This window comes from Falco rusticolus, chromosome 12, assembly GCF_015220075.1.
Source record: "Falco rusticolus isolate bFalRus1 chromosome 12, bFalRus1.pri, whole genome shotgun sequence".
NCBI lineage: Eukaryota > Metazoa > Chordata > Aves > Falconiformes > Falconidae > Falco > Falco rusticolus.
In genome coordinates, this window is record NC_051198.1 from 20,663,117 (window position 1) to 20,890,948 (window position 227,832).

The 227,832-nt window shown below is 41.0% G+C and overlaps 3 long non-coding RNA genes across 6 annotated transcripts; 1 reads left to right on the forward strand and 2 right to left on the reverse strand.

The window, feature by feature from the left end:
* Window positions 1–78,241: 78,241 nt before the first annotated feature.
* Window positions 78,242–174,706, reverse strand: LOC119156381. Its single transcript, XR_005107105.1, has 6 exons — window positions 174,551–174,706; window positions 159,109–159,179; window positions 144,810–144,877; window positions 143,734–143,780; window positions 85,730–85,836; window positions 78,242–81,747 (listed from the first exon to the last, which is right to left on the reverse strand). It is a non-coding gene; the product is annotated as an uncharacterized LOC119156381 (long non-coding RNA).
* Window positions 174,707–179,857: 5,151 nt separating this feature from the next.
* On the forward strand, window positions 179,858–187,930 carry LOC119156303. Its single transcript, XR_005107060.1, has 2 exons — window positions 179,858–180,462; window positions 187,348–187,930. It is a non-coding gene; the product is annotated as an uncharacterized LOC119156303 (long non-coding RNA).
* An 86-nt stretch (window positions 187,931–188,016) lies between these two features.
* Window positions 188,017–203,530, reverse strand: LOC119156302. 4 transcript variants are annotated; one of them, XR_005107059.1, is made up of 7 exons: window positions 203,302–203,530; window positions 201,447–201,532; window positions 199,607–199,800; window positions 198,283–198,379; window positions 193,142–193,178; window positions 190,819–190,904; window positions 188,017–190,484 (listed from the first exon to the last, which is right to left on the reverse strand). It is a non-coding gene; the product is annotated as an uncharacterized LOC119156302 (long non-coding RNA). The 4 variants fall into 4 exon arrangements; XR_005107058.1 differs by having other exon boundaries at window positions 190,819–193,178; XR_005107057.1 differs by having other exon boundaries at window positions 188,017–190,402; window positions 190,819–198,379.
* Between the last annotated feature and the right edge of the window lie 24,302 nt (window positions 203,531–227,832).

The following is a 227,832-nucleotide window of genomic DNA, read 5'->3' on the forward strand; positions in this document are numbered from 1 at the left end:
TTTGATCTTCACAGTCTCTATTTCTATCAGTATTCCTGAAGCTGAGGGATCAAACAGGGAAAAATTAAAACCATGCTACCGCGCTAAATAAGATTAAGATCGTGGCAATACATTGACTGCTCCTTGGGGAAATCATTTGGTTGCTGCAGGAGCCGTGGCCTTCCTGGAGGCAAAGCTTGTGTTTCAGGAATGGGCGACAGGAAAGAGGGGTTTGTGGGTCTGCATCCAAACCCAGCCAGGGGTAATCCCAAGTGCCCGTGCTCCTGTACGCACTCTGTGCCCTCAGCCCGGCTGCATGGGCATCGCTGGTCCATGAGTTGGTGAAATTCGCCAAGCTGAGCTCAACCATCCCTGTTTTTACACCCACAAGCAGGCATCTTCAAGCAAGTCCCACTGTTGTCTCAAGGGATCTTGACTCCAGGCCCCAAAAAAGTGTTCCCACGTTTTCAAGCACGGGTAGCTTCAAAATCTCACTTAAAAACCACAAGTGGAAACATGTGTGTGGGAGCCAGAACCCTTTAGAGCTTCTGCTGGGGAAGTTTGATCTTCCAGAAGGGTTCTGCACCCACAGCACTCCCCTTTGACATTTAGGAGTTAATTATTGTTTAAAGGACTTTGTAACCTTTTGAATTCCTGGCCACCTGTTCTGGCTGCTTTGCTCTGGAAGGAGAGCATTTCTGGAAAGCCCAGCCTCAGCTGTGAGGCCAGAAGTCTCTTGAAAACGCAACTCCACATCCCGCATGCCTTTTCACCGAGGGCTCCTCCACGTCCAACCTCTCAGTCATTCCCTGCTTTGCCAAGGTCTTGTCAGCTTTCAGGGCACGGTGGAAAGCCCCTCCTTCTTCAGGGATGTGGGGGCCAGTGGTGGGCCCTTGCATATGTATATTTTGTGGACTTTTGTAAGTTTTCTTACATGGCAAAATCTTTGTAGTGCTTTTTACTTTAAACAGGATCTCTTTTCTTTTTTTTTTAAATGTTGTTTCTTCCTTTTCTCTCAGGAAACCTACTCCCTTGTACATTTGAAGCAAGCTGAGATGCAGCCAATTGTATTAGTTCTGGCTGGAGCAAAAATGCATAATGAAACACTGGATATGTGGTGTGAGTCCAAAATAAATGGCCACTAGCCGAGCCAGCAAAAACCTGCAAGCACAGACAGTCTGCAAAAAAGGAAAAGCCTGGACTCTACCTGCAGTGCTCTGCGTTTTTCCAAAGGGAAAAATGAATTTTGGGGTTTAGTGAGCTTGGGAAGAGACACTGGGGCACCCTGCCTTTTTTATTACATTTCTCAGTTGTGATGATTCTTGCATTTTTTGCAAATACAGCATCTGTAAGTGGGAGAAGGTGTTTTATCTCCTAACCTGTATTCTCAAAGCCCAGCAGTTTGTTTTTTATGTGTCAGATGTCAGTGTGCCCTGATTCTTCAGGCAGCTGGGATTAAAGCTTCCCTGTATCAGAGAAGTGTTATAAGGATAACTGCACTAATGCATGTGGGAATCTGGTACTGCAGCGATAAAGACCCTGTAAATATTTACACAGACTGGCAAGCTCATGGAAATTTTGCATTATTACCTTAACTTCATTACAAGGAAGTAGTTGAGAAAGTCAGTAGTATATTACATTTGCTTTTATTTTTAATTAAACATTGACAACACATCTGGTGCTGCTTCAAGCCACAAGATTCAGAGGGTCACCGCTCTAAATATTTTACAGTCTGCAGGGAAATATCAAGTCTCAAGCAGAGGAAAAAAGTAACATAGCCACCATAAGAATAAATCTTGCCAGTCAGACCTTTTACAATTTTAAGAGTTAATAAAATAGTGGGTAAAGAACAACCAGAGGATATAATTTATTTGGACATTCAAAAGCCTTTTGATAAACACCCATACAAGAAACTGTTAAGGAAACTTGGTAACCACAAAGTGAGAGGTAAAGTCCTGTCATGGATTAAAATCTGGTTATAAATGGGTATGGAATAAATGGCCAATTCTAGTAGGGAAAGAGATTAATAATGAGGTGCCCTAGAGAGCAGGACTCAGACCAATATTGTTTAATGCTTTATTAATAACCTGGGGGTGAATAGTGAAGTGGCAAAAGTTGATGTCAATAGAAAAGTACTTAGCTTAGGTCAGGAGCAACTTCAGAAGAATTTAATAAAATGGCAGGACCACGTACTGAAGTATGCGGGCAGCTTGGAAAGGGCCTTCAAAACCCACAGCAGCGCTCCTGCTCCTCCTGGCACATGGGCCTGTCCCGCAGCTCTACAAAGGTGAGAGTAGGTAAACTGAGAACAGGCAGATGTTTTCAAGCATCTCAAGTACTTTTTCACTCCTCCCAGTTTCTGCCCAGCTCCCCTAGTTCGTTATGCCAGGAGGAAAGACAGAGCTCCCCACAGGGCAGGCCCCTCTACCAGTCTGCGAATAACACCCTGTAAGCAACTCCAGTAATTGTTTAAAAAAGCTGATGTGAATTCCCATGGCTGATCCTTCCCGGAGGACACGCCAGAGGCTCTAGGTCACCTCTCACAGGCATTTCAAGGATTATGTGTTTGGTCTGATGAGCGTGACACGGCAGCAAGCCTCCAGTCCGCTTAGTCTGAGAACATAAGCTCCTGGGTGCTGCCTGGCACCTGGAAAAACAAACCTGCCAGCACAGCTGGGGTGCAAGTATCTATATGAAAATAGTAGTCACATCATCTAGTGCACAATGGAGTAAAGGCACAGGCAGCTGCCTGATCTTACCATCAGTGAGCTTCTGGGTGAGTTATTTAGGTGAGTTCTTTACTCTGTGGCTTTTTCTTCCCACAGGTTCCACACTTGCCGGCGTGGCTGGGTCTGGCTGGTCCATGTTGGTGTGAAGTGTAGCATCAAGACCTGCCACAAGCCTGAATTCACATTGCAAGCTCTTTATTTGAGCCTGGGACATGGACAAACGTACTTACCAGCAGTCTGGATGACATTTGATGGTATCTTTGTGTAATCTCATTGCTGCCAGTCCTCTGTTCCAACTGTTCTGCCCTCTCCACGGTGCCAGCCAAATGCTGTGCAGGCTGTGATGGCTTTTGAAGGTAATGGCATTCATGGAAATTCAAACGGCTGTTTTTCACAGGGATTTATTATTGTTTTGTTTTTACCCAGTGGGTCATTTCCAAGGATACTGTTCTGGAAAAGAAAGCAACTCATAAAGAAAGATTTTAAAAAATCCTCTTGATATGACTTGTAAAGTATTTTGAAGTACCAGCCACAAAATAAATTGTTTTTAAATCCCCTCTTTCATCTGTTTATATTGCATTAGAAATGCCCTGCATCCCCAGCATCGGGACCCCAGAGTAGTAGGTGGGGTGTCAGCGCTGCTCAGAGGGGGCTCTGTTCCCAAAGGGAACTGGAAGGAGTCACACCCTGGGTGGGAAGTGGGAAGGCCACATGCATGTGGGAAGTGACTTATCTCCGATCTTGCAGCACCCAGGAGACAACCAGGGGCTCCCTGCTCTCCGTGAATCACGCCGACTTGCTTTGTCCCTGCATTTGTGGTTCAATCCAAGCTCTTCATGGCTATGGATTCTTTTACTACTTTTTTTTTTTCATAATCTGAAATGAAAAACTATACATACATGCACATAATATCCATTCAGCCTAATAAACAATAACCTAGTACTTTAATGCAGGGGGATGGGCTCTAGGTGTGAATAGGTTTTGTTTGTGGAGCTTTATCAATTGACATCAAACGAGGACCTGCTTAGAAGGCAAGGAACAGCTTCAGCAGTGCTGGTCTAACCACCCAGCATGTGTAACAAGGGCTTCTGCCAAGGATCAGATCAGAAAGGAGCAATTTTGCAGGCCAGGAGCTTGTGCTGTATTTGCTGCTGAGCCTGAGGCATGATTCTCTCTGGCCATGGTTCACCGAGTTGTTATGGGAAGCAAAATGTTCAAGCAACATCATAGTAGCATTTGCAATGAGTGTGATACTACATGAGCATAGTGCACATTCATGCAAACATGAAGGTCACTGAATGGCTTGGGATTGATGGTTTAAAATTGGTGCATTTTACTACTAGCACCATTGCTTTTCTCCATCAGTACCACCCACAGAAAAGCTCTGGGAGCTTGTTCAGAGGAATCAGGATAGGCCAGAGTCTGGGGAAACCCATAGCATTAAAGTAAGAAAGACTAAAACTCAAGTATTTGGCTTCAAAGTGCCGAGGCAGCGCCCTGGTGTTTCCCTGGAAGTGGCTGCCTTCTGCCGGCGCCGCTGCGGTGGGAGGCGCAGCTGCCTCTGCGGTGTCTGCAGTGCTCACCTCTCCGGGCTCCACTTGTGGTCTTCTTGTCATTCCCATCTTTGCCATTAAGCCTGCTTCTCCCAGCACGTCCCCATTTCCCTCCGTGCAGCAAGCCCCTCCTGGCATCCCTTCTGTTGGTTCCTCCTGCCAGTGGAGGAAACAACAGGTTCTGAACCCTGGTCTCCGTCTCCTCCTCCGGGCTTTTGAGGGCTGCAGCAACCAAGCCACTTCCAGCAAACTCCGATTCTTTTTCTCCTGACTCCCAAAGCAATTAGGAAAGGCTGGTATTTTGTTAACCCAGGCATAATTAATCACCATCAATGTTTTAATTAATTAATTGATTGATTGAATTCTTCTCCTGCTATAGTCCTGAAGAGCTTTAGGAGCTGTGAGCTTTTATACATGATCATAGAAGATACTGGTGTGAATATTTTGTCAGGCCATGAAAACCTTGGCAGCAGCAGCAGCAATAGTAGTTTTTTTAGAGGGCTTAAACAATTTTCAATTAAAGTCAGGACAGAATTACAAGGGCCGGACTGGAGAGGTGCAGAAGGAGGTTGTCTGAATCTTGGCTGTTCCAGCAGCACTGAGCAACGGAAAGGATCAGGAGCAGAGTATTTTGTACTCAGAAGACTATTTCTTGCCACGTACCTGTTCGCAAAGACATGGCAAAGAGCAGCACCTGGATCTGTAATTTATTCCTGTGCCATCGGTACCTACTTCCAAGGATGGTGGCAGGACAATTGAAGTAGTGGTTCTTAGAGATGAGAATGCAGTACTTTGTATGCATTGTATTTGTATGCATTTGTATTTTTTTATTATTTATTTATATGTATTTGTATGAGAGAATCCAAGACTGTGTCCAGGAAAGATGTCAGGTCACTTTATGGCCTCTTGTTTGAATAAGAAAGATGTTTGAATTGTTTCTCAGAGTCACTTAAAAAAATAAGGCACGTGAAAATGTCAGAGAATTTCCTCTTTCCCTTTCCCACCCAAATACATCAAATAAAAGCAAACACATGGGAAAAAAATAAGAGCAGCCCCCTCTGCGTGTATTCTCTGTGATACACAGGCTGTTTCCAGATGTATGGACTAGACCTCGTCGAGCTAGTGCTTAAAGCTCAGCCTTAGCATGGTGACTGACTACTAACTGAGTTGGAAACTTCTGGGAAAACTAATGCACTCAGTGGTCAGGCTCCTACCTTTGGCTGTGATACTGGTTGCTGTGTCTATTCTGTGACCCTGTTGCCATCTCTTCACCCCAGTTAGACCATTTTCAAGGCTGTAAGTATAGATCTAAGGTCCTTGGCATGTAATTGAAAATTAAAAATAAATTATGTGATTGATTTTTATTTTTTTTTGTCTCTTGCCGGAATATTTTTAAATCAAATATTGCTATAGTGTAGGAAATATATAGCCCTGACAGCATGAGCAGTGAGGTACACACATGGTGAAAAAGCACAGCATCAACATGTATCATGTATAAAAAAAACAACTGCACCATCTAGGAAAAAAAACCCCAAAACCCCCACAAGTGTTTAAAAGTACTTCAGGATCTGCACTTAGAAACAGTTCAGGATTTTCACACATCATGTGGATGAACATTTCACATAACTCCTTCTGCTAATTGAGTGTTTGTGTGTGTGTTTGGACGATGGGTGAGAATTTTTCAGACATAAATACACCTGTAGTAATAGTTAAGTGCATGGGCAATAGGGCATTGCTGTGCTTGTGCAGGGTTCACGCCCTAGGCTGGAGTTACTCCTGCCTAACGTGGTGCTTAGTGGTTTTGGTCCTGATTCGGATCCTAACCTGCTTCAGCACTGATCTCTAATCTTTGAGTGATACTGGTATGAGTAAGACAAGACCGAGGTTCTTGAAGCTATAGATGTCTAAAAGGCATGTTGGCTTTACAACAGCCAACATTACGGTGCTGTGTAACTCGTGTAGGATTTTTGTCTTCACATAATGCACCAGAAGAGCCTGGGCATCCCGAGAAGGAGAACTAACTGCAAATGGGAGTCAGGACAGCCGTCAGGCTGAGAAAAGAGCCTCTTAAGATCATGAACAAGTACGGAGGGCAGTATAGTGTTATATAGTGCTGGGCTTAGGGCTGAAAGGTGATGCCTCTGCCCTTGGGATTCAGATCCTGAAACACCCCGGGGCAGGTGGCTCCCGTGATAAAGCAGAGGCTGAGGCTCTGTAGTGCTACCTCATTGTGAAACCGGGTGGTTAGGATTGTCCTGCAACCCAGGAGACCTACATACCTGAATCCCTGTACTGCCTGACCAAAGCTCATCCCTTGTTCCTCACCTCTTACTGGAGTAGTCTGGCAGGAGAGTATGTGATGGGATTTCCTCCATCATGACTACTCATGATGGGCGCTGTATTAAAAACTACTACAGAAATTATTCTGTACTCTGGTGGCTTTTATCAGCTGCTGCCTAAAAGAATTGAGAGTCCCTGGTTAAATGATGAACAGAAGAAACAGAGGCACAGAGCGCACATTTCCAGCAGCAGGGGCAAGTTTAACTCTACCAACACAAAAGGTGGATTTAAAGGCCAGTCGGCTGACCTCGGCTTTAGGAAAATAAATGCACCGACTCAGAGACCTGAGGGAGATGCCTGGCGGTGCTCCGTGGGGCTGGCGAAGCCCTGAGGGTGGCTGCAGAGCAAGGCCCTCCCCAGGTGTGCACACTTGCATGCTCAGCACGTGCCCCACAGGAACAGGAGTAACTGGCAGCCTTGGCTGGCAGAGACCTGCCAGTGGGGTTTGGGCACCCCTGGGTTAAGTGTCAAAAGGATTGCTGAGGAATTTTCAGGTTCTGAAGCTCTGAAGGCTTAGAGAGGTAGTTAATGACTACATCTCTCTGTGGAGGTGTCCTTCTCACAGAATTTTGCAGATGGATATATCCTCAGTCCAATGTGGTTACACTTTGCAGGGGGCTTTTTATTCTCACCTTTCTCTAAAGTATGACAGATATCAGCCAATAAAGTCAGCAGTGTTGTTTTCCAAGTAGAAAAACTGTACACTTGTGTAAAACAGTCCTTTATTATTCATAAAATATTCCTTGGTAATTTGGCTCTATTTAACCTGCAAATTAAAAAAAAAAAAAAAACCAAACAAAAAAACCAAAACCACAACAAAACACTATGCTGGAAAAAAACCAAAAGCCTTAAAAATTGTTTTAGTCCCCAGATTTAGGTCAGAGACTGGAACCACCTTTGATTCTGGCAAAAGCACGTTGATCTCAACTGCTTTTCCAGCAATGCTGAGAATTTTATATTCTTTGAGCACCCCAATGGGCTAAAAATATTCCTGAGAGATTAGTAGGCTCTCAGCTACTGCTCCAATTCATAGAAATTAAACCTTCCATCATCTGGTTTTTATATTTGGAAAATGTCAGCTATACTTCCTATCACATATATTGTTGCTTCAATGCACTGAGCCTTCTGTGAATTTCAAAACACATAACTCAGCTCTCAAGCATTTCTTTTGTAAATATTGATAATGGTTTCAAGTTCTTTATTAAATAACTTTTTAATGAGTTTGAGGACAAAGAACTATTTTTTCACAGTCTCACGAAGATAAGAATCATAACATATCTTTCTGTACCACAGAGCACATGGCTCTCAATACCTCATTGTGCAGCATAGGTTTTCCTCACTTTTAAAAAGTTTACTTAAACCAAAAAAGCCCCACAACTATAAGAAATAAAATCTAAGCAAGTCATACTGAAATGTCCAAAATGGCATGCAAATGCTATGTGACAGCTTTGCAGGTCAGTGTGTGCTGGCATTAGAAAGCTCCCTTTACCCCTTTAATCCAACAGCAAGAAGAACTACAAAATGCCATCACTCCTTATAAGTTTCAATGTACAGACCTCTCCTTTCTCAGTGTTATTTATTGCCTGTGTTTTCACCAGAAAGGATCCCTGTGCATACACTTCGTACTGAAGACAATAAAATATTATGGCGAGGTCCACCAGGGGAAGTTTCCAGGGAGAGGTTTTTTATCAGTTTACAGGCATGGTCAAAGTCCTGCAGGGGAGCTCCTCTTTGGAGCAGGCTGTAAACAATTTACATGGGGAGGGAAGAGGAAGTCTTTAGGGTGCCTTGAAAAATATTAAGTTATAGAAGTTCTGACCTCTGTCTTCTAGACCTGGCCCGGAGGGCTGATGTTTACTAGCAAGCATGCAGCTCTCTAGGAAACTGCGTACTGTCAGTGGAAGTAGGGTTATTTTTTAATACATTTCAATTAAAAGTTGGCCTGTGTAGCAGTATACTAAATCAAATATGCTGTACAACTAATTTTGTCTATAAAAAGCCAAATGTTTACCTTTGAACTTAAAAATGTTGCCTTCAGGCATACAGTGTTCCAGCCAGCTGTAGTTTAAACACATGGTGCAGGTTCCGTAGCTTGCTTCTTCATTCAACACTCAAAATCATTCATGTTTGCTAAGCAGAATTAAAAGCCAGCTAGGAACAGATTATGGGTCCCCTGATATTAGTCTTTCTTCTCACACATTCCCTTGAAGACTTTCAGGTCTATTAATAACATTTTCCTGTGCTGGTCATATGGACAGCTCAAAACCTTAATGATGATCCACTTGAAACGTAAATGCTTGGTCTTATTTACATGTTTATTCAAGGGAATTTGTATTGAATCATTTAGCTGTGACTACAAACAGAGGTCAAGAGAGAAACAAGGAAGTTCAGGTGATTTTAGATGTTCTTTTAGGCCTCCCCATGGCTGGACATGTTGCCAAAATCGTGCTTTCCCAGAAGGCTGAGAAAGACATCTCAGCCTCTCCAGTGTCCACCTGCACAATTTTTCTTGTTAAAATTAAATACAAAGGCATGCATTGGCACTGCTGGTTGGATTTGTTGGTTGGGTTTTTTTTTTTTCTTTTTTCCCTGCAGTCAGCATGGCAACAAAGCCACAGAACATCTCTATTAAACATGTAACCAAAAGATAAGGGTTGGGGAAGGAGCTGTTTTTGATTACTGGCTAACAGGTTCTGATTTGCATCTATTATTTTAATGATGCTGAGACTTGGCTGCAGTGTTTAGGATGTGTTAGGGCACCGAGAGCATTCCAAAGGTGTCTTTTCCTCCATTTCCATCATTTCCAGTTAAGGAGTATATATTACTGAGTTGTGAATTAGAAGAACCATTCCATCTTCCATCTTTGTCACTGTGCCAACACACGGGAAATGACCTCGTCCTAAAAGCTAAGCACCTGCAACTGTCATTAAGATCAATCTTGTATCACCCATTGCTTTTCAAACTCCTAAAAGGGCCTCTAACAATCTACCTGCTTCAAATTCCCCAAGGATTTATTGGCTCAGAATACAGATGACTTGTCTTGGTATCAGGGATTTCCTTTCTTTTGAACAGGAACATAAAAACACAAAGAAAGTCTAAACTCAAGTAACATGAAAATACTGTGTTTGATTCCAACCTCTACATTCAAAGTTACAGCTGAATGTCTGACTTTAACTTGAAATGTGATGCCTTGACTCTGCATATGATCTTACAGCATATAAATTGTTTGGAAACCTTTGAAAAAATGGAAATATTCTTGGCTTTGGTTGCGCTCTTATTATTATGCTTTCTTTAACGTATTTATAGTTGGCTCAATAGATCTTTACATTCATCAAGCTCAGGTGGCAAGTTTCAGGACATGTGAAATCTCTGTCATTACTGATTGTAATGATAGTGCACTGTCAAGTCTGCTGTGCCCTTTACAGATGATGTATCTTTAGGTGAGAGGATCCTCACACATAAATGGTACAGTACAAAAACTTGATCCAAATCTCCCTGAAACCTTTCCATTTTATTGCAGTGATATGCAGGACTAAAAGTTTGAAACGCTGAGCTCTCCTTTCTCAAGAGGTGAGCAGTAAAGTACAGGCACCTGCAACTTTACACTGGTCTGAAATTGCCCTACTTTCACCCTTTTAAATTCAGACAAAGCAATAAAATTTAATGTATACATGCACATACTACATTAAAATTAATGGTTTCATTTCCAGACCTATTACTGACCATGAACTTAAATGAAATAGTTCTCGTAGAAGATGGCTAAGTACCCTTAGAAATGAACGCTATTTTCTAGACATAGTTAAAATGCAGCATAAAGAGCAATGAAAATTTCATGCTCAACATGCTCAAGTGCCTTAGTGATCTCAGGCTTGTTTGATAGGTCCTGACAAGAAATAATCTCCGAGTTCCATTCAACAGTTCAATCAAGTTTGAGTTAGAAGGGAAAAAATATCAGATGTCTTTAAAGGTTTAAATGTAATCCCTTCTAATGAATATTTTTTTTCCATTACTCTGTGTTCACTTTTAATCCTATCAGAGGTCTTCTGTAAGAACACCTAAACAACTTTATATGTGGCTTATTTTAAAGAAGAGCTTGTACATTCATCAAGCATGTTCAGCAATATTCTCCAGGGGGTGACTTTGGCATTATTGGAGTAAAACTTTAAGCACATAATTCATCAGCAGTCAGAGCTAGCTGAATGTGAATGGCAGTGAAGAGCTTGCAATCAGACCAAACTGATAGAGTCATGTAGTTTGCAGAGACTGCAAGCTTATGGGTTCCATTCAGCCAGGTGCTGTGTGACTCCTTGAAGAAGATAGTCCCCATCACACAACTCTCTTATTGAAAAGAAACCCTTTGCCATTCTGTGAAGCATTTTCCAAGGATTTTAAATGATCCAAAAGCTGATATTGTTACCTATACAAGTACTGATCAGCGGTTCACTCTTCAATCGGTCAACTTGAAATGCACGGAATTTCTTCAAGGCTGGATGGAGCATGAATCAAAGGGAATGAATGTGTTCTCAGTAAGACTTTAATGGATGAGAAAAGGTATCTGAACTAGGAGATGACTGGAAAACATAGTGTCAAATAACCTTGCACTGTAATTTCACTGGGACCCCATAAGCTCTGAAATCAAAGGTAGTTCCACTGAATGCTGTCTGTGCTCACAGTCCTATTCAAAAGTTGTCAAAGTATTATCTACACAGCTAGTCACAGGGAACAGCTGAAGTGTGGTGCCATCGTGTTTGTGTGTGGACTGTTTATTACACTTGCAGCACTTCCTAATATAGTAACCTTTCCTCCGTTTTGCATTAATTACATGTGCTCATAATAGATGAGCAAAATTGCAAATTGTGAGCTGTGTATCAGACTTTGCAGAAACATCAAGAATATGGAGTCTCTCCCTGTGCATCTTCTGTCTAACATGCTGATAGACATTCATGCAGGCTACATACTTAGCAATCAACGTCCCAAAGCCTTCACAAGTTCAGCAATCAACATCTGGAAAGTTGGCAGGACCAAGCTTGGGATTTGGATTGCAGCTTTTTTCACAAGGTGTGCAATCATCCCAAGCAAATCAAGCCCTTAAGCCCCATAAGGAGCTTTAGAGTATGCAATTACTTTAAAGGACAACCATTCAAAGGACACTGAAAGCATCGCAAAGTTTAACAGCCTCTGTGGCAAGATCTTCTGGCTCTTAACTGCCAGACTCAAACTAATGGTAACAGTTTGTCTCAGGAGGGGAAAAATACCCCGATGGATGTTCCTAAGCCTACACGGTCGTTCAGCAGTTGGGGATCTCTAGATGGAAGAGTACAGGTATTTTTCTTTAGGTCCTTCTATTGGTTACCTGTCAGGGAAAAAAGGAGTTGTATAGGTAACCCAGCGTTCCCCTTCCTTCATCCCTGAATATGAGCTCTGCAGTGGTGCCAGAGAGCAGAAGTGTCTTTATATTTCATTGGAACAACAGACCGAAGGACATATACCTGAACCTCGTCACCATATGTAAGAGAGGCAGCATGGTAGCTAGGACCCAGCGAGAAGCAGCCCTTTTCTGGTCTGTTTTCTTGCGGAAAAGATTCAAAAACAATGCTGCTGAGCAGCTAATGCCAGATTTCTTTCCTGTTTTTGTTTTAAGCCAAACTGTCTTACATAAAAGGAGACTCAAACACACTCACCCAGCACTTCTCGCCCGAGGCAGTGAACCTAGCAATTTCATCTATCAGTTACACCAAACCACAGCACACTTCTCTAAGCTTAGCTTGTTATTGTCTTTCAGGCTGCAGAATAACTCAAGGCAACGGAACAGTTACTGGCACTATAAATGTTTTCAGACACTGAAGCTAGTAATATGCAACCTTATTTGAATTAAATTACCTCTTTAAGAGAGTCTGAAACCGGATGACTTCATATAATTCATTATGTTTAAGAAGGCGGTTTAGTGTGGCAAGTTAAAACCCATTAAATTGCTCTGTAGTTTTCTTGGCTGTGGTTGTTTTTCTTAAGTGAAAGTAATTAAACATAAATATTTACTAATATCCCAGGCTGTGAAACTCTATAGCCAGTAAGAGAAACAAGGGGAACCAACCCAGCATCGGCTTCCTATGTTAATACCCCACGCTGGCTGAAACGTGCTTGCTGACTTTTCCACAAACAGGGCCGGCCGACGCGGAGCTCTGCTGCGGAAATCAGAAGCCGAACAGTTGAATTTATTTAAACAAGGGGAGGAAACCACTACTCAGATGTGATTTTTTTTTATATACATAGGATTAATGTGACGGGCAGTAAGACATCACAAGTAAATTGGCTTTTTTCCCTACTGATCCCATCCAAAGACCTGCTCTGCAAATCAGTTGACGCCAATGGGGAAAGCCCCACGGAGTTGCACGGGTCCTGAATCAGGGCCGTACTCTCACACAGAGGCAGCACTGCCTTCTCCTGCCCTAGCCACCACACCTCCCTGCTGCTAGACCATCTCCCCCCGGCCAGCACAAGCATTGCCGCAGCCACGTGGAGAACCAAGACCAGCAAATACTGACCAGCGCTGGTGCTGCCAGCTCAGCTGAAGTTTTCTGTTGCTGTAAAGCAAAAGCTTCCCCTTGCCAGGCTACTGTAAAGCTGGTGAGATGGCAGGCACTGGTAAAGGCAGAAAACTGCATTAGTCTAAATAAACTCCCAATATATATGTTCTTGAGGAGCCTGTCAGGATGCAACAAGTAGGTGCAGACTGGCCCAAGGTGCCCAGTGAACATCTCAGGGTTAATATTCCAGTGGAGACCTCTTCAGATCTGATTTTCAGGAGTGGTATACGGGACTCAGCCTGGAAAGAGTACTCTCTGTTTTCTCTGTATACCCCATTTGAAACTAAGGGACCTCTTGTAACTCTTTAGGACTCCAAGGTAACAGAATTAAGGAGAGTTAAATCATTTGGATGCTGTGGTACTTCAGTAAGTTGATCTATGGACAGATTTTGCCCTTTCTACATAGACCAGACCCAATTCATGCTTATAGCAGGACTTCTATTCCCCAGAATCTGATAGAAGGACTCCCCTAAAGGACCCAAGTTCTACTTTGTCAGAAAAATAGGAATCTGCTTAGCTTGAAGAAGATATCAATTGCTGGCCCAGGGGCACTACTCCTAAAGCGAGGTACCATGCACCATGAAAAAGAGCAACAAAACCTTAAAGCAGATGGTGATTAGGGACGGACACATGCCTGATCCTCTGCCTTCTCCATCCCTGCTGCCTTCTGTCGTGCATGCACGGCAGGACTGAGGGCAGTCAGTGCCTGGCAGAGTCAGGGCAGTGCAGTCTTTGTGGAGCGAGAGTTGCGGGACGGTTTCCGAGCCCCGGGGGCAAGTGCTGGACCCTGCGTCCCAACACAGCACTGCCATCACCCCTGCTGCGGCGGGGTGCCCCACAGCACCCCTCGACCAAGGGCCTAAGCAAGCAACATCATTAAAAATATCATGAAGCTCTAAACCTGAGCAGCTCAGCTGGAACATCAGGCAGGAGGAAAGTCCAAATTACATGGACAGGGGAGATTCATTAGCAAAATCTTCGGCTGAGCTTTTGTCCAGAGATCCTGTTGCTGCATGCTCAATACTGCTGATGCAGCTGTGCTTTTTTAAGGCAAACGAGGAGCACCGAGCTGTTGCATTCATATTTGCCATCTACATCCACCCAGAACAGACCATGGGAGGTTTGCCTGACCGGGTGCTCAGTGTGCAGGTGGACGTGGACAAGAGGATTAGAACAAGGGTAATTAATTTGTGGAGTGACTTCTTTTGTCCTCTGAAGTAACAGCCCTGTAAATGGTCTCCCCTGTCCAGCAAGGAGATGTCACGCGAAGAATGATTCCCCCTCCCCGCTGACCCCTCAGAAAACACACTATGAGGGTTCAAGACACCCCAGGACCTATATTTCTTCACATCTCCTGCCAAGCAGGATGGCAGCTCACATAAAGCATGCTGTTAAGACACATGATGTATTTCAGTCATGGTTAAGTCCACAACCTTCTGCCAAGAACAAGCCTGTTAAAAACTGCTTTAGGCAGAAAGATGAAACACTAAGCTGCCAGCCTTTACAAGACACTAGCTCATAGGAGCTAAAATTCAGACACTTTCCTTCAGAATAAGCCGGCTCAACTATTTCAGTCTTTTGGGGGTATAAAGCACAAAGAAATTGGCAAAATGATTAAAAAAAATTAGTTACATACGTGGCTGGGAAGCAATCTGTGTGTTCTGCTGGAAGAGGTTACCCCACACGTGCTCCATGCTCTGCCGTCCTGGGAGCTGCAGCCCTGGGCCACCCTCCTCCTCGTCCTTGGGCTCCTCGCCGGCTGCTCCCCTTCCTGGATAAGAAGGGAACCAGTTAAAACTGTGTTTATTGAATGAACAAGCCCTTCCCAAATTTATAGATTAGTCAGCCAGAGCAGCCTTCAGCCGTATCACACCAGGCTGAATTACCGTCACCAGTTCCATAGGATTTGATCCAATCGATACCTGGAAGGTAATTTGCCAACAAAAATTCGTGGCCAAAAGTAATAATTCAGTAGGTGGCATGCTTCTATCCAAGGTATTGCTAAGCAAATACCGAGAGCCAGGCTTAGTACTTCTATTTGAAATCTGGGAGGCAGCTTTCCACAGCCTGAGAGCACAGTCGTCTTCTTCCAGCCTTCAGCACACTGGGGACTCCTGGAGCCCAAGGTGCTTCATTTAGGAGTGTGCTCTGATTTTAGTCCTTCCTGTTCATACAGAAGATGGGTACAAGTGGAGCAACCAGCTGGGCCAGTTCTGGGACCCGGGGGGGTGGGGTGGGGTGGGGGTGGGGGGGTGGGGGTGGGGGGGGTTGGCAAGCCTGCAGCTGCCCTGAGGCTGTCAGCAAGCAGGGGACAGGGCAAGCACCGAGCTCTGCACCCCTTCTGTGCCCACAGCACAGCCGAGCGAGCCCCAGGGCAAGGGCCAGCCATGGCCCCTGTGAAATGCCACAGCATTGCCAGACAGAACAGAGATGAAACCTATGCTAAGTCTGAGAAAACATCCATACATTTATGTCCCGGGCCAATTCAGTTCCTAGCGGTGCTTAACAGAAAGTGAAACCGCTTTTTTCGTTCGTTGGCTTGTCCAAAGGCCCTAACAAACCCTTGCTAAATGTTGTAGCAAATCTGATGCCAGAAAATTTGATAATTTCTGTACCTTCAGGGATTCTTCTATGAATTTGTCCTTTTATTCTAATTGCCGTGGGTATTTCAGTCCACAATGTAACTCAAGCGAGCAAACCAAGGAGAAAGATGAAAAGGATAAAAGTTTCTTTCCATGGCACTTAACGGAGGAGTTTCCCCACAACCTGTGTGGCAGTAATAGGCTTAGAGCCTTATTTGTACAGTAAAGCTTGATTTACTTGTTTCTCCCCTTCTTCCTTTCTCTTCCCATGGTGGCACATTATTGTTTCAAACCACTGATCTTTGCTGTGGTCTCTTGTTTCCCACAACTCGCATTGCTGGGATGTTTACTTCCTGGATTTAATTCTAATTTAGCTACTACACTAATCCTTAAATAAATCTTTTTCAGTTCAACTCTTTCCCTTAACCCTATACACCAATGTTTACACTAATTTAAATAGGCAGGATATTAGATTAACCTTAATTGAGGGAGTCAATATACTAATCCAGTTTCTACAGGTTTACACCCCTGAAGAAAATATTAAGAGCAGCCTTTCTCACAGTCAGAGTGAGGGAGAATGCATTTGGAGAGTGGCCTACTATTTGGTTTTGGAAACCCAAGTCATTTGTATCACAAATTTCTCAGATCATCAAACGTAACATAAGACAACATATGCAGCTAAGGTGAATTCTCTCACTTTCCCATTTCAAGGCTCAGGAAAGCCATCTGAACATAGCTGGAGAAACTACAGGTTTTCACAAGAACAAATGACTACGTATTATTAATGCATAACAATCCATATAGTATTTCCAAACAGTACAACTGAAATGAAAAAAAAAAAAAACAAAGAAAACCAAACACACACCGCCCCCTAAATCCCAACAACTTGAAGGAAATGTTTTACATGTTATGGATTTTTAAAGCAACAAGACTGAATTTTTAAAATAGATAAACTAGTAGTCCAGCTTCCAGCTCACAAGTTATTTAGACCAATATCTGTTGGTGTAAATTTTCAGCTATAATCATGCACAAGTATAATCTAAGGCATATAACTATATTGGCTTTCATATGCTTATATCTAAATGATAAAAACATAATCAGATTTAATACAGACTGAAAAAAAACCAACAAAACCACCACCCAAACATTTAAAAAATTCTCTTCCACAGCCTTTTTCTGTTTGAAGATAAGCTTATCCATCTTCTGGGTATACTGCAAGTTCTAGCTATTTTCTTGCCTTGTGAGGGAATGGAAGGTTACGATGGGAACATTTCTGCTGGTTGGTATTTTTTTGTGATTTAACACTGGCACTGAGATAACAACTTCAAGTAATAATTTCATTATGTTCTATATTGCACATGTGTATAAGAAAGTGGTTTATGAGTATGACTGCAGCTGTGTATTTCATTTCTGTCTTTAAGAGTTACAAAAGTGCCTATCAATGGAGAGGATGCAGAGCTACATATAAAATAAATACAGTTAATAATAAATACATAAAAATAAATACAGTTAATAAAAATTATTCTACACCACAAATAAATACCTACAAAATGGCTCCTTTTGAAAAATCAAAATCTGCTTTTGACTGTGACAGCCTGGAGTTGCCAGAGCTGAAAGCCACACAGAGTCACATCTCTCCCCTTTTAAACTGCAGACACCTACCCTTCTTTTATGCCTCCTTGTAGCAAGCTGGATGCTGACTTACACCAATTAATAATGCGACCCAGGGTGAAAATCAATGGTGAATGGCAGCAAATCAAATTTTGAACTCCTCCTGTCAATCGCTCGTCCATAGCCTATGCACGTATTTATGCAATAAATGCACTGTACGACACCGAATCCTGTTAAACCCTGAATGCTCTGGGGCAGAAGTTGTAGCTTTTCCCTGCCAGGTAGGTGTTTACGAGCCTGGTAGCACCAGAAGCGTTTCTGGAGCCCACAAACATAATTTAGCTGCAGTAATGTGAAATTACTGAGCCTGTCTCGTGCCGACATGTGTTACATGCAATTGTAAAAAGGGGAAAAAAAGTTTAACAGCTTAGCCACAAAGGAATGTTTATATCTGATTACACTAACTGCTAATTTAATGGTAGTTAATCAGTGGCATGTAATACAAGCCAAGCAGCCCAATGGTTTTATTGATGAATGGTATTTAAAGTTGTTGTTAGAAAACTGGTGCAGTTGCTATATTAAACAAGCAGGCACAGAGCCCTAGCAAACAGGGCGTTTTCTGAGGGTAAATTTCTGCTTCAGCTTACGGTGCTTCAGATCCTGAGTTACTCCAAATGCACACTGAACCAACAGGCCAGTGTAAAGCTGCAGGGCCAATCCTGCACATCACAGAAGACGAGATTCCCTGAGGCTGACATCAGTAAGTGCCACATGGCTGGGACAGGCTCTGAATTTCAGAGGAAAGCAGGGGCCCTCCAGGAGCCCAGGTGCTGCTCCTACCTGCGTTCAGCCACTGGAACAAAAAATACCATGGACAAGAAGTCAGAAGGGCTGCAACTTGCGACATAAATACTGGAGTGGGATTGTTCTTCCTTGTTTAGGTGTGCCAGTGCCACTCCACATCAGCTGCAGGTATATAAGCTGCAAGAGACACATTTATTCCCCCCTGAAGTCAGCAGGGGCTGAGAAATGGGTGAGTGGATGCTGTGAATGCAGCACTAGCAGCAGCACATCACTTCTCAATGTGTGACTCTTCTTATGCCTGGGCTGATTTAGGGGAGAGGGAAAGAAAGGTACAGCCACCTTATCCCTTCTGGCAAATACTGGTTTGCCTGGATGCATTCTCTTCCCCTCTGCAAACCTGACCCATACAGCTGCCACGTACCATGCAGCTTGTTTTCCTTAGGATGAAATATGAGCAAAGGGAGCCTGCAAAGCAGCATTGGAAGCAGGTTCCCGCAGAGCACATCCATGCCCAAGGTTAAAAAGCAGAGAAAAGCTCTGTAAGGATCAGACTGAACCTTTGTACTGATGGAGGCTTCTCTGAGTGGCCGTTCCTCCCTGCTCAGCCCAGTGCTGCAGCATCCAGCTATCCAGCCCCAGCCTCCTGACCCTTCGGCCAGCTGAAATCACCAGGAGTTTTTACTCCAGACTTGGCTGGGATGAGGCCAGCTGCCAAGTGAGAGGCATCTGTAAAGGAGCAAAAAGTTGAAAATTATGTCAGTTATTTATTAATGGGAGGCAGTTTACTGAATGCTGCCAAAATTTAAGAGCTTCTGTTTCTTTGCAAGCTTCAGCTCCTTCTTGTGCAACTGTCAGGACCGTGTCCAACATTGCCTATTTCATGAACAGCTTTAACTGGAAGATTGCAGACACAAGATGGTGAGTTTTCAGGCTGTTAGCAACAGCCACAAGAAGAGCAGGTAAAGAAAAAAATACTGTACTTAGAGAGAGCTGCCAAGTGAGGTACTTTGTGACCCAGTGCTATAACAACGGGGTGTTGGAGAAAGGCTCACTTGAAACATAAAACCCGGCCAAAACCTTGATATTGTATCAAATTCACCCCAATGATATTATTGCAGGGAAAACAGAAAAACTAGCATGGCCATAATTTCTTCTTCAGAATTAAGTGTAAGGCAACCCTTAGAGGAGGCAGATCATTAAATCACCTCTTGGCTTAAGGGTGAGCATGGGGACCCCCAATAGGCTTTCAGTTCCTGATGGAAATAGTAAGCTCTGGTAAACAAGTTACACCCTCCTGGAGCAATTTATGTATTTATTAATAAAATCTACCATTAACATTATAACTCATGTTTGAACCTATGTGACATAGGTATAGAAACACACATCAGAAAGTAAAAAAAAAACAGGAGAGGAGACACAGTGGAATTAGAACTGTCAGACATGGGAGCTTGGCTGGGGAGTTTCCAGGTGACCCTCCCATGGTGGCAGGATTGGGCATGTGAAGTAGTTGCTGGGGGTTGTTGGTAAGAAAGACTTGCACATTCTGCATGCATCCTCACAAAACTCACTTTCTACTCCCTTACCTGGTAGCCCCAGTGAGGCTGGTGCATGCAGGCACACAGGCACTCGCAAAGGATGGGGGGGAGGTGGGGTGGGATTCCTCTGCCTTAGTCACTTAGAAGTCAGATATCTAATGCAAGCTACTCATCTAGGCTTCCTCTGTAATCAATAGTCCATAGATGAGGTGGGATGAGGCACCACTCAGAAACTTTTTGCCCATTTATGTGTCAAGTTGGAAGAATCACCCTCGGGCAATGCCTCTTCATCAGCTGTTAAGGGCACAGAGCTCACTAGCTTCAACTCAGCTGACTAGCAGTAGGTGAGATAATGCCTTTTTGGATGGGTATTGCTCAGCCTTCTGCTCTTTCTCATTGCGCTCCTCCTTAGGGTCACAACTGGGAAAGCACACGGGCAGCTACAGGCCCAGAATCAAAAGAAAGTAAAAATGCATTTGGAGTTAAATGTTAAATGCAAACAGAACTGTCGAGTTGTGCAAAACCAAATAAAACCCCAAACAAACCACCAAACAAACAAACAACTCAGTAAAAACCTGAAGGTTTAGGCATCAAGCTTGCATTTTCCAGAAACAATGAGATATTTATCATCTCCAGGGGCCCACACTCACCCAGCACAGGGCAAAGGTCCCCAGCAGCATCAGGACAGTCAGCACCTCTCTTGATGGGTTTGCAGGAATCAGCAAGATAAGTTGAAGATTGGCTTTCTGCCTTGTCTTCTCTCCAGCTGGCAGCACCCTTCTTGGGAAAGTGCAGGAGCAGAGGAGGAATGCTGTGGTGGTCAGTGAGAAGCTGGAACCCAAGACATACTACTTTTGGGGATGAATCCTGGCAGCTCAGATCAGCAGGGAGTTGCTGAAAGCAGCAGGTCAGAAACCCAACTTCTCCCTCAGCCTTAAGGAACCCACTGATCTGTGGCTAAGAAGCCTTTTAGTAGCATTGCTAATGTTTATCAATATTCTGAAGGATACAAATAGCATTGCTCATCTAGGGCAGGAGACATGAGCTCTACATGGCTCTGTCAGAGCAGCCCATGAAGTCTTTTAGAAATGGCACACTTAAACATAGGAGTCTTTGCATTTGTGGAGCTCAAGCCAGCTACACTGTGAGCTGAATGCACTGCAAACCCCTGTGTGCAGCTGGAACAAGTGCTTGCAAATGTGTCTTCTGTGTCCCCTGTAGATGGAGACAAACATCAGCTCGGACCGTTTGCTTTCTTCTCAGCTCTTCCCCATCCTTTGCCATTGATGTTTTGCTGGGCTAATTCCCTGTGCTGTATATTTTTGAACAGACCATTAAAAAGTTATGGTGCTGGTCACTTCTTAGGCAAGAAGGAATGCTCCATACATAGGAGGGTTTGTTGCTTGTCTATTTCCGGAGCCAAATTTTTATTTCTTTCCAGCTCTGCACATACAAAAAAACCCAAAAAACCAACCAAGAAAAACAAAAAAAAAAAAAAAACAGAAAAGAGAGCAGCAGTAGACACAGACAGTGCTGTGGAATTTGTTGCTGGTCTGCTGTAAACAGCCTGTCCTGTGTATTGACCTAATGTAAACAGCCAGTAGCCTATATAAACAACCAGCAGTTGAGCTCAGGCTAAATGAAGCCCCGTAGTATGTTTCAGCAGCAAGAAATCAAATGTCAATATGTACACTTCCAACTTGTAAACTGTTGTTTCTCTGCTTGCCAGAAATAATTCTCTTTTTTGCACATTTCTTGGCAGTTTGGCATCGTGCAGTCTGCAGTTCCCCCAAAAAGCGGGGTTGCTGGGGGATGCTGCTGCTGCCTCACAGTCCTCCCTGCGCCCTTGGCTGAGCATCTCCCAAAATCGGGCTGCCAGGGTAAGGAGAAGCACAGTGGCAGGGGACAGCAAGCATCAGGGGGAGCATCCCAAAGAGGATTTTGCAAGTTTCAAAGCTTCCCATTAGAAAAAAATTAAGTCAAACTGATTTCTTGGACCACATTTGCATATATGAGTATCCATATAGTCATCTTTAAGACCTGGACTTTCCTGAAAAGTTGTCTCATTTCTAATAAAACTCCTCTTTATTTGGGGTAGAAGTCTATGAGAAACCAGCAGTAATTCCAAATGACACCTTTTTTCTTTTTTTTTAACTTCTCCTCTGAGAAGCAGCACTCTCTTCAAAAATCCCAGTCATTCTTAAAGAAACACATGAAATATTCCTTAAAATTCAGTTCACAGATCAAGATTAATCTTCACTGTAGCTTGGACTATGTGGCCGTTTTGCTGCTTTACTCAGAGGCAAATACTGAACCGAGCTGAAACTAAATGGAAACAGTGAAAGAGAGGGAGGGGATGCAAAGGGCAAACAGAAAAGAGGGCTAGAAGAGGGACCCTTATATAGCTATACTTAGTAACAGCAGGGAAAAAAATAAATAGGTGCAGTTATTTCGGGTGGCTGAGAGAAACTAGAGAAAGAAAAAAAGCCTTTTATCTTGAAATAATCCATCTGACTTCAGCCCACCTTGGCAGATAGCTGTTTGCTCTCCAGGAGAAGGGAGCCAGATGGTTCTGTATTTTTAATGGCTGCGTACCTACATGACAAACACCATCTCCGAGGTGGAAGCTTCATTGGTGTGTGTGTGTCAAATGATTAAGAGAATGGGTACATTTTATTGTCTTTTTCCTTATTTTTTTCCTCCTCCCCCCCTGCCCCAAACCAGTCTGAGATGGGAAGCTCTCCCAGCCAGGGCTGCGCACCAGCCATCCAGGCTGCATCTGCACCTCTGGGGTGAATGGAGGGCTCTGCTTTGGTGTCAGTTCAGCACTTTTTGCCAACTGGACTCATTGCAAGTGTACAGAGATGGTCCAAAGATGAGCCATCTACTGCAATCATGTCTCTTGCAAGGCTGTTGACTTTTTGCATCCATACCAAGAGTAAAAGTCAGACAGAATTCAGCCTGAGGCGAACCCTGCTGGGGCGTAATGCACCAGGTCTCTGTACTGCTGAACCATGTAATGAATCCCAGGGTCGGTGCTAATGCAAAACTAGTGGTGATGTGCTAAATGGTTTAACTGCTCATAAAGTGGTGGCTAACCACCTGTCCAGTTTTTAATCAGGCAGAGGAAGTTTAGCAGTAGTAATAAAAACATACTATATTAAGTTACAGTGGCTAGCTCTAAATAGATGGAGAAAATAAAATTAAAAATTAGTTAAAATAATTACATTACAAATAAGAAGTCTGAGGGGAAAGTGGGCTGAAGTCTTCCCCTTACTGTCCTGAAGGAAACAGGTTCTTGTCCAGCAGAAGGTTCCACAGTAAAAACAACACTTCACACTATTTTAAAGCTGCCTTGAGCTTCGCTTAACTATTTATAGGAATTGATTGGAGTGAGTGTTAAGAACCCATGGATGCCTATCAGGACAGCTGCACCACCAAACCCTTCTTGGGGTATTAAGTGTATTTTCACTACAAAACCAAGAATTTTCCTCAAATTGCTTTTCTGTGTGAAATAAATGTTCTAGGTGGTTTTTGAGAATGGAAACCTGCGTCCATCCTACTTTAGTCATAGTTTCACAAAATGAAAAATAAAATGCACTGTTCAAATAAGCTTGCTTGCATATTAAATAATAATGGAGGAAAAAAACCTGCAAAAACAAAAACAAGGAAAAAGAGATGCCTTAACAAATATGAAACCTCACAGGCAGAATGGGTACACCAGAACAAGACTTGAAAATAATAAGCTAAATCTGTATATTTAGGACTGACTGAAAATTAACACAGAAACATTACTACAATATGTTGTGGACTATACAGCACTTCTTGTATCAGCACCCAGTAAATGCATGTCCCCAGGTACTCAGAAAAAAAAAAGTTGTGTATATTTATGAGATTTTGTTATCTTCTGCATTGCTTCATACCAGTTTACCCTTATATTGTGAGAAAAGTCATATACTGAACTGCAAGATCATCAGTTATTAAGAGATCTTCATACAACTCCATTGTTTAATCCTTTACACACGCATACCCACCTCATTTTTTAAACTGCAGATGAGGACCACCACTAGAGTCAAGGGTACCCCAAAAAGGCTCAGAAGCATCTTAAAGTTCATGTAAGGCTATGCTTTCCTAAAAGTACTAGTTATAATTAAGAACCTTCATTATTATGAAATTTAAGAAGCAAAAACTTTAATTTATATAAACTCTTACTGTCAATAGCTCAGTTCCTCAAGATCAGAAAAGAGAAATAAGGCATTGCTGCAAATATTTACACTAGCTAATCAGGGCATAACCACCCATCCTTAACAACCAGCAAATCCCAGCTCCTTGAGGACGCTGCAGCGGGTGTATGAATTCAGATCTGTTAATTACAGCTGCTTCTTATTTGTTCTACAGCACTAAAGATAACAAGCTACTAGCAGACAGCAATGATGAGGGTCGCCTGAGAACAGGTGTGCTCCTAATAGGTCACACTTACAAAAAAAAATTAAAAACACTCATCGTTAGCCTGAGAAAATCTGAAAATCTGCATTTAAAAAAAATAATAATATTATCTGGGGGGTGTGTGTGTATATATGTAAGAAGATCATCCTTTCTCCATACACAATTTTTTCACATTAAAAATTATGGCCTTCAGTTAGTTCTTTGCCAAAGACTGGAAATCTTGAGTAAGACCTCCTAGACTTGGGAGGGGAGCAAGCAAGTGATATTTCACTGCTCTCTTTTTACAGGTCACTGTGGCCACCATTACCCCCATGCTGCAGTTGTCCTCCCTCACAGGTGACACACAACTCTCTACAGCTGCTGTAGGGACAGACACTCCAGTGCTGGCTGGCCTGGGATCCTGGGCACTAACATCCCCCACCAAACTGGCACTGCAAATAATTACTTGCAAGCACAACAGAGCTGCTTAAAGTTGCTTTTATCATGTTCTTGACTTTATGGAAAGGGGTTTTTAAATCTAGAATTTGCAGAGGGTGTCTTCAGCAGCATCTTAAATTCAAAACAAGTGGATACTTAAGTGATATAGCTATTTTTAATGAGAATATTAGTCATCTAATTATAATTTGTTTAAAGGATGAAGGTACCATTAAGGCTCTTTTCTGTCACAAGAATACAGATACCAGCCAAGCACAAAAGTCTACAAGGTTTTCCATGGATTAATTATATCCTTTAAAGGTCTCAGATGAGCAGGGCCACAGCTAAATACATGTTGTATCAATATAAACCGTGCAACTGAAAAATTTTAAGTAATCAGCCTGGAATTATCTACTTTTACTATTCATGTGTTATAGAAAGCCAGCACGACACTGCTCCCGAGCTTTAGTAGCCTTTGGGGACTATTTCAGGCTGCAGTGAAGTTTCCTGACATATGCAGATGTCTTCCCACACAGGAGCAAAGCATGGGGGTGGCTGGGGAAGGACAGCCTTGCTCTGTACCCCACACCCTGCTTGGAGGGGGTGCATCTGAGGGTGCCTGCTTTGCCCAGAGAGAGGGGCTAGGGACAGAGCTCGGTGCTGCCCGTGGCTTGCCTGCACTGCTTCGCTGCTTGGGGGGCTCTGGCTGGCATTTGTCGAGGTAGCCCAGCCATGGAAGGGCAGCTCTGAGCCGTGAGGACCTGAGCTGGTGTGCACCACGCTCCCATGGGGCAGGAGTGTGACCTCCAACCTCTTAGCAGCGCAGGCATGGCCAGCTGAGACCTCAACCAGTGCAACATATTAGCACAAACAAGAAATTATCATGCGTAAAGTTAATCTTGGCAGCGGCTTCTTCTGGGCTGGTAGGGTTTTGTGCATGTGTTATTAAACTGCAGCGCTCGCCTCGGGAAGGTCGGTATTTTGGCATTACCAAACAGCAGCACTGAGGCTTGTAGAAGCAGTCTGTCCAAGCTGCGCTGCGGGCTGGGGTGGTGGTAGGTCTCAAGCATCCTCAGGATCTGACAACACACGCACCACTGTACTTATACCTATTAATACTCATTGTTTCAGTAAAGTCACAAATTAAAATACTGGAATGATTAAGGAAGGCATTCCATTAGAAACATAAGGGTTTGAAGATTTTCATCTCCGTCTTCAGGAATCAGCTTTGTGCTCTTTTGCATTTGTGATTGCAACAGCTTGAGTGTGATGGATGTGTGGCAGAATGTAATTTAAAAGGAGAGGCTAAGTGGTGTGAAATCAGGAGAAACTGAAATTAAAGCTTGACTAGAAAAGCAAAACTTTCATAATTAAACTAATTTCGGTATGATGGATGTTTTTGATTTGCATAGACAGCTCTGTGAGCCTACATCTGGGTAATACCAAACTACTGTCCAGGAAACATGTCAGATGCTTTAGATTAGGGATTATATTTTTAGTCTTTCCTTAGTTCCCTTGTTATACGTATCATTTCAAGGCAGTTGATTTGCCAGTTGCCATAAAACCTGTTTAAATATTCTCCATGTCTAACAATATCACCAAAGGAAAGCTGAGTACTGAAAAGCCAGCCTGGCCCAGCATGACCTTTTCCCTCTGGAGAGCCTGTAAATGCTGCTCTCACAGCAGCAGCACCTGGCTTCGTAGTGGACTTTGCAGAGCAGTTGTATTTCTAACAGTTCAGATGGCTCAGATCTGGTCACGTGTGTATTGTTTCAGAGGTTTCAATGACAGATCCAAATCTCGAAACTCTATACTGAACATGATGCTTATCATATGGCAAAGGAGTAGAGACTCTTGTTTATTATTAATAGCAGCCCATATAAACACAAGCCAAGTCCAGTCAGGGATGCTGCTCCCCACCAGCATTGCTGTAGATCACATTTGCCTGCTGCTTTTTACATCACCATTATTCATAGTCCTTCATTTTGCCGGGTTGTGAATGACAGATAGAAATGGACAATGCACAAGGGTTTGGAGTGTGGATTTTAAAACACGTGGGAAGAATAGGAATGATATATCTATGGATACTCCCTCAGAGGTCTCAGCTCCAACACCACGAAAGAGAGACTTTGAGCGGCGTGTCCTTTCTGGCAAGGAGGCTGAGGGAGGCAGAGATCAGAGCACCTGGTTCACACCCTTGGGGACTTGGCAGATTTTCACTTGGCAGGCACTTGGGGCATTAGTACACATCTGGCCAATGTTACCTGCCTGGCTGGGTCTCCTGCCTTCAGCACAAGGAAGTACAGATGTATTTTGATCTAAAGACATACCTGCATATGTGTTTATACATACACATACGTATGATTAATCCATGGTTTTCCTTGTATATAAAATATTGGGTTTCAAGTCTAAGCTTAACTCTTCTTACAAGGCCCTCTACTTCATCCTCTGAGGAGCCCATGGTCTCCTCTGAAACATTTTTCTTCAAAGGGCATCATCAGAATGTGTACATATTTATGTCTCTCAATCTGTGTATGTATTTATATGTCTTTCTCTCTCCTCCCATATATATATATATATATATCAGTACTTACTATTACTCTTAAGTACTTACTGTCAGCTCTTGAGCTGATGTGCACCACCAGCACAGGCAGTGAAAATAAATTCATAGTATCTCATAAGGATCAGACCATTGTATATGTAGCTACAGATTCATCTTACTGAATTTTACTTTCATTAGGCCACCTATCACTTAATAATGATATGTCTGAATAGATATAATGCTTTGAGATAATAAGGTTAAGATGTCACACTGAGGAATGAGTATAAATCAAGACTGGTAGAAAAAATAGAATGGGATTAGCAATGTTACACAGCTCATGGAAGGCAGGAAAATACACCTCAGCAACTACTAAAAAAGTTGTACAAAGTTCCAGGTTAAAAAACTGGTATTATTGCTCAATTGCTTCTCCTCCCTTCAGCCTTTCTATTTATAAATGCTATTGTGTGTGTCTTCGTTAGTTCCTTTTGAGAATAATCTTGAAAAGGCCAGTGTGTTCGTATAATATTAACACAACATATTTAAAAACATTTGTTACTCTGCTACCCATAGGAATAGGTGGTTCTGATGGGTAAACATTTCAAGCAACGCACATAGATTAGTTTTTGCTAAGCTGGCAATACGCAACCAAAAACTGGATGCTTTGGGAGACGGGCTCAATGAAGATTTTGTACCTTAAAATTCCTTTTATTTATAGGCTGTGATTTGATTACACCATTGGATACCGATTATTCCAGAAGTTAATGAGCTATGTAACTTCCCGTAAAAGAACAACCTCATGCAAAATGTATGAGTAAAGGAAACACTGTAATTCCAGGGAAAAGCGTTTTTTTTCCATAAAATAAACAAAAAAAAATATTTCAAAGCACTTTTTTGAAATTATGTATAGTTAATAATTAACTATGCAAAACTGCTCAGCATGAGATAGATTCTCTAAGGAATGGTAGAGTGAGGAGGAAAAAGATCTCAGAGTTAAACAGAGTGAGTTACATCCAGCAAAAGCTGTGGCCCAGGCTCTGAGGGCTCTGCCAGGAAGGGTGGGAAGCTGTGTAAAAATGCTTTCTGTCTTCTCCCATGACCTTTCAGGCAGCAGGTCTCTAACAGCTGCAGCTCCTTCCTTTCTCTGAAATGGAGCTACCATCTTCCCTACGTGACAGATCCAGACTGGACTCCATCTGGTTTCTGCAAGACATGCTTTTGCTGTGCCCAGGGTGAAATAAAGTGCATCTGGGAGTACGCTTCCCAGATTCCCTCCTGCGGCAGGAGGCTCTGCACCTGCTGCCTGGCGCTGTGGAACACGTACCACGAATGGTGCCTGCAACCTGGCCCAGCAGCACTGGAAACAGACCACTCGACATTTGTTCAGAATACCTGCTTGTGTATCTGGACGGTTTTAAGGCAGTAAATTATACCCATCATTGCCATAGAGAAAAATCACCAGCTTCCTTCTCCAGATAACTTATGGGAAAGGACTTGAACTGAAGATGCTCCAATGAACAGAATTCCCAGAGTAGAGAAAAGACAATTTTTCCCATTCAAATGGCACAGACCAAAATATTCTCTCAAACATCTTATTATTCCTATTAAGGTAACATTTTGATTTGAAACATCTGTGGGTTCTTGAGACCTGACAGAACCTGACATTCTCAACCTTTAGCAACTGTATTATGCCTGGCATGCATCTGTGTGTACGTGTGCCTTGGGGAAAAGGCAAAGGGCTGAACATATTCCGGTAAAGTGGGATCCCTCTCCAAACTCCTTCTGAGCATAGGGTACCAGCAGCACCCCAGTCCTTATGTCTGTGTGCAGTCCTGATGTTCACACAGAGTAGGGCTTGGTCCACAGCAACTTTGAAGAAGCCTTGTTATACCTCCACAGAGATTTCTGTAGAGATCATTTCTACCATCTCACCAAAAAGGGGCTACTGCCTTCCTTTACCTCTGCTAGAGGACAGATCCAGGCTGAAGCCCATCTAGCTGCTGCAAATCTAGATTCCCGCATTTCCTTCCCAAACAAAGCAGTTATCTACCATCATCATCCTTTTCCAAGATCAAGAAGATTATGACTACAAACAGAAAAAAAGAAAACCAAAAAACCAAACCAAACCACCCCCACTCCCCCATGAATTAACATTAAAAAAAACCAAACACAAAAACCAAACAACTTCTTTCTAACACAACAATAATTTAAAGCCCTACAAAATAAAGGCATTTCTGAATAACTAACTAGACTTGTCTCTGGTTAGCATAAAGGCATGCCTACTGCTAGGTCTTTGTATAGAAATCCTTGAGGAGGAAAAGATATATTCTCAGCAAAATAAAATGTTGTCAGCTCTTTAAGCCTTAGTGGGAACTGAAAATGTCAAGCTTATACCTGTTAAGCATCATTTAAATTGAAATATGGACCTTCTTCAGTCTTCAAAGTAATGCATTTCAGGTGATAATGATGGATTAACGTTGAGAGAAAACAACCTAGCAGCCTGTTAGTTACTTTTTTCAATTGAGTGGGAGCACACCAAATTTTTCATCGATCTGCCAATTGGAGACAGCTGAGAAATGACGACTGAGCTTACTACAGGGTTCGTACATAAATATTCACTGATGAGCACATTAAAATATGGGAAAGCAGAGGAACAGTTTGTTCAAAATCTGCTGCGTTTAGACTCATGTTCAAACAGCCATATATTTCTAAACAGTGAGGGTTTACAAGTTCAAAGAGCTGCCCCCTTCACAGTCAAGTTTCTTATAAGTTTCTTACAACATCACACAAATGCATTTTACAAGGCAACTCCGTTACTCACAAGATTAATTCAGTGCCCTTTAAACTGTGGGAGTCGTATTCAAATGTGGTTTAGATTAAAGTGATTTAGCATTATTCCAACATCCAACAACATGAATGTATGTTTTCAATGGATGAATTTGAAATCAGCTGTTCTGCATTGTTAAGCCTCTTACAACAAGCTGTTTGGATTGCTGGCTGCTCAGCACCCCAAAGGGACAGATTAATCTCTGAACTCTGTGGCTGACTCCTATTTAGAGTTCTCAAGCGTCTGCTGTTCATCTGGGCAGCCCTCAGACAAATAAGACAATTTACAGGAATCAATAACAAGCAATTCCAGACAGCGGTGAACAGGAGATAACTCTGGCCCTGGGCAGATGCAGAGACGATAGCTGCACCCTTTGCTCCATGAAACTCACTCTTGAGGTTGTTGGGGTAATCCTCCCTGAGCAGGGAAGAGTCATCTGGAGCACTGAAGACACACAGTCTCACCAAAGTAATGAAGATTTTGCCTGAAACGTGGCATGTGCCATGCAGCCCAAAGTGATGCTGTGAAAAGCACATTCTCTGGGGGGTGTAGCATAAAGCCCATGAATGCAGGCTGCAATACATCCCAGCAGCAGCAAGAACAGAGGTGAAACAGCAAACCCTTCGTAATGTTGTTAGTCATAAGTAATAAAGTAGGAACAAAAGGGGGTTTCTTTCTGAAGGGAACAGTTAGCTTTTCCAGTTCAGAGACCAGAGAGAGAAGCGACTTTTGTTACCTGGAGCAGTGAAATGTGCAGGAAATGGGGCTCTGTGGATCACTCAGGCATTAAGCCTGTGAACCTGAGATCTTTTCCAGAGAGACAGGTAAAAAGCACAAGAAAATAAATGTAATTCAATAACTGTTCAGGAGAGGAAAAGCTTTGCCGCTGCTCATCAAGTGAAACCTAACAGTAATAGCAGGTGCATGAAAAGAAAATCCACCACATGCATAAACGTGAAGCAGGGACACCTTACTGACGTATTTGGGTCAAAACATGAGAGGAAGGCCTTTAGATCATTAGTAAACAAATTAGCTGATAAATAACCAGTTTGAATTCAAGCATGATTGTTGTTTCGGGGAGTCCTGTTCCCTGTCATCATCAGATATTGAGATGAATTCCTGTTCATTAATGCCAATGTGAACCATGCAGTTGCCTACTGTGGTTCCTGTGAGTCGGCACGCATGTCGTTTTGAGAACGAACGGTTTTGCCAGCAGGATTTTCCAGCAGTGTGCACATCGCCTCTTGAGGGGTCTTGCCAACATTCACAGTCCTCTGGGTGCCTCACCTAGCTTTTTGAGAGCTCTGGAAAATGGAGGGAATGGATAAATCACAAGATAAGACATAGACAGGAGGTCCATGGTGGCTGCAATACCTCGAAGAGCCGCTGAGGTTACAGGGCAAATAAACAGTCTTTCTTTTTCGAGTATCTGTTAGCACAGAAGACATTAAAGGTGACCAATAAGGAACAGCTTTCCTAGATGTGAGGTGTTTCCAGTGGGTAAGTCATCAATCGCACTGCTCTTCTGAACCTGGTCTTCCACGTGCCTGCTGGTGCTCCCCAGGGGCTCGCTCGCACGACCTGACCCACCGGCGCAGATGGGGACACACTAAGTGATCCAACGTGAGGATTCTTTCTGTAGACCTGGTTTGGCCTTTTAATGCTCTAGTTAATAATTAATGGCAAACAAGTTTCTAGTGAATAAGACAGAGTGAATAGAAAATAAAGGCTAGCTGTAATGAGGCAATGAATGTGACATTACCAGATAGAGGAAGGAACTTTGTTACTCTGTGCTTTACTGCCATTTTTCCCAAATGTTGTTTTTTTCCTGTGGAATGCATGTTTCAAATCGAGCTAATGGGAAAATACTCAAGCCACAGACAGGGCCCCCAGGATCTCTTCTTGATTTCTCGCAAGTGTCCTTTGAACCAGTGTTTCACATTCTAATAACACACTGTCTGTAGGGAAGGCAAGGTGAGGAGAGGACAGGATTTTTTGCAGATTATGGAATTTCTTTGGGAACGTGAAAATCTTATCCCACAGCCCTGCTTATCTGTATAGGGGATCCTAATCATGAGTCCTTTAAGCTGTCTTGTACCCATGCTGGGATTTCTGCTACATCCCGTTATGGCAAAGAGACCCTAGGTGACAAGACATGATGCTGGCATTGCTTAACATGTATATAACCCCATTGCTGTTTTGGTATCAGGAGCACGGCCAGTGACTCTCTGGGGAAGAACAGCTCCTTCTTTGTATTCAGTGGCTGACATCCAGTCCTTGCTGTCTGCATAGCAGGTCCCAGAGCCCTCAGCAGGGCCATGGTGACACCACACGAGGAGAGACCCAGTGCATGTGCTGGGCAACGCCAGTGTCAAAAGTCCAGTGGAGATGAGAGCCTACAAGAGAGATGTGTAGGTCAGGCAGGAGCACAGATGATGGGCCTTGTCAGAGAGGTGTCATGGTGATGGAAAGATCAGTGCCTGAGTTATGAGAAGGGCTTTTTCTAGGAGCTGCACTGATTCAGAGAGCACTGCTGGTGCTCTGCTCACGTCGGTGGCTGCCTTGGTAGGGAAATGCATGTGGCTCCACCTCAATCCCAGGGGAGGAGTGAGGTCACTGCGAAGCTTTTGGCTCCTTCCCTCCATGGCGTGCCTGGCTTGGAGGACTTTTCCCTTTGCTTTGCAGTGCTTATCCCAGTGGGAGACTAATGAGTCCCAGCTGTCATACTCAGGATGGCTCATTTTGGTTACCTGCTGCTGTACCTGAGGCGCTGGTGCTGTCTTGGCATCTGACCTTAGCAGAGGTCAGCCTGAAAGCAGTTGTGAAAACTTGGCAGAACCAAAGTGCTTGGGCTGATCATTCTTTGGCATGGGAGTTTGTGTCCCCCACGCCCGAGGACATCACAGCCTGGTATTTCATGGTTTCAGAGAAGGGGTGGAGATGAGGGAGGTAAGGAGTACAAGGCCACCAAGTGGAATATGGGCTTTTACTGAGCAGAAGGGGAGGTCACTGTATCCCTCATGGGATCAGCCAGCCACAGGACGGGTGGGAACGGGGCCCCAGTTTCAGCTTTCCCTTTGGCAGGATGTGCTTGCAGGAGTTGTGCTGGAGGGCTTTAAAGGCTGCCCAGCAATGAAATCTGGTCCAGGCACCTGTCACTGTGAAAGCAGGAAACATTATCTGAGGATCCTTACGTCTGAAGGTGTACAAGAGGTGTTCTCGCTAGAAACAATGAACAGGTCAATTAGCTGGTGAGGTCCTGTGTCCCCACCACGACAGATGGGAAGGGCCTGAAGGATGACCCTGCTGCCTTCTCATCGTTATGCTGACTCATCTGCAAGGGCTTCAGAGGCCAAGAGCCGACATGCAGCTCTTGGCGAGGCTGATAGCTACCCCATTGCCAGATGCACACTGACCATGCCCACCAGCCTCGGCATCTCCATTCAGGTGCTCAAGGAGGAGCCAGCAGGTTTCATGAGTCTGCACTGAAAAAGTGTTGGAGCACACAGCAAGGAGCAGTGCACGTGTCATTGCTCTTATGCTAGGTTTTGGTTATCTGCCTGGGGAAGGGGGAACCATTGTCCCACCGCAAACAGCAATTGGCAAATTGTCTATAACTAAATCTTCATCTGTAACTCCATGCTATTTCAGGAGTAATGGCAACGCTTTAGTCGCCTGATGGATCAGAAGGGAGACCACAATATTAAGTTCATCCATTTAAAAAAGTCTGCCATCTAACTGTCCCGGCATTATTCATTAGTTACTGGTTCAGCTCTGAGATGATGGGCTGGTGGAAGGATGGGGAGAGGGAGAAGCAGCAACCCCAGGGCTACACTAACAGTTGTGAATGCAAATGAAAGGCAACAGCCTTGCTCAGTGCTAAAGACAACACAGGTAATGTGGAGCAGGGCTGGAAGCCTAGCCGAGCACTGCAGAGGGGACCAAGGACCACGAACGCAGCACGTATCATTCTGCCCCCACCGCATCCATCCTCTCGGTTCATTAGGCTAAATTGCCCCACAGATGTCAGCACACTTCTTCAAAACTTGCCTGTGACCCTCCCAAGGGCCAGGCAAAGAACGAAGCCAAGCTCCAGCTGTGACTGAAACATTAGTTTCTCTAGGAATAGTAATGGGAATCAAGAATACAGTTATTTACTCCTATCAAAACCTTTTCTCAGATTTGATACAGTAACTTAACTCTTTTCTCATACTTCCACTCCCACCACAGGCACCCGGCGAGACATTCTGGGGCTGATCAAATGTTGAACTTTCACAGCAGATCTCACTGGAAGAGCGTAGGACATTTTAACATGCTGGGAAAAGTCACAGTCCTATAGTGATAAAATGTGCCTCTGTGGCTGGGCCTGCCTTTGTATTTTTGTTCAGATTTCTTACCATGACTTTCCCTCACGCCCTGGGTCACTCTGCTAGCAGTTGCAACAGTAGGAGCATTTTTTGTAGACCACCAAATTGTTCACAGCTGGTGCCTTATCACATGGGTGCTTTACCCACTTCTCCCATTGCTGTAATTAATACAGCTAACGTATAGCATTAGATACCTTCAATACACTGGGCTGTGACAAGTTTTGTAGCTCCCATGTTTTTAACTGCCCGGTTTCTTTATGAAATTACCACTTTTGAAAACCTTTGATTTCAAAATAAATGTGAAATATGGCCAGCATAAATACTACCCTGAAACAATAAATAAAACCTGTGCTGTAATGACAGTCTTGTTCTTCCCAGCTGTGTGAATATTCCTGCGGGAGCCAAGCAGGCATAAGTTAGAACAGCCTTAAGGCAACTCTAATATGCACCTAGGAGGTGGATGGGTCGAACGGCTGGCGTAGGAACAGAGGAAATTTCAGGATTACCATAGTTACTGTTTACTCACCATCCCTGGCCCTACACAAAGCTCAGATCATGTGGAACTAGGGGTGAAAGCCAGAAACTTTAATATAGAATTAAATTATGGCTAGCAAGGAACAAGCACCAGAAGTTTGGCAATTAGTTCAGCTTACATAATCTCCTTAAAGTCCAGCTGCTCAGCAGAATTATCCAAAGTAAACTACTGCTGGTATTCCTTCTTTTTTTAAAAAAAAAAAATATTTTTTTTTAAACAACCAAAAATAATCCCTATGTGCAGACTTTCTGCCTAATTGGACATACCTGTTTATCTTCACCCAAGCAAAACTTCTCAGTTCAGTGAGAGGTTTGTCTTGGACATGGTTACAAATCATCTGAATTTTTGTCATACATTTTAACATCTCATTATGCCACCTATTAAAAAACAGGCATTTTTCCTGTACCTAAGGCATGTCAAGCCATTGATGCAGTAACACAGTCACATATTATATCAGACAGAGGACACAGAAATGGAAAGAAGAAAGATAGTAAGGAAATGAACTTTTTTAAAGGCAAGTGCGGATAAAAGCAATGAGACAAGACTGCAGCACATTTTCTCTGCATACTGCCCTAAATTGGCTTACGTTGGTATGTGTGTGAGTCCTGGGCTGACATGAGGCTGGTGAACCTTGGAAGACCCGGGGCTTCTTTTAGCTTTGAATTTCAATTTGGAAGTGAAATCTGACACTGACCAAGTTTCACCTGGTTTTAAGTTTCACTGGAAAAGGGGGAAAAGGATAAGGAAACACAGGTAGCTGTCAGAAGGCAATTACAGTGAAAGACATGAGGTTGTGAGCAGCAGCAGCACGAGAAGCGTGTTCGTATTGCAAACAGAAAAGCAGCATCAGGTGAGGAGCATCTGTATCCCTGAGTATACGATGCTGCTGCTACTGCTGTCTCTAATAGGGACGCACAGAAACTGGGCTCAGCAAAGTGGTTTTGGTGGTCTTTAGCCAAATGTCTGTCTGTATGTGACCTTTCTAAATGGTAGAGAGACAAAATGCTTCATCCCATAACGTATCAGAAGGCGCAGCCAGACTTTTCAGATTTTCCCACAAATATTGTCTGCCCTGCAGCCCTGTTCCCAAAAAAGTTATGGGATGATGAAGTATTTGTCCAATAGTAAGATAAATGCACAACAGCTGGAATGGGAGACCTGGCACCAGAGGGCTTTTGCCAGCAGGCCAAGGAAAAGTGTGCAAAACAAGTAGGAATTAAATTACATGCCTCATCTGTCCACGCTGTGTAAGAGCGCAGGGCCAGCTAACCCAGAATGATAGGTCAGTAATTCCTCATTACAAGGGAAGCAGTTTACACAGAGCATCAGAATCCTTGAAAGATGTATAAAACATTGATTTAATTCCCCGAATAATATTTTACCAGTAAGAACATATCAAGTGAGATTTAATTATATACCCAACAAAAAAAAAAACCCAAACAAAAAACAACAAACCCAAAAACCATTAAGCATTACAGCTGCTTCATTCTACCCTTCCCAACTGCTGATTTTTATCAGCAGATAAACGCTTCCAGCTGAAAGGCTAATTAACTGATTTCATGTTTTCTGCCTGTCCTGATCACAGGGAAAGTCTACAGTCCGAGGGAAGCACAGTTATAAGTGACAGGAAGGATTATCGCCTATGCTCTGTGATTTCCAATGAAAGAAAATGTGTTGGCCTTCAGCTCTCCATCCCACGCTCACATTCACGCACTCAAAGGCTGCAGTGTCTGTCCTCTAGCTGATAGTGCTGCTGTGTCATGAGCTCTCCCTCCCCACCGAACAGCCCTCTTCTCTCTATGCACAGATCTTATTCTTAGAAGGATTTGGCGGTGAACATGGAAAAAGTTGGGGAAAAAACCCTGCTTTTGCAGGTATAAATGCATGGCAGGTTATGCTGCAGCCTCTCAGAGAACAAACCTGTGCTTATCACTATAGCACCAAAGGACTACAGGCACGGAATCACACCCTGGGGTTTCTCTCTGCACTACCAGCATTTATTAGGCTTTTTACATTTTTACAACCATTTTCCAAATTCAACTGTGTGAAAATCTTAATCACTGAATCAGAGTAAATGCAGAGATCATGAGGGTAGATGTTTTCCTATACCCTTCAGCACTCCCAGTAAGCTATCTACATATTTATAAAAAAATATCTGAAAATGTCTAATTGTATAACAGTTCACAAATTCACACATCAACAAAACTCTTTCCCGGCAGATGTAGCACTATGTATTTTTCAGACTAGCCTTGCCTGTGTGTTTTTATATGTGTGTGTATATATATACACATATTGGTTCAAAATATTCACAGCCTGCATAAGAATATCATCCTGTTTTTAATTTTGAGGAATATTTTGTTCTCATTTTTACTCTGGTTTCCTCCTTTTTTTTTTTTTTTTTCCTTTATGGGAAAGCTCCACAAAAGAACCCTCTTAGACTGTCATACAAGCTTTTGGCTTAACAAATTAGGGCCTAATGCTGCATATACTTTATTTCATGTTCTGTGTGCAGCTGTGGGTCTGCTCAATGCATGAAGGCAAGCATCTATTTTGGTAGTTTAATATTAAAAATCCAGATCCTTAGTATATATTGTATAGCATTCATGGAAAGAAGACCAATATTGCACCAGTTTGGAATATGGTCCACATCAATTATGTATAACTGGTTTAAACATATATATGTATAATATATATATACAGAGACATTTTATGCACAAATAAAATAGAAACTGGAATCATATCGATATTATTTGACACATCTGGTTATTTCTGAGTTTTTCAAACTATACTGTTCAAAGCAGAGCCCAAACTCATCATTCAAACAAGAAAACACACCCTGGATAGCTCTTAACAGGTGTGTGACACATGTTCCCTACAAGTAAATAAGTAATTTGACTGTGTGAAATATTTGGTGAAATAGAAGTCTGTTTTAGTTGAATTTTCCTTTACATACTGGAATAAGCATAATTTTTTCTTACCCTAATATTTTGCAGTGAGAGAATGATACAACAGCATGTGGCAAGAGAGCTTTTGTCCCCTGATAATGTCCGTTTGCTGGAGTAGAGTACCGATTTCCAGACACTCTCAGGATTCTATCATCTCAGTTTTAGCAGTGCCCATGGCCCATCCCCCAGACATCAGCAAAGTGGCAGCCCTGGCTGGCTGCTCAGGGGCAGGGCAGGGGGGCTTGCACAGCCTGGGCTACCATCCAGCCAGGTAAACTCTCAGCAGGGTACCTGGCCAGCTAATATTCCTCCCAAAAATCTCCTGGTGTACTTCAGTGCTTATCACGGGCCAGCAAGCATCCCATACAGCCACCCTGCTAGACATCTCATCATGGCTTACTTGAGGATGTAGCACAGAGGTAGCCAGATCCAGCACTCTGAAAAGCCCCACCCAGACGTCACCAACAAGAGGACTGGGAGGGATGCAACAGGCTCCAAAAAATATCCAACATGCCCTGAGAACAGCCGAGGCACGGGAGCCTCAGCACACCCCCCCACCAGTACTGTGTACACCAAGAAAACTTTACCCAAGACATAGGTTCAATGTCATATTTAAAAATCCTTTAAAAAAAGAATATCACAATGCTTAGAAACCACTAGGTCTATATTTTGCCCAAAAAATAAATGTTATTTGCACTCCACTACAAGTTGTCATCGTGACTGCAACATGGTATGTAATGAGAGAGTAACTGCAAGCTGTCCAAAATAAGCAGCACGCTGTAAATCCACAAATAGGAAAATTAAGGCCTTCAGTTACTTTTTTCCTCTGGACATCGTTTAAAATTGGGCTGAAATCACCTTTATCAGCATGGGCCCAAGACCCTGATCTAAAACGGGTCAGTGGGGGGGAGGGGAAAGAGTAGGCATCTCTTCCTACACTTCACAGCCATGGCTCTGGGAAGCCAGCTATTTTCAGCATGTGAGTAAAAACCATGGAAAAGTTGAAGACCTTGCAACACCATGCCTAGATCCTAATATTCCACGGCAGAGAGGCCACTCAAGAGTTTCAAAGTCGGATTACACGCTGCCAGCCCTGCACGCTGCCTGGCTGCAGAGCGTTCATGGAGGCACCGGCCTTTGCACCTCTGCTCTGCTGTCAGCAGTCCCTGACGTCTCACAGGCACTGGCCACATCCAAGCCACTTCTGGAAGCAGGATGGGAGAAGTTTTGAACACAAAAAGGTTTTATTAGTTTTAGATCTATGAATGCCAAACATCTCAGAAGTTTTATGCTGAAATAAGCATTTACAAGGATCTGAGGCTAAAATGCCAGGGGACAATTTTTACGACGCAGTACAAAGCTGAACCCTGCATCAATTCAAGATCGAAAGTGTTCCCTACCCTTAACTCCCACAAATTTCACAAGGAATCGAGTAACACATGCTGAAAAAAGTGACAGTGTCTTCTAATTAAATCTTAATGGAACTGTTTTCTGGGATCTGCATTTAAAGTCATGATAAACGAAGCTATTGAAGATGCAAGGTATTTCCTCTTGTACATAGTAAAAGAGAGAAAGGTTACAAATTTGGTGGCTTCCAGCTATGCAGCTCTTTTATACCTTTTCAGCTTTAAGACTCCAACCCTGCAAAGACAAAGCATATGTTTGGCTTTATTTATTGCATTGACTCCAATGTGGTTACTTACCATATCTAAAAGTTAATCAAATAAGCCTCTGCCTGGTTGAGATTAATTCCCACATGTGTTGTCTGGGACACACAGTATAGTTTGTTTTATGAGAAACAATTGCTATCTTAATTTGCTGATTTAATTTTTAAAAATATTGACAGCTGTGCTATTCAGCAAATGCAGAAGTGCATCACAAGGAAGAATTTATTCTTGTATGTTGGATTTTAGCCCTGCTAACATCAACCATGCTGCTTGCATACCCTGGTGTAAGACAGGGAAGAACCAGAAACAGGGTCGATTAATTCTCTGTAATTTAAAACTTTGTTCAGTTTTATGGACACCAAGTGTCACCGCCTGCAGTCCTAGAGAAATCAAGCATTAAAGATGAAGAGGTCTTCTCAGCTGCATTTTCTGCTGGATGCACTGTGCTTTGTTTATTTTATTGTTACTTGCATTAACAAACAAAAAAAGACTATTCTTTTGCTTTCTGTGTATTTTTTCTTTAACTATTAAAAAAGACTTTAGTGACAAAGCCCTGCTTAAATGTTCACAATTCATTTTGATATTGTTTGCTGTTTATTTTCATCATCCACTTCACAGGACTATTTTACCCTCCAAAAAAGGATGGTACATCAGCAATTTTCCCTCCTCAAAAAGCTGTCGGAAGCCTGGTTTAAAAATACCACGAGCAGAAAGCCTGACATCTCTGGGGAAGAAGGAGAAAAAACACACCAAAAACACAAAAGTGAAAAAAGATGCAAAGTGATGTCCCACCGACTTCCTCATCTGTCTGTCAGACACCAGCCTTGGCACGGGCGTAGCCAGGCCACCCACCTCCCCGAGGAGAGCCGTGTTAAACGGGGCCACCTCCAACAGGGAGACTGTCACTGCCTCAGTGTGGCGTTGACCTACTGTAACAAGGGGAGGAGGAGAAGCAATAAATCAGCTGTCAGGGAGAGGTGGCTTTCCATGGGGCTGTGGAGGGAGCTCTCGGAAGGTGCCGCAAGATAAGAGAGGGGTTGCGGTGATCCTGAGGGCTGTTTTTGAGCTCTTGCGTGTGTGTCAGGAGAGCCACCAGGAAACGCAGGTTTCAAAGCCTAGAGAGCAAAGCAAGCAGTAATTCTCTTCAGGAATAACAAGAAGAAATATTTTATGGCCTATGGCTACTAGAAGTTGGCTTCGAGGAGCTTCCTTGAGCTCCGGAGGGCAGCTGAGCACCAGAAAGAGGATCCCAGGAGGGCACATGATGGAGTTTCGGTGCCCTGCGTCAGCCCCTGCCAGCCCTCTGCAGGTGCGAAATCCCCCTCCAGGGCACAGCCTTTCCCCAGAGCCCACCTCCAAACCACGCTCTCGCGCAGAATCATAAACCCAAGGAATTTCAGGCCAACAGCAATTTGGCTTGGTCCCGGTCTCTTAACATCTGACATTCACAGGGAACGGGTTTTTTCTTGGCCAGAACTGCAGAATCAAACTTTTAACAGCCAAAGTGCCTAATTTTATAAATGTAGACTTTAAAAGCACAATACAGCCAGGAATTCATAGGAATTTTATATTCCCATTGAGAATTTTAATATTTGTAAACAATAACACAGGCTTATGAAGCGATCTGGGAAAAAAACCCAAAAAGATTCTTGAGATGTTTCCTGAAGAGAGGAAGAGGTTAGGAGAGCTGACAGGCAGAGAGAAAGCAGCTCCTGAAAGCTTTCAGCAGAAATTAAATAAGTAAACAACAGCCTTTGATTTTCTGGGGATTTGTCAAAAAGCAATTTATTTGGGTTATTGTTTGGGGCAACAGCAAAAAACCCCAACCAAACAGCCCACAACATTTTCAGCTTTCGCTTTTTAGTGCGTGGAAACCTTTTAACAAATTATGTGCATGCATTTCTCATAAGAAAGAATTCAAGGGAGAACTTTGTCCATCTCTAGGGAGCATCCAGGAGACATTATATGTCCTTATTGCATATTGAAAAAGTGCCTAATGTAATAAGTAAGCCCTGATTTTTGCAGGCAAAAATGTTTCTTGCCAAGATTCACACTGGAACAAACTGCAGATCTCCCATACATTTTCTTCCTGGGAATTTTTGCCAAATTAGATGATACAGTTTGTTTGCAAGTACCACCTGCTGATTTTGTGGAAACCGGGAAAAACTCAAGTTTCACATATGACCTCCAAAAATTTTTCTTTTTACAAACAAAACAGAAAACACTTTTCCAGCACCATCACATCCCAAGCCAATATAATTTGCAAAAATTTAGAGCATTTTTTCTCTTAACTGAAAACACTCTTGGGCTGTTCCACAGAAACCACATGCAAATGTTTGATGTTTGTCTTACACTTTCAGACAGAAGTCAAGAATTAAGTAGAGCTTTTTCTTCAATTATTTTAATATGATATAGGAATTAGCATTAAAAAAAATCCAGTGCAATTAATATTTTTTTCCTTTTAAACACTTGTGGAACTAACCAATTGTAATAGTTAATTTTTTTAAAAAAATTAGTAGACTGTTTAGGATTCTTCCTTCATTTAAATGTATTTTATTCAGGCTTGGTTCAAATCTAGCAAGTGCCTTCATTTCTAGCACTCTAAGGTGGTTGCCACGCAGCTCCCTGTAAATTTTCCTACATATGGACACTGGCATTTGAAAGAAGAGCTGCAGTGTTTCTGCCTAACATATTAATTGCCTCTGCTATTAGTAATTTATCTTTTCTGATGTCTACATAAAACAAATTACTTTTAACAGCAACAAAAATAGCTATCAAATATACGGCACTGTCCCACTCTGTATTATTAAAGCCTCATTTTAACAAATGAGTGCAGATCCTGTTGGTCTCACCTGCTCAGCTATTAGTTTCAATTTGTCTCCCAACGCTTGCCAACACGCTGGGGCGTGCGAGCAGTCCCAGAAGACCTCTTTGGAAAATCTCACTACATTCCCACACCTGACAATATTTCACTATACCTCAGGGTAACGCTAAACAATCTTTGCATTGTCCCATGCCATCTGTTTAGCATTTTTGAGCATAACTGCTCTGTATTGGCGTCTCACGCGCTGTAGCCAGTTTCTGTTATACCATACCATTCGTTTTTGTCATACCCTTTCCTTCCAGTTCATTTGTTTTTCATCACTAGCTGGTGCCGGCTATCACACAACTGTGCTGCACGATGCAGCCAGGAAACTGAAGCAGTGGAGAGAGCATCGCTTTGCTTTTAGTATTGCCAGCATTTTAGTATTGCTGCTGAGGGGAGTCAGCCTGCATCGCTTCTAGGAGAGCCAGTGGGCATCATGTGAGAAATCCTACAGCTAATAACAGGGTAGAATGCCCAAGCAAAAGGAATACCGTGCCCTCACTGAACCAAATACAGGTAAGTACATAACAAATACCGGTGCAAACTCAGCGTGGACCATCCCAGCCCAGTTGTACCTAGTGCCTTGCACCACAGGGAGGGAGCACATCAAGCTAGGCAGTACTTCCATCCAGCAGCACAAGGTTAAAGCCAACTTGGTCCTTAAAGCTGCTAGAGGGCCAAGGGCTCGGGGCAGGCCACAGGCACCCCCTCACCAGGCACCCCACTGCTTCCCAGGCTTGGCGCTGGCTGGGAGCCGGGAGACCAGCGCTCCCTCTTGGCCCCACTAACAGCTGGCTCTAGGTCTTTAGCCCCGTGTTTAAGCATAAATAAATTACGTCAGGCTTCCTAATTTGTAAAATGAGGATGCGTATCCTTATTTGGGAAGTATTTTGGAGCCGGCTGAGGATATTATATAAATCTTAAAAGCATTACTATTGCACTTTCGCTGCTTGAATTAGACTAACATTTTAAATGGAAGTCTGTTATTTAAAGCCTCCCAGCTTTTAGACTCTTCAGTAGACAACATCAGCGACTGCTTTCCTTAATAATCCACGTCTTCAAGGGCTCGACTGGTATCCTAAGTGAGCGTATTTCCAGTACCTGAGGAATAATAAAAAGGTTTTGTGCTAAGCTGAGATCAAAAGCCCCCTGGAAGAGATAGGAGTCTGCCTGTAGTCATACTTGAAATCAAGAAAGCCTTAATATTAATTTAAAAAGGACCTAAAATAGTTCTGAATATTCATGCATTGTTTATTCAATTCTGGAACAAATAATAAATTAATTGAAAGGCCTGCTGAATCTGCCTAATCAACATCCTGGACTGAGATTTTTTAGGAAATTATGACCACGTCCCAAAAAAATAAGAGGGTTTTTTTGTTTGCTTGGGTTTATTTGTTGGGGGGTGGTGGTAGTGGTGGTGGGGGTGTTGCCTTTTTTTATTTATTATTTCTTTGCCTTCCCATTACACTGTTCACTAAGCCTGACCATCACTATTTTTCCAAACGTGCACATGTGGTGACATCCATCTCCCGTAACTGTTGACCTCAGGAAGTTAAGAAAACAAACGGTTTCAAAACCACACTGTGAAATATGGCTGCTAAGATGGCCAGCACATTCCTCTCATTTTTCATTAGCCTCTCCTGTAGCTGTCACAGGACAAATCATCCGGCAGGAAACGGCAACTCCGTTTCGATATGAGAGAGTCTGGTAAGGCTTACATCTGTGGATAGACTTTCCATAAAACAACATGGCAGGAATATAAGACAGCATCTCTCAGGCACATCCTAATCCTGGTGTTCAGAGGAGAGTGAGTGGATTTGGGGCAAAGGCTCCCAAAGGCTGTATCATGGAGCTGCCGTCCCCCTTGGGTTCCCAAGCGAGCCAGACACCCTGCACTGCTCGTGCCCTCCCCTGCCTAAGAAGTCCAGGGAACCATCGGGGCAATGCTTTCTTCAGCTCCTTACGAGCCTGTCCTTGAGCACCCATAAGAGAAATTTGATTTGACTGTGGTTTCGCCGCATTGGTGAGGTTCTCTTATAGACAACTGTGCCCATGTCGCCCAGTTTCACTGTGATCTTTCGTCAAAGACAGCAAATGGTCTTTTCCCCCCCTCATTGTTTCCCACTGCCTCTAGTTCTGCATGTGTATGTGCACTACCATAGATCAAGTGCTGCATCTAAGTCCTTATCTTCCTCCCTTTCTCAGTACTGGGCTCCAAAATACATCAATTCTTGCCCTGGCTGTGATGCTCTGAAACTGTTACCATTTGTGTAGGCCACTAAAGGTGGAAGGGATGGCAGTCCTCATTTGCAGGAGAAGTGAGATGCATCACCATCCCTGGAGGCATTTAAAAGACGTGTAGATGTGGCACTTAGGGACATGGTTTAGTCATGGACCTGGCAGTGTTAGGTTAACATTTGGATTCCATGATTTTAAGGGTCTTTTCCAACCAAAATGATTCCATGATTCAGTGAGAGGGAGGGAGCAGCTTACTGGCATTTCCCCAGGAGTGTGTGCTGCAGCCAGCAAGGTGCACCAGCTGCTCAAGCCCTGCCTGGGGGCCCAGGCAGGCAGCCAGGCACTGCTGGTGGACAGACTGGGAGCCAGGCTAAATTATTCTGCAAGGAGATGAAGGAGCATTAGACGGGAGGGACTGGCTGTCTTGCACTGGCGAAGAAATGTAAAGCAACCCCAATAGGTGTTAATGGTTTCAGCCAAGGGGATGCTTAATGGGAGCTGCTTAGCTTTGCTCCCAATAAACAAAGATAGCTCTGCTCTAGTGTGACTGTGAGCACTTGTTAATTGGAGGCTTAATTGTGTCCTTCAGGCAGAAGCCTTGTGTTTGGGGTTCTTTTTGTGTGGAGGAATATCCATAGGGAATCTAGTGAGGTTTGGGTTTGTTTAAATTTTTGTTTTGTTGTTTTGTTTTTATTTGGGGTTTTTTTTTGTTGTTGTTGTTTTGGTTTGGTTTTGTTTTTTTTTAAATCTGAACAAACAGTGGCATTGCTGTTGGGTGAGTCCCAGAGGGAATATCAAGACAGCAAGGAAGGATGGATCAGAGCCAGCCACTGAGGAAAATAACATACCTCATACCTAATGAGTGGGAAGTTCATGGGCGGAAAGGTTCCTGAAGCTGTACTTCTAACCCAACCCATCGCCTCAGAGTAAGTGCTGAAAGGTAAGCAGGTGTTCAGATCCATTTGAGGTCACTCGTTTTTCCGCAGCCAGGATTGCCTTATGCCTTGCACAGAGTAAGGGACTAATATTCCTCTAATTGCCTGCGCTAGCACAGGTGAGAGTCCCAGGTCTCGTAATGTCTGGTATTATAACTGCCATGCCAACTGTACCCATCCACAAGCAAAAGAGCTAAAGACAACACCATCAATGTTTTAAAAACATCTAACCTGAACAATGTTGCTTCCACATCAAAAAGTCCCATTTCCATAAATTACTACTCACCGGTGATTTGAATTGGAGAATTCATTTGACTGACATTAGGCTGCTCAGGACAATCAGGTGCCTGCCATTACTATTCATATCCAGGCTTATGAGATATGAAATGCATAAATGTGAATAATTCTGTGCAAACCCCTTGGAAATAAAACACACGTATTAGCCAACAGCATGTTTTAATAATTACAGGACAGCAGCCAAGGAATAGCTTAGTGGTATTCAGAATGTATCACAACCACTTTTTCTTTCCTTTTTTCCTAACTCTCTCTTCCCGTCTCATTTCTGTTGCTGTCATCTTGTCTTTCACGAGGGAAGGGAAGTGTTTCTAAGCCTCTAACCTTTGGTGTCTGAGGAAAGCTCATCTCCAGCTTCCAAACAGTGCTTCACCCTCCCTAGGTGGGAATGAAGATTCCCATGAAATGCAGCAAAGTAAGATCAGAGAGAGCACACGACAGACCCAGTTCTGTGAGCTTGTGTGACTCCTCTTCCAGAGGCTCCTCAGAACCAGGCCAGAGAAAGGCAAAGGGTGCAAAAAGACATTGAATCAGTCCTAAAAAATGCAGGACATTGGCCTAAAAATTCCAAGGTCTCTAAAAAACAAACCAAAGCAAAGCAAAGCAACAACGCCTTCCAACTCTTTCATTTGCCTTCTGGTTTCTGAGCAAATTTGTATTCACAAATTGACAAAAAAAGCTTTCCTCCTTAAGGACTAGATGTACTTACTTGAGAATGATAATAAGAAACAAAAACAATCCTAAGAGGGTCTCATGTAATTACACATACCCAGGAAATAAGACCTTAAAAAACAGGAGAAGGTATGGGTACCATAATAAAATAGTAATGCGGCAGCAACCAGCTCACTCCGCATTTGGTCGCCTTTCATGGGGGTTTTTGTTCATGTGACAAGCAGGGCCTTCTGGCATTGGCACTAAAATCCATATTCTCTGATAGAACATTCAACTATATCTCAGAATTACGTACTCCTTCATCCATACATCCATCTAATAGTGTTTACAGAGTGTCTTTTGGATCAGCACAATCATTTTAAAATTGGTTATTTTCACAGTCCGTTAATTGCATCCTTTGCAGGGTGGCAGTTATAATTCAGATCATCTCTCAGTGGTTTTAGCTTAAGACTTATCTCTACCCTACACATCCAGCTCTCTCCTGTTTCACCTAGCTGCCTCGCAGCACCTGCCTTGTCATGATGGAGCTAGCAGGCTCCAGAGTCCCCACTGGCAGGGCTCATTCATCAGCCTGCTCCTTTGTCCCACAGATCTGGTCCTGCACCATCTTCGTCCAGGAGCTAGGATTTCGTTCACAGGCCCTGATCCCTGCTGAATCTCTGATAATTTTGCTGTAGATGTCAGGGGGTATTGGACTGCAAAGAGCATGTAATTGTGTAAAAAGAGGATGTCAGCATCATTTAGTGATTTGGACTAACGGACCACATAATGGCACACCCATTGACACTGGCATGTCAAAGAGAAATCTGAGTTCTCTCCCTTCTATTGCAAAGCCAGAAGAAAATCATATAATCTCTGCATGCCTCTCTATGCCCTTCCAGGTTTTCCATTTAACTTCTTGTACTGCAAGCTTCCTTAGGGTAGGGACTACCTCACTATCTTCCTTTTACTATGTTAGCACACCAGGAAATTATTTGGGGTCAGATTCCTGGACACTGCTCCATATTGCAATACAAGTAATCAGAATTAAAAGAAAAAAAAAAAAAAGCCCATCAACTACAAATGCCTCTTTTCCTCAGATTCCTGGTTGAGAGAAGCTCAGCGATAAGGAGAGCTGCACTGTGAACTGCAGAAAGTTCAAACAGCAAGAGCCTGATGCAAAGCCCTATTTATTGCAATTCTAATCCACTTCTAATCCACCTTGCTCTAAAGACCACTGCACAGCATAACACAGAGCCTTCAGATAACAAACAGTTACAAAAAACATTGATTTCTCTGAGCAGCATAAGCTGCCAAAAACACATTCAGCCTCTGTGGAAAAGACCTTCACCTCTGGATAAAGCCCATCGGTGCACACCCTGTTAGCAATTGCAGCTCTTAGAAAATGACTTTCATCTGGCTGTAGAAAATGTGTATGTAAAAGCAAGCCTGGCAGCCCTTCTCAGAGCTTTATTCACTGCAGCTTAAATAAGATAACCATCCATCGTTCCACTGTGCACACCAGTCCTGTATCTTGATTACACACAGCATCTGCCATATGCAAGAGGTGCTTTGGGCTGTTCCTTGTCACTATCTTTATACCAACTTTCAGGCAAATGCCGGTGCCTGGCATCTGTTTCCTCCGTCCTACAGATAGAGATGGACTAGGGGCTTTCAGTCTTCCTTATTACTTGCATTGGTAAGAGTTTTTATTTGATTTTTTCTTTTCTCTTACAGGATGGCACACACAGTGAATGGGTCCTCGAAGCCTTCAGTCGCCCACCTAGGCATTGTTTTCACTTATTAAAGGTAAATTTCAAAGGACTAAAATTTAGTTCTTAGCAGCACACAGAAGTAAGTATAATAAAAGTAGAGTAATAGGAAAAAAAACACCTTTTATTACAGCATTACCATCATGAATAGCTGCTTAACAGTATATGCCCTTTATGCACGCAGTATCTGGGCAGCCCCTCAAAAGAGCTGCCCACAGTGAGTGTCGCACCATCTACCCCTTGTTCCTGAGTTGCCTCCAGCTCTGCACCTCAGTGCCAGTTCTAACTGGACATCAGCTTTCCTTAACAAACAATTTGGCAGCTGCCTCTGATGTTTCCCTCGGGCTCTGCCCAGCACCACCAGACAAAGAGTGCTTGGGGACAGAGGCACAGAGCTGCCCCAGCAAACTTCAAGCTGTTGGCTATCTCTTGCTCACAGAGGCTGATGTCTTCTCAGATCAGAAATCTCATTCTTTGAATGTCAGACCTCATTCTTCAAAGCTGGGGGCTCAGATGAGTCAAAAAAAAAAATATAACTTTTCTGGTAGGCAGGCAACAAACTAGGTCTGGTGGATCCAAGTTTCTTGACAAAGTCAGTAACAGGGCCTTTTCCAAGCAGCTGGAAAAAAGAACACTTCCATGCCTTGAACAGGCAGAACCTCACATTTGCTAAAACATCAGACTGCAAACTTACGTATAACGTTATCAGTGCAATACTGCTTTTGATCAATGAGGCAACTCTTTTACATGAGTAAAACCAAGAAATGCTCAACTACTGCTCATCGTTTATTAATATCCTAATTCACCTGAAATGGAGCAGTGAGATCAAACCACATAGAGACAATGTTCAAGATAGCAGCAAGAAGTCTCTGAGTTCTGAGAAACTGTTTGCACCAGTGTCACAAGTATTGCCAGAGAAATTATTGAAACTTGGCTGAGGTACTTAGAACAGGCTCAAAAACCACACAAACAAATTCTCTTGCAGCTGTTAGGGTTTATGCTCTTCCTTACTATCCTGATGCAGACAGAGAACTTACTAGCTCATGATGGTCACCAGAAGACCTTTGGCCCACCTGAATAGCTGTCTTACCAGTATGAGTAGCTATTTTGAGAAGTCCCCCGGTACCCTTTGGTTTTCTTTTGGAACACTGTCAAGGGATTGTGCGTGTTCCTGTACCCTAAATTTAAGGAGAGCCACCTTGAAAGAATGGAAAGTCTTTTCCATTCATCTTAATATAGTTTGTAGGTTGGCAGTAAATACAAATAAATAACTTATTCATAAACTCTGAACACAGATATTTCTGCTTCCACACTTGTAGAAGCAGATGAACACACATGAAAAAAAATGCTGTGTGACTATGGAGTATTTGGATTTATATACGTTTCCTCCTGCCTGGCTTCTGTAAGTTGAAAAGTTATCAGATACTTCACATTTTGCTGTCTAGGAAGCAACCCTTTGTTCCTAGGAAAGTCATCTGTCTTAAATAACCCTATATTCATGAACGACTCTTAGGACTTAGACAAATATCCTTCACAATACTTGTTCTATTCCTAGAGATTAGTATTCATGTCTTCCCCCACATCACCCAAATCCAAAGATTTCTTCACCTGTACTCTGTCAGGAACGAGCTTTCACCTCCCATGCACTAATTCACTGGCTGCCATTAGCTATAACCAAGCACAATTTTCACCTGTCCAGAGAGTAAGTGGAGTCCAGGACTTAGCATCCAACTAAGCCATTTGACAGCTATGGAGGAACAGCCTGTAATGGGTAATGGTCTAATCCCAGAATGAGGTTTCTCATCACGTTATAGACTTTACACCCCCTGCCATTTTATACCTTCCTAATCATACTTTAATCTCATAATCAGACACAATGATAACTAATCCCTGTGGAGTGGCAGCAGATTTACAGCTCACTCTGAACGATACCATAATGGAAAGGAACTAGAGATTAATCTTCAGCACCCCATCTTCCATTAACAGGGATGCGCAGCATTAGCAGGGATGATAAAACACGGGCACGTGTGCATGTAGAGTGATTTCCAGTCTTTGTTCCTGTTGCTTCCACCAAGCAGTAACAGCAATCGCTGAAGGCGACATGAGAATTAAGCCCAGCATGAACTGAAAGATTCAGATCCAATTTGAAACTAATGCAGGCCTTCAAGGCACAGCTATAGGTGGAGATCGTGTGGAATGGTACCAGTCCACTCTAATATTAGCATGCAAGATGAGCCAGGCTGTTGCTTGACAACATATGGTTTATGTATTACACAGCCTAATCCTGCACGGTGGGCCAACATGGAAAGGGTCATGGACTTGCTGCCTAGCTTTATGGAGTTACCTAGTCAACGGATTAGGGAACTAAGGGAAAAAAAAAAAGCTTTCCTGGCAATGCTCAGACCCTGTTAAAAACCAGCTCCCCAAATTTCTCTTTGATCATAATTTTGTTTGCTTTATATGTTTTTAAAGGCTCTCTGATGTGACAAACCCCTATTTGCTGCTTGCATCCAGACACAGTTTTACTATGAAAAGCTTTGTTCTCCTCCAGTATTGGAAGATTTGTGATTGTCGATTTAGTCCATTATTCATCTCTGCATGAAGTTATCATACTTTATTCTTTACTGGCTTTCACTGATGTACATCAGGAATATTTCCAAAGACACGACACTAATACTGAACTAAGCAAAAGGAGATTCAGACCTTGCATGCTTCCTAGAAGCTCTCTCTAGATAAGGAGACTTTGTTCTTTATTTTGTTGTGATTGTCCTACTGCAGTGACTCTAACAGAAAATAATTGAGTTTTTCTAGGCAATTTTAGCTGGCTTTCAGTCACTACTCTACAGGGAGCTGTGAAGTGCGTAGCCAAAGTATTGTGTCACCGCTGCAGATAAAACAGCAAGATCATAGTAATGATTTTTATATCGTTAGCTCTGAGATCTGACCAGTCTTAACCTACCAGTGATTCAAAATGCCTTAAGTGCTGGCATTGCTCACAGTAATGCTCTAACTTGTTCCTGTTGAGCCATACAAAGCAGATGACTGGAAGCGATTAAAATCTTCATCTGCCCTCCAGCCCCAGCGGTGTCATTCAGGCAAGAGGTTCTGAGCCCTTTCAAGCCCACCACACATTCCCCAATTTAGGGATTTTTGAGGAATAAGCTCTCATTTTTAGCACAAAGCCACTGGATGCCAAGAACTGCCATTGTGCAAGTGACATGCTCCAAGACCCATTTTACTATTCAGATCCCAAATCCCCCATTTCCTGTTGACTCTCATTGCTTAAGCTAATATCATTCAGCCTACTCTTTCAACTGGGTAGAAGGGCTTAGTCAAACCCCACTGCAGTCAGAGGAACACAGTGCACATGTGTAACAGAGTAGAAATTGTTGGCTCAGAGCATATTCATTTGTTGTGTGTAACTCGGTAATAAAAAACAAATGCAGAGACTTCATTTTATATATAATAAAAATACTGCAATATTTTATGTGTCTCATTTTAGCAGCCTGTTTTTAAATAACAACTTTTTTTTTTCCAATTGCAAATCTCTGAACAGAGGAGCAAAACATTAAAGTATTTTTAGTTTATGGGCTAAACGTCCAGCCCAGCAGTTTGCTAGTAATATATGTGTACTGATAATAACCACAACTAGCAGGGGATGCAATGCAGCCCGTTATTTCTCTCTGCTCTGCAAGAACATACTCCTCTTGTTACAAATTTAGATGTCAGCCAGGATTGCTAACTACATTGGTTCACGCTTCCCTGAAGAGAAACAAAATGGTAGACTGCTCTTTGAAATACCGCAAAGCCTTTCCGAGTGCCCAGCTCAGCTGTTCAGGGAACAGCACTGAAATTTTAATTTTTCTCTTTCAGATAGTTGCTTTTAATCAATAAGCAGGGCACTGTTGTAAACGTGTCATTTTGAAATAGGTACAATCCCCTGAGTGCATAGGGTTGTTGGTCTTCCTACAGGGAATGCCAGTGATACTGAGGGACCTCCTGAGCTTAGGAAGATATTCAATAGAGTTTGAAGAAACGCAAGTGGAAATCATTTTGCACATAAACACTTCCCACCTTTCCAGAATGTTTCCTGAGGTTACACCAGCCTCTGCAGAGCACGGTGTGGGTCTGACCTATAGCCAGCTGCTGTCAGCAGGAGTCCATCCTGGACTGCTCCAGGCAGAGCCCACGCTCGGAGGCACAGGCAGGGACACTCAGCATCGCAGATGGGCAGCTAAAAGCCTCCATTTTCCTTTAGGTAAAACATTAAGGGTTCTAGGTAATGGATGCACCCGAGTGTAGCATCACTAGATATGTCAGCCCAGAGGTGCCAAAAAATGCAGGAAATTCAGTGTTAATTACAATGTGCCACAGCAACATTTTTATACTGTCAAACTGAATTAGCGATTTCCACAGGCACTCTCCAAATTATCTTGGTATCAGTCTAGTAAAATCTGTAGTGAGAGACAATAGCTTTCCTGGAAGCAGATGGGCTTTAACACCTTCAAAAATGATTTCATCATCAGGGCCAGACAGCAGCTCTCCCTAGTTTACTTCCGAATCACATAACTAGTGTTGACACTACTATACCTTTCCCCCCTTCTCCAGTTGCTGTATTTCAGCAAGGATCAGTTTTGGATGCCACGACCCTTGGAAAGGAATAATCATCATCCTCTAGAACATGTACCACAGTCCCTATAGAGGCTGAATTGGGAGAACTGGAACCGAGTGGCCCTTTTTTAGTTTACCCAGCCAGAGGGTTTGGAGTGAACAGGATGTATTGTTTCCCTCCGGTCTTTGGAGGTGAAGACAAATTAGCCTTTGCTTCTGACAAATTGGCTTCTTGTTTTCAGTAACAAAGTCTCCTAATTGAAAACGTAAACCCCGATTTGAAAATCCCTTGCGTTTTAACACTTCACTTTTATCCAATTTGTTCTTTTTCATTTCATCATCTTTGAAAAGCATTAAAGGAAAATGAGACAGCCCCATTATCTCCCATGAAAATAACGATAACAATCACTGACAGGCATGACTTTACAGGTGGGGACAGACACATGGATTCAGAATAACAGACAGAAAACAGGTTTTAGCACCAGCCTCTTTCCCTTATTGTGTACTTTCAGTGGCAATTAAGTTGTCCTGTTTATTCTGGGACACTCACCTCTATATAAAATACTGGTGAAAGTGGGAAAACATTGGTGAATCTCTCACTACAGAAGTACTGTACCATTGTTATTTCCCCCCCCTTAAGTGTCAAAACCAAGGGAGCCGCACGCTATACAGTGGAGCCCAGCTGGAAAGCACTGCTGGGCTCAGCAGTTCCAGGGCTCGCTCTTCCTTCTCCTCCCAGTGCGACGCCAGAGAGCCAGCTCCTGACTTCTAATTGTTGCTTCAAGGAAATGGTCTGAGCGTGCTCTGCTGAGGTTTGCTGTGTCAGTAAATGCCTGGGAAGCGCGCTGGGATCCAAGGCTTAAACAACTGCCTGGAAGATGGTACCAACCAACCCTCTCTGCTTCCAAAAGAGAGGAAGAGAAGGGTGAGCTCTCCCCACAGCAGGGAGGTAGGGTGCTCCGAGAGCGGAGCGGCGCCACATCTTCCCTCCCAGTTTCCTTCGGGCCCTGGAAAGTGCTCACTAATTAGGCAGTTGCGCTGCCCCTAAGAAACAATGAACAAACAAGCCAATTAGCCCCAATTCATTGCGAAGCTTGAAGCCGACCCACAGCAGCACATTTCAGAGCAAGTTTCCTCGCTGGTGACTATTTTGTTACCATTTTTACTGCCATCTAATTGAAGCCACTGATGGCTAATTGCTTCATTTATCATCGAGTTTACAGGCCACACACTGCAAAACTAATTAGAGACCAGACATTGTGTTTCAGCCTCCCTTTGAAATATTGCTGGCATTTACGTGCAATTCCAATTCATTATGTTTCAAAGAAGCTGAGAGAGTGGGAATGAGAAGATTATTTCTAGAAAGGAGCACTGAGATTAGGCAGACCCAGATTGTGTCTAACACAGCTATTTTAAGCTTATTGGGAAAGGGGGTCACAGAGAATTAGCAGTTTCCCCACCCTGTTTCTGACAGTACCAAACACAAACCCAAAACCCACATAATGAACCTTGTATAAATGCTAGCAGTGAGCTCTGCTCCGCACGTACAGTTCCCAGCCATACCGATTTTCACAGGGAAGTGGTGAATTTTGCACTTGAGGTGAGAAATACTGCCCTAAGGATTTAAATCTGACAAGTGCCAAGGTCTTGTGAAGGTTCCTCTGTTTGGCATGGCAAGAGGGGAAGGCAGAGCTCTGCGTTCGCTGCGCACTGATTCAACGATAAATCATCCAAAGCCTGCAGTCATTTGGCAGACCAGCAAAGAATTGTTATTTTAACTGAAATCTGATAGATTTTCTACTTCTAAGGCATTTTCAGATAAATGCCTCTGATTTGGAGCCAGCTTTGCTCTTGCCTCACACAGGTTTCCCCAGTAACTTCACTGGGGCTACTCCCTGGACCAAGGCATGCAGGACCTGGCTTCTGAGCAAGAATAAAGCTTATTCTCTTTCCTGCTTGTTCTTTGATATTCTCCTGTTGCAACTATTCCTCTTCCTTCCCCTTTCTAGGTCCCCTACATCCTGACGGGCTCATTTCTCCCTAAATAAACTTAAAGCACAGAAGCAAAATGCATTTGTTGCCTGGGAAACATGCAATTCGGTATGTGAGGTGGCCATCCTGAGAGCCATAGACCTCCAAGGAAGTTTTTATATCAATAATTGTAACCAACCAGAAGTACCAGGTTAGTATAATATTCCCTGCTACTTGCTTGTTACTTTCCACAATGTTTGATGAGTTCCTCATTACAGCCCGTGATTTATTTTGATTTTATGTAGAGACTTGGTCTTCATTTCAGAAATGCTTTACTATGCTAGTGAGAGAATTTGACAGAATTTCAGAAGAGAGCCGAAATCACTGCCTGAGGATTACTGGTACACTTTTCATTGTATCACCACTCTGTCTCATTAGCTCCCCTTTTTCACTTTGGTTCAATGACAGATTTCTGTAACGCACTGCTCCTTCGAAACAGCCATATCTTCTCAAGTCTCCTAAATACCACTAGATAGATTGTAATAGCATATGACATCCTGCTTCTGGCACTGATAGTATACTATTGACAACAAAACCTCTCTCTCTCCCTCCCAGGAAAATATTCACAGCACAAGTTTTCCTTTAAGAACTACTCAGAGGGGTGTGCCCCCAGGGAGACTGACTAGATGTGCTCCAAGAAACACTGTCACCTTACATATGGGGTTATTTCCCATTTAAGTTACGATAGTTCCTAAAGATCCCAGCAATGATTATTCTGCTTCTTGCCAGTTAAGGAAACTATTATTAGCAGGGCAATAATATTATGTATTTTCTCAGATACAAATCTAGGGGCATACATTAAGTTCAGTCACGCATCAACCCACTGTAATGCAAACTCTGGGAGTATTGTGTATGATGCATCATGGAAGTAAACTCAGTCACAATTATTCTAGTTACCAAGGATTTCTTCCAGCTGTTTCACAGTGCCTGCTAGTGAAAGCAAAGCCAGAAAGGGACAACAAGCACCACTAAGGGCCAACCACAATCTCTCAGGCAACAGCATGAAAAAAAGAAATACAGAGAGCCTTGCACTTGTAATAGAGAAACTTGCAATAATCAGAGTAAGAAGCCAGGGTAATTGTACCAAGAACCTAGTCCCAAAATAAAGGTTGCAATGAGTTTAAGAGCTGATCTTGGTCTGTGATTAAAGGATCATATGTAAGAACTCATTCTGGTTGAATGGGGAGTTTTCTGAACTGGGAACAGGAGATCCCCAAATGGCTTACAGCACTGCCTCCTGCTTCATCAGTGAGCACCCTTTCCTCCGTCTTTTCCTCAAGTGAGAGCCAACTCTAATCCTTCTTGGATTTTTTTGGTGTGCATTAGTGTTATTGCCACAAGGCCTCAAGAGAGTATCTGTCTCAGTGAAAGCAAGGCTTGAAGCGTCATCTACATAACAATTCCAGCACAAAAAAAATTATCTTAACTGCTCTGTAGCACTTACAGGTATGCTAGACATCACAGGCAATGGTAACAGCTCTAGAGACCTCAGCATTAAGCATCAGCTTGTAATAGAAAAACAGTTTTCCCAAGTTACCTTGATTTTTGGGACAGTTTCCCAAACTAACTTTTCACCAAGATTAAAAAAACCAACCAACTTGCTTATAAAACTGATGGGCTTTACTAACAAAGCTGCGACCTAACCTTCCCTGCTTCCTCCAGCCTGAATCAGTTTACTGCTTTAACACTCTTCAGCATCCAAGTTCCATGCTGTAACTTGATCGCTACGGTGACAATAAGAAAAGCAGTCTATGTTGCTGCAGAAGAAAAATAAACCAGCAATTAACAAGTTCCTATATGTTTCCTGTTTACATAATACAGCTCTTGCAGAGGGCAAAAGCCCGGAAGAAACTGATAGGCCTGGAAAAGCTTTGCAATAAGGGCTATTTGAAATACCCACCAATGCAACTAGACCTGTTGTTTCCTCCATGAAGAGTGTAAAAGGATGGATTTAAATGTGGTCAGGATGGGCTAGAGGTGGCAGCAGGGAAAGCTTTCTATAGGTGTCACCTGTGGGAAAGCTGTTCTGCAGCACCAGTAGTAAGTAGGGACATTTCCCCATCACAACTCTTATTTTTAAAGAGACTATGCAGAGTGTATACATGTCACAAATGCATTTGGAAAAGACAGGTTTTTAAACGGGATAATAACAAAGGGTGGTGTTGATTGGCTGCTGCTTTCTTTTTAAGGGCTCTCAAGATAAAACATTCCTCTACCGGGTCTTGTCACATCTCCAAGATAAAAAGCTGTACTTGATCTTCAGCGAACACTACTACACATGTTGCCATTTGGCTTCCACGCTTGAGTACCTAATCAAACAAACTAAACTGTGCTTGCTGTCACGCAGAATGCTACGTTTCAAGGTCTTCAGTGATACCCATTATGGTTTACAGGTCTCAGAGCATTTCCCCTACACCCACCCCCTGGTTACTTATGGAGTCTTGTGCAAACTGCTAGACACTTGAGATGCTCTTTCTATTGGGTACTTTCCCCCTTGCCCCAGTCACGTCTGACATTATTAATTTTAGTTTTCTCTCTGAACAGAATTTTAAGTTGAGAAAGTGAGCTTTTATTTCAAGGAAGGCACGAACAGCAAGAGTTGCTTAGACAGCTCCCTTGCTCTTTAGGTTGGGCCGTAGGAGCAGACCATGTCAGAGCAGACTGTAGTCCAGCTGTCTCTGACAATAAGCAGCACCAGCGAGGCACTGGTGAATTGCCAACTCACTGCATGAAGAGCCATCTCGAGTCCCATTCCTGCCATTAGTTAGTTGGATAACCTTCCCATCATACTGTACTATTTCTCATTTAACAAGAGCTTAGTGTTGCCAGTTTGTTTTGTAAAACACTTCAAGAGGAAGAGTCCTGTAGAAGTTTCAAGGACAATTTTTTTTTTTTTTTTTGCTACAATTGTATTAGCAGAAGATATTAAAAAAAGGCTACTGCTGGAAATGTTATTAGTGCTCTTATTCCTGGCTTGTCTTATTTTGAGTTCAGATAGTTCTAGTCATGAACAAAGTTTGTTGTGATTCCAGAAAACTTAACTACATATCACAACAGCTGCAATGTTGTTTTGCATTTTCCATTTTTTTCTCTAAACTATTAACTCAAGAACCAGAAAGTCATTTAAAGCCACCCAAAGTTCAAAAGAGCTTCAAATTTTCATTTTGACCGTTCCTTTAAGATCAGCTGAGCCATGCAAAATAGTTTGTGCCAGTCAACTTATGTTTAGAAACTGAAAAACAAACTGCTGGGACAATATTTGATGTGCATGTGTCATGCAGAACAGCACAAGTTCTGGTCAGAAAGACCAAAGCCCATGTTTGAAAATATGCTTTAAATCTTCCCTGAAGTTGGCCTAATTGAGAAAAATTTAATCTAAACTGACAGGCCATTGCCTAACGATTTCAGGAGGAGTTGGGTCGGAGGCCCTATGTCCCACAGGCTCCACCTCCCTGTACAGCTACAGGGTCCCACAGGCATGTCTGCTCCAGAACCATGGCTTCATGCATCCATGCTAAATTCCCCTTTTCATCCACTGAATCTTTAAGCTTCAGTTTTTCAAATTCTTAAGCTTTAGTTTTCAGAGATACATTTGTAGACTGCCAGATCTAGTCATAAAGAAGCCGTAACTGAGGACAGTTACTATGTTCAGCATCCAAACTTTTCTGAAGATATAACTTAATGTGGTTGCACAATAGTGAGTACTGTGACTTCAGCATTGTTTTTTATCCTTTATTCCACTAGTTGTTTGGTATATTTCATATACATTAAGCCAGCAGTCTCTTCTCTTGCAGTTTGCTTGGGACTGTTATTAACAAAGGTTTAACATATACAAAATTATTCCTTAGATGTCCACGCCAAGTTTGCGGACTGCACATTAAGAAGTTTAAGTAAAATGCTGGCAAGAAAAGGCTGGATAAATTAAAAATGGGAAAGAGATTAACTTACCATAGTCTAGTTCAAAAAATGGTGGAATAGATTTTATTCACATTTCCCAGGACACTATTGAAGAGAATGGTTTCAAATCAAGATGATTGCTTAACCTTAACTGTAGAGTTAGGACATAAAGAAAGCTATAATCATCAAATTAAAGGGGTAAAATTTAGGAAAAGTGTGGGCTGAGGCATCCTAGGATATATGGTCAGTCCTATGATGTGAAGTGGGACATGGAAAAGGAATAACATAATAATAACATACATTTTTAGTATCTTTAATCCACAAGAATTTCAAAGTGCTTCCCAAACTAAACATGAAAGTCCAGATTCTGATTTCTGCTCCCCTGGTGTAAATCCAAAGTAATTTGACTGAAGTTATTAGAGTCGACTCTTCATTTACAAAATTGAAATTGAGATCAGAGGTTTGGCCCTATTGTAGACGTACAGTAATGGGTTTCATTTGTGCACTGGTCTCATTCAAAGAGCTATAATTTGAAGCAAACTCGCTTTCCAGCATTGGGAGAACTAGAACTGATAAATCTGGCACTCAAATATATACAGCAAGAAAGAAGAAAAAGCAGTAATGCAGCTTTTTAACGTTCATCCAGAGATGTAAAACAGGCAAGTATCCCTGTGAGTATAAAATATTATTGCTTTAATTCAGATCAGTAAAAAGCCTCTCCAAAAGAACACTGAAGTAAAAGAGTGGGAGGAGGCAGAAAGAATATACTAAAGCACATGAATTTAAAGTACAAAGATGCTCTGTCCAGTCCACTTGAGCAGTTTTTGACAAGAAAATAAGGTTTTTTTGGTGCAGCACCCCTCATTCCCAGCCACACCCAGTTCCTTTCTGAAATGTATGAAGATCTAGGTTTTTTAGCTCTACAATCACTGCCTCTATAATTGTATCGTGCTGTGAGAATTAGAAGCAAGAGATCCTTCATGCCTATCAACATTTTCCAAGTTGGCTTGGGAAGACATTGCAGCCAATCTGCAAGGATTCTGTTTTAGCTGGGTTTTTTTTTTTTTTGGTTGGTTGGTGTTTTTTTTAAAGCCTAAGCCCTATCCTAAAATTTTGCTTTCTGGACCTGATCTGACATCTGCTGAAGTTCACTACAGTTTCTCTGGTAATTCCAACAAGGCTTAGACTGGGGTCTTGTATGACTGTAGAGCTGAAGCAGGTTATTTTTTTAGGCTTCTTCATCTGAGAAGAAAGCTGCTAGACCATTTTTTACACACCCTGCAAAAATGCTCCCTCAACCTTTTCCAGGGCAAAGACCAAGGGTCAAAGATATTTCATGCAGAGGAGCATCTCTACTTTTGTCCACTTTTGCACAAAATTGTACCCTTCCTAATCCAACTCTGTGTCAGCAAATAACTTAAAACTTCCCAGGAGAGTATTTATCTGATCTCAGGTCAGTAAGAGTGGCTTTAGAACTTAAACTGCTGGTATGTGAAGAGCAACAAACCCTGCAGTTTATTTGAGCAGTAGGGTCAGAAAACAAGCATGAACCTAGAGGAAAAAGTTATAAAAAGTTCCCTTTGAATGATGAACATTAAACTATCTGCTGTTATTTAAATAAACAGGGTTTGCACACACCATTGATCAAGACTGAAAAAGTCCTCTTGTATTTCTGGGCTTCTGATTTCAGACAGCCAAGGGTCACGACCAACTCAAGTCACCATCTAGTGAGTGAGTTTGCCAGTTCTTGGCTTTCTGCAATTCCCCTTTTGTAAAAAAAATGTGATACTGCAAATTAACGACACTACCAGTCCAAAGTTCTGTAGTCTAAGATTTAAATTATTACAGTCAAAAAGGGACAGTGGTAATTGACACAAGTCCTTTGAAGTTTTTCACATCTGACACAAAAATCCTCATCTAATATCCAGGGAGCAGTTCTCCATCTGCATTACTATACAACTAAGCCCTGAAACAAAAGTCAATTAATTTAAGAAAAATACGGTGATTTACATACAGGCTGTCATGGGGAGTGCTACAGTTGAGTCAAATTCGTCCTTCACAGTGATTTTATAATGAATAATGTTAATTAAGTTTGTATATATATATATACACTGACTGCAGGAAGCCCTTTATAACCTGTCCATTAAATACATGCTTGCCAACTAAAACCACACAAATACAGAGGAATGAGACTTCTAAGCAAGCCTTTCTCTGTCTGTCCCCTGTGTGCTTTCCTGTCTGGGCCAAATACACAGTCCAAGGGTATATTCTATATGAAGAAGGAAAATTCTTTGGTACTCTGTTCTGTGGTAACCTTGTCTCATCACTCAGCACAGTAGTACTTGTTCAAGCAGAGACTAATGCCTGAGCAACTCTACTCCTCCAGGGAAAGGACAGGGGATTAATTTTAGCCTCTACTACTCTCTCACCAGGATTCTACCCACCTTGACTCTGTTACTAGCCTCTACCAGCCCCCAGGACACCAGGAGCATACAACAGCCCTGGGGAAGGAGCAGGGGAAGGCACGGCCAGGCTGTGGCACTGCCAACCAGCCACGATCCTCTGGCTGCTGCTGGCTCACAACTTGGCTCCCAATCATCAAACCCCAAACGAAGCTAAAAGCAAATGCTTTCTTGAGCAAAGCACCCTGCAAAAGCAGCCTATCATTTCTGAGCAAAAATCTCCACCTGCTGCCATTTGCTGTGTGCAGAAACACAGGATTTCCCATACACTCGCCATAAAAATACAGATTGCAGCAAGGAGGAGTGTTTGAACCATACAGTTTGGGGTTGGGTTTTTTCTTCCTTTTAATTAAACAATTCTGACAAGACCTAAGAATTTCTCAAATCAAAAAGAGATAACACTAGAGACAGGTAGGTTCCCATTTGTAAGGTAAAGCATCTGGCATTCCCACTGACTTCAAATCAGAGCTTCAATTACCTAACCCTCCCTCAAAGTCACTGCTCTCCTCTCTCTTGTTCATTTCTGCAACAAATACGACAAGCTGGACTTTTAGTTACAAGTATTTTTCAGCAGAGGAGAGGAGCTAAGACCCAAGTGTGAATGGCAATGTTACAGTCTAACAGAATGGGATCTGGATAGAGCTGTCTCCTCATGGAGACTGAGAAGCGCATCTTTCAGCGCATCCAAAGGGAGACACACACCCCCACCCACCCCCCACCCCCCGCATTTATTTCCTTCCCTGTCTCAGATCATCATCACAAGTAACAAAAGTGAACAACAGATTCTAGCACCTCCCTAATGGTCTCCACCTGTTTTTGCTGTATGCAATATGGAAAGAAAGATAATCCCCAGCATTCCTGTGGGTAACAGTGTCAAAAGACATCCAAGCACTCTTATCATCAAACTCCTATGTATTTCTAGAGTACCTGGACTATTTGTACAAAATGAACAAAGATTCAGCTGTCACACCCACTGCCTTTAACTGGAGCAGAACCCCTCTATGAGTAAGGGAAGTGTTTGGTGAAAGACCTTACCACCTTGAAGCAGGATTTTAACTTAATGATAGAAAACCTATTGCAAGTGAATTCAAGAGCAGTTTATAAATCCATTTTAAAGGGAATGATTTCTTCATCCTACTCCTCCGCACTCTCCTCCCAAGAAAGCATTATGAAACTCAAACATGTATATTAGCCCAGTTAAGACTTGTTCTTTGGAAGATCTCTTCTATCAGTTTGCATTTACACATTCATTTCAGCAGAACTACTTATTTAAAATACCAGATAGCACAGCTGCCACTGCTAAGTTCTAAATGAACACGCAGAGAAATATCTTTTTGGATTATTAACAGATAATCAAAACCTTCCAGAGAACATCAGATACTCCCCTTCCAATACTGCCAACATCAGCTTTCCTCTGTGTTCCCCCTGAGTTTCTGTAAAAAACCCACCTTTTAGAGCTACTCACCCCTGGATGCTGAAAGCCATGCCAAGTCTTGAGGAGGAGAGAAGCACAGAAAAGGACAGAGAACATATGGGGCTCTAGATAGCTTATAAAAAACCCTAATGAATGTTAATTGATTAATTAATCACTCAGGACCTGAAGGGTTGCCTCTGAAGTGACCCAGAGAACTCCCATATCCTTAAGCAACCTGGAGCTTTGCCCCCACCTGCAATCAGCTGGTGTTTGTTATCACCTTCTCCTTCTAATGTCTGTGGACTCTCAGCACTGTAACCCGAATAAGATTTTTCAGCACAGGTTGTTTGCAGATTACCGTGGGAATGAGGGGCTGTGTAGTCTCCTGACCAGAACAGAGAATCTGGAGTACCTTTTTTGCATTTATAGCTCGGTACTGGGAGGTCTTTGGGGAAATCAGTGAAGCTGCCTGTGTCTAATTTACCCTTCATAACACTACCACCTGCCTGTTGCAAGTTCTACTTTGCATTTGGAAAGTGTTTGAGACAGCCAAATAAAGGAAGTACTAGAACTACAAAAATAACTTAGTTAATAGGGTATCAAACCAAACGCTGAGTACTCTTTGGCATAAGAACCAGCGATACGTTTTCCATGTGATACTGAGGAGCTGAAGCTGAAACCTAGTGCGTCAAGTCAGAAAGATGGTCTTAAGAGTGGGATGTTAGCTATACCAAGCAGATGTTTTTGCAACTGGCTGTATGGAAAAGCTGGGATGCACCCTATCAGTACAGACATTTGCATTGTGCATTTATAAATACACTCTCCTACTCATGCTACAGTCTCATTCCAATAGGAATTTCCATTGCTTGTACAGTGCATGGGTCATATTAGTTTCCTTGACAAAGCAGGGTTTTTTTGTGTCAGCTCAGCTGATTGATCTTCAGGAACCAAAAACAATTTTTGTGAGAAGACAGAAAGGATTGTATTTCTATGGTAAGTTATTACGGAACTGGTCAGGTTAACACCACTAATGTGCTGGTTTTGCACCTCTTAGCCAGTGTTTGGTGTATTTACTGTAGCTGTCTTGGAGCGCTTTGTTCTGCCCCACAGACCATATCCTGCAAACGAATGGAGGAGGCAGAACAGAAGCCCGCAGTGGGATGCTGGAAGCATCATTTGCCCATGGCTGTTTCTGGAAGAGATCCTGGTGAGGTATTCTCGTTCAGCACTGTACTACCTCAGAAGGGACTGCAATGCTTCTTATGCTTACGCATGTACGACATGTTTTCCCACATGCCAAATGGTGTTGGATTTGCCCAGAGCAACAGCCAAGGAGGCCTCAGTATTTGTCATGGTCTGTCCTCTCATGCCAGACTTGCTGTTCACATTTTCTTCATTTTGGAAATGTTTTGGTGAAAGGAGGGAAGAGTGCCACTCTGTACCTCTGGCCCTGTGAGTAACTAAAACATTCTTTATATCATTGGCAAAGGACCCGTCAGTGTTTTCTTCTTCAACATAAATCTCACACTGTGAAAGCCTACTGCTCCTCCTCACCTTCTCTGTCCTCCGGTTTTCTCCTGACAAAAGCAGTGACATGACAGTTCTTAAATAAATCAGCCCCCGGTTGTGTTTTATGATGTCATGGTGAGCGCAGGCCTGACCCTTCGTAATCAGCATCTCGGCACACCGGGAAGCTTCCTGCTTTAACCGCTCTAGCAGCCAAGCAAACTTGCCTACACTGCAGAAATGATGTGAATTACCTCACCTCTGTGTATCGTAATAACCCTTACCACACATTATGCCAAATATTCAGCACTGAGCTGCAAGGAGCCAAAATGCAGACAAAAACGCAATAATGTCTAAAACAGAGTTCAAGCAAAGCTGGGACCATGCCAGGCTGCGGAGATCGTTCTTCATGTCAGCCTCAGATCTGACTCTTGTGCATACGAACTAACGAAAGGGGCAGGGAATAAAACAGCGTTTGAGTTATTCTCACAGAGCAGGTACTTAATAATATCCACATTTCCAGCATTTGAACATTATGCTTTTATTAAGCAAAATACGACTCCCACCAAATATCCCTCAGTTGCAGTAAAGGCTGCGAGCATGATTTTATTTCAGCCTGTGAACAAAGCCATATGGATTTCATCTGAGGGATTTGGGGGTTTTGATTCTTATAAAAGTCATGATGTCAAACAAAACTTCAGATCACTCCCAAAACATATGCAGTGTGACAGCCGACAATGGGAACTACACAATGACATTCTTCGGCCCAGCAACATCTTCAGGCTCAGTGAGGAATCAAACACAAATGTGGACGGCTTCGGCTTTCCAGTCCAAACGAAAGGCGGCATCTGACACTTGAATTATGCCATCCCACAGCTGGGGATGCATTTTGACAAACACGTTTCTCATGGGCACAAGCCATTCCCAAAGAGAAGATGCAGTAATCTGAAGAAACTGCAGTCCCATGCCCCTCGCCACACAGCCTTTCCTGCTTTTGGATATCCCTTCATTCATCTACTCAGCTGTAACCTGCAATATGCACTTTATAATGCCCGTAGTTTTTGCCTGGTGCACAGCTCAGAGTACAGCAGTGTTAACGGGGCTGTTCCTTGGAGGGCTTGGGCTCATAATCAGTGGGTGTCTCTAGGGCTTTCCAGTTACTTCCCTGACATTAATCCAGAAGGAAGAGAGGCCTATTCCAAAAATACACACCAGATTCTTCAAAAAACAGGTCTCAAGGGTCTACAAGAAACGTCTTTTAAGCTGTGGCTACAGCCAGTGGGAGGGTAAGTGGTAAAGCAAAATACAACATCAAAAGAACTTTTAAACATAGCAAAATAACTACCTATTTTTGCATCTTGTGAGAAGTTTCTTAGCAACACAGCACCACATTTAGGGTTATTATGCATTCAGAACAAAATTCAGGATATGAAACAAGATCTAGGTTTATTGGCTACGTGCTTTCCTATTCAACCCAGCCAAAAAGATAAAAAAAGCTCTGTTTACTTTTAATGCCAAAAAAATTACTAAAATATTTATAACAGCTGATCATACTACTGAACAAACCATTCAATTAATCAGCTAACTACTGTACGTTTGATAGAGACAACGCAAGTTTCCATTCCTAATAAAGTGCAACATATTGGTTAGTTCCAGGACAACACATGAATAAATTACTAATGTTCATAATTAGCCTTTGCAGTTTCCAGAAATTCTAGGTACTTTTCCCACATCGTTTATCATTATTCTTTCTTTCTTTTCTCTTTGCTTTTACCCCAGGTTTTTTAGGATGATGGCCAAAATAAACAGAATATTTCCTTATCATTCCCTCTCTTACTTCCTGCTTATGAAAGAATTTTCACTCATGGCCTCTTGCACTTCTTGGAATCAAATTTCTTCCAGAAATCTGCAGCACTGTTTTCCTCAGCAGCTAGAATTCAGCATTTTAATTGTGAGTATTATTACAATCTCCCTTTCACTCCCCCATCCCACATTCCAGCTCCTCTAGCCTAATGGCTGGTCCCTCCCAAACCAGCTGTTAGAGGCAAACCTACAAATTTGCTGCTTGCTTCCTTAGCATAATGCCCTCTCAACACAGCTTTATGAACGCTGGTCTTCCAAAAACCGGAACAAAACAATGAAAAGCCTCTGAGATTTGAGACATAGCTCTTCCGTGTGGTCCATTTTTAGGTGTACTTTATCGGTTGTGAAAGGCTTAATCTACCCCTGTACGCTGGAGTGCCACAGCTTGTGGCAGTGGCTTCTCCCAAGACAGCTAAGGAATACAAGGGCTCTCCGTGGGGTTCTCCAGCTCACTGCAGGGATAGCCATGCTGCAGCATCCCACGCTGCAGCCGTCAGCAAAGGCCATGCGGGTGACAATGCACGTGGGTCCTCTAGGCACACAGTATGTCACTAATGCCTATAGCAAACAGGTAGTTCTATAATTGATTTCCGGAACTGCTTTTAGTAGTTGAAAGAGATCTCATGGATCAAACGATGAAAAAGTTGGAAGGACTGGGAAGGAGGAATTCCTTACGAGGACAATGGAGCTCTGCTTCCAGAGGCATTGCAAATTAAGCTGCCGAAACCATCTGAGAACTGTCTTCAGACTGAACTTCTTGCCAAGGAAGGACTCAGATAACACTGTCTATATGAGAAAACATTCCAGGCAATATCCCATCACATTTTAAGTTAAAACCATAGATTTTATTCTTTGATAGTGCTGACAACAGATGAATTTTAGCTAACAGAACCATCCAGGATGGAACTGAAGGAGACCACAGGCATAATGTTTACTCTAATTTCTAGTAATGCTAGTAGGAACAAATCTATCTCTTGTGATTATTTAATTGCCTGGACTTTCTTTCCATAGTATGAGCATGCGTGTGAGCTGATATGCGTATTTATGTACATATACATATAAAAGTAAATGTATATTTATATATGCCTTTGGAGCAGACCATTCCAAAAAAAATCTGCGAATGACGGTAACACAGTACTCATTCTCAGCTGCGCTCCACAAAAGGCTCGTAAGAGTCTTTTTCATCTGGCTCTTTGCTAATAAGACATGTAAATTCAATTCTTTAGGAAGACTCTACAGAGCTGGAACTAACAAGCTGAATGCATTCAGTCATGCAAAGGTTTTTCTTAACCTGGTACACTTGTTTTGGAGTTATTTTCGTGTTCATCATATTCTTTACAAGAATGTCACAGTCCCCATAACTTAAAAGTTTCAAATTAAATACAGGAAGAATGATAAAAATACTGGGTGCCTTGTAACAGGAAAGTTACATGAAACTTCCATCAAATATGGAAGAATAAAGTTATTTCTGATAGTACAGAGATGAATATAGGTATATGCTTCTCAGAATAATGTCTTGACCAAACTTCTTCAGTGTCCTTTACTTCAGCAGTTAGAATGTGCCATTTCATGTGCATTTTAACAAACTAATAATCCTAGCACCTAATAATATTTTTAGAGTATTATAGTCCTGCATTAGTATGACAGACAGGACAGAGATAGAAGAAAGTACATATACATATATATTTAATACTGTTTTGATTCAGGTGTTTGAATTTTCTAGTGTCTAAACACATGGGGCGGGGGGGGGGGAAGGAGTGAAAATGTTCTTTAGCTTTGGGGGGAATTCTACTTGCGTGTCATCTTCTGTATGCTCACAAAGAAAATACTTTTCTTTAAAGATCTGCAGAACATGTTATCTTGGGCCAGTAGCAGAAGTTGGCTTAATAAATAAATTAAATTGAATGTATAGGAAGCAGAGAAGTAGAGATACTTTATAAACACATAGATCATCCAGCCAAAAAGCAAAATGGAGTTATCATCAATCACCAACCTTGAATAAGTGAATTCAGAGTAACAAGTACAAAATGTGTATGTGTAGTTCCTAGATCAAACATGTTTGTAAACCTCAGACTCAAAAACTACAAATGTCAGAAGTAAGGTTATAAAGAAACTGTTCAAGAGCCAAGGAAAGGGGCTCACTGAATAAACAGTTTGCAGTGATCATTATGACCAGCTTTAGCCCAAGGCATGCTTTAGGATGGTGATTGTCCTTTCAAGAGAGAGCAAGTTTGCTAGAAGATTTTGTCAGATTGTCTGATATCGTTGAGCAGATTGGCACACTTTTTAGCACAAAATCCCTTCTTGCACTTCAAAAAAAAAAGAAAAATCATCAAGCTAAATACAAATTAGGAATAATTTCTGCATGCTTCATTTATGTTGCTCACTTGAAGAAGGGCTTGCACACTCAAAAGCTTGTCCTTTTTCCCACCTACACAGAAGCCATTTCTCACTATAAGGCTTACGAGTCCTGTGTGCTCAGCCCACCTTAAAGCTACAACAATAGGCTACTACTGCTTTAAGGGTAGTGATGGTGAGAAAGCAGCTCAGCATTTTAGAAGTCTAGAAAGGTTTTCCATAAGCAACTGTCCTTCAGGGCTTCAATTTGAGTAATTTTGTTTCATGATGGAACAGCTTCAGCCCAGAGAGCTAAAGTGCTATCCAGCCTGGCCAAGTAAATCCAGGTCACTTAGGAAAATCTCAAAGCAATCTTGAACAAAGACCATAAATACCTAAGTAAAATTGAAGAACAAATTATGAGATGAGATTAATATCTCTGATGGTGAAAAGTAATGACATTTGGCCCTACCTGACTGCTACATGATCAAACCCAGCCCTTGTGTCCTACCTGTACAACTGAATGACAGCCGAGTCTCACGGAGAAGGCAACCCATCCCTCTTCGCACTGCCTGCACAGGCACCCACTGACTGTAAGGGTGACATACATCACTTCCCTTTCAATTTACTATTTCAGAGAAATCTATCTTCAGATTCAGAAAAACTGTCATCTGAAACAAAGAAAAAACTGTACTGGAGATTTCATAGCTGTGTGATGCAGATCACAAAACCTGAGCTTGATTAGATTAGATTTTATTCTCTCCTGTCAGAATTTCTCCAACACTGTTTACCAAGGCTGATAAAATCCGTAACTACTTCTTCACCATATGTGAGTACATTGTTGAATTAAAGAAGGCAATTTGTTTTTTGAAGGTGGTGGCCCTCAATATCTTTCTTAGCTTCCATAATTTTACACGACCATACATTCCCATCCCTCATCTTTTCATTTTGTTCTTACCCCAGTATTACAGTCATCTATTGTATGTACACTGCTTTCTCTTCTTAGTGGTTGATCTTGGAAATGCTTTCTCATACAAGAAATTCCATTGACTTCAATGACAGCCCTCTTATAAGTAAGGTTTTTTAGTATTGGGCCATAAGCTGTACATTTTTTGAAGCAGGAAATCCTCTTTATCTGTTTTGTAAAAGATGATAAATAATAGCCCCAAGGGAGACAACTCACAAGAAGTAGATGGGTTAACAAAACTTCCATCTGGCATACACATACAATTAGATTTCTTTAGACTCCACATTTTTTTCCAATTTTTCCAGGAAAGGGAGGAAGAATGAAGCTTCAGGGGTGGGAAAGTTATAAATGACATTCCATGAAAAATACTTCTTATAGTACATTTTTTCTCCTCTAGATTCCTCATCAGTAGTAGGCTGATAGGCTGATTTTTAGACAAGCTTCTTTAGTACTATGGCCACACTGAACTATTTTTTTGTTTGTTTTTTTGTTTGTTTTATGGTCTACCATAAATAGCCTCGATGTAGAGAGCCTGAGGACACTCTACAAATAGTTTCCTGACCTCTTTCTGCAGCTCCAGATGGCATAAGAGAGGTCTTCCTTCCATGTCACCAGCACCGCCACCCTACAGGAGCCAAAAGCCTGAGGTCTCCTTACAACTGCCAACACTGAAAATGTACAAACACATGGTTAATGATCTTAGCAGAGACTCGAGCAGGGCCTTGTGTGTCAACTATTTTCACATTTACCCTCTTCTTTGCAATGACAAGGGTTATAAACTTTAATGGGGAAAGTTGTCATTTTTTTAATGAAAGCTTCTTTTTTTTTTCTTGGGTTTTTTTTTTTTGTTTGTTTGTTTTTTATTCCTTTTTTAATTATTATTAGCCAAACTGGGGCTCTCAGAAGAGACAGTAAGGCTCAAGTAATTACATGTCTCTAAATTACACCGAGGTGGGATAACATAGTGCCATGTAACCGTACACTGTGCTACAATGCCTCACCGTGCTGGGGTACCTGTCACCCCAGTACAGCTCTGCCCCGAGTCCCAAAGAGGGAAGGAATGAGGGACAGCCACACGAGCCCTCTCCCGGTGCTCTTGCAGTGCGTGCAGCACAGCCAAACCAGGAACTGCTCCAGCGACGGGATAATTTGTCTCGTTTTATTCAGTTAAGCTTATTTGCATATCTGAGGTTAATCTTTTTTCCTGTTATTCTAGCAGCAAATGCACACCAAGAGACATATTGATACACTGAGTGGAAAATCATATGTTTGTGTATGCCCATCACTGAAGTCAATCACAAGCAAAGATATGACAAATTATGTGATTCCTTCACAAAATTGAATCCTGTGATGTTTATGCAGAGCATAAGGATACTTATGCCTTTAATGCAACAAGCCTGCTTTCTATTTATATAGATGAGTGAAACATTGCCCTGGCATTACACAGAGTAAAGTGTGCAAATTCTAAACCCTTCCATAGTCCCTGGATATAAGAGTGCATTCATATGTTTGTGTTTAACATGAACAAATTTATGATCTGATGTGGATTCCTCTGAGTACAGATGTATTCCAACTATTTGCTGAGTCCTAATTTTGAAGGAACAAATGTGAGTGCTTTGGGGGGAAAAAAGAGTTATTTTCTATTTATTTTAAGGGTTTGCAGTGCAGCGCAGGGTCTTTTTTTTATGAGGGGGTGGGTTGGGAGTTTTCTGTGACAGTTTAAAGGATACATGTAGTGAGAACCAGCATATTAGTAGAAAGTCAAGACTGGGAAAGTAAATCAAACGCACCCAGATCTATTTGTTAATTTTTGTGACTGCAGATAGCCCAGGTTTTATGAACACTGTAAACAGAAACATACATTGAAAGGTCATCTTTTGCTGTTGACACTAACTGCCAACAGTTGCATAAAGCAATCCACGTAAACCCATAGCATTATCCTCAAAATCATTTCAGACAAAAATGGCATGTTTTGTCATTAGGGATCCTGTGGGAAGGCAGAAAGGGAGAAACAAAAAACGATCACATCTCTTGCACATAGCCATGCATCTGTCTGGTGACGGGTTTGCCCATACCTTGAGGAATTCTTCCGGATATTAATTAAGCTCTTGTTCTCTGTTGCATATAGATGCCCACTGCCCAAAGAGGGTGTGAACCCAGCAGGGACTCCACCTCGCTGTGCTCATGGTCCCTTTTACCCAGGTTGTTTCCCTTGATATTTTACGTATAGGGAGACAAGGGGCACCCCTGTTTTCCCAGTGCCTGGTTAAGTCAATCTTAAAGCCTTTCTGTGCCGACAGTGCGACAGAGGGCTCACTGCACATCCCAGAGCACACATTTCAGTATGCTGGTTGTGGTTCATGTTAGAGATAACTACCATTAGAATAAGATATATTTTAGGCTCAGGATCAAAGTTTACATTTGAGGCCAAATCAAGGGAAAAGTCTGATGTTTCAGTAATCTTGAGGAAGGTCCTAATCATACTGATATGCTTTCAGTTTCCACAGCATTGGTAATCTCACAGATCAATCTGATTTTCCTGAAACTTTTGCCATCTTGAAAAGTGGGAAATGGAGAAAGGCAGTTATTTGCATAGTTTTAAATCTGCTCTGGAACAAGATCTACTGGAGAAGAATTGAGGAAAAATTGGAATCCAAACCCTTCTTTAAATCTACTGGGGATTGTATTCCTGGTTTTTATTTTGTTCTATTTCTCAAGCATACAAATACATATTTTTCAATAATCAGTCATATGCATCAAACTTAACTTGTCCTAGTGTTGTTTCCTTTGATGTAGTCGGCCAAATTCCCATTGATTTCAGTTGGAGGAGAGTCAGAACTAATCTGCGTTACCAAAAACATGGAAACCTGTATTCTGGCTGACACTTATTTAAAGAGCTATGGAGCTCTTAGCGGTTCAAAGCATACAACCTGTCCGTGGTACAAGTTAATTTCCCTTCATGTCAGAAAGAAAATGTACTTCATATTGTGTGTCTTCCTGAAATACCATTTTGATGTAAATGTCCTGTCTGCTGATTAACAGTTGTGTCCTTCTGTGCGCAAGCTAGCACCCCCTTCCTAAAGCCTCCTCTCGGAAGGAAACATTTCAAGTCAACTATCTGAACCAGACCTAACTGAATTTTTTGCTGTCCCTGATTATTGTCCTTCCTGAAACCAGAGGACATGCTGGTTTCAGGGGGCCAGATTACGAGCAGTGATCATGGGGTTTATGATCTGAGAAAGGTCAAATGCTGATTTCAACAAAGACAAGGTGGTGTTTTTGCAGGTGGAGCAATAGAGGGCTAAGAACACCTGATGAAGCAGCGAGTGCCCTTACCACCAGGCCTGTGAAACACAGAAAAGGCAACTTTGCAAGAGGAGCCCAGCGTTGTTCCTGAGGGACAGCACTACAGCAGCAGGTATATGAACCAGATTCAGTTTAACTAAAGACATAGTACAAAACCAGTACTAAAGATGTGCATTTCTCTGTTTGCCAGAGGTAGAAACCCGAAACAGCTGCGAACCACTGACTCTCGGTCAATTAAAAATGAAACTGCTGGACATTGCTTTAATGGTGACCAAGAAGAAGGTCCACTAGGATGTTGTTGTCTCAGTGAAAGATGGCCGAGTTTGATAACTGCCCTGTAGAGAATTTAAAATTAATTAATTAACGGTTAAAAGTGAGGTGAATGCAGACTAGGAAAGTCTACCTGGTGGCAGTGGTGATATTTACTAGCCAGTTGTAGGCTGTGTGCCTAATGCCCATGGAGAGTAATGAGATAGTAGCCAAAGTATGCTTTGACAAAGATGTGCATTTATTTTTCACACAGAAAAGAGTTTGATCCCTGTTTAAAGGCCAAACTTGCATCACCTGGAGGACAGGGCTCTGATTTTTAGAGGTAAAGTACTTTATGTTTCTGGCAGCAGATCCAAGGTAAGAATTTTTCAAGCTCCTTTGTGCTTCATCTTTTTAAATTCGTTTTGCTACTCTCAGAACACAACATTTATACGTACCGCAAAATCTCAAATTACCTACAGCTTTGATACGTATGTTACCAGATAAATCACTGCAAATACATATATATATTTGTGTATTACCCTTCCCTAAGGAAATGAACCCATGCAATCACAAGCTTTATCTCCTAACTTTTGAAATCTTTCCCAAATGTCAACCTCATTTGACAAAGGATTACAGGTCACAGAGATAACTAAGTTCCTAGAAATACAGTGATAATCAGTAGCTAGGTCAGTGCAATAGCTGAAAGAGGATGGCAGGCTCAGTTCTGCAATTAAACCCTCTGTGTAGCAGTAGGCTTCTGGCCAAGGAGTATGCATGAACTAACCAGACAGTCAGGGTACAAGTAGCTCCTAACAGTTGTGACAGGTATCTCCCTCATTAAGTGTCAGGTGGTTTTACAGCGCAAGAAATTTAATGGACAGAAGGAAATAAATCTGAAGGCAGCCGTGCCTCACTTGACCTGCTGCTTACAGAGCAACTTGCTCAGGAAATGTTAATTACTTCTCACTGGAGCTTGTTAGTGCATGGGAGAATTGACTTTAATTATGAATCCTCCTTTGTCACAGTTCTGTCTGTGCCATATCACATCCCATGGAAAGCAATTTGATACAAGCAAGAAAGAAGCATAGTGTGCTACCATATTTGCATTCAGTTTCATAAATGACAGACTTTTCCTTTGAACAGTAAGCCATTTAATGCCTGGTTTGAAGGAAGGACAAAACTCCAAGGTATCATGTTCTCTGTAAAATACCTTGTCCATAGTTGCCTTCTATAAAAAGCTGAATTCAGAAAATAATTAAAATAGATGATCATCTTTCCTGATCCTTCAGGTTTATGTCAAAGGTCAACAATGTGAACCTGTAATGGGTTTGACCCTAATTAATTAACCAAGGTAGAGCACTTGCGTACCAGCATAAATTATATACATACTTAAAGAAGACCAATAGCAAATCCTCATGAAGTCACCTCATTCTTGATTTCCCATGGAAAGACACTTAAATGTCCCTTTTGAGTGAACACAACAAAACGATAGTTCTAGACCTTGTCCTGAGGTTTACAGCAGCAACATTTATTAACTAAATATCTTTTTCTAACTGCTACTGAAAGATGAAGTAGAAGAAATCTTTTAATTTGTGACTTTTTTTAAGATGTCAGAAGGTAGATTTAAGAACCTGTCTACATTTTATTGCACTACAAACCATACAGCCATGACAAGCAGCACAGAGGGATTATTACTGGGTCCTCAAGTTTCCCTAAAAAACTGGGAAAAGAAATTACAACAAAATAGGTGTATTTGTCCACAAAATAATATTATATGAGCTTTTCAGTAAGAACATGGAAAAGAAAAGGTGCATTTCTAAGGTCAGGCATAACATTAAGGAAGCAAGACATTCTGTTGGGAAACGTGTGGAAAGCTTCATCTTAACTTCACCTGGAGCCAGTTTTGCCTAAAGGAAAATTTATAAGGCACCATTACAATTCTCCTTTTCAAGCTTCCAGCATGTTCTTTTCCTAGAAAAATAATTTTTTCCAAAGTAGGATACATACATGTAGTAATGAATAACCTAATTATGCTAATAAATGCTCAACGGATCTTCAGCACATATTTGTATACAGTATAGAGTTTTCCCCAAGAATTTGCAGACTTATGAATCTCTCCTCAAGTTATCCTTGAGAAGTTATTTGTAACAGAAATCACTAGCCCAAATTTAGCTATAGCCATTGAATTTTGAGGTGCTGTCCATATTTCCAGTCGACATTACAGTCACATAGTGGGTTCTGCAAACAGAACAGATTTCTTGGTAATTACAACTCAATTCTTGTGTTATAACTGTAAAAGGTTAAATGAAATGCTTTGTACATTCATAGAAAGAAATGCAAATCATTCTGCACGGTGAAATTCAGAAGAGAGTGAGAAAGTGCAGATAGTATTAGCCCTGTTTTCCTGAATTGGGACTTCAGCTTTTAACAGAAAGAAAGTAAACTCATTTTCAAATTCTCTGAAGAATAATCCACAGCTCTGTAGTCAGTGTTATTCCTTTCGGTGACTCTGCTGATTTTGGACCCGTCTTTTTTTCCCTGTGATTATAAACCAGAACGTCTGCCTTCCTTTCAGTTTCCTGAGTGAAAGGAAGCTGATTTACAGTGCATAAATATCTGATTTTTTGTGACATCTATGTGGTTGCTCATGAGTGTTCTGCAGTTACATAGATTATATAGTGTAGTAAGTGACAGAAGAACAATGTATCCTATTTTGAAAGGGAGCATTCGTAGTTTTCGCTGGACAAAACCAACTTCCACATCTCTCGTAGAGGGGAGTATCCTAAATCTACTTAATCCAGTGCATTATGCAAATACAGTAAACCTTGAAGATTTCGGGCAGTTCACCCAGGTTTTCCTAGCCTTCCTTTATGAGGATACAGCATCCTTGCTCTCTGAAACCACTTCTACAAGGCACAGTGTATTAAACTTTATAAAGATTATTTGTGGAAAAATGGTTTCTTTGTCATTCAAGATGTGGTTTTAGGCCTATAATTTCCTTCAAGTGAGCACAATTCCGCTAACAGCAGTATATTATTTTGACAGTAAGTCAGTTGGCATAAGACTTCATTGTGTATGCCTTTTGTTTATATAATCCTTCCTAACAGTAACAAGGTGTTTACTGTTCAGCAAACACATTTTATTTTAACTGCCAACAGTAAAACTGTCTGATAAAGTTTGATTTAGCTAAAGAAAGCAAGTTCTCATTTAGCCCAAATAAATCCATGGTGCTATAGACAGCTGTTTGGAGTACATAATCCCCCAAGTTCTTATAGCGAGGCAACTCTTGCTATTGAATGAGCGAGAGAGAGCAGGCTCAGCTGTTCAGGATGTGCTCCATTACAACTGTAATCTATAGCATCGTACTGCCATATTGTGAAAGCATTACTCACATTCAGCGGCAGTGAAGCAAATACTCCTCTGACAGATGCTCTACAGACTGACAGCTGACACCCTAAGCTGAGCTCTATAGATTTTTCACTAAACATGTCCTGCAGCCTGGATCAATGTGGTCTGGCTGTCTGCTGCTCCCTGCTCTCCTGCGAAGAGATCAACATCTAATACTGTTTCTGCGAGATTCTCAGGGAGTTAACTGTCTCCAAGTGGAAAAAGTTCAGATTTCAGAGAAACAATGAACACAGACACTTCTCAAAATAACAGCAGTTTGCTGCTTGGGAGAAAGAAGAATTCGTAAGCCTAAAGGCATTTTTCTTCCATTTTATGGCTGACTTTTATCCTGGAGAAATTTGCCAAAGAAATGTGATTTTTAAGGCTGATATTACGAAAACTTTTGAGAGCAGCAGGGGAGAAATAGTTGATCTGTCACATGGACTCCAAAAATGTTGTCACTATCAAATGCAAAGCAAAAAAGACTCCAATATTTGCTTCCTGCCAAAATCAGAGTATACAGCAAGAGCGGGTACACAGGCAGAGGTCAGGATGTGCACAGTAAGCCAATGTTGCACTTCCATTTTAAAGAAAAAGCTGTAGAATTAATCATTTTACTGTAACGACTATAGCAATCTTCTAACCTTAACCCCAAAGCACTGGTAAAGCAGTTTTCCTCTTTTTCCCCCCTTTTTTCTTTTATAGGACTACTTCATTAACACTGCTCCTGCTCCCATTGAAGTCACCAGCAGAACTCCTGTAATTCACTGAGAAGAGAAGCTTGCCCATAAAGCGGTTGTGGTTTGGAAAATGCTTTCAGGAATGATAATTAGTTCAAAGCTGAAAAGCAGTCACTTACCTACAGTGAACATAAGGAACAAGCAGAGAAAAAACACAAACTGGTTTTGAAGTGTGTCAAAAGAGGTTTAACTATAGTTTCTGCACTGGAATTTAGGGACAATTGGGTTGGGTTTTGTTCTCTGTTATTATTTGTGCCATCTTCAGATGGTCTAGATGCCAAGATTATAATCATACATTAGATCTGGGAGTTCCTGGAAGGGCAACTAGCTCTGCTTCTGATTTTCATCCTGCCACAGTGCGCATTGCATGGAAAGACAAACAGATGTGTACGCCTTCTTGAAGAAGGATTTCCATAGTAGGCTTACTTGCAAAGAACTGAAATTCCTCCTTCTGACTGAGCGGCTTCATGTTTAGAAAGTACATCTCAGAGCTACCTTTTTGACTTTCAGTGTATTGATTCACTCCTTGTTTGGTTGGGCTTTGCCTTTAAACTCACATTGCATTAGATTTTGTAAATGTATGTGTAAAAGGTAAACAATTGTGTGATTATGTGATAATTGAATGAAGGCTACTCACTAAAGTGTGGTGGGTAGACCCTGGCTGGATGCCAGGTGCCCACCAAGCTGCTCTATCACTCTAATCCTCAGCAGGACAGGCAGGAGGGAGAAAATAAGATGGAAAAAAAAATGCATGGGTCAAGATAAAGGCAGTTTCATAAAGCAAAAGCTGCATGGATGCAAAGGAAAACAAAAGATTTATGCTCTACTCCCCATCAGCAGGTGAAGTCCAGCCACTTCCTCGGAAGTAGGGCTTCAGTACCCACAGCAATTGCTTTGGAAGACAAATGTCATAGTAACGAGTATCTCCCCTCCTCTTCCTTTCCCTCAGGTTTTATTGCTAAGCAGACATCATATGGTATGTAATCACTTCGGGTCAGCGGTACTGGCTCTGTCCCCTCTCAAGATCTCACCCACCTCCAGCTTACTGGTGAGAGGGGAATATTGGAAAGACAGCCTTGATGCTGTTCCAAGCACTGTTCAGCAGTAGCCAAAACACTGGTGTGTCACAAACACCTTTCTAGCCACCAATACAAAGCACAGCACCGTGAGCGCTGCTGTGGGGAAAATTAACTCCATCTCAGCCAGACTCAATACATAAAGAAACAGAGAATGGAGTAACTGGCAACAGTGCTGCAAAAGAGGGAGGCATATAGGCAAGTGTGTTTATAATTTGAAAGGGAAACAAAGTAACACCACTGAAAATATTTAGGATTATCTGATAAATTTATTTTCTCCCTGGTTTCCACAAATTGCTGTTGTGTTATAACTCTAGAGAACACCACAGTGCGTAGGACAGCAGATTCTATGTCTTTGCATGGCCACACCAGAAATTCCAGTTATCTTTACAATACCAGTCCTGACAACGATGAAAATGCCGTTAAAAAAACCACTCACCCTCAGCAATATTCACTGCAAGGTGTAAAAAAGTTTTCTCCTCTTACAGCAACTTTGCTGAGGTAATTGAATTTGTATTGAACATCGCAATGCACAGTGTTACATACCTACTTGCACACTTGTACCAGAACCAGGCCAGCAACATCCTCTGTGCCTGTCAGCTTAACTGATACCATGCTTGAATACATGGTGCATCTAATTTATTAATGAGGAAGATCTTGCAAGAAACACATTGTTGTTACATTAAGTGTATGCTATTATTTAATCAATAAAACCACACATTAAACACTGCACAGTCAGAAAAGAAAGGATTTAAAGATAATTACCAAATCACTGCACTTATAAAAAAAGATCAATAGACATCTAACACAACATAATGGATTAGAGAGATCTTTGTCAGAAAGGTATGCCCTTGCTTCATATAAACTAATTTAGTTCTAGTTAGGCAAAACCGTTAAAATGCACTGCTTTGTACAAGAAGCTATCAAAAACTCATCAGTGTAGAGAGCTGAAAGCAAAAGATGGTGCAACCCCAAAGAAAAAACATTAAACATCAAATACGGCCTCCAAGGAGGTATGAGATGCAGATGGCCCATAATCAGATTGCCCAAGCCATGTATCTCCTCACAAAATCATCCCAACTGTTCAGAGCAGGTTCCTTATTTTATCTGATCCTTTTAGAATCAGAATGAGCAGCTTTTATAGGGTCCTGTTTCTCCTTTAAAGCCCTTAGTCACTGTTACTGGAGAGCAATTACATATTTTATAGTTAGCATCACCTCTAGTGATCATTTTCCTGCCAACATTGATGTTAACACACAAACAAAAAATTCCGGCCGCAAATGGTTTAATGGCTGCAATTAGGCTGATAACACAGCCTGTTCCAAATAGAGAAGATGGAACTGTCTGAAGTAAACCTAGCAAGCCTCTAAAATGATTTATGCCTTGACAAAGACTGTGTCCATGAGTCTGTCTAGATACGGGCCCATGCAGGCTGCCTTCTAGGCATAAACATATATGAGGAAAAGTCCACGGTAATTTTTTTTCTAGTTCTACAGTAACCTAGTAATAATAACATTCCAATTTTAAAACAGTTTCTAGATAAAAATTTCAAGGCATTTCCCAGTGACGATGCCATTTTACAAAGGGTGAAACAATGTTAAGTAGCTAACAAAACATCACTTTAACATAACTGCATTCAGGGTTCATGCAGATTTTGGGAAGAAGGCTCTGTGTTCATATCTGCCAGGGCTCCGCTAGCATGCAGGCATCTCAGGGGTTTAGTGCCAAGGCCATCAACGGCTCCTGTCCTGCACCCCCCAGGGCTCTCAGCTGAAGGAAAGCAGCAGACAGTGTATGGCATGCTGACCATCAGGGGTTGATGCGTGGTCCTGGGGTGCTCCATTTTGCCTGGAAAAGCAAGCACAGAGGAGCAAGGAACTCATACTCTGTGCTGAGATCCAGCATCATCCTTCCTGGAAGCACTGGAGAGGCAGAGACACAAGCTGTCAACAGACTGCTCCTCTGGTCCTTCCTCAGCCCCTCCAGCAGAGCAGAGAGTTCGATGGAGGATGTCCCCAACATACTGACTCTTTTTTCCCCAACAGTGTAGCAGGAAGCCAGTGAGAGAACCGGGAGAGGGAGGAACGGCTAGCAGCAACAGCACTGGGATCCAGTATCAACACACTAGTTATGAAACAAAGCACTTCAGGATGCAACTGGAGAACACATATGCACCAACCAACAAAAATACAAATGAAATTCTCAACAATGTTGTTCCTGAGGCTTGCAGGAGAACCATAAGTAAGCCAGTCAAAGTCATCAGCTTGCTGCTGAACACAAAAACATAGATATTAATGGGGTTATTGCTCTAAGCATCCCAAATACTCAGGTCAGACTGACCTTGGCCAAACGTGACAGCCTGTAAAACAGGCTTTGTACGTTCCTGTCTTTCGGCAGATCTTGCAGAAAATGCTCACACAGACATGCAGCGTGTCTGCAGCAAAACCAAGAAAATCCTCAGCTCACTGGTATTCACAAGTATACAGAAGAAGTAAGGCTGAAATTGAACCTTATGTCTGAAGAGTTGGCACCAGCCATTAGGAAAATTTATACTACTTTAATTCTACTTTGGGGGCTGAAATATTTTGAAGACTTTGACTGATGTTGTACAGAAGGGTGAATTTTGCTCTGCTGTACTGAAATATATAACCATTAGTTCCTAAGTGTAGAAAAATATGTCTCCGAATACCTCGTTTGAGGTACATTCTCATAGACTTTGGTAATTACCAATAAAAAGGGACTCCCTTCATGCTTAGAAATTTCTTAGAAGAATCTTTATAGCCTCCTTTATAATCATCTACCTCTACCATAATATAACAGAAAAATTTGTGGAAGATGGTTAAGAAGAACTTACATTAACTAAATACAGCCTATAGAAACTGTGAGGGAAAAAACAACAGAAAAGATAGCATACATGACTATAAATTAATTTAACTCTTTTAGAGAGGAATCTGGGTGTATCTGCTTTATGTGTACACTGCAAATGCTATATTAACTGTGGCAGTAGAAGTACATCAAACAAGAACCAGATACATCACAGAATTCTTTACTGTTCAGATTTTATATTAAATCTTGCAATGGGCTTTATATTATTGTTGTTTCAAAATCTCAACGAGTTTTCTGGTCCTTGTCTTCAAGATTGCGCACATGGGCTTAACAGCAGTGTATATTCAGGGAGTATGCAAGTACAGCTGAGTTTTGCAATGCTTTCAGGTCTGGCCTTCAGCTTCCAGCTCCAGATAATATGTCTTTAATACATACTCATTATCATTATTAGATGCAGCATCTATTGATTCTTTGAAAAAGGTTGGAAGTGGAAGAGATCTGCAAGGCCAAACACCAAGACAAAGTTAAGATGCACAATATTTGACAATCAAGTACCTTTAAACGATTCGACATTGTGGGGTAGTTTCTTCACTTCCTTCAGGAAATTATTTCATCACCTAGAGAAGCAAACCACAGGAGAATCTTCACCTGAAACTTCCCTAGGTTTTCATTGTCCAGATCGAACTGTTTCATCTGCACGGGGTTGCCAACCAATATCCCTTCTTTCACGCACGTTAGGACTGCAGCAAAGAAAACTGGTAAAATGACAGCCAAGCATATTCTGCTTATTCTGTTGCCAGTGCTTCAGCTGTGTAGCTTCCAGTGAAAACTTTACATGTACTCTCTCGGGGACCTGTAACTGGTACAAGAAAATAAATGTTATTTCACATCAAAAGCTGCTGTACTTGTATTTTATATCTCTTCCATATACATGCACATGTAGAGTCATAAACCCAATTAGACCAAAGAGGGCATATGCACATCCTTAGAGAGAGAGAGCTCAGTCCTGACAGTGTTATATGTTTTGGCTACAACTGTGTATATGTTTATACAGGCATGCGCATGTGTGTTTTGTCATCATATGGTATCACTGCATTCAGGACAGCTGAGGCTATAAGCTTATCCTTTCTGCATATTTATGTGACAGAAATGTGGAAGCTCTCCTCTGATTAAACAGAAGTTTCACAACACTCTTCACTTCTCTCCCACCCAGAGAGAAATGTTTTCTGCATTTCACAATCAGGACTTCAACATTTACAACTGGACCATCTCTCCCTCTTTCTAAACTGGAACTTCTAAGCCCCTACTTGGAGCATAGTGCACGCATCCATTTCTCCTGCATATGGCCCGAAACGATGAGCTGTGATCTTTCCTGAGCTTGTACCCACTCCCCTCAGAAATCCTGTGTAACCGAGAACAGAAAGTCTTTACAGTTTTCTAGGGCTTTTTTACCCCTTTTCCCAGAAGTTTTTGGTCCAAAGCTGCTCTACGCTTACAGTCTGCACTGAAACAACAGCAGGGAGAAAAGAATTTGCTCTTGTCTCTCGTTTTGTATATTAAAGTTCGCATTGAAAAGATGATGGCTCAGGCACATGACTCTACTTCTAGGAGAATAAACTTTCAGATGAAATCACCTTAGAAACCAAGGGAAGTCTTGTATCTGTACCTGGTACAAAGTGCCCATCTCCACATCATCACAAAATAGGAGAGCTCAGTGTGCCTTCCCACCCCCCCACCCCCCTTATGAAAATGCCACTAAAATGGAACTGGGCCAATTCTCTGCAGTGCAAGGAGGAGGTCAACTGTGTAGACTTCAGGGTACAGCTTTGCATCTGTAATGGTGAAAAACGTGGCTGAATGTTTTCCTGATCTCATGTTTTAAACGTGTTTATTTGATTTTATTTTGCCAGCAAATTTATGCAAGTATGATTTATATGTAATAATCCCCATATTTTTTTAATTACCTTGCCATAAAACCTGAATAACTCCCCCTACTTTGATCTCTAACACATTCTGGAGAATACTGCAGCAGGCATGCCTAAATCAGTTAAGCCATGCACAGAGCTGTTCCTGGAGGGAAGCTTTCCCACATCAGAAGATTGTGTAATAAAACTTAACACAGCTCATTAATTTTCTCTCTTAACCAATGCATCTGACAAGAAGTGACTTTGAAAACCTAAAGGAATGACACAACTCTTATGCCTTGCGTGAAACATCTGTTTCCAGCTCCTTTGCTATTAAATTGACATCTTTTTATTTGAAAAGTTCCTTTTATTTCCCAACTTCCTGCAATTGGTAATGTATATATCCCAAAGAGCTTAAATTCACAGCTTTTAAAACTTGATTAACTAAATGCTGGGTTATTCCTGTCCCAGAGGAATAATGCCTCTTTTGCACAGACAGATTAAGTGGTACAACCATGCTTATTAATCAATTATTAAGAATTTGTTTTTTCAAGCAATGTCAGACTTCATAAAGCATCAAAACAGACTTCAAATCCCCAAATAATGTAAACAGCAGTTGATTACATATGAAAAATATTAGCATTCTCGGATCTGGAAAATCGATAGAATGTGAGCATGTCATATGCACTTTCTTGTCCATGAAGGCCACAGAAAATATCATGTTTCCAATGATGAAAACCTGCAAAGTTAGTCAAAAAAGCAGAATTCTTGTGTGAAGACTTAAGGCGATTTTTGGGAGAAGCAAAACACCTTAATTACAATGATTTTGCCTTTACACCCATATTCATATTATACTTCTCCCTTCAATTCACAGTTCCTGGTATATTGAGGAAGGGAAGACAAAAAAACCCTGGCAAGCTTCTTCTAGACCATCAAAGACATCTGCTTTTACATGCAGATATCAAGCATAGCTGAATTCTGGAAGATGATTCAGTTCTACCCTGATGAACAAGACGAATGCATTTAATTGCATGATGTGTTTGTATAGCAGTTAAGTATTGTTTTGGTAGCTCTGGTAAACCAGCTACACCCTACCAGCTAATGCAATTTCAAGATCGTTGAACTTGTTCATACACCCCTGCACCTTTAAAAATCTTTAATCTTCAGCACAGTTCAGCATTAAGGGAGACATGTCCAGGTGTGAGAGATTAGAATTTACAAGTAAGGCCACAAAATGGATAAGACTGCATTTAAAAAAATAGTAATAATAATCTGTAATTTTTCTTTTCTACATAGTTAACAAAAAACATGGAGAATTTAAGAAATTAAATATTCTTAACAGGTGTTTATGAACATAACAAAACAGGTTCTTCCAATTCTGTTTCTTGAGATGTTGGTCAAATGTACTCTATTTTTCTTGTAAAAGAAGGCTTAGCAGCGTGAAACTGTAATAAAATAGGACTCAATCTTTAATTTGAGACAATATAGAAAAAAACAGGTACATTTTTTCATGTTATGGCTTCCTCCTAGTATCTTGATTGCTTTAAGCAGATGCCTTTTTTCTAAATGATCCAAAGACTGTCGGCAAAGACCCAATCCTGGAAGTCATTCAATCTTCAGACGTGATTTTAAATAAGATTAATTGTCATCACCCTGAAATCACACCTGCCTCAGTGGAACTATTTAAATATATAAAGTCCATGCTAGAGCCTTTGCTGGATGGGGATCTGAAAGAAAAGCAACTAGGGAATAGCTTGGTTATCGAGGGGGAGCTTTCCCTCCTCTTCCTTTTTCCTAGGCTGTGTCATCGGCTTTGCATGGCGTGTGAATCCGAGCCCAATGCTCAGCTGCTGTCTGTGTGCCTGGATGTTGCTCACTCTCCCGATCCAGTTTCTAGGGGAAGAATGTCAAGTTTTGCCAGATCTGCTCTTAACCCCTGTCAGTCCCAAGTGTGGGCCTTTTTCTTACACACACCATGCAGATGATTTGCACTCAAAGGAGTGGGTTAGTATGTCTTTTAAACTATCTTTATACTGCAGTATAAGTTGTGCCCATTATCAAATAAAGCATGAAGGGTTGTAGCAGACTGGCAATTAATGTTTTGATTTTACAGTTCCAGTTAAATAAAATGCTCAACAGAAAGACAAAAAGAAGGAAAGGGAGGGAAAATATGTCCCTTCTAACATTGCCAAGCTATGCAGTAAGTGGGAAAATAAGGCAGTATGAGTCCAAGACGAACACAGTTTGTATGATTTATAGGATCAGGAGAACCAAGCAAGCAACGAGATTTTTGACACATGTGGGGAGGAATGCAGTCCTTAACCCATGCAGTCCATTTATTTTGGGGAACAAGAAGGTAGCTGAAAGGTACATTATAATATGAATTAACCCTAATATTTGCACTTTGGTACCATCTTGGTCCATCACTGGCACTTTTTAAACCATGGTTTGAACAGACATGCAGGAATAAACTTGCATCTGGCAGGGAGTGGACCACCTGTTCTCTCCCAGCCCTCTTTGCTGTGGTTCTGCTATTCCTTTCATCAGAGCTTAGCTTATTTTTCTTTCCTTTTATTTTTATATAACAGAGATAGCCAGCCTTGCTAGTCCTAGATGTTTCGTACCAAGATCTCAACAGGGTGGGACGTGCATGATTCACTTGAGGACCTGTTGAAGAGCAGGTCTGGGCTGCCTTGCAGCTGAATCCCAGGGCATCTGGGTGGCATCAGCATTAGCAGCTGTAGCCACTTGCTCTGTCCCATGGAGGAGCTTCAGGTTGCCCAGAAGTCTCCATGCTAGCCAAGCACACAACAGAGACTTGCTTTGGGAGCCCCATCTTAACTGCTTAAACACTTCAAGCATGTTACAGATTGGCCACCCTTGCCCCATGAAGTGATTAACATCACCATATTATCAGTGAAGGAATAATTAACTTACCCATGTTCACACAGGAAGACTATGGCCAAACTGGTAATAAGATCCAGATTTGCTGCCTCCCACTCTGCTGCACCACAGAAATGTGACATATTTCCACAAGCTGTGCCCTAGAAGACAACCGAAAGAGACAGGGAAAAGTCATATAGGAAGAAAAATCACCAAGCAGTGTATGGCAATACAAATACCTCTGCTGCGGTGGCGGTTTAGTGTTTGCAAGTATTAAGGAAAATAAAGGAACTGTCCAAACTTTCCAGAAACAATTTCCCTTTAGGGGGTCTGAGGAAAGAGGTTCATAAGGCAAAGAACGAAAGCTTTCATCTGGGTTATTTTTCCTACCGTATAAAAGAGGAGATAGAAATTGCAATTTGGAGAACCAGCGGAGGGGAGAGGGAAGTAAAGACAGGCTGAATCATGTTTAATAAAAAGGTTTATAGTCATTCCTAGCAGGATCCTATCCAGCTGGCACATCACGTTCCTATCACAAGCTGCACTCAGTGAATTAAAGGGTGTGTTATTGCTCCAGCAATATCACCTAGACCCATTTAACCTCACTGTAGGGACAGCATTTTTTCCTAGTAAATCTAGGCTACCAGAAAGCATTGTATCATGATTAAACTTAGTTTCACACATTCTGCTTCTGCCTAATATTCCAGCCTGAACCAGGCCCAGCCTGGTCATTCATAACAGAAGAAACCAAAATTATCAAAATAAATACAGGCTCACATCAGTGATGCTGAGGACTACAAAGAAGAGAGAAGAACAGTGGTGAAATTTTCTCTATGCAGAAAGCCAGCCTAAAATTTATGCAGCACATTTTTTTTTCTTTTTCTTCACTAATATACCAAAAGTAACTCACTGTAGTGTGTAGAACTGGGTACGAGCCTTGCACAGGGGGCTAAGAGAAAATAAAGTGCCGTCCCAGTCTCTTTCATACCTCATCTTCACATTTCTTTCACCAGTAACTATTTTCTTTCTCTTCCATTTAATAGTTTTTCTCCTCCACTAGAGCAGAAATTCAAAACATAAAACGCAGCGCTCCTTTTAGTGTATTTTTAAACCCACATAGTAGAAAACTTTCCGCTTTATTCATAAAGCCTTACTTATTGAGCCTTTGGATTTCGTTTGTATCCAAGATATAAAAAAACAGCACAGTGAAAGATTCCAACACAAAGAAACTATAGATGAAAAAACACACAATTTACGTGACTTATGAAAAATGATGTTACTATACAATGTAACTATAGAGAATGCACAGAATGAGTTCAATTGACAGTTCAGGAATTATGATACAAGGCAAGCATATGCAAATTATGAGTCACTCCTCAGTGGATGTCAGGAAGCATAATTAGTTCCAGCACAAAGTTGTCCAACAGGTCTGAGCTTATTGCAGGAACAACTTTATTAAGGGCATCATGCATGACTTAGGCAAGTAACCACATTTACAAATGAAGCGAGACCGGCTTTGAGATCCACACAAATGGAAAGGTTTGAAAAATTGCCAATAATATGTATAGACAATGCCAAGTTACTCTTGAATCTATATATATGCCAAATCAGTTGCATATACTGCGTATCAGCCTAGTGATACAGGAAGAGAGGCAGTAAAGCTGTGCCTAAGATGTGGGTGCCATTGGAATTTTGCAGCTGTGCTTGAGCTGTAATTGGAACCAGCGCTGCTCTGAACCAGCTAGCTCTGGAAATGAAAAGGGAGATGATCCCTGAGGTCATCTGTGCCATGCCCTTACAGTTCTGCGTTGTTTTCCTAAGAGGGCCTTTGAACATGTGGTGTGAAGCTGTGCTTTCCAACATGTGGCTCTGCCTCTTCTGTAGGAGCGAAGGCACCTCTCTGTAATGTGTGCAGAGGCTTCCACACCAACTTTGAAAGGCACCGTGGAGGCATGAGGTCCCTTAGACTTAAGGTCTGAGGGTGCACAGCACTAGAATATCAAAATCTAGTTTAGAAAAAACTAACTGCATTCTACTGTGTCATAACTGGTTTATTTCCTACATGTTTAAGCAAATGCAGAGTCAACTCTCGATATCATAGAACTGTTATAACTGCAAGTTCCTATCTAGGCTCACATTACAAGTACAGCATGACCAACAACTATTAATAACATCCTAAACTGCTCCAAACAAACAGCTCTTGATTCTTTTATAGGACTAAATTACATAAATTAACAGGAAGATGCAAGAAGCAATGCTCATTAAATGTTTTTAATGTGTTTGCTTTGCACTAAAGCACAACAGCTTGTAAAACTGTTTTTACAATTTTTGTGGTAACACAAGCCAGGAAGCATTTTAGTGCAGCTAATTCTCTTAGATTGGTTAGAAAAGCACCATCATTTGAACTTTTCCAGTGACCCTTTCTGTTAGGAAAAGCAGTGGTAGATCTATGTCCTTGAGAAAAGGAATGCTTGATATAGCTATTAAAATATCCATGGTCAGCTAAATTTTGTTTTCCATCTGGTGTTTTCATTTGCACCTATGAAAAGTGAGCACACAAAAAATGCCACCATTTTGATTAGGTGTTTTTCACAGCCACAAAGTGCAGAAGTGTAGGGCTCTGCTAGGCAATGAGAAGCTAAGCTAACTCTACATCTATTAGAGGTATCATTTCTCCTTGGAAGTGCTGTCACACTTTAATTCTCTTCCACACTGACTCTGAAATTTTTGGATTTTCTCTGAAATCACATAATCATCTCCACACTTTGTTGCCCCATTTATAAACTAGGGATAGTACTTTCCAGCTCTGAATGTCACAAAAACATATTTTCTGGAAGGAAGTCTATCATTGGTTTCCACTTTCAAATCTCTACTCAATGAAACAAACTCCACAGCTTATTAGAGGCATCTGTATAACTACCCCCTTCTGGCAGGAAGTCTGCGCATTTGCTTACAAGTACAGAATATTCCCACCAGCATAAGAGTTACACTGGTTTACTTTAGATGGGGCATCCTTTTTCTTTTTTTGTATTTTATGGAATATTCACCTTAGTAGCAAGAAAACCTTAGAAGACCCATTTTGAATTCATTCTTTTCTACTGGCATTTACATTCCCATTTCCAGCTGTAGGTATAGCTGCGTGTGAAGACCTGGGAAAGCCAAAGATGGCTGGGATTTGAGGAAGTAATGAAGCCAGAAAAGGGGAAACGAGCTAAAGAAGTGAGCAGGAGTAGCAACCACAGAGGACAAGATATTATATTATAAAAAATTATGTTTAACTAGACCTGAAGTTAGGTGTTCTGAAATCTGACAGGAACAGAAGACTTTGCTTTTACTCTCTTGTTCAGCTAGATCTCACTTGTTCACTAGACCTGCTCGCCAGATATGGTCCATTCATGAAGCAATATCCTTTACCCACAGAGACCTGCAGTTCAGGTGGGGTTAAAAACCCCAAGGCATTTCACACCAACCCCTGGTTCTTCAGTCTTCTAAGGTCCATGGCTGGAAAGCTCCCTTACTCCAAGCAGGCAAAAAAAGTCTTTCCCCATGAAGAACGAATGTGAAGTTTCTACAGAATATAAATTTCAATAAAGATGTAAAATGGAGGAGCTACTGTGAATGCTAAAAAAAAAATAAAATCTTTCAAACATGATCAGAGCCGACACCAATAGGCCAAAGCCTTATGTCTACTAGTTTATAGCAGAGCTACTAGGACAACAGACATGGCTGTTGTGGGACTTATGTTCAGAAGCAGAAACACTGGTGCATTCAAGAAGGGATTGAACGCGTTCCTTCTTTCAACTGTATTTTGCCAAGCAGGCCCTGTAGATCTGGCCCTTGCACCCAAACTTTGCATGTTGGGACACAGGAAAATTTTATCCCAAACAAGAGCTTTCCATAGCTGTGTCCTGAGGTGTCACCCACACAGACTCCCATTTGTCATCCTCATGTCCTCAGCCACTTTGCTGTCACTAGGCAGCAACTTTCTGCTCTTGGTTTTCAGAGTTGCCAAAGGTTTCCTCCTCACTTTACTGCTATTTTAGGGTCTGCTAGGAAACATGAGATTTTTTGTACACAGGATGATGTTAACAATTGCAGACATTGCCTGGCTTTATCATTTCAACAGAAAACAGCAACAGCAGTAAATACGGTGTGACAGCTGTAATGATGAGAATTACTGTCCTGAAAGAGAGCTCTGTAAGGTTGATAAAGCTCTCAATTTTTTAAAAAAGTTATTTCGTACTCTGAGGCATCTTAAGATCACGGGGTAAATTACGAGTACTAAAAGAGCATCACATCTCAGAGTTTGAGCTCTCTAGCTGACTTTTACTTTAAAAGGATGTTCAGAAACTAGCAACAGTTCAGAAAAGGGTTAGAGGAATGGGTCTGTGGCTGGAAAACCTGTCTATTCCTGAAAGACTGTAGAGATTCAAACTTATCCAAGGTAATTTGAATGCTTGACTTGATCATAGTTTATAAGCTCATCCATGCCAAAAATATTTCCCATCTTATAAATCATTCAGTCTACTTTAAGCTTGTAGACAGGGATATGAAAAAGTCCAATGCCTAGAGCAGACAAAATCAGACTAAAAATAATGTGCATTTTTACTAGGGAGGCAAATTAGCACTAAAATAGTCTACTTGAGGACATAATATATTCCCTGCCACTTGAAGACTTAATAGCAAAACCAAATGCCTTTCTAAAAAAAATAAGCTTTGGTTGAACTCAAGTCTATAAGCCTGATGTGAGAATGCCTGGCAGAAATGGCTAACAGGTCATCGTTAGGATCTGTCCTCTCTCTTGAAATCCAGGAATCAACACAAGAGCTGCAGTCCTGCGGGAATATTTTCACACCTTTAATAGTACTTGTCTGCACATGTAAGCACTGCCAAATTTAAACTGTCTGGATACAGAAGAAAACAAATGTGATGGATCTCTGCAAGCATCCGAAAGCAATGGCAAATAATTGACCTAGTTCACCGCAGAATTAGAACATGAATAAAAGTAACACAGTTCTGATCTATCTGTGACCAGCAGCCCACTGAGTGACATTCACCAATGATAAAGGTCGTACCCGGCTTGGGGTTTCTACCAAAAGTGCCTGCTGAATGCAGAGGCATGGTGCTGCACAAGAGCAGGGTGCCTCTGTGTCCCCCACCAGAATATTGAGCTCAGATCACCTATCCCACAACAGTACCTACCCTCCTGGCCAAGGTATTGTGGACCTGCACCTCATAAGCCCAGCAGGGCTGACTGGTGACAGCTACTCACTGTGGTCTGTGGAGCAAAATTGGCTCATTTTGAAGTAGTTGCCCTGGCAGAGAGAAGCACAACAGTCCAACACACCCAGCATTACACCAGCAGTGTTTTGACAGGGAGTGCCTCTCAAAACCACGATCCTTCGTCCATTAATATGAATCCCTACCTCCAGAAAGTCCTGTGGAACACACCTCCTACTGTGTTGACCTATTTTAATTTCAATTTCTTTTGAGATTAAGAAGAGAAGCAGTGACTCTGTGTTGACCCTTTGCAACAAAACAATGCAAAATTATACTACAAATTGTTCTTACCTGCAAAAATCAAATAGATACAGTCCGAGTTACACAAGATAAAAAAATGGTACCTCTCAGTAATTTCTAAGTGCAGACTCCTGCCCTTAACTTCATACTTTGTTCAGTTTGATTAGAGGGTTAAAATGGGGAACTTGTCTGGTAAAGCAGACTTTGTTATCAACATTTCCTGCTCCTAGCTTTACACCTCTTAAGACTAATCAGCAAAAGAAGGCAGGAACCCAGTGCAAGAGCCCAGAACTGTTCAACAATTCAGAAAAAAATAAAGGCCCAGACTGTCTCCCACTGACTACCCTTGAATCACAGCATTCTAAAAATCAAAGACTTTCTGAAAATTTCTGCTTAGTAAGAAAACCAAAAGCCAGGCTATTGCTTTACAACATATGCTTTGCTCATATATTTTGACAAGTACAGTTTACTTCTCATACGTAATACTTCCTAAGGTATTGGGAAATGCACATGGTACATTTTGTAAAGTGTGAATAATTATCGAGAAGTCACTATTGCACTCGGCTCTAAAGCCCTTAAGAAATTGAAAAGACTGGTATATTTGAGGACAAATATTATGGTATTGGAAAACATTGACAAATCTCATGTGCAAGTATTTCACTCGACTTTGGTCCACCTAAAACTGATGGACGCTCTGCTGTGTCAGGATTATGACTACTTGATGAATGATTGTTCCAGAGGGTGACTCTTCCCCAGAAGGGCGTACTTTTCATTCTCCACCTCAGCCAAATGAATTGGCTGAACTCTTCGGGGCACTTTGTAGTGACATTCTAGAGGTCCTTTGTTATGACTTTTTTAACTAGTCATTTTAACACTGGAATGACATTTAAATGTGTGTCTACGTATACTGTATATAAAATGAATAAATAGTATATTATTTGCTTCAAAAACATCTTGACGATAACAGAACATGATTAGAATTTATGCCCTTCTGGCTCTTTTCCTATTGAAGACTTACAATTTCACCTGGCAACTCAAACCTGCAAGAACTTATTAATATTATGGGTTGGCAGAGCAAGACAGGACTATAATGACACTTGAGTAAGTCAGCCATAAGCATTAATAACTCATATGCATAGTTCAATCTTTGGAAATTTTTAAGACCATCCAAGACAGGCAACATCAAGGTCATTGTTGATTTTAGACCATGATCTGAATATATGAAAACATATTAAATATTTCAGCTGTACAAACCTCTAGAGCAATTAGAAAAGTTCTGAAACTGCACTATTAAAAATTTAACTAGACAATAAATCTAAAGATGTGGGGCACTGTCAAAGGACTTCTGTTGCTCTGTTCTTGCTTTTAACTTAATGATGATTACAAATATACATATTTCATTAAAACTATGGTTAGATCTGAAACCAAAACAACACTGGAGTTCTTGATCTGTAGCTGACTTCATTTTTCTGCAAGACATTGCTTAGGAAAAAAGCCTCTTCTTTATTAAAGTTTCATATTTTACAAGCAAATCTGAGTGCTTTTTAAACAATATTTACAATTTCCTAGGCGTATACACTGTCCTAATGGGAAAATAAACTCGATATTATAGTGAGTCAGAGCCTGCTACTTGTTTAATATCTCAATTTAGACTTCCCATATCTGGGTAGAAAAGTCACAAGAAAAATGCAACTTTTGTTAAACAAACTGCAAAATAGTCATCCCTGAGAATCTACTGGGGTACATTTGCAATCAAATAACTTTCCATGTTACTAATGCATATTTCTGCTTTCTTACTTTTCTCAAAAGGAAACTGCTCACTACTAAAATATAGCTTTTAATTTGTGGAGGGTAAAAATTTAGTACTTAATAAGCATACTTACTAAAGACTTTTAAAAAATTAATAGAAACCAAATAAATCTTGGCTATTAAAAAAAATATCTGACACACAGGTTGAGTTATACCAGCCAGCACAAGTACACAGTAAGATTCCAGATGTGCTATTTTCCTGTACACTGACAGCTATCAAACCCACCCCTGCAATAAAAAAGTCCTGAAATGGGTTTTTAATCAGGTCTAGATTTCCATTAGCCCATGAGGACTGATGTCTGTGTGTTGTGGTTTTTATTCTTTACAGCACATGCCATTGCTCTTAATATGTGGGGAACACATATTAAGTCTAAACTTTTTTTTCAGTAACCTCCTGAAATAGATTTTTTCATATTTAAATTGAAGCCAAATAAATGTTATTAACAGCTGTATTTTTACAAAATATTTGAAGGAGGGGTTAAACTCAGGATTGTTCAATTAACATTTCCCAGGCACCATGTAAGACCAGCACGTTCAATGGACGGACAATGTAAAAATAGGCTCTGAAGTATGACAAAAATATCAAGGGAATTCAAATAACATGATAAGTCTTAATACAAATAAAATAAAACCCAATCTTTACCTTTGAAAAACATTCAGAGGCTGGCTTTGCATCTTCCTGGGGACTGTTAGATAGCTATCAATTTCTTCTTATATATTTATTGTAAACATTGGTACAAGATGTTCTGATTGTTTCCAGGAAAATCCTATTAGTTACAGTTGTAAAGAAGCAATTTCACATAAAAATCATACAGCACAGTTACAGAAAAAAAGAAATCTGTAGGCATCTAGTGTAATGAACAAACCACTGTGGTTTATATCCGTTGCAAAACTGTAGCAGAACAATTGGCACCAGTAAAAATATTGCAAATTAAAGATATTAGAAGAAGCTGTTTAGGAAAAAACATCTAACCACAGTTAAAAGGCTAACAGAAAAATTTAAGTGATTACTATTGCTCGTGTTCTAAAAGGATGTAATTGACCTCAATCACATAAATAAAATAATCATGCAGACCAATATTTGGACTCATTAAAAAGCTGACATATTCCTTTACTTTGACTAGATGTCGAGAATTTGACAATTTATACCTTTGCAATGCAAAGATCCTTTGCAATTACTGCCAAAATAATAGCCCACTGTATGACAAAAATGGTCAGTAATGTGAGGTTTATAAACCAGTCTGCCTTCTGCTTCTCCAGCCTAAATGTAAATAACTAATCCCCCTAAAAGCAAAACCAAAATGTATAAGAAAAACCTTACTTGAAATTTCAGTGCAAAGGAACTGTACAAATCAATAGCAAAGTTTAAATTGCTCCCCAGCAATTTCAATACAGGCTTTATTTTTAATGTGACTATGGAGAGATGTGGCTTTTCAGTAACATTAAAGAGAAGGGTTTCTGTTTTGCAATGTTAAATGAGTCATTCTACTTCTGGTTTTTAATTCATCTTTATGGCTGATGCTGGACTGAAGTAACGCCATAGTTTCATCTCCCTTTTCTCATCTACTTCAGTGCTTTGTTTCACCACAAGGACCAGCAACCAGAGCAAGAAGACCCATGTACTAAACCAAATTAAAAGTTAAAATAAGGAAATCCTGGTCCTGTTGACTTCATTAAGTTTTCTGAGCCTGCTTTTTTTCCTCCTGCCAAAGGAATATGCTGTGATCCTGCATGCTCTGTCCTACTTTGCCCATCATCTCACCTGTCCCCACAGCTGGAGAAATGCTGCAGTGAGCAGGCAAATTCAGGGTATGGCACTGGAAGGGCAGAGCACGCAGAGCTCCTTTGCCCAGTTGCTGTGTACCTGGCACTGCCTCGCGCTATGAAATTTAAGCAGCATTCCAGTAGAGATTAATAAAGTGATCTGCTTAAAAACCAAAACAGGCAAACCCTCACTTTGTGGACATTATCCTTGGACTGGTCACTGAGAAACAACAGTTTAGACTGGTTGAAAAGCCACCTGAGCTGGACCTTCTTACTCCTTTCTCTACTTTCAGGCCTGCTTACAGCAGAAGTCCAAGTTCTGGCAGCATCAAAGCCACAATTTTCATACACCATCTCAGCTGTGAGAGATGAAGCTTTACACGAAACAGAAGACCTGACAGCAGCAGCCCAGCTCCGTGGACAGCAGCCCCATCCCGGGGGGCAGACACCTTTGCCACTGCTGACCTAAGCAAAAAAAAGCCGGCAGTGCCTGCCCAGTGTCAGTGTCCAGGTCACCGCTGCCCAGGACTTTGTGCTGAGACAAGCAAAATGCAGCAACAGCTCTGCTGGCCTCGCCTTTGTACGCCTGTGCATGACACCTGGAGCCCCACCATGTCCCTGGGATGCTACAGGGAGCCCTCTCCAAGCTCAGAGGTGGTGAGAATCAGTCTCTTGCCTCCCTCATGGTCCCACTTGCCACAATCCAGCCAAATTTCACATCGAAGTAGACGGCAGTGTACTATTCATATTCATATGAATATGCCATATTCATAACACGAGATGGGATTCCTTCAAATTTTTGTCCATGGTAATGTTGTTGCTTTAATTTTAGTCAGATCTACAACAGAGTGTTTTTATTAAGTGATGGAATACCATAGAAATACTTACGACATCCATGCTAATACCAAATGAGTTCATGATGATTTACGTTTATTAGAAAAAAGAATATCAAAAGGATTATTAATGGTGCTACCACAGAGCTTTGGAAATGGTTGACAGCATAAGCTCAGAAACTGAGGAAGTGGATTTGGAGTATGCAGAGCAGAATATGAGGTTTTGCTTTTGGTAAATAGCGGCCTGTACAAATACTAAATCAAATAGCCACTTCATTAATCTTTTTTGGATTTTTTTTTTTTTTTTCATTTTAAGGGTTTTCTAAGGTATTTTTAATAAAAGTCATTTAAGCTAACTTTGACATACTGGCATTAAAATCATCAGTTAATCTGTGTGTAGTTCTTACAGAGACAGAGACAACTCCTTTCCATTTTTGTAACATCCCTAGCTATTTCTTTTTGTTTCCTTTGCTTGCAAAACTAAACTGATTATCGGCTTACTTGATCCTCGAGTTTAAATAAGCCAGAGCTAACAAAATAAGAACAACTGTACTTAGACTAAAAATTATACATTATCTGAAGGAATATTTTGCTCTGGACAACAAATTTTTTTAAAAAAACAAAACCACAGAGAAACATGAAAATAGCAAACCACTGAAACACAGGCAAGATGAAGTTCTCCTGGGCATTTTGTACTGCTTGGCAAATGTATGTTAACAGTAAAGATAACTTACAAGCCTAAACTGCATATGACTACTCCTTAAGCCCAACATACCATATTGCAAAAAAAAAAAAAAGGTTTTTCTTTTACTAAAGAGAAAGCTTCTCCTTTATGTCCACCAGAAGATGAGTGACCTTGCAAGGTAGGCACAAACTTCCCTGAGGAGCTGAACAACCAGCTTGTTGTTCACAACCTCTGCCAGAGTACACATGGACCACTGCAGAAGCCTGCATCCTTCACAAACCTGCATTTTCAATGCCCTCATCTGGTGGGAAGGCCATGGTTTTAGACTGTGCCATCTGCAGTGGAAATGGCAGACAGCTGCCCCTTTAGAGTGCTCACAAAAGCTGCACCTCTGGATGTTAGGGCTTCATTAGATATAGTGGCAGAGGTGTACAGATGTGATCTAGCACACAGACTCCCATCCATTCATAGCTGCCCAGAAGAGGTTGGAGCGCCTTATGCTTACATCTTTTTCACAAAAGAGTATTAAAAGAGACCCTGGCCTGAGTTTTGTTGCACACTTGCTAGACAAGCTGTCTGTGGAAAGAAGAGAAGCATCTCCAGAAACGATGCCTCAGCCCACATGATATCTGAATCACAGCCCAAGCATGCTGTCACTCTCTAGCTCGCTTCACTGACAATGTGGGAAGGGGAGGATGAGCATAGTTCTCACTTAGGCATTACACGTAATTGCCTAAAATTACTGTTGCCCCAAATATCTTAAAAGACTTAATGGAAAAAGAGACTTGCTCGTAAAAGCATAACACGGCCACAACAGCCTCATACTGCAGGGTCCACTAAACTGGATGTTAAATGGGCAAATACAACAGATTGAATCACTGCAAGCAAAAACAGGCACAAGATCAGTAACAGCAAGCATTTTTTGGAAGATCAAGAATCAAAGGATATGCGCTGGAACCTGAAAAAAAAAGATCCCTGAAAGTCAGCCACACTGACATTACCTTTACAGCAGGACAGAGTAGATCTGTTCAGGCTACCACCTCCTCAGGCATCTCATGATAAAACCCCCTTCAGCTGTTTTTCTTGCCTTCAGCCAGTTGTCTTTTGGTCAGTGTAGTAATGGGATGACAAAGCCCGGCCCCCTCCGGCTACAGAGTACTTCCCATCAAGTACATGGCTCTTCTGTATGATCAGCTTCTTTACTCCCACTCTTACACTTTGACTCTGAACAAACTAATATGTTGCCAGGCAACAATAAACAAACACACACACACACAAATAGCCCTAAACCCAACCAAATTACCAGATTATACAAAACCTCATGCTTTTCCATACTGACACCCAGCAGTACAGACAGACCATCAGCTTTTCTGTCCAAAGGACGATGATGAAGCTGCCAGAGCTGCTGCTTGTATTTGTAGAGTACAGAACCTGAAGTCAATCAAGGAGTACTGTTTCAGCCATGTATTGTGAAGGACATATCTCTCTGAAAATCTCTAATACTTTGATACTGAGTTTAGTTTCTGACACTTGCCTGATTTTTATGCTTTGTTTACAGAAAAGTAGCTTTATAGTTAGTGTGCTGTGCCTGGGAGAGGAAGGGATGCATGTATGCACCTGCTTTTGTGTTTTACAAAGAGCTTTTAGATGGAGCTGGTTGTGAAGGCACTGTACAAATTGACACACTGTGGTTAAGTCAGAGCAAAAGGAAAACAGGCTGCCTAGATACTGAACTTTCAATTTAAACCACAAAGGTAGACGGCAAGCACTAATTCAAGAACAGGTGGCTTTTTGCTCATAATATTTTATGGCTTTCATTGCTTTACAGTGGAATGAGCTAACCCACAGCTCCCCTCTTGACCTACCCAACATCCTCAAGTTTAGTGAAAAACAGGTGTTTGGTATCTTGGCTTTCCCTGAGCACTCCCACAACCCAGGGACCCTTTAGCAGTCTAAAAACTTACTTTCACTTAGAATGGAAGGCAAATAACGGAGCATGTATAAAGTAACAGATACACACTCAGCAGCTAAAAACTTTATCCACAAAAGTAATACTTGTCTTTCATATCCTGCACAGGTAAAAATGCAATAAAACAACATCAGTTCAGAAACTCAGAAAAATCTCATAGAAACTTCTTTAAAATTGGACAGCTGTGATGAGCCTAGGGCTACCAGGAATCTCATAGTCAAAGTGCTGAGTTTCTGCACTTCTTGTACCAGGCCTGAGCAAAAACCTTAAATATAAACTTCAAAACTCTGATGTCAATTTGGACAGAAATGGTGCAGCTGGCAAGTCCTTACATTTTATTCCTTGGATGTTGCCTTCTATTGATATAATTAGCACTTATACTGTGCCTTCTAGGAACCTTCTGAGTCTTGCTGCAAGACAAAGCTAAACAATAAGAAAAACTCAATTATAATGAAAGGACTAGTTCTGCTAATGCTAAAGCATTAAAAAATAAAAAGGCAGTAATTTGATACAAAATTCTACAACAAGTAGGTCGTATCACAGAGCAAGAGTCATACAGAGTGACACTCTTCTCTCAGTTGCCAGTTTCCATTTTCATGCATGGTGAAAATGTGTACAGAGTACTCACTTTACAGGACTACCTATTAAATCAATATGGAAAAAAAATCTTTCCTGGAAAGTATTTTTCAGTTTGTACCTTTGGAAGTGTCAGTTGTTTGTTATTTAAATAAATGAATAAATAAATAAATCCAATGATAGATTAACAGGCCGCTAGGTACAGAACTTGTGAAAACTATATACTGCTCACCAAGGCAATTCTGACACATATGATGCATATTCCATATGGATAAAATTATACCAATTAAAATTAGCACCTAATAGGAACTAAATAGGACCTATTGATCTGAAGAGCTTATGGCTTCCACATATAATAAACATGGTTACAGAAAAAGATGCCTACTATTATATGAAACTAGTATTTAAGCATTTCATTAGACTTGGTGCATTCAGTTTAAAAACAGTGTGTGACCTGAGAAAAGGGAAAAACATCTGCCTTCTTGTGTTACATCAGTCCATGGGGGTCTGTGATTTACTTCATTTCCAACCTTAAACATTCAAGAATAATTGAAAGGCAAGCCAAGTAATATTAAAAAACCTCAAACAAAATAAAAACTGAAAAATGTATATACATAAAACAGATCTGTGAAGCTGAAGTGAAATATTTTAGATTAACTGGCTAGTTGATTAATGAAGCCAGAAGGAAAAAGTCCAGATCAAGTTTAACATTATGTGTGTGTGCACATGCAGGCGCGTGTGTGTATTTCATGGAGTTCAAGTAACTTATATTTATACATTCTGATTTCTCTTGCCCTCATCAGTAGCCTACATCTTGCTTTTAGATTTAATTTATAATTTATTTATTTTACTCACAGTAAGGTTCAGTGCTTATGTTTTAGTATTTGATTGGGGTGGGAGGATAGCTCAATCTGTTTTGCCAAGGCATTTAAGTGACGGTTACATGTCATACAGGCAAATGTCTACAGAAAAGAATGTATTAATTGAAATTCTGCCTGAAAAAATAAAAGATCATCAGAACTGCTGTAACAACAGTCTCACTAAAGATCAAATATAAGGAATAAGCATGAAGTTATTTGTTTCAGAAATAACAAGGCTACAATATGCTAGCAGACTACGGGAATCCACTTTGTAAGATCAAGTCACATAACAAAAACTGATACTTCCATCACCATGCCATAGATAAATGCATGCACATATATGTCTGCATTTACACATTGCATACGTAGACAAATATACATTGGGGAACAACATGAATGACAACACCATGGTGTTTGAGTTTGAAAAGCTACTTCTGGTACTATGTGTGCATGTATGGCAAAAAGTAACTGAATGGAACAATTTGTGAGATCCAGAGAAGGAAAACATGCAGGGAAATCAATGTCTCTGACTGAGACTCAGAAGAGCCCATGGAATGAGGGCTGAGGGTGTCTCAAATCTTCCCATACACACCAACAGGTTTCCCAGGGAATCTGCAATGGCAAATAAAGACTCGAAATTTTTTTACATTATTTTCATTTTTTTGGTGTAGACATGGTAAAAGACCATTGGTTCAAACAGTGCACAAATGCTCGTGACAAGGAATAAGGAAGAGGAAAAACATCTGGAATTAAAAAGGCAGAGTACAGGAAAAGAGGTAATTTTTAAAATTTACTAGTAAAAAGTAGGTACTAGGAAGTCTCACCTTCTCCTTTCAACTAGTGATTTTAGGGTCCCTGAAACAAAATGCAATAGAGGGAGTGGATGTACTTGTACATCCCTGGGAACCCTCTAAACAGAAGCCACAGGGCAGAATAGGGATGTCTGTGTCAGATGTCAGCAACTGTGTAAGCAAGGTCTCACAGAAGCTATGCGTGGCTCAGAAAGGTGTATCTGACTTTTATGATACATATTCCACACAAATGATCTTTGGTAAGTCAGAAGAAGAGTGGGCATTATGAACGGCTTAAAACAGTCATGCCAAAATATTTGGAGAGGAAAACAGAAACATAAGGAAACCAGCAATTCAAAAAGGAGCTGAGAATAAGGATTGCTGTCTTGCCATATCAAATTCAAATTTAAAGGCTTTCTAGATGTTTCTACAACACAAGTTAAATCCACTCTTCTACTTAGAAGAGCTTTATGAGGCAGAGGAGTAGAATGTTAGCAGTTTGATTTTCTGGTACCAATCTAATAAAAATGCCTAGCTTTAAAATATGTCCATCCTAAAGTGACAAAGCAAGCAGTATAGTGTGTTTCCTACAAATATTTGTAATTACCATGAAGTAGTACAGGAACCTTAAGAATGCAAACCAAAAAGAAATCCTGAAGTAAAGCCTATCGGTGTTACTTCATACTTCACTGCTACATACACAACAGTACAACGTGTAGCATAACTTCTTGCATGTGGCCAAACTCAAAAGGGCTGATGCACCTAAGAGAATAAACAAGAGCAGAAAACTGATGTCTGAGAAATCAAAGCGCTAGGTTAAAAGGCTTTCACAGTGCTTCAAATCAATCTACCTGGACACATTTTTCTGTCATGAAGGGTATATTCAAAAAAAGTTTTTCTGGAGCTGCTGCAGCTGAATCAAGTACAGCTTATGCACTATTCTTTCTTTCTTTTTTTTTTTTTTCTTTTTTAATGACCTCCTGATCGTTATACAATCTTGACTAATTTCTGCAATTAGAGAGTCTCATTTTCAGAGACTGAGATGCTAATGTTCTTGAATTAGTTTTTATGGTTCGGGGCTTTTAATTTGAGATTTAAAAACCATCATAGCTCACAAAACCAAATAAACTGTAGCTAATGAAATTCACAGAAGTGGAGTGCTCACAGAACATTTCTCACTAGCTTTCCTGGATGATTTATTGACAGCTGGTTGTAAAAACAATTTTATTAAAGGTCATAATGTTTGGTTAGAAAAAAAAAAAACAACCTTTAATTTATGGTGTAATTAGCCTTCCTGCAATAGGCATGATGCCAGACCCATCACTTATGAACTTTGGCTTTGAAATAAGCACTTGGTGTTTTTAATTATATCTTTGAGAATGTGTTCAAAGGCAAGACCCCAGTGATGTGGTGTTACTTTCTCTCTATAGCCACTTTATGGCCATTATAATGGCCATAGTAGCAGATTTACTCACACTGATTGCTAGGCAGGGGCCTTATGGCTGTACCCAAGGCGCACAGCGGCAGGAGCGGGCGGCAGCAGAGCCCCATGCTCCCTGGAGGAAGCCATTCAGGATCTGCTCCGTGTCCAAGCCTGCTCCGAGGGGGCTGGGTAGTTTGAGATGTGCAAGAATGACCAGGCTTTCTAAGCAGCTAAATTATTTTTTTAAATATCCTTGAAACATCACCTCTGCCCTGCCTGTTGTGGGGCAGAAAGCCAGAGAGGAGCCCTGGGTGCCCTACCTGTAGGCAGGCTCTGTTGCCCCTCTGGAAGGCAAGGCCTACATCAAGATACAACCCACACACTTTCTTATGTTTCTCCACTTCATTCTTCAGCTCCCAGCTTTATTTTGGTGTTATTTCTTTCTGATTCATAAAATTCAATTTGTGGCAAAAAAAATTAGATGGGATCAAGGGAGAGAGCTTGTAGTAGGCCTTCAGTAAACCCGTGGCCTTTCCCAGGCGGGGCTGCGTCATCCGGCAAGGGCAGAGCCATGGGCACTGACTGAGCCCTTACTCAGCAGTTCTCAGGCTGGCTTTAAATTTTTATTTCTACTCCTTTTCACCCTGTTATGCCGTTATTGTCATGAGGTTTCTAAGATCGTACATTGTCACAATAGACAGCTACAGAACCCATGAGAGATTGCCAAATCCCTCTTAATTTAGGGAGAGCTCCTGATCTGAACTTGAGACAAAGATTTAACACCTGTATGTAGAGCCAGAGTCAGGAGAGTCAGCACTGGCTTTTCTTTCACTAAAATCTCGAAGAGCGGTGAAAATTTCCCTACAGAGAACACATCTTGGGAGAAGAGTGCCTGCGAGGATAATTCCCAAGACAGCTGTTAGGAGAGCATTCAGAGGCCCAGATCCTGAAGTGCCAAGTTAATCTTTCCATCCTCCAAGTTATTCTAAACACAGCCTACCCTTCACAGCTTATGTTGTCAAGAAATGTTTTCATGCAACTCAAAACATGAAAATCTGCCTAACTGTAGAAAAATTGTAAGTCTAATACACCAAAATCTGAGAACCGTATTTGTTTTTTACCAGGAAACACTGCACCAGGTATCACTGTGCATCAGCCATTCCACCTGCCCTTGTTGCCCACTTTTAAGAACCGATCAACACATCCAGCCATATTTCCATCAATTTTAAGTGAGGCAAAACATTAAAGAAGCTTGAAAAGAAACAGTTTTGCTGCAGAAACTCTCCCAGGAGGGACTTCAATTATCTCCCAGCAGGAGTCTCAAACTGGGCAAGAAAGGAACCACATTAAGCCAGAAAAATCAGAAATGTTAAGATAAACCCAGCATTAATTCCACTTCTTGACTAAAACACTGTTGAAAAGAAAAAAGGCTCACGGCTGTGGGGCACCTGAAATCTAACACAGAGCTGTCCAACCAAATTAACATTTTTTTCATTTGTGACTACATTTGAATTCTCTACACAAAACATCTCAGAAAGCTTTATCCATCAAATCGACATAAACATTGAAGTATTGCCTAAAATTAGTTAGCCATGGATACGCACCTACAGTATTTCAAGGGAGAGTTGCATTGTGCATGAACACCCTGTTCCAGGGCTAAAGGCATTTGGCAGTACACATCAGCAGCATTCAAGATTTTGTTTTCAGGAAGCCAAAAATCACGCTGCCAGGTCCTGCCAGACCTGATTCTAGAAGCTTTTGTGGCATTGTCTAGCAGTTCTTTGAAGCAAATGCCTCAAGGAGGCATTAATGTTGGGCATAAATGAGTGAGATGATTCTCCCCTAGGCTCTGTGGTTACCATTAAGCAGGTAAAGCCATGTCTAGACACAGCTGAAGCCAAAGCAAAGGGTAAACACATCCCTTTCTCTCTTTTAAAAGGTTTCCTTGTATTTTTTCCAACTCACTCAAGAACCATCATTCTCTTTCTTTTGCTTTATTTTCTAAGACACGTCGTCACTTACAAGACAAGAGCAGGGCCAGGAAATGTGAAAATGTTCAAGAAAAGTAGTTTCTCCCAGCATCATAGAAAACATGAGGCTCAAGTTGGGGAAAAGCAGTAGAATGGACAGTTGAGTAACTGCTCATGAAAACTCTGCTCTGCCCTTCCTCTAGAAAGTCCGTGATCACCAATTCGTTAATTTTGCTTTTACTAAAAATGTAATATCAGTTTACAGAATCTCATGAGAATATGAGACAGTCCTTGTAATTTAATCTGAGAAAGATACATACTTCATCAAAAGACCAGTTGGTTTCAATGATCTACTAAGAGTCCCAAAGGATTAATTTTCTATTTTTTTAATACAATTATTAAATAATATTATTTGGCAGCATTGTGCTTTTTCTGGCTTGGCTTCTCCAAAACAAATGCTTTATAATTAATTCTGTTTCAGTCCAGCTGAATGTTCTAGTCTTAATTCCAATATAATTAAATCCTTTCTTTGGAATCCTTCATGCCCCAAGTCTCCCCCTCTTCCTCCTCGGTCTTCAACTTTCCTCACCACCACCTTCCACACACAGGTTGGGTATAATTTGTGAAGGCTCAGATTGTTCTTTTCCTGCTGATATAAAAGGGATTCCTCAAACTCTTACAAGGTTGAAGCCCATAATGAGCTTAATTCTTTCTTCTATATTTGCGTGAGTTTCAGTTTTTCAAAGCTAATAGACATGTGATACATAGCTTGACAGATTTATTACAAGGTTAAACCAAATGAGACAAACATATACAGTATACCAAATTTAATTAGGAACCCCCTAATGAAGAAAATGGTATTAATTAAGATATTTCCAAAGGAGCCAAGGGATATCCAGAGGTAATAAATTACACACACTGCTCCCTAAATCAAATAACACCTCATGCCTGAGACTTCCAGATAAATAACCACCAGTTCTGGTAAATACTATGAAAAGTAAATGTCTATGTTACATACTCTGACTACCATTCATAGTACTGCAAGCAGTAATCTCAGCCGTTTCACCAGAACTTGGTGCAAAGGCATCTCTGCAAGATGGGCCTCAGAGACCCATGCTAGACCACAGTATTTAACTTGAACAAAGTTAAGTCCTTCACTGTGTGTTGTTTAATTGCTGAGTGCTAAAGCTGCATGCTGAGCACCAGCTGGTATTTGGTTTTGCATAATGTATTAACATTGCATATTTGTATAATGTATTAGCATTAATACACCAGACTGCACATTTCAGATAAGGCCTATTGCAATTAGAACAGGTAGCATTAAACACTTGCTAAAGCCCAAAATACAATGCTGAAAGAGGTGGCAATGAAGCCAAAATTTGCAGATTTTCTTTTATCAAAACATGTTGCAAATAAACTTCGTTTCTACATAAAGAATACGGTTTTCTATCACATATTCATGCTGATTCTGTCACCTTCCCTGTATCTACAGAGCTGGGGAAAAGAAGCCTGAAAGTGCATTCACTATATGAAAACAGGATAGCTATTTTTAACTGCAAACTCCAACACACTAATAAATGTTATACTTGTTCCCAGCTTTAAAGAGTGACTTACAGTGACAAATTTATTGCTAATTGCACAAATAGTTTATTATGCAAGACCATAAGAAACTTTTGGGTCTAAAAGTTGTATACTAAGAAATTATTTAATCTGGCAAATACTAGTGAATCAAACCCTTATTTATCCAGACTTTGTTAAACTTAGAGCTCTATGCCCTGCAGTAATTCTGTAGGCGATTTCAAAAACAAATGGGCTTTAGGGCAAAACATTAAAAATTGGCTAGCTAAAATTAGGCAAGTTAGCGTATACTCAGATTTTCAAGTAGGTGGACATATGTTTAGATTCAGTGAGTACTTCCAGCTCCCAGCACAGGGACCAACTACTTTTGACTTCAGCACCCAACCTGTTCACAACTCTCCATTGACATGTAGCCATGTTTTCTGACCTGCTTGCCCAACCTGGCCTTTCCAACTCAACCAGCTTTACCTTGTTTGATGCAGAGGAAGTAAGCCCTGTTTGTTCCTCTTCTCTTTCCTTTTGAAGCTCGTTGCTCAACCAGAGGCAAAGTCTTCTGGCTAGGCCATTCTTAGCTAACTCCCTTTTTCCATTTGTGCAAATGCCCTAACTGCATCCAAGCTATTCTGCAGATGCCTGCCTCCCTCCCCGCCTGCTTCCCTACTAACAGCTGCTCAGTATAATTGCCCTTCTGCCAAAGGCCATCTGCACACAAGCCACTGTTTGCCCTCTCTGAATGTTCTCCAGCACATCTGGAGGCTGCAAGCTTGCATGTGACAGATGAAGGGATGCCCCAGGTCTAACTGTAAGGCATCTAAATACAACCTCAAAGTCATCCCAAGTGCCCAAGCTACTGTGACAACAGCTGCTGAGCCCAGTTTTAGATTTAACTTGTGTCAGTTAATTCCCACAGCATAGGTAAGTTTTATGATGAAGGACTGCCATTCAGGACATAGATTTTTGTTCCACATCAACAGGCAAGAAGCTTTCAAAGAGCAGCTATTTTGAGATCCTGATCTGGGGTGGATTTGTATGTGACCCCCAAGCACCATATCCTGTTTCTCCAGAGCCAAGCATGGACCCACACCACTGCCACAGGCTAACACATCTCTTTTAGCTTGGCACCAGTTTTAAACAGTCAGCATTTCCAAATTCAAGGTAATCCCATTTCCTGAAGAACTTTCACAACTGAAAAAGGAGTATTTGTTAGAATTCAGATCCTAGTTTGCAGCTGACTGAGAAATAACTAACAGGTGCCCCATCTCCAGCCTTCACTTTCTGCAAGTCTGTTTCTCTTGTAATGAATAGGTGTTTCTACCTAAAGTCCCATAATGGCAATATTCTACTGATTTAAGTGAAGGAAAGAAACAATTGTTAAAACAATATTTCAAACTATAAGCTGCGGACAGCTGTCTCCCACACTTACCAGGCTGAGTTACAATATTGTTCCCTTTTAAAACAAGCCTTCATTTCAGTGAACCCCACTGAGCCAACTGGCGTATAAATCAGCTTCCTACAAAATGGAGAACAAATCTACAGCGGCCATTGGAAAAGCAATACTGAATGTAAATAAGAAAATATCCAGAAGGCACACTCTTCCCCAGATTAATTTGTGTAACTTCTATTAGGGGTAAAGACTACAAACCTTGTTCTCTTAAACTATTTGATCTCAAGAGATCTCATAAGCAGCCTAGAACATGCTTAATGAGCACCTGTACAGATGACCTTCAACCTGTACAGATGACCTTCAAAGACAAGGTCCACTGGTGCTTATGAATCAGTAGCTGCATGTTTCCTTGTGACTAAGCATGTGTCCGTCAAATCTATTCCTTGAACTATGCAGTTGAAGTATTATTAAAATCAATGACATAACCAAACACTTTGAGGAACCTTTTCTTCCTTTACAAAATGAGGATTAATAATGCCAAAATATTTTACAGTAACATCTTAATTTCATCACTATTTAAAATGGAAAATTTCAATGCAGTTGAACATATTTTAAAACAATTGTTAAATTTTTTTTTTCCTAAATAAAATTCTGCGACTGACACTTCATTTCAGCTCAGGATTAAGTAAATTTTGAAATTTCAGCTACCATTTCAGTTTGAAATTATATCTTTCAACCAACTCTATCCATTCCTTCTGATGGATTTAATATTTACTTTGTTTACCAGTAGGAGCTTCAGTTCCATGTGAGAAGACAACTTCCTATTACAGCATGTTTCTAAAAGTACCATATGTTTTTTGTCTGATTCATTTTTCTTCCCTCCCAAAACATGCTGTGCATCATTTTAGGTAATCCTTGAATACCTCAGGTCAGATAGCACTACAGTAACAGAGAGTATTATTATTCGTGTTTATCAACGGTATGTACATTAGGGAGTCAAACGTCATGTGTTTTATGGTGAACAGACTGTATTACTCCATTATCTTACCTTGTATAATGCTGGGTTAGTACTGTGGTGAAGTCAGGTGCCCTGAGCTGGCACAGATCAGAGGGGACCTTCTCCAAAGACCACTGAAGTCAACAGGGATATCAGAGCTCAGGTTCTCTTCCTGTCTTCTCATTTGTAAATGAGGGTTTTATTATTTATCTTCCCTCACAGGGGTTAAATTAATAGATGTTTTTTAAGCATATTGAAGTTTTCAGTGAAGTATTAATGTTTACAGAGCATGTTTTCTTCTTGGTTTGTAGTTGTCATTTTTGGAATTCCTTTTGTTTTTCTGTTTGGCTCTTGTTCTCTGGAAGGACCATCCGAGTAGCTGAAAACTTCCAGTGGAACAAGAGAGGAAACTCAGCTTTTTCCTTATTGATTATTTGTGCTCAATTTCTTCAAGTAATATTTAGAGTATATTTACATTTGCCAACTGTGAGAAGTAGAAATGAAGCCTCAAGCCGAGTTTTATCCTCTACGAACTTCATCTGTGTGAAAGCCACATTAACAACAGTTCCTTCCTGAATGTCTGCTTGCCAGATGGAAATTTATCTTTAAGATCTGTACAGTAGTGTGATATTACTGACATGTTATTTCTGTGCAGTTTGTCTGTGCATTGGTGTTCTCTCAGGAAGGAATAATCAATCCATTTTAAACTCAAAATATAATTGCCTGTTAATATCCCCTGATACAGTGAGAACTTTTAATCATGCCTACACATAAAATAACTCAAACAGAAATTTGTTTTTTCTTAGTTAATAAAGCAAACAAAAAAACATAGTGAGCCATTAGGGTGATGCAGTTCACTTACTGAGAGTACTATATTCATAGATTTGATTGAAGACACTATTTTAAATTATGCATTTAAAAGAATTAATTCAAGTCTTTAATTAAGTCTTACACTTGCACTACTTGGTCATCACAGAAATGCTTCCAAATATGCAGTACTTCATAATAAGCAAGTTTCAGGAATATCATATTTTATCTTTCACTTTCACCCAAAACACCTGGTACAATCAATCACAGATTCCCTGTCAAATTAATCTCTTTCTGACTTACCTTTTCTGGTACCCAGCACTTAATGAGCTTACAAGAACATTATTCTTTTCTTTATCTGCTAGAGTTATTTCTCCCCTGGAATTCTCACATCACAAAAACCAGCTCAGTCTCTGTATTCTGGTGGTCAAGGCCAAGCAAGAACAAATTTTTGGCTTTGCCATAAGAAAACTGCCACAAGAAGCCTGTCACATCAAGTGGTACACAAACAACAGAATCAAAAAGATTAAAGGTTGTCATTGACCTCACTGAATGAGCATTAGGCAGAACTACAAAATCCACCTCCTGGAAGGAGGAAAGGGCCACTAGGCCTGGTATTAAGCCCAGATATTTCTTCATTTGGACCAGCTGGATACTCAGTGCTCATGTCATATAATGCCACCTGGTATTAAAGAAATGGCTTTAAAAGAACCTATTACTCATCAAAAGCAGTAGAGACTCAAATATTATCAGCCCCATAATTAAACTCAAGCAAAAGCCTGGAATAGTTTAAATAATAAGATAATAAAAAATATGAGGTCACAAAAGGGGTTTTGAGAGAGAAAATGTGATTTCCTCTGAGCTGGGTCTCATTGCTGACATAAGTCCTCTCTGATGTGCAACCTGGGTTCATCTGTGTTCAAATAGTACCAGAAATTCCCCTGGCCTAAACCCTTCCTAATAATCTTCTGTGGTGGTTCAAATTTCTAGCTTAACTAGCAAAGAGAATTTTATTTCATAGCCTTGTCTCTGAACCTTGAAGTCTTTACATACATCTTCAGTTGGGGCGAGAAGGGGTAAAACGAGCAGTATCAACAACTCTATTTCCCTGGGAAAGAAGGTGAAAGAAGAGGGGAAAGCAGAACTGATTAAAGTAGCTAAAATGCTGATTTCTGACCATTAATTGTCCCTGTTGTGTCAAGAGTAAGTTTTGCCACATTCATGCACAGGAACTATCACAAACTAAGAGATGGATAAAACCCGCTGTGATGACTCTACAGCTCTTGCTTTTATACTTCTGGGTATAACCAGAGTCTCTGCTATTCATCCACTGCAAGGAGGAGCAGGGAACAGGACCTCAGCACAGAAAAAAAAACCCACAAAAAAACCCCCACCACCAGAATTGAGAATAAGCAAACGTTTCTAAATCAAGCCGAAAGAGTGACAAAACAAACTATGAACCTTAGTGCCTCTGAGGAGTGATTTATGCCTGTGCCATGAATTCAGCATACAAACTATCTACACAGTGTAAGGGCTAACTATCTACTTTTATATATCTACTGTCTGTCTTCCCAGCATAGCACTTCCCTAATTCAATAAAGCCATGCTTCCTGGCTCCTCTATCAGGATGTGTTGCTGAATATTTTTCCATCCCTTCCCTCTTCTCTCCAAACTAAGCTGTTCCACAGGGCAAAGTGTAGGAAAGCACATGGACTGAGCCACATTTGAGATGTGTCACTGCAGCAAAAGGAAACCTAAATGGGGAAATAACATTCTGCAAAGTTTGAGATTAATCCCAAACTTTCCCCAAACAATTTTCCTCTGGCATCATTCTGTGCTAGGAAAAATAGCATAATCAGGCAGAATGAAGGCTTTCTTGTTAAAGTTAAAAGGCAGAGACTTGTAATAGAAAACAGGTTAGAAATTGAACTACAGAATCATTATTGTACTTCCATAATGCACAAACCACAGCATTCAAGTTTTATACAAACTATCAAAATCTGCATGAGTTTCCCATCATATCCACCAGTAGGCGAGCCTTATGAAAAGCATTTTCCCAATGCTGCTCTTCTTATTATGCCAATCACAGGGTCTTTGTTTAAAGGGCACAGTAGGCATCTTCCCAAGATTTTATTTTTACTCTTCTGGTGCCCTCCAGATTAATGAGAACTGAGCCTCTGCTCCTGCTGCTGTCAGACCTCTCCTTCATTTTTTGCTGACAGCCAAACCTGCCCTTCCTCCTTTCTATTTGATGTAGAATTTATATCGGCCACATGGGAAAAGGAGGAGCAGCTTCAACCACTGGCTTTAATCTCCATGTGAAAGGCAAGGCAACGATGGGGCAACAAGGAGCATTGAAGTCTTCAGTGTAAATGTTGTTGCTCATTACAAGCTCCCTCTCTAGGGATAAAAAAAAATCTTCAAAGGGGAATTGCACCAGTCTCACACACGCCAGCATTCCCTCTCACACACACGCGCCTTTCACATCTCATACATGTGGTTTCCACGCAGGAAACAATTACTGTAATTAATAGACCCGAATAACCCCACTGTTCATTTAAAAATGCACTTTAAATTGACAGAGGCATGAAAAAAGTGGCTGGCTGCTTGGGTCTCATTACCCATGTGGACTGAAAACCTGGTTGTGTATATAGACTGTCAGCTCTATATTTTTCCAGACCTATCACATCAAATTCAACTTCAGCACAAAACAAAATATGCTCAAGATCCAAACGTTCTGCAGGAGGCACTCAGACGCCATTGTTTCTTGCTGCGACACCTAGGAGCTATTTTGTCTAGAATAAAATAAATGTGACTGACACTGGCAAGAAGGATTTTTTGTGCATCAAGAGGTGATGGCTAATATTTGCTACAGCCTATAATGCATCTCATACAGCAGATTACATTAAGGATTCTCATTTGCCCAGTTGGGAACATTTACCTTTGCTTAAAATTATTGTTACTGAAAAAATAAAGCAGCAGCATATGCTATAATTTTTAGTATGTTTACATTCTGCCATATCAGACACAAAAACATTATTTCCTCTTTAATTACCTTCAGTAAGAAACATACTATGAGCACATCAGGGAATTGATAACTAATATCTCTATTAGTTACAATTGCTTTTTTCCTCCTGCTACTTGACTGTAAAGGCTGCTTTCCCTGGCACTTTTGAAAAATTCATGGCAAACCCCAGTCAGTCCCTTCGTGTGTGACCGTCAGATCAGGAGTCTGTAAAGCAGTTGTCTACACATCCAAGAATTTCCTTGGGGTGGGATGGTAGTCTTCTGCTGCGCTCTACATCCAGGAATGCGGCAGCAGGAGGGAATAGGTTTACGGAGGAATAACATGACCGCAGAGCTGCAGCTGTGGAAGCAGTAGGGTTGCCACTGTGAGAAAGGCTTTGCAGGGCCACCAGTGCCGAGCAGCATCCTCTTCCTACAGACCCTGCCCAGCCCTCAGCTCCTCCATGCCCAGGAGATACAGAGGAAGCAAAATCCATCTCTGTAGCCATGAGGCTAAGTGCCCTCACCCTTGCGCAGAGAGCTCAACGTAGAGGGTCTGGTTTGTTGTGAGCCTGAGATATGGTGACGCTTGCATAGACGGCGTAAAACAGCAATCTATTTTTTTCACCTCTTGTTTCTTTTCTTTAATGGTGCTGAGAAAACCCAGGCCATTTCAGCTGGTATAACAGCTTGATGTGTTCTTCAGTTCACATATCTCACATGAATCATCCATTTAATTTTGAACTCTTGCTTTAGCTTTTCAAAATAAAGAGTTTGGGTAGGATTTTTTTTAAGGCCCTTGGGAAGAATATGTTAGATTTGACTTCTGGTATTTGTCTTTCATATGTTTCAGTGAAATTAGTTAGATCTGGAAAATGTTGCCCTTTACCTGGTAATTCAGGAAACCAAAGAAACTAATATATTTATCAAATGAACAGAAATGGCCCTCTGGATTTCAACAAAGTTTCCTTATGTTGTATATACTAAATTCCAGTTAATCAATTTTCTACACATCATAATGTTTTAGAACAAAGGTTGAAATGACAATGAAATGTGATTGTTATAGCTCTTTGCCTGCAGAAGAGAGAAAAGAAACATTTTATAGTGTCAATGTATACAGAAATAAATGCAGGAGCTCTTTTTGACAAGAAAAGCCACAGCAGTTTAATTCAGACAGTTAAAGGCCTTTGTATTGTTCTAGGGGCCATGATCAAGCAGCATATTAAAAAAACGTATAATGAAAAAAAGAACATAGGAACGTAAAAAATTATGGGTTTATGTTTTAAATTGCATTGAAGTGAAATGACCTCATAATAGAAGTTGACAAAATAATTAAAAATGTGCCTAATAACACACATATACTCCAGCAGGCATTCCTAAATCTGCCTGTCGTTTATGAGTGGAGAAATGCTTTTTCTCTTTCATTCTCACTTGTAATTTGGACACACATAGTGATATCTGCTGGCAAAACAGCTCACACGTATTTGTCAAAACAGCAGATGGCGAACTAAAAGCTCTGGATATATTCACTCATTAGGGGATCCTTTCAATCTGCTGCTTTGCTGTGGTTGCTGGGTTTCTTCGAGAAGCCTGGGTGTGCTCTCTGGAAGCTAAACACTGTTGCTTTAGTTGCTGTGGGAGCATGCATTATGTATCCTGGTATAAGAGAACTGCAGCATCATTGCCAACTCAGTATTTTACTACAAGGCTTGAATGTTTGGTGGTTTTTTTAGATCTCTGGCTTCTGGAAGCAAAAGCAGGTTTTTTATTTTGTCCTTATTGCTTTACAGGAATGTAAACTTTATCCCATGTGGTAATGAGGAAAACTTGAATATATGACCCAAACACACCTGAAAGCTTGAGAAGCAAAACAAATAAAAGGGATTAATTATACAATATCTAGCTTCCCAAGAAAACAGTGCTAAATGCATCCCTCCATATGCTCTTACTGAATCCCTTCTAACAGCTTTATAGCCCTCTAACCAATTTCACCTGTATTTGAAATAAAGGAAGGTTCAACCACAGCTTCATGCATTTATATCAGAGCGTGCCACAGGGTTGCTAAGCCCCGTTGCTTATGGAAGTACATGTTCTCAAATCTCACAATTCTGTGTGTGTGTGAAATCTCACACTGGCACATGATTTTGACAATATTTCTGGAGCATCAAGTCTCCAAAGATTACAGAGCCACTACTGTAGGGGATAAGAAAGGAGGGTAAATGCGTGGAGTGATGGCCCTGTACCTGGAGATCAGCAGGGAGTGATGGCCCTGTACCTGGAGAAACCGTTGTGTGATGGATTCTACTGCACTGAACATGTCCAGGTGTGGGATGGAAAAGAAGATGGACAGGTTCCTCCAGATTTCCCTGTGTTCTCCGTGGGAAAGACAGCTTTCCTCCCAAAACCATGGAACCTAGACAGTGCAAGCCCCAAAAGTAAAGTTCACTGCCTGTCACAGCACATTTGTCCAAAGGTCTACAAGCACAGCAGAGCTTCATAGTCACTTAGCAGCAGTATAAAACACATATACGGTACATACCCATACAAGCCCAGGCTTCCTGCAGCTCTGTGAGTTTAACAGGGGAAAACTCGGGCCCTCCACAAGCCATTGCCATAAACCGCTGCTGGAGGATTATTTAGGAACTGAACTTCAGCCCATGAAGTTTCCTCTCTTTTTACAGAATATTCCCACATCACAGCGGAAGTAACAGCTGTGAACAGTTTACAGAATTCAAATGAAGGAAAACTTATTTACCTCAATTTTTGCCTCTGAATTGTTGATATTTCAATGATAAACCTGCCATATATAAATATGTGTAGACATAAACAACCACAATGCCTCTGTAGACTCATATATTGGAAAGGAACTGTATCATTTCACTCATAGAAACTTGGACGCAAGTTTTATTTTATTACTAATACCTGGCAAAGAACTATATCTTCTTATTTTGGTTTCACTGGCTTTTCTATGTGATGCAGCACTACCCACACAACTCTCTTCCTGCTGAAGGAAGGTAGGTCCACAAGACTGTGCCAAGCTCACAGGACAAATACAGCCTAAAAACTTGCACGTATTTTTAGTTTAGGTTTACCCAAGTTTTTCAAGGGACATTACTAAGCAAATTTATAGGATTTTTTGGCAGGTGATCTTCCTATACCACAACATACTCTTAAATATCTTCAAAAGGAACATTTTCTGCCTTGTTGGGTGAAATATACCTTCTTACCTCTCCCTTCCCTTCGCACAAAACAGGGGAAGGGGGACACCTTAAACTCGCAAGTCAGAATACATAGGAATAATCCTATTTAACTAGATCCTTTTAAAGCCTTTTGAACACTAAAGGCACTGGAAAAGTGACATGCATTTCCTTTGGCCCTACTCTTGGGAGGTCATGCAGCTTAGCATCTCAAAGAAAGGACTGCAGTTAGAAAATTCAGTACAAACCTATGGAAAGCTCATGTGGGAACAGATGAATTTCAGCTCATCTTCATAGATTACTGTTACCATGCTACCAGGTCTCTCTGCCCTGGCCTGGAACCATACTTTGGCCTGAGAACATATTTGCTGTGCAATTAAGCATAACCTGTCCTAGGCTGCTGACCTCCTAAAGAAGGTTCAGGACTTACCCAGAAGAGTACTTTAAAAAAAAAAAAAAAAAGAGAACAAGGACTCAGAAAAACTCAGGCTGGTGAAGAAAGAGGTCACAGAGGAAGGTCACCTGCTATGAATTTAGTATGTGGATAAAAAGTCAGGCTGTTAAACAACAAGACTCAAGGAATTTAGTTAAGTTCAGAAAAAAGAGACACAAAAGACTTAAGGCGAAAAGCTGAACAGCATAGATAATGCTCACTCTACCAAGATAAACAGTTCCAGTGTCTGTATATGGCTGGCTTTTTCAAATGAGTGTCGGGTATGAAAGGAAACAGGAGGCAGAGAATGGGAAGAGAAAGGAGACTGGCTCCAAGCACTAAGGAAACACACGCAGGGGAGAAGAGAATTGAGTATGAGGGATGAATCTAGCTCCGTTTACTCAGGCAACTCTATTACTAACATCCCAAACACTTCTCTGAAGAGTAAACTTATGACCACTTACACATCCTCAAAAAGTGTCCCACCTTGGCTTGAACACTTCCTCTGCACAATGGGGTGTGGACTTTAAAGAAGCCAGGCTTCAGGAGAAGTGGCTGCCACATGCAAATGCTCAGAAACTCCATCATAATATCTGCCTATATGGAGGACTGTTCCAGTCAGAGTGATCATTCCAATGATACTCACCCTGCTTACACTCTGCCCATCGCTGAGTCCAGTCCATTTACTTCCCATGTAAACACTGCTAGTGGCATTTTTCACAGATCTGTTCCTAAAGAACTGGCATAATTTCATGCAGTAATAAACGAGCACTTCAGTAGCAGTTATATTGCAATGAAACTAATGAATACAGGTCTATGACAAGATATCAGTCTCACCACCATTGCATCTCTGAAAAAGCAGCAAAAGGCAGTTTCAGCGGCAGATGAAATTCTGGAAAATCAGCTAAGGAATAGTACTGCTTATTCACATATATGACCAATGCTTTTTCACTAAAATATGGGACTAATAACATGAGATACAGCAGCCAAGAACAACAGATTTCTTAGAGGATGTGTATTCTGCAGAGTCAAAGAGGGAAAGGAAGAGGTCACAGTACTCAATCGTATGTCAGAGCTTTTGAGCCACAAGTCAAAGCCTCTTCAGCATTATGGAAACACAAGTGGAGTCATTAGTCACAGTATGGAAAACAGCTGCATACTGGTAAATATCTGAGATTGCTTCCAGTATGCCACAGCACTGCATGGAGAAGACCTAATTGTTCCACTAAACTGTGAAAAGATTTCCAACTTAAATTCAGCTATTTTCAATCTTGTACCTGGAACTACTTTTCAGATAGGCTCTTTGCAGAGCTGCCATCATGGAAAACCTTATCAGCATAGACACAGACAAAAAGCTTTGTCACTCTATTTTATGTCAAGTTAAAACAAAGCTGCAAGTACTATTTGATTAAATCTTATTAAAATGTGCAAAATCTACGCAATGGAGTTTTTGTGCATAAATGAAGTAAGAAGAATGGATGTCCTTTGGGACCTCTCAAACTTCACGTCCTCTGCATGAATGGCAGAAAACATGAGTTCTGACAATCAACCATTTTCTTCTGGGAATCAAGGATAATCAGTACTCAGCACAAAGAAATTGCTGCCACAGTTTTTGTTATTTAGGAATAGGTTATCAGCTCCTTTAGCATTCTCTCATTCAACTAAAGATAGTCAATTTTGTCTGCTCCTACACCTACAATGTTTTCTCGGAATTCCTTTTATGTAGAACTGAATGTCTGGCACTTTAGTCTGTGGGTACCCCATGTACAATAACGCTACAGTCCATATTTCCCACACTTAAATGATGTGATCCCTGAGCTCTCCAGAGCAGGCTGAGATTTTTATCTTGTAATTAATATCAGACAGTCTTGTCAACAGAGGCAGGATGTCAGAGAGGTTAGTGATCAACCTGGCCAGAAAGTCTGTAAATCTTTCCATGGCATTCCTGTGAAACTTCCACCCGCACAAAGCTGCAGAGGCAGAGAGGGTTTACAGGGTAACTGCAGTAAAAATGAAATCATGTTCATTCTTCCATCCAGCATTGCAGAGGCATATCATACTAATTCTTACACATCAGTGCTTAGTTGTAATCATTTTGTTTGGCTTGGCAAAATAGCTGGAAAAACAACAGAGAAATATCACTGAGGGAGAGTGGGGACTTAGATCATGTTCCCATGTAATTTTTTCATTATTTCCGTTAAAAGTATAATTCCTGCTAATAAATCGTTAAGACCTATAAAAACTATGCTAAGAAAAACCTACAACATGGAGAAAGAGAACATAAAACTCTTCCAGTTAAGATGGAACTTAAATGTATAAAAATGTTAGTTTTGCCATTTCTTTTTATTTCTGAACTTTCACTGCTGAAGCAGTCATGACACCTCCTTATTCTGAAAGACATATACGTATAAACATATTGTGAAAGGTATCCCTGCCCATGGCAGAGGGTTTGGAACTAGATGATCTTTAGGGTCCCTTCCAACCCAAACCATTCTGTGATTATGTGATAAATGCATATATATAAAGATGTACATACAAAGAGACATATATATGTAAAGAATACTCTTAGACTGGATATTAGAAAAAAATCCTTCACCAAAAGGGTGGTCAAGCATTGGAACAGGCTGCCCAGGGAAGTGGTTGAGTCACCATCCCTGGAGGTATTTAAAAGATGTGTAGATGTGGCACTTAGGGACATGGTTTAGTGGTGGACTTGGCAGTGCTGGGTTAATGGTTGGACTTCATGATCTTAAAGGTCTTTTCCAGCCTAAATGATTCTACGATTCTAGTGAAAGAGTATTTTGGTACTGGGTGCAAGAGGTCTGGGGAGGGTATTATAGCTCTGAAACTGGACAAATAGCAGTGCAATAACATATCCAAATGGTGCTTTTATATAGGAGAGGTTCGAGAACTCATATTTAGGTTCAGGAACTCATATTTCATTTGGAATGCAAAGAAAATGAAAGTTCTCTTTCAGCAAAAATCCCAGGCAGCACCTATTGCCTCATGGGGGTTGTGAATCATAGGTGATGTGAAAGCCAATGCTACACAAGAGAAAATTTCAGTAATATTTATTTTTATCATACTTATCTCAATTCAGATATGTTATTCTTTCTACTTGGCACAGGAATGTGTGTGGAAGGAAACTGTCCAAGAGAAAAATCTCGAAATTTTCACTGATAAGGCGCACAAAGAATAAAAGGCCCCAGAAAGATAAAGCAACTGCCTGGGTGCGTACCAGAACTGCGAGTTCCTGCATGAGGAGTCCAGTGTTCTCTGCATGGAATCATTCAGTTGTTTAAGGAAACCAACCCCTCTGTGGGTAAACTTTGTTAGTATTTCCATCCATCAGAGCAATGTTCTTCGATCAAGACAATAATAATAGTCTTGGAGGGTGGGAGAAAATACTAGATTTTTTGGTAACCATTCTGCTAGCCCTACCTCATGTATTCTAGCATGAATAAGGTCTGCATGATTTGCTCGAAAGCTCTCTTAATTAATGTAAACTACTGTTCCAGGATCCTTACGCCTTTGTTTAAAATGCAATCCAGACTGTCTACCTGACTATTTTACAGGCACTATTCTCAGTATGAGAAGGTTAACAATCACTGAAAATTAGCATAACACCAAGAATCAAGTTGTTTAGTTAATCAAATATATCTACATTCTGCTAACAGTAAACACTAATTAACAGTATCTGCTAGCACTGACATAAATCAAAACTGTCCCCTTTCCTCTCTTGGGCACTGCACTGGAATATATCAGAACAGCAAGAATACTTGGAATGTTTCTTACTTTTTTTTTATTTTATTAATGATAAAATATTGGATGTCAACATGCAATGCTTTGTGCATTGCATCAGACAGCTCAAACAGTAATTGTGATGAATGGGAGTGGAAGGGCCAAGGTTACAGGCATTTAAGAAGGCTCTGTGGATTGAAAATATTAGGATTGATTAAAGGTCAAATACTTTATGGATTTATCAGTGTTGTATACATTTTCTCATGACATGGAATCACTTACACTACCTACAAAATGAAATAGAAGAGTGGCAAATCAGGTAACTTTTAGGTCTTTAACCCACATACAGGCTTAGCCATCAAGCATAATTAATGGCACTGAAATGTTTTAATTAGTCAAGCAATAAACTAGCCAACTCCCCACACTTCACCCTCCAGTAACTCCTCTAGCTTTACATGGGTTCACAGGCAACAGTCTTTCTCAACTGATCTTTAGTATTTACAAACATACCGTCTGGCAAAACATGCTTTTTATAATGGTGTTTAAAATCATATTTATTTAAGCCAACCAGCTTAAACTCTAGAAAGGATTTCTAACTTGATAGTTCAACCCATGCTCTGTGCTCCTTGTTTACTGGGAAAAGAGTTTGAGATGGATATCTATATACTATCTCTGATGCAAAGATTTTTCTAGGATCCAGACAAGCAAACGGCCACCTCCATTTGCTTCACAGTAGATTTGAACTGGCCTTTCTGAAGTCTGTTATGTCGATTAGGACAGAGCAGAAGAGGCTGGAAGTGCAGGAATCTGTGGGAAAGGGCCTTGGATTTAGAGCTTTTCTTTAAGAATTTGTGCAAGGCAACTCTGCTGGTCTCGCTAACATCAAGACCGAACCTTTAGCTCAAACTCCACAACAGATGTAAGTATAGTACTTACTTTAAACAAGTGAAATCAGGTTGACTTCAGTGGCCCCATTCTTCTGCTCCAGAGCCTGATTCAGTTGCCCCACAGAATCTCTTTCATTGCCTTCAGTGAGCTCTGAGCAACGCAGGGCTACATCAGTGCCACATCACGGGGCTTCTCAGTGTTGTCCCATCCCATCCCAGCAGTGCATTGCTACCCCCATGTTCAAGTCCTGGCCTGGGATTTGCAATACACTGCCATTTGAACTTTATTGAAAGGAAATGGAAGTAGAAACCTGGTAGGAATCTCACCATAGTCTTGCACCTGCTTTTTAGGGTAGTCTTTCCTGTGTATAAGCCTTGTACATTTGCACAGTTGGCAAACACCTGGGGAGACTGAGCAGAGAGGAAGGAGAGGGTTTTCTAAGCCAAAGCTTTTCTTTATGTACATCATGATTTCCTCCTGTTCTGAAAGGTGCTCATAAAGCTCATCTCTTCCCACACTACCAGCAGTCACATTCACAAATTAAAACCTTCCCAGTTATCTGTGTTTCCCAAAAGATGGCATAAATTGCTGTGTAACTTATCACCTAAGGCTCAGAATCGAGAAACAGTCATCAGCTTAATCAAGCGATCCCAGAAGAAATGACCCTGTGGGACAGGTTACCGGTAGCTATGATGCGTTGTTCAATAACTGAGCAAATCTTGTTCTCTGTTATCCTGAGGGGTGTGAAATGCAACCTCAAAGGCTTTGCACTCAGCAGCATTGAAAGGGCTGTTTGAAGGGGATTCCTGTCTCTTCTCTAGACTGATTGCAGTGAAGGAGAGGCAGAGTGTGTTAAGGGCATGCGCAGACGCCTCTACAAGGGAAGAAAGATGTATCGGCATTTAAAGAACTTCAGCATTTTCCCATTCTGTCCCCTGAAGAGAACCCACTGGTCTTACTGTTTTCCTGAGGGTGTGAACATGCATCTTCTACTCCACAGCTTTTAGATGCTTGCGTGAGAAACAAGGGTTAAGGCAACAGAACAAAGGCAACCAAGTTGAATTTTGGCCTCTAGTATGTGCCAATTTGTCGGTTATTATTGATTCTATTAAATTTGATAGCAGCCTCTAGTGGGTGGACATATGAAAACTCAGACCTGTTTCCTCAGCAAAGAAGCTTTAAAGAATAACACCCATTTAGTAGTATAATATTTGATTAAAGCAGACTCAAATATCCTAACTGTGAAGGTTAAACACAGACATGTGTGTCACACATGATGCAGTGAGTAAATGATGTAATGTAGATAGACCCGTAACAATGAAAAACATTCCAACACCACATTTTGGCAGAAAGTTTGATACCATATAAAACACAATTAAATGGCTATAAGTTGCATGGCGTGAGAATCGGTGTCCTGTAAAAATAATACAATATCTATTAGAAAGTTTCCAAAACATTTAATCATATTTCAAAACAACTGCTCTGCTTTTGAAATTGCAGTTCCTTAAGCAGGTTTGTACTGTGCAAGCTAGCTTTCGTAGTTTTATTTTGGCAGGGTAATGTTTTAAGCTGCAGGCTGTTTCAAGTGCATTTGTTTATCATATCCCTGGCATAAAAAAGCTTTTGCAGAAAAGGAGGTCTAACATGACTTTGCTTTTCTCTAAAAATGAAATTTAGTTTATGTCACAGAATCCCTGCAGCACTGAGAGTTTTCAGGGGAACTGAGTCATATGGTGGTCCTGACCTTTACCGGTTCATGGGTACCAAGGAAGCTTCAAAATTTTAAGAAAAAAAAAATGATGATGTGGAGTTATATGTGGTAATAAGCAACATGTTTTTACCAGACAGATAATCCAGACAAACTTTGTAGTTTCATTTAGAAAGTAAATGAGTCTCCCAGGCAATGGAAAGTCTCACCTGTCTGTGCTTCTGTAAATATTCAATACAGGCAATATAGTATCAGAGAGTAAACTACTAGGAAAACCTATCAGAGGCTACTCATGGAGTTATTCACAGTTGGTACTGTGCACGTTTGATATTTACAGTAGTGTCCTTAACATAAAAATGTGAAACCCTGCTGACAAAATTTGCTGATGACCGTGGTACTGGCAGTACAGAAGTGTCAGAATGATGTGTTAAAAGGCCCTGAGGTCACCCAGTTAACAAAATGGAGATTAAATTGCATAGTACAATATGTAAGATAATGCATGTAAGGAGAAATAACAAGAACTTCTGATGTAAGCAGTGCATTCACCTGCCAGAAATAGGTCCTCTGGTTGTTTCTATGGACTCATGTCTTCAAACCGATCACATAATGCTATTGAGCTGTCACTGTGATGTAACCATTAGAAAAGTTAAAAGGGATGCACCCAAGGCTTGGCCACAAGGTATTTTCTACAGTGAAATGGAAACGCATGGGCATTGCACAAGCTAGGGCTGTGATCTCCTTTGTCAAGGCATACTGTTCTTGTCAATACTGCTTGAGGAGCTTTCCAAAGGAACAATGGAGAAATACCTGGTGGGCATGGCCTGGGGGGAAGAGTGCATGGCATCCTATGAAATTGTCTCTCAGAAGCTGACAATTAAATGGCTCAACTTCAGAGAGAGATCAAGACTGGTCAGTCTGCTCAATGCAATGCAGGACAGAGATGAAACTCCTTGCACTGAATAAAGGGGCCTGGTCACTAAGCACAACATGTCTATGGCAACACCAAGATCATCAGCTGAAAAACAGTCTGCTGGAGCCCTTCTCAGCTGAAAGGTTGCTCCTATTATCAAACCAAGCTCATTTAAAATTTAGCTAAGGTAAAAAGCTTTGTAGTAATTACCTGTAATTAATAACTTATTAGAATTCAATAACCGAAAGAGCAGGTGGATTTTGGCTATCAGTACACTAGAGAGCCAGCTTCCAAATTTTAACCGAACTTAACCCAAAACGCATGGGGACACCCTGTAGCAGATCCACCCCTTGACAGCATGAGTCAGTGCCTGGAAATCACAAAATTCTTTCTCATGCTCCTTCTCTAATCAATAAACAGACCCAGGCTCAATTCATTTTTGTATGAGGCTAAGTTTTACGATTGCTTCTGATTGCTTTATGTGCATAGCAGTTAAATGACAAGGAAGGCATCCTACTTCACAGTTCACATGCCAGCTTTACATATGCTCATAGACATACTAGATACATATCTAAAGCTCTGTGATAACGTGAGAAAGGAACACGGACAAAGCCATCTGTGAAAGGAAAGATTTTGGGGTCTGTTGGCTCCTTGCTTTCAGATGAAACCTACAAAACATTCTTATGCCCAGGCATCTACAAATGGTGACACTGAAATCCATAAAACGGGCATAGTGAGAAATACACAGCATATGTCCAACACTAGAAAGGAGATAGAAGCTAGCACAGAAAAACAAGGAGTTTTATTGTCTTGATCACATCATATGGAGCATACTTAATTCATGTATTTATTTTTTTCTAATAGTCTTATCCTTTTATGTTATTACAGTGCTTCAGAAAATCTCAAGGTCTAGGGGGAAGTCTAATGTTTGCTGTTCTGGGATCATTTGAAGCCATGCATTCAAAGAGGACAAAATCACTTTTAAGTCTGCCTGTAGGAAATCTATCTTGGCAACCAGACAACTAGAATTAGTTATTAAAGGCATGTCAAATGAATAAAGACACCTCTGTAAGGAAAACCGCAAAAGCATTTACTTTTTCTAATGTGAATAGTGGGCTAATACCAAATCAGCTTTCATTTTCCACTCTCCCTTCACCTCCTAGACCAGAGGTCAGATCCAATAAAGATGAACGCAACTGAAAATCATTTTGGTTTTTTGCATCTATTACATAGCAGATGTATATTAAATAGCACTGCCTGGAAATGAAGCAAACTCACATAATCTGATGTGGCAATCCCCTTGTGGAACTGGTTCACTGCAAGGCAGAGAAGTCCATGGTATTATTAAAAGTCAGGAGGCACACCAGAAAGTGGGGGTATTTCCCCTTCCAGGGAAAGAAAAAAAAAAAAAAGAAAAAAAAAAAAAAAGAAGAGGTAGATCTTTCTAGTTCTGTAATGAATATTAAGACACTGAGACAACTACATTCAGGATCAGAGTTTACACATCTTCCTTACACTGGGCAACCCCTCTGGAATCATTTATTCAACCAGTAGAGACAAAAATAAGCACTTTTTGTTGTAGCCAGAGTCCGGAGGAGTGGGAAGAATTCCTGCTTTTACCAAAGATTTCCTATATGATACCTTCTAAATTCCTTAGATCAAAGGAAGAGAATTTGGGATTTTCATCTTTACCGTGCCTACATCAGAAAGCAGGACCACTGCACTGTTTGACTGTTACATCTGTCCCCACAGCTTTACTTGAAAATGTACAATTTATGTACATACCCACTGCTTCAAATTTTCCTTATCAGAAAATTGTCGGATTTGACCAAGGTCCAAAAGCAAGCATAAGCTTCTTCTAGACATTTTTGTTAACTGCTGGATAACATCTAATAAGCAAGGAGCCAGAAAACCCATGAGTGGGCAAATGGCTGGTATTTGTTGAAAGAAACGACTGCAGATTGTGGGTTTATCTTGATCTACTCTAGTCAGGAGTATTTATTTGGACTAAAGTAGTCATAAAAAACAGCTTTAGCTGTAGCTATAAAAAAATAGGTAAATTGTTTTGACATCAGGTAGCATATACAGTTACTAAATTTGTCAGAACTGAGCACTATCAAAGGCCTTTTTAAGAAAAATGTACTACTTATACACAAAGTAATTCACCTGCTTAATCAGACACAGGGAAAATTAAACAAAAACATAGGAAAAGGATATCTTGTGGGTGGAAAAATACTTGTGCCACTTACAGAAGTTGCAGGTTAGCTATCAAACATTTGTTTAGAAGGCTTTGGAAAAAGAAAAGTTTCAGATCTTATAAAAAAATAATCACCTTGCAGTTCATGTAAGTCAGTAAAACATAGCCCAAAGGAGCTTCCAGCCTCTGGAATTAGAAGTTCTCCGTACTTGCGAGGTATTAGCCTCTTCTTCATCACTTCCCAGAGCAGAATTTCTCAACCTTTTTCACTTCTTCCCTCCCAATTCTTAAAGCCCATGGTCATATATGCTACCATACCACATGCACTGTCTCAGGAAGAAAACTTCATTCATACAACGTACCAAGTTAAACACTGGAAAAAGACATCCTTGATTTCTCACAGCACAGGTTGACTTTTCTTCATATTACACTCACAGCTTGGCTCCAAGGAATTTCTCTATCACTCAGTCTAGATCCAGGTAACAGAGTGAATCCAGCTGAAATGCCTATTGAAATTAACCCTTTGGAGCCAGACACAAGCACCAGGGAAGGCATTCTCTTTGGCCTTTCTCATACCTACCTATAAACAGCAAGAAAACATCACAAAGTCATCCAGTTTGACTTCCACACTCTCTAACACATGTATACTACAGGGAATGGAATTAACCCAGTTGCTCCAGTACTTAAACCATCACATTCCAATTTACCAACAGGTATTCCATATGCCCCTAGTGTCAACTTGAGAATGTTAAGAAATGGAGAAGCCACCACTTACTTCATACTTTGTTAACCCTGATGGACATTTTTGCAGCAATAATCATCAGCCCTGAAAAGGCAGACTGACAACTGCCCGGCATGTACCTTCACCTCTGTATTTCCTGGTTATTGATCATGTTACCTTGATGCAAGACCTCAGTTCTAGAGGTTTAACCTCAGTTGTTGTTCACATCCTGGAAAGGCACAAAGCCCCATTTCTGAATCTTAGTGCTTTGATAATACGGTATTCACTGTAAAAAGGATCAGTACTTATTGCAGCTCCCAGGTTGCCAGCAAGGGCAGGATATGTTTATGTCCTGTTGGAAGTATATGGAGATACAGTTCTGTGGTGATCATCATAGCATATTAAAATAGCAGCCCACTGCTCTTACGTTGTCCATCTTTGACTTGGATTTGGGGCAAAATAGCCCAGTACTTCAGCAGGAAATTGTTTATTTAGACTCAAGATGAGTTCCTTCCTAAAATTCCATAGAGGCTATTTGAGTCCTGAAACACGAAGATTTAAACCTTCTCTATTGTAAATCTGAATAGACTTTTATTCATATGAATATTCAATATTTTGAAAATCTAGTTCATAAAGCTTTTTGCCTGTTTTGATACCTTTGTAGCACACAAATTTCAGAGGAACTATGGGTATGTAAATAAATATTATGTCCTTGGTGACTTTTTCCATGGGCATCATTGCATATTTACTTGCAAAACACTGAGCTGCCCCGGATATTTCTGAAACATCTAGTTAAAACCATGAAGGTCTTTTTTGCTTTGAAAGTACACACAATCAAAGTCTGCTGCATGCTGGCAACCCACAGTGCTATTTTGCTATTTTGGCTTCAAAGCCGTCACCTTTCAAAAGATTGGTTAGTTGTGCTCACAGGGAGAAAACTAATACTAAGGAAGGAGATATCCCATTTAAGGAAGTACATTTACTGAGGGGAAAAAAATAATTAACTTCTCTTGTGAAAATTAGTGAAAGCAGTGCTCTGCTCCATAACACTGCTCTTCATACAGTGATCTGTTCATGAAATGGCCATAGTACAAGGCTTCAAAGCAGCAGTTGCAAAACTATTTTGATGTTAACATGCCGCTTATCACACACTTGCTTTTTCTGTCAAACTTGATTCACAGCCAATAAGATGTATCACATGAAATCAGGCAAGGGAAGAAGGCTCCTATCATTCGCTCCTTTTACTTTCCATAGGGCACAGCACAAGGAATGGCAGGCACTCTTTCATTTCAACAGATTACACCAAACTTGCATGTTATTACAACTCCACCACTGAGCATATGCTTAATTTCCTGTGCATCCACAGCATACTAGGCTGAGCAATACAGCTTGCAGTATTTTCTCACATACCAAGACAATAAGGAACCACGTAAGTTGTCCAACAGATGTCTGCTGTTAAGATATGTTTTTAATCACAGAAGGACAAATCTAATAAACTAAGAATTTTCATTATGCATTTCAAGTTGTTGTCTCTGGTCCCTACAATGGCATTGTGTATCTGCTGGGTTTCTACCCCACAGCAGTAAATTTAAAAAAAGACAAAAGGAGTAGATCCAGAAGTCAGTCCTATTCCCCTCATTAGTATTTAGTGGGGTTAGAAACAGAATAAACTAAAATTCATGTGAAAGAGCATATATACACCATATTGTATTAATCAAATTAATTCCCTAGCCTTCTGAATCTCCTTTACTTTCATCGATATGCCTCTCTCCAACAAGTTTAAACTTTTGGGTTTTTTTTAGTACAAGGTGACCTGCTTAAAATTAATCCATGCTTGAATTTTAGACTACTCTGGTTCTAGTTTGTCAAAATAGAAGTCATTTATACTAGAAGAAGGAATATGTGCTTGAAGCAGCTTGTTCATAACATTATTAATTGAACATGACACCTCAGAGAAGGCAGTACACGAAGAACTAAAACTTTGCTTTTAGTCATAAATGTAAAACTGTTTTCTACATCATAATCTGCCAGACACATGAACAGGTAAGTAAAAAAGTGTATCATTAGGGAAAGAAATAGCAGCATCAACAATAAAGGACTAGGCAGGGACAAAAGTGTATCTTTATGGAAAGAAATCATATCATTATGCATTGTCAGAACAATAAAAGAGAAGGTATACGCAGGTTTTACTCTGTAAGCAGAAGGGAGGGATTTTTTACCCAGGTTTAATGAAGTGGTCTTTGTACTTTTAGAACTGAAGATTTATTTCTATTATTCTTATCTCAGCTTTCTTCCCATTTTCACTTAAAACATGAACATTTTCTACACAAAAAATACCCGAGTTTTTCTAAACATACATGGTCATATTGCATATCCACCACCTCTTGCCACTGCCACTGGAAAAGACAAACTATCTCTGCTAATCTGTAAGCTGGAAAAGAAGCTGGTAATGGTAACATGAATCCAGCACTGACACCCACATAATACCAAAGGATTTTATATGCAGAGTGTTTTTCTCACATTTTTTTAATCACAAATTATAACTGCAAGACAGTGTGACTGTTAGGCTCTGCACGAGCCCCAAGCAAAAGACCAAAAGCAAACAGTAGAGGTAAGTGCCACTGACCACAGAGGTCCCACAGAAGCAAAATATCCACAGATCTGAAAAATTAGTTATAAACAGCCTTGCCTTTGTGTCACAAATACTATATTTCAGGAACTGTGATTCTACTACAGTTTAGCACACATTTAACAAAAGCTGGGTCATACTAGCAGTATATATATAAAGAAATTGCATTTTCATAATTTGTAAGTTAGCACTGTAACCAGAAAGGTGTTTTCTGTACTCATTGCCCTCTTATGGCTGAAAGGAATACCACCCTACTGGTGCTTTATTTTCAGAATGGTAATTCATTAGTGAAATATAAAAAAGCTCATAATGGTAGTAGAGCATCATAAGAATCAAATTTTCCAATGTATGGGTACTTCTAGTCTGGAAAGTTTTTTTACAAATGCTCCACAAAGTGACAGGAATTTCCATTAAACAGATTCCATGATGCTACTGGGACTTTCACAAATTTCAAACTTTTTACAGACTACCACAATATTGTGGGATCCTGAAAAAAGGCTGTGATTTCCAGCGCAGGCTACAGTCTCCTTTGTATTTTTGTATTAGTGAGGCTTATTTCTAACTGGATGTTTCACTTCAGCCCTGGACCGACCGAACAGTTCCACATTTACATAAAAAAAAAAATCATAAAGTGCGGTTACTCTGCATTTCAATTCAGTACTTCCCTGGTAGTGCACCAACACTGGCACTCCTTGATGCTGCAGGGAGTGTGAGGGAGAGATGACTGCTACAATTCAAACCATGTGAAAGTCTATAGCTGCACTGGTGCCTCTTGTTCTGTTCGACAGCCTGATTTCAGAAGACCATTTGAAGTAATGCAATCCATTCGCTCAGTCTCTGAGTAATGAGAACTGACAGCCCTGCGCTGCAATTGCTGGACATAATGCTAGTGCTGAAGTTTTACTCACGGCGATGTATCATGGAGGATGTGGCAGTCAACCTTATTGCTAAGTAGCTCAATGCTCTTGAATTCATTGTTTTCCTTCCCTTGTATGTGTTCCTTCCTCAAGAAAATGTTAGTAGCCTGCCAAAACAGCAATGGAACATGAACATCATGAGGGCAGGCCAACACTGCTGGCAAAGCCACAACAGCCATGTGTGATATCCCAGCACCACGACAGCTGTTCTAGCAGGTGAATTGGAGGGATGACAGCCATACATCAGCACCTAGATTACAATGCATGGCCTGTTTACATGCTTATATTTCTTTCCCATGTTCAGCTTCTCAAACTGTAAAACCAAGGGAGCAGATTTAAATTTGAGCAGGAAAATTGAACAGAGTTACAAGAAGGTGAGGACCTGCACCCCAAGATACATGCAGGGACACTACCCATCTATTGGGCAGACCCTGAGTTTTTTGCAGGAACAACCAGGCACAAAGCTGGGGCTTAGCACGAGTGTACAGGCCACCATCTAAGTGCAGACTTGGTACCAGTGCACAGCAGACCAAAAAAACCCAGGGAAGCTGTTGTGTAGAGCTCGTCTTGCTCGCCAGGAAAAACTGGAAGAAAAGAAGGAGGAGGATTTGTCTCCCTCTCCAGTGGTGACAGACTTTGGTGAACCTCTCTGGCAGTCGCTCTTTAGCATTCTGTGTTTATTTGCTCCTGTTATAGGACTTTATTTTGAAAAGATCTATTTCCTAACTTGGCAATGTGCTACTTTACAGCCTATGCTTATGCAGAGGAGTTTTCTTTAAAACAATATTATTATATGAGAAATCACAAATGTTGCTGTGAAATGATAGTCTGGGAAAGAAAAATTAATTAATTCTAATGGAAACTAAAAGTGCTTGAGAGTATTATGTAGTACCACATTCTATCTTTCACATTTGCCATCTAAAAATAGATTGTGCTGTATCTGTCATTTCATTAGACACTGCAAAATACACAACTGGGAGTGTTCTGTCATTTAGTTTCCCTGTTCTACTGAACTACAGTATTTCTACCATCTCTATATATTGCTTTAAGATTATGCAAAGTCATGTTTATCTGCAAATAACTTTTTGTCATCCAAATAATTTAGATAAACTGCAGCAACACCAGCAAGCCCTAGAAGTTTCTGGAGAACAGCTGTCACATGTTGAATACTTCACACTGTTCAAGAAACAAAGCCACTCGTCTGGTTCAAGATGACATTCCTTATCATCCCACAGCCCGGGTATATGGATTGCCATCTGTCCACCACAACAGTTCATCTGTGATTTTTATTAGTCACAGAAACTGATGGAGTGCTTGGTGGCTGCTCTCTATTACCACCTTTCCCCTCACCCTGCAGGTGATAATGTGCCTCAGATTTACTGTGTGTGTGCCAGTCAGCTCTGCTGCCCACCAGTGAAGCGCTCCTTTGTGATCAAAAGGCAGGTCTGCAAACGGCTGCAGCTTAGGGAGCGGAGGTTAGGCACCAGCAACACATCCAGAATTCATGCAAAGCAGCTTCACTCAAACCCACAGGCAAACTGATTTTCCCTCGCGAAGCCTATTCCCTTTGCAATTACTGTTTTGGCAGGATCAAGAATCTCATCAATGCATATAAACACCTGAAGGGAGGGCACAAAGAGGATGAAGCCAGGCTCCTTTCAGTGATGCCCAGTAACAGGACCAGAGGGCATGGGCACAAACTGAAACACAGGTGCTTCCCTCTGAACACCAAGAAACACTTTTGTACTGCGAGGGTGACTGAGCACTGGCACAGGTTGCCCCGAGAGGTTGTGGAGTCTCCCTCGCTGGAGATATTCAAAAGCCATCTGGACACGGTCCTGGGCAACTGGCCTTAGGGAGGTCAGACCAGATAACCTCCATAGGTCCTTTCCAACTCAACCATGCTGTGAAGCTGTGACTGGAATTTGAAGGAAACTTCCCTCAGACTCCTGTGTGAAGTCCATTCTTAAACCCACCAAAGACACACATAAACTCCGTAAAGCATATGTGCACAATCTGTCAAGATGGAAGTTCTCAGTGCCCATCTACCCAGCAATTGCCTAGCTAAACCAAAAGTGAGATAAACTGACTTACTAGACCCCAAAAGAAGTTCTGCTTTTACAAGAACACATAAGGAAAGGTAGAAACAATTCCTTGTTTAAGTCTCTGAAGCTTAGTTCAAGTGCCCAATGCACTAATGATGTTGCAGATGGACATAAATTATCTCTCTCTGCTCAAAAGTGAATGGAGACACAGAGGTTATTCACACTGAGGCTTTGCCTTCACCATGAAGATCTGTTTTACCATGGAATGTACACATCGGCTCAGAGAGGTTTTGCTGCTAGAAGAATCACAAGGAGGAGGCACCATATGGGGCTTACCTAGCTGGCAATGAAATTTACAATTATATTGTCTCCACTGGGATTCAATACAGATAAGTAAGATGCAGTGGCTAATAATTATTTGTGAGATAGCTATTTTAAATGGTGAGGGGCAAATTTACATCCTGATGTAGGATGGCTAGGTAACAAGACAGTAAATGCTGCTGTGAAGGTACGCCGAGATGAACCTTTTGCCAAGCCCTGGCCATGATGTCCTTATAAATCAGTATCATCATCTTCGAGACTTTGTTGGCCTTCTAAGACTTTTTGAGCAGGAGAGGACATATAGCTACTTCTTCTCCTGTGTCATGTACTGTATGTGAAACAAATCTGGAGTTACTTACACTCACAGGCTCCCCATCAGTCATTCTGAAGTTGAAAGACGCAGGTACACTGGTTACTTGCACTTTCTGCAAGATGTCTTACCTTAGCTAGTTATACTAATCAAGCTATTGATGTTAAAACAGCTATTTTGAACAATTTAGAGCCAGAATTTGGAAAACAGATTAAATACTATGAATCTCAATCCTACTGTTAACTCAGACTAGGGGAATCTCATTACCTCCAGAGTTACTACTAACTGACACTAGTGTAAGAGGAGAGACTAGTTTTTATCTAATTTGAAAATGTCTCTGTCCTTGGGAAACATCAGAAAGCTGATCTTAAAGATGGAACAAATTTTTTAAATCCAGCCTACTCGCTTGAAAAGATTTGCACACATTTGTCACAGTACCACTTTGATGGAGCAATTCAGACATTGCAACAGTAATGTTTTTTGACCTTTTAATCAATTCCATTTTGCAAGTACTCCGCCTGAGAACCACAAAGGGTATTCACAGGACCCATTCTCTGGAGTCAATGGAAACTTTCTGTCAAATAACCGTCTGCAGAAACAGATAAAACACATAATGACAGGATACATTTGTGGAGAATCTGAAGGCACTGGAAAAATAAATCTGGACCTGAAAGCAGATTAGTTAGAACAAAGGGACCCAAGAAAGATGTAAGGCAGCAATTAGGGCTAGAAAATTAAAAATACTGAGGAGTCTAATCAAACAGGACAGTCTAATCAATGAAAAGCCACATGCTTTCTGGGTAATTGTATACCTTCCTACCTCCCACCTCCCCCCCCCCATTTTTTTTGTGGTGGTTCTAACAGCCCATATTTAAGATAATTTAATTCCTATAAAACTCAGAAGTCTAGGACTACCATCATTTTCATATTTGTCACATGGGACTTCATGCCCATTCCCCTGAAGTCAACAGCAGCTGTCAGTGATTTCAGTGGAAGCAGGAATGATGTTTCCTTGATGATGAAACTTGATAATGGACAAGTACGTGACAAGTGGACTTCCAGCACAAACAGCTCCAAGATCTTTTATTGCCTTTCCCTAGAAGAAAGGACTACCCCATCCGATGACACAGACAACCTGAGTACTTCTTTGTGGTAGTGTGCACTCAGACACTATGCAAGCAGATCTCCTGTGCACCACTCTCCATCTCAATCTGCTGTAACTATGTCACTTACTCGACAGTGGTGAGTTGACAAGTCTTAAGCGTAAATCTTAAAGCCAAGTTAGAGAGAAACATGCAAACAAACCCACTCATTAAAGAACCACATTAATTATTATTATTTCCCTGTTCTGTATCTCTAGTGCTTTTATCCACAGAAATGGGTGAAACCCTTTAGAGATGCTTCTGATCTTACATCTGAATCAGTATTTAAAGGTGGGATTTTAAATCAAGTTATTTAACATAATCTAACCAAAACTTAAATGAAAACTAAAGAATTGTATTTGTGTATATGCCTAGAGTTCCCAGACCTACAGTCTTTAGGGGAAGACACATCTGTGTTTGGTAAACGCATCTTACACACTTAGAATAATTTATTGGCACATGAGAAAACACCTCGCTCAAGCACTTCTGTAGGGACACAACCACACCGCACGAGGAAGAGCTAGACGAGTACAAGAGCAGTATTTTGTGCAGCCTTTAGGATTTTAGGTCCAGTACTTACAAGGAGTTGTAATTGTTATAAATCCCTGCCACACACACACTCCCAAGTACCTTGGGCTAGCCTTGCTGTAAAACAACGTCAAAATCTCCATGCCTTTGATCAAACACTGCAACAGACAATCAAGCGCTAATAACAGGGATACTGTACGGACTTACCATATTTTCCTGGCTAGCAGCTAATGCCATTTTCCTGATGGGAGCTTATAGAGATTTAATTAAAGCTACCATGTTTTAATAATGGACTCATTTAATAGAAAAGCTGCTTTGGAAAAGGACAGTCAGTCTAAATGCCAGTCTGTGTCTGGGACCTTCATAAAGTTCTTTTGTACTTAATACTGGTAGCCAAAACAACAATCAAGTCTTTGTTAACAATATCCTTGCAACAGAAGAGTGGCAGTGAAACTGTAGATGTTAACTCTTTCATTCTATATCTTATTATCAATTCCCAATTCAGGGCTTCTTTGTTCAGCTATAGTAAAAAAACCTTCAGTGGAACCTCCACAGAAAGCAATCTGGGCCTGACCATGGCTCAGCCAAGATTTGAGTAATCAGTTACAAACTATTCACAGGACTAATCAAAACAGGCTAGAGAAAATTAGTATTGGCTGTCTTAATTCTAAGAAATATGCCTCTTAAAAACAGTATTATGTTCTATAATCAATGTATTGATAGGTAATCAGAAATTGGTTTGTACAAAACTCTTCCATTCTTCAATAATAAAAGACAGTATCATTGGGATACAAAGATGCTGAAAGTTAGGGTGCTTCAAGAATTTACATCTAGAGCTACCCAGAGACTGACATATATACAAAACAGACTCCAAAATCTAGAAACTCCAGACAAACCTCGTATCTCCTACAGGCTTTCTAAAGCCTGCTTGCCCTAGAACAAAGAACATTGTGCAATGCCACTAAGTGACATCCAAAAGCAGTTTCAATCTCATCTTCCTTTCAACCATGAATTGTTTTTACTTCAGTGTAGCTTACTTTATTAATTTCTCTTTATCTTCTCATTTCCTTGGTCTCCATTTGTCTTGGATTTTCCCACCACAAATGGAGAATATGCATTATATTTTAAATTTACTCTTTCAAAGAAAGTTGCTTCTCTCTGCTGTTCATTCTGTTCCATTATGCAATTCAGATCCTGATAGTCTGACAATATACTTATTCCCATACACTTCCTTCATCTGGGATTGTGTTTCAAATAAACCTCCCAAAAGCACTGTAATATTTACTAGCATATATTTTGGCACGTACAAAATGTGTGATTGTATTTATATTCATGCCTTTTGTGCATATATATATCTATGCAGACCTTGAAAATACTGTGAATGGTTTTCCTAAGCTTTTTAACAATTTGACCCTATTGGTGTTGCCTGCTTTAAATCCCAGTATGACTCTCTTTTCATCCATAACATTATAAAAACAACACAGAAAGCTTAAAACAGCCAGATGCAAAACCCCACCAACTGAAAGAATCCTCTAGTTAGTTGGAATAAAAAGCTTGAAAAAAACATGTATTTATATAATTTTCCAAATTACATCTTAACCAACTTTTATTACCATACCTATCAGCAGTAAGATGATCTGGTTTGAAAAGCAGCATGGTGATTCAGTCTTTGTGGTATTTATAGATATTAATACTATTAACAACTCTTTTAGATAAACTTTTTTTTATCACAGTCATATTATATGTAGGATTTATATGAGGAATGTACTAAGAGCAAAATGTGATATTAAAATGTTAATTTTTTTTTTTTAAAAAAGTAACTTTAAGTGAAAGCTGATGACTACCTGTTCAGAGTCATTCTTCCATAGATTTCAAAATAGCTGGTCTTCACAGATAGGCAGTATACAGGGTTTAATATCCAGAAACATGTAGAAGAATTGTATGTAAAATAAATAGAAGCCAATCTAAGAGAACGTTATACAGTAAATTTTAAAAAGCACATATTTCATGGCAGCTTTTAAAGCTCCCCCAATCCAAAGCGAATTTAGAGACTTGATTCCAAGACACAATAGAAGAAAGAGTGCCTTAATGGATCAGCTTAAAGTCAAGCCCTTAACTCCTCTCACAGGTTACTGAACCCTTCCTGGGACTCTGGATGAGCAGCTGCCCTTCTTGCTGGAATAGCAAACACCTGGAGTGGGTCATTTGGTTAGGTAAAGTCTTTTTAAAATGTGGTCAGAACATAAAATGAAAACACTGACACGTCCTTTTAAAAAGCAGTGCTGCCTGCATATAGCCAGTGCTGCCAAATTGTATAACAAATATATGCAGAACAGCAGAATAAACCCATTTGGAAAGCACAGAAAAATGGTATTAAATTGTGCAAAGCAATTCGAACTGAACCTTTGCATTCTTTTCAGATTACTGAACGATGTATGGCTATTCAATTTTTTTCAATTACAACATTGTGCAGAGCTATATATTTCAAAGTGCTTCTCTAGGAACTAATATATAGTTCAACTAGGGTGGTATCCACAGTGTCACCAGCAAGGGCAAATGGATAAAGTTACCAGAGGGAATTATTCTTTTGTGGCAGGTTGATTTAGTCTTTTTAAATGACAGCAGCTGAACAATCAACTCTTATTTGTTTCTGTTACTAACAGGGAGGTGTTAGGAAAGTCAGCCTTGTAATAAAGTTTTTCTGTGAGAAGAAACTGCCAGTCTTGATAACAAAGTTACAGCATTGATAGTACTAAATAGAAAGGCCGTGCAGACCCTGAAGGTGTTTGAATCCATCATTGAAAATAATCTATCTGCTATGTTCAGGGAGATCGCTTTAGTCAGCAAAAACCATTTTAGGGTTTGGGTGTTTTTTTTTACAGTTAATCAACTCTAATATTACTTTTAAATAAAGATCAAGATATAAGAACAGAAACAGGGGCTTCAAAAACCAAGGGGTGTGTAGCAAATACACGTAGCATTAAAAACAAATCCTAACAGCTAGAGATTTAAGAGAAATAACTTTTCTCTATTTATCTATTTGAAGAGTAACCGTAATGCTGTATACGGAGCATGCAATGTAATTCCCTGCCCCTGGGACAGGTAATATCAACAAGCAAAAATGAAATAAAATTAAACTCTCGGTAGGATAATCACGAACAGATCATCAAGATAGCAGTTGCCAGTTCATCAGCAGCTTGGAGTGAAACAGTCACCTTAACTCCAATTGAACTTACTGCAACCTGAAAAGTAGCGCTCTGGGCGGCTGAGGTTGCTCCACAGGGGAGCTGAGCCCCACACGCCCTGTGCTGCGCGAGGGAGGCAAGCTGCTTGGCTGCAGCTTGACATGCCAGATCACTTCTCGCATGGGCTGGGCTGCAACTCCCACCAAACGTGCAGGGGAGGGGGGGTTCAGGCTACATTTCTATGTGGGAGCACTGTGATGCCAGCAGAAGTTCAGCAGGTGAAGCCAAGCTCACGTCAAGGCCTAAAAGACCCAGCTCAGCTCTCAGGAGCAGTCCTCTGAGCAAGGCTGGACCTCAGAACCTCCCACCCCATGCTAACAACTTAAGTCAAATTACTCTCTCTGTAGCCAGTGGAGCCTGCAGTTGTCACCATGGCATCAGTTTGGCTGCTTGGTCTATGAGCTCTGAGCCATGCACCTATCAGGCATTGTATGAATCCTACCTCCATAGCAAAAGAAGTCTTCCAGAGACGAATCCATTCCTTAGACCACTTCATACACTGCTGGGAGCATCCCTGTTACCTGAAAGATGAGGTAAAAGGCTGTAGTAGTTTAAGACCCCTGTCTTTCCAGTAAGCATAGTCTCTTGATGTGGTTGACATGGTTTTGGTCTAATAAAAGATGCTTATTCCCCCAAATACAATTGCAAATTTTATCCTCATGAACTTTTTACCCATATACACTGGGAAACCCTTAGTTATAAAGCTGTGTTTCCATTTTACCTGTTGTTGCCTACAGCCTTTCCTGAAACCCCAGTACATTGATCTCCTCATCACACTGTCTACATCTAAACTAAGAGTTCCAGTCCTCTAAAGCTGCCCCACAGATAAATATAACAGAGTTAAACACAGAGTGGCATTTCTCAGTCTGTATTCTGCTTTGTATCTGCTTGACCCAGAAGAGGCTCACACATCACATTCTATGCAGCTACGTAGTCTGGCTGAATAGAAGCTCTTGCCTCTGTATTCAGTCCTTGCCTCAGTTGTACCTGCAGCCAACAGCTAGCAAATTGTTTCCAGATTAATTTACCTGCTGTGTTGGTGTTCAGTACTCCCTTGAAGAACTCCTCTTGTTTAGTGGCACTTTTATCACTCCCCCTTCTGCACACTGTGCACTCTCCACAAACACTTCCAAACTCTCTCCAGGTGACGGTAGCTTCTCCAGTTCCTGCACCTCCTCCCAAACGCCATGCATCGTGGGGACTCAAGATTGACACAAAACAAATGACAGGCTTTGGGCTGCACTTGCCTAGTGATTTTCTGCCTTTTCACTGTAAGATTTCATATTCACCAAAATATCCACACAGGCATCTTATTTTCCCCCAGAAATAACCTTCTGAAGCCTGCCCAGCAAATTCTGAATACTTCCCTAGGAACTCTTTCAGACTTCTATTTCTCTCTCTGCTTTTTTTCCTCAGTATCAATGTGGATGTCATCTGCAATTCCTTAGGGCAAAGATGATTTTGTTAGAGGTCTGCTTCATCCCAGAGATGATTTTCTAACTGACTGCAAACCAAGTTTACCCATTACACAATAGGCTGTGGCAAAGAACACCATTCCCCATAACCAGTCCAGTGGCTAACACGTTCACAGGGAGCAGGCTTCATGCATCAGTCCACCCCAACCACAACTAGCAAATGTTCTAACCACTGCGGTGACTAACAGGGTGAGGTCCTTTCCCTTTCTTGCCTATTGAGCGAGGATAAACATGCCCTGATCTCATAAGACTAAACCCCACAAGTGAGACATCCCTGCATTGTGTAATCCCATCCAGGATTAGTCAGAACCTGGGGAGAAGGAATTATGAAGACTTTTAATTAGGAGTGTTGCTTTCCATACACATACTTCTGAACTGTGTGCACAGAATCTATTCAGTTCTAGCCCTTTTTTTTTCTATTTTTTTTTAACAAAACTTCAATTTGGGACTTGAAAATACACTGACATTTCAGCAAATCCTAAGCCCTACCCAAAACTTGAAAGATTCCGTCAAGCTTGAGAGTGCAGGAGTATATTGGGTTAAAGAAGATTATTGTGAAAACCAGTTGTGCTTAAATGGCTGAAAACAGAGAACTACAGGAAACCTGTAGTACTCACATCCATTTTAAGAGCCTGGCCTTACTAGATAGGCTTCGTTCACAGGGGCTTTAGAGGTGTGATGGAGAACGCTCAGTTACACAAAACTGCATGGGCAGCAGAGGCTGAATAGGCATAGCCCAGCACGATGGTTCACCGTTACCTGTCTGCTGAGCTGTGAAGCAGGAGCAGCATTGTTTCTATTTAGTGGTTGTAGATAAACTGGCAAAAGTGAAAGAAAATCAAAGCCAAGGGTGAAAGGGTGGGGTGAAAATAATATAAATAGTGAGAAAAATGGAATACCAGAGATTTTATTGCTTGCTAATGGATTTAACAAACCCAAATATGTGACAGACTAGAGCATCCCTGTTGCTTAATTGTAAAACCATACACTTTCCAAAAGCTAGAGAAAGCCACTGTAGATATATAGCACTATTGTAGTCTTTCCTTGTAAAGCAATTAAGTTACACCATGAAGAAATGTTAGCTCTGGAAAACTAGATTTATACAGAGAAAAGGGTGTCAATCTGGGGGTTGAATTTACTGCAGTCTCCTAAAGGGAAGATCTTTGAAACCAAACCCAAACTTTATTTAGGCATTTCTGTCTTGTTAAAGTACTTTACAAGGTGTTACTGTATACAGCTGAGGTTCACACACAAATGTCATTTGCAGCAACACTTCAAGAAAAACCAAGAAATTGTTTAAAAGGCATTTTATGATAAACTATGTATCATAAATGCAGATTATGATAATAATACACTGCAATTACTGCATGCTTTTCAGAAACTCTCAAGTGTCAGTAAAACACCAAACAAGGTGTGGTAGTGCAGGGAAGATACCACAAAGCAAGCTCAAGAGTAACATTTTCAGTGCATTAACTGCTCTTATAACTGCCTGTTTACTCAGCATTGTGTGTAGCCATTTTAGATTTGCCCTGGAGCAAAAATGTGAGGTGGGAGCATGTGATGGGGCAGGTAGAGAAGAGCTGACAGGCTGTGTGCTGTCACCCTCAGCCAAGTGCACTCACCCTGTGACTCGTGGTGACCACAGCTACCTTCTGTTATCCATCTGGAGCTGCAAGCCTGAGTCGCAGGGCAGATCCACCAACACGGTGGTAACCTGGGAAACTAACTCTGGGCATCTCCATCCCAGCTAGTCACGTATTATCTGGTTCCTGTAGCTTTGCTGCATGGCTGAATTGTTTGGAGATTTCTGCTTTCAGGCTCGAGTGATGAGGGAGCCCAGTGCTGGAGTCTGACACAGTGTCAGGGTTATAGGCACCACTAGACAAGTGGCTGCTTTACCAGCAGAGAATAGCAGAGAAATGAGAAGTGTAATCACAGATGAGTTCTAATTAGAAAATCAAGGTATAAACTATTCTCCTGCTAGCCTGTGTGCCAGCAGGTCTGTTTTTCTTTTGATCTGAAGCAGATTTGCAGATCCCAGGAACAAAGCAGAGTCATTGTTCTTTCAGATCCCACTATTGTTCATCCACTTTGCTCAGCCTCATCATATCCCCCATCAACAATGTCCATTTTTCAAATTGGACCACAATTGCTTACGTGCTCTAATAGGCTTCTACCTGTCTTTTCATAATTTATTTGCCCTCTCTCAAGTTCCCACCACTGTAACCGTTAAATATAATTCCATACTCTGTTGTCCCTCTGATGTTTTAATCTTAAAATCATTTTTCTTTACACCTGACACTTCTTTGAAAAAACTCATAGCTCAACTGCATACGTTTCATTTAAGGCTGTAGTTTCTGGTCCATGGAGTAATGCTGCTAGCTCATCAGTTATTTATAAATTTCTTTTTTATGCCAGTGCAATGCTTTTCACAGCTGGTGGTGTTGATTTCTTTGTAGCTCTCTCTGTATAGCATATCTCCTTTTATCTGATAAATATTTACCCTCTCAATAGAAGCTCCAGCAAAATCACCTTTCTACATACCATTTTTTTTCTTACAGTTGAATTGGTGCTTCATTTCAGCAGTTTGCCCATTGATTCTCTCCCAGGATGAGGCCACTTTGTAACATCTAACATCTAATGCAAGTCTAGACCAAATACACCAAATTTCTAATGCATCTGAAGAGCATTATCAGTAACTTGAACATCCATAATGTAATGCCAAACACATGACCAAAAAACTCAGCCCTTGACCAGATAAATGTCATGCCTTACAATAGAGTAGTCACCATGAACATATGGTGACTTTTGAAGACATTTGGAAGATTAAAATTTCACTCTGAATGATAAAGAATGCTTCCTTCCATAACGAAAACCTTGTTTTGTCAACAAGTCACTCATGTGAAAAAACAAAATCACTCATATAGGTAAAAAACACCATAACGTTTTTTTCCTTTGGTAGACAGTAAATGTTGCAATGAGAAAGGAGCTGGGATATGTGGACATGACATCATTAATCTGAAATGATCAGTCATCAATAGAAACAAAGCATCCAAGAAAGAAAATAACAATTCCCTCATTTTGATGTTTCACTGTTTTGTTCTGCCACCACCATCCTCTCTTAAGGAGCAGAGCTTTCGTCCTCAGAACTTTACATAGAACTACATTGTTTGCTGTAAACGTGACTTTTTGGAGCAGCTTCAGGTAGAAGTTAATGTACAGACACCTAAAATTTGTTCCTTACCAACCCAGATCATGAGATCATCTGATCATAATGGATTCCTAGTTCTTGAAATCATCTGATAATATTGGATTCCTAGTTCTTTTTATATTTTTCACATTATTCTAGCCCACAATGTTTTTTTTTTAAAAAAGATTGACAACATGACATTTATCTGATGTAGTGTGGTCTTTTTAAGGTCTGCAATATGAACACATTCATTCATCTCAATGAGATCTCTCGTTGCGAGGTGTCTTTCAGCATCTCCCCAATAAAAGCATCACCGGTCAAATGTTACCAGGAGAAAAGTGCAGCAGGCCAGGCAAAGGCAAGCCTTCAGAGCATGGGGGAACATAGCTGCCTGTCTTCCAAGAAATTCCCTGCCTGCAAAGGGAAAGGATCACTGATGCTTCCCAAGAGGGAAGCCTTCCTCCCGCTGCAGTTCCAAGAAAGTGTGAGGGAAGGAATGAGAAGAGAGGCAGGAGAAGCACACAGGATCGTTATACTATAACATGCTTCAGGCTCCAAATAGCTATAATCTGTCCCTTGATTCCAGCCTCTCAATTCATATCTGTAACTTCCATCAGCAAAAATCTCAAAATATTTGTGCAGTAAGCTATTTTGCACATTTGGCTATTAAAATCAGTGACAGAAAACATTCAAGTTGCACCAGATGCTTCCTCAACATGTAGTGGGCTGTACATTGATTTATAGAATTTTTTCATTAACACTGTGTTTCCACATTGCTGGATACATTTTCTGGCTGGTGTAAATGAAATGGACTTCAAAAGTTATGTTGTTACATGCACTGTGCAGAATATATATTTCTATCTTCTCTGTTTCACTACAACAAAACTAAAACCAAACTAGTTAAATACTTTAATAAATGCAACATAGATTTAATTTTAAGTCATTCAGTATTTCTACAGCAAAAGGTCTCGTAAATGTAAGATACTTCAGGCCGTCTACTCAATTGTTAGCAACTTGTCTATGGGAAAGGATTATTGCATACATGATACAACTAGCTTACAGCCAAATGCCAACTGAAAAGGGTTATCTTGATTTGTTTGGTAGGGTTGGGTTTTCTTTTTGTAATGGTGGCTTTAATTTTATTAATAAAACAGAGATTTCCTGGCAATTCATACTCCTATAATTTATAAGACCTGTAGTCTGGCAGTCTTAAGTGGTTATCTAGGGGTTTAAGTAAAAGGAAGATGACCTCTGTGCCACTGAAACAACACAAGTTTGTGGTCTGTGCTACAACTTTTTTGATTGGAAACTCTCCCAAAGCTAGAAGAACATGAATTACATTGTATTTTGCTGACTAGAGTTAATAGCCAAGATATGGTCAAAATAATTAGCTAGATTTAAAATAATTTAGGGCAACAAATTGCAAGTTGCTTGATGCTAAGTTAAACATTAGTCTGTGATGTCACACAAGCCAAACAAGCCACAATTGTGAAATATTTCACTGTTCTGAATATTTTTTTTCTTACCACGACACACTGGCTTCTTTGGAAACTGCAGCACTGAGCGTGATGTTATGTTTCTCAGACTGAGGAAGCGTTCTGACTGACTGATGATGATTTTAATGTGGGGCTTTAATCTAGTTAAACCACAGGGCTCAGTCAGAGCAGATGTTCAGAGTGTTTCTGAGCTGACAGCCCTATATCCTTTCAGCAAAAGCACATACACTTTTATTCCTCTCCCAGAATCTCCACATACAGTATTTCAGGACACACCAGCCCAGGTTGCAGCTAGGACATAGCTGTACTCCTAGCAGCAATTAGATACAGTTTTTCTCATCTGGGCTTTCAAAATCCCAATGCAGGCATTCTGTTATAAACAAACATCTGGTCGTGTCTCAGTAACAAAGAAAGATAAAGTGTTTTTGACAGAACCTTGCCCTCCGGTCAAACTTTGCTTTTCACTAGTGTCTTTCATTTATTCCTTTTTGAAGACCATTTGCACAGGCCTCTAACAGGATGTCAATAAGCAGATTCACTGATATGGAGAAAAGTGATTCAATACTCTGAGTATAGTTTTTAGAGCAAAGAAGGAAAATTGGGAGCCTGTAACACACAAAAAGTATACAATCAAGTACAACAGATCAAAGCTGGTATGATGCAGTGACAAGGGGTTTCTAGTTGCTTTCACTGAGGTTGAAACGTGATTATTTTATCTCATGCCACACAAAGGAAAGCCACAAATATCAGCACAGTGCAGCTAAACTGCCATCCCTTCACACTCTTAGCCATACTCTCTTACCATGAGCACCAGAGGTCTCTTCCCTTGTTTCCATGGCAAAATAAGTTGGCATTTTGAAGTTCAGAAATAAATCCCATCTTTGCACATTAAACTTTACACAAGCACCTTTTTGTCAGCTGGACTGGAATCTCAGAGGTCTCCAGCAAAGCTGGGAGGGGACCCAGAGGAGAGCCACAGCCAGGGGTACTGACCTGCCCAGGAAAGTGTTCTTCCACATCTCAGTCCTCATCTCTGTTGCCTGAACCAAGAAACGCAAAGTAACCAAAAGCCTTTGATTTGCTAAAAAGTATTCACCAATACAACAATGCAGTAAGTGCTGAGATTTTACTGACGCTCCTTCTTTAATATGTAGGCTAGATAGAAACAACATAAGTAGGGTACCCTTGAAAAGACAGGTGACAGCAAGCATATACCAGTTTCTTTAACAGTATGAAACAGCAGATGCCAATAGCTGAATCCAATTGGATGTTAATTAAGGATGCTATCCTTAAATAGCCCCTGAAATACACCTTACAATCGCAGTTCCTTCAGACATTAAGAGGAACTGAGGGAATGTATCAGTTTGCACCTTCCAGAAGACACCACCAATAATTTCACAGAAGAAAGACCAAAATAGAACTTTCATTTTAAGTGAAGTTATTGAAGGTTGCAAAGGACTAGGAGGGGTTCTTGGGATACAGAACGTGTTGGGAGGCAGTACTGATATGGTGCTAGGGTCTCCTTAAGACATTCTGTATGTAGAGTGGGAGGAGGAGAAGCCCATTTGATGTTAATTTATTCTTTTCCTTTCAGAGCCTTCATTGCATACCAGCAACTATCCTCTTGGCTCTTGGAAGTGTTTGGAGAGGGGGAAGGAGAGAAAAAAAAAGAAAAGAGAGAGATATGAAGTTGAAGGCATAGAAATTCTGGAGCAATCTGTAGACAGAGCACAGCTGGAGAAACTGGAGATCACATTTTATTCAGTCTACAAACTTAAAACAAATACTTTTAAGCACATGCAAAATTCTCTGCTGAAACTGCCTCACTGGCTGTTTCCCTAACATCTATCTATAGATGCAGCCAGAAAAAGCAGTCTTTTTAATGTAAATCCATACTCTTCATATCCCCTGTGTACCACCACATTTTTTTTCCTCTTTAAGAAACAAAGCAAACACTCTGTAGCAGCAGATACGCTAATTGTAGTAATCAAACCAATCTGCGATGTGTAATTCTTGGAAGGTAAATATATTCCTCTTATAACAACAAATGGATTATTTTCTTTGCATACCTTTCTCCCAAGAGAAGGGATAACAAAATTCTTCCATTGGCGTGATGCTGAGATTTCTCTCCTGGGCTCTGTAAACAATACGTTATAAGAGGTTATCCACATGTACTGTAAATACAACCTGTTTTTACAACTAAGCTACTACAAGAACATAAATGATAAACCAGTTTCTTCCATGTATTCCCCACATTTCTCTTTAGAAAAAATCAGATTTCACTAACAATGAAAACTGGTATTTTAACCAGAGGTGATTTAGCCTTTGGGGCTCAGTGAACAACATGCAATTATCTGTAATATTACACTGCTCTGTGGGTTGACAGCTCATATTTGAGCTCCAAGTGACTGAAAATAAAACAGCCTCCAAAAGCTCCCCTGCCATAAACAGGAAGAAAAACCCCACCCACCTACACAGACTGAGGTCCAGCATTTCCCAATAGAGTAATGTGCAGTCAGGATTTGGAGGTTTAGCTAGTCCTGCACAGCTGTCCACTCACACAGCTAATTAACATTAAAGCTCACACAGTAGCAAAGCAATTTAATTCCACGTCTTGAAGTTGTTATTCTCACTGAGCCAGACCCAGAGACCATGGATGTGAACTCCGCTACAGCGACGGTTGCTTTCTGCCCTGTTGTGCCATTTGTCTTTTGCATATAGTACAGCACTGCATATACAGCATACCAGGCTCCAAATCAAACCATACCAGCTGACCAGGCTCCAAAAAAAGCTAACACGCAGGGAAGAAAAGCAGTTTTGCTACAGCAGCATGGAGCCCTGCATTTGTTACGTATACCCTCCTGCTCTGCCGAAGACCTAGCTGCACACTGTGGTATAGGAGGTCTGGCTGTGGTACATCAGGTAGTGCGTTTAAAGCCAGTTCTGATATATCCGGATTACTGGAGTGTGCAACATGCTATATCACCTTACAGCCCTCTGACATTACGCTGATGGGCACCAGCTGAGAGCCTCAAGTCTTGTTTCCAAAGAAGGCAAAAGGAATCCTGCACTTGACTTCTTCAACTCGTTTATTTTTTTGGTTTTCAAGCCATAGCTAGAGGTAGATGTGCTCCCTGAGAGATGGGAAGCTTTTCTCTGTAACCCTTTTTATATCTTTAGGTATCGAGGCAGGAACACAACCTCCTATCACCATATACAGTACAGCTAACGGTGAGTGTTATTTCCTGTCTGGAAACACAGAGGCTACCACATTAGTTAGCTGAAGTTGTAAAGCTCAGAAATTGCAGCCAGACACCAATATGCCCTACAGAGGGTCTCAGGTGTGCAGTAACCCACCTTCATCATTACTGACACACATAAATGCATTAATTCATGGAGTTGATCCACTCCTGAAGTATCAACACTGCAATACAACTATTCTCATAAACTGTTGCAAACTAAATTAAAACTCAGCTATTTCAGCATGCCATCCCAAAGAAGGAATGTATTTTTGAAAAGAAAACCTCCTTTTTCCAAAAGTCTTTTACCCACATAAACAGACTGTGGCCTTGAAATTCTCCCTTTAGCTTCCTTGCTCTATTCAGCTTTCCAGCAACTGATCAAATAGCAAGTATCTATAAACTTCAGAGCATCCCTGCAATTCTTTCCCCATATTTTCTTGGATTTTCATCACCTTTCCTAATAGGCACCAGAAAGTGACCTGCTTTTCAATTAAATAGCTCATCAAATTACAGTATGCCCAGCAGGGACTCTCAGACCTACAGCTACCTCAGCTGTTGGTGTTCACCACAGGTATCTTGTCCAAACAGGTTTCTTCTACCCTGAACAGAAAGCCCTATCGAAAGCCCTACAGGACAAAAACCGTCTCATACTTCCTAGCCTTGTTGCAGTGCCACCGTAGACAGAAGATGCCCAAAGGAGTAAATGCCATGAGGTGAATGGAGTGAACAGTCACCGTATGCCGTTCTTCCAAGGGCCTCTTTTCCTTGCAGGGAAGGCCGCCTGAACCATTCCAGCCGTATCAGACTTGCCATCTGCTTGAATAAACTAGCCTTGAAAATAATTTGTCAATCCACCTACATCAGCAACATTTATTTCATTAATTGGAAGAATTAGCTCTTTGTAGCAAGTCGAAGACTGTGGAGCCAAAATATACTGTACTTTCTCCCAAGTGACCCAGAGACCCTTGGACGAACTCTTGGGGTGCCATTAAAATGAATAGTTATATAGAAAAAATAGCATTTTAATGTTTATTTAACGTAGCTACCTTTCCAAAAAAAGGAACTTTCAACATTTTTAAACATCTGGTTGCCTTATTTTTCAGTTTGTTTCTCCAGTGGTATGAGCAGAACGTCTTCAGTTTAGAAAAGACAAGTCTGTATTCTTAGCCACGCGGATGCTCTCAGGTTACAAGCAGTGTGAAGGAGGAGGAGATATATAAATATCTTATAAAATTATTTTAGGACTGACATAACTAAATTTTAGAGGGCCAAATTCTGCTATCCATTATGCTACTGAGATCAATGAAGCTAGCCTGGAGCTACAGTTATATATACAATACTAGTCATTCCAGATGATGCTTCATTTTAAGCATAAAAATATTGCACAAGGTAAGGCAAGATGAATTACAACAGCTTAATAAAAGAATTAATTTGCTCTTTTAAATAGCTAAGAGTTTTACTATTGTAATCTAGAAAATACATTACCACAAACCTCCCAAGCATACACTCACACATATATACATACTTCTTTACACCAATACATATATATTTCTGAATAAAATTATAACAACAGAAATACTGATATATATTATGTGTTATACATGTAAGTTATATACTGTGTACTTGAGAGTCTTCAAGATCTATTGTATTGATAAACCCTCAGAGCATCCCCGGAATTTTTTCCTCCTATCTCCTTGGTTTATGATCAATCCCCTTTCCTAACAGGCACCAGAAAATAGCCTGCTTTTCTAATCAATAGCTTATCAGTGCTATCTAGGAGAATAATCACCTCTCCAGTCCTACACAATATTCTCCTACTTGCTCATACAATACTGTAGTCATGCTCCTAAAAGTAGCCTAAAACCTCCTGTTAACTTACATGACTACCACAAACTCTAAAACTTTCAGGATCACTGATTTCTAGCATGCAGAAATCCTACATGCAGGGCCTTCTTCCTTTTCAAGACAGACATTTGTGCTTGCATTCCTCTATGATAAAATGCCTGTTTTTCCAAACATACCCTATGAAACAGTCCCCCATGGTTAGCAAAAACGTCCTACCAGAGCAAAGTGTTATTACCTCAAGATATTTTTTCTAACAATAATTTCATACTTATTTCCAAATAACTGGAAGAAAAGAGTAAATTGAATAGCATCAGGCTAGCAGTCAGACTGACTGACTTCCTGAGTAAAAAAACCCTTTTTCACCCTTGTGATGATGATAAACTTTTTTAGGGTTTTTTTACAAAATATTTTTAATCCTTGTAACATGGAGTGAGTGGTTTTATCTCCTACTAATTATCTTAATCTAATCTGTTAAATGAGCAGCTTGTCATCACATTTAACTTTACCAAAAATTATTTAAATCTAATCTAGTTATTTGGCAAGAGCAGTTTTAAATAAAACTGTCTTCATTGGCAACAATTACTTTACAACCTTTAGCTAATTACATGTTCTAAGAAGATTTTAATGATGTTTATTCCAAATCACTGTCAGATTAGCCTACCTACAGTTATACAGATTATTGTATTTATTCTCCTCAACCATAACCTCCCATAGGCTTTTAATTTTTATTCCTTGGAATTTTTGATGGTTTTAAGCTAATATTTACGCTGAATTCCCATAAAATAATTAAAATGAAATAGCAGCTCCATCTCACTCAGAACCCCATGACCTAGATTTGTTCGTTGTTTTCTGTAAATTTGCACAAAATTTCTCCAGGAGTCCATTCTTGCCAGACATTTCATAGTCACCAACACAAGATGTGTAGAACCACCTGCTTTGTGGTTCTGCTCTAATAGCTCAGCTATCATTTTTAGAAAAATATTAAAACTCACATGTTAAATTCTCTTCAAGGCCTTAAACATCTCACATTACTATTGAGACTTAAAATCAGGTAAATAATTTTTGTTCTCTGTTGTGAAAATGAATGATCTAAACTTTGGTGTAGTTACTTAGAGTACTACAATATGTAAGTGACACCCTTCCTCACGGCAACTCAGTGTGCAATGCAATAAATGATTTCATGGCTGGTTAAATTGTAAGGCAAGGCTGGGGTGTTTAGTAATCACAAAAAGCCATTTATCGCACATACAGTCCATTGCCACTGACACTATACTTTCATAGGAGAAAGCATTAAAAACTTCTTTTAAGAAGGAAAATGAAAAAAACCCAATACAATTCAGGTTTGAAAGTATTTTGCACCAGCCTTCCTAGCTTTCCTACATTCAGGTTTTCAAAATACAGCATTTCTTTCTGAAACATTAGAAATTGAATCCACTCCCCTATGCATGGAACAAAATTGAAATTCTTGCAGGTGTGCAGTGTGAGTCTATGCCACACTATCTCTGTTCACGTATTAAGTAGCATTTTTAAAATGTATGCTCTTTCTAGTAAGGCAAACAATGTTCTCAAGGAAAAAGCCTTGCTGAGACACCACCAGCTGGAGCCAGGAGGGAAACTCTTCACATCTCTGGGTTGAGCAGGTTGGGACAGAGACGATTTTCTGTGTCAAAGGTTTTTGGCAGCTGAAGCAACCATCTGCAGGTTGGCACAGCCAAAGTAGGAGTAGGATAATCACTTCCTCTGTGCAAAGAAAAATGGCATTTTACTGTTAATTGGACCATAGAGCGATACAGCCCTGAGATGTGCTAACTACCTGAAGGATAAGGGGGTTGTGAAGATTATTTAGGAGATCATGCTCTTCTGACACCATTGCCGACGACAAGCTGTGACCCTGTGTCATTAAGTGGCAAGAGAAAAGTGAATTGATGTTTTACTAACAGAACAAGACAACCCAAAGGAGGATTGTGGGATATATAACCATTCATAACTTTAAATTAATATATAAAGTGTGTAAAGTAAGCTATAAAAGGACATGTTTAAAAAATTATTCTTTGAAAATTTTCCTCTATGTGACTAACATCTGTAGGTCATTTTGTTCGCCAGCCCAAGGAGGTTTCAAAATATGAAAGAGGTAATGAACTGTGAGCAAGGCTTTGCCTTGCAAGAGTGTTTCTTTGATTTTTTTTTTTGGTCAGAATTGTAGCAGCCTCTGACCAGTCACAACAACATCATCAACTGGGCCTTTTTTGTTCTCAGCCTAATTTTGCAACCGGCAGATCTGTGTCCTCCAGCCCACCCTCATCCACAAGCAGCAGAGTAAATGCTGCCACGAGGAGGATCCACTTAAAGCAGATACCTATTTAAGGCCTGTTATAATCTCTCATCTGGAGTAACAAAACCCAGGTGCTCTACATAGCAGCTGCTTGTCACCCTTCCTGATAGCTTGGCAGGCCTGCAAGCGAAGAGAGATCTGAAACCTTGTGCAGACATAGTACATTTCATTCCCAAGAAAATGAAACCATGCTTGGAGTTTCCCTAAGTGATGGTTGTAAGAGGAGACATGGCACTGTCAGCACCTGTGTGGGAGCACCATTTGATGGAAACTGGGAACTTTTGTGTAATGCAGACTCAATCCCCAAAGGCCACGTGTGATCAGCCTCCTAAGAACAAAACATTTTCTTCCTCACATCACTGCTTTTTATGGGTGCTCTATCACCTCTAGGCTAAACTAAAAGACCGAGATGATAGTGCTCAGCTATGCCAACTACCATTCACACAGATGACTTGATAAAGTGGATGAACGATCTGCAAAAAAACCCTGGTCTTTTATAGAAATATTTATCCACTAAAGACCTAAGATGTTCTCAGTTTTCTTCTAACATTTTAACCCACCACAGTGTCTGGGCTACTCCTTTGTGTATACAGGGAACCTCCAGGCATCAGAAGCTCAAGGCAAGTTATCAAGGTCCTTCCAGTCCCCCTCCTACCTTTGCCGGCACTGCACATTTCAGGAGCTGTCGACACAGCTCCTTGTGTGGTCTTGAAACTGATGCTGTTCAACAGCAGCCAAAAGAGAGGGGAAAATCTGCTTTTTTATTTATATAAATCTGGCTAAGAGTTTTTATTTATTTAGAATGGAGTTTAAACTGTGCTTGACTCTAAATAAATAAAACACGTTATTTTCCCTCCCTACTGGTTGCCACCAAGCCGTGTGAATTTCAAAGACCACACAGACAGCAGCGGCTGTGTGGTAAGATGGGGACTGATGCAAAGGGAGGCAGCCCACCAGAGGCTGAGATCTGCAAGGCTTGCAGGTGAAGGAAGCATTATGAAAGGCTCACTTTAAGAGTATGGATAAGTGTAACTCTGAAAAAGACATCAGTTCCTTGGTTGTTGTGCTAATGCTGATCCTTCTTCCCTGTCTACCAGTGCATTTCTCCCCCACAGGATTAAGCCTTGCTGAAGTCACTCCTGTCCATCACAGTGATAACCCTCTGTTAACAGCAGTTCCATGAGAGTGCAGTGGTGGGGGGACAGGCAGGAAGAACGGCAGGACAACACATTTCAGGCTTCAGTTAAGTGGAGAGGAAAGGAAGAAACTATCTTTAAGATTTATGCCAGGCTGGACAGTAGCTTTAGTCAGACCCTTGAAAAAAATAAACTATATGGGAAAAACCCCAGAGAGGTGAACATGCTGGGACAAGGGACTGGACTCCTCTTCCTCTTCAGTTAGTCACAGCCAACAATTCTGTAACATATATGTCTTCTTTTGAGCCTTTAAATCACAAATTTGATGGACCAAATACAACTTATATTTGGAGTAGCCCCTGGGATGAATTTAGGTCTAGCTTTATCAGAAGCAGTGTCAGATGAAAAATACATTAGAATTGTACAAAAACCTCCTTCATACCCTGCTTCACAGGTGAGTCATCTTACTCAGTGGTCAGCAAAGACACTGACTCCTAGTGTCCCATACCTGTGCATCCCTTATTTCTTCACAGGATCAGTAAATAGTAACTTTGACAAGCTGGCAAGTTCAGACAAGTTCAGTTCAGATCTTCTGAAATCATCAGGTTCCTGAGATATCTGCCAAAGCTCCTAGTGTTTGGAGGAAGGGAGAGAAGCAAAAGGGAAGACTGCTAACTCCTCCTCCTTTTGGCATCCAGTTACAAACAAATCTATTTGCTGCTCCCACACTACCTGCTTACAATGAATGCCATACGAAGCCATGCATTTGTGGAAAGCTCCCATTTTAGACCATCAGACAAATAAAGAATGGATCCCCCCAACACTGCTTGTCCCTGAACGGCTGCACCATTGATTTGCACTCTTATTTCTCCTCTTCTTCCAGCACTCCTCCTTTTGAGAGCCAATACAGAAGAAATCACAAAATCCATCTCTTTTGCAGGCATCTTATTGTCATTGACCAAGGGCTCCGACCATGCCAAATTTTGCTCCTCACCTTTTCTTTGTGGTTTACCAGTTGTTAACTGAAGGAAGAACTGACTGCAGACAAAGTAATTTTTTCTGGTGAACTGTGGTCAGCATTTGACCTAAAGGGCTTAATTCTGATCTCACTGATCCAACTGAGGGACCAGCATTTGCCTTCAAAATTATAGTTATATTCACCAATACTGGTCTGAAAAGCCTACTCTTGGAACATGAAGGTACAATAGACTGTTTCTCAGGGACTGTCTATAAAGTCTGCTTGAAAAGGGTTGAATTTTCTAGTCTGTGCTAAAATGCAGTGGACAATAGTTCTATGAGGCAGACCATAGTCTGTCCATACTCATGATTAAAGTAGGCTACTTTACAAGTTTCAATACAACCCTCAGTAGCAGCATCTGCTGATCTGGTGTGAATGTGAACTTGCACATATCTCAATCCTGGGATGAGCATGAAATGCCAGTAGAAGGACTAGGGCACAATTAGCAGCAGCTACTAAAATTTTCTTTTCTTTTTATTTGGGAAAGAAGAGGGATCAGTGAACTCTTATATGTGAAAGAGAGAAAAAAGCTTAATACAAAGACTGACAAGGCAGAAACAGGTCAAAGGAGAGCAGGAAACTTACTGGGAGGTCAAGCCAACTGAAAAGCCTATGTTTTTCTCCAAATAAGGCAGACATTCAGAGTCCATAGCTTGTGAGGCACTTAGCCAAAGTCGAAGCAAGACCTACAAAACCTTACCATGAGACAGACAGCAAGATAGAAAAACATCCATGTGTCAGCAGAGCAGCACAGTTGGCTCAGAATTTACTGTTGCAGGAAATGTCAGCAGACAGCCCTTATTCAGTGATGACTGTTGAATATGAAGAGACATAAGAACAGGGCAGCTAAAGAAGCAGAGAGTAGAGTGGCAGCAAACCCTCCCCAGCTGGGAAGGGTAGTGGACAAAGCACGTATCTCCCTGTGCTCCCATGCATACTAAAAACCAGAAGCAATTCTGAGAGGGGAAGAGACCAGTAACCCTATCTGGATTCACAATCTCTTTCCAAATTCAGCTAGTTCAGATAATGATGCAGCAGAAGCAGATTTCTGCAAAGAGCAGCTTGGCTTTTCTGGATCTGTTTTCTACTGACAGGCACGGAGAATATGTTGCCGCATGCTGGCTGCAGGGGGACTATCAGAATCCCACATGGATTCAGGATCCCTGCCCTTCAGTTAACACACCTGGCACATTTCCACCAAATCTGTTCAATGTGAAAGCCACCTATTCTTCTACCTCCTTATTTTCCTCTTTTGCCCTTCTGACATTCTAGGTGTAACATACACCGTAAAGGTATTCCTACACACAGTAGTACTCCCTTGCCCGCATCTCTCGCATTTTGCATCTTAGGTGAAATTAGCATAAATGCAGCCAAATGCAAGGGAAAACCACAAGCAATGGGTGCTGAGGATGAATGTAACCCAGAGTGACCTGTTAATCCTAGTCTGCAAGACCTTTGCCTGCCATAGCACCAGTCTTTGCAAAGACTATGAATTTTTAACTGCCAAGGACAAGGATGCCAAACTGGATACATGAGTCATGAACTCATCTCTTCTCTTCTGTGTCTTCTTACTAGATACTACAGTAAGACTTTTCCAAACTACTCAGACATTTTTCCAAAGACATTTTCAATACTATATTCTAACAACTGGGTTGAGGGTGTGTTTTGACTTTCCTCTTTTTTTAAAAAAAAAAATATCTTTATTCTGATTTCTGGGTGGCAAAAGAGAGAAGACTTAAATTTAAAATGCTTTAGAGATCCTATGAGAAACCTCTTTATATTTGTGTGTGGTCCAGCAGATTTGTCAGTTGCCTGACATTTTAATTTCCTGTTCCTCTCTTATGGTGAGATTCTGATTTCCTCTCTCTCTTTCTCCTTTCTCCATTACAGAAACCTAACAAGCATCTCTATTTCTACCATCTGTTTCCTATTCAATTTTATAAATATTGAAATAAACAATTAATTTGGCAAACGGGCATGATGTAGCATAGCTCATCTTCTGTCAACATATAACTCCTAAAATCCCTTTCTATTCTTTCAGCCCCTTATAGATATTAGCTCCTTTGCACCAGACTATTCATGATCTAACTCGTCAATGAAACTAGTCCATAAACCAAACTAAATGGTTTAATGCTTTTACATTAGAAACAGCCTTTCAAAGTATTCTGTGTCCTCACAAAATGCTGTGTCAAGACAGTCCAGTTGCAAACCACTCTATCAACTGTCTTTCTGTGTTTACACAATATAAAATGTGAAAGAACTGTCTATTCACAGTCTGATAAAACAGCCATGCTGAGTAATATATACCCTGTCCTCGGTGACTAAATACATACAGTCCTCTGCTGGCAAGGATTTGTTACTGGGAGTGAAAAGATCGGGTTTACCTTTAGAGCAATCCCAAGCTGTTCAAATGGATATCACCCAATGCCTGTCTATTCCTGTTTCATACACCAGTGCAGCTCTCTGTGCTGGAATCCCAACCCATGAGATTCCTCCTGAATTTCCAATTGCCATTTCCACAGGGTAGAAACTATCCTTTCCTTCTGTGGTTCACTATGGCTTGTATCAGGGTGATGCTAAACTGTGACAGAGCTGCTCGGTGCCCATACGTCACACACAAAACCCTAACATACTATCTAGGAGTATTACTATGCTGCAAGAGCATACACGTCCTGAATACTAAGAACCAATTTAATAGATTTTGATTGTTCTTTACCACTGCTGAAATGCTAAATCATGCCTTTCAATGTATCAGATAAGCTTTGCTGTGGAAAACCATGCTAACCTACCACCTGTGCTAGCCAGGGATGTTAGATGATGTTAAAAATCTCCTGTGTTGCAAACTGCCGAAATCCCTTCTGTATTGTTCACTTACTCCTCACACGTGGATAAATACTAATGACTATCAAAACTAAGTCTGTCTTAGTTTTCAGCCCTCAGCCAGGAATGAATGTAATTTTGTTCTTTTCTGTTTCTCTGCCCTTCGCTATAAAACTCCTTGGGAATACGCCATCCTTTTAGTATCAACCCTGTAAGGCCACAGGGGCGAGCCAGCCAGGGGCCCGGCACTGAGATGGCACAGCCAGACTTTGCCTGTCACCCAGAGGACCAAGACCTCCATAGCCAAACTTGAGGAGAAACCATACCAGCCCCAGGAAAGCCCAGCAGGTATGTGGACCCCCTCGGGATGGTGACAGGGAGCCAGCTGCACTGAAAGGAGACGAAGAGGCAGCTCAGGACTCGGTTGCCTTTTTGCCAGCCAGTCCAGCCCGACTGGGACCAGACCTCACTCTCATGGACCAGAGTTGTGCTGGCCCATCCTGGAGCACGATCCAGCAGCGTGCCCCTTCTTCCCTTCTGCAAAATGCCACACAGATGTGCCAGACTGGGCCAGGTGCTCACCCTTAACTTGCTGGCCACCACAGCACTCACCAAACCTTGACCAGACCATCTTTCCTTTCCTCAGACTTGTGGTTGTGACTCTGAATTCATCTTCTGGATGTTTTCCCAGATGAACATGCCTGTAAATTTCTTTGGGGCTTCAAAAAGTCTTTTTAACCCATTTTTCCATATCACCACACGCTGCCCTGGAGATGTCTCTGAGGCAGATATATGGTGACATTACACATTCCTAGTCCTCACCAAGAACGGGATTGCAAAAGAACATTCCAATTATTGTAGGTTATGGAAAAGTAATCAAATCTTTCACGCGCCACTAAAATGTCATCATATTATGCATTTCACAAAGAATTCTCTCATTATGTTAGATAGGCCTGGAGAGACTCCAGTCTCTGTGGGTTGCACGCATTCCCCCATTCTGTTCAGAAATTAAAAGCCTTAGTCTGTTTTTCAAGAAAGCCAAGTCACTTGGTGCCTGGCTACTGACCCAAAACTTGATGGCAATACACCTGATTTCTCTTACAAACTGACTTGGCCTTTTCTGAATTCGTTCCTCACACAGCTGTGTGCACAGCATTCTCCCCATATGCTTCGATAAAAATAACAATTGCACATGAAGAAAAGAGAGAGCCCAGAACGATAACAACATCAGCAACCGCTTGAGAAAAATTAATGCATGCTGCTGAACAGTACAGCCATTCACTGACACTGAATAAACAAGACAGCAAGTCTATAAGGCCATTAGTATCCCAATTTTTAATTTAACTAGACCCTTTTTTAATTTTGGCACAATGCTGCAAAAATACAACAGCGTTATACAAATGTTGCAGCATCAGCAAGAAAGCTTAGAGTTTGAGCAAAAGAGAATGTTAGCAACTCAGACTTTATGCATGCAAGCAAATAATTCTCACTTGCAAGAGGAAGGCAAAGTCTTTACATCTTGCTTTTTTCCATATCACCATAATGCCTAGAAGCCAAAGGCACCAGAGACTGGGCACTGTACAAACTCATAAAAGGACAGTCCTAAAACTATATTCTACAGCTCTAAGACTTCAACAACTGCATGAGAAATCCAGTGGCATGGTAGAGATAAAGGATGAGTAAGAAATGTCTGTATTGAGAAATACATTGGTTTTCAGTCTATGTTGCTTTAATCTGAACCCCTACACCACTGGATTTTATGTAATAAAACACGTCTCCTGATAACTTGCTGCAAAGTTTCTCCTTTTCCACAAGATCTTCATAAAATATTTTTCTGCAAAATCAGAGAAGTAGAAGAGAAAATCTACTTAAGGAACAAGTATAACACATGTCCCAGATTATCTGAAGGATCAGGGTAAGAAATGACACTGAATGCATCTTAGTAAAAAATGTCATATATTCTGTGCAAATGTCAGAGATTTCTTTTGAAAAGAAATACATATTGGGACAATACACTATAGGGAGGCACTAAAGATCCCTGTTCAGGGTGGCTGTGTTAGTAGCAGCTTTTAGTGCAGGTGTTGGTGTTTTGTCCTAGTGACACTAGTGTCCTACCTGTGATGGTGATAGTATTAGATATATCCAGTCCTACAGACTCCACTCATATAAGCAAATCCCATTGCACTGGCTGGTCACACTCCTGTATATAACTCACAAAAGAAAAGGTATACAACTGAGAGCAGTTTTTGAGCCCCTCTAGAGTTGCCTTTAGTGAGGAGAAGAGGAGGGAAGAAACTGCGAATTATTCACGATTTTCAGTTTATCCCTAATCCCTTAATTCTGTCGTTCTGAGGGTAGAGACTTTTGTTTAATGGCAGTGCCAGAAATAACAAGCTAGAATTGCATGTTTATGAAATGGGGTCTTAGTTACTTATTAGGATCAACTGGGCTTGAATTAATGTTGGCTCACATTCAAGAGCACTGAGTAGACTGAATAAGCATCACAGTTTTAAAACTCATTAATGGTTGTTTGTTGTATATATTTAACATACTAGAAACATCCAAGCATGTTAGACCATAGTTTTCTTATAGACACACAGATGTAGAAAAATATGGGTAATATAGCACTATATTCTTTGGATCTGTAGTTCTACTTACACCAGTGGTTGACAGATGAAAGTAATCCTAAACTTAACAGGGCATCTTTCACTACCAGATTTAAGTTGGGTTGGGGTGGATAGACACATCACATTGCTATCATCTGTGCTTTTATCTCAGAAGGCAGTTGACTATTTTACGGGTGATAAGCCAAAACAGGGCAGAAGTAGAGTTTATGTAAAAGTGAGGGTGTAATATAAGTGGAAGAGAATCCAGGCCAGGTAAAAAGAGTAGTTGACACCATGGATAGCATGAGGCTTTGAAAAACTTAATGCTGAAAGCCACCAAATATGGGAAAATTAGTCCACATTTTGAACTGATAAAAATTTCACACAAGAACTTGCTCCAGATGGCACATAAATGACCTGAAGCACAGGGAGGACAACAATTCACACAGTTTTAATGCACATCCCACAGGACTTCTTGTAATACTAGCTTATTTTTTTTCTTTTTTACTGTATAAAGGCCCATAATGCTTAAGTTTGCATGAGATCACAGCTGCATTTCTGAAGATTTGACCATGCAAGGATATTCACATAGAGGATAATATGTCAGGAATCACTGAGCAAAGAAATAAAGGAAGTGTGATTACACTAGCTTTCTGTTTCAAATCAGGAGCAAGCTTTTGAAGAAAATGTCCTCATCATCTTACCATGCTTTGGTTTGCACTTCAAACAGCCTTAGGGCTCACAAGATGGATTATGAAACTAAATTGGAAGACCCACTCCAGCAGCACACCTACTGCACTCCAACAAGTTACAGGTATGCAACCTACAGGACCAGTTTAGGAACAGTTCAAGGTAGAGCATCTGAAATGCATTTCACGTGGACATCAGCTCCTTGGTACCAACTGTTCCATTCACACAAGGAGAAGGTAGAAGCAGAGGGAAAGGAAACAAAGCATGACCTGTCAAGCAGCTCCTCTACTCTAAGGCCAGTCCTGAAATCCTGACACTTGAACCAAGCACCTCCTGAGCTGATTTCATCCCTGTTGAAGGACAGTATGTTACCAAACCAGACCCAAACTAAAAAAATCACTTTCAAATTAAGGTCCCAAGGCAAAAACTTTCATCTGAAAATAAAAGCAAAACAAACTCACAGGTTTAACTGAAAGTGATGGCAGTAACAATAACACATGGCAATAATAATAAACATTACAGGATCTGATTTTTCATCAGAAGATTGGAAACTTTGACTAAAATGATTAACCTTGTCTGAGAACAAAGTTTTTCTAATTTTTTAAAAAAAAATTAGGAAAAAGAAATCCCTGTCTGTCATACACAATCACAAAGTAATGGTGAGTCAGACCAGACTTACCTCAAGCTGAGATTTGTGGTTCTCCCCACTGTTCCTCTGCCTGCTTCAGAACTATCACCTGAAGATAGCAGCTGCAGAACAAAGGTATTGAGAAGGGTGGAGAAAACAGGAGAATCACACATCAAATTATAAATATGAAAGCACATAGTATTTTTTAAACTAAAGTGTGTTTAGCAGAGGAAGGAAAAAAAATGTTACTGAATAATCTGAAAAAAGTAAATTGGGTTGTTTTATGCTGCCAAAGAAAATAAACCCAGCATCATTCAAGTTTCTCAGCATGGGCATGCAGAAGATTGCATGGAACACAAACACTAATACTAAAAAAAGGCAAACATCACCTTCCTGAAAATCATTTAGAGACCTAAGGCTTTTTGGAATCAGAGTGGATGACATCTCCATTCTGCAACATCTGAGTAAAGCAGCAGATTTCTTGTGGTTAAAGGGTTTCAGAAAAGATTCGTCAGACCTAGCATCATTTTGCAATCCCACATAATGTTGATTTCTTCATAAGCTCATCTTGATTCCCTCGTGGTTCTGGCAGCAATAAATCACAGCAGTTTAAAAGAAGGTCATGTACACATTTTCATATTTCATACACGATCCTGTTGCACAAAACAAATGATCCGGGGCACTTTGCTTGAGGGTTGTAAAGTCATCAGTTTGCTTTGGATTGACTTTAATATGTCTCTGTGGAATACTCTCATTCTTTTCTCCTTCAGAAGGACTCTGTACACTCATTTGTTCCCTAACTACTTTCAGGAAGGCCCTAAACTCATCCAAGATTTAACAGACCACAAAGCTTTCTCTTACAGGCAATTGGAGTACACAGGATCATGCAGTCCACCTCACTCCTGACTCCGAAGTGGGATCTCAAACCCTCATTTAGGCACCTTGGCTCCCTGAATAGTTTGTGAGGAGGCAAAAGCACCTGAAAGTAAGACAGAAAACCCACACACACCTAGAACCTGCACCTCACTGGGAACCTCCGATTTCCAGTACTGCCCCTCCAGAGCCACCATCCAGCTGCTTCACCATGCTACAGCCCAGCAAATCCAGCTCTCAGTCACCTCCTCAGGGCATACCCGCGCTCTTTCCCTCAGGTGCTCAAGAAGACTGCTCTGGTTCTTATTAATTTTATAAGCCCAGCATAACCCAGAGCACAAGGGAACATGGTACACAGGGACCCACATAATCAAAAAGTGACCAGGTTATGCTTAGCAGGGCTGGTGTTGGACTAGAGTTCATAATTTCAGCTGGATGAGACCTGGTTCCATGCTAAGACAGTCTGATGCTTTTGCACCCTTTGTGCCCTGGGGAATGTCTGGTTTCTTGGTTTCTGGTTTTCCCATCGACCATGGTACATGAGCACTTTGTTAGGGATTGCTGTGTGTGGTATTGTGTGCATGGTAATAATGTCTGGTATCATGAGGCTACTACACAAGATCACTTCAGGACAGACCCTAAAGCTGAGCATATCTGTCCCTGACATCTTTTCGTTCCTTTTTGAGTTTAGTTTTAACTTTGCATCTCTAGGTTTTGTAATTGCTAATCAGAGCATATTATGTTGAGTCTCTCATTCACTAATAATTTCACACAATCTCTTACAATTGTTACTGGGTCTGTTTGGAAATATGGTTGCATTTAGTGATCTTATTTATAAGTATCAACTTCTGCCTAATATAAAATGCAAACCAAATTGCTGTATATGAGGAGCTTATTCTGTATTATCATAGAAACACATCTGCTTATATTTTCATTACATTTTTAGACCTACATGAAAATCAAACCCAAGACAATGTAGAAAATGAGCACCAGTACCTAGAACAGGTCTTATTTTAAAACAGAGATATGGATTTCATACTTTACGCACCCTTTTTTATACCAGACCAAAACACTATACATGCTACTAACTTGAGCTACAACTTTTATTGTGGTTGAAATCTTGACCCTTCCTCCCAGAAACACTGTCATGGTCCCTGCTATAAACCCCAGAGCTAGTGACAGCTACAGATTAGCAAGAGATTAGAGGCCAAGGGGATTGCTCCAGACCCCATTTTCATGCTCCAGAGAAAAGTTATTGTATTATTTCTGCTACTGCTGCCTGCTGTCTCCTTGCTTCACACATGGTCGAGAACCCTCCCTGCTCCCAGTCTCTCACGCCTCCAGCCAGGCAACAACTTGTAATAAAAAGCTGATGCCAAAAATTGGAATCATAACTGTATATTGAAATGCTCCTCTGAAGTGCTTACATCCCCAACACCATATGGACCTAGCAAAGGATCTCAGAGAGGGAGAGAGGGGAGGAGAGAGACGAGAGCTTCTAGCTGAGAAGCACGCGGACTCATGCTAGCAGCAGCACAGCAAGCTGCTGGAACTGATTTACCACTAAAGCACTATTAACCAATAACTGACTTCTTCCAATTATTTGCTTCACAAACAATAATCAGGTTAAAATTAGTAATCTGAATATAAAACTTTTCTTAAAGGAAAGGGAGTGCTGTCCTGTGGGGGTAGAGGAAGAGGGAACACTCAGGAAAGGAAGACATGAAAAAGCGTCCTGGAGGTAGGAAATGTGTTTCGTATCAAGGCAGAGCTGCAGGACACCACACAGCACACTTTTAGCTCCCTCTCTCACCTCAGGGACTGCCAAATGCCACTGTGGTGACAGCAGGGATGAGCCAGGAGCCAGAGCAGAGCGTATGAGGCCCAGGGACGTGTGTGCATGAAGGAGAGAAAATGATAGTGAGAGATGGAGATTTAATGGCAGAGATTAAAGTCTCAAATATATAATCCAGTTTTGTATGATTTTCCTACTCTATTCTCAGTTTGCAATTACAGACCAAAACCAAAAACCTAGCCTTTTATTCACACACTTATTTTCTTAGATCTAACCATTGCACTGCAAATATCTACCAAACAGCCACGTCTGTTCTAAGAAATACAGCATCATTGAGAGTCGACAGATCAAGAAACACGTACACAGGTAAGAGACAGCATTTTCAAAAGCAGGGAGGATCCTGATTCTGGGGTGACCATCTTGTTTATCACAAACTAGAGACTTCTTTTAAAGCTTTGATTTTGGTGACTGTAGCCAAATACAAGAAAGAAAACTGGAGCCCAAACACAAATGTCTGGCTCCTATTCTTTTCTTAGACCACCATGCTGGATTACCACCACTGCTAACAGCACTTCCACTGCAAATTGGCAGCTGGGCCCCTTGACAAAACATGAAGATATGTTGATGGACCTTGAGTCAAAAACACTGAAGTATTCACTCCATTTAATATAGAAAAGCAACTAAATCTTTTAAGTCAAAAATTCTACTGGGAAATAAGCAATAGGCCTTGCTGTGTTCCAAATGTCAGGACTTCCATCCCTCTCCTATAAATTGCAGGCAGGGCTCAAGCACGAGGGGGGAATTCCCAGCACAATCCTGCACGCCGTGTGGACCAGAGTTCTGGAAAAGGACAACACTGAGCAACTGCATTATCCGTATGATTTTCCAGTCTTTTCACATGCCCAAAGAGGGAAAAAAAAAAAGCCCACACCTGGACAGGAAGTGATTTTACTTAGCATGGTGGAAATTAAGGTGCAAATTATGGGAAATACTTGTACAGGAAGACTTCAGCTTCCTCACACTTGGCAGTGTCACTGACTAGGAAACAATAATACTAGCTGTTCAGAGATTGTACCACCCTTTCTAATAACTTTGTGCAGCGTGAGATGTTTCTTCCAGTCTGCAAAATCCTGTATAATTTTGAAGCGTATTAGAGGTGAAGGAAGTGAGGACCACTGGCTATAAAACACAAAGGTCAAGATACAATCCCTGCCCTGGGAAGTCCCTACACTGCAGATTAGCAGCTGTTTCGACAGTTTAGCAATGAAAGTATCCCTCTAATATTGCTGTGGTTTTACACTCCTCCCAGTACACCCACTGCAGAGCACTGCATCCTCAGCTAGAAAGGAGGGTGTTGGCATTTTTCTCAGCAGTTCTTGAATTTTTGCTCCATATATTTTTGCTTTTAGGTATATTTTCTTCCTTTTTCTGCAAGTAAAAAACTTCCAGTCAGTAAACAACAAGAATTTCACAGCCATTATTTTAAAAAGCACATAGGAAATTAGGCTGTAAATGCCATATTTAAGTAATTCCTGACAAAAGCAAGTTCTAATAAGATTTCCTGATGTGCTAAAAGACAAGATAGGAAGTACCAGGACAGCCAGGCTCACCTAAACTGATCTCAGACAAGAGACTTTCACATAAGGCTTCTTGCCTACATTGTCACCACTTCCTGCTCTTTGTTCCATAAGATAGGATACTTCATTAGATTTGCAACCTCGTGCTCATTCCCATGGCAACTCATGGCACAACAAAACATAAGACGTTAATCACCATTCTCAGACTTCATCAGGAGAGAAGAAACTGAGCTGTGAGCTGACAGAATTGCATGACTCACAAATAAGTAAGTGCAACAAGGGAAAGTAAAAGTGTTATAGCATGCTACAGTGCCCTAGGGATAATGGGGATCCAAACCATGCTGCATAGATCCCCGTCCAGATCTGGATCTTCATTTCCCCACTGTCTGGCAATATTAAGAGTCAGTGCTTTAACTTGTGGCATTCAGACTCAGAAAGGGATGAATCTTAGCTCCACAAAGATAGCGTTATAGTCACGTTCCCTGGCCTATTCCTGCTCAGGGCAGAATCAGACCTAAGTCACAATGAGGTCCAGGGTCAACGACCCAGAGTTCAACTGGCCCAATTATTTCTCCTAATTGCATCTCTAGTGGAAACGTTTCCTTATCTGAAGCCTCAGTTGAAAGATCCTCTTTTGAGGGCATGTGAGAGAGACTGTTTATACTTATGCTTCACTCCTTTGAATGTTTTCATTTCCACTGATAATCCTGTTTTATTGCCTGGCTTTTCTCTCTCTGTCTGAGATAAAGCTACATCAGTGCTAGAATCTTACTGCTGACGGTGACCTGCTTTCAGGGAGACTTCTCTGTAAAACATTTTCAGAATAAAAGATATTGCAAGACTCACATCTAAATATTCCCGCAAGTATTCAATTTTGTAAGCTTGCACCCAATACTCTGGTTTCAAAAGAAAGTCATAACCATTCCTTGGATGGCAAAATAAATATTAACAACACTAGGACAAAAACAGAGGAACAATGTATATTTAAATAAACTAAAAAGGTTTAGACAGTGAGCATTTGAATCAATTTTATACCTATATCTCAAGCTGAGGCTAAGAGTTTGATCTCTGGGAAAGGCCCCAAAGCTATCTTTGATCATAAGAAGTTCCCTATGCTGTATCCTTCAAGTAAGTATAATTCCCCTGGTTCAGATCTCCTTGGACCTTGTGTAAAGAAACTAATCTTTGATTTGCTGTGTAAACACAGTTGCACATACCAGGTTAAGTATGTCTAGGAGGCATTCCTGCATCCTGCTGGCATGGGCATTTCTCCTAAGCCTCTAGAGGATTTGTTCATTAATATCTTTCTCCTGCTTAGTACTCCATTGCATTGGTTTCATTAGGCCGGGGGAACAAACAAATTTTTCCAATAGGATGTTCCTAGAAGCTGGATGAGTTTAGATTTGTTTTATTCAAGCATACTCTCCAGGAGATGGTATTTTAGAAAGACTGAGTGCAATGTGAAGTAAGGTGTGCAATATATGTCAGACTGGAAGACCCCATTCACAGGGACTGATGAAAATCATTCCTTAAGCTACAGCTTTCATAGCTTCCTTTCTATGAACGTCATGCCTGCATGGATCCACACAAAAAAAGAAAACAGAAAGCTAGCCAAATTTCAAAAAATCTGGAAATCCCACAAAATTACTAAATCCCACAAAATTACTAAATCCCACAAAATTACTAAATCCCACAGAGTTCCTGTTCAAAAGTATAAATTAACCAGAATTTGTTTGAGAGTCCTGTCAAAAATCTGTGAACAAGCCCAGTCTGAACTTTGCAACTCAGATCTCATGTGACTGAAGGACCTGAGAGCAGTCCTTACGGTTCTGAAGGGGTCTCAACATGCAGCTGCTCCCACATAGAGAAGCTGATGAGAGCAGCATACCCCTGCAGAATGCCAAGATCTGTGGAAAACCCAGGAGCTCAAACTGAGCACTGATGGTTTTCAAATTCCTCTGAAAATAAAATGAGCTCTTCCGATTTTCCCCTGCAGTGGCAGCAGCTCCAAAGGCATAAATGGTTGCTGCTGTGGTAACACAGTCATAGTGATTCCATAAACATTAGAAGTATGCCTTGGGAAGACATTTGGGAAGTAAGTTTTAGATTTATCCCTTGTAACTCTAAGCACCACCAGAAAGTGAGCCAGATCTACCAACACGGTCACTAGCCCTCCTTCCACAAACTGGACAGGGCACCAAAGGCTCCTAATGGTGGTGCTCACCTAGGTGCCAAAGGCAGGTGACAGGAACAGAAGGCATCACGTTTCCAAACCTCAACAATGAAGCACACTGCTTCTTCAGACTTGCTACCAAATCACTCATCTGCAGGTTCAACAAAGGGCATTTAGTTATGCATTTTTCTAGCCATTAATTTTCTTGCACCTGGAAAGATACTGTTAATACAGGCCCTATGTTTTCACCACACCTGTTTGTTAATGTCTGCAAGAGCACTGTCGTCCCTGATGCAGTCTCAAAAAGAGAGAAGGTATGAGAGCTAGGTCAGGGTAGCACTTCTGGGTGTTTTCAAGCTGAAGAACCCCCAGGGAACAAATCACGGCTTCCTTACATGTAATACATGAGTACAAATTTGACCCAGTGATAACTGTGGTGGATGATGGGGTATGTGTGGATAGTTTGACAAAGTAGATGGAAATCTTGATGCCATTCTTCACTCTGCTGTGCATTTCTTACATTAACTTCTACTAGTAAAATCTTGCAGCAAGAAAAAATCAGCCAGTGCTTTGTCTTTGACATCAGAAAGGCTGTGATGTTATCTTTGTAGTATAGAAAATTCTTTTCTATAGAATAGAGATTATAAACTGCTCCCCTGTTTCCCAGAGGTCTCCATAGATAAACATCAAGAACTCAGATGCTGTGACTACAAGGTCACACAAGGAATAAGTTACTACATTTACGTCTAAAAACTTGACAGAATGAACACTACATATTCATGTATGTGTTTATTTAATGAGCTTTCTTTTATTTTTATTGCTTTGCTTACTACAGCTCAGTAATTTTGTTTCTAGTGTTTTTTCGCAAGTTATCTCTGTCTGACATGAAAGATGTAATTAGAGACAATGTCAGGTTGGAAACAGTCATCTGCTTTCTAGCTAAATCTTCCTACAAAGGCAGCCACTGCCAACTGGGATGTATAGCAGCTGACTGTAATGGTGCGTACAATGTTTAATTGTGCATATATGATACACGTTATTTAACTTTCTCTTTGTTTAATGCAGCACATAGAAATTCTCAGGAGGCTGAGGAGGGTCATATCCATGGCTGAATGAGAAAAGAACATTAGAATTATCATTACAGGCCTTCCTCCCTTTGACTTAACTGGATGAACCCTAGAAGATTTAGAGTTCAGGTTCAGTTCAGATAAACATCCAAAAGTTCACAGGTTTACCCAAACTATCTGAATCTCTAGAGCCCCAAAATGAGCTGGAAACCTCCAGAACTGCCTTTCTTGAGGGATTTCCTGCACTTCCACTTCTGGACAAAAATGAGAAGTGAAAAAAAAAAAAAGTAAAAATACTCTTAACGTAAATTAAGTATTGCAGACCCTCAGCACAACTCATTTAAGTTACACTCTAAAAATCAGTCTGCTCACATAGATTTCTTATCAAGTGTTTTGGTGATTATTTTTTTTTAATATCAGCTTTTATGTCTGAATGAGACCACGTTAACTTTTTCACCTGACTTCTCTCAGTCTATCCTACTCATTTTTATCAGCAGATTTTTGTGAGTGGAAGCCAGAACAGATGGTAAAAGGGGTTCTGTTCTCCTACACATTTACAGTACATCTACACAGCATATTTAGGTCTTGCAGAGAATATCTCTTCATCTAAAATATTTATTAAAGCAGTGGCTAAGAGGTAAAGAGAAGAGGCAGGGAGTACAGTGAAGTAGTTTACAAAGTGCTGACACTCACAACAGATAGACCTCTCATTGGCATAGGAGCTGCTGTTTTCCCTCTTTGACACCGATATGGAAAAAAATCAGCAGCCACGCTATCAGCAAGAACGTGACCCTCTGATCAGCAGTTGTTCACTTTCCCAGAGCAGATTCACGTCTACCAAATTAACTGTGGCCATTCATTTTCTCTGTTGTAAAAATGTGTTTTCAATCACCTTTGGGACGAAGACAGATGCTCTGTACCAAATGAAGAGCACATTGCCTTGTAGTACTTTCCATCATCCCCTTCACTTGTAAAGCCAGAAAGGAACATGGGCACCCTTGCCACAAGTGCTGTTCTCCTAGCACACTGTGCAGGGCCCACCTCCTCACAAAACACCCTCCAGAAACACCCTCCCCATTCATCCGGCGATGTGTTCTGCCATTTGTACCGGGCTGACAAGCAGTCACTTCTTATGCTACAAAGTAGGAAAAAAAGTGTATTTCATAACCTGGTACTGCCATACGGAGCCAAACAAAGGTCTATGTAGTCTGGTCTAATAACAGCTATAAGAAAAGGGGTATATACAGAGCAATCCTTTCCCTGCTGTATCCATTCAGCTACCAGCTTAGAGACTACCTGAACTGAGAGTTCTCACCTGCACCACCATGTTTATTAGAGACTCATGAACGCATCCTCATTTAATTTGCCTAATCCTTTTCTGAACCTGCTTATGCTTTTGTCCAAGACAACATCCTGTGGCAATGAGGTCCATGACTTCATCGCCCTTCCTTTTGCTTGTTTAAAATCAGCTATGAGAATTTCAGTGAGTGTTTGTAGTTCTGTTTAGTTAGAAAATGAATAGAGAAATAGCTCCTTATTCACTTCCTCTATCCTTCATTCACCCTTGCTGCTTTTAAATATAATGATCGTCTTTCCCCCACAGTCACTTTTTTACAGCACAGGAAGTCCATCAAGCTCTTTGTCATGTAGAATTCATTCCATAGCATCCTTATGATCTATTTCTCCGTTTCTTCTTAAAATCTTTGGGATTTTTAAATTACAGTATTTCCAGAGTTTCACATAGAAGACTAGGTGTGAATGCTCTGTGGCATGATGCTCTATACTTTGATTTCTATTCCCTTCCTACCAACTCCTAGCATTCTAGCTGGCTCTGCCATTGTTTTGAAGTGATGTTGCCAGAGCTAGCCATAATGACACCTCAGGTGCTTCCCCCAGATGGGAATAGCTGTTTCCTGCTACTCATGGCATATATAGAATTTACTAATAGCTATATATTCCTGCTACTCATGGCATATATAGAATTTTAGCTAGTTTCTTCACTCTTCATTTATTAAGGTTAGAAAATAATCTGAGAAACAAGATTCAGCCATTCAGCATCCTAATAGCATCTGCAGCTCCCCGGGATTGATTTGAGTTCAGATGTTCCTGAATAGTTTTGTGTCATTAGCAAATCCTGTCCTTTTACTGCTTATCCCCATTTTTAGATCAGGATCAGGTAACATGGAACAGATTTTTGTCAGTAACTTCCCCCTCCTGTGATTGCCAGTCCTTCAATTACATCATTGTGATGTTCTAGCTAATTGGGGAAGTGTTTTCTACATGACTTTCACCCATTTCTTGGAGGCTTGCCAAATCCATCCTCATAAAAGCATGAAATACCTCTTAACTGACATGGGTTATGAGTTAGTAAAGCAACACGTCTCTCTCTCACCTCCTTGCTAGGTCTCCATCAATGCTATGATACATGTTATCTCTTTAAGAAAAAAACTGACATAGGAAGCTTAGCTTCCTATCTCTTTTATATTTTTCTTGTTTGGCTTTTTGATTTCCAGGTTTTTTTCACACCAGTTCAGTGTTGATCCAGGATTTGCCTCCTATCACCGTTGGCTCAAATGCCTGAAATTATCCAATATCCCAGCAATGTTCTCAGGTTTTTAGTTCCATCCATCCTCCTGCATGCCAAACCCAGAGCCTGCTACAGTTTCATATCCTCCAGAAAAACCTGCTAGTCAATCTGGCAGCTGAAACTCATGTTTGCTGCACCTTTTCCAGAGAAATGTGTCTCATGGGGCCTGTTCAGCCACTGATGAAAGGCAGGCTTAAGCATGAAACCCCCTGCGGCTCCAGCAGCAGTTCGATGTCGCTGTCCCGGTGTGTTGGCGCTGGGGGAAGAGGAGGGGCACACCACACATGTATAACCAGGCACACACAGTACATCTTCTCACCAGATGGTGCATCAGACCTGTTGCAGTTTAACTTTTAATTAAACTAAGAACTGAGGGCCACATTCAGTCACAGCATCAGTTTCCTCCAAACCAGATGTCTGCAAGATACCACAAAAATTGTATTCATGTGAGCCCAAACCCAGGCTGTGGGTGGCCACTGCCCAAGCCTCATATACCATCTCTGTCAGGGCAAGAAGGCTTCTCCAACAGCGAACTGACAGCCCCTTTGTTCTGGGCCACCGTGCCCTGAAAGCCTCCTCTATCCTGCATGGCACACATGAAACCAAAACTCCTGCAGCATGCCACTGTTGCTAACTGGGCATAGAAAACGGCCTGGAACAGAGCAGGACACGCTCCATAAGGTTTACCCAAAGCTTCCCAAAGCAGCATACTTCTTGCCAAGGCACCCAGTAACTGCACAGTGCAAGCATAGTTACTTTAATTTTTTCTAGCAGCTCAGCACACTGATCAAGATGCCCTCTGTGCCGAAATCCCAGATGTGCACTGTAGTCCTGGCTAAGAGAAACTGGCAGGAGGTGTCTCAGTTGATAAGCTATTAGTGCCTATTAGACATTTGGTAAACATGGATAAATCTATGAAGCCTTCAAAAGGCCCTGGATAACATTTTCAGTAGGCAGATGGTAAGAAAATTTAAAAAGATCCAGACCAAGTTACATGGCAGCCCTACATCTTTCCTGGAGCCCTGCCTCTAGATCTTGTGTGCCATATGATGATTTTAGAAAAGTGAGGTCCATAAGGCTCCAAAGAAACAATAATGATTTAGTTTATGTGGGCAAAATCTGAAGCCAGTAGCCTACCTGTAATGTCAGTTGTCAGGCAATGGTAACAGGCTAGTACAGATTTTTATATCCTGGGCATTGACTCAGTGTCAAATATTTAACGAAAAAAAATTAAGAAAAATAAAAAGTAGCTGATCCAAGGACTGGCAATGACTGTACTCAAGGATCCAATCCCCCTCTTGCCTCCAGTCCCCTCCCCATGCTTCACCCTAAGTTTCCCCTCCCTCTCTGCCTTTCTCGCTTGGAAGATGTTATTGTTTAGCATGGCACATTCCCAAGCTGCTAGACCAGGACAGTAAAATTATTCACTGACTTTACTGTACTCTTCTACCAGTCACTCATTTTTTAAGCTTTCAGCCCTCCTTCCCTCCACCCCCACCTCCTCCATTCCCCAATGAAATTCACTTTTTCCCTTCTCTCCCTCCCTTTCTGCTAGGCAGAGCCTGGAAAAAAGAAATCAAGGCCAAACTCAACAAAACTACTGCTGCGTAATAGCAGTCCTTTTTCACACACAGATGGTCAGTCAGAAGAATGAGCGCTTTATAAGACAGACATCATGCTGGTCTTTACAATCCTGTTCTCCTGGACCTCGGCAGGAGTTTTTCATCACCAAAGTGGATAATAACTCTGTCAGACACCTCATACACACAGGTATTAATAAAAAAAGAAAATACTGTAGTGACTGATTTTACAAGAACCTGGGAATCTTAATGTGATAGTTAAAAATGCGCACGATGATTACGCACAACCAATAGCTATGTCAACAGGGGTTTATAGCAGGTCGCTAATAAGCAGGGAATGCGCTTATGTATACACCGATGGTTTTGCACTTTATTGACAACATTTCCGCGGCCAAAGTCCATTTACCGTTGCATAGTCATAAACATGCACACGTTGTGTGCTTGTAAACGCCTAAGTGGCCAAAGACTTCTCCATGTTTGATATGGAAACACCATTTGCATGGGTAATAGCAGTTTACAGCATTGCTGTCTGCTGTACCACAAGGTGCTAGCAGTTGCACATGCCTTTAGTTCTGAAATTTGGCTGAATCTATAAATAGACTTAAACATGTTATTTTTAAAGAAAATTCCTTTTTCCCAAAATTGAGTTTTGATGACAAAGGAGGTAGATTCCCATCGTTATTTAGATGCCAAACCCTCAGTTTTTCTTTTGATAGATCTAGAGTGTCAAAATCACATATGAAGACATAGACAGCACCAGCATTCACTGAGTCAGAAACACAGCTGCCTTTGTCTAAAATAGAAAAATATTTTCAGCTCTACGCTTTCCTACAACAAAAGTAGCAATGCTAATGAAAATCGTTGCAATAGGTTTGAAGTAGGAGCTGTGTTCTAATAGTCATCTTCCTCTTTCTTCCACAAATGGAAATTCTTAGCACTTTTGCAGCTCAGCATTTTCAAATTCAAATAGAATGAAATTATGTGTGAACTCTCACATTCTCACTTCATTAGTCATTCCCTTCATTAGCCAAATCAGAAGGGGCAGCACTTAATGCTTCTGCTCATGAAAAAAGTTCTCCCAATAACGTATTTGAGAGCTATTCTGACATTAAAGTTAAATAAAAAAACGTACTTTGTACTTGATCTAATGAAGGCATAAAAAAAGAAATTATGCCACTTAGAAGCTTAAAGATTATCTCAAACAGAAATTAATTTGCTGACATCCTTTTATTATCAGCAGACAGTCGCACGCTAAGCACTAAACAGGTACAGTGTATGTGGAAGGACAAATCCCTGCTAAGGACGCACGCTTTCCACAGGTTAAGTAGTACCCACTCTTCAGCCCTCAGTCTCCATTCTTCCTTGGACACAGTGGTAAGAAACTGCCTCTTTTCCTACTCCAGCTACCCCTTTTCTCCTGTCCCTCCCTTCAGCCTACATTCCAGAACTATTTCTTTGCACTACTGAAGTTTCTGAAAAATAAACACCCATCAACAGCATCGCGCTGATGATTTGTACTCTCCCCTGGGTGCAAAATCAATTCAGGATTTTGTTCAGGAGCTGCCAAAGAACAGCACATTACCTATCATTAAAGAGATGCATGGCCAAACCTGGGAGTGAAGATTGCCAAGAACTGGGCTTTGCTGTGCCCACCTCAGTTTGGTGCTGTCAAGCCTTCAGCTTCATTCTCCAAACATAATGAAACAAATTAAGTCAGCCTTTTCAGCATCAATCCCATCCACCATAAATTAATTTTTAGGGGCATTTTCCCATGGATTCAATCCAACTGACCTGGATTCCATGCTCCTCTTTTACACCAATCATCAAAATTAACAGTAAGTGTTCAAAATGAGTTCTCATACATATGGAGCACAGAATAAGATTTAGGAAAGAAGGTTAAAAGTGTTTAGCCACGGGGGGGGGGGGGGGGGGGGGGGGGGAGGGAGCGGTGGGGAATATACATATTAACTCTGAATGCACAAAAACCCCATATACTCCTGTTTTCAGTCAGCCTTTTCAAACTTGTAGATACTATTTTTTAATTATTACTAATGACAAGCACACAAACTATGCCACATCAGCAAAACCTTAATAAAAAAGGGGTGAAAGGAAAGAAGAAATGTACATAGCTAAAGACAGCTTTTTTAGCAACACCGATCTCAACAATTCATGAAACCTTCTCTGGCATGGATGGTCCTGGCCTCTGTGGAACAGAATGTAGGACTGGGCTCAGGATGAGGCTAGCAGGGCAGTCCCAACACTAAGCAAACCAACTTTCTAATTAAGGATCTTAAATAAGGTAGGAGAAAATGAAGTAAAGAAGAACAATTTTGCCTTGATGAGTAAATACATGGAGAAAAGGGAAACCGTGGGTTTCAATGTATATTCTCATCTTCTCTCTCTGGATACCTCAGTCTGACAAACTGAATTTCCACTCTTAAGAGCATCAGTTGCAATGATTACCACCAGCAGCAATTTTTGATAGCTAATGGTGGAAAAAGTCTAAAAACAGATAGGGTGATCTATCCTCAGTCTCCCACACTTTTCAAGCCAGCTTGGAGATTTTTTATAATCCTACACAAGCTCCAGAGTATTTAACAGGAACTTCTGTGTTTTCTTTCAGAATTTCACTTTTCTGAATTGGGTTTCAAAATGTTTCCATCTTAGCATAGAAATAAGGGAGGATATAAACCAACCCTGCAATACTCTGGCAACCTTGTGCGAGTCAGAAATGCACATATGTGAATGACCTGATAGGGGCTGAAACCCCTGGTTTGTAAAACCAACCATCAGGCTTCAGCGCCCTCAGTGGAGACAGGATTGATCCCTGGCAATCCAGGATTATTAAGGCTATATTTTAGAAAAAAATAACAGCATTTCAGGGGGATTTTAACCCAAGAAAGATCTTCTGATGGTAATGGCATTACTACCTTTCTATCTCCCCCTTCACTTCTTCCCTGCTTACTTCCCTCTGCCAGCAGCTCCCCCACCGTGCCCTCCAACATACAATGCTCTTTCTCCATCTCAGCCTCCAGTCACATAATTGCTCTGAAAGGCAGGATCCCCAGGCTCTCACGAAGCTCCTGCTGAAGTTAATGAGACTTGGCACAAGATCTTCTTATAGAGAATTACTTGCAAGAGCAGCACCTTACTATTGGAGACAACACAAAAAAAACTTCTTCACTGACAGTTTTCATCCTCAGCTCTAATTTTTACCCAGGTCAGGAATATTTTTTGCTTTATATCTGACTTGACAGTTATTAATACTACTGTGAGTACATACCACCTGACTTTATATGATTTAGAAAGAGGAGAGAGAGCAAAGATAACAGTTTCATTATAAGTTTTAAGTGCCCATAAATCTTTCTACATCAAACCATTACTGATCTCCCAAGAGGGATTCTCCAAACACTGAAGCCATGCCTATTTGGCAAGAACTACAGACAGGGATTTCTTTTTTAGCCTTCTTCGTCTCTACAGAGGGTAAAAATCTTGGAGAGAAATCTTTGGTCCAAAAGCCTTCTTTTTTTCCTGCAGCAGTTCGAGGAACAGCGATGGTTTTAATAGAGTTCTCTAATGACTCTATAGCTTCTTTTTATAACTCTTTCTTGGAGTAATAAAGTGGCAGAGGTAATGATACTGAATCACTAACTTTTCTACAGTGAAGAAGAGAGCATGAGTCCATGGAGTTATTTTCATTCAAAGCCCAGTGCCCAATGCAATTCTAGCTTCTGCAAAACACAGAGTTAAAATTCCTTCTCTCCTGTGTGCTCTCCTAGTTTATATCAGGAGGTGAGCTCATGCTGGCCAGTTGCTTGGGGAGTAATTTCAAAAGTCCCACCTTGACTCCTGTTCTGTGATATTCCAGTGACTGTTCCTCAGAGTGCCTGAGACAGAGCCGATCAATGCCCCCTTGAGCTCTCCAGAGAAGCACAGAAGTAATGGGCAGCTCCATGGTCTGGCTTCTCCCACCTGCACGTTGTACAAGGAAGCTTCCTCCAGCATCACCTGCAGAGGATGAATCAGATCCCAGGTGGGATAAATTCTCCAGTCTCTCTTGCTGACCTTGAAAAGGTCAAGGCTTCGAATTTACGCACTTTTATTTGATGACAAAATCAGAACAGGATGGTTCTAGACCCTCATGCAAGTAGTTTTTCTAATGTCAGGGATCATGCAACATGAAATAGTATATACTTTTTCACCACATATCTTTATAAAAGTGCAGACCAAGATTGGGAGACCCTTACAATGGCTGTGAGGTAAAACACAAGTTCCACTGAAGGAAACTGGTAGACTTTTTAGCACAGATTTCAATGGCACTGGAATTTCACTCCTACTTATGCTCAAATGGCTAGGTTTATTAGCGTGAGATCCCCTATCTATTCAGTAGAAAACTTATTAAATTTAAAAGAGTATATTGAAAATCACTATCTGAACCAATCAAGACTAAATATATGTACCTCATTAACCAAAACCAAATGTGTTTTCATCTACAGTTCAGTTCTTGTTACAGCTGGAGCTGTGACATGGTTCTGTGTTATGCTGTACTTCAGCAAGACATGTCAAAAATGCAAACTGAAGGGTAAAATTATTTCATTTCCAAAATAAATAAATGCCTTTGGTCAACACTAGTACACAAAAGACAGGTATTTTAAACTAAGGGACCTGCAGGGAATTGGTTCCTCACAAAGCTTCAATTAGCTTTCAAATTATCTCTCTCACAATGTGTACAAATACTCCTAACCAAACTTCACTGAAAAATGGATTCTCAATACTTTTATTTACCTAATAGTTAACACAAGGATAACAACACACATGCAAATTTAAAATAAAAACATATGTGGGGACTTTCTCGCCCCAAATAAGAATTTAAAACAGATGTGCTCTTTTAACTGTATTTCTTCACCCAATGCTTTTCTCTTCACTGTTTGTATTTTTAATGTATTTTTTTTTCAAAGGTACATAATAATTTATTCCCCCTTTTATCTGACAAGCATGGATTTCAAATAACATATTCTATCTTTATTTCTTGCTGGCATAACTCACTTATATCAATTGGTGTTTTGCACAAAGGGAGCGGACGGCAGTTCAGCTATAAGCGAGGATACTATTTTCATTAGAACTGTGTTTAAAAATCAACATAAAGTTGCAGGATAAAAATATTATAATATTCATCCCTGCTTCTGCCAGTTCTGTATTCTCACATTCCTAGCAAAACCCATGCTTTTGTTGGACACTGCCATCCTACTTCTCACATTTTCAAATAACAGTGCCTAATGTTTAAAGGGATAAATTAAGCTGTAGCAGCTTTTCAGTCCCAGAATCAGAAAATATTGGAAAGGATATTTCATTTCTCTTTTTCTTCTCAAAACTTTAACTGTGATTTTTGCAAAAAAGCATAGAAAATCTGGTAAAGCAAAATTCCATGCAGTAGCAAAACACAAGGAGAATCAAAGAGTTAGGTCTCTACCAAACGTACCAAACCCAAATGCCTTCTCCAGGACTCAGGTGTCTGGGTGTGCTCACTTACACTGCTCTCAGCTCAAGTTATTCAACAGGTTATTGGTAGCAAGAAAGACCCCAACCAGGAAAAAGCAACTCAAATTCCTGTAACATAATGTCTTCAGATTTTTTTTTGTAATGAATCGTCTTCAGATTTTTCAGGGACTTTTAATCACGTCAAGCTTAATTAGCACACACCTGCTCGTGAGGTGTCTTGGCCCGTCACCACAACACAAAGCGCCACTGTGTGAAAGCACTTCTGCTCAGCAGAACCCAATTCCAAATAACATACCTGTCTACATGGCTTCATATTCAGATGCTCTGAAAACAGATTTATAGCAAGCCCTGTATTTACAAAAAATATATTTAAGGTGCAAAGCCAAGAACTGGTAAGTTAGGAAATGTTTCCTAAAGTTCTGCTGGGTGTACCCGGAGGCTGCAGGGCCCCGTATGGAGGAGGCCCGCGGCTGGTCGCCACCAGGTCTTGCTGGCTTCGACATCATGGTGAGCACCTCAGAACTACACCTCTTCACACCTCTGCCCAGCCATAGCTAAGGAAAGTAGCCACTGGAGCAGGACACATGTGAGGAAGGGACATGTTTTGAGAAAGAAAAGGAAACAAACTGAAGGATACACGGGTAAGGCAGCATCACTGGTGATATGGCCGGAGACACGCTTTCAGAAGGAGGTGCTCCCTGACAGAGGAGGGATCCCCAGAGGGATGAGGTCATCCCCAAGCAGGGCAGGGACACCCCCAGAAGGCTGGAGGTCACCCCTGAGTAGGGCAGGTACACCCCTGAGGGTGTGGGCCCCACACCAGGCCAGGGACACCTCTGAAGGACCACGGCCCATGGGCACCCCATACCCAAACAGGGACACCCTTGAGGGGCTGCAGCCATGGGTGACCCACGCTGGTGCAGAAGAAAAGCAAGGACTGGCAGGAAGCCATTAGGCCAATGACCCCAATCTGTTGTGCCACCTGTCACCTCACTGAGGGGACCAGGAGACTGTGGAAACGCGTGTGGTGACGGGGGAGGCTGAGACTGGGAAGGAGGAGGAGAGGAGTCGGACCACAGCCAAGCCTGCAGGAGGGTGAGGAAAGGCGTTTGCCCAAGTGTTCATTTAATTGCCTTTTTTTCTCAATACTTGAATCAGCAATTAAAAGCTTATGTTAACTGGCAATAAATTAAGTAAATTTTCCCAAGACTATTTTGCCTGTGACAAACCTAACATTTAGGAAAACCCTTATCTGTCCCTTTCCAGTGTTTTCATTCAGCCTTTCCAGTGTATTCATTACATGACAGGATCTTCAACTGCACAGCTGTAGCACACCTTCATCACCAAACCCTGCCGCATCCACCATGAGTAATTTAACCATGAGGGAAGAGGAAGTGTCTTCATATGACAATGGGCTTCTTTTTCCTTTTTACCATGCTTACATAAAATCTTCCAGAAATTAGAATTGGGAATTGACTTCTTGGTGTTTTCAGTGGTGCTCCCAGTAGCTTCAAAATACGATATCCAAAGGCATTTTCCTACAAACTGGTATCAAAGAAGAAATTACCTTGATGATAGCTGAGCAAAACTGAAATTTTCAACACTCAGGAAATGTCAATGCTTCATATAATTCAGACGTCACAAGCTAAAACATTTCCAAAATGTTTTGAGATCTGATTTCTAAAAAAAGGTGGTAATTCCATCAAATAAGCTAAGATTTTCTAGGGTAGATGTCAAAAGTTATATTTCTGGCCCAAATACTCAAACCTCTGGCTTTGTCAGGTCTCAGATTCAAAGCACGTAGCTACAAATACTTTTAGAATCTTTTTAATACCTAACAGTTAAAATATAAATTAAAAAGGGTATTTTTTCCTTTGCATTACTCTGAAAAATGCTGGAATATGTTGGTGTATTTTTTGTCCAAGCAAACACATCCTAGGTGATGCAGATACCTGACAAAAATTTAAACATAACAGTTGAAGTCTGGCAAAGCTAAAGTGACTGAAAATAGTGTCTTATTTAATGGCGTCTTACAAGAATATTTTTATGAAAATGGACAGAAGAGTCAGGCAAATTCAGTTACTGGGGAACTTAGTAGGACCATGATTAACTGGGATATCAAAAAATAAATTAGAATATTTTGGGAGCTTTGGCGTCCTTGAAGAAGTGCAGTTTTACAACAACCAGATAGAAGGGGAAAAAATAGGGACCATCTTGCAGACCTGGCACATCTCACTGAAAGTTTGCAATAGAAAACCAAACTGCAATGGCCCTACACCAATCAAAAAAACCTATAAAGACTGAGACTGGGAGATGGCACTATAAAAATTGTAATCAGACTCAGGAACCAGACTGAGTGAATTACATGTTGGCCTTTGAGCAGCAAATCAAAACAATCAGCAGAGAAATCCAAGCAGCAATTGAACATTGACCACTGGAAACTTAGAGCAGCAACTATTCACCAAGATTTTTCATTTTTTTTAAAGCGAAGTCAAGTAAAGCTAGTAAAACTCAGCAATTGTTAACATACCACCATAACTACAGGTTTAATAATGTCCCATAAACTTTAAGAATTTGAAATTCATTGCTGTTGGGCAGCTTTGCATTCAGTTTGCAACACACCCATTTTCACACTCAAAGACATCAGAAAAGCAGATAAAAGTTTATTTTTCTTTTGATAAAGAAGTTAAGCAGATTTTGGCAGCTTGCCATCAATTTGACCCCATCCCTCAACTTCCCCCCTACTCAAACACTATAAATTAATCTTACACTGTTTGAGAAAAAAAAAGAAAAAGAAAAATAAAAAAATAAAAAACAAGAAACTGAAAAACTTCCAACATTCAAGTCCTTTGGCTGAACCTCTCAGGGGCATATCCCATGGTGACAGTCTTCAGTCTTGACTGTCTCAGATGGCCTCTTCCCTAAAACTATGCCTATAGTGCAAACTTCTCCCTTAAACTCTAATTCCATTTTATCTTGGTCTTGATATTACCATCAACCACAATTTCTAGAAATACCCACTATGACTCTCTTCTTCTGGACTAGCTGCTGATCTCTACACAAGCACATTTGCAGAGTAACTTCACTCAGCAAAAGTCACTCCAGGTTTCTACTATGAAATCTAAGAGTATGTGCCCTACAAATTTAGTAATTAAATCCAGGAACTATGCAGGGAGGAAAAAGTATTAGTTGATTTCAATTGCAAAGCAAATTAGATGAAGGTTTTTATAACTCGGCTCCATAGCAATGGCCATACCAGCAGCAAACAAATAATACAAGGGGAGTCTCACTTTACACACACATTAAGTGCAATGCACACAGGTTATCCTAGGCCAGACTTTAACTTAATCTTAATACTGATATCCCAATCTTCCTTCTGAAAGTTTAACCATTTTTTTCCAATAGTGACTCCACATTAATTTCCCACAATGCTTCCCAGCTTCCCCATTTATATAAGCAAGCGCCTGAAATGCTTTTTCAGGACAAACTGAAAATGAAGGAAAGTTTCACAGTTTCTAATAAGTCTGAATTTTGTGAAACAAAATGCTGATTGTTACATCACTCTATGAAAAAATATTTATATTGGCTCTGGCTTTAAGGTTACATTTCTCAGTTCATGCAAGTGGCAGGAAACATGCAGAATTTAATCAAGAGATAGTCCACAAGGCTTGTTAAATGAAATGTTAAGTAAAGACTTGCTATGAAAACAAAAAGATGCAACTCAGGAAATGAGCTTGGTCATCTCACAACTCTCTGTTGTTCCACAGCCAAGCATTGGCTAAACATTAGATTATCATTATAAACAATACACAGGGAAAAAAACTGCATTCAGGATTTACCCTAAAAGTAAATTTGAAGAGCACCTAAGTGACTTATGAGACTCAGCTTTATTTTCAAATCTGGCTTAAAAGACTAATTCAGATCTTAATGAAAACCAGGGAACACAGGCTTCCAAGTCACGCACTTTTGAAGCATTTACCTAAAATCTAAAATGCAGTTTTAGGCACAAGCCAGAAAAACCGACAAGAAAATACATTTATAAAATGTAAATTCGCATAACAAGAACAACTTTTTCACATGGAAAAGTCTTTCTTTGAGGAGGAAACTATTTTTCAATGCAGAAGGTCAGTGTTACTAGAAAATAAATAACATGAAAGAGGAAGAAGAGGATAAGGGAAATTGCTCTGTAGAAGAAAAACAAAGAACAGCAGTCACAAACTTCGCTTGAACTCCTGAACTACCAAGTTAATCAAGGTAAGCTACTGCTATCCTCCACATTTCTGGTCCAGCCCTCCTTTCATTTCTTTGGTCCCATTGCTGTAACTTTCGTAAATTTGTAAGGGCAAACTCTGTATTAACACAGTGAATATGATCTCTGAGTTACCAGTGGGGTTCTCAAACTGGTACACATTAGTCTCAGACCAAGCATTTCTTCAGATTATACAAGTGCAACAGCAGTGTCTTGTGTTAAGATTGTTGCCTCTCTTTTTATTTGACAGCATGATTGCATTTATGTTTGGGGGAAAGCCTGTACAAAGGGATGACTTCTGAGCTTGGCTCCTGTATGTGCTCTTAGCTCCTAACATGGTGAAATTAATAGCTATTTTTATTTCATCTGGCAGAGAGTTTTGCCGTCAATGTAGGATTGCATCTCCTGTGACCACAGGGTTTCTCAGATTTCCCAACAGTTTAATTGCTCTGTGCTACGTGAGGTTGCATTTTCAGAGAGAAGGAGCTATCTCATACAGCCAGAGGTCTGCAAACCAGCCAGCATTCTTGAAACACAGTCTTTGTTCAGTGACTAGTAGGAAAAGAAAAGTAGTAAAGTTTCATTGGATAAAGAACTATAACCAAATAAAGAGCTTATGCTTAAAAATTACTATCATGTCTGATAAAATTAAACTAATGCAGCAAAGGAAGACTAAAGCAAACACTAAAATTTTCAGGGAAAACTTGACTATGATGGAACGACTTAAGTACTTCAGTATCTTCATCACTGACATTAAAATTCTATAACCCCTTGATTTCTAGAAGGGGAGAAAGGGGAAAGGGGAAAAAGACAACGAAGTGAATTGGTCGTCTGGACAATCAATGAAACCTGAACAATCAATGAAAACAAATACTTGGTTTGTTTTTACTTTCCTCTCTTCCTGAATGAATTAATGAAACTGTTGAACTTTGGCCTCTTCTTCAGGCTAGAGCAGCAAGATGACGGGCTGACTTAATATCTCCCACAGCCCACAGCAATGCTGATGGAAGATTTTAATGTGAGAACACTGTGTGCTCGTTTGGCATTGCATTCCCTAGAGGGAATATGGTGGAGAGTATATAGCTTAAATTTAGCTAGAACTGAACATTAAAAAACATATACTTGGTGCCTTGATAGTAAAGATCAAAAACGGTCACTCTATACTTGGCTTCCTTTGCAGGTTTATAATCCCTTTGCCTTTCTCATTCCTTTTTTTCTTTTTATGGCATAATTGTTACATAGCAGACAAACATTTTGTCTTTCTTAGCAATGCTAGTTAGACAATATAAGAAGCTTGTGTCAGGAAAATAATCAGGATTCTCTGAAGCACTCTTGAAGTCCTTTCACCATGCCTCATAAATGATTTCAAGTGTTTGATGAAAAGTTGGGCCCTGTGACACAATTTTTATTCGGCTTCAAAATCAGATGAAGAAAAATTCCTGCCATACAAAAATCAAAACTTCAGGTCTGAAATGAGAGTTTTCTTGGATTTTCTTTTTGTACATGAAATGCCATTATTCAGAAGTATCCTCAGCATTGCACCAGCTAATAGCAACACAGGGATAGTGATCTGCAGCCACTGTTATGCAGACAATAAAAAGGCTCACTTTTAAAGTACGGTGCCAACAACAGTTTCAGGTCATTTCCCAACTGGCTTTTCCTGTCTGGTATGCCATTCAGAGCTCTGGATCCGTTGACACTGCAGGTTAAATGAAACAAAAAATCCAAACAGAAGCCACAAAACTCAGCAATTCAGCCTTTTTGATCTATCTAAGTGTTTTTAAGCCTGCTCAGCACCATGGGATCCAAGTGCCCTTTTTCACATTTCAGTGTTTCCAAAAGGGTCAAGCCATGGTCAGACCATGATGAGTGGTTGTTGCAAGGGAAGATTGCTTTAGAGAAGAAACACGTCCTCTTTTCCAGAAATAAACCTGAACAGGACAAATTAAAGGTGGAATAAGAAAGGAAAGGTCTGTTTTTCCTTGGCAAGATTAGTAGAGTTGGCAGCATATGGAAGCAGAGTTGCAGAGCTGGAAGAAAACACTTTCCTCTAACCTTCAAGAGCAAGGAGGTCACAGTTCTTTCAAGGAGCTTCCCTTGGGATAACATGAATATGGACTGTCCCATACTTTATAGATGGAATAACCATTTGAAAGTACAATAATTTGAGATAAACTGAGATTAGTTTCTTGCATTGACATCCGCTTGGAAAACTTAGTGCAAGGGTCATTTGGCTTGCTATGTTAATGATAATACTGCCAAAATCCAGTACCAAAACAATGAGTAATTTGTAAAGATTTGGCATATTACATCCTGCTTAATAAATTCAAAAGTTTGAACATGACAGCATATTGTAATGTAGTAACATAGTACTGTAAATTTGCAGAGCCAGGTTCAGCCCGTAAGGAGACCCAACATTGATTTCAATACACATGCTTACTGCAAGCTGAATGATCTGAATACATACTTGGCTGAATACATCCTAACCCCACTATATATGCAATGAAAAAAAATTGAGCTGCTTCTTTCTAGTTATTTTATGTAGTCATGTAATAACTGTATTTTTTTCATACATATTCGCATCTATAAATTGGTGGACTTGGCAGTGCTACATTAAGGGTTGGACTTGACGATCTTAAAGGTCTTTTTCCAACCTAAACGATTCTATGATTCTGTATTTTGGCAACGAGAGAAGTATATATTTAAATGCAAAGCAAGATAATTGGTCTTTGAAGACCTGGCAGGCATGCCCTGGTTAGCATAAGTTAACAGAAGCACAGTCAAGGCATTCATTCAGAAAAGGCACATTAACTTTGGGATGAAGAGAAAGTAGTCATATGAAAGGTAAGACCTGCTTGAGTAGCCCAATACAGCCAAGTAATAATGGAAAGTACAAACTGGTCAAGGGGATAATGGAGAGAGGGACAGGATAACCAAGACTCAACTATGGCACAGGGGAGAGGCAAGTTAGTACCAACTTCTTGACTCACTCCAGCAAATTGCTAGACTGATCATGCACAAGAGTGCCTAAAAAATATCCCTCTGCCCATCTTACACTGTTACTGGGGGAGTGAAAATGAACACCCAGGACAAAAATCCTGATTCTGGGAGTCCCATTGGCAAGATTGTATCATACATCTTCCCAGAAGAGGGAAGTTTTCCATTATCAGAGATTAGTCATGCCATTTCTGCTGGGACAGGCTAACCATCACTGTCATCTTCTCCCTCCTACGGAATGCTTGATGAGACTGTGGTCAGAGCAGGAACTCATATCTGGAAGGACCACGGACTGGGCATAACACCGGACAAACCCTATGTTTCCACAAGATATAAATAGAGAGGCACAAAAGAAATGGACATAGACTAACAATTCCTGTTCTCACTTCAAAAATGGGTTAATTTGCTGCGTGAAGAGCAAGTTTCCTCTAATAACAGAGTTGCTCTGTCAGTAGCAAATGCGGGAGAAGTGACTCAATGCTATCCAAGACCCAAGCATGCCTCTCTGGCCACATAGAGAGAGCTGGTGGAGACAGAAGGGGAAGCTGGGCAGTGTGGAGAGATGGCTCGCTAATCCTGTCAGGAGAAAAAGTGTTTCGTGTCACTCAACAGCATCTCCACAGGGCAGTTACAGGAGAAGTGCTGACAGCCTCTGAAAGGAATCGCATCCAGTCATCCTCCAGCAGGAAGAGGTTGGCTTTGACACGAAGCTTATAGGGTGGGTGAGATGAAAGTGGGGGGAAGGGACCTCTGGGCTGCGTGTAGGATTTTGCCTTCCTCTGCCCCACGAGGAGACGGAAGAGGAATGCATTAGCAGTCCCAACTGCTTTCAGCTAGCCTGTCCTTTCTGACCCCTTCACCAAGCAGTTCTATATCTCTCTCATTCCCCGCCTTTCAAAATTTAAACTTGCTAACCCTGCTGCCAAAAATAAAGACAGAAATAACATCAGGGTTGAAAGGAATTTCAACATAAGGAAGAGCTGCAGGGACAGACCAGGGATTCCTGCCACATGACACGAAGTATATACCATACCACAGCACACGCCAATAAGTACATTTTGCAGCCAATCTTACAGACCTGTCCTGCTTTTCTTTAGAAAACATGTAGTCAGGCTCTTCCGATCACTGGTGCATTTGAATTATTTTCAGCAGTACAAGCAGTAAATAAGTGTAGACAAAGAGGTGAAACATATACAGGAGGGATGAAGTCACCCAAGACATCAATGGGGTCAAATCAAAATGCACTTAAATCATTTAATAAATGCCTTTGTTGGCACACAGTTACCATCTCCAATGTAGGAACCAGAAAGCATACAAAACTAATGTAATTTACTTTCTACCCAAGAGCAACACCTCCTTACTGAGTGCACGGGATTTACCATCCCCAACACCACACCAGAGCACTCTGAGGGACAGGGTTATTCAGCTGTGACCAAGGACCTAAATCCTCCTCCCAGAAGACACTTCTAGAGTCATGTTTTTAAAACACTTAAGTGTCTAGGATTACAGATGGGCATCTGGATTTTTACACAAGATATTCCTAACTGTCTAGGAGGTTTATACAGCACTTTTACCGCAGCACACCACCTACTTTCTGCCATTCCCTCTGCAGCAGCAGCCACACACAGCCCTGAGACCCTTGTCCTTCTGTTCTAGGCCCTTAGCACCCCTTTAAAAGAGTCAATAATTCTTGCCTCAAAATGCAAGGGAAAACTGTTTTTTTCTGATACTGACTGACAACCCAGAGAGCAGTCCCTCGCCCATTGGTGGGGAATAAAATTCAGAGGTACGGCTGCTCCTTTGCTTCCGTTGTACTTCAACGTCACATGTTCCCCCCACTGCTGGATTAAAGCTGAAAGGCTTTACAGGAGCTATGTCTGTTGCAGTAATGTAAACAATAAATAATAATAGGAAAGAGAAAGGAAGACTGATTTATTGAAAGCTATTCACTTCTATAAAGTACATAACTGAAATTTCAATTTAAGTGGACATTTTTACTGCCAAATAAATCTTCTTGCACAGATACGAGAGGAGCAGAGACTTCATGTAGTACACAGAAAAGGAAAAGTTAGAGAAATTCAGATAAGGCGAGTGAGTGCACAGGGCCAGATTCTTGATAGATGCTGCTGGTTTACACCAACTTAGGATTGTCTATCATTCAGCGGCAGATGGATATATAACATTATACACTAAGATATGGCAGAAATAAACAAATTGCTCTTGATTAAACAAAAGAATAGCTACATGCCTATTCAGCAGCCTTCACATCACGAAAACTCCAAAGAAGTTAATATTTCCTTTGCCCAAATAAGGACTATCAAGACATTTGAAGTAAGCCACTAAAGTTAGCCACTGCATCTATTTTTACACTACTAAATGTCCTGCTCTGAAAAACATTTGAGTACCCAGCAGTTCCCCTGGACCACAAAGAGAAGTGGCATTTGTCAGCACTGGAGCACTCATCTGCCTTTGCAGATTTTGATGGAGATGGGTCCAGAACCAGAGTTCAGGTATGTTCAGTAAGGAGCACCACTTGCTTCATTGTAGAAGTTGTCCCAATGCACCAGAGGCCAAATGATTGTTACTGTTCGGAGAGCTCCACTGTAAATGAGAATAGACTGATAGATCTGATGGACCACCAGAAAAACAGTATTTGCACCTGGCTTATTATCTGAATCAGGTGCTAAATTTGGACCCATGCAGTTTCTAGTGAAGAAGACTGCATCACTTCTGAAAAATGTTCAGGCCAAAACCTGTGGTCTTCTGCTTAATAATCCTTGCTGATTTCTGCTCTGCAGTTTCTATATGGTGCAGTGGTAATAACATCATTTTCTCAGTCTGCATGGATTCTTTCAACAACATAGAGAAAGAGAACTTAAAATCTACCCTCCTGAATTTTCACCAGTTCCACTGTCTAACTGTCCTTTTCCAATGAACCAAATCTTACTTCTTTTTTATCTCATTCCCCATGATGTCAAAGTACAGTTGACACTCCCCGAAGTAACATAACAGATATGGGTAAACCTAAAACATGGGAACTCAGGAGTGATTTGGAAAGTTTGATGTATGTGAAATAATAGAATTCAGACACCAGTGACTTTTATCTCAAATGATGGCCACACAAAATGCTGAGCATGATTCCTAAGTGGTGAGATACTACTGCACTTGCTAGATTTCCATCTGATCTGATGGACAGTCTTAACAATTTTATGGAATGTGATATAACCCTCAGGCTTAGAATGAACTTTGACGGGTCACAATTTTAAAGCTCCAAAACTTGAATTTGTGGAACAGATTTGCAAACCTAAAAACTTTTTTGGGTGAACAAAACAAAAGAATAACACAGCTATGGGAGAGAGGAGACAAAAGAAATATATCCTGCAGGGTTTTATACTTGTTTTACTGATTTACTTATTTTCAGTTAAACACCTACCTCTGAGGCTTCTTCTGTTTGTTTCCTTAAAAATTAGTCACCCTTACTTTAACAGTGAAGAGCTAGTTCAGATTATTCGTTATCCAGGTACAAATACAATGGATCTTTCAAAACATATAGTAGCCTTCTTTGTTCTTGGCTGATCTGTTTTAAAAGCTCTCCCTGTTTTCTGACCATGTACAACAAACACATATTTCTGTAGCCAAATTGATCTGATTGTGAACTTTTCTCTAGACCTGGAGCAGGCTTTGAAGTCAGAGAGTCAGAGTGATGAAATTAAAATGCAATAGGACATTAGTTCACTGAGTTCATGTACCAGTGAAAATCTGTTTTAAGATTTGAAACTGAAGTTAAAAGCACAATAAAGATACAAATTCCTGCTAATCTGAAACTTTCTCTTTCTCACCTTGTCATAAAAGCCCTTTGTGCCTGTAACCACAGTCCCTTATCTATCCTTCAGACTCTGCCAAAAGGAAGCTGACACCTCATCAGAAGATATCTGGGGAGAATGGTACTGCTTGAATCCTGCCTCTATCTTCGGAATATTTTAGTCTTCAAGGGATGGCAAAAGATTTCCACAGGCAGATGGATCAGCAGAAAATGTAACTGAACAGTTCATAAACAATATGTCCTCCTCATACCCAGCTAGTTAATTTTCCGTTTCACATTCTTACTTTTAGCTGTGACTGTATCTTTGCCTAATACCTGTGAATTTCATCTCCCCAGCTGCTACCCTGGAAGTAGAACTGATTTAGTAATTTTTGTAAATGAGAATAGGTTTTCCCTTCACTGCCAATATTACTCTGGTTTTGCTGTGGTATTTGCATAACTTTACAGTATTGCATGTTAGCTATCCTATTTTAGCAGAAACTAAGCACTACCATTTTTTTAAGAGACTGGAGTAGGCAAAGTGAGTCACTGCTGAGTGCAAAAAAGTTGAGCCTACTTAGCTACCGCGTGGCAGAAACCTGTAATGCCTGCAGGACCTTGCAGGGTAAGACTTAGCAGGCACCAGTTATGCTGCAGTTAAAAAAAAAAAAAAATTACCCTTTTATAGTAAAAGCATACACATAGGCACTTCTTTCCTGCTTTCTTATTCTTTAGTGTATTTCATTTTTCCACATGTTTACATAGCATTTCTGCAAAAGAAATCTTGGACTTTAAAGGTTTTTTTCTTAGTCCTTGGCTTTCACTACTTGTTATATCAAAGTGCAACTTTTCATTGATGCCCCTTTAGCAAAGTTTTTGATCCAAGATAAACAGTTAGTAGGACCATAGGTAACAATTAATACAGAATAATGGAAAATGAATGACAGATAATAATGACCTTTATTCAAGAACATCTTTTATTGTGCATGGCGCAGTCACCAAAAACAGCGTTCTTCTAAATACTCAGGAAAAATGAGACTCAGTGTTAGCAAACCATTTAAGCATGTGCTTATCTTTAAGCCTGTAGAAAGTCTTACAAATATTAACTGGAGTAGTCATGTGCCTGGAGTTAAGCATGCTTAGAAATACTTCACTGGACTCTGAGCCAAAGCCTGTCTGCACTATGGTTTGGGAATAGCAAAGAACAGAGTACAAAAGGGACGGTTATTCAGAATTTGGACAAATAGCTGTAAATACATTTTTTGGTGTTACTAAGCTCTGCTCAGAATGCACTGACTGAACACACAGTCCTAATAATCACAGCTGAAAAACACAGACTATAGACATTTATTGATTTAGACAAGATCACTCCTCACAGGAGAGCGAGCCTCTAGTTTTACAGACCTTTTAATTCCCTGTACACCATTCCTTTCCCTTTTACAAATCTCCTGCTGTGAAACTCTAATGCACTCTTGAGATGCTAGAAATCATGGAACTAACTCTGTAAATTGTCCATCAGCCAAAAGAGGAAGCAACTCCTAAGACCAAGGAGTTTAGTAGTTTTTACCCACACTGTGTTTTTGTCCAAGAAATAAAGCAACACCATCACCACGTACACCCAAAAACTGAAATACTTGTGCAATAGAGATAATAGCTGCATATCATTGTTGTCTGTTGGTGATATTCTGTAGCCACCTCCCACCCCCCAAAAAGGTACCTAATATCTGGTGTGTCTGCTGGCCACAAATTTCATTTTTTATTTTAAGCAAATCCAACTTTCCATGCAAATGGAAGTAATTTCTGCAGTACAGAAAGTCCTTTCAGAAAATGCTGAACTGATTAGTAGTATGGAAAAGTGGAACTAATTGCTACAGTGATATAACAAAAAAACAAAGCTAGAAATTAAAGCCATCCAATTCTTGCAAAAAATGATGGCCTATTTCCCACACACGCAGTCCTTATGCATACTCATTAAAAAGGTATAAGCAAGTTGATCATACATCCACTATCTAATCCATAAATGCATGCCCCTCTGCATATCCTTGACGACCAGGAGTGTGTCAAAAGCCTGTACAAAACATTCACGGCTAGGTCTGGTCGCACTTCAGGACCTCTCCAAAAGAGCTAATTTACTCCCAAAAATCGAAGTTTGCTAGCACAAACCTTATCTATCTGTCAAGCCTCGTGCACGCCTGAGGCAGAGACCTTTTGCTGGCCCTTCACTCCATGGTAAATTTCACCTTTGGAAAATAGAGGCCATGGGCTCATCTGAACAACACTTTTTTTTAGAAGGAAGACTGTCAAGGCCTCAGGGCTAACTCATTAGCCTACCCCCCAGCAGTCCCATCTGGATGGTCTTATCTGTAGGAATTCAGTCGTTCATTTATTTTTTCAACCACCATTTGTGACAGAGTTTCTTAAAAAGCAGACTCATGACTTATTATTAGCACATGGGCAGGTCAGCGCACAGGTTTATTTGCTGTTAACCAACATCCTAACATGCTGTGTTTAAAATTTCCAAAGGGACTATGAATAGGTTGTAAAAGTAGGAGGTTGAATTCTTGAAGGTAAGAGCTTATGATGGGACCACTGTCAAAGCAAGTCATATTTTGCTCTGATAACCCACAAAATTCACTGTGCAAAGAAATATAGCTCATACACACATGAGTTCCTGACAAATCCCTTATTAAAGGTGCTTTGATGATTGGCCTGTGATACTTCAAGCCATGGCACTTAGGGAACAATGGGAAAACAAGCAAGCTTTAAACTTTGAAAACATACAATCCATCCAGAAAAGGTAAAAGAAGGGGAAAAGCTAGGGTCAGGAGGGAGAGGACGGGAAAGAGGTAAGAGAGAAGAGAATATTCCCATTAAAGCATATGCAGCACAATTCCTGCAGGCTATTAGGGAGAATAAATACTCCCCTCGCTCATGTCAGGGGCAAGCCCCAAGCACAGGGATGTGACCTGTAGGACACTGGCAGGAATGCTTGGAAGGGAAGATCCCATTTTCCACCTGGGCTGTCTACCAGATCCTAGGCTATTCAGAGCATCACCAGTAGAAATACTTGCCAAAGTACCTGTGTCCCTCATTGTCAACACATATTGTATGCACACAGCTGGACACCACATCCCAGGAAATTATTCCTAGCAGAAGAAAAATACAGCATCACCACCAGAAAAAATTATCCACTTGCTTGCTTTCATCTTGTGCAGAGCACTGAAAAGTCTGGAAAGAGATAAATGTCTGTTATACAGGGATTTACACATTTCATCCAGACAATTGACTTAAATTTCAAGCATGAAGCCAGAATTGACCATTTATCAAGTTAATCTTCATGATGTATTTAGTGTCTAACCGTAATACCTTCAATTGTTTTCACAGCCTGCAGAGCACTGGGCAGGGGGAGAGCACCTGTTAAGAATCAAGAACTGAAAAAGAGCCATGCAGTAGATTGGAGTTATAAATATTGGCCCTCGTCCTGCAAATGCTTGGCATCCACTGAACACCAGTGTGAATGAAGCTACAACTGGTCACCTTAGTGGTCTGATGATGGTCTTACCTGTTTCAAGCAAGGACCACCTTCTTAGTTCATAGAAAGGCATGCAAAAGGATTAAATGCTCTCAGCGTGGTCCGTTATTTCTATCCTAATGAAACAAAGGAGAAAATGAAGGCAACTTGGTTACAGCATTAACTTAAATCGTTAGGATATCCAGCAGCTTCCTTTCTCCACTAGTGCCTTGATGCTTAATCATCGCTAAGAAACTTTTGATTGTCACTTTTTGTAATTTTCCTGCCAAAAGCAAGTATTTAAAAAAAAAAACAATAAAATCACAGCTCAGGCATCTCTCCGTCCTCATATACAAGGCAGCTTTTTAAATCATCCAGCCAGTTGAGTCAGAATCTTATTGTCTTTCTTGAATGAAAGCAAGCAGTTTCTCAAGTAATATTCTGATGTCAGCAGCACTAGATAAAACTGTGAAACCACTGATCAAAACTGAAGATTTAGTAAGTCAATTCCCGAAGTTCTGCATCTTTAATTTCAAAAATAAACATTTTTAATAATTTTTTTTTTTGCCAAACTTGAGCACAAATACTAGAGAAAATACTCAAAACTCTATATTGGGGGTTAGAATACAAATCTTGCTTGCTTTTGATAAAATCTATGCTCCTAAATCTTTTAAGCATATTTTCAAAGCTTTGCCTGTTTTGTAAATGACTACTGTCAATTTTCAACATTTCATTTGCTTTTCCAGCTATCCTTCCTATATATTTCATCTGATTTCATTTTCATTATTTTCTCTGGATCAGTTTAAACAAAATGGGAAAACTGCTTATTCTTAAAAGGAAAGTGTCCTGCCTCTGCCATCATAGTCTAGAAGGATGGATGTACAGGTCAGTTTCTTGGCTGCCTGTAATCATCACACATCAGTAGGTGCTGACTTACAACAATACTACATGCTGGGGGAAAAAAAAAAAAATCAGATTCTTTAGATCTCTAATTAAATCAGCATCTTCCCTCCCTCTAGCTCTACCCTTTCATTTGATGACCACTTCCAAAATCAGTGGGAGGAGGGGTACTGTTCAACTGCTTCTGAGGATCAAGCAGAGGAATGGAGGAGGCTTGTTGGGTTATTTTCCAACCCATGTGTCATGAGAAGTGATTTTTCATTCTGATTTTGTACGACACCTTGACACCACAGAATCCTGGCTAGAGACAGAGGGTTTTCAGCATTCCTGTAATCCAGTAATTCAATTAACAGACTTGTAGGCCACCAAAGTTATTCTTTGGCATCACTGTGTGAAGAGCTGGGGGTGCCGTAGCTCTACAGTCACAGATCAAGTGTAATACAATTATTTCCGTTCCAGATTTCAAAGATTAGCATTTATATACTGAACAATTGTAATGGAGTATTTTAATTACCCAAATGAATGAGATGTTCACATTCAAAATAATTGCTGCATGGATTGTCTAAAATGTACCTAAACATGACATTTTGCCTTCAGTTCAGTAAGCCCAAGTAAAGATCAATAACATACGTGAAAGCCAGAAACTGCAGAGGGACCAAATCTGTAAATTTGCATTTGTACATTTTTTTAAATCTCTGGGTTAGTTCTGGATTACCTCTGATTAAAAAAAAAAAAAAAAAAAAAAAAAAAAGGAGGAAATAATTATGTCAGCGTAAACATTCACATATCTGGGTAGCAGGGAAACAATGCTGTTTTGTCCATTTCTACTCAAGAATGGGTTCTGTTTCAAAATGGGAAAAATATATAGGATCTGTATTATTACTAATTTGAAAAATAGCGAGTAGTACAAGCTAGGCTATGCAAGGTAGATGAAAGCTACTTCGGCCTGACTTTTGCTTTCTTTTCGGAACTGCCGTTTCACTAAGTGGCAAGCAGCGGAGGTCAGAGGCCAAACGAAAAGGATAAGCGTCAATGGGAGGCCCTGTGGTGTGACACAAGTGCATAGTGGTATATTGTCCACAGCCCATGAAGAACTTGTCAACAGCTCAGTGAGAATCCCTCAAAGGAGCGTCTATGGTTTCATTGCATCCTGCTCCCTGGAGGCGGTGGCAGATACCCAGGGAAGGAACAGCTATATAAGCAAGATGGCTCTCTAGGAGCTCTCCTGTCTTCTAGCATTTGTTTTTATTTATCAACCTAAAGATTTTCAGTAGAAAAAGCTTCCAAACAACTAAAAACTTCTATACAAGCAAGAACTGCTAGAAGCAGTTAATTATGCCTTAGAAAGCTAGATGTGAAAAATAAATACAAATAATATTTGCTAAATTGGCTCAGGTTACATTAAGCTCCTGCAAAATCTTCTTGGAACGTCCCAATGTCCAGTCTTTCATTCTCCTGTGAAACCCAAACTTACCTAAGCAGCAGATCAGGCCTTGATGAACCAGAATTTCCTGCAGGGGAAACAAATAAGACATAGCGTTCTTTTCAGGAAAAATTAATTATCAAGTTATCCTCTGAAATACGACCTCTTGCAACAGGCAAGCTCTCATTTAATCGTTCTTATCACTGAAGTTATTAAGGACTGCATGAAGAGCATCAACTGTTAAATGGCAATGATCAGATTTTTCGATCCTGGTATACAGCTAACGGAGTTGAACAGAAGAGAATTTGTCTCACAGTTGAGGAGAATCCCTGCCTTTCTAGAATAACCTGTTAAAAAGTATGCATTATGCGCACACGTTGCCTTTGTTCTGGTTTTATATAGCCCCTGGAACAACTGAGTAAGAGCCCAGGAAGGGTTTTTTAGGCCTAACATCATGCAAGTAATAAATCGTCATCCCTATCCCATTTTGAAAAGAAACCAGGAAATAAGCTGAAGAATCTTGAATTGTGTCTGTAACAATACGGACAATGAAGAGATTCATCAGGAAAAGAGATCAGAAGAAATTCAACAGCATCTGTTTGCCGGACAAGGCACACGACAAAAGTGTTTGTGGATGGACACGCAGCCAGGTTTATTATTAGAGAAACAACAGGACTAATCAGGAGGTGAAAGCCGGGAAGGGGGGGTGAGGGTGGGGGCGAGGAGAGAGTCAAGGAAGGCGGTCAGCTTGTGTTTCTGCAGAACAGGTAGGGAACTGGCCTGGGGCTGCAAAGCACATTTTAATGAATTTCCTCTGGCTCTTAATGAATTCAAGCATTCCATATTTTTTACCTTACTTTCAGATCTCCCTTAATCATCATTTTTAACACAATAAAATATGCAAGCAATAAAGATGGATCTCAGTATACTGGCCACCTAACTTTAATGCAGCAGAGGAATTTTTGCCATCAGGCATTTTTGTCCACGTTTCTATCACCTGTATTATTCCAGATCTGCTGTGTTGAAATAAATGGGGTTATGGCAGCGTGAACTGAAACAGAGGTAAAGCAGACCCTCACACTGTAAACTTGATACCATTTGTGGGATGTAACGTCGCATGTTTCCGCCCGCTGCCCCCAAGGCCAGAAGAGCTCAGGCTGTCTAACTGAACAAAGCAAAATCTAGAGCACCAAGGTTTTGGAGAAACGACTGGCAAGGAATCAAACCATAACTCATAGATGTTGGAAGGCAGGTTGAGCTGCTCTGAATAAAATACAGCCCAAGTTATCATAAAATAAATACCTTAGGATTGTTAATAACAACAGGAACGTCCAATTGTTTAAACCTCTGAGGGGTCTTAAAACACACTGGCAAATACCAGTCAGCCAGCCAAGCCTGACAGCATCCCACATCTTCAAGAGATATGCACAGACACTTTGAAACAGCATTTTCAACTGCCAGCTTGAAACCAAGAGCGTCCAACTTGAATCAAATCTTGCTATTCAGCAATATTGGCACCTGCATCTCCTGTCAATTCTAGCAGGAACTGTGACAGATCTACAAAAATTAAGATTTCAGACCCAGCCCAAAAGCTGTCTTTGGAACACAGCTCCTCTGCCTCAAGCAGGGTATTTGCACACTTCTGTCAGAGCTGAGCAGACACTACCAAACAGGAGCCCCAGCTCCTGGACTGACAGGCCACAGTTCCTCTAGCCTTTGCAGCTGCTACAACTAAATTTACAAGCACTCAAAAAACCTTGGCACTTTCTTCTCCATAGTTATAATGCAGTCCCACTCTTTACACTAAGCTTACCTAAAATCAACCTGATTAGAAGAGCAGCAGCAGCTGCCTGCTGAGAGCTGCTCATTCAGAGAAGAGGAACAACAGGGCAAGCAGGCTTCCTGGGAAGCACAGGCTAGCACTCAGTCATGCTGCTGCTGCTACAGGAAAGCAACTTAATTTGGGTGCATGTGAAGCGCATTGTGCTTCCCGCACAAAGACACGCTTTGATCAGCTGCCTTTAGAAACCTGGAGCAAGCTCCTTTTAAATACAGCATTTGAACCTTTGGCAATAGGAAGCTTTTTACCTTTTTGTCTGAAAGTTTCCCAGTAGGATACAAAGGCTTGGGAAATCACAGCTGTAGTCATCCTTGGAGGCCACATTTACTGGTTTTGTCTTGTGAGCCCACTCCCCATCAACGTCAACAGGAGATGGACATGGAAGATGAAGACCTTAAAGAATCACTCCACTTTTCATCCCTTAACGCTCAAACTCCTAACAAGAAGGGCATCTAAGTGAACTAGACACAGCTTTCAAATCCACTTTCAAAACTGACTTTGGTCCTGTTCCTCCCCTCTGCAGAGCCAAAAGTGACTTCAGCTTGTGCAAGCAGAATCAGGCTTTGTCTGTCCCCACAAAGATAGCAACTGCCCTAACCATGAGTAGTCTGCTTCATACATGGCACACATGGGACAATTCTCCATGGTCACACTGCGCCTGGCTGCCACGACACACCAGCGTGGTATCATTTCTTACAGGTTGTGGTTCTGAACACAGCTGAAACCACTCCCTGGGATATTCAGAGTGTTACTGGGAAAAAAAGAGGAGGAAACCAGAAACTTTTTTCTGCAAATCCCACAGAGCACTCCATAGCATTTTCATAAATGATAAAGTCATTCATAAACCTCAGCAACTGCTAAGAGATCACAACATGGAAGCAATAAACTCTTCAGATCTCTTTATGGAAAATGGATAAGGACATTCTTTTGAACAAAAGGATAATTATCTGGCCTCTGAACATAGAAAGTTGGCTGACTTGAGAGAAAACCCAAATGATTTACAAGATCCTGCTAAATTTCTGCTCCTCTGTTCACCCAAGGCTATCTAGCAAAGAGCCAATCTTTCACTACTGAAGGCAGCTTGACTTGGTTGGATGATGGGCACTGTAAGGAGACGCAGAAGGGAGAGTGACTGAGCAGAAAGAGAACAAAATTTATGTGAGGTTTATTCACAGACCTGCCAATCTCTGAACAATCGTAGTGTGGGAAACCAGAATAATGCACTGAGCTCTAAAGATGAAAACCATATTGAAAGGACTAGATGTCACTGCAAAATTAAAAGATAAACAGTATCTTTCCCTTTAATGGCACCAGTACCACGTGACTCTTAACGAATTATGTGAAAACAGATTTACAGGCTCATGCCCTAAACTTATTCCTCCTCTGATAAGAAAACATGCAAACATAATGATCTGGAGAAGAAAATTAAATCCCCAGGACTGGATCATATTCAGAATAAAAACAAAGAGGTTCTTCAAAAGCTAATCTCTCAGAAGTCTCAGTACAACATGATACTCTCTCAAGGTGCAGATTTCTCTACCTTGCTGCTTAAGCGTGCTTTACTATGCAGAGTGTAAGAATAAAGAGCACTTTTTTTTATTTCAGTTAAAAGGGAACAAATTCTCTGGAATGACAAAAGGAGGAAAACAAGACCCTAGAGCATGAAATTAGAAGTGGTAGGAATCCAATTCTCAAACAAATACAGAAATGTCACTTGATTACTGGCTATCAATTATATTTATTTTATGAAAATCCAGCATAGTGTTTTCTTTATCAGCTACTATGTCAGGCATTTCTGAATAAATATATTCATATATATATTCAGATATCCAAAGCAATCCCCCCAATGAAAGGAAGTGAACTTTATCATTACACTGACCTGTATGTGAAAGCAACTGCCAAGGGTGTTTCAGAGAGCACCACCCTAATGAAACCAGAGCTGGCAGTTGCCTTCCTGCTGATTTCTCAAAATCTAGAATAATATGAACTGTCCCCCAGGATTTACAGACCCTGCTACCCAAAGCCTCCCCACTCACACCCTTCCATTCTGTTTTCAGCTGGACAAACCATTTCTCCTCCCCATAAAATGTGCCCTTAGTTTATACCCCCACCATAAAACGGGAAACGCACCCCGCTGCAAGAGGCCACGTGCAGAGTCTGAGCTCTGGTCCAGTTCAAGTTGCCAGCGTGGAAATACAGAAACTCTGGCTCGTGTGGATAAACAGCTATACAGGAACCCCAGTGGTAAAAAAACTTGCCGACTGTTGTTTAGCCAGACAGTGACTTTAGGGCTGTGGCAAAGACAGATGTGGGAGAGACCTGTAGTCATGTTGAAATAAACCAAAGGAGTTTCAAGTTCAAATCCCTCTGCGGAAGGCTAAGCTCCATGGCACAGGGAAAGAGCACAAGAGTTACTACTGCACATGAAGAGGAGACCCCTAGGCATCACATGGTGACAAGCTCATTCTCCATGCATTGTCAGAAATCCAGACCCAACACTTTGGGGCAGCAAGGAACCCCTGTTTCTTCCGTAACTTTGGTTCATAATTTGCAGCTCCTGTGCATTGGCAGGGTCAAGGGCAGAACCAACGGCTCTGACTCCAGATCTCCAGCTCCACCAACATGCCATTTCGTTCTCCTTTTATCTTCCCGAAACAAAGCTGAGAGGAAAACACCACCACAACCACTGCTCCCTAATCACAATTAGGGAAAAGATGCAGCCCAGCATCTTCCAAGTGCTCTCTTCCATGTGGCATAACTTGACAGATGAAGAAGACAGTAGGCAGTCGATCCCACCTTTACAGGGACCGCAGTTATATCTTGCATCCTCACACTGATGCACACAGAGCTAGCACAAAAGCAGGGGACTCTGCTTCCTCAAGTCAGAGCCTGGCCCAGAGCGTGGCAGAAGGGGACGCCATAACAGTGAGGTGCAGACTCCTTCAACTGATAGCTCCTTCCCTGCTGCGGACACTGCTCCTTCAAAATCCCTTCCTAACCTCTAGACAGCTCAAAGAAGAGAAAGGGGAGGACTAATGCACAGCATATTTACTATATCTTTTCTGTGATCTTTGGTGCTGAAATTTTGCCCACCCCTCTACCTTTTGCCTGTCAGCTATCACATGTCACAGTTACAGACCAGTCCTATGAAGCGCCGAAATTATTAAATGCCTTTCAGCTTGGTTCTTTGGGCATTCATTGAGTAAACGGGCTGTCCTAGAAGGTTCTTGAATCAAGATCTACACATTAAACCCAGAGTTTCTTACCTTTCCTACAGTGTTTATTTCAATCATCCAACATTATCTCCAAAAGGCCACAAAAGGAGCTTTAAAAAAAAATAAAAATTAAATACCTGGTTCCCAGACCAGCTTCTTCCTGCAAACTTCTCTGTGGAGCAATCCCAGTTCCTGAATCAATGAGGATGACTTACATAGGCATACCTGCTGCCTCTAGAACGCAAGATCAGCTTCTCAATTCAACACATGATTGATTTTACTCCAGCTGGTCACTTTAGGTCATTTACAAAACTGCAAACAAAATTTACTTTAGCAAGTAAATCACAATGTTTACAGATTAGAAACATATATCTTTAACACACCCACATTTTCTCCCATTGGACCTGTGGACAACTTAAAGATATGCAAAATACCTGCAGGCTGATATCCCAACACCCTACGCAGCTTCTGTTTATTTCACATATAAATTGTTCTCCAGGAGGCAGCCACTAAATATTGAGTGTTCATAGTACTAAAAACGGGGCACTTGGGTAAATGCATGAATCTAGAAATTGCTTAATTCTTTATTGTGTTCTGCTATTATATATTCATGAGGCTACAAGGAGGAAATTTAAATTTTATTTTTTTTAATAGAAGATCATTCTCTCACATCAAGTCTCTTATATGTATTTGTACCAAAACCTTCTGTGTCTTGCAACACACTAATGACGGCTCTTCAGTTCATCTTCAGAAGTTAAAACTGGTTTTTGACATTTTCTTATTTAACAAATACTTTTATCAGTAGTAATCTTGCATTGTTCTAAGGAATTTCTCAAATAATCAAACATGACTAAAAAAGGACTAATACTGCTTTTATTGTTTCAAATATAAAAGTGTATACACATGATACAAAAAATATATTAAGTAATCCAGTGCAATCTGGATAATTATTTTAAATGCATACTCTGAAACCCTGAATGTGTCAGCCTACAAGCCCACTTCCTATGTTTTTCGATCTGCAAGATCTGCAAGTAATTTTGTCTTGTTTTCACAGAGTGCAAAGACATTCCATTTGTTTACACTAGAGACAAATTTTACTCAATTGACGCAATTCCATTGATTAAATAATGGCTTTCTTCCTCATTTCAGGCAATTTCAGCCTTATGACATAAAAGAGGTAAGTGATTGTCATCTGTGTTCATAATATGTGACGGGCAGATTATCAGCTATGAGCCTTATTGCCTAATGACAGGACCTTTTCAAGGACTGATTTAAGTCTGAATGCTCATAACCTGTTCTGAAAACTAGGCAGATGGTTAAATAAGTCAACAAAGGGTCAACTGTAGGCCAACTACAGGTGATTTAACTGGAGGGACCTCTAGTAGGTCAAGTGAAATAAAGCAGATATAATTCATCCAACTTATGCATTAAAAACACTGGTGAAGACCAACTTCTGTTTACCTGCAACCTTTGTGATAACGCTCCTTTAACAAGATTATTAGGCCATAACAAGGTCCTCTTCAACAACTTCGGCAACTTCAATAACAAGGCCATTCAGGTCCTCTTCACAGCTTTTTCTTAAAGCGAAAAAGCATACAGAAGTCTGCATATTCCTTACCATCACAGAGTTGTCTTAGAATAAAATGCAGAAATAGCTGTTGTGAAAATAAGAAGGTAAGAAAATAAAATCCTTAGCAATCCCAGCAAATAGATCACCATTGAAATACTTTCACAACAAGAAAGGCATTTGTTCTAACGTGCTCACACAGTGCTAATCCCAAAAAGCATTGCTGTACCCATCCACAGACTCTTCAAAACCTTAACACGAAACAGTCTCATTTTCGGGTGTTAAACTTGTGTGAGGTGTTGGCCACCACACAGAAGCCCAGGGATGGCTCCGTTCCTCAGGTCAGCGTGGGATGCCCATGGAGAAGCAGAACAAGCCTTAGCCCAGGCGCGGTGCTGAGCGGGCTGCAAGCACAGTGCTGATGCTCACCTGTACATCACCTCTTTAACGACCGACCAGAAAAGGCTTTTTGAATCTTATTTCAGTGAAGTTCCACTGACATCTAGTGGACAGCCCTTCTGCAGTAACGTATCTCACGGGGTAACTTGCCAATTGCTTTGAGGGAGGCTACAGAGCAAGGCTTAGACAGAGAATGGTAGATCTGAAAGGAAACTTTAAAGGTTTTCTAGTCCACCTCCCTGCCCTAATGCAGAACCAACTATACCTGCGTCGTTCCTAACACACTCGCACAAACAGATCTTAAAAACCTGCCTTGGTGGAGCCACAGCCACACCAGCCACGCGTCCTCCTGAGCAGTCTGGCAACAAGTTAGGCAGTGAACTACACGCTGCACTATCATACCCTTTTCTTTCCCCGTCTTGTCCTACTCACACCAGGCATGGAGAACAGCGAGTGCTTATAACTCGCCTAGTTCCCTGGATGAGCAATTGTAGCATAATATACAAATGGCCCTGATGAGTAGCAAGTCACTCTACAACATATGCAACCTCAGCTTCTCACAAATGCATGGTTTGTCCAAAACCAGATGAAATTTCACAGATGCAGCAAAAAAAAAAGCACATCCTTGGCCACAGGACAATGCCCCAGCCAAATTGCAATACCTTAATCCAAAAGGAAAAGCACAAACCCCCATTTCTCAATCTCATTTTCAGCAACAGTTTCAAAAGCAGCGTACTCAAAGCGCTCTGCTCGCACTGAAGCTTTTAGCTCCAAAAGGTAAGGTTTAGCAGCCATGTGCGACAGTAGCAAGGATTTTATAAGGGACAATACTGGGTAGTTGTAGCTCCAAGTATTACTTACCTGCATTCCCCTGTATATAATGTATCCGTAGCTAATCCTTTTCTAAATAACACTGCTCAAATGATATTTCATAAACCATGGTACAGACTTGTTAGGTTTCAGCAGTAATTCCAAACACTAAAGCCATCTAAATGCTACAAAAACAACAGTAATTTATTTTCTGAACAAGATTCTACATAAGCATATTATAGACACTCCTGAAACTTGCTTGAATAGCACAAAGGTAGTTTTTTTTCTAAGCCAGTATCCAGACCTTGGCGGTTTAGGCTGCTGTGTGTGCTTCACACCACACAGCAACATCTGCTAGCAGTTAATTTGGAAAATGGGAGACTGTCACCACAAAATGTAGACCTTTTAAAATAAACACAAGAAAAATATTACCAAGCAAAAATAAAACTGCATAATAAATAGAAGTGGGTGGTAGCTACACACTGGTGTAGAGGATTTTATAATAGATCAAACAAATCACCATACCGAAACTGCCCACCACAGTGCCGCTTTCAAGAGACTGCTGGTTGTCAGACTGACATCTGGACCTCTCTCATCCTCCCTTGCTGTTTCTTCCCCCATTAAAAAAAAAAAAAAAAAAAAAGTCTTAATTATCTATTTACTTTCATGGGATGGTAATATTAAAAATATAAACCCCAAACCCTAAATTTCCAAAGTACTCTGTCAGCAAGAAATGCTCAGTCTTTTTTCTTTATGAGCTCAAACTATAAAGCAGCAGAGAAGTACACTCCCTCCCAACATTAGATGAAATATGGCTTAAAAGCATAGTCAGAACCAAGTTACTGGGCCTCAGTGGAAATGTTCAGACAAAACTGTTTGCATTAAATAATGGGGGCTGGAGAAAAAGCAAAGTTTTTCCTTATGTCTTTATATCCTTCAGTATGAATAAAAAAATAGTTCTGCAATTTTCAAAAAGAAAAAAAAAACATACAGTGAGTAGATAATTGTAAAATGTAGGGCAAAAATTCCAGTGGTCCAGGTGATATCAACTGGCAGAGGTTATTTTGTAAGTCTAGCCAAACAGGGCTTAGTAAATGTTATTATCAAGATCATGTTCAAAGAAATATCCCACTCCTATATGCCATTAGACCTCAGTCAGGAATCACAAGCCCTCCCCTGTTTGCATTTAAATGGGAATCCCACTGGCAAAATGAACTTTTCAGCTACTATTATCATCGTGAGAACAGAATCTCCTGTACTGATTTCTCCTCACAATCTGGTGCTCTTAGGGAGTCCCTCCCAAGTTTTCAGAAAGACTGTGACATCTTTAGTCTGAGAGCCCATTCGTGAGTCAGGCTTGTGCTTGGCTCTAACAGTTCAGACCTGTTGACTGATTGCATGGGAGACTACATCATGAATGTCTAGGGAGAAGGGGGTTGTGCAGAGCTCCCAAGGAATCACACTAAAAAGAGTATATGTTATAAAAAAAAATCAGAGTATTAAGGCTGTCAACTTGAGCACTCAAAGTGGTTTGGTCCACAAGATGACCTGGGTTTGGCCAGTAGGTTTGAATGCATTCCAGCTGAAGACAGTGGGGAAAATAAACTTAATAAAATAAAATAAAAGTTCAGGTACTCCCAGCTTCTCACAGATGGTCTCCAATCCTGGGAGTCTCACCATGCAGTGGGAGTCTGAACCAGATTTGTCTAAAGTGCTAAAGTCTCTCAAAACCAGCTGAAATGATTGGAGCCTCTCAACGTCCCTGTTGCAGACTAAATCCCCTCTACTGCTCTTTTGGGCCATTTCCTCACCTCACACAGGCAAATTAAAAATTAATGCATTGATATGAAAGTCTCAGATAGCTTCATGATCAGCACCATAGAAAAGTCCACAAAAAGAGAGAGCTTTATATATAAAGGATACATTGGAAACTTATATGACCCAGAAGACCTGGCAAAACCCATGGAATAACCAAGTGAGACACCGAACATTCATTCATTCAATGAGTGCTATCCATCCTGTCCCCTGTGCAAGGCTGAGCTACCCTCAAAGGTGCAAGCCACGTATGGGCAAAGAGGGCCCCTACTACAGTGGAAACAAGGATTTCAGACAGTCCTGGGGGGAGAGCCCTGCCCAGTGAGTTCCCTGGCCCCTTGGGTCTGCCAGCAGCTACAGGAAACGGTGTTCCCTACAGCAAAAAGCTGGCTTTTTAGGGAACTGAATGTACTGCAACTGATAGTACTCAGGTCAGATGTCAAAGGAGGACTGGTGCCAGAATGGTGATATATGGCTGGCATGAAACAGCTTGGGGCGTCACCATCACCTTCCATCTGAAGATATCAAAGACACAGTCAGACATGAACAGATAACATCCACTCACACTTGGAGAAACAGGAATTCCAGTGCTTCCAAATACTTCTATCCCCAAGGTAGTTCCAATGTATTAACCCCTGTAGAACTTGTAAGTATGCAAGGTTATCAAGCTAGAAACAGGAAAACAGAAAAATAGGATTCTGACAAGCATTTTCAGGTGTGCTAAGTACCAATTTTACTGTTTGATCAAATGAGATATACTAGGCTAAGGTTCCTCTTCCTTCACTGTGGGTAGATCTAGCAGACACAGCTCCCTTTGCTGTGGGGAGTGAAAGCAGCTGCTGCCGACCCCCCCGCTTCAGGGCTGCCTCCCTATGCCCCAGGCAGCCCTTGATCAACCAAGCCTGGGTTAACCACGTTAGACCTGCGCTGTTTCTCTGCTCCCACTCTTCTGTTGCCATGAACGTAGCTACTCGGCCATCTTTTGCTCTCAGGTGAGGCAAGGTCAGAGCACAGCATCCTCTTGGGCCCTGCAGCACCGGGAATGTTTAAGGAATCACTCCCTGCTGTCAAACCAAACTGGGTGAGAGCTCACTTGCCTAAAAGTCTTGTGTTTATTTCATAGCGGTGATTTTGAAACCAGATCTGTTCACATGGGAACTGTGCTGTGTGTTGGCTGCAACTATGCCCATAATCCCCAGGAATCACAGGTTGGGAATAGCACATCATCTGGCTCTTTTACTGGAGGTTCTCACCACCCTTTTATTATTACAATATAGAGTTAATGATACAGCCAGGCATTAAACTTTAACGATCTAATTATAATTGTCTAAGGGGCTCAGCTCTTTCTGACTGGGCGCAGACATCTCACATCCGTACTGAGGACTGGGAATTTTCTCACTACGGTACGAGGGAATCCCTGGTGGTTTATCTGACTGACTTACAGGCTTTTACAGCTCAGATCTCCATATCCCCACATTGCATTGTTTTTCCAGAAACTGCACTGTTACTATTACACATTTCATTGTCGTAAATTATCTTTCGCGTTTCTCTTCAATTATTCAAAGCAGCCAGTTCTCCCAAGAAGCACTGACAGTGCTATACTTACATAGCCTGTTCTGCAACTGGCAGGCGATGATGAAGACACACACAAGTCAGCGTAGCTTTTGCTCACATGCTTGATGTGCTGTTCAGATTCCAGAGCTGGTTTTTACGTCTGTTGCAGAGTGTCTGTCATCACGTCTCTTCAGAAGCCCAGCAGGGTATCCCAAACAATACCAGCCTTGCAATGGGGAAGAAGGTTCCTTTCTTCCCAAGGTTTTAGTGGCAAAATCTCAAACAACAGAATGAAACATTGTGTGTCAGAGCCCAAACTGGAGGGAAAAAAAAAAATAAAATAAAACAACCCCAAACAAAAAACAGCTTTTCCACCCACCCATCTGTCCCGTGAGCCCAAACTCTCCCTGACTTATGGCAAGCACCCTGGAAAATATAAGATTTCTCCAAATTAAAAGACCATATGTCTCAACCACAGTTCCTTTCCAGAGAAAATCATTGAAAGTCCTCCTACATTCATAGCCTACTCCAGTGGGAACAAGAAATTCTTGTTTACCCATTCTCCGAGGATCCTATGGGAAGAACAAACAGGGAGTCGTTTCAAGAGCTAGGTGGTACTAAGCACCAGGCATCACCAGCCACTAATCTATAAGCAACCACCTTGGGATCGGTTACGTTCTGCTGGTACCTATCTTTTGTCTGCAAAGAGAAAGCACAAAACAAGTTTTTCTTGGTTTCAGAGACTCCTCTCTCAGCTCAGGGCATGTGCCACCGAGCTTTTGGTGGCCTGCCCATCAGACTACCGTTGTCCCAGCGGCTGGCCCCTCTGTGACAGTCATCCCAGGATCCCAAGAACCAGAGGGCCACAGGCACCCACCTTCTCCATGCGCAGCTGTGGGCACGGGACCAGCTGAACATCAGCTGAGCCTTCACATCAACCACTTTCCCCATTACCTGTTCATCTGTCAGCTCCTGCTGGCAGTACCTGTCCCACACAAAAAGAGAAAAACACAGCCATCATGAAGAGGTCTCCGCTGCAGAGCTGACACCACACAGGAGCCACAAGCAGGTGGCTCATTAGGCCAGGGTGCAAGCACTCCACCTGAGGACCGCTGCAAGGCTGTGATCCCTTCTCAGAGAGTCACCTTGCACCTTTGCCACAGCTCTGGATGGAAAATAAAGGTAACTCCAACAAGCTACTCTCCTTTTCCCAGACATCTAGCCCAGATAATGTTCCTTCCAGGAGCTTCTTCAATCAGCTGCCCATGCAAGGTCCATTCCAAGTTCCCTTGCACCATTTCTTAATCATACCCAATATCTGCTGCACTGCACCTGGGAACTGATGAAACAGATCCCAGGTTCCTGAATTACACTGATTTCTTTGCAGTGATTTGAGGCTGTCTCAGCAAAGCTTCTTTTTCACAGAGGCTGAGGAACATCATACTCATCTGTGGGCTCCTAATCCCTTCAGAACAAAGACTACTTTCAAGAGTTTTTCAAATTGCTTTCAATTTGTTTGGTTAGATATTGCAGAAAAGCAGCCATGGAAGATTTTATTGAACCCTGGCATGCAGTGACCTTGTTGCTCCATTTCATCACTGGTTCTAGGGTCACCCTATTAGGGATAATACTGGGAATTACAGGATTATCTTATGCTTCCGGATGCATTTTACATAGAGTAATTTATTCTGTCTTCCCTTTCATGAATGCCTAATGTAAAATATGAGACAGGGTTTATAAGATGCTAAAGATATTAAGCTTTCACCTAATCACTATTGTTTGAGGTCCTATGGAAACTCAGCCTGATCTGCAGCTGGGTATTACTAATATCTGATCCCAGACACGTGATGGTACATTAAAAGTGCTAGTAAACTGTCTGGTTAGCAGATTCACAAAGGGAAAGTTAATGAACTAGTACTATATGTACGCTGCTATGCGTCTAAGTTATATCTGGCTGCCATGTGTGCCCAGAAGCAGTTCTTTCTCAGAGTATGCTGAAAAGCTCTGTCACCACAAGTCAGGCGCACCCTTGATACTTTTCATAAGGCTCCAGAGGAAATTAATGTTGGTTCTTCCAGGTTACAGCTTTTGTATGATAAAAAACCCTACACCAGCTGTATCGTACGGAAAACAGAAACAGATCAGAACAGAGACAGGTAACGTAATCCACATGCAACTGATAATTCAAGTACGGGTCTGATGTTCAGCATTTGACACAATGATAGATGAGGCCAGGGTTTACCTTCCTAAAACATCCAATATCAGAGGGAGAAATGAAAGCAACACAAAAATGTGCAGCCTGATTGTGACTGAAGGTGAGCTGTAAAAATGGAATAATTGTTACTGAAGGTGACCTTCCAGTCTGTAGTGAAGTTCCTAGTTATTTCAGTGTGCTTTATGCTAGGACATGTGTGACCAATCTAAAGGTATCAAGAAATTTTGTGTATACTACCAAGCTCTGAATGATTTGGTCCTGAAGATGCAGAGGATACACAAGGGCAAACCTCATCAGAGTTGCCAGCCTTATGCGCAGGGCTGAAAGACACTCAGTTAATAAGATGACTGGGTGCTTAATAAATGCCTCGATGAAACACAGAGATTAAAAGCTTGGAGGTCCCTCCCATGGTGTTACCTCAATATAAAAGAGGAATAATGCAGTGGTCAGTCAAACTGAGAACACAGAAATCAGCTAACATGAGACCTCATTTCTTGACACACTGCACATGAGACTGGTGAGAGCATCAAAGTGAACCCTGCAGACAGCATTTTTGGGTGAATCATCCTGTCTACCTTTTAGTCACTCATTTGCAGACCCTTTTTGTGGAATAAGGCAAGACAGACTACACATACAGAGAGAGGGCTGTGTTTTATGGGAACTGAAGAGGTGTGCTTATAGTGAAATCCATCTTGTGCTCAAAATTCAGCGTCAAATTTTTCAGTAATTATCTGTACCAGGAGCTCATAAATGCACCCCTTAGATCTTAACTCAAACATTAAAAATATTCAAGTATATCTGTACAAAATTTGTCACTGTCCACACAAAAATTCCTTGCCAGGATCCATCATTTCCCCTGTATCCTAATTTGCTGTTTTCACTATCTCTGGGTTTTTCTCATCAGAAGAATTCTTCTTTTAACCTGGTTTCATATCAAAGCAAGTTCTATCTTCATTAACACGCAATTTATCACAGAGAGAATGAAGATTTACGACATCTCGTTCTGCCTGGAACAGGAAACACTCCACCAACACAGCTCAGCGTGTCTGCGCCTGCAAAGTCACCGCAGCCTGTTGTCGCATGACATGAAAGAGATCTCAGTGACAGAGAAGGTCCCATACTTCTCTGCCAAATGAAACTTAGAAGTCTAGTTTTTGCATGGCTGAACTGCTTTGCCAATACAAAACAAAGTCCTTGAACTGGGGCTCCACGATTTCAAAAAAGAAATGAATTGTAGTTGCTCAGATACTACAGCACCAAGCACGGTGGATACCCCCGGTTTGGCACGTAGAAGTCAGATAACAAAATTTAAATCCCCATTCATTTGATTTTTGGCTGTTTGCTGTCACCCAGCACACTGCAGCGTGAGTCTTCTCCCACGCACACGACCCAAGTAACCCAGCTTAGCAGCAAGGGGCAAACAGCACCTGCCTTCCACAAGGTACCAAACTGCCACACAGGTGGGTCCTTGGTGCCAGCGCAGAAACCGGTTCCTTTTTCTTTCCAATTCCCTTCTCTGCTGAGCAAAGGAAATGGAAGGGTAGAAACACACACAAGGAAAATTAGCATTTCGTTGACTCCACATTCCCTTTCTTTTCCTGCTTGACTTTGCTCTCCCATCAGAGCCCCCTGGGTGGATGAGAGACCGTGCCTGTGGCAGGAGCTCCAGCATCATATGGTGGGAAACCCAAGGAACCCGCCTGCCACCTGTTTCACCACAACTGGCATCGTCTGTGGAAACGAGTCCACTGAGTTTAAGGTGAATTCAAGTAATTTGAAGTGATCAGGGCACTCTATATCCACACTGGTTGAATGAGATATTTAGACTTTTCATTCCTAATTTTTTTTTTACGTTGAAAAAAAATCTTACACAAAATGAAAAGACAAAAAATGTCTTCCCCCCTAAATCCTAAAGGAGGACCTCTTGAACCTGCTGACAACCTCAGAAACAGACTCTTGATTCAGAGCAGTGACAAAGCAATTCAGACTCCAGAATTCAAACTAAAAACAATTCATCAGATTTATGCCTAGCCTGATGCATGCTTTCCTAGCTTGTAAATGCATTACATGTGGCATCTAGGAATAAAGCATTCAGCCTCAAAAAGGAAGAGGAAATACATATGAATGAAACCTTGTGTGGGAATATTCGGTGCTGTTCTTCCCTGCTTAGCAGTCTGAAAATGCCGCTTCAGCTTTGGTGATGTTTTCTCAACTTTAGCTGCACTATGACCTCAGATGACCCAGACTGCTATGAATCCGGCCACTGTACATTTGATCCAGAATACTAAACAACTAGTGTCATTTTCAGTCAGTGCTAAATCCTGCCTGACCTAGATAGAAAAGCCCTTACATCCCATTGCTAATCCCTTCGGTTCCATCCAAGCAGTGAAGCCTGTAAGCAAACACAGCACACAGCCTTTAAGAAAAGCAGGCAAACAAATTGAGTTTCACAGAAATCTAAAAACTCAGCCTTCAGGAGATTGACCCGAGTAATACCAGTCTCCGTACTCTCTAGAAGCATATTTCTCTGTACTGCACAAATGCTTTCGGACCATTCTGTGACGGCAAATAGGTTTTGTCTTTCTTCAGCATATCTCTCTAGGACCAGACTGGAGCAACAACATATTGATTATCTCTCTCTGGTCTTCTAAAAAGGTACATCTTGCATGAATCTCACAAGAAGTTTAAAAAAAAAGTTACAATTTTAAAATATTTTGCTTCAACATGCCAGGCATTCCATTGCACATTTTTTCCCTTAAAATCATGATTCTCAGCCACAGCCACCTCATCAGTATAGAAATAGCTGATTTTCCCACAGTCCTTCCAACAGTCAGAAAACAAAGCTGCACCAAGATGGTTCAATTTCATTGGAGTCAGCACCTACTGAGCAAATGTGGTTTAGGTTTCTTTTAAGCATTCAAAAACGTTTTTCATAATAACGCCAGATGGCCTTGCAATCAAAACCTTCCCATTCAGCCCTTTACCTCCAAATTCACTGCTGATAGTGTACGGATTTAAATTTGAATACACAACACAGAAGCTGTTTCAGATTTTCTCAAAAAAATAAAGCAAATCACCTCTGTAGCAACAAATCTTCCAATTGCATTAACTGTTCCCTGGCTTCCACATACCTTTCCAAATATGATGTGAAAAAAAGAGAAAAAGAAAGAAAAAAAAATTTCTTGACTACCATCACAAAAGAAATTGTTCCTTAATTACAAACAGGACACCCTTAAGCTGAGAACTGAAGAGAAGGGCAATCAATATGACCTTTCCCCATCATTTTGCTTTGAAATATGGGGTAGGCAGAAACAATTGATGTGAACAGATTTAGTAAGAAAAACACCAGTGGCAACGTTTTATATTTAACAACACCAGGCCTTCTCCAGGACAAAGAATAAAAATGAGAATACTTGTTATGTACTCTTGCAAAATGTACTGTGTATTTAAAAAGAAAATATTTGCTTATCAGTTGTGGCTGTATAATGTCAAACATACGGTAGCTACATGGTATTTTAACCTTACCCCCAAGCTACGAGGAAATTGGGTAGAGAGTTGGTTTTCTAGTGTCTTTAAAGTAACTAAACATGAAAGGTCAGACTTAGGAAGAACAGTAGATAAGCTGCCCAACAAGGCCGGCAGAGCTGAGGAAACATGCTCATGTGCAATGGATATTCCAATGTTTGCTTAAAAACATGTCATAAATGTAACATTTAGTGATGGTTTAATGCACCCCACGTGAATAAGTAGTGGAATTTACACAAGAAAGAAAAGGATATGAGAGGCTGATTCAGAGGGGAGAGAGATGGCTGTGTTAACACTCTTAGACCAATTTTAATTCACTTTATGATATACTATTATAGTTACTGGTCTTATGATCATGCCTCACACTTAGTGTAATCGTATTTTCCACAGACGGCCTGCCCTCAGACACCCAGCCTCAGAACACTACCCTGAAGTCTGAGCCACAGTGTCATCACAAAGGGCTAATACAAAGCAAGGAAATGGCAAAAACATGCCTGCACCTGCCTGGGCTGGAAGCAGCATCCTCTGAAGTCAACTGAAAAAAGTTTTCCACAGATTTTGACATAAAACTCAAGAAGAAACATCAGCACAATTTGAGGTGCTTCCTATTAGAATTTGTTAAAACTTGTAATAACTGTTGAAGGGCAATGGTAAGCATCACAAGTTTGTTTCTTGCCAATACAGAATATTTCAGTGTTTTGGAAAAAGAGACATAGGGCCTGTTCCTATACACAGGGTTTAAAATTCCACTACTCAGTGACGGTGTGCAAGACATCTGGAAGGCAGGATATCTCTGAGGGAGTAATGAGTCCTACCACAGTCACCCACCACCAATGTATAGGTAGGATGTTGCGGTGAAAGGGGACTGCCCTTCAAGCAGGTGGGCATCTCACAACAGTAGAAATCTCAACAAAGATGGTGTTGTCTAGTCAGGAACTCCAGAAAATGTTTATCTATTCCAGTGGAGGTTTGGTAGTGTAGAATTCAAAGAGAATGTCTTCCCCTCACCCTCATTAGATCGGTTTTAGAGCGCTGGATCCCACACCAGAACTTACACTGCTGAAAGGCTGATTTATATCTATTGAAAAAGGTAAATATATTTTTTTTTTCTTTACAAATATATAGATATATGCTATATGCCTGTCATGAAGTTTTCTTGAAGCTAATTACATAACTTTACTTTTAATCCCATAATAACAATGATGGCCATATGCTTGACTGCTTTGTTCTGAGACCAGTTGAAGCGGTAGTCACTAACTGCTGCAGAGTTTAGAAATTTGCAGTGGACGTGACAACTAATATCGCAATTCAAAAATTACAGCTTTCATTCAAGCAGATTACTCACAGATATCACTGTTTTCTTTCTGTGGTTTACGGAATCCAAAAACACATCTCTCGCCCAGCTACAGAAAACGCTCCCAAAACACCTTTTTGTCAAACAAGCTCAGCCGGACTGCACCAGCGGAACCCAGCTCCTCCTGCAGCTGCTCTTCAGCAGCAACAAATGAAGTTTCACAGAAGCTCGGCAGGGCTGCAGAGCTGGCACTCAGCAGCCGAGCAGTCCCTGTCCCCTGCCACGCTCCGAAGCTGTCCCGGGACCTTTCCTGTGTGCCATCTCAGTGCAGCGACGTTCATGGGGACACAGGAATGGGATTCGTGGGACAGAAACATCACATGCCTCCTTCCACCATTGTCCTGAGCCAAAGCCTGTGCTATACTTTGGACAAACAATGGCAAATGGATGTTGGAACACCGCTGGTGTGCAAGTGCCAATCTGTATAAACTCTATTTAATCTGATATTCCCCCATTGTAGACTTGTGATACTGTACTTCGCCTTAATTTTTATGAGATTTTATTTAACTGAAGTTTTGAGTGTTCCCCCTGACTTCCATAAGTTTGGGGTTTATTGTACACCAGTCAGTTCTCTCACATCCAGCATACAGTGCCTGTAAATTTCAGGTTAATTAACTCACATCTGGTTTTCCACAAGCAGAAATACCAAGTGCTGCAGCCAACTATGATTGCTAGCTAAAGTGCTTTGTGCTCTCACTTATTTGGGGATGAAACTAGCGCATCTTTGATTTTTACATCTATATTCTTAAAGTCTGATGCCTTGTTAGAAGGCCAAGGGTTATTAATTTCAAAACCAGAAGGTAGAGTTTAATGAATAATGAATAGCAGCTGTTGGAAACAAATCTTTGTAGCCCTGGGACCGTCTTTCCCTATGTTACAATTACACTTTGATTGACCTCAACAATAACTAACAAGCATGCCCAGCTGGATCATAAACCAAGTATATACTATGTCCAGATATGGTGTAAAATTTCACATCAATGTAACACTCACTGTCACTCTAACTTTGTCCCATCATATGTCAATCAGACTTACAAATAAACTTATTAGAGCTGGGACATGCATTTTCCTAGGGGAAAAAAGTTCTTTACTGGCAATGAACACACTGTTTAGAAAAATTATGAGTACATAGGGGTGGCTCTACTTCTGAAGAAAAGCTTTTTGTCATGACAGATGTGTGGGGTTTGTTCACTGTGTGACTACGTAAGGGCTTTAAGGAGAGGCAGTTTTACAGGTTGCCTGAAACAGCTATATCCCCGTAGCTGGGAGGCTGAAAGCAGAAAAAGATTAAGTTTGGGCTGATCAAGCGTCTGACATATTGAAGGAATGTGCTGCACTGGGACCTGGTGCTTTCGGGGGTCTGTGGGTGGGAGGCCCATGGAGTTCACTGGGGGTGCAGTGCCTCTCTCCTGTGGATGACCACATAGAGCAACACCTAAATTTGGGATCTGTCTAAACAGATGGGAATAAAAATGCAGGGACAGATTGTTTATACACACAAAACCAGAAAAATCTGGCTTGTGCTGTTTGGTGGATGAATTACTCACAGTTTTACATCCTGTCTTATCAGATAGGAACTTTGGTCTATAGCCAAACAATATTAGGGATGAGCCACCAGCAAATAAAATGCTCCAGCCCAGGGATTTATACATACCCTCAGCTTTCTAACGTCTTATTCTCCCTTTCCTGACAGCTCGAGGTGAAACAAACGGAGAAGCAACAGATCTTTCCTGAATCAGGTCATTGGACTTCTCCTGGGTGACCCATTCAAAACAGCTATGTATTGTTATTTGTATTATTGTTTCCAGTGGTAAACACAATAAATTCATTTGCCACCATTTCTACCTGTTTATAGACTACACTACTTACTACAAACCTAAAAATATTTTTGCAGGCGCTTTTTCTCAAAGGGCACACCACAGCCACGCATGATTACTTAGATGGCCAAATCTCCCAGGTTTGGCTTTCCAGCTTTAATTTCCTTGATGCGCCCTGTGAGATCACGGCACAGCACCTCACATCTGTGCTGAGCACGAGTCTGCTCAGCTTACAAGCTGTGTGCTCTGTGCTACAGAACTGTAACTGCATGTACTACCTCTCTCCATCAGAAATCAAGGTCAAGCACATCCCATCTTTTTGCAGCTTCCCCTCTTCTGCACCTCATTTAATGAGCTGAGAATAAAGCAGACTGCATGACAAACATCAACATGGATTTTGCCTCCCCTTCTACTATCACTTGCCCTTGCTTTGTTTTCTCCAACTGACATTTCGGCTTTATAACGCACGTCACTGATCTGTCTTAAAGAGAAGTCTTTAAGGGTTAAGCAAGAAGGGTTTTCTGATCTCATCCATCTTTACATAGAACTTCTTTATTGATTCTTATCTGATCTCAAAAGTTTTGCTCAGAGGAATAAATCTTAGTACCAGGGAATGAGTCATACACTCCCATTGATTTCAACAGAATCACAAATGTAATTAATTAAAATGCAGTTGGCAATGCCTCAGCTCCAGCCACATGATTGCAGGTACAAATTGTAGTTATACTATCATCTCAAAAACAATGAACTGTTCTTTCTAGGGTAAAAAGGAAGGTAAAAGAAAGAAAAAAAACCAAACAACACTCACCAGTAAGTAAAATTACACACCACCACCAGCATAAAGCAGTATCAGTATCTCATACCGTCCCTACCAAGTCATCTGGCAGACAAGCTGAGCTTACAGCACACACTAACTTTTGACAGACCCCAGCCCAGGTGGATGGATTTGGGAAGTGAATTCCAAAGCTGAGGTCAAGTATCTCTGGCTGATCCCAATTGCAAGTGCTGCGCTGCAGGAAGGGAAGCAGCCTCCTGGGTAACCTTTTGGGGCTTTATAGGTTCCAACTAACACCTTGAATTCTGCCCAGGAACTTATTAACAACCAGCAGAGCTGATCTGAAGTGTTCTTGGCATGAAGCTTCACATTGTGCACCAGCTCCAGTTTCCAAGGGTCTCAGCCCACAGCCCTGTATGGAGAGTGTGGCAATAACATAATACAGTGTCAAGGTGTCAAAGGCATGGATAACTGTGACCAGGTTTCTCCATCAGGCAGAAAAAGCCCACTTTTCTTAATAGCAGCTTAGGGGGGGAAAGATATGAATATTTTATCAAAGACTTCTCAAAGTGTTTTTATGCCCTGGACACCACTAACCTTGGAGCCCTTATAAACATTTGGTTACGGACCTGCTCTGTGCTTCAAGAATTTCTTGACTTCACCCTGGTGAAATTAATAGTTACCTAGGCGTGAAAGCAGTGTGTGTGTGTGTGTGTGTGTGTGTCACATCAGTCCCAAAATTTCTTAGGTGTGAAGATTAGCTAGGATGTACTGGAGAAATAAAATGTCTGTCTTTGTTCTCCACAGAACTTACTTCTGCCATGCCCCGCTGAAGGTTTATGGAGGTCAGTTAATTTCTCCCATTCTCAATTCAGGACCAAGCTGTACCAAAATCTGTTGGAAAATCTATTTAAAATCATGGATAGATGAGCTGATTTTCTCCACATTTCTTCTTTTGATACCTACATTCTGACTGCAATTAGATAAAGAATTCAAGTTACATTAGGACTGGAGAAGAATCTAAAGGAATACTCCAGTTTGCTCTAATAGACTTGCTGGACCAAAAGCAGAAATAAAAACACACTGTAGATTCCTACACACGTAAAGGCAATTTGAGTCTCAGATAGTCCAGGTACAAATGTCCAGCACAAAGCTGGGGACACACAGACTGTCTGTGTTACCAATTTATGAGCAATAATATACAGTAGGGATGCAAACTATTCTAGACCAAACTAGTCAATTAACTAAAGCTACTAGATACACAAAGTATTATTTTAGTTTCTTTTCCAGTTTGGAAAATTATAAGAACTCCCTCTACGGTTGAACTGATCTATGTAAATACGAGGCTATGGGTTGAATTACCAAGAATGCATCAGGGTTTTTGCAGTTAAGTATCTTCTTCATAAGCAATGAGTCAACAACATAAGGCTCCTGGCCCAAGTAACAAAGCTGGCTAAAAAACTAGACGTCTAAAGACCACTTTGTTAAAAAGCTTTCTAAAAGAAAGGGATCACAGAAGTAGGACTGACAGAAACAGTGAGCAAAGATTATGGAGTGGGAAAGCTTCCTCCTCCATGATACGACGAACAGCAAGCAATAAGGGAAATTCAAGCAGTCTGGTACCTTGAAGGAAAAAAAAAAAAAAAAAAAAAACCAAACCACACCTTGTTTCTGAAGCAAAAGAATCTAAAGTAAAAATATCTTCAAAAATGTATCTCTACTTTAAAATCCATTTACTTTGTACTACTTAGCTAGAAAAGAACTTCAGGTCACTCTCCTCCTCTTAAAGGGAAGGAAAATGAAGGGCCAGAATCCTTCACAGTTCGGAATCCTTCGCAGGGATGGTTGCACTTAGAGCCGGATACAAGGAGGCGACCCGAAAGTCAGAAAATTGCATGGTTAGGGGGTTCTTCTGTGTTTTTTCTCTTAGCTGGGAAGTTATACAAGTTGGAGCTCATCTTCAAGCCCTTTTTTCTCTGAATTTTCAATTCAAAAATTCAAAGGGAAATTCTAGACTACAGAGAACCGTGAAACAAGCACACGCAATGCAAATCCTGAAGGATGCCAGTTACCGCTATGCGACAGCTCAAGAGAAAGCCCATGTGTTCATTCAGAACTGGTGATTTCAAAGAGTACCCATCACATTCACAGGTTCCCAGAGTCTCAGCTCGGAGTCTTTGGTGGAAGAAGAATGGGAACAGAGACCCTCCCACACAACAGCATGATTCCAAGGTATTTTAGCAAGGGTATTGTGCTTTATATAGTACAATATAGCTCCAGGCAGCTAACCTGTAGGCAGAAGTTCTGTCAGTAAAATCTGAGCATTCACCTTTTTAAGGGATCTCCAAGTATTACGAAGATTATGGCTAAATCATTGAAGAACTTAACAGAGCCCACCATCACCCACTGTCAGAACCTCTGCACAGAGGTAACCATTCCTTTAGGGCTTTACTCTAACAGAGGCAAATAATTTTAGAAATTATCTGAAGGCCCTGAGAATATAGAAGGACAAAGTCTTTTTCATGATTCTGTTCATCACCTAAGCAGACCAGCCACAGATACTAGGAAAGAAGAGTGCCTACTACATCACAACCAAACCTTACAAAACACCCACAGAATCTGCGTGAAATACATTTATGAATCTGAACGCCCCTGCCTGAAGATTTATCCCACTCCTATCATGACAGGCAAGTACTTGTCCCAACGTCTATTATTACTTTTGGTTTTGTTAAATAAGTAAGATCCCCCGCCTTTGTCAAGAAATATTGAGACAATCCAAACACAAAACTTTTACACATCCTAATGTGTCTTGTATGCTATACCAATTCTATCAGCACATACCCTGCTTCCATTGTAGGAAGAAAACATACAACTACTTGGATTGGATGTGGCAAGACAGAAAATAAACTGTAAAAATACAATGGACACTAGCCAGTCACATAGCACCGGAACCCAGAAACACCGACGCAGACAAACAGAAAAGTTTCCATCTGGCAAAGAAGAATTCACTGTATCAAACCCTGTTGAGATGCATCTTACAGATACAGCCACAGTAAAAAAGCACATGATATTAATTTTGTAATTACAGCTCTACTTCAGAAGGACCTTGATTTTAATTGTGACTGACAGAAGACCAAAACAGTCAAGTGTAAGAAATACTTGCCACAGAGTTCAAATCTTTCTTCCACTGACAGCAGCAAAAGTTTTTACATTAGGTCACCAGTTCAGACTTAGCTGACTGTTTGGGCACCAAACCAAAAGAGGTTCTTTTGCTGAGATGCTAAATAACCAATCCTGAAGGTATCAAAAGACAACATACAGAATTTGAGGAGGGGTTTTCCAGTATTCACAGGCTTACCTAAAATAAGGTCCATTTACTCCAGTCGCTATAAAAAAATAAATACATGTAGGAAATGCTACACCATATTACAGAAATCTTTTGAAAGCATTCCTTGAAGGAAAAAATCCAAACCTCCTACCAACTACCTCCACATTAAAAGAAAACAGAGGTCAGACATGAATCTAAAGAATAGCAAGTTAATGAAGTATCCTCCTCCAGGCTTCCAGGAGAAGAAAAACAGAAGAGGGTGTTAAATCTTTGAATAAATCTCCAGTAAAGACAGCCAGAAATGATGCTGCCTTCAGCCACATGAAAGAGAATATAAGGATTTCTCTTTATAAATTAGTCTTTATTGTCCGCTTTGTAAATCGTGATCGCATGTGGTATTTATTACAATGAAATTTTCTTGTTGCTTTAACCCTCGTTTGCATTTGGTGCTTTCAGTTTATTTAAAAAAAAACAAAACAAAAAAAAACCCACAAAAACCTCCACAATTCCTTCAGTTCTGTGACTGAAATTTTATGGCTGTGCGCGTGGCAGAGGGTCACGGTGCCAACCAAGCAGCCTGTGTAAAATCCAATATACACATTTTTTAAGTTGAGATTCAATGCAGTAGAAAAAAAAAAAAGTCTAGATTGTGTTATCCTACCTTTCCATTTCATCCTAGCACAGACATCTTTTTATAGGTAGGATGGGAATTGAAGTCTAGCAAGATTTTTCTGTGTCTGTGTGACTTCAGGACTTGTACTCCTTACCCTAAAGCCCACCAGAACCATCCCATTAAGCACAATTATTTAAGCCCTTCTACAACTCACCAAACCCTTCACATACTTGCAGGCAAAGCCAATTCACAGACTGACACAAATTCACCTCCCCACCGAGGCCACAAACCACCACATATATAAAACTAAAGAGCGACACTGATATGACCGCGGATAAACACATTCCTCACATTTTTTTTTCCAGTTGGAAATTGACCCACGTTTGGTTTGAATTAAAGATTCATCACACTGAAACAAATAACTAAATGGAAAGATATGAGACCCTTTGAAGAGTGTGCAAATCAAATTTGGGTGATAATTAGCAGCAGACAATTGAAACCTACTGTTTATTTGCTCAGAACCTGATGTTACTGAAACGCAGCTTGAATTCAGGCACACTGTGAACAGAGAGACTGAGTTTTCAGGAATTAATTTAACAGTTTAATATCTGAGGTAGAAACAACCATGCTTTTAACAAAATGAGACAGATGTACATGTGCTCAGACCCTTCATTCCAGCTACTGTCCCCCATTGCACAGTTACTGCTCTTTCAAGACTTTACGTGCTGTAATTTTTTTTTTCCCCAGAATACTCCTCTCTTGGGGAAGTGATGCATAGGGATGCCATAATTGGAAAGGAGAATGAACTGCTCACAGCTGAGCTAAAATGAGGTATTACCTCCTATAACGTCTGCCCAACTTAGTCCCTGTTTGTTTAACTTAGTTTGCCAGGGAGCATAAATACATGTGTCATCAGCTGCATGTTTGGCAAACAAAGACGTTTTTTTCTCAGGATGTGTTTGGCCTCAGCATAAGAGGAAGCACAACTCTGCAGCACAGGTGAAGATGAGAGAAATGGCTCTCCAGCACAGAGCAGGCTGGAGTAGCAACTCCCACAAGACAGATTTGGCCAGAGCACTGAAGTGAAATTTCAGTGCATTTTTCACTTCACCACATGTTTTAAAGATATTGGTTTTTTCTTCAGTCAGCCTGAGCCACCAGCAAATAAAAGAAGGCCTGATAAGTTTTTTAGAAATAGTAGAAATGATAGCATCTTTATGATGAAGGGAACCAACAATCAAGATAATGAATTACACCGGAAAAAAATTCTGTTGCAAACCACGACACAGATCTTCCTGTATCAGGGTACTGGTCCCAGTTTGAGCTACTAAATTCAATTGTTTATGAACATTTTCACCGATGGCAACACCATTCATCAAGTCTGTGCCCGCCCCCCCTCATCTCCCGCTTTTTCTAACCTCACACTGAAGCTCACAGATGCTTCATTTATGGCAACATGATGCTTGTGGGAACACAGAAACAAGCAGCTCAGAAAATGTTTGGGCTAAAGGGAAGCAAAACAACCCTTTGTGCAAGATCTTAACTACACCATTACACAAACTTCTGCAAGAATGCTATAGGCATAGAGGATTGTGTATCAAGAATGTAACGGCTCCTCAAGACTCCTTTCCAAGCAATGTACTATTTCAGTTTTCAGTTCTACTCCCGAGTTCACTTCTTATAAATTACCTTAATAATATCCCATTCCAATGACTTTTCATCTTGATACAATCGAGTTAGCCCTGTGCAACTCGGAAACATCCTCAGTACCACTGCAAACACACTTCAGCACCTTGAGAAATAACCCACATGACCTGCCCCAAGATGCTGAAGCAGAAGCGGTGCCATGTCATGCACACACAGGTATTAGCAGATCTTTTTTCCAACAGGTATTAACTAAATTGAATTTTAAAACTAACCAGTATTTTCTATTTTGGGCTGACCTGTTTCATCACAGGCAAACATAAAAATCAAGCGGGGTTTGAGACAAGGAAAGGAAATCACAAATTACATGGGGTTTGATTTTTAGGAGCTGCAAAGACTGAAAAGCCAGGACTGAGGCACTGGAAAGCTGGGGCTAATGGGGCAAGGTGGGTTCTCCCAAACCCCACCGCAGCCAACAAAACCCCACGCGCCGCTCACCAACCCGGGCCCTTAGCAGACACCTCGGAGAAGCTGCAGGATTTTAACCACAGACACTGCTGTTATTTCTCCTGCTTGTACCTCGTTCATAAAGAGCCACAGCTCCGCAGGGATGCTGAGCTCTGGGAGCCGACCCGCCGCCGGGATCGCAGCGGGCCGCTCCCGGAGCCAGCCCCGGCGGATCCCGGCGGGGTCTCTCCCGGAGCCAGCCCCGGCGGATCCCGGCGGGGTCTCTCCCGGAGCCAGCCCCGGCGGATCCCGGCGGGGTCTCTCCCGGAGCCAGCCCCGGCGGATCCCGGCGGGGTCTCTCCCGGTGCCAGCCCCGGCGGATCCCGGCGGGGTCTCTCCCGGAGCCAGCCCCGGCGGATCCCGGAGCCCCCCGAGGCCGCCCCCGCACCGGGCCGAGCCCCGCACGCGCCGGAGCACGAGCCGCTTCCTCCACCTCGTGGAGAGTCGTGAAAGTGAGGGGCAAACCGCAGCCGCCCGGGAATTGACAATATACGGACATTTTACACCCTGAGTAAGTATCTTTCCCCAGCCCGGAAAGCTCCAGCAGGTTTGGGACTCGGTTCCTGTCCTACCGGATCCATCCCGAGCGGCCAGAACCCCTGGTTTTGTCTTACCAGCGCGGGCCGTCACTGCATCCACAGGGGATCCAGAGAAGCAGCTTAGGAGATCGCTGCTGGGAAGAAGGGTTAGATCTTAGACTACCTCGAAAGTTTTAACTTTTACAAATTGTTTTCTCATTAACAAGCGCAGAGCATCCTCCGTCAGGGTGGGCTTTTTCACCTCGCTGCGCTCCAGGTTTCAAAACCTTGTACGAGTAAATCCCATTGCTGTTGCACAAGACAGTAGCTACTATTCTGTTACCATTCTGGAAGAGTTACATTCTTAATAAAAGGGGGTTGACCTCACTTGATGCTTACCTTTGTCTCATTAGCTGTCCTGTCCTCCTGTATTTCAAGTTTACATGGAGGTACCTGATTCACCTCTGCAGCAGCTGCTGTTTGGTCTGGTTCCCTTTTATTTGATAACTTTGTAAACCCATGGAAACATTTTTTTAATTTCCTGTCTTTTAACTCTTTGCTGTATTTTTTGGTTTGCTTGTTTGGGTTTGGTTTTTTTTTTTTTTTTCTTAACTCTCTTTGCTGTGTTTTTGGGTTTGTTTTTTTTTGTTTGTTTGTTTTCTTTAGCAAACGGAAATTAACGTTTTATTCAAATTAATTTTAATAGAGCTATAATATTACCAGGTTTTCCTGGCTCATTCCTGCTTCCACAGCCTCAGCGCTCGTTTGCTCTTTGACTAGTCACTTATCTTCAAACGGATGTTTTGATTCAAGTGTCCATATTGACACCCACCCTGACACAAAGTGTGGTACCACTCAGCTGAACTAACCAAATGTAATAACTGGGTGTTAATTGCATGGTAAGCAGCAGTGAAATTAGGTTTTAAAATCAACACTCCATTAAGACAGCTGGGAGAAATTCACACTTTGCAGTACTATTGTGTCTGTCTGCTTACAGAACCTGTACCTGCTATTTCTTTCTGAAAAGTAGTCAAAATGCAGAAAAAAAAAAAGGGTCTGCAGAGTAAATATTAGCTTTTACCCAGATTTGAGTGTTTACCTGCCCCCAGTACCTTCTTATCTTGGGAAAATAAAAACAAAACAAAACAAAAAAGGACTCCTAAAAACATGTTACCCAGAGGTAGAAGGGATGCAAGCAGAAAGGCACTCACTGGCTGAGGGGAAGGGAGGCCAGACCCCTGCATCGGGCGCAGCACAGCCAGGCACCCCAACCACCTCGGCAGCCATAACATCAGCACGTGGCCGGTGCCACGCGGCGCCAGTTTGCAGCACCCTGAGCCTGGCAGGGCCATACGTTCCTACACGCAGGAGAAGAAACAGGAGCGCATGGTCTCGGATACAGTTTTCTGCAAGAATCTGTACCAAAACTCCATGCAGCTGTGAATGGCTGTTAGCAATTACCAGGGCTGGCTAACGATGTCGCTACCACCGTTCCAGGCGGCAGTTCCGTGATTGGATTTACCCTTTTCCCTGCTGCGGCTGCCAAGTGCCTAGCCAGCTGGATGGCAGGCTGTGCTTTGGCTGCATCCACTACAGCACAAAGGCACTAAATAATTTTTTTTTTTATCACAAAGACTGATTTCCAGGCACAGGAAAAGCAGAGGCTCGAATGCCTGAACAAGGACCTTCGAAGTCCTGCCATGTGCACTGGGCAAGCAGCTGCCAGCGCTGCTCTCACCGTGGGCTGAAGGAGGAGACCCTGACTGCTCCCAAGGAGGAAGCCGGCAGCTGCAGTGGGTAACAGGCTGGAAAGCAGGCACAGAGACTGTGGATGAGGACGGACATCGAGTATGTGTAACAGTGAAAACGGGCAAGGTCTGTTAGAACGAAGAGCATTCACCCCATCCAGTGAATGCTTTATGAACGACTGCCAGGAGCTACAGCATATAGCGGCGTATAGCAGCCTACAGCAGATTGCCCAACAAAGCATCAGTAGCTGTGGCATTTGCTAAATCCTCAAGAGCCAACTCTGCTAAAGATGACATCAACTCTCCTGCCAGTTGCTATTCTGGCTTCACAAGGACTGGTACTGGGAGTACCCAGGGACTGGGAGATGGGTGCTCCCCCCCCCAGCAGTCAGCTGGAAGAGGAAACTTGGCTCTTGGAGGAAGCTGAGGAAGTGGGAATAGTTGCTAGGCGTTCTGCTAGGGGACAGGCTCTTACCCAGGCGACAGACGCTGTTCAGATGAGCCTTTGGCCTCATTAGGCTTGGTGTAACTCTTACACAGCACGCAGACAAGCCTTGAGATAGACCTGACTGCAGCACAAGGCAGTCATGTAATTAAAAAGCTGACAGCCATGGGTAATTGCAGATCCAAAAGGTCAGAGTGTGGTGAGTGTGTGTAAGCACACAAATGCACTGTATGACAACGTGCACAGGGCATGTTCTCAGCACTTGATCTATGAGAGCATAAAAATGAAAAATATGCTCCCTTAAGCAGGATAAATAGCGATAGAGGAACCTATAATTCTGTTTCTTTCTAAAATACTAAGCATTTGACTGGTAACAATCTTTTAAAAAGTTTCTGACAATATATTATATTCATTCTTTCACTCTATTCAGGAAGAACTGAAACCAACATATTTTTCAATACAGCCATCACCTGTGTGACCCAAAAGGTGCAATTCAAAGCTGCAGTCGGTGAAACCAGCTACATTTAGTACTGCATGCCTTAATATCCTTTCTTCACAATTTCTGCTGAATATTACTGGCACAGAATGGCTGAGGTTGGAAGGGACCGCTGGAGGTCATCTTGTCCAACGCCCCTGCTCAAGCAGGGTCACCCACAGCCGATTGCCCAGGACAATGCCCAGATGACACAGCACTGCAAGATTTCTAAGACAGTGCTCAACATCTACTTAGTCAATCACTGCATGAGACATTTCTTTATTTGCCCTATTTTCTCACTACAGGCCTACAGTTTGCAGTCCATGCTTTTGGTAGAGGAAAGGCATGCGCCCATTATTTCAATGCCCTCAGAGACTGTAGGGTGCATCACTACAGAAGAGCAAACAGCCTGCCTATAAAGATTAAAAAGATAATTACTGGAGTAGAAAAAACGTGCATGTAAAGGACCAACTGACCCGATGTTGCATAAGGGAAATAATATCTCAGGGAGGGGAAAATGTAGTCACATGGAGATTTTGGTTACATCTGTTTAACTTTCAAACTTCCCCTCATTACTCCAGGCCCACCAGAACCATCCCATTAAGCACAATTATTTAAGCCCTTCTACAACTCACCAAACCCTTCACATACTTGCAGGCAAAGCCAATTCACAGACTGACACAAATTCACCTCCCCACCGAGGCCACAAACCACCACATATATAAAACTAAAGAGCGACACTGATATGACCGCGGATAAACACATTCCTCACATTTTTTTTTCCAGTTGGAAATTGACCCACGTTTGGTTTGAATTAAAGATTCATCACACTGAAACAAATAACTAAATGGAAAGATATGAGACCCTTTGAAGAGCGTGCAAATCAAATTTGGGTGATAATTAGCAGCAGATAATTGAAACCTACTGTTTATTTGCTCAGAACCTGATGTTACTGGAATGGACATGGACACACACACAGAGCTTTCCACCCTCCCTTTTCTTTTTTTAAACCTTTTACAGAAGACTAAGTCAACTCACCAATGCCAAAGCTCCTGCAGCCTTGTTAAATAAAGGAGGGGAAGCAAGAAGCAACCAAAAATCCTCATTTTTTGACTGTTATAAAAAACAACGGACCTTTAACAATTTATGTCTACTACTCCTCTTCCTCTCCATAAACACAACAAAACTGGATTTAAAGTCAGATACTGCCCTTGGATTGCAGAACAGACAAACAGATCTGTATTCGCCTGTAACATTTTGAGGCTTCTTCAGCCTGGTCTCACCATTTTTGGCATGGTGAACACCAACCTTCAGTCCCATGTTCTTTCCATGCCTGGACCTGGGTATCAAGAGTTGTAGTCATAAAACCAGCATCTGGACCTTTAGCTAAAAGCACCTTCTGAAAGAGCATGGCAGATAAAAAAACCCAAAAAACCCCAATAAATCCAATTTCCAGTTTTCACTGTCACCAATAACCTTGCCCTGATGCCCAGTTCAGTATTCATTACTACCAAGCTAGTCAGGTAAGAAAGAAAACACCTTCACACCTGCACGCAAATCGCAAAGGGGGTCTGTTAGCTAGAGAATTTACAAACTGACGACATAAACCTATGTTTCCCCCAAAATTACTACATCTCACTTAAGGAAAATGGGAGCACATTTAAATAGTTATCATTATTTGTAGGATCCTGCTCGATCACAATGAAATAAACTGGACAGTCCCTGACAGGACACTGCTGCAGAAACAGGACAAAGGCTACAACTGTCTGACAGTGCTTATCTGTTTAGGGGCGTGAAATCTGATTGCCAAAGAATAAAACAACAAAAAAAGAATCAGAATGGGATGGCACCTCTCTTTCGGCTTCAACAAATCAGATGCTGTGTAATTCAACTTTTAAAAAAAGCAGGTCTTCAGCTCCTTGGGAAGTAAGTTTTAACTCTCAGACTGGCTGTCACAATCAAAATTGCCCTCCTTAACAGAAAGGAGTAATATAATGTGTCCTCATCAACTGAATACTAATTATTACAGGTGTCATAAGACTGTATACATTTTCACTAAAGACTCAAAATCTACTCTTCTATCAATGGGGAAAATTTAACCTCAGGGGAAAACACCCAACAGCGCAGTAGCAAATAAGATTCCACATTTTCCTTACCTTTTGCTAAAAGAGTATGTTATACAATGCTCATCCAGTATCACGAAAACACTTCCCCAACTCCACAATATTTTGTTTACTCAGAATTTTTAGTAATGTTCTTCCTCAATTTAAAACCAGACCTTGCACATTAGGTAAGTTCTTTCACAACCAGCTTGCAAACTGTGTTTTGAGCCCATTCTTGCAACAGTAAGACATACAAATCTACATCTGAGTGCAATATTCACTATATTAAATTCATTCTTCACCCAGTACCATCCAGGTATTTTCACAGAGGTGCAAGGGGGGAAAAAGATGACAGTATGTTTAATAACTTTTTAAACATATGTTGATTATACGATCTAATACAGAAATGGATCCAACCCTGTGCAACTTCCTGTCTGTATAACACATCCTGTGTTTTTAAAACCATTTGTAGTCATTCAGATCACAAAGATCCCCACAAAATCCATCCCACACATGCCTACCTACCTTCCTGCTCACGTCTTCCAAACCCTGGAGCCTCGTCTCCTTCAGCTTCATCTGAATTTCCGTCTCCGTACACAAAGGCTTCCGAGTCCCTGTTCCTGACCACTCGGTATCCAACCTCCAACCTTCCACAGACACAGCAGACTAGTCTTTATTTGCCCCCATTAACAGGGACCTTCCAAATCCCTGATGGATTTTACCTTGAAAGCAAGGTGAAATTTAATTGTTCAACTTCAGTAACATTAAACACATGCATTTTTAGTTTGTTTGCCATTTGTTAGCCTCAGGTATACCTAGCAGCATCAAGCTGTGTAATGAACTACAGCAGGTTTCCTTCCAGCAGTGTTACTCTCTGCTGCTGCTTACTCAAATGGATATGCGCCACGCACACCATGGCTAAAAAAAAAAAAAAAAAAGCCAAAAAGATTTTTTAGGAAATTTAAAAACAAGTATATAGTTTCTGTGTATTATTGCATTTTGGAATGAGACTTCGGAAGAAGTTCTAATCTGAGGCGAAATCAGCTTCAAATTGAACTCGGTTTTAAGAAAATGCAGTACTAGCACAGAAATATTACTGTTTACATCACTTACATGTACTTGAGAGAACACTACAGACACTTGTATACATATTTTGTCACTGCTGACCCAGTGGCTGAATGCTGCAGTGCAAGAAAAGCATCTAAATACCTGTATTTGTAATGTCAGTCCCTTTACTTTCAATATAATAACAATTGAAGCCAAATCGGGCCATTTTCCTTAACTGAGTTCTTCTGTACACAAATACACACCGTATGCAGCTCTCTGGAAACCTATTAGCTGTCTGACTAGTCAGCAATGGAATTCACTCACAAAAATAACAGCATAGTTTGTGGTTACAGCTTCAGGAGTTACATGCAGAGTTTAAAAAACAAGCACCTTTTTCCTTGTCATTTCTGTCCTACCCGATCATTTCAAAAAGCTGTCAGTTTTGAGTATCTCCAATTAAAATTCACGATTTGTAATTTCTGAATTTAGTTTCAGTTGCTGAACGTTAGTTTTGATCACAATAATCCAGACAGGATTTTAGCCTCATATAAATGTCAACTATTTTAGCTCACTTTTGCAATTCCAGCCACTTATTTTCTGCAATGACTTTCTTTAACCGAAGTGACAGCTGACCCCCAAAAGTCATGAAGGCACTTTCTTGCATTACTTGAAGTTGTCTGACACACACATTGTTGTGCAAACTCCACAAAAAAAGCATGTACAGGTCTAAAGCAAAAATTCAAAGGCTTATAAAGGAAACATTTCTGAAGAGGAGAGAAATTTCTCTAAGGTTTAAAAATCACTGACATACTTTTCCTTGTGCCAGGCTTATTCTGGCAATTTTTTTTTTTCTTTGTACAGATTCTCAAAATGAAAGGTGTTCTGACTTTCTTAAATAAGCTATGCATCAACACATATGCCAAAAATCCTCAGAAATTCTGCCCTCAGTGTTGGAATAAATGTAACAAACCCCACCATACAAGTGCTATTGAAAGACAATTAAAAAATAAACCATGTTCTTGTAATGAAAAGATACTCTAAAGTGGAGACAGCTGCACAGTTAACTGCACATCAAATGTTTCCCAACCCAGAAAGTCTGCCTGGTAATTCTATAGGGATATTATAAAAGAAAAAAAAATCCAGGATGCTTAGCCATCCTAACCCAAACAGCGATTAGAATAATATATAACTGATTTTATTCATTTTCTTACTGTCTGAATCCATGTGGGAAGCATTCGAAAGGCATGTTTATTTTGTCTGATTGACAAAATAATGAATACTAACCATAAAGACTTCTACCTTTCAGCACTGCGGACCCTACTCCAAGTTAAAAGGCAGTGCACTTCACCAATCCTTTTGTTTTCATAGCCTCCAAAAATAGTGTTGAAGTTCCAAGCATGAGAGCTTTACTAGATTAGAATCTCAGCAT